The 288,358-nt window shown below is 46.2% G+C and overlaps 1 protein-coding gene across 1 annotated transcript; it reads right to left on the bottom strand.

The window, feature by feature from the left end:
- Positions 1-127,187: 127,187 nt before the first annotated feature.
- LOC138566526 (haloacid dehalogenase-like hydrolase domain-containing 5) lies at positions 127,188-288,152 on the bottom strand. Its single transcript, XM_069643954.1, has 8 exons — positions 287,888-288,152; positions 263,340-263,549; positions 247,496-247,608; positions 244,077-244,170; positions 215,750-215,783; positions 214,581-214,755; positions 158,918-159,106; positions 127,188-130,651 (listed from the first exon to the last, which is right to left on the bottom strand). The coding sequence occupies exons 1-8, from the start codon at positions 287,984-287,986 to the stop codon at positions 130,243-130,245; spliced, it is 1,323 nt and encodes a 440-aa protein (XP_069500055.1). The 5' UTR covers positions 287,987-288,152; the 3' UTR covers positions 127,188-130,242.
- Positions 288,153-288,358: the final 206 nt, after the last annotated feature.

The raw sequence follows: 288,358 nt of genomic DNA, 5'->3' as shown, positions 1-288,358 counted from the left end.
GATGACTAGTAGATGCCAGTGTCTGAGCCATTGTCCTTTTGGCCTTTTTGGTATTAAACACTGTCATGACATCTTGCTTGGCTGTCTACGATACTTTGGCATCCGGTCAAGTGCCCTAGAACAGCTTGTATCTTTCCTGTTGAATAGTAAACCGGTTATCTCATTTGTCATTTTAAATCCACTATTGTGTCTGTCACCTGTAGAGTCCTTCAGGAATCCACCCTGTCACCACTCCTCTTCAGTCTATATTTTCAATCTTTCAAAATTCTCCACACATTTGGTCTAACCTTTTTCAGTTCTGTAGACCATTTAGTCTCAATGGTTTGTTGATTCAACAAAGGAACAACTTTTCTTACTGTCTGCAGGCAGCCGTTGGATGGATCGGCCTGTCTAAATATGGCTGTTTTAAGAGGGGGGTGACCAAAGCACATTTTAATTCATCAGAGGGAAGCTCTGTCTCAAAGGATGAGTTTAGCTGTTTAGGTCTACTTGGTCGAAAATATTTGACCTTTTCCAATTTTACCTATGTTTTGGGTCTTTTTTTGGTGGTCAGAAATACGGTTGAGACCACCCGCAAACCCCCCCTCCACCTCACTTCGCTCACCTCAACCTATTCCCTTAACCCTCCCCATATATTTATTTAGTTTAATTTGACTGCAAGAACAATCAGGAAAATTGAGTCAAATCGAAAAGGTCAAATGTTTTTTGATCAAGCTTGAGGCTTTTGCATTTGATGGTAGTAAATTGTTGGAGGGGGAGGGGGAGAATGGAATAGGTTGTTTAATCCCAGGCAATAAAGAACGCGTTAGGATTGATTAGAGGTGAGCGTGATCGAAGTGTTCAAGTCAAATGTTTTACATTTTTGTGGAGAATAAAGTGGTAATTTTGTTGCAGATTCCTGTGGATGCAGTCTTCTGTTTTTTAAAGTGCTGCTGGGGTTTTGATCTCTCATTTGATTTTAGTGTGCATAACTTGAAAATATACTGGGCTGAATAAACTGATTCTGATGAATTTGGATGATGTTCTCCCAAGCACATCATAAATTCTGCACTGTTAATTATGCTAGGTAATCAAAAGTAGAAAACAAAGTTGTTTGGAAAACGGCTAGAGAATCCAAGGTACGAAGAGAAAGAGGAAGGTTGTTTCACAACTTTGGGCCAGGCTCCGGGAAACATCTGTCTCCCTTAGTAGAGCAGCGACTAGTCGGGACAATAATTAAGTGTGAATTTGAGGATCGAATGGGAATGTGCAGGTTGGTATAGTTTAATTCATTGGGCAAGATAGAGTGGTTCCAATCCTTGAACACACTTAACAATGAGACCCAGAATCCTGAACAGGATTTGTGGTTGTACAGGTAGCCAGTTGAGGCTATTCTTAGAAGAGGAGATTGAGGAGTTGCTAGACAGTTTGAGAATTAATGGAACTAGTGCATTCTGGGCGGTCTGGAGATGGCGAAGAAATTATTTGGTAGACCGCATAGATGGCATTCGCATAGAACGTTTGGAATTGACTAGTGCTCCAACCACTGAAGCATGGTCGGTGGGTGGGAGATATGGAAGAAGCTGCATAAGAAGTTGAATACTAAGAAAAGCAAACTTGGCACATTCATTAACCTGTTTAGATGGCGTCATCTCAGATTCCTGAATGACCCTGAGGTATTTTGCCTTAATCATTAAGGTGATTGGAAGGCCATAAAGCAAAGGAGGCAATGTTTCTCATGACAAATCATGTAGAATCTGTTTGGGACCCAATTACATCTGCTCTGTTTACAGATTAAGCTGGAGCTTGTTACTGGCTTGCCAGGATTTAATTTGTGTGAGGCACATATGAAGTTGGTTTGGGTCTTTAGGACCTGAAACTTTAATATAGAGTTGGATGATATCATCTGCATAGGAATAATAATTAACATTAAATATTCAGAGGATAGCCATTAATGGAGATATATAGATATGAAAGAGGGGATGGGGAGGAACCATGGAGAACACCACAGGCGAGTCACCCGATTTATTTTATTTATTCATAGAAATCACAGGAAAGCAATGCATTTTTGGCACAAAAATGCTTAATAAATGTACCATTGAAACAGAGCAGAGGATATGGGTCCTTGACAATGGGGTATGAGGATGTGACTTGACAGGAAGGTGGAAACCTAAAATGGACACGAGGACAGGACAGCATAACATAGGAACGGGATGGTGGAGGAAGTGCTAACTTAAGGATGGAGGGGTAAAGGAAATGTGCTGTAGGGTTGGCTGTGAGGGAAGCAGGATGATGGTGGAACTTAGAATGCTAGGAAACTGGTTCTTCAGAAAGGAGGAGGGCTTTGAAGTTGGATTTTAATAGTGGTAGAGTTGAAATAGTATGGAAATGAAGAGCATGCCACTGTTGGGGTGGTCAGATAGGGAGAGTGTGGAAAAAAGAGGGCGCGCAGGGGGTTTGAGTAGTGGCAAGGAGGTTTAGCCAATGATGATTGTAACAAGTGGGGGGGGGAAGTAGGGTGTGAGATGAGAAGATAGGGAGGGTGGGGCAAGTCCATGGATAGTTTTGAGGATGATGGGAAGAGGTTTATACTTAGCTCTTTGTTTAATATTTAGCCAGCCATTCTGGTGACGGGCAGAGGTAGAGTTAAAGCGAGAAAGGTTGGAAAGTGTACAGCCCATGAAGTTGAAGTATTTGTCCAGAGGTGATGAAGCATATGTGGGAAGGCAATCGAGGAGACTGTCGCAGTAGTCAAATCTAGAAAGCACTAAGAAGGAGATTAGCTCTTTAGCAGTATTTAAAGAAAGAAGATGACTTATTTTTCTGATGTCGAGCAGGTTGAGTCTGGCTGCAGTGTCCGATTTGGAGATGGAGAGTGAGAAGTTGTGAGACTTTATCTCACTAAATAATCCCCCTCCAGACCTCTACATATTTCTGGCACCAACTCTGTGTGTAAAGCGCTTTACTTTACAGAGGGCAGTAGGTCGATCACTTTCCTCAGCTGCTCCCTACTATGGAACAGCTTCCCCCCTCCGTCTATGTCTTGAGCAGGAATTCCTTGAATTCCTTAAATTCCAGAAGCTCCTCAAGACCTTCCTCTTTATCTTTACCTTCTCCTTCCCATCGCCTCTCCTCTGCTAAGCTCACAGTTGCTGGTATCCTGGGCCCTTATGCATCCTCGGGGCCCTGGACCTCCCAAACCCAAATGCCCCAGTTTCTGTCTTCTCTCAGCACTTCCCTGGCACTCCCTCCGCCTGGAGGCTTGCACTTGCACCCAACACAGCTCCTGGCTGTGTAGCACTTACCTTTCCATGCACTTCATCTGTTGCTCACTCACAAACACAAACACTCCAGCACCTTCCCACTCTGCCCTTTCCTTGCTGCACTTGCACGTTCTGAATTACCCACAAGGCACAGTAGGTTCGTCCTTCTCCCCTCCTCTTTTGTGTATTCAATATGCATCTATCCCTTGTTCCCTTGCTTGCCCTATGGGTGCATTGAAACAGTATGTACTTGATTTATAATAGCCTAACTAGCAAACAAATAAATGGGTCGAAGATGACACCAAGGTTATGAGCGGAAGCAGAGTAAGGCAGTTAGTCAGCAGAGAAGAGGGGAAGTGATAGTCTATTTGGCTGGGTAGTAGAGAACTTCAATATTGAATGGCAGAGCGACAGTTTGACATTGTTGACAACAGATCATCGTATAAGGAGAAAAGAGAAGATTATTTGAGTGTTGTCCACGAAGAGTTGTTCATAGAAGTGGTAAGAGGATACCAAGGTACCACGAGCTGAAGTATTAGAGAGTGAAGAGAAGTGGGCCAAGGACAGATCCTTGGGGAACTCCAACAGTAAGGGGGTGAGTGGGGAGGTAAGGCTGTTCAAGGACACCTGAAAGTGTCTAAGGGAAGCCAGGAGAAAGCAAATGTAGCACGGGCCTTGGCTCTGATGCGAGGGTGAGCTAATCTAGAGAGAAGGCAGGATGGTCGACAGTATTGAAGGCAGTAGAGAGGTCAACAAGAATAGATGAATTGTTCATATGACGTGTGGAAGAGATGAAGTTGCTGACATTGAGGAGAGCTGCCTCCAGTAGAATGCAGAGGGCTGAAGCCATATTAAAGAGGGTCCCGGAGGTTGTGAGTATCAAAGAGTTCAGTGAGTAGATTGAATAATACTCGCTCTTGGATTTTGGAAAAGTGTGGTAGAAGAGACAGAACGAAAGTTGACAGGACAGTTCGGATCTACTCCAGGTTTCTTAAGGAGATGGATGACAGCTGACGTATTGGATGAGGGAAAAGTAGCATTATCAAAAGAGTAGTTGAAGAGGAAAGTCAGATGTGGAGCAACACTGAGAACTATGTGCATTCCAATGTAGGGGGTCAGTGGGGTCACAAGAAGAAGGGTTAGCAATGAGGAGTAAGGCAAGAATCTCATCAGGGTTGGTGGGTGCAAAGGAAGACCTAGTAGTAGGAGCGGAGGGTAGGCATGGAGAAAAGGGAGGAGGTGGAGATGATGGAAGGGAAGTAGCAAGGGTACTCTGAATGGTAGACATTTTAGAAGCAAGGTCGAGAGCAAGATCGTTTGCAGAAAGAGTGGAGGAGGGTTTAGGAGGCGAGAGGAATGAGTTGAGGGATTTTTTGAGGCACCTTGGTTGGGTGAAATGAGAGTGACATGGAAGTCTGAGTCAAGAGCCAAGGAGTAGTTTTAAAGAGCAGTGAGGTAGAGTTGGAGATTAGAGGAGTATCTTGACTTTTGCCAAGTGCAAAGCTTTTTCTGCATTGTTGTCTTCAGATTGTGGATAAGGGGTGTAATTTCGGGGGCGTGGAGGGGAGGATTTAGGAGTAAATGTTGAAAGAGTGCAGAAAGCAGCGAAGGGAGCATAGAACGCAGTGTTAGTGGAGGCTTCTTCATGTGGATAGAAAGGTGAGTTCAGCATGGGAGGCGAGAGTGATGTAGGTCAGCAAGGTATTCAGTGAGATTAGAGGAGGAAAACCTGTGCTTAGGAACATTAGATGGAGAGAGTGAGGATGAAGCAGCAGTGGAGATTGAGGAGAAGGAGCAGTGGAGATACTAGAGTTGGAGAGCCGAGAGGAAGTGAGAATAAGTTGAGCAAGTTTCCATTTGAATGGGTGGGCAGAGAGTGGACAGAAGAGAGGGAATGGTTAAGGAGAAGAGAGTTAAAATCAGTGGATAAAGTAGCAGAGGGGATGTTAAAGTCACCAATGACAATGAGGTGGTAATCAGGAGGGAGTGTGTCAATTAGTTTGGAGATGTGGTTGAAGAATTGATCTACCAGACAAGGTGGCTAATAATATGTATGCCGTAGGGGGCAGTGATTGTGGAGATAGTGTAATTGAAAGTGGAAGAATTGGTGGAAGATGAGGAGAGATAGGAAGTTTGGAAGATGAACAGTCTTGCACCACCACCACCTCTGCCAGTGAGGGCAGGGAGAGTGGATGAAGATGTAGGCAGGGTCATGAAGGACAGCAAGGGTTGCAGAATCAGAGGGAGAGATCCAGTTTTCGGTATAGGTAATGCGGTCAAGAGAAAGAGAAATGAAGAAGTCTGAGGTAAAGAAGGTTTTATTACAGAATGCATTCAAAAGAGCAAAAGAAAGAGTGAAATGCAGAAGAATAGCAACATTGAGTCGAAGAAAAGAAGAGGTGCTGAGCAATGTTGTCTCTATCTTTCTCTAAGTGCAGAAGTTGTAGGCTTTCGTGCACACATTATTTTCCATGTGCGTGACTAACGAGGTAAGCCATTTTGTGAGCATACATAGTGAGCTATCATCTCTGAAGAGAGTTTGGCGGGAAATGTCACCCTCCCCAACCTCTGCAATCCAAATCTTGCGCTGAAAGATGTGAAGGCAATCTTGAGCTTACTATTACTTCTGTTGTAACGTCTGCTTTTAGTCTCACCACTGCTGTCCCCATATGTCTTTCCCCTGCTGTCTGGTTTATTGTCGATGACCCCTCAATGTAAGACACTTCGCCGCCCTCAAGTGTCTTCTCCCCCACCTTGGGAAAGTTGTCCCATGTATGTAGTACAGTCATGTACATAGTCTCCCTCCTCTACTGGCTCAGCTAAACATGTCGCCGGATTGACAGTCCTGCACCTCACTACCGTGATTGCTGTGTTTGAGATAATCACCTCATATCTAAAAGCTTGCTGTGTGGTCAACGTACTCTTGGGTCTTTTCAAGAATTTGCAAAGAGGGCGTTCTCCACATAAAACACTTACCATTCCCTCTCTGTGCCTCGCTAAGCCCGGTCAACAATGGTCTCATGTTTGTGCTATAGTCCAACACCCAGCCTCTGCAATAATGACCAAGGCACAAGAGCTGCTGCATTTCTCTCACTGTCTTTCGCATCAGCATTCTACTGATTGCCAAAGCCCCTTCTGGAGCCAGTTTTTGTTCTTCTTACTATATCAACTGCCCTATATATAGCCCTAAGTCTTCCTGGAGGAACGGTGGTGGTGGTTTTCTCAACACAGCCATTCTCTGTGGTGGTTCCCTGTAATGTGTTTCCACCCAGTGTGTAATGCTTATGTCAAACACCACCTCGCTATTCGATCGATCGTTTTGGAATAGCGCCTCATCTGTCACATCAGTCGACCTGTATCCTTCTCCCACTGCAATTACAGTTCTCCATGATTGTTCTGTATCATCAGTCCCATGCAGTACTATCTCTCGTCTCTTACTATAACTGCCTCGAGTTCTTTTGGGATCACTTTTCCTTTCTTATCATCTAAGGGAATCTCTGGTCTGAATAGGAACTCATTGGGTATGCGTAACAGTCTACCCTGTATCCCTGGGAGCCATGCGATTAACACTTCTACCCCATATAAAAACAGTTCAGTGTCTACTAGCACCCCCCCCCTCTGTACTGTGAAACCACACTAGTTTTGATGAGTTAACTCCTATTCACACACTATCCCTTTGTCTGTGAATGAAATGGTCACGTTAGGTTGGTTCATCATATTGCTACCCATTATATATGCTGGTATCTGTTGGGAATATAACAGTGGCATGGTCAAGTCATGTTCTCCCACAGAAAGTGGTAATTTATTGGTAAAAGGAGCCAAATCCGTGAACCCATAGAATCCCTGCACATGGCAATGCCTGATATTGGGTATCTCCCCTCCCTTATACAGGACCTAGTCGTCCCTATATCCACGAGAATGGAAAAAGTCTTGCCACCTATAGTCACCCCCTATATGTGGTTCCTCAGCCAGATTGGGTATAACGGATAGGATTGAACAAATCAGGTCTGTCTGTGGGCTGTCCTATTGTGGATATGACATTCCCATCTCTGTAAATGGATTGCCCCCTATAGCAGTCTCCCCTCCCAGCGTTCGCATGGGAGCCGGCATCATGGAGCCGGCATGCGTTGTAGTTATGTTCTGCTGAACAGGTCCCTGTTGTGATTGCTGCATGTGTCCCTGCATCTGTAATGCATGTGTCATGGACTGATACTGCTGCGTTTGCATGTGTTGGGTATGTGTCTGTTGTGGGCCATACATCTGCGCTTGCGTGTGATCTTGGGCATAATAGTCTGCCCTGTCTGCTATGTTGGCTGTTGCTGCATTCCCTCGTTCTAAGGCATCCTGCCCCTGTAGCTACATACTTGCGATATGTGGGCAATTTGTCCACACACTCAGCATTGTGCAGGCCCCCCCCCCCCAATCAGTCTTTGCTGTCCCCCATGAAACCCACCTGCATTCTGCTGCATTGGGAATCCCTCCTCTTCCCTGAGGTATCCCTCTTATTCTTCCCTGAGGTATCCCTCCTTGTCCTCTCGGCCACTGATTCATATCCCCCCATCCTGCAAAACGTCCCCCTGACATCTGTCGCCGGTTCTGCGCCTAATGAGCAACTACTCCATCTCTGCTGGTCAACATCGCCTCTTCTATTGTGTACTTAGATCATCTTTTTCTGCACTAACTGTACTTATTTCCTCTCTGTGCACTTCTTTCTCGCATTCTCTTGCGTAAGCCTGCAATAGTGCACTATAGTTAGTTGAATTTCACTTGATCAGGTAACCCCTGACATATGTGGTAAAATAACCCCAATGTTTTGTCCCATGGTTCTCTCGTCTCAAGACACCATTTCTCTTGAATTTGTTGAATATATTGAAGTGGGTCTTCGTCCTCACACATTTTGGGTGCCATGACCGTGCTTATGTCCGAAGTGTCTGGGTATTGCACCCTTAGAGCTTGCCATATGGCCGCTCGGCAGTTATTGAACAACGTGCCATTGTCTGCTGCGTTTTGTGCTATCACTCCATGATATTCTGCTCTTTTCCATACATCAGCACCTACCTCCCCAGGAATGGCTGAGAGTAAACTCTTCATGACCCCAACTGCGAATGTCGTCCCTGCTGTCAGTCTTTCAATCTCATAAATCCACTTGCCAGCCCCAGCTAACAAAGGCAGCTTGCATCTTAAATTGTCCTTGTCCGTTTGCTGTCAAGGGATATACTGAGGTCGCCCCCAACCTTTTCCAGTAATGGGAACTGTTAGTGTCATCCCTTCGTCTTGTCTCCACATGTCCTTAGTAGTGGTGAACTTCCTTGCCATCTCTGTCCTCTTCAATCCAACCCGAGCCCTGAATCTCCGCGCATTCAGAGAGATATTGTTTGCGCTCTGTGACCCACCCTTGGAATGTGGCAGTTGCCCATCAATGTCCTCCTCTCCTATACCCAATTTTTCTTTGTCTCCCTGTTTTTTTGGTGTCTGTCTGGGCTTGCTTCCCTAGTGTGTTGTGTCTTCTCTCCTCCTTGTCTTCGCTCTCCTGTGAATCCTTGTCTGACCCCATGGTCTCAATACGACTGTCACTGTCCACTTCTCAGTCTTCATCGTAGTGAAGTCTCCTTAATGTTGTGTCTTGCCGCTGCTTTCTCTTTGTTTGGTCTGTAACTCAGCACTTCCTTTTGTTTTGCTTTTGTCACCCCGAGTGGGAAGGGTATGCCCAGACGTGGGTCCCTTGCCTGCTGGGCCTAGAGACCCAAGTTACTCCTCACTGATGACGCCCAACAAGGCTGAAACATGTCTGGGGATGCTTGTGGTCTCGTGCAAAAGGGATGTGACCTAGCAGTTCGGGCTGGACTACCCCTTTGGGGGTGGGACCAAGCCTGATTTGCATATGGTTTTTCCCCTTTTGTAATGGCTTGGCAGGCGAAGAACGATGGTCTGGAGGGTTACCCAGAGCAATGCCAGAGGTCAAGATTTATTCTAAACCTTCCAGCCATCAACTCTTTTGTTTTGCTATCTTTCACTTTCCTCCTTCTCTTCCTTCTATTAGGAGGAGGAGGAGGAGGATCAACCCCCCCCTCATAAGCTTCTCAAGCTCTGCCCAAATGGCACAACACAATTGGCAAACTACCCAATCATCCTCACAGGTGAGTATACGGCCCCCTCCCTGTCTCCTAACAGGGTAATCCAATAAATCTTTTGGTCCCTTTTCTATAGTGTTGCCTTATAGAAATGCACTTCTGTGAGGTAAATCAGGAAACCATCTTCCGCGATATATGGCAGCTTCTTTCGCTAACCAATATACCCAGGTAAACCATTAAATAATCACGTTTTTTTTCATCTACAAATTAAGCTGTCTAAGTTGACTATCAAACAAACAGGTATCCTTACAACAAACAAGAACTTCAACAAAAATGCCAAATGGACATTCCCTCCCCACATTTGCCATATAGCTATACTTGTACTCAGTGATCTGCTGGTGTCTTTAGGATACTGACTCTCCCACAACCTGACACTCTGCCGTCCATTCTGATAGGTCTCCCATGGGAAGCGGGCAGGAATTTTGCTACAAAAGCAGCTCCTGTCGACCTCTTCTTTATTCACACATGATTTTAGGGATTGATTATGGTGAGTCGCCACACAGTCCCTCAGGCATGCAGTGGGACGAGATGGTTTCTCAAAAAATCCTAGTGTCCCTCCTCTGCTACCACTTTAAGTGTGGCTGGGGTTCTCTAGCAGTCACCCCACTTGTCAGCAGGGAACACTTCGACCCATCAAAGACTCCCCACCACAAGCACGAAAGACTCAGCCATGGGGCAAAGTTACTGTCTTTTATTAGCAAACACAATGATGGGAATCACACCACAAAAACAAGGGTCCTCCTGAGCGCTTGTCTGCTAAGCATGTCATTCGATTTTATCCCGGTGCGACGTCACCAATCCAGGTTCCATCCCAGAAACCTATCGCACAATTACATTGGTCAGTTTGGGTTGGAAATATGGGAGCTATGTGGGTTAGTTCTACTATTGGGTAGCCATATGTAGTGGCTCCTCCTAGGTCCACTTCTACTAGTATCAATCTACAATGTTGCAAGGCCGCAGAGAGAGACCATTGGCCCTTGCAACAAATGATACCCCACGTGAAAGATGAATCTGGATTGGGCAAAATGTGTGCTCCCATCCCTGGGAGGTTACCAGATTGAGTGTACCTTTTCAAGGCAATGGGAATGAATATGGCAGCGCGAAATCCTCCCTAATGTTGCCATCTCTGATCACCTAAGCCTGGGAGAGTGCATTCAGTTATCAGCTTGTGAGCAACACTTGTAGTTTTTTCCCCCCCCCCCCCATCTGGTTTGATGGGAACAGTCCACTTGGTCTACCTTTGTTGAATGGGCATTGTCCCTTTTGGCTGGGTCACGTCTGTGGAGACAATGACATGAAGCTGTCTGCTTGTAATTACAAGGGTTTTAGGCTGATTTTCTGAAGGTGGCTCATTGTCTTGGTAACTGGAACTTTCCCGTCTCCACTTGTCCTTGGCGGGTTGCTTGTTTCTGCACACCTTTGGCTGTGGCGAACAGGTCAGCTTCTCCATGTACCCAAAGCCTGTCTCTGCTTTGCCATCCATTTTAAAGACACATAGCTTCCACCTCATTCCCTCTGGCATCTCCATGTTAGTAGCAGTCAAGCATGTGCAAGCTAAATACATGGAACTGTTTGCATCTTGTGGTTTCAGCTTTGGCAAAGGACATGAATATATAAAAATATGTATGTGTTGTTCTCCACCTACATGAGTGATAAGCATGTGCTTCAGTCTATGATGTGGCATTTATAACGCGCCTGTACACAAGTGTTTCTAGGCGTGACAAGACAAGGAGGGGCAAACGGAGAGAGGACAAAACAACAATCTTACTAGGCTTTGTGTCATTCGGTTCGTGCAAGTGCAGGTAAGAGGGAGGGGAGAAGTGCGGGTCAAAGAGGGCAGCCAATGGGAGAGGAACCTTACATGTGTCCTAAATGCAGAAAAAGCTACAGTTATAAAGGACATCTTACTATCCACCAGTGAAAGCATACAGGCGAGAAGCCTTTTGCATGCACTGAATGCAAGAAAAGCTTTAGGCGAAAAGGGCCTCTCCATCAGAGAATACATACAAGAGAGAAATGCAGGTACTCAGGAGTGCAGCCAACAGATGGCTCATAAGTGCAAAAAAGGGGACTGTAGGGTTACAGATACAAACCACAAGTTCTGGGGGAGCCAAGAGGCAGCGCGGGTTGCAACTGGACAGTCAGGGACCTGGTCCCAAATTCAGAGAGTGGGCAGGTGACCAGTGCGTGGATCAGAGAGGTAATCCGCAGGCGAGAAGAAGAGAGAAGGCGGAAGCAAAGGGGAAGGTCTTGAGTTGCTTCTGGGACCGCAGGTGGTTCTGCTAAAGTTTCATAGAGGCAGGGAGGCTGTTCCACAGAGAGGCCCCAGCCGAAGAAAGAGATCTGTCCCAAACTCTGCTTGGAGAAGCGACTGATCCTCACAGAGTTAAAGGTGGATGAGCGGAGAGCTTGAGAAGGAAGATGTTTAGGAAGAGTGAGTTGGAGTTAGTGTGGTATCAGGCCTCCATTAGGTTGCAATGGTTATACCATTTTGCAGTAGAGGGAGGTGTTCCCTCATGGTAAAGGGGGTTATGCATCCCAAAAGGAGTGATGAAGATGTTGTGCCTACTGTCATGCATCAGAGGTGGAATGGTAATTTTCACGGAAGTAAATTGAGAGGTCACACCTTTAGCAGATGATGGTTGGGTCATGCCTTTGCCATCCATTAGAGTGGGAGTGTTCTTCAGGAACTAAAAGGTTCACATCCCAAAAAGAGTGATGAGGAGTTTGTGCCTACCACCATCCATTAGAGGTGGAATAGTGGGCCCCTAAGTAGAGTAGAGGTCCACTATAGGAAGGTCCTGGGATCCCTTGTTACTCACTGAACAGGTGAATGGATGAAGCAAGAAGACGGGACTCAGAATCTTGATTTTCTGGATTGATTGTGGAGCTTGGGCTGTGTTAGAAACCGAGCCTCCTCTCTTGAGGGAAAAAATATTTTCTATGATATGCCCCTTTGCTGGTCCTAATAAGGCAGACAAAGGGCTGATCACCTAAAGGAGCAGAGAGAGTACACTGCCACAGAACCAGCTGAAAAGGAAAAAGTCAGAGGTCAATAATATTGCAGGTGTCAAGAGACCAACTAACCGAGAGTAGCGAGATATATCTACCTGCGCCAACACTTCCCCTCCCTCCTAGAAGATGGTAACCAGTGGTCTCCTTACAAGAGTAAGAGGGAAGATTGCTATTTTGATACAGGGAAATCCCAGTACAACTGTAGGAAAACGGGGGATGCCTTGCCGTTTATGGCAAAAGTGGGGGAACATGCTGAAGAAGAGTTATGAAGAACAACAAGGGCAGGAAAAAATAACAAAAAGGTATATTAGTATGGGAATACTCGACCCGGGCGGCACGAGAGGCGCACTAAGATCAGGAAGGTGCTCTGGCTGCAGAGCGTCCAATAGTGCATGGAGGTAGAGCACAGAAGTTCTGGAATCCAGAGGTAAGGCAGAGGCAATCCAGGCAGGTGGAGGGCGAGTTCGGTACACAGCAGTTCAATAAAATCCAAAGCGTCCCGCGGAGATGGTCCGGATCAGACAAAAGCAAGATTCAGTACACGGGTGTTCATAAGTGTTTAGTCGCAAAGCAGAAGGAGTTTGTGTCAGACAAAAGCAGGATTAGGTACATGAGTGTTCATAAGAGGTAAGCCGTAAAGCAGAAGCAGTCTGTGTCGGACAAAAGCAGGATTCGGTACACAGGTGTTCAATCGTGAAAAGGGCACACGGGAGTGAAGTCGGACTTCGAGTTGCCGAGCTAACTTCGAACAGAAGCAGCGTTTGGCGGATTGATGACGCTTATAAGTCCTTTGATGAGGACGGGGCTGTGGGCGCTCATTGGTGGGCCGAATCACATGTCACGGCATTCACGAGTGGAAACAGAGGAATCGGGAATCTTTTGGAAACCAGCGGCTGCCGCAGCCCGTTTCAACAACAACCTCCAATGCCAGAGGAACGAGCAGAGAAGCGCTGTATCCCATGTAGAATGGCTGAAACGGCCTGCATTTACCAGCCCTGATAAGAATGTGACTCCCAGAGTCTGAATTGTGGGTCTGTGGGTCTGGAATCAGGGGTGGACTGGGAACTAAAAGAGGCTCTGGAAATAATTACTGGGGACCAAAATAATTACTGGGGACCAAAACAGGCCCTGGAAATAAAGTTCAAAGTGGCCCCATATGACACATTTTCAGCAAGCCCAATGCTTTTCCTATGAGAACATTTGGAAATACCACACAAAAGAAGCCCAGGTTGCTCCCCTGTCGGGAATGTTGGAACCGGCTCCTGAGGTGTAACCTCCCTCCCACTCGGCAAAAGGGAGTGTGAGCAGGGGAAATTCTCTCGTCCCGAAGCAAGGAGACAGGAAAAGTCTAACCCATTGTGTAAATAAGTGATTTTATTGTGTAGGCCCATTATACAGCTTTTTGGGCTGTATTTAACATAAATCGAATCTAGATGCTCTCGATTCTGCTAACCTAAATCAAATGTGTGCTAAATTGTAATCTCTTATAGCAAGCTGTGACATTAAAACCCATGTACTATCTGTAAAACTGCTGTGTCAACTGTTATTCCTATTATCTTACATTATTATCTTTTCTTGGCATTTATTTCACTGGTACGCCCGATTTGTGCAATGTTTTTGCTCTCCTCACTGCCTGTGTAACCTATGCCTTAGTCTAGTGTAACCTCCCCCCTTGTCTTGATGCTAAGCCTTCTGGGGAGTTCCTCGTGTTCAGTGCAGCTTCTAGTCTGCTCTATATCCCCCCCGCAAATATGGTTCTCTCCTATCTACTGTAACTGCTACTATGTTATCTACCCTACCTCTCTCTCACTCAAAGCCTGGATGTAAACCATTTAAGAAGCCATTCTGGTTTCCAACCAGGATTGCCCATTGCTGACACCTATGCCAATGCTTCCTCCAGGCAAATGATCACTGACATCCTCTTTGCTGTCCCCTCTCCTGACCGATGGACTCACCATATGGTCTCTATCCTTTCCCCCCTTTTCTTCCTCACTCACTAATGGTGTTACCAGAGGGGATGTTATCTTGGCATACTTCTCATCCTCTAGGTGCATCATTAATGTCTACCAGAATGGCAGAGATAATTCTGCACAATTGGAAAAGATAAGAATGTTATTTTTTTACAAATTACCGAAAACATTGAAAGAATTGAAAATAACCCTGCGTGGGTAAGAGAGTGTGTGGCCCACACCGATGGCTAATAAGCCTAGGTCTTTTTTTCTTCACAAAAAGATAGTTAAATTCCATTGCCAGTGGGTCACTCAGAGAGGAGGGATGTATAAGCCTTGGCATGCAGAAGGAATGAATAATAAAAATGTTTTGGGTCATATGTACACTTATTTAACTGTGAAATATAAGGGGAGAAAGTTGAAGAATAGGTAGGATATTCTTGAGTTTTGGAGGATGGCTCCAAGGGAAGATAAATTGTAAATCCCAGTACCCTGCTTCACACCCCTGCACCTTGTGTAACCCCTGCATTAACCCACCCCCTGCATCCCTCCAGGGGTGTTACCCCATGCTAGCAGGCTATTCCAATCCTGACTATGTGCCCCCTGCAGCCCCACAGCGGGGAGCCCCGCCACAAATAAAAATGCCCCGCAGGCCCCAGCATTGAATGTGACGCGAGGCCCATTAGTTATGAAGACAGAGAATGGGGTGGCACTAGAGAGTCCAAACAGCATGGCGAACTCCCTGTGAGCTTGGTGCACAGCCTAAATAAATCCTGCAAATGGTTCTGAATGCCAAACGAACACCAGAAACTGTGCGAGTAACGATCCAACAGCAGCTAGGGACAGCCAGTGGAATCCAAGCCTGTGGGACCCGAGACAGCTGATGAGCAGCATGGTGCGGCCTCGGCAAACCCAACTCCTCACCATGAGGAAAACCGATAAATGCAAAATAAACGCTCTTCTTTGAGGGCGGATTAGCTGCCAAAAGGGTCAAGCCCCCACAGTTGAGCTGGTGCGTCAGCACGGTAGGGGCTGGCATTACTGGCCCCACTGGGGACCACGAGCCAGCCATTAAGGAGATCCTTTTGCGCTGAAAGCAGGCATAGTGGGGCTGGACTCCAAACTTGATGCCCTCTTGTCCAAAGTTGACATGCTACAACTGCTTCCGAACAAGCACAGAGATTGTTTGGATGAGGCTGAACATAGAATATCCATACTGGAGGACACCACCTCCACGATGGTCTCCAAAGTCACTGCACTGGAATTTTCACTAAACGCAGTCTCAATCAAAGATGTGGATCTAGAGGGGTGGGCTTACTTAACAACATCTGGCTGGTGGGTATTTGAGAACAGCAAGGCCAATCCAAGATGGAGGAGTGTGTGGAGAAACTATGCAGGGTAGTGGTTGGCGGAGATGAGCTATCACCCTGTTTGTCGTGGAATGTGCGCATCGGATACATGTAACCAGGCTGATTCCTGGGGCCACCATGTGCCCCATGATTGCATGCCTCCTAAACTATCGGGACAGGGACACTATTCTTCGGCTTGCATGCCTTAAGTGAGAACTGGGATATGAGGGCGACCATTTCCAGGTGTTCCTGGTTTTCTTGGCTGATGTGCAGGCATCCAGGTGGTCTTTCATCAGGGTTAACCTCAGGCTCTGAGTCATTGATATTCAATATTCCATGCTAATTTCTGCCTACAGTTCGTAGGGAAAACGCTCTTTTTCACGTTTGTCGAAATGGCCAGCTCGTTCATTGATGGAATAGAGAAGGCAGCCCGCAAAAACAACCCGAGGCCACGCGATGGAGCAAAGACTCAAGCGATTCAAGGGCAGTGGACCCCCATGCGTTGATGGGTGGACTTGCTACAACACTATCATGGTTAAGTCCAGCCAAACAGTCGAATGGATGCTCATTGCTCTCGTTCATATCATCAGCCTAAGTGGCTCTAATTTTCCTTGGGACAAGCACAAGCTGGGTATCACTGGGGTGGGCACTAGCGCTCCTTGCAAAGATGTGTTACGCTCACCTGGACCCCACAGGGGTGTCGATCGGACCCGGACAGCTGCGGTCTCCGTCAACGTGATGCGTAGTGCAGAGATGACTGTCTGGACTGGCCCGCCTAGTCTTGTCTGCTGGACCCGAAGAAGTATTTTCCTGTAAGTGGAGACAGGGATTAGCCACCTGTGGGTTTTAGTGATGGCCTCCCAACTGTTCTCGCTCTCCCCCACTAATCACCTCTGATATCCCCTTAGTAACCTCACCTTATGTTTGTAAAAGATGAGCTCTCCATCCTGCGTGTCTTGCAGGGGCGCGTAGATACCAGTTACTTCACTGGTTTGAAGGCTGGTTTGAAGGCGTTGGGAGAGTTCCGGTAAGCATTGACTCTGAAGGTGGGATTGGTAAGTATCAAGTTCAAAGAGTTCAATGTGCCCGATGTTCACTCTTGTCCCCTTCCTTCCTTAAATTGCAACTGAGTTTGTGAGAAGGTCTCGTAGCTGCTGCTGGCGATCAGGTAAGAGTCTGTGTTACCCAACGCTGTCCGGTAACTATTGCATGCGTTAACGTGTTGTTTTGCTTCCTCTTTACAGATGCGGCATATGGAGAATAATACCGCCGGTGGTAAATCAGGTAAGTCTATGGTGGTAAGAGCTATTTGTTCATTCCCTTGGCTCACCTTGTTATTCTTGTGCCCCTAGGTGCCAGAGTACGGCGAAGAAATGATGGAGACAGTGCCGGATCGAAAGATGCTGTGAGAACTGGTGAATATGGGGCCATGCTGGAGCTGGCGAAGCGGCGCATGCAGGTCTGATGTACTTTCCAGGTCGGGAGATGAAATGGATCCGGAATCAGGTGAGGACTTGAAATAAGTTCGTTTTCTAACCTTCTCCTTTTCTTCCTCTTTATTCTAGGAGCTCCGGATTCGAGGCGGGCGTGGCAGAAGACTGGATGCTGGCTGCAGGCACGGTGAGAGTCACGCTGCTGGATGCAGAATAACACGAAGCATGTGCTGCTGTTCGGGCGTGGTTTAAATAGCCTCCAAAGTAGTCCCAGGAAAGAAGTTCCCCAGGACCACACCCAAGTAAAAAATAGTTCCTGTAGTAAAATAGTCCCATCCAGGCCTCACGTTGGCTTGGATTTATTTGCAGCATGGTCTGCATGAGGTAAGTAATGTCTATGTGCCTGGCGCCTATGGCGCCAGGACTGATTTTTATTATGAGCCTGGTGCCTACGGCGCCAGGAATGAACCCAGACAGGCCCTAGCTGGGGCTGCTGGGGTTTTTGTAAATGTCTGGATGCCTGCTCCCGGGGCTGATGGGCTTGATCCGGATGCCGGGGGTAGGCATCATGACAAGATGTCTTGGTTGAATGGGATGAGAGAGGGGGTACCATCGAGCAAGTTGGGGGTTAATCAAGAGGGAGGATTTGGGAAGGGACAGGAATTCGAAGTTGGGTTTTGTTTGTTCAGAGTGTCTGTATGGTATTATGACAGAATTGGTAGTCCACAGCCTAGAGTACCAGCATCGAGGTGCAACAATAGCAGGGCCTCGCATACCTCGCTTTTACATAGCCTGGTTTCGTGAAATTCAGTGTGCTCACATGGAACATCGGGGGTGGGGTGTGTGTGCAACCAGCCAGGTAAAACCAGGAGACTCTTGCTGTACATTAGACGGCACAATGTTGGGGTGGTTTTCATCCAAGAAACACATCTTGCATCTGCCAGAGCCTCGATGGGCCACACAGTGGAGTTGTCACAGACATTTCTCCTAATTCTCAACCTGTTCCAGGGATATTGCTATCCTCATCCATAGCTCCCTTAGGTTCTGCCTGCTATCTGTGACAAAGGATTCTGAGGATAAGTCTCTGGTGTCCTGGATGATGTGAGGGTGGCACTGGTTAACACGTATGCCTATAATGAGGATGAGCCCAGCTTCCTTGACTGGGTACTGTTTAACCTGGCCACATGTGGCGACGCACCAGTTATTTGGGGGCGGGGGGTATTTTAATACCATCTTGGACCTGGCGGTGACCAAATCTAAAAATACCACGACATCACAATCCAGGGTCAGCGAGGAGATTTGGGTTGGCGGTTGGCGGATGTCTGGAGATAAGTGAGAGTGGGATTATACTTTTCACTCATGGCTCCATGGCTCAGCATCGCGGATGGATTACCTTCTGGCTTCTCGGAAGTGGGGATTGCAATGGGTCGGTATTTGATCCTCCCTCGAACCATTTCTGACCTTGTTGACGGTGCTCTGCGAGAGCCTCAAATGCTACTTTTGGGGGATTTGCATGGCCAGAGAGGCAGGTGTCCTGAACGCGATCAGGCAGGACCTGGTGAACAGCGGAAGCAAACTGAAAGCTCTAGAACTAGCATATGTATCCTCTATAGATACAGAGATTTTGAACAACATAAAACATGAAATGGACAACTTTCATAGCAATGCATTGCTGGAGGTTAAGTACTTGAGTAGAGGTCACCAGGTGAGGCAATATGGGGAAGGTCAGAAACCGGGGGACCTGCTAGCTAAAGTCCTATCAGCAGGAAAAAAGGCCTCAGCACATTGAGGTGATCAGGGATTCACCAGGGTGGGGGTGGGGGAGGTGGAGCTCTTACAGAAAACGGCGGATATTCCAGATCTCTTCTCTGCACTGTACGCACACATGTATGTGACTAAAAACAGGCAGGAGGCCTCCGGCTGTCTCCAGGTACTGGTGTATACCGATCTATACTGGTTTCCCCCTGCCCACTTAGAGAGTCACTCAATGGAAGAAATTCTGTCAGTCATTCAGTCTCTCCTAGGTTCCAAAGCCCTGGGCTTAGATGGGCTGGCCAACACATTTTACAAAGGGTATGGGCAGATACTGGCACCACTTCTTCTCAGAGTGTATGGGGAAGCTATTGAACAAGGAATGCTCCCCACCGATCCAATGCAGGAGGTGACCATCACACTACTGCATAAAAAAGGGTATGCCTCAGTGAAGTGTGAATCATATAAGCTAATTTCCCTAATCAATATTAATTAAATCTACTCTAAGATCCTGGCCAGCTGCCTGTTCCCACTGATGCCAGAGCTTATAATGGATCAGTCAGGCTTTATCCCTGGTCAGAACACTTTGTATATATTTTTTCGGAAATCCTAGTCGTGCTAGACCCCAAATACCAGGCAATTTCAGTACTGTTGGATGCAGAGAAGACATTCGACTTGGTTGAGTGGCCTTATCTATTTAACATCCTGTGGAAGTTGAGCCTAGGGTAACGGTTTAGCTCACATGTGAAACTCCTCTACTGCGGCTAAGACCAGGTGGCACTTATCCGGGGAACTCATGTGTGGTGCTCATGTGTAAATCTAACCTAGATTGTCACACCATACCTCACATGTCACCGGATGAGTGCAAATCCCTTTGGATAAAGATAAAAACTACACCCAATACTTCATTCAACGTGTTGACATTATACAGATCCCCGAAAGTCATGACCCTTCTTGAAGAACAACTCTTTGACCTTATTGCCCAGATCTCTAAATCTAAAAATCCTCTCATTATAATGGGAGATTTTAACTTGTGGGCTAATGACCCACTTGACAAGTTGGGATCCACATTATTAGAGTCTCTTGTTTCCACTGGTTTTAAACAATGGATCGTAACACCCACTCAAAAAAGTAGTCACACTCTGGATTGGCTCATATCACAAAACCTAGATATTTCTCAACCAACAGTGGTCCCATGTGTATAGTCTGACCATTCTTTCATTCAGGCTAACATTATGTTACCCAGCCCGCTACCTAAATTACGTTCCCTGTGCCGCATTTGAAAACTTACCAGGAACCTAAAGAACATTACTGCCGCACATTTTTCCAAGCTGTTGTCTTCCCATCTGCAGCCTCTTGGCAATTTCTCTGATGCAGCTTCCTTGGTAAAACATCTGACTGCATCCATTAAGAAAGTTATCCCCATCAAAATGAAACTGATCAAACCCACAACTAATAAGAACAGCTGGTTCTCTGAAGAAATCATTACCGGAAGACAAGCCAAAAGGCCACTGGAAAGAACCTGGTGTAAGAATCCCAACGCATCTAGTCTCCTAGCCTATAAAAAGTCTTTATTAAAATTCAGGGCGTTGATTACCTCTGCAAAAGCTACCCATTATAACAAAAGAATAATTAATGCCCAGTCAAATGTAGAACTTTTCAAAATCTTAGCCGAATTTCAAGATCTCTCAGTCCCCAATAGTGATTGTATAAAGAACTCAGCTTGGTACCAAAAGTCCATAATGGCTTTTGTCCAAAATTGCAGCACACAGGGAAAACATCAAAATAAACTCTAAATTCCTGTGAATTAGGTACACCGGAACATATTTCCAATGTCACTACCAATCATGACAATAATATCCTGTTTCATCACTATTCAGAAGAACAAGTGCGTAAGGTTGTTCAGGACCTTAGGGCCACCTTATGTCCAGGTTATGATTGTCCCACTGACATCTTTAAGGACTCATTAGATCTTCTTGTTCCCTGGCCCACCAGGTTAATCAAACTATCCTTTGATGAGGATATAGTTCCAACCTCTCTGAAAACTGCTTGAATTACTCCATTGCTTAAAAAAGACAACCTGCTTCCCTTAATTACAGGCCCATAACTGTTGTGCCTTTCATTCTAAAAGTCCTTGATAGATTGGCCTATATTAAACTTCAGGCTCATTTGGAAAAATATAACATCTTAGGCACACGACAATCTTGCTATAGAGCACGGCATGGCACGGAAACTGCTTGACCTTAAGTCCACCCTGGCTGGCATGGCAGATAAAAATCATCTCGCACTGTTGATGCCTCTGGACCTCTCTGCAGCCTTCAATCTTGTTGATCATGCACTGCTGGTGACTAGGCTCAGAGAGGTTGCCAATTGCTCCACCACAGCCTCCAATTGGATTGCTTCCTTTTTGGGACCCCGCACAGTATGGGTTTGTGTGGGGAACGACCACTCTTCCGCCATCACACAAACCTTCGGTGTCCCTCAAGGTTCCTGCTTGTCGCTGCTTCTTTTTAACATCTATATTCGGCCTTTGCTTGACCTGTTGAACAGCCTGGGAGTTCAATATACCAACTACGCTGAGGATACCCAGTTTGTTCTTCAGCTCAGGGCCCTACAAGCAGGAGCTTACCACTCTTAACACCATTTACAATGCCTTACAGAATTGGATGGCCCACAACTCCTTAGCCCTAAATAACACAAAGACCAAACTCATGATCGTTGTCACCAAGAATACACTGAGTAAGCTCACTCCTGACTATTCCGATTTCTTGAGTGCGGAGCACACTGTTCCGGTCTCGAAGAAGGTGAAAACCTTAGGAGTAATCCTAGATGACAAACTGTCAATGAGGCCTCATGTATTTTATTTTAGGTTGGCATGTGGCTTCCTTAACAAGCGCATATAATATATACGACCATTCATCACCTCTGAAAATTGCGTCTTGTTTTCCACGGCATTAATTAACTACAGGCTCGACTACTGCAATAATCTTTTGGCCGGCAACACCGCTCTGAGCATCACTGCCCTTCAAGTTACACAAAATAATGCTGTACGTACCATCTTCGAGCTTACTCGTACACACATCTCTACATTCAGGAAAACTCTACTGTCATGATGCCTACCCCCGGGCATCCGGATCGAGTCCATCAGCCCCGGGAGCAGGCATCCAGATACTCATTAAAACCCCAACAGCCCCGGCTGGGGGCTGTTTGGATTCAGTCCTGGCGCCTAAGGCGCCAGGCTCATCATAGAAATCAGTCCTGGCGCCATAGGTGCCAGGCTCATAGACTTTACTTACCTTATGCAGACCATGCTGCAAATGAGTCCAAGCCAACGTGAGGCCTGGATGGGACTATTTTATTACAGGGACTATTTTTTACTCAGTGTGGTTCTGGGGAACTTCTTACCTGGGACTACTTTGCAGGCTATTTAAACCACGCCCGAACAGCAGCCCATGCTTTGCGTTATTCTGCATCCAGCAGCGTGACGCTCACCGTGTCTGCAAGTCAGCATCCAGTCTTCTGCCACGCCCCCGCCTCGAATCCAGAGCTCGTAGACAAAAGGAAAAGAAAAGAGAAGAGGTTAGATCACGGACATTATTTGATTCCTTACCTGATTCCGGACCCAGCACATCTCCGAGCCTGGAAAGGGCATTATTTCAGCACGCTTCGCTTCGGCAGCAGCAGTGCCGCATTATACTCACCAGTCCACCGCATCTTTCGAATTGGTGCTACCTCCATCATTTTCTTCGTCGAAACCCAGCACCTGGGGGGAAAACAAAAGGAATAACAAGGTGAGCTGAGAAAACCGACAAAGACAATCTCTTTGCCACCATAGGCTTACCTGCTTTACCACCGGAGGTATTATCCTTTAATTCGCCGCATCTTCCTATGCCGCCCCTATAAAGGGAGAGAAAACAGCAAGTTAAACTGATGCAACTTTTACCGGACAGTGTTTGGTAATACAGACTCTTACCTGAACGCCATCAGCTGCCTCCAGGCAATATTCTTTTGGACCCAGCTGCAACCTAACGAGGGAATGGAACAAGAGTGAACATCGGACATATTGAACTCTTTGAACTTTATAGACACTGGAGTCAATATTCCTCCGGAACTCCTCCAGTACCTTCAACCCAGTGAAGTAACTGGTATCTACGCGCCCCTGCATGCCATGCAGGATGGAGAGCTCATCATTTAAAAACATAAGGTGAGGTTACCAAGAGGGGATATCAGAGGTGATTAGTGGGGAGAACGAGAACTGTTGGGGGGCCATCACTAAAGTCCACGGGTGGCTAAATCCCTTTCTCCACTTGCAGGAGAATACTTCTACGAGTCCAGCAGACAAGATTAGGCAGGCCAGTCCAGACTGTCATCTCTTCACTACGCATCACGTTGGTGGAGACCGCAGCTGTCCGGGTCCGATCGACGCCCCTGTGGGAACCAGGTGAGCGTAACATCTACATTGGCTCCCCGTTAGGCACTTGTGATCTAAGGTGAGAATTTTGTGTGAGATTCTTTGCCTATCTTTTTCATGCACAGTATACCTACCGGATCGTACTAAGAGCAAGACGTCCACTAGAAATCTTCGTTCATCTGTTGCACCTACACTGGTTCAGCCAAGATTCAAATTGGTTTGTTTTGGTGGGACAAGCTTCAAAGTCCAAACCCCTCTTCTTTGGAACTCTCTTCCTGCTTCCATATGCCTCACTGACAACTATGCCTCTTTTAAAAAGGCCATTAAGACTCATCTCTTCAATCTCGGCCCTGATTAAGTTCTCTCTGCTTCCCTGGTCTGATCTTAATTGCTTGTCGGAACGTCTTGTCTAGTTTTTTGGGCGCCCTGAGGCCTACGAGCATGTGTGCGTGGTACAGAAATAAAAATAAATAAGTAAAACTTGAGATAAGTAGAGTGACCAGGCAAGGTTACACCCCCTCTCTCTCTGCAGGCTTTTTACAATAGTGATGGAGCCCCTGGCTGCTATTCTCAGGGAACAGCATAGACAAAGGGGCATATAGTAAGGTTGCCACAGGCTGATAATCTCGCTCTACGCTGACAATGTTGTGGTCTTTTTGAGTGACCCTGTCCACAATGTATTGCTGGTAATGCATCAGGTGGTCAAATTCAGGGAATTCTCTAGGTTAGAAATCAACAGCAGTAAATCAGTGGTTTTTCTCCTCACCGAAACATACTGGGGTCTTTATCGAATTTGGGTTAAAATGGGAGGGTGATAATACGAGATGTCTGGGAATCGAGATCTCGAGGGATCTGGATATTATGTACCGACAGAATTATGGCATGGTGGAACTGCTTAAAAGCCAGATACGGAGGTGGCGGGATCTCCCTCTTACGCTAATAGGGAGAGTATTGATAGGGAAGATGATCATTCTCCTGAAATTAATATACTTCTTTCTCAATGTTCCCGTGTATTTGACGTCCAGATTTTTCACTGGGTTACCCGGTCTCATAACTGAGCTCCTGTGGGCCTGGAAACAGGCTTTGGTGGCTAGGAAAATACTATTGCAACCATATCATAAAGGTGGGCTGGCCCTACCAGACCTGGAAAGGTAAGGCGCACAAGCCCATTATCTTTCATTTTTGAAAGCCACGCAATCTATTAGACTGCATGTTCAGGTGGATAGAGCCCGGGCAGCTTACCACCATGCCAGGTTGGTGGTGCTGGGTGGATGCAGGTCGGTCAATAGCAGCATGCATGTTGTGAACATTACTCGTGCAATCTGATATAAGTATGCATGCAAAATGGGCATGGACGTTCCATATTCGCCAATGCTCCCTGCTACTCACGTAGTTGGCCTTGAGATTATGAGAGAACAGCATATCTACAGTGGGTGGATACGATTCGGGTGGCCTCACTCAGGCAAATTCTACCCAGATGGGAAGTTCATGTCCATACAGCAGATGAGGGACAGTGGTGGCTCCACACCTCTAGATCTGTTTTGTGTATTTCAGAACCAGGAACTCCTTGAAGGCAAGATTGTCCACATTCCTAGATCAGCCTCTTACATGGTACCGGTTAAGAGAGCCATTCAAGCGCAGGGCGAGGGGTGTCTAGTCTCCCATTTATACTGGAGTCTGATCAATGACATCCCATGGGAAGGAGACGCCCCAGACACAAATAGGTAGTTGCATTGGGGGATGGATATTCGCAAAGAGGACTGATCCAAACCCTGATCTCTGCACACCAGACTTAAGCTAATTCATTTTGATTTTGTCCATCAGACCCTGGCTAAAATGCATAAGCATTTCTCAGAGACATCAAAGTCAAGCCCTGTGAATTATCTGCATCTGGCATGGGGATGACTGACAATTGCCCATTTCTGGGGGAAGGTGGAAACTAGGATTTCGTTCATACTTTGGGAACAGGTTGGGAGAGACCCACTGGTACTGCCGTAGGGCTATACCAAATCTCTGCCCCCACACATCTGTAGGCTGGCTGGTCTGCTCCTGGTATTGGCCCACCGAATGGTAGCAATGGCCTGGCGGAAGGAAATCCCCGCCCCCCGCCCCCGCCCAGACCAGAGTGCTGGCATGGTTGGAAGACGTGGCCTATTGTTATGTGGAAACTGCATTTATTTGCACCAATAGCGCTGCATGCTAGGCCCCCAAATAGCTCGGACCCCGATGTACAATATTTGTTGAACAGCTCAGAGGGTGAGTAGGAGGGGCAGGGACAAGGCAGCACTACGTTGTGGTGATATTGTATAGACTGCAAATATATAACAGCTCAACTTGAAACTCATTTTTGTATGTTAATCTTTTTATTATAAAAGGCAATAAACAAAGTACAAAAATAAAATGGAGACAGAGAACATCAACGTGTAGAGAGTTAGAAGTGCTTCGACTGACAGAGGCAGCGCATGCACGATTAATGCTGTAACAGAGAGAGGGGCAAAGGGAGCCAATAGGTACAGATGAATGGAGAGTAGGTGATATTTTATTTTTAATTGATAGTAGAGCTATTGCGGACCTACATGTCGAAGTGAAGGACGATGGCCGCAACAATGAAGGGCATCGAGAGGGGGTGGGGGGCTACAGTGTGCTGACAGTTTAGTTTGAGTCAATTAGAACAGACATAAAAGCAGGAGTGGCAAAGGAGGAGGAAGGGAAGACAGGAGGAACAGGGGGAAGAGATACCACCCAGGGTGACACCAAGTGTAGAGAGCTTATGGGGTCCAAGACATAACAGTGGGACCAGGATGCATGGTAGTAGCGAAGGGGAAGAGAGGTGGGAGAACGTTACCTGCATACGGGGACACAGAATATGCACCTGAAAAGCAGACAGTGGGCATTCTACTAGTGGTGGGAGATATGAAATGTTTGCTTGATGCATTGTTAGGAGGTCAAGCAGATGACGTTTGAAGAAAAGCAGGATTCCCAGGGGTACAAATGAGCAATGATAATCAAGATGGAGCACACTTCAAGGATTGTTGGGCAAAAGTACGGGCTGCTTTAAGGGTATTATATCCTGGCACACTGGATATTAATTTGGTTATGGCATGCACTATGAAATTGGATGATCCTGCACAATATATAATACATATTCAGGAGATATGGTGGGCCGAGACAGAGGAACCATCTGACAAAAACATAGCAATATTTTGCCACATGTTAAAGAATTGACTCCCAAAAGATGTGCAAAATGATTTAGACAAGGTGGTGGGGATTGCGGCTAAGGGATGGGCAGAAATTCAGGGAACTATAGTACACCACTGTAGGTGGCAAAAGGAGAGGGATGTGGTGGATAACACACTGAAGGCAGGACTGAAGGCTGAAGCTAAGTTAGTGTGGAAAAAACAGAGGAAGATGATGGAGGAGGAGGAGAAGAAGGAAGAACGAGAACCACTGGTAGGTGTGAGGTCACCAACACACTATATTGCATAGGCAGCACACCTGATTGCCTTAATTGAAGCATTAGAAGCATCCCAAGAATGTTTAGTGACCATATACTCTTAATCCACTTATGTGACCACCACCGTACATTCAGGGTTGTCCAGGGGCAACCGGAGAGGATTTAGGGGGTCAGATGGCACGCCTGTGCAGCAAGCAGCCTTGCTGGAGAGATTAATTTGTTTTGTCCTGCCTAACACAAGTGATGGTTTTATATGTACCACCCACACCAAAAATACAGACCCCATTTCACTTGGCAATGATGCAGCAGAGAAGGCTGCCAAAGAAGCAGCATATTTGCAGGAACCAGATGTTGCTGCATAACCAGAGGTGGCAATTCAACAGTTTCAGTTAGAAATACAATGTACAGCAGTACCACTCTGTGATGAATCCTGTGAAATCATCACTAAAAACCTGGTATTGGTCTCCTCGTGTGGCATGGGAAAGGCAGCTCCTACCTGATACTGACCCCGGGGGTGGTATTATGAGGGAGGATCACGTGAGAGGAGACCCATATTGGGGGAAGTGGTAACTCCATTAACACATGATCCTTTCAATCTCCCTGAAACACTGATGGCATATTGGAAACTGGAGACCAGTAGTATAACTGTTAATATTCACAGAATATCTCCTGTTTATGACAAACTTAAGTGTAACCAACAGTTGAAACAAAATAGCCTTGGAAAGCGTAAACACTTTATGGACTTCAATTCCCATGTGACTGGGACGAAGAAGAGGAGAGAAGGGTCAATGTGGAATAGGAACAACCTGAAGCCAAAGGTGCAGGCTAGTTGTTCTAGTCATTATCAGCTGTGTGGGAGATTTAAGAATCGTGCACCTTACGATACACAAGAGTGTGGCAGCAGCGAGGGAGGCGGTCGCAGTCTGAGGAAAGCAGAAAACCACGGAGGATGCAGTGTTAGGAAAAATTTCATTTATGTGTAATTTTCCCTCCATTCATGGATACCAGCAAAACCTTTTGCTTTTGTTTGGCTATCCTATCCTGAACTTTTACCAGTGAAGCCCAGCCTTCATCTGTATTCCCCTGGGCTTTTGTTCACTTGTTATGGGGAAACTCAGGGACATTCAGGGGTGTTGCTAGATCTGGAAAAGATCAGGGGCTAAGCTAATGTCGGGACTGGCAGGATTCGGGGCTAACTATAGCCCCTTGGTTGTAGCCCCTGAGCTTCTATCCGGGGCTACAACCAAAAGACCCAGGGCTATAGACTCTCAGTGCCCCCTTAGCAACGCCTCTGCTTACATGTCCTTCAGACTGTCAGTACTGGTAAACTGTTTCCCTTCTTTGACTATATTGTCATTTCTTGGTAATTTTTTATCAGTGCACAATCTACCTTCTGGTAATGTGCAGTGGGGTCTTTTTTGTTTTATGGCCCTAGACACCCTCAAAGGATTTTTTGGTGATTGTTCGAGTGTGCCTGGGATGAACTGGTGGCACCAGTTACTTTTTTATAAGTGTTTTACTTCTTTTTACTGAATCACATCACGTTTGCCGCGTTTGGTTCAAGACAATGGTGAGGTCTGAAAATTGCAAAGCCACAAAGTCTTTTGATCTGTCTTATGGCCATTTTGTTCCTTGCTTCACCCAGATCAAGTAACCTGGGTTTTCCTTATTTGGGCATGCAGCCTCCTGCGAAAACTGATCTCTTTTGCGGGCTTCTGCCTGTCACGTGTTTGTGCCCAGGAAGCGGGTTGGGACTATCTGGTCCCAATCCACACTACTGGTGCCAGGATGTCTAGAATGCCTGAATGACTGAGACCACTGTGGACCATGATTGCACCATATCTGGGATGCCTTCATGAGAGCAGATCTTTGATTGGAAGTCCTCGATTTTGGCTAGAAGCTAATCTTGGATAAGAGAAGGGGCTCTGCATCCATTCCAGGTTGATCACCTGAGTACTCACCAAACTACAGAATAAGCCAAGGCTCCTGCATGCAGAAACAGACTTGTGATACCACCAGAGACGCTGTGGAAGGTTTTGGCACCCTTTGCCCTCTGCTGTACCGTTGGACCCCTGCTTTCTTCTTCGATCAAGAAGGCCTGCCAAGGCGCTTTGCCTCTTTGGAGTAGTGGGAACAACTACTCCTGGCGCCCCCTGCTTACCCACCAAATGTGCCCCTTTGGAAGTGTCATCCATTGACCTGTCCAGCTGTACCTCAGGGTATCCTGCAGAATCGCCGCCTGAGTGCAAACCCGAGACTTGGGAATTCGCTTGCTTGTGGTCCTGTGCATTCTCCTGCAAAATTTTGCAGGCCTAGCTCCTCTGGGTCCCGAATTAGTAGAGTATGTAACACTGCCCACATCTGTGATTCCCACATCACTACCTGTTGGTGATGGTCGCTGTATGTGCCTTGCTGTTCTGCTCTCCTGTGCCCTGAAGCCTGCTGCACCGGAATTTTCTTCATACCTCCTTCGGAAGCTGAGAAAAGGCAACTGTCCCGTCACAGATGATCGTTCTATCCCGCAGCCGCTGAGATATGATATGGCATGTATAACACACCTATACACAAGTGTTTCAGAGTGCCGCGAAACTGCAGGACTCGAACCTACTAGTGACCTTGACCAAACTGGCAAAGTTTGGTCTGGACTGTGCCAAGTGTCGGTGAGTACTTGAATCACTTACTGGTGGACCCCTGGCACAACCACTCACTTTTAGGCACGAGTATCCCTTAAATGATTTTAATCTTGGCTGGGTTAGCCATGGGCACATCCTACTTGAATAGCGGGAACCAATTCTTTAAAACTTCAAGCCACTTCCTGACTTGCTACAGCCCTCCCAAGAAGACCCACATTTTGTGTTACTTGCGCAATCATGCTTTTTTACGCACAACTGTACTGCTGAGCACAAAGCTCCCCTCTTCTTAGGGCTAGACTCGAAAGTTAGAGAACGACTGTGAAGAATTGTCTAATGCTCCTACTGTGTTAACCCACTCTTCTCTTTACAGGTTGTAGCTGTGTTTTACTGCTGTGTCGCATTAAGAAACTTAATGTATATGTGTTATCTAGTATAAGGATTTTGTGTGGTAACTGTTTGATATAACTAAAGTTTACTTGTGTCTACTGGTCCGGCCGACAATAAATGTATAGATATTTTTCATATACACTTGTGTAAGAGTAATTTGTGGTTTGTTACTGTGTCTTCTCATTGTGGGCTTCCGATCACTCTCACCCCTCCCGAGACTTAGTCTTGACCGCCTGCTAAACTACCTAGATTGGTCTGGCTTGTCCAGAAGGTTCCCGTTTCACTAAATTGAGAGTGGCCTCCTAAACTCCTGCCCATCAGGTCAGAGTTTAGAAATCCATCTTAACATGCAGCGGGAGAGATGTGCTCCAAAGCAGCGCCACCCGGAGGGAGGTGTCGCATATCGTAGGAGAAAGACTCCAGCGGAAGGCAGTGGCTGCAGGACCCAAAGAGACTCAGTCTTGCTGAACGGCAAAGATCCCATTGGCGGTGCGAGAGACCGACACAGGAACCACGAAACTCTGTACAGCTGGGGAAACCGGCCCAGTAGCGGTGCTCCATTACAGACAAACATTAACCTGGTGAGCCAACCAGAAGGAGTTAGGGGGCAGGATGTGTTATAAAGCTGAAGAACACTTCGGGAGGCAATTTGAACACCAACCAAGTAGAACAGAAGGGCAAAAAGGGTCAAATTCTCCACACATGAGATGTCAGTTTGGGGAAAACTGGAACCTACAGTGCCACTAGCCAAGAGACTTTAAACAAGAGACAGAAGGGCAAAGCGGGTGTAATTCTCCTCACTTGAGATGTCAGTTTGGGGGGAAACCTGGAACCCACATTGCCAAAAGCATAGGAACATTAACTGTGTGCAGAGAAATATTAACAGTTGTGTAAAAGTGAAACCATTCCTGGCAGGGGAGTGAACCAGGAAAGGAACAAGTCATGTGAAATAGAGAGCATTCCTGGCAGGTGAGTAAATCGGGAAAGGAGCAATTGCTCTAAAGGAGGAAAACCTTGTTGTTATAAAGAGTCTGGTGGGAAAAAAATATTTGCTTTATCACTTTGACAAACATTTCTACAACAAGAGAATCTACGAGAAAGACTGTTACATCCTTTGGAGTTATCATTTTGGCATCATGAAAGGAATATTTTGTGAAAGAAACAGATGCTTTGGTTTTGAACCACTGTTCTATGGAAGAGACATGTGTTTTGCCAATTTGAGAGACGTGTGGGTTGAAAGAGATAATTTACATTGAAATGAATAGAATATTGTTGGGACAGAACTCTTTCAAAAGCCTTCCTGAATTGATCCAGAGGGAAGGGAGTGCAACCCTAGGCACAAGGATTACTTTATTGAAGTTATACTTCTGAACTGTTGCACATTTTTTGTTGAGCTGGAAACAGATGCATTTCCCTTGTACACTCTGGTTGTATATGTTTGTGTGAGGGTCAGATAAATTTTGGACACAAGGTTGACTTTCTTTAGTTTTAGCTTGCTAGGTAGGGACATTCTTGTTACGACAGTGGCAGATGGGCCTTTATCCCAACCCCTTTTATTTATAATAAACATGGCAAATGTTGAGAAAAGTACTTTGTGTCCATCTCATATTTCTGACCCCTCACACAAATAATTTGACTAAAAGGTCAGGCACCCCAGCATGAGACAAACCTATTGGTGAAAAGGGGGTACTTACTTTCCCGGACTGATTTGATATGGAAACATTACAGGACAAGTAGGAATGCCTCGGGAGTTGCTCATGAGCAACTATATTACCCAGTGCATATTTCTAAACGACACATTGCAGCTGATGTTCAGGAGGACTGGTTTGTCACCAACCTGCAGGTTAGGTCAATGAATTTGTTGCAAATTGTGCTACTTGTCATCTTTACAGTATGGGACACACCCTCGGGATGTTGCCCCATCCAACTGGACCCTTCCGGGAACTCCACAGTGATTGCTTGTAATTAAGCAGGTGCGGTTATTTTCGTTATCTTATTGTTGTGGTTTGCCCATTTTCCCGTTGGATTGTTTCTGGCCCTTGCACATAAACAGATGCTAAATCAACGGCTACATTTCTAGTATACAAGGTTTTTCCTAGCTGGGGGATATGTGAGGTGCTAAAGTCTAATAATGGGACTCCCTATTAGGAATATGACACAAACTGTGCTTGATTTACCACCTTCAGGCTAAACGGGATTATGAAAAAATGTAATGGACTATTAAAAGCAAGACTGTCTAGCATGTGTACTATGTAAGGGAAGAATTAGCTGCATTGTCTCCCTCTGACTTGGTTTAGCCTTAGAATGCAGCCAAGCAAGGACCATCACTTTTCCCTGCATGAGATAGTGATGGGGAGAAGAATGCATACACCTTGCACAAATAAATGCACAGCGTCAGATAACCACAGGGTGGCAGAAGTATTCGGGATGAGTTTCAAGGGTACATGAGGGAGCTAACAAAAAGTATAAAGTTCTTGTCTCAACAGATTGCTCCTAGAAGAGAAGATAAAGCTGAGACATTGTCAACGAATTCAGTGAACTTACCAATGCCACAACTGCATCCCTGGGACCAGGACTAAGTGGAACATCTTGCGAGGTGCTCGCACAAACAGTGGTTCCAGGACCCCTATTACAGTGGTCTTCGCCATCCCCATTCACAATTTGTGTGAAGAAGTTGTGATACTGGATTCACTTGTCTGATGTTTGGAAGGCACCCCGTACTGCTCCACCTACTTTGGAAAATGAAGAAGTTACTGAGTCAACTCATGTTTTCTTATAACGATCACTCCTTATACTGTGAAGAAAAGTGTTGATGCAAGTTCACAAGCGTTGTGCAATATATATATATATATACACATTTCCTTTTTCTTTATTTATAGAGCGCACTACAGCCCACAGGCAGGCATCGAGGCGCTATTGTCATGACCCTTGGCCCTGGCCCTCACTGGCAAGTCATCCTTCCAGTTAGGGCCATGTCAAATGCCTTAAAACCTCATCCAAGACTCTCTTGGAGTCAGTCCTGGCGCCTTTGGCTCATAACCATCATGAAGACCAACATTAGAATGGGACTATTTACTCAGGATTATTTAACTTGGAGGGGTTCAGCCAACATGGAGGCACATACATAGCTCCGTTACAAGCAACTGAGCTATGCGGTCTAGTCTTTTGGGTGTGGCAGGCCTGGGACTACTTTACCTGGACTACTTTGGCTGTGGCAGGCCTGGGACTATTTTACCTGGACTAATTTACCTGAGACTATTTAAACCGCACCCAAACAGCAGAACATGCTTTGCATTATTCTGCTGTGGGCAGCGTAACGCTCCCCGTGTCCAGTTCTTTGATGCCAGCTTACCTGAAACCAAGGACCTGCAGAGAGAGAAAGAACACTACGAAACTTACCTGGAACAGTATCCTGTCTTCAATCCATCGCTGACTTCAGTTCCACTCACTTGAAGGTACGAACTCTATCATCCGGCACCGCATGCATCCTGGAATACCATAACCTGGAAAGAGGAGAAAGAAAAACCGCTTTAGTAAGCATTTACTCACGTTTCCTCCTGAATGAAGAAAGCCACACAATTCTTACCTGGGTAGTCATCTCCTGGTCAGTATCATTGCTGGAACATTACGGCGCTCGGCGAGGAACATCGCAACCTGCAAGGAGAGAAAAGACACAGGTTAGCAATATAAAAGGCCAAACAGTGCTGTGCATTGCGCATTACTCGCTGGACAGCATCGCGCACACCGCGCTGTCGCCTACCGTCCCATGCTCGTCATCAAACCGCAGGACAACACCAAAATACCTTTCCATACCTAAAAGGAAAGAAGCAAGACATTATTATTCGAACTAAGAGGAACATAAGAACTGCATATGAAGACTGTAAAGCAGCAAACCTATGGAGTCGTAGCAGTCCTGGATTCCCACAAGGGGGCTTGCACCAGTAAAGTAACATCGCCCTGCTCGCCCCCCACATCTACGCCCCCCCTGCCACGAGGAGCAGGATGGAGAATCCACCTTTTACAATATTAAGGTGAGGAGAGGGCCCAAGGGGGAGGAAGGAGTTGAGGCCAAGGGAGGTGGGAAAACATAAAGACAATCTGGTATGGAATCCAGCTCTCCTATATTGCAAACCCATCTTTAACCAGAGGCTTTACCAAGGGACCGGGAGAGGGTTCGAGAGAGGAAATCATCCAACCAGGGCTGGGTGGCGTCCCCGTGGATACCAGGTGTGCGTAACAGAACGCAAAGCCTCAATAATATTATCCACCTGGGCGTCATGGAGACTTCAGAGACTGACCAGTTAGTTCAGTTGTTGGGACAATTACGCGCTGAAGTACATTCAGCCAGGCAAGAAACCAACGCTCTTAGGAGGGATTTGGTTGTTACTAAGGATTGTACCGACGAAATAAATAGACAATTGCTCCAATCACAGGCAGAACAGACCCCATTGCCCGGTAACATTCCGCCAGCACCTGTACCAACTTCTTCCACCAATCCAGTACAGATAACCCTTCCTGGGGCAGTTCCCTTAGCTCTACCTGAACGATTTACAGGGGACCACAAGAAGTGCTGTGGATTGGTCGGTACCATTGGTAAATCAGGATAACCCGTTGTTACATGACTTTGGGGGTTTCCAGATGGAAATGGAAAAACTCTTTGCTCGTCATACCCAAGGCCAAGCATTAGACAACAAACTTTTGTCACTCCGTCAAGGAAGTCAAGAATTGCTTACATGTATAGCAACATTTAACAGACTAGTCGTTGAAGCTGGGTGGCCTGAGGAAAAAAGGACCACACTATTTCATTGGGGTCTATGAGAGGAACTAAAGGATGTCCTTGCTCAAGTGGTTAACCCACCTAAAGACTGTGGAGAATTCATCAACCTTGTGGTGCAATTAGATCACAGATTACAAGACCGAAAAGTGGACCAGATAAGGTTAGACACTCGAGCTGTGTATGTCCGGTCAAAGGATAATATTCCACGTACATTGGAAAACACGGTAGAACCCATGCAAATCAGAGGTGTACGGCCCCATTAAACTGAAACTGAAAGAGACAAGAGATGGCAACAGCAATTATGCTTATATTGCGGAAAATCAGGCCACTTCCTCAAAGAATGTCCAGTGAAACCACCAAGGAGAACTGTTGGAGCCATAGAGAAGGAAGATAATAACAAGGAGTCGGAAAACTACCAAGCCCGGCAAGCATAGAGGTCCGCTTGTCGAGCGAGAAGGATGAGCCACAGACCTCACACTTTGCATTACCAGTAATTTGAATCAATCACCAACAACCGTCTCGGATGCATGCTGTCGAAGCATACATAGACAGCGGAGCAGTTGGGAATTATGTAGACCAAGATCTGGCAGCAGAGATGGGGCTTCCCTTATGCTCTAAGTTGACTACTGAAAAAGTTACTACTGTTGATGGGACAGAAATAGCTTCCGGACCAGTAACCCAATGCACAGCAGCACTAACCCTACTGTGCCAGGATGGACACAGAGAATCTATTGCATTTGATCTCATAAAGCTCCTCAGTTTCGACTAATCTTAGGGATGCCATGGTTGGTAGCTCACAACCCTCTAATAGATTGGCGTGCCAAGAAGCTGGCCCTTTCCGATGATTGTGCCCGCACCTGTTCTTACCAAGAAAAGGGGAAAACAGACTTATGTACATCTGCTACTCCCAGTGCGGCTGCGATTGTACTAGGTGTGACTAGTACTCTACCAAATGAATACCAACATTTTCAAGATGTGTTCCAGAAAGAACAAGCCAATATTCTACCACCGCACAGGCCTACGATTGTCAGATCGACCTCATACCTGGTGAGCAAATTCCTTGTGGTCGAATCTATGCATTTACTGAACCAGAAAACCTCCATTTGAAATCTTATCTTGATCAGTACCTGGCAAATGGATTTATCCGCCCATCAAAATCACCGGCAGCCAGTCCGTTATTCTTCGTACATAAAGAAGGAAAAAGATTTGAGGACTTTCATCGACTATTGCGCATTAAATCAGATCACAGTAAAAAACCATTATCCACTGCCCCTTATTCCTGAATTATTGGATCAAGTCAAAGACACCCAAATCTACACCAAACTGGACCTTAGGGGGGTGTACCATATTGTTCGAGTGAAGAAAGGAGATGAATGGAAAACCGCCTTTCGTACCAAATATCCAAATACGGCTTGTATGAATACCAGGAAATGCCTTTTGGACTTTGCAGCCCTCCTGCTGCATTCCATTACTTTATGAATTATGTTTTGCGGGAATTAATCGACGTTTGCGCCCTGGTTTACATTGATGACATCTTACTGTATTCTGCTACAAAGGAAGACCATGTCAGGCATGTCCGCTCCGTCCTTACTAAACTCCGCCAACATAAACTGTATGCTAAACTTGAAAAATGCTCTTTTCATGTCACCGAAGTGGAGTTCTTTGGTTTTATCCTCACACCAAAAGGTATCAGAATGGAGAGGCACAAGGTAGATGCCATTCTTAACTGGCAGTCACCAACTTCATTTAAAGGAATCCAGAGTATGTTGGGCTTTGCAAACTTCTACTGGCGATTCATCCCAGATTTTTCCCAAATAGTGCATCCAATTACATCACTACTGAGAAAAAAACAATAAAAGGTTCCATTAGACTGAAGAAGCAGAGAAGGCCTTTCAAGAACTTAAGAAAAAATTCACTTCTGCTCCAGTTCTACGGCATCCTCTCCTAGACCTCCCTTATATAGTTGAAACAGATGCCTCTAGCATGGCTATGGGAGCTGTTCTCTCAGAAAGGGACCCAGGAACTGGCCAGTTACACCCTGTGGCCTTCTGGTCATGAAAATTCTCCCCTCCTGAACTTAACTATGCTATCACAGACAAAGAACTATTGGCTATAAAAATCAGCATTCAAGGCATGGCGACACTATCTCCTTGGTGCAAGACATACTGTCACGGTCATAACTGATCATCGAAACCTGCAATACCTAAAAACAGTAAAGGCTCAATCATCCCGTCAACTGCGGTGGGCTCTTTTCTATGCTGAATATGACTATGTGATCACCTACCAGCCAGGAGTCCGAAACGGAAAGGCTGACGCCTTGTCCTGCATGGGTGTTGATGAAAAGGTATACAAAACTCCAGATCCAGTAGCCATCATTCCAGAAGACAAACTCCTGGGTCTTACCACAACATTGACACAGGGTGAATTCCAAAACAAGATCCAACTCTAAATGGATCCCACTTTCTCACAAGAGTGGTGTACTCAAAGAGAACATTACACCATTAAAGACCAGTTACCATATTTTAGGAACCGTCTATACTTACCAAGTAAAGATTTACAAGAGCAGGTTATTTTGCGTTATCACGACTCCCTGATTGAAGGTCATCCTGGAATTGCCAAAACTCTAGCTAAAGTAAAATGAAACTATTGGTGGCCCACATGGCATAAAGACATCATACAATTTATCCAATCTTGCGGTGCGTGTGCACAAAACAAGTCCCAAAAGCAGAAACCAGCTGGTCTTGTCCAACCATTGGAAATTCCTCTCGTACCATGGCACACACTGTCCCTTGATTTCATTACAGATCTACCTCCCTTCAAGGATTCAACACCATCTTAGTAGTTGTAGACTTGTTCTCTAAAATGGCACACTTTATTCCTTTTAAGGATCTTCCAAATGCATCCAATTTAGCAAATGTATTCCTGGAGGAAATCATACAGCTACATGGCTTTCCAACGTCTTGATCTCAGATCGAGGTAGTCAGTTTGTATCCAACTTCTGGAGGAAATGCTGTTCAATGGCTCAAATTGACATTCGACTATCCACAAGTCACAATCCTCAAACAGATGGCCAAACAGAAGGACAAAACAAACCCTCGAGCAATACTTACGTTGCATGTTACATCAAGTGGAAAGAAATTGGAAGGACTTGTTATGGATAGCTGAATATGCCTATAATAATTAATTACACACCAGCACTGGACAAACCCCTTTCTACACTATATATGGTAGACATCCACGTACTTCAGAATTGGATCCCCCAAACCCTTTGGAAATGCCAGCGGTTAAAACCATACATACGGAACAATTGTGATGGGAAACCCAGTCAAGCGTGCAACCTTTAGTGTGGGTAGGCTTAGAGATGGCTTGAGTAAACCCTAGGGTGGATAGGGCTTTTGCCAGGCGAAGGCATTGGCATCATTAGGGTCATTAAGCCCTAGATTGAGGGCACACAAGAGTATGACTTTGGAAGATTTTTTGAGGTTATCTGATAGTGCGTGGATAAGGGCCTCATAGAAGTCAGTGGAGGGGCCTGGCGGGCGGTAGACGAGATGGAAGGCAATAGTACAGTTTGGGGAGAGCTTCAGGTTGAGTAAGAGGTAGTCAGAGTTCTGACCTAATTCCCCTTGGATCCTTCTGATGGTGAGTGTGTCCTTGGCCATGACAGCTACTCCACCGCCCCTTTGACCTGTCCGGTCTTGCCTAAATATGGTGTAGCCACATGGGACGCAAGGGAAAGGGCAGGGCCATAGGTCTCATTTAACCAATTCTCACAGAGAAAGAGTAGGTCAAGATTGTCCTTAATGATAAGGTCATGCACATCCAGGGCGTTTGCTAGAAGGGAGCGGGAGTTGACCAAGGCACATTTAAGTGGGACATCCGAGATGAAAGAGGGGGTGGCAGAGAGAGGGGGCACGGTGCACAGGTGTTCAGGAGCAATCGCCCTGGGTTGGAGGGATGCAGGCATAGAAATAGGGCTAGTGACATCACTAACAACACATGATAGTATTGGTAAATGGACTGCAGGTATAGAATGCATACAATCAGGGCTGGTAACATCACTAACAACACATGATAGTATTGGTAAATGGGCTACAGGCATAGAAGGCATAGAATCAGGGCTGGTAACATCACTAACAATACATGATAGTATTGGTAAATGGGCTGCAGGCATAGAAGGTATTGAATCAGGGCTGGTAACATCACTAACAGCGCATGATAGTATTGGTAAATGGGCTGCAGGCATAGAAGGCATAGAATCAGGGCTGGTAACATCCCTAACAACACGATAGTATTGGTAAATAGGCTGCAGGCATAGAATGCATAGAATCGGGGTTGGTAACATCACTAACAACACATTATAGTATTGGTAAATGGACTGCAGGCATAGAATCAGGGCTGGTAACAACACATGATAATATTGTTAAATGGGATGCAGGCATTGAAACAGGGCTAGTGGCATCACAGAGAAAATGTGGCCCTGGCTGACTGCCAACAGTAAATGTAGTAGGCCCTGCAAACAGTGGTGATGATATTTTAGGTGGCACACACCTGGTGGCAAACTGGGCAGTAGGCTGGTGCTTCACCAAGCTTAGGGAGCCGCGACTGGGTGCAGCGCTATAAGCAAAGGAAAGGCGCGGACACAAGACCGATTGCAAGGAATTGTTGTAGTCTGTGCTGGCAAAGTACGAGTCTGGGCACATGCGCCCCTATGTGGTGGCGTTTCAGCGCAGAGTGCCATGGAAACAGATGACTGCAACACCTTTCTAAATGTTTCAGGCGACCACATGGATATAGGGTCTGGCAGCGGCGAGTGTGCATCCGGTGCAGTGCCTATCACGGCAGAATGCGTATCTTCATGGAGATGGAGGGTGCTGGCGTGAAGAGTTCTGATCGAGGGACGTTGAGGGAGGTGAGGAGAGAATATGCTCTTCAACGAACGTGTGGAGGGAACACAGATCATGTGGGATGGGCTGTTGGTATGTGAGAGTATGGCAGTGGGAGGCGGCGTGCTCCTGACTCTTAAGCGCGCGTTCCTGTGGGCTATAGTCGGAGTGATGGATATGCAGCGCCTGACCACAAACCGCGAATGGATAGCTGGTTTCTCAGGGCGATTAGGCATGGGTTAGAGGACCTGAGGGGGGGGGGGCAATGTGATCCTTACCTTGGGCGGGGCAGCGGGCAACAGCAACTGGTGACTCCGAGCGGCGGCGAGCTGCAGAGAGGGATTCAGGCCTTTTCTCCTGGCCTTCCCTCTGCGACTTCGCCTCCCGGCGCACTTCCCCTCCATTTAAAGCAGGAGGGGAGGGCTGTGTGAGGTGTGGCAGGTAATCCAGGCGCTGGGGCTGTATTATGTTTATGGTTTCCATGGTAACCTCGGCGGCGGCCATCTTAATTGTCATGGAGGTCTTGTGGTCCCGAATGGAGACTGGCCGAGTCTTCTTGCTCTACGGAGCCTGCAAATATGATCCAGTAGCTGTAGCTGGATGCTGGAACAGCTGATCTCTCCCTCCTCGCAGCGGAGCGGCAGAGAGGGATTCAGACTTTTTCTCCTGGCCCTCCCTCTGCGACTTCTGTATTGTTTTTGGTATTTTTGTACTGTTTCTTTGTTTATTTTATATGGTTAGGGAATATAAAGGGGGATATGGGAAAGACACAGATTAACTTTTTGGGATGACATGAATCGGGCCTGAATCTTAGGCAGAGATCGAATACAATCAGTATAAAGGTGCAATTCTGGACACAATGGCAGATGTGCACCACCCTGAGATGGATAACATGGTATAATCACACTTGTGATGTGTGGAGGGTGAGGTCAAACGAGAGGTGCTATGTATGCTCTTTGATACCGCACATGACAGGTACACCCATGTTGTATATACCTCAAGAAATGCTGCCTCTTATAGCCCAAACTTCAAGTATACCTGGCCCCGTACAGAGTGCAAATGTCTTTTCCAAGGGCAGACAGTAAAAGCAGTCATAATGGACAGAGAAGATGACGAGTGTGCCAAGAAGAAAGAACAAGACTGTTGTAAAATAAGACCACTGCTGAAAACAGAAGGTGTGTTGTTTTCCGATGATAGATGGGTGGCAGGAGTAGTGAGATGTGCAGCGGGGTGCTTAATGGGGTTCTTGGAGGATGTAGTGGCATGAATCAATCAGAAATATGGCAGGATATAGGGAAATTATGTGCCAAAGTTGGCACGGATCAAGTTAAGTGATAAGCCAGAAAAAGTGCACATGCAGATTATTTCTTTTGCTTACGAGGAAATGGCACTATACATGTAGGAACGAATGTTTGTTGCAATAAAACCCTCTTTAACCCTGATATGATCAAAGGCACAGTGGCATTAATGGATGTGTACTGGGTGTTTGGACAATACGTATATCTACACCGGGGGTGTGGCTAGCAGCCATACTGTGAGGTCGCAACCTCTGCTTGCTGCTGCTTGATCCATCTGCATACCCGCCTTTCATTGCTAATACTTACTAGAAATTGTTTTTCGGAACACCCTGGGAGTACATTTGCTGTGCCATCAACTCCCCTCTGAGAGGCCTGGGGACATATGGCTTGGCTGAAGCTGGCAGAGCCCGATGCAAGATGGCGCTGGTAGCCCACAATGAAGCTGTGTAAGCTCGGAGGCCCTGTGCTTCGCGCTGTTATTGGTTCCGAGTGCCGCTTTAGACTCTTTGCCTGCTGCCAATAGCCTGGTATGCAGCAACACTGGGGGCTGTACCCTGCTGCAGCGACCCACTTCCCAGGACCCACAGACTGTGCAGCAACTGCAGCGTGATCTTGAGTGACCGTGCATCTGACGTAGGAATAGAGCGGGTGGCTCACCAGTGCCTTTCTGATGCTGCACACCTTATTCTGCCTGAAATCCTGCTGGACTTGGCCCTGTGGAACAGATGGACTGTGCCACGGGCACCACTGAGGCTATCATTGTAGTTGCCGCGCAGGGCACGTAGCTCCTGGAGCCGCCTCTGATAAAGATGCGTAGGCGGCTCTCCTGGGAGACAGAGAATTGATGTACAGGCGCTGGGGGCAGTGTCTGGCCTGAGGGATTCTGGAGGATGGTCTTGATGTGACTGAGAACTGCAGCTGGGGAAGAGGTGGGACACGGGCCTATGCTAGCTTGGATTGAGCTCTGCATTTTTTCATAATACCATCCTGTGCAGGTGGGTTGCGCTCCCTCTTTCTGCCGACCTACTGGGGTTGAGTTGTGAGCACTGTGATACATCTGCTCGCTGTCCATCCGATTAGCTTGCATGTGGTTGCTGTGGAGGTTCTCACGGGATGTGTAGTGGCCAGATCCCAGGTGGCAGCCCTATCTGAGACGCAGTGATATATTAGAGATCCCCTGGGGACCGCAGTGGGCCCTATTTGGGGAATCCATATTGCTGCCTCTGTGGTGCCCGTCACTGCTTGGAACTGTGACCAGTGTTGGCACCTTCCCCTGCTCACACATGCCTGGGAAACATAGCAAATGGCCTTCTAGAAGGCCGTCATTGAACCCTATGCATGCAGGAATGAGGACAGCGCAGCCACATCGACTGGAGACCAACTTGTTGCTGTGCCCTCCTCCCCCGCAGATCAGCAGGGTGACTCTTGGATTCTGGCTGCTATAGCTGCACTGCAGACTGCATTGGAACACTAGAGAAATTCACTTATTGTGGATGTTGGCATGCTCAGGCAGGATGTGTAGGCACTGGCTCGCAGTGAACACAGCGGAAACCCAGGTGTGTGAGAATACCACAAATATTACTAGCGTATAGTCAAAGGTACATGAACTGTCGGACAGGGTCAAGGTCCTTGAAGGCAGTGCGGATGACTCTAAAGGCAGCGCCTGAAGAAACAACATCCAGATCTTGGGCCTGCTAGAGGGTGCAGAGTGGACTGACCCCATGGGATATGTCGAGACTCTGCTTCTACAGGAGGTGGGTCCTGACACAAACTCACAGGGCTTCACAGTGGAGCCCCTCCAAGGCCATTGATAGCATGTATCCTAAACTATAAAGACAGGGAAAGAATGATTTCTTTTGGCAGGGATGGGGGCACCATCAGGAGGGCCTCCACTAATCTCGCTATTTTCTCTGTCTACACACTGCAGGTACAGAGATGAAGAGCTATGTTTCACCCCACCAAGGAAGGTCTGCGCAGGGCGAACCTGTGATATATGTTGATATATCCTGCTAAACTCAAGGTGCTGAATAACGGCACAGCATTTTTCTTTGAGGACATGACTGAGGCGAGCTCTTGGATGGACTTGCGCAGCTCCTGACGAGGCAGGGTGAAGGACCATGACTGTCACCCTGCGCATTATAGGGTCAGTGCTGGCAGGATGTCACCAGAGGCATCAGAGGATTCATATAGGGCAGGAGATAGGAGTTAAGTCGGCAGACTAAATCTGGTGAACCGACCGCTGTCGCACTCCTACAGTTGCTGACTTTCTTTTCTGACAGCAGTTTGGAGGTGTCTGCTGCTGCCCGCTGCCTCAGTGGAGTTAGGTTGTAAGGCGTTTGGGAGAAGCGGCTAAGCCTGAATATGCTGTTGGGCTGTTATGTAGCTTGAGTGCACATTTTGTTACCTTTCTTCTCTTTTTCTGGATCGTTTGTTTGGTGTGTTTTGCCTTTCTCAGCCCCTGAGTTCTGCCAATGGACTCTTGTTAAACACCACAGCATATTTAGTGCTTCACATCGCCTGGACTGTATCTAGGGGCCCTTTGAGATGGTGCGGGAAATACTGGGGAGCCATGATGGTGGACTCCCTTTTATGCTACCGGTGACTCATGGCTGACCTAGTTTGAGCAGTCACATGGAATGTGCGTGGCCTCAAACGTAATAGAGTGTTGAATTACCTCTGTAGGAATACAATTGGGTTTGCTGTGCTGCAGGAAACATACCCCCCTGCTGAGCAGCAAAATGTGTTGATGAAAAAATCGTGGGTCGGGGCTCACATGTCCTTTGGCTCTACACATTCCACATACGCCAGTGTTGTACTCATATGGGTTGCGCCATCGGTGCCCTTTAAAGTACTACACACGAAATGTGGTGATGAGGGTAGGATAGTGCCGGTCTAAGGGTTTTGGGAAAACAGAGAAATATTATTTGTACTTCTGCTCCCAATCATGACGTCTCTGCCTTCTTTCATTGTCTGTACCCCAGACTGTCTCCCTACCGTCAAAGTCTGTGGATATGGGAAGGGGACTTCAATTGTACGCTCAACCCCCACCATAGATAGATCCAACACCAAGGGCTTCATTACAAGATGTGCGGAATGGGTTTAACGACGCCGGTAATGGTGCCAACGCCGTTAAACCCACTCCGCATGATTACGAAGTCCCCTCGCTGGACCCACTCTGGACGTCTGAGAGCGGGTCCTGCGAGGGGACCAGGGAGCTAACAACGGGCCGGTCGTAATCGGCCCGTTGTTAGCTCCCGCACCCATTCCCATTGAGCCTTGTGGGGCTCAAATGGGAATGGGGAAGGTCCGGGCCTGGATTCCCTGAAGGAGGAATTACCGGGCCCTCCGAACTCGGAATGGCCCAGTAATTCCCCATTCAGGGAACCCGGACCCAATTTTGGAGGCAGCCATGGCGCCAATAGCACCATGGCTACCTCCAAAGTCGTAATGAGGCCCCAAGTATAGAAGACCTGCCCGACCCGCTCGGGCCCTGAAGGCTTTAATGCAACACATTTGGTTGGCTGCTGTCTGGAGGTCACTGCATGGAGACACCCAGGGCTACTCAGACTATTCTGCCCAACACTCGCATAAAGTATGTGTTCACGGGAGAAAGTGAACACATGGGTGAATTTGTTGGTGGAGAATACAGGGCCAGGGTCCTCTCAGACCATGCGCTGCTCTTGGTCACATGACAGAAGGTGCCTAGCAGACCACTGGTTCTCACATAGAGATTGAGAGCGGAATCACTGAAGGATGAGAGTTTCAGGGAATACATGCGTGACATGATTGTACGTTACTTTGAAACAAATACTGGCGGTGTGGACAGATTTTGCCTTTTGTGGGATGCATTTAAGACTGTGATCAGGGGGGCAGCAATAGGAACGATGGGAGGTATCTGGAAGGACATAATGCATGCCATCCCTGTGTCTGAGACCGAATTTGAAGATACAGAGCACATCAATGCACAGGACGGGGCAGCTGGCCAAGACCTTATAGTACTGAGGCAGAAATATATTACTGACAGATTGAGCAAGTTTGATTATGCAAAATACACTGAGAAGCTGCATGGCAAGGGGGACAAGCCGGGGAGGCTGCTGGCATGGCTGGGCCGTCAGGAGGACAGGAGGGAAATGACACATGCCATCAATAACGAGTGCAGGGTCACCTGTTGAGCTCAGAGTGTGATAAATGATATCTTCTTCAGATAATGTAGCTCCCTGTACTCAGAAAACACTTATAGCTGTGATAGATCTTGATGAGGCGCTATCCCTGCTAGAGTTGCCCCACCTGGGCAGGGGGTTAGCCGAAGTTTTGGATGCCCCACTGATGGTGGAGGAACTGAAGTCCACCATCCTGTCTCTGCCCTCCGGTACGGTCCCTGGTGCGGAATGACTGCCAGATGAATTTTAATAAGGAATTTGTGGCAGAATTAGCAGCTCAACGCCTTGAAACACTGCAGGAGGCCTATGAGGCGGGCTAGCCCCCTTCCACCCCCAGCCTAAGAGAATCCATCATTGTGCCTGTGATCAAACCCAATAAACCCAAGCTTGGCTGTGGCTCTTATAGACTGCTGTCGATGGTAAACCAGGACTGCACAATTCTTACGGCTCTACTTGTGAATTGACTTAAGACTGTGATCAGCACTTTGATACACCCTGATCAGACTGGCTATGTCCCAGGGAGGAGCACTGCCTGGAATCTGCTGAGGTTGCATCATATTATTGACAGGACAATGTCCTCTGTTGTGCCCTGTCCAATGGCCTCGTTGGACATCATTAAGGCATTTGATTCTGTTAGGCGTGACTGGCTTCACGCCTCGCTGCAGGGATTTGGCATTGGAATGGGCTTTCGGATGGGTGCAGCTGGTATATGCTAGGTCTACGGCCAGAGTTAGGACAGGGAGGTGCATCTCTGTGGGCTGGGAACTGAAAAGGGGCACCAAGCAGGGATGTCTGCTGTCCCCTATGTTATTTATCCTGCCTCTTGAGCTGATCGCTGCATTTCTGAGGACCGAATATGCCGAGGCTTGCATCCCAATAGATGGGCAAGTGTATGTAGTGTCTATGTATGCTGATGACATGTTGCTCTATGTGCAGCACCCAGAAGTTCATTTACAATATATGTTGGATGTTCTGGATCGTTTCGCAGAGCTCTTAGGTATTAGTAATGATAATACTAGCTTGTTCCCCCTTGCAGGACTGATGGGACGGAGGCATGACCAGCTCCCCAGTTTGCCATTAAAATGGTCTGTTGATACTTTTAGATACCTGGGGGTTAATGTCAGGCACGACCCGAAGTGTTCACATGTACATAACACACAGGCGGCTTTCAACCGAATAGTAAAATCCATTGAGTTCTGGGCAAGGCTTCCTCTGTCAATGATGGGAAGTGCAGACCTCCTGAAAATGATGGTCCTCCCTCATCTCCTATATTACTTTATGAATGTTCCTTTTATGATAATCCAGAAGTTCTTTACCGAACCAGGCTGCTCAGGGCTTTTTGTGAGGAGGAGACAGAAATAGGATAGCCTTGAGCATGTTCCAGTGCTCCTATGAGAGTGGGGGAATCAGGATACCCCACTTTGAAATCTACTATCTCGCAGGCCAACTGTAATTTGTGATAGGATGGCTTGCCGATGAACCATCATTGGATACAGCGCTCTGTTAGACAATTTTAGCTGAAGGAAGTGCTGTTATGTTTGTTAGGTTATTAAAATGTATAAAGCGCACGTTCACCCGAAGGCATCATGGCGCTCATCTAACAGATAAAAAATCAGAAAAGCAAGAGGTTTCTAACAAAAACAAAAAGGGTTTCAGAGCCTGGGCAAAAGGGCAAATAGAAGTAGCCCGCATTGACAGGGGGAGAGAATTCCAAGCCCTTGCGGCCACCACAGAAAAGGCACAACCACCTATGCGGGAAAGTCTCATCCGAGGTATTTGAATCATCAAAGATGATTGGGAGCGAAGAGCTCTAGAAGGCACATACAGGGGGACTTTGGCTTGAAGGTAGTCAGCACCAAGTTTGTAAAAGGCTCTGGGAGCGATGCACACCGACTTGAACAGCATGTCACTTCTCAACAGGGAGCCATTGAAGCTGACAAAGAAGAGGTGACACATGGGTACCGAAGGAAGGTCGAAGTACTGCTTGGGCCGCTGCATTTTGCAGAAACTGCAGAGGGTGCAGAAGGTAAGCCGGTTCAGCGAGATATAGAGCATTGCCGTACTCAGTAGTGCATAGCACCAGAGCAACCATCACATGAGCATGAAATCTAAAGGGAATAAAGGGTAGGACTTTCTGAAGAATTCTGAGTTTAAAATATCCAACTTGACAGACTGAAGAGACCTGATCGTGCATTGATAGGGAGGAAGATATTTTGATCCCCAGGTCTCTAACAGAGACAACGGGATAGGGAAAAGGGCCAAGAATGGAGGGCCAGAAGTCGAGGGTCAGCAGGAGCCAACAACCAACACATCAGTCTTCTCACCATTCGGCTTCAGCCAGTTCTCGGCCATCCACCCACCAACCTCCTCAAGGCACCTGCTAAGCCGTGCAGCAGTATCCGGTCTGGCATGATCCAGACAAAGAATAATCTGCATGTTGTCGACATAGAAGTAGCACATGAAGCCATCGCATTGGATAAAGCAGAGAAGTGGCTGAATATAAATGTTGAACAGAGTGGGAGAAAGTGCAGAGCTATGAGGGACTACACAAGACAGGGGAACAGATTTAGAACAAAAAGGAGAAAGATAGACGGACTGAGAACGATCAACCCAAAAGGCAGTGGACCATGCAAGAACCTGGCCTGAAAGACCTGCAGAAGACAGCCGGGCAATCAGGGTGGGGTGGTCTACGGTGTCAAATGCAGCCGACAAGTCTAAAAGAATCTGCCCCCCTCACCCCACCCTGATCTACCAGGCGAGTAAGGTCATCGACCATGGACACTAAAACCGACTCAATCCCCATACCAGGCCAGAAACCCGACTGGAAGGGGTTAAAGAATTTGGACGATTCAAGAAAGAAACCAAGCAAGGGAGAAACCAAATACTCAAGCAGCTTCATAAAGAATGGTAGAAGCGAAATAGGATGGTAATTAGATAAAGTAGAGGGGTCAAGAGAGGGTTTCTTAAGCAGGGGTATTACCAAGGCATGTTTCAGGTCACTAGGAATTTGGCCAGAGGAGAGAGAAGTATGAATTGCCCTCGTAATCCATGGTATGATTTCAGCTAACATCTCCTTAAGTAGAGAAAGAGGAATAGGATCAAGAGGTGTAGCAGATTTCAATTTACAAATAGCAGCAAGAACACCGTCATCAGAGAAAATGGGGAAAGTAGACCAGTTTGCAGTGGAGAAAGAGTCCAAAGGGGAATGAGTAGAAAGTGAAGGGTGGGAACAGGCAGAAGCAATTGTATGATGAATTGTAACGATTTTATCGAAGAAGAACTCTGAGAGGGATTCGTAAAACACCTGAGAGGGCACAATCCCCGAATTGGCCTTGGTAGGAGAGGACAGAGAATGTACCAAGTCAGGTCTGTTTTCATGTTCCTCTCCTTGGAGGGGGAGGGTCCTGGGTAGTGCGCAATCATGTGCATACAAAGTTCAGAACCTTGCCGGAAGTGCAGCCAATGAGCGCAGCGGGCAAGAGCCTCACGCGCCAATGTCTAGCCCGTCTGTGCTCATCCGGGCACAGACCGGCCATGGGATGAAAATACAGGTATTCAGGGCACACATGTGTCTATTCGCTATATTGCCCACAGTGATTTGTTGTGCCTCACTTCTACTGAGACCTCTTGGCCAGTAGGGTTTAAAACATTGGCCCCAGGATTCAAAGATGGCCACTCGTAGTGGGTAGTCGCGCCCACGGAGCTCCTGAGCCCGAACGACTGAGGAGGCCCACCATCCAGCGTTTGTGGCGACTTGAAGCTCGAGTAGTGGCTTTTTGTGAACCACTGAGGAGTCAGAGCCCCTGCGGGGATTGAATTTGTGGAAGACGCGGCCATTTCGCAGCAAGTAACGTTTCGGCCGCGAGTTGGTGGTGCAGCTGGAGGCGACCTGGGAGGAGCTGCGCCGGCTCTGGGAGCGCCGATCGGGGCTGTGTCGTGAGGGTGGGCGGAGTGGATGACCCGCCGCCCCGGAGCGGACCGGAGTGCTGGGCGAGCGAGGCCGGCTCGATCCTTGAGATCCGGGGAAATGAGGGAGCCCTGCCTGGAGCACTGCTGAGGTGAGGAGACCGGCGGAGCGGGGCCGTGTTGAGAGGGCGGGCGGAGTTGGTTTCCCGCTACCCCTGAGCAGAGCGGAGTGCCAGGTGAGCGAGGCAGGCTCGACCCCGGGGGCTTGGTGTCAGCAGGGAGCCAGGCCTGCTGCATTGCCGAAGGGAGGCGACCAGCGGAGTGGCATTGGGCGTCCGGGGTGGTGTTCCCGTTCCCCAACCCAGAGGAGCAGGAGGAAGTGGCGAGCCCCCGCTGGTGCAGGGTGAGCCGGGAAGAGCAGTGGCAGGATGAGGTGCGTGGCCCCGGTGCGGGGGAAAGGAGGGTGATCTCGGCAGTCCTCCGGAGTGGGAGTACGTCGGTGGGACCGGCTTGAGCCGACTTTGGGGCTTGCCCTGCAACACTGACGGAGGCACAGAGTGTGGAGGTGGACTTCGGAGCGGGCAGCAATCAAGAGGAGCTGAGTCGGAGCCTGGTGCAGCAGGAGGAGGAGGGCGGTAGCACGGTGCTGAGGGCTGGCCCGGGGGGGCCTTACCCCAGGCCGGGACAAAGGAGGAGGTGGTGTTGTAGTGCTCTGCCGCCCCGCGGCTCCGGGAGGAGAGAACTACCTCTGTTGGGAGGTTTCTTCAGCTGGGGGCAGCCCCCGGAGAGACTTTGGGAGGACTCTTGGAGAGGAAGGTCCCGGGGAGGGCGCTCCAGCCCCGGATCCCGCTGGCCTATCCATCATTGGGTTGCCCCTGGCGAGATCTTGGTTTCCCCCAACAGGTTACTAACTCCACATACCAGGTGGGTAACACTCTTGATCTTGTTTTCGCCCCTGGGATTCTTTTGTCTATTGCCCTGTCCCTTCCTCATTATATGGTCCGACCATATTGTTGTAACCTTCTCTATTCCACTCTCGGAGCCTACACAGAGACAGGATACTCTGAAACTGTGCTGGCATTGTGTTCCACTCTCAGATCTTGCGGATGTATAGCCTCTCATTGTGATGACAGTATTCCTTGCTCTCTGGCGACCTCGTCGTCAGTTTTCAGTAGTGTCGTTGACTCCGTTGCCCATCTTAAACTTTGCAAAAAGAAAAACCGCCCTTCTGAGCCCTGGTTCTCTGACAAATTGAAGTTGTACAAATTATTGTGCAGGCAGGCTGAAAGGAAGTGGAGAGTTGGCTACTGTGTTGCAGATAAAATTCAATTCCGCAAAGCCACTGCTACTTACCAGAGTCTACTGACACTGGGGGGGTGCTATGGAGCAGGGTCTGGCTGCTGCTGGCTGTCAAGGACCCATACTCCCTGTGGCCAAGGTATTGGCCAACTGATGAAGTGGTATGCAGTGCATCAGTACATTCTGGAAGATCAATGGGGCAGCCACTGTGTATGATCTGCTTTCGGAGGGCAGGTGGGCTGGGTTTGATGCACTGGTAGAATGGTTTGGCATACTCGCAGGTCAATTCTTATTGTATGCCAGTTTGATATGGATCATAGAGAACAGATGGCCCAAACCGCTATATACCTGGGAGGGCGATTTAGTTTTATCAGCCTTGTATGAAGTGTTGGAAGGTAGTCACGTGATATCTAGGCTTAACGAGTTGTTCTTGAATGCCCTCTTTGGGGCAGACTTGTGGGTTAAGAGCTAAGTAGGAAGTAGACCTGGGTAGGGAATCATTGATGCAGAGTGGGCATGGATACTTCTTTATGCTAAAAAAGGTCTCAAGGAATGCCAGGTTCAAACAGATACAATTATACATCATGCACAGGGCGTATATAACTCCTTATAATGTTTCACAGTTCCAAAGGGCAGGCGTGCAGGGCTGTCCTAGATGCGACTTCCATATGTTCTAGTCCTGCCTGGTAATAAGGGGATTCTGGTGGAAGGTAGCAAAAAGGGCGTATAAAAGGTGGCATAGATATACATGCGTGGGCCCAGGAGGCCGTGAAGAACCTGATCTGCGTGTTGGCCAAGCGTAGAATAGTAATGGCTTGGAAGTCTGCAGGGGGACCAAGTGTGAATGCGGGGTGGTTGGGGGGGGGGGGGACTTCAGAGGTGGGCAATGGCTTAAACTGCTGTACGTCATAGGGCAGTGTATAGGGGACTGAGGGAGACCAGTGTGGACGTGGCGGCATGGAATGCGTTGATACAAGTAATGTTTGATCCCTTGGAAGCAGGCCCATGACAGATTGATCATATTGTATACTTTGGCATGTGTTAGGGAGAATTCTCAGAAATGCGTTAATTCCCTCCACCTTAGAGACCCCCAGCAACTTTGCTGGATTTTGAGGACTTGATTTTTTTTAACCTGGAGAGAGTGTGACCTTTTTCCCCACTCTCTCATGTATTTTGATGTGATTTTATACACTGTGTTTCTTTTGGTTGTGGAGTCTGACAAACTCCATAGGCATCATCTTTTACATTGTGTCACACAGCACCTTCAGTGCAGTGGCACAGGGAAGTCTTTCATATTTCCCAAAGGTTTAAATACCTTTTCTTGGATAAACTACTGTTTCCAAGAGCATTAAAGTGAAATTGACTTTACTTACCATTGTAAATTTCCAGACCCAGCACACACTATCTTACAATAGAGTACTGGAGGGGTTACCTAGTATCCCCTTTGTCTAGTTTCTCATGTAACAGTTTTTATGTTACTCTTTTCTCACTGAATGGCTGATGGCAGTGGTTTCGTTTGAACTACCATGGTGTGCCTTTACCGTGGGCTGTGTTCGCAGCTACAGTAAAGCACCCACTGGAACCATCTTTTTTCGCCATTTCTTTGTGGAAAGGTCCTTGTTGAGATGTGCTCTGCGCGCCAAACCAGGTTTGGTCTCTTTGTTCATTTCGCCTTTGGCGGGATTCACGAGTGAAACCCGCCCCTGGCTCCAGAGTGTCTGGGGTAGGCAGGAAGTGAAGGAGGTGCCCGAAACTCCCTGTGCTTCGTCTCCTAGCAAACCCAAATGCACTTTCTGATGATTGCCCGACTGACTGTCCGGCAAGGACAGCCACCCTGCTGGGTGACTGACAGCTAGGCTGGAATGAATGGGAGAGAACTGAATAAAAGGCAAGTCTTTTGGCTTGGAAGGCAGAGTCAACCACTGGACGAAGGAACCGAAGAAGAACTTGAAGAGAATGCCTGCTGCAACTCCTGGACCGTTGGTTTGCCCAGTGAATCCCTGCTGCAGTGCCAAAACGCCAAGTTCGCATCGACAGAGAAGCAAGGACGACTTCTCCCCTTGAGTTGGTGGAACCAATCAACTCCAAAGTAAGCCACCTGGAAATCCATCTCGGAGCTGGTTGAATTTCCACAGAATTGCTGCTGGAAACCATATAGCCAGGGAGAGGAACACCAGATTGTGTGCATTGCTTTTAAGCTGGCCTGGAGCTTTTGGAAGATCCTCTGGACTCCCAAGAAGCAGGACTGACTGAGCCTGAGCCCCTTCAACAGAGTGTGGGACCCCAGAAGCAAGGAAAGTCCATCTCAACAGCCAGGAACCGTAGTGTTGCTATTTGCGGTAGACGGGAGGAGCTGAAACACTGAACAGCCACTGAAAGTGAAGTTTGCCGGTTGCGAGTTTTGACCATCCCAGTGCATTGCAGGAGTCCCCCGACATCCTCCCTCTTGTCCCCACGACTGAGGCCCAGGAACAGCGAGATCTGCAGAACTGTACAGGAACAGAGGTCATCAGCTGCACCTTTTTCTTCATTTCTAACGTACTGTAAAAAGTCTTAGAGAATGTACCTCTTACTGTAGAGTGCTTGCAACTTCTACAACTCACAAGCCTAATCAGCTTGTGGCCCTACGTTTGATTATTCTTTTCATCAAAGACTCCTAAGAACTTGTGCAAACACTTTTCCATTTACTTACCAGAAGTGCCTCATCCTATACAAGACTTTTGCCCATTGACTTTGGCTTAGCCTATTGAATTGAATGATTCTTCTTGGAGGATCCAAAAGTATTTGCTTGCTTAAGAATATTTGTGGTCTCTTGTTGTTGTAATAATCTTTGCCTTTTACCAACTTCTAAAAGTATTCAAATGCCAACAGTAAGATATTAATGTCCCCAGCACCCTAGTTATTGAAGTCTCCTGTGGGTGTAGGTTGTGTCTCTGGGCCATCCCAAAAGGGTATTTACTGATTTAGAAACTAAGAGTGTACAGTATTGAAGCGTATTTGTGTGTTACTATTATATTGCTCCCTTCTGAAGAAGGCTTATTCTAACTGACTGATAAATAAATTAATAATTGTTTATGCAAGAAACCTTGAGTGTAAGAGTTTATTTGAATATATGTAACTGTCAATCTCTGTGTAACTCCACTACGGCTCACATTGACCCCTCTTGAGATAAGCATGGCTGCTCAACACGCTACCAAAACTGTGTAGTACAAGCTTATACCAAAGGTTGGGTTTCCTATGCCTGTCGTCAGAGTTGTGTGTAGTGGTCCCAGAGGGTACTGCATACAAACTTTGCCTAACAGCATGCCCATTGAGAACTGACGAATGCTTTAGGAGGTGGGAGGCACGGCTTGTGGTGTACATACATACTTTGCACAGTTGAGGACTCAGTACCAGAGAAAGGGCATAGTTGGGGGTTATTTTTATATTTTTTGTTGTTATTTCTTGCATGCTCTGTGCTGGCATTGTTGAAGCACTTAATGTGCCTTCCATGTAACATTTTGTTAGGAGGTGTTTAGTGACATCTTGGCATTCCTCTCTCATGCAAATCACATGGACATCCTGTATTGTGTATCTTAGTTACAAGAGAACCTTTACTGTATCAATACAATCGCACTCTTGGTTCACCTGGCGTTGGAAGGAAAAATATTGGGAGAACTTGGATAAAGGAGGCGCTTTATTAAGGATTGCGTGGATGACGCTAACAACATCAACTTTGTGCGAGGTTGTGTTTTGTTTTTGGTTACCTTCCAACGGTTTCACTGGCAAGGGGCTTATACTTTATTGTTGTGAGAGCGAGCCGTTGGATGCACCGCAGCGAGGATTGTTGACACTCGAAATTGTTTACAGAGCGCAGCATTGCCAGCCTGCTCACCTACGTCACAGCTTACCTGGGGAGTGGATCTTTGGTTGTGACGGCCGTCCGCGTTGGCTTGCCTGTATGGCCGCGTGTCACCGCTCTGTTAGAGCAAGGGATCCTAGAGCGTGGCGGCCATCTTTGGACCGCGTTGATTACAATCAGTTTAGAGTCCACGCGGCGACTTCGTGCATCTTAGTGCATGCATATTTGATTTGTACCAGCTGCGGATTCATGGACACGATGGTGCGATGGTGCGAATCATATAAAGCCTGGCCATTTGTCATTTCAGTGACACTACTTTTAAGGAGTTTGCTTATATCCTGGTTGTGACTCTGTACAGGTGAGGCCATGGCAAATATACCAGCCCCAATATTTTTCTTTTCGACGCCAGGTGAACCAAGAGTGCAATGGTCGGACTGGAAGGAGGGTTTTTACAAGTATGTTCTGGCGGCATTTGGGCCCAACTTTTGGAATGAGCGCAAAGAGGCGCTTCTTTATCATTGCTTGGGTGCTGCAGGGCAGGAAGTGTTGAAAAAGCTCCAAGAACCACCAGACATTCCCGAAGGGGGGCCATAGGAGAAAACGCTAGCCAAGTTGGATAAGCAATATAGTGTTGAAGAGAACATAATACTAGAGAGGTACAAGTTTGCCACGAGATCCCAGAGGAGTGGAGAGAGTATTGAAGAATTTATAACTGCCCTTAGAGGTTTGGCCATTAAGTGTAGATTTGATCATTGCCAGGACGAGCATGTAAGAGATCAATTGATGATCAAATGTTCGAATGACAATATCAGGAAGGAATTGTGGAAGGAAAGGAATCCCTCTCTGGACCGGGCAATTGAGATAGTGAAGATGGTAGAACATACAGACAAATGAATAACAGTTCTTCAGCTGGATAATCCATCTCTTGATAAGTCCAAGACAGATGACAATGAGGCTGCAATACAAAAAGTCTCAAAAGTGGTGCAGAGAGGTGTTGCAGGGACTTCACGCCACCCTTTACAATCGGGCAGGAGGCCAGAGGGTCATCAAGGGTTCACTACCAGAGCATGGGGCCAACAATGGTCCTCCATGAAGGTGGCTAGGGGACCACTCAATGAGACCAATGTACATAAAGGTGCTAGAGACTCTGGTCATTCGAGAGTTGCTCCAACAAGGAGGTGCTTCAGATGTGGAAGCTTTGCACATTTAGCATCTGATAAAGAGTGTTATGCTATCCACATTATATGTAATGAGTGTGGGGTTAGAGGGCACTTGGCAGGTGTTGTAGAAATGTCAATGCCAACTAAGGTCAAGTATATGAGGTCAATGTGGAGCATGATAATGACCCGAATGATGATGATGCGGGTAGGGAGGTTGTCTTCTCAGTCAATGCTATTGATGGAAAGGTAAAGAAAAAGAAACCATATGCTACTGTGTTAATTGGTGGTGTACCTGTATCTATGCTCATGGATAGTGGAGCGGATTATACTCTGATAAGTGTGCATGTGTGGAGAGAGAAATCTGGATTTTGTACCTTGTGGGAAAACATTGTGAGAGCGAATGCTTATGGAGATGTGCCGATAGAAAAAATAGGATGTTTCGAAGCGGAATTGCAATTCAAAGATAGGAAGTCGTCAGGGACCGTCCATGTGGCCAATAGAGGTGGAGAACTGCTGTCCTGGAGTGATCAGGCAGAACTAAAAACAAGGCTTGAAGCAAGTCATCCAGATCAGGTGTTGGTTGTGGAGGGTGCAACCAGCACATTCAATAAGGTGATGAGTGAGGAGAGAGTGCAATCCATTACCACCACCGACAAGTTAGGGTGTTTAAAAGGGTTTGTGCATAAGATTCGATTGAAGAGAGGTGCCATTCCCAGAATTGCCAAGCTGTGCACCATTCCATTAGCCCTCAAAGAAGATGTGGAGAGTGAACTGAAAAGAATGGAAGGTGAGGGAGTGGTAGAAAAGATTGATTCCTCAGATGGGTCAGTCCCATAGTAATAGTGAAAAAAAGTAATGGATCCCTACGAATATGCATTGATCTCAGACATTTGAATAAAATGGTGGTGGCTGATAAATTTCCATTACCCAGGATAGATGATCTTTTGGAACGTGTGTCTGGTTCCAGGGTATTCTTCATCATTGACCTAAAGTCTGCATAGCATCAGGTGGAGTTGCATCCTGACTCCAGAGACCTCACAGCGTTTATTACCCCAATCGGTCTCTTCAGATGTGTAAGTATGCCTTTTCGGATTGGTTTCGGCAGCGGGTGTGTTTCAGAGCATAATGTACAAGTTGCTAGGAGGTGAGAAGGGTGTCATGTGCTACCAGGATGACGTTCTAATGTGTGGAAAGATGAAAGAGAACATGAGAAGAGATTAGAGAGAGTGCTGAACATACTTAAAGAAGCGGGTCTCACAGTGTCTTTAGAGAAATGCATTTTCAAAGCTGACAACGTTGACTATCTGGGTCATGAGATCACGGGGGAAGGTGTTAAACCCAAAGAAAAAGCCATTGAGGCTATTTGTAAGATGGAAGCGCCTAAATCCAAAGCAGATGTATTATCCTTTCTTGGCTTAGTCGAGTTTTATGGCAAATTTGTCAGAGCTTTGTCGAATATTTCAAGGAATAGGAGGATGTTGACTCGGAAAGGTGCTGCATTTAAGTGGAATGATTCATGCAAGGAGGAGTTTCACAGAATTAAAGATGCCATTGCCAATGCTCCTATCTTGAGTACGTTTGAGGAAGGTAGACGCTCATTACCATTTGTGGATGCTAGTGATTATGGCATTGGGGCAGTCTTAATGCATGAGGATCAGGAAGGTCTGCATACCATTGCATTCGCATCTAGATCTCTCAAAGGACCTGAGAACAGATATTCAGTAGTGGAAAAAGAAGCACTGGCTTGTGTCTGGGGAGTGGAAAAATGTAAAGGATATCTGTGGGGTAGAGAATTCACATTATGCACGGACCATAAGCCTTTGATAGGAATATTCACCAAAGGTGATTTGGAGGGAGTCTCCAAGCGCATCATGAAGTGGGTGACTTCTTTACAGGGATTTCTTTTTAACATGCTTCACACCAGTGGTGAAACCAATGTAGTTGCTGATGCATTATCCAGATCAGTGCAAAGAGAAATATTAACCAAAGAGAGTGGTGTGTGTAATGGAAGTGATGTTGAAATATTTCAGGTTCATGAATCGGCGAAGAAGGACGAGTGGGACAATTCATGTTTCGAGGATGATGTGTATCAGAGAGTGTTGGCTTTGGTAATGGAAGGCAAGTTGAGAAGTTATCTTGGTGATTTAGGTGGATTTGCCAAGGTTAGAGAAGAACTTTGGATTGATAAGGGGTATTTACATAGGGTTCATCACATGGTGGTACCCCTCAAGATGAGGAAAGTAATAATAGATCTAGCTCATGTTGGGCACTTGGGATTGGCCAGAACTAAAGGTTTGGTTAGGTCAGAGTTTTGGTGGCCTAGTGTGCACAGAGACACAGAGGATCTAATTAATGGTTGTAGTGATTGCATTGAAGGGAACAAAGGACTCAGAGTACAAAAAGTACCCATGACTGTGAGAAAAACACCCATGGTTCCGTGGGATGCAGTTGCCTTGGATTTGTTAGGTCCTTTTAATATCAGAGGGGGAAGAGATACTTATGTTTTGGTTATCATGGACTTACTGTCTGAACGGCCTTAGGTGTTTATACTCAAAGATATTTCCAGCAGTGGTATCATTAAATATATGGGGCAATTGTTTTGGACGGAAGGATTTCCCAGGAAGTGTTTATCGGATAATGGTTCTCAATTGGTTTCCAAGGAGTTTTTGAGTAGCCATAGCATAGAACAGGTAAATACCTCATGATATCATCCCCAAACCAATGGGTGCGTAGAACGCTTCAATCACACCCTCATGGATGCCATTAGAATTGCTGTGGCCACTGGGGATGATTGGATAAGGACCATAATGGAGAGAACATTTCAGTACAGATTGGCACCGCACAGTGTAACAGGGGTGTCCCCGTTTGAGGTGTTAAGAGGAAGGAAGCCCAACTCACACATGTGTCCTGGTTGGATGGGAAAATCCAAATTGGTGGGAGTAGCTTTGGAAAAAGTGAGAGGGAAAATATTTGAGTCTGGTGTCAAATCCAAAGAGTGGTATGATCAGAAGAATGCCTTTTGAGAGTTTAAACTAGAGGAAGGTGACGGATTAAAATTAAACTACCCACCAAAGTACGCAAAGGTGCCTCATTGTTTTCCCAACCTTAAGCAGGTTGTGAAGGATTTAGGATATTCTGTTCTTGTCAGAGGAGGTGGTGTTTGGAACAAAGAGAGGATAGCACAATGCAAGAATGTTAGTAGTTCCAATCTAAGTTAAAATCTCTGTCCCTGGAAAATGATTCAGCTTTAACAGTTTTTCATTCCAACCACATGCATTATTTTATTATGGTTTGCTCAAGTTCTTTGGTGGTACATATAAATATATTTTGTGCTATATCATTATTTCTTTTATTTTTTTATTGTTTTGTGTGAAAGGAAGGGAGGTGTTAGGAGGTGTCTAGTGACATCTTGGCATTCCACTCTCATGCACATCACATTGACATCCTGTATTTTGTATCTTAGTTACAAGAGAACCTTTACTGTATTGATTCAGTAAAGGTTCCACATTCAGAGGGAGAGCTGAGGACTTCTAGAGAAGCAGACATTGTGGTCGATTGTTGGGGGCCGTTCTCCTGGATGTATTCTTGAATAAAGCTCTCATCATTACTGCTGACTCTGCAGTGCCATTATTGTACATTTTAACACATATTTGGTAGTTGTCACTGCACAGCATGTGTTTCATTAACTAAACAAAAACAAAGTGTGTTTAAAAAAAATTAAAAGCATACCTATACCTCTCACCATCATCAAGGGGAATCTGTTCACTGACAACCTTGCATGCAGCGGTTCTGATTGTTTCTGACACCCATTTGACAGTTATATATGTGCCGCCCCTAGAACCAACTAAGCTCCCTATCCAACAAGGGTGCCTGCTGCTCACCAAGGCTTAGTTACTCATCTGATGAATTGAATGCGATCCCAGGCCAGTTTTGGTTGTCCACAAGGGTGGAAACCTTCTTTGTCTCCCTCCTGGCGCTAAGTATCCAGACTACAACAAATGCATAGTGGCTGCAGATAACCATGTGGGAAATGCTTGAATCAGTGAACCAGACAGAGCAGGTTCTTAATTCTATTAAGACTAAATTATGAGCTATATGACTCATGACCCTCAAGAACAGATATGTTCTGTATATGCTCATGGCTATGGGGGGTGGGGCATGTGCAAGAACATTGTCTCATCTTGTTGCATGTACATTCCCCCCCAAATGATGCCAACAATGGGTCCTTGACCTTTGCGATATGGGCCATTCACAATTTGAGGATTGCCATGGAGAAAGACACAGGAGTAAATGCTGATGACTGGGTCAATTTGATGTTCTAGTGGGCCCCATCATGTTTGGAAATAGCAATAAAGTTACTGGTTCCTATCGTGGATTTCTGCTCATGATTCCTTGCTCATGCCAGTTGATTCTGAGATGCTGTAAGAAGACCCTGCTGAAGAGTGCAGAATCAATAACACCACGTATAGCTCCTCTTTTCACAAAACACATGTATACCCATACTGATAAATGGGATAGTGTTGTGAAACCAAACATTTCAAGAGTAGAGCAGGATTTTGGACCCCCAGCTCCCCTCCACCTGACCCTGAGAATTATGTAGAGAACTCGGTTGACTTAGCAGGAGATGCCCAGTGGAAGAATATGCCCAAGAGAGGGGGAGTTTATACCATGTGTATTGGGCATGGCTACCCGAAGATGATGATTATAGAAGAAGGGAAGCAGCAGGGTTAATTAATGGAGTCTTAACAAAAGGGGGGAATGTTGGGATGTGTTTAGAGAGTCCCAGCCAGGCAAAACGGATTAGGCTGAGAGAAACCTATTAATATGTGCCACAGGGTGAGCAGGTTGAATTTTGCATGGCAGAAGGTGCACATATCACTGGTAGTTAGTTTTGACACATAGTTGATACCCACATATAGCAACACAGAATGAGTAACAAATGTATGAATGTTATTCTAGCAGAGGTTATAGATCGGGCACTTTTATAGGCCCATTGTTTAGAAGTAGTACACAAAGTTATGTTCTTCAGTGAGGTGCGAGGAGAGAGCTGAAGTAGGTGTAAAATGGAGTCAGAAAGGTACTGTGCTAAGAGCCAGGTCAGAGTGTCAATATGGCAGGAGTACCCCCATATTGAATGTTAAGGTGCAGTACTGAACAGAATGAAGGCCATGATGTGGAGCTGTGGCTCTGTTTAGTTCAGTCCCAAGACAAATCCCTTTTCCATCCCCCAAGAAAGAAGTCACGGTCAGAGGCAACCACAATGCACATGTAAAGGCTAATTGTATCCAGCTGCAGTGCCTGAAAATGGTGGGAACGGAATGTTAACTCTGGGGAGGGCATGTAAGGATGCGCCCTTTCAAGGACCAATTCATGAGAATAGGGCATAAGGTTTTGTGATGCCAACAGGCCAGACGAAGATTTAGAGCACCACTGCCCTCACCCAAGAAGCGGTCACCCCATTTGAACTACAAGTAGACACATAACCAAAACAAATAATTCTCTGAAATTCAGACACCACAGCGGTGCACTGGTCGGGTAATTATGGGGCACCCGGGGCCTGATGGAGATAAGGAGGGAGGAGCCACAGTGATGCAAGTACATTTTGTACAAGGTTGGGGGTGCAACTGGTGTGTGCTGAAGCATCTAGTATTATGAGAAGGCCCATTGTCTTATCAAAGCAAAGTTGGCCTCGCCAGTCTTTCTTTGAATGTGCCTGGGTAGGAGGGGTGCACATCACGTGACGGTCACGATTTATTAGTGTACCTGTCGGCCCATCATGTACCTGGATGCAATAGTGACGATGTAGTAGGTCACGTGTATAGGGAAATGGGTTTAGATAAGCTGTGGCCAATTGGTCCAGGGAATATACAAGGTGGTATTAGCATGTTCTATAGGTGGTAGCCATAGAGGGTGGTGGGATGACATTGTAACCCATGTATGCTAATATGCAGTTCTCTGCTATAAAACATGTAACTTCTTGAGGCATGACAAGCTCCATGTCAGTACGGTTCTACAGGACTGTCAGCCCTTTTTGCATGTAATAAACCTTGTTTTCCCTTGCAAAGCAGTGCAGTGGCTCTTTGACATTTTAGATTATTTTTATTGTACATGTTTTGGATCACATCTTTCTTTACAAAAGTGCAAGTTAGATTTGCGGTGTGCTGTTCACTAGCTCCTGGTTCTATGAAGGTAGCTCCTGCAAACCGGGTGATGGGTATTGAGCTGCTTTTAGCTCTTCGACACCTGAGATAGAATCAATGCAACACATGTTAATGTGTGCTAAGTAGGCTGTAAGCCTCCTAGATAATCAAATGCAGGGGATCTTTACCTTCGTTGCCGCGCTGAAAATGTGCCCAGGTTGCTTCATGGTGGGCTAGTGTGATCCGAGTGTAGTGTGCACCATTTTAAGGGCAGTGGACAAGGCGCTACCTCCAGGACCCTTAAATTATGAGTTCAATGCTGGTGTTTGACGAAGACTCTGGATGGGCTGTGATGGAACGCTCACCAAATCCTCTGTAAGACAAAGCTGATGGTTCACTGCAAATGAACGTGTGTTGCACGGAGTTTCAAATTGTGCATGAAACCTCTAAATCTATTTAGGGGAGTGTCTAGGTGATCACTATATATGCATCACTACATAAAATGCACCAGTTTTCCTAAATGCAGTGGGTACCATATTGAGATGCTAAGAAAAGAGCCTGACATTCAAAAAACATATTTCATACGCAGTACTAGAGTGCAGAGTTTGATTGAGGTGGGGGGCTGAGCTCGTGCACCCCGACCCACCCCCACATAGGATAGAAGCAAAGCATGTCACTGATGAACAGAAGGGGGAATGAAACACTCACTATCCTGCAATGCTAACCAGTGATGGGAGCATTGTCTGCTAACAGTGCAGGTGTATCCTTAATGTTAGATTTGACGATCTGGTCAAATGTGAACACCCAAAACTACAGGGTACTACTGGAATGGTACATGTGCCTAATATAAAAAGAATGTGTTTAGGCAAACAGTGTTAGGGTAGAATAAATGACCATTCTTCCAAAAAATGGAGGACGAAAAGTGTGAACCTGATCTAAGGATAAACCTTCGATCTAATGGTAAAAGCCTTAATGAGTGGGTTCACCTTCCATCTAATTTTATACTTTCAGCAATTACACATTGAAGTGTCTGCTCATGATGTCCCATCTCAATGATGTGATTCAGCAATGGGATACAGGGTTTTCATTCTAGAGCAATGCAACTGTTCTCTTACCTCTCTTATGGTTTTACTGGCAGAGCATTTGATGCAGGGGCAGGGAAATTAGATATACTCCTTTTTTGTTTGACGGTGTGTGATGTATTTTTCGTCAACAATCAGAAAATGAAATTCTCCCAGGGGTTGTGTACCTGCTAGGTTAATAGTCCTTTCTTTTCTTTCTGAAGGAGTGTTGTACTTTGCTTTTTTTAAAGGACAGGATTTTAAGGAAACACATTGAGAGTGTATTAAAGCCCCCAGAGTAGCCAACAAACTTGGTCTATGTTTGATCAGCTTCCTCAATTCAGCACTGTAGCTGGAGTAGGTAGCTACATGGACTAGCCTCCTGTTTACCTCTTTGATAAAGGCATTTATCACTCCGTCATTGTGATATTGATATTTTATTTGTATTGCGCTCGTACACAAGGGTTTCAGAGCGCGACGAGGCAAGGGAGGGGATCAAGGGAGAACAAAACCATGCATGGGAGAGGGAGAGGGAAAAGTGCATGGGGCATTCTTAGCTCTCTGAGTGTTTACTAAGGATCTATGCTTCTTTTCAAGTAATCTAGCACAAAGCAATTTTGGCTTTCTTAAATAAATGCCCACATGCGAGATGATCCATAAGTGATGTAGAGTGCTGGCTTTCCAATCAATGGATCACGTTGCAATCAGTATTCATTCTATAACGTTTGGTGTACAAGACCCCTCCTTTCAGGTACATTGGAATGTAATTTACGGTGTACTTTTAACATTACAAAACATTTTGAAGGAGGGTCAGTGATTGTGGTTCTATGTCTTCTGCACTGCTTTTACTGCATGGGTTTCTGGCTCCTTCTTCACCTCAGTCCCCCTCAGGTCATGTCCCTCTTCTGTTGAAAGGGGCTTCCACCTTATGTCCCCTCACCACTTCCCTTTCTCCAGGGCTACATTCTGTCCCCTTCCTCCATTTTTCTTCATTTCCTCCACATTGCGCTCCTCCCTAACACAGTCAACAATGACACTGCTAAATGCAGCACGCAAAAGACATGTAACAAGCGATTGTATATGCCTCTTCCATATGACTAAAATAGTAACAGTTTAAAATGCCACATACAAATCTGATCCGTTTCCAGATTGTTAGCAAAAATGTAATTGTCCATAAAGGCAGCCATACAAAGGGCGGCTAGGTTCAGTGCAAAAGCAGCTCCCATGGCCATTCCCACATTTGTTAATAGAAGGTTCAATTACTCGAAAAAGAAAGGTTCATGCTAATTTAAATGTACTCTGGGGGCAGTGGGGGCATTCTGGAGGAGGTACGTTGTTGGGATACCTTCTGTCAGGGCTTACGCTTAGTCTCCAGGTAAATAAGTTGTACAGATATAAACTCAAGTAAGGTCCCCCATGGACAGGAAATGGGGTACTATTCATCAATAATACAGTTTCCCTGCCTGTGAGAAATTCAATGCAATGATATCACAAAATTATGATGCTCATTTAATGCACAAGTAATAGGGCAAAATCAACAAGAAGTGGAAATCATATGCAGAGAAAGCGAAACAGCACAATAAGCAAATCATAATCTGAAAAGCATAGACACAAGTTATACACAAACTGTAGTGAGTACAAATCCTGAGAGTGCTCAACCCAATTATATATAGGCTTGATTTAAAGCAAGAGAATAGTTGAACAGTCCAAGTTAGAGAACCAGAATCAAGCAAAGTTTGTCAGTGTTCAAAGGACATGAATCTTGGTTTGTCATATTAAAAGTTAGAAAGCAAAGTCAACACAAGTTATACACAAACTGTAGTGGGTATAATTTGTGAGTGTGCTTGACTCATTTATATGTAGGCTAAATTAAGAGCAAAGGGTTAGTCAAATAGTCCATATAGAAAGCCAGAATCAAGAAAGGTTCAGTAGTGTTCAAGGGATAGGCATCCTCATTTATCAAGTGGATTTATGGATATCTGTGGTATGCGTCCAATGATTGTGACAATCAGGTCAACGTCTGCAGATGTTTTGGCAATGTATCATTGATTCGCCTTCCTCAGGACCCAAAACATAGTTATAGTGGATGCCCTGCCAAAATTAAATTACAGGATAGATAAACTATAGTTGAGAAAGGATACATTGAATGATGTTTGATGCCCAAGATAAAAAGCAGTAGCTTACCGTTCAGTGTGAAGTGGGATTTTTTTGTAAAGAACATTAGTTGTACAGTACAGGAATGTCACAGGTCACCAACATATGTGGGGATTAAATTCTATACCACCTAAGATTTTGAGTATGTTGCATGTATCTTTTAGAAAGGACTGGATTTCCTGTGCGAATGGTTCTAAGAACATATGTATGAATTTTAGTCTACTTGGGGCATCTTTGCAATTTTAAAATGAAGCATTGGCGAATGTTCACTATTAAAACCATTCATGTTGGCTAATTTAACCATTGGATCTTGGTCATGCTGGGCTCTCTTCCATCATGAGTTGTATGTCTATGGTTGAGTCTTAATTCCGTAGTTTGTAATGTTGCTGGTTATTCAATAGTTCCATTGAGGTATTGTCATATTTTTCGGTGATTAAGGATGCTGTCCTGGGATGTGGCCTGACCAAGCACCAGGTTGGACACCCTTGATGTAACCTTCTGGGCTGAGCGTTTTGTCTGGTGCACGGCCCGCTTGAATTGGCCCAATGTGATTTATTTGGTACCCACAGTAGCCGAACAATATATTTGTTTCAGATGGCCAGATTGTGATCAAGCCTAAGACTGAGCTTTTCCCTGACACCGTCTGAGGAGGCAAGATGGCGCTTGCCAATGGAACACAGCAGAGGAACCTGCTGAGCCCAGGGTGCTTAGGTATTCCGCCTTTTGTTCAGATTTAGGCTCCTCTAGCCAAAACAAAAGAGGTGATGGCTGGAAGGTTTGGAATGAATCCTAACCTCTGCCATTGCTCTGGGCAACCCTCCACACCATCGTCCTTTGCCTGCCAAGCCATTACAAAAGGAAAAGACCATATGCAAATCAGGCTTGGTCTCACCCCCAAAGGGGCAGTCCAGCCCGGACTGCTTGGTCACATCCCTTCTGCACGAGACCACAAGCATCCCCAAACAAGCTACTCTTCACTGATGAGGCTGATACATGTTTGGTGATGCTTGTGGTCTCGTGCAGAAGGGATGTGACAGAGCAGTTCAGGCTGGACTGCCCCTTTGGGTGTGGGACCAAGTCTGATTTGCATATATTCTTTCCCCTTTTAAAATGTCTTGGAAGGCAAAGAACAATGGTCTGGAGGGGTGCCCAGAGCAATGCAAGGGATTAAGATTAATTCTAAACTTTCCAACCATCACATCTTTTGGGATCTATGTAATTACTGCAAATGCCAGATGTCCGACGGACAAAAATGCTGACTTTTCTTTTTTTCCCCAACCCCCTTTACACCAGGGGAGACTCCCCGCAGCCCAGCCCAGCCCCCCCACCATTCTTGTATTATATCCCATACCCCCTCCCACATATATATGTGGTGTAAGGGGGGGGTTTGAAAAAAAAAGTCTACGTTTTGGGAATTCTGAATTATGGCGGCAACATTTTGGTATATTGCCCATCTTTTGGTTGGCTCCTATAACCAGGCAGTGACTCTGGGCCGCCTGGGCTTTTTTTTTGTGTTTATTTCTCATAGCTGAGCGATCAGTGACCCTCCTCATCAGCAACCCCTCCTCATCAGAACCTGTAACCTTACCAGAAAATGCACAGGTAACAGTCTGTGCATGCATTTAATGAAGCAGACCTTATCTTCCGTGCACCTTCGCCTATCACCTATGGGTATATGAACTTTGTTATTGCACACCCCTTATTTCCTGATGCAATGCTCCCTGTTCTCTGGGCCTCTTAAGCTTTGGTGCACCATATTTTTCCCCACAGAGTTAAAAATAAATGTTTTTCAACTTTTATACTGTACTCAATTCTTAGAAGGCAAACTATCCTGTTAGCAGACTCTTACTCGCACATTAGCTAGGGGCCTCCTACAGTGCCATAACCTAACGATTAGAGCAGCCCACTTAAACCCACTGAAATGGCCTCGCAGGCAATACTCTGATTAGGGGATTGCTACTGAGGTGAAATCTTCCAAATGTGGGGGATGTCCTGTCTCTAATCCATAACCAATATTAGGAAACCAGAGGTACAGACTGAGGCCTGGATTCACCAACAACCGGGCGGCTAAACCTGTTTTAGCTGTGCCTGCAATGAAAATGGACCACCTTCAAATGCGATTGGAAATTAAAAAGGAAATCCCTGGGTCCATGGCAGAACTAGCCCAGAGTGTGCCATCAGTCAGCAAACGTTTTGAATATGCAGATTCCCACATGGAAGACCTGAAAAATAATATGTGAGAAAGGCTACGATCCCTCATTAATAGAGTGGTTACTCTGGTATCCCAATGCTCTTCACTACAACAGCACCAGGAAGATGCTGAAAATAGATCCAGAAGAAATGATATCAGGATTCAGAACTGAAAACCTGCATTTGCAGCTATTTAAATCCCTTCTCCCAAGGCCAGATGAAATGGAAGTGGACCGAACGAATCGAGTATTCTGAACTCTTCAACAACAAAGCAATGTAATCCCTGATGTTCCTATGAGCATACACTTCTTTCAAGTAAAAGGAGACTTCAAGAAGTCTTCTAGGAAGAACACCCAAAATCACCTTCAAAGACACTCGACAAATGGTTCTGAAAGACTTGAACCCATCTAAACTACTTAAGAGAAAAGCCCTGTGAGATTTGTTATCTTGGCTATGGGGGAAATATATCAAATACAAATGGGGTTTTCCTTGTGTGGTAATTTTCTCTTTCTAAGGGGAATAGAGGTCAATTTCCACCATGCATGAGGAAGCAATGCTCTTAATGAATCCTGCCGCTCGTCGTCTTCTTCGGACAAACTTTGTAATCGAGCCAGAGACTGTTTCTCACGCTTTGGAGGTTGGTCTAGAGTGGGTAGGCCTCAAGGAAGGAAAAGACTTGTTGGTGAAAGGGGACATTGTGCCCTAATCTGTGGCTGGTTATGCTCTTTGATATACCAAATGTGTTCCTGATTTCAACTGTGGTTTAATTATTGTTTAATGATCAGGTTGGGGGTTGATGCCGATTAATGGGGTTGAGGATGCTACTTCACTGCTAGGTTTGTAGAGTGCTTACTGGCCTGAGGAGGATTGTAGTCCACAGGGGATCAGACTTTCTGTCGAAGGTTCAAAAGAACACACCAAGGGTCAGCATGGAGCAGATTTGGCTCACGCTACATCTCTAAGATGTGGATGGGGTTTGGCTTATTCTACCCACCCCCTTTGGAAGTTAATGGGGGCCGAGGGTGCCCAGGGTAACATTGCTGGGAAACGATTTGTTTATTCTTGAGAAAGGCAAATATCTGATTACAGGTTCACTTTCTATAGTAATTTAGGGCTTGATATTAGTGCTATGCACATCATAAATGTTGTTTTAGTTTTACAGGTGGATGCCCTTTACAATTCTAGCCTTCAATCTACAGTGCCTGAATTCCTTGGCCATGAAGAGGTGAGCTCTGAGGCGATTCCAGGCACAGGAAGTAAATATCATGATACTACAAGAAATCTCCTCATTTCGCAAGATGAATATATGATGCACTTTAGGCCTGTCCTTTTGCATCATCCTTTTTTTTGTTTTTTAGGCAGATCGGCAATTTTAATTCCAATTACACCCCATTTGCTAAACTGGGGACGCTGAAAGACCCTAATGGGGCATTCCTTCTCCTAAAAGGCATCTTATTTGATCATCTAATTACTTTAATTTTGTTTACATCTTCTGAATGAAAATCAACATGGTTTCTTGGTTACACTTCTCCCTCCATTGGCTGACTTTATAGAAGAAGTTATCATGGTAGGGACTTAAAGTTAGTCCTGGACTCTACTTTATATAAGACTCTCCATCCCCTTTCTCTGCAGATTTTAAGAATGCTTTGGCCGGTGGCGTGGCTTGACACCAATAGAGTATGGAACCAATTAGCCATAAATCCCTTCAAAACGCCCCTTGTTTCTGCTTGGAGCAAGCAGATCCCCTCTCCAAACACCATCTAGACCACCACAAGTGGGGGAGATGTGGAAATAAGTGCTTAAGTTCTTGGCGGATGGGAAAAGGGCAGTCACAAGATGGTGGCAGCCCAAAGCAAAAGCTCGAACCAGGAAGAGAGGAAGACCGAGGATCACCATGCTCTGTGCGGATAAAGGAGTTGGCGGAGGAGCTTGGGTCCCACCCTTGAGCCCAAGGCAGCCCACAAGACTAGGCCTGTGGCAGAGGTAGCCCCACCCTTTAAGATGGGCAGGCCCTGTTCTGAACCCAGAGGCAACCGAATGGCAAGTGGGACCATCTAAGACCCCAATGCAGTAATGACAAAGAGCTGGGATATGCAAGGGGAGAGCATCCTCAACTCCCATCATAGGCTAATTAAAGATGCACTGGCATCTTACTCTCACCTGGAGACCACACTCACTCTGAGACTTCACAGTGGGGACTGGGTTCCTCAGAGAGAGGATGGGAGGCAACCAAAGAAGTGGAGACAACCTGAATCTAGAGAAGAAGAAAATCCACAAAACAGGGAGACATACAATGCTGTAGGGTTAGGTCTTCCTGTACTTCCACTGGCACAATGGATAAGCCAAACGGATAAGCCCAACTACCTCAAAATCAGCAGCAGAACAACCAGTCCCCCTTGCTGCGAAGGACCTGTAGAAATGTATGGACTGTTTCAAAAGAAATTTCTCTCAATGTTTCAAGACCAATTTCAACAGCTCAGCGAGGAAATTCAAACCTCAATAGTAGAAATCAAGAGAGATGTGCGCTCTCTGGAGCAACAAGTACCTATGAATGAGCAAGCTGTCGGAGACACATTGGACAGAAATTACACAAGAGATATTAAGCTTGGAAATCTCCACCGAATTTCTCAAGATGTGGAGCACTTCTACATAGACTTAGAAAACTGACTGAGGAGAGAGAACATTTATATCAAAATCCTGAAGGTCTGGAGGGACAGAATATTCAGAAATATGTTAAGAAACTACTCCTGAAAATCCTGAGTGAGGCTGCACTCCGAGCTGGAAATCGAACAGGTGCAAATAGTGGGTTCCAAGGGCTCAACAACCGAGGCTAGACAATGAGATGTGTCGTAAAATTGGCATGTCAAAGAAATTATTCTGAGGGAGTCAAGGAAAGATTTCTCCCCTTTGGTTCTGAGTTTCAACTAATCGAGGACCAAGCACAATCAACCTTCGCTAAATGAAGAAACTTTCACCTAATTAATAAAGAACTTCTTAAGCATAAAATTTGCTACTAATATAATATAATTTTGCCCTACAGTTCTCCTGGGTGAACACCATTCACAGGTTGTCATCTGAAAAGGCAGCCAAGAAATTCTAGGCATCAAACCATACCTGGCTCAGTCAGATTAAAGGAGGAGGAACCCTCATCCTTCATTTCATTTCAGATGGTACAAAGTTAGTCCACGTAGGATCCCTACCGCTGCAGTAAGTGCACCTAATATTGGAAGGACAAACAAAGAGGACCACACCACCTAAAAACGTGATACTGTATCCTCGAAGATCTTTCAATTTTATAACTCCTTTGATGAAGCTTGGAGGGGAGAAAAGTCGAGAATAAGCAAGATCTAACTTAGTCACATCTATAACATTTGTTTTGAGCTGCGTTCCGGGGAGCGAGACGAATAGGAGCATGCTGTGCTACCCCCAAATGGTTGAGGCTATGAAGCATAGTCCATTAGCAGGGATAAAACTGCTCCCTTTTAGTATCATTAATGCTGACAGAACATCACCTAAAGGTGTGTTTCCTTGCTGTTATTTCTCCACTTTCTCAAGATTCATCCTAAAGACGCCTTTTTCTGGCAGTCAATCACCATGTCTTACATATACCCCCAAATTGATGAGAGCAGGGTTGTCGGTATATGAGACAATCCCATTGCCAAATGAATACACTCATATGTACTATAACCATCCCCCAGAGTTACCCTATAGGGCACAGAAATCAATTAGCACAATGTATTGGTGAAGGTGAACACCTAGCGAGGGAAACCCCTGCATAGGTCATGGTAGCCTTTTTATCACTTAATGCAAGGGGCCACAACTCCCCTCTAAAGCACAAGAGGGTATGGCAGTAACTTTCATCGGGAAATCCCCTGATTGTTCATCTCCAGGAGACTCCTTTGTTAGCTAAGCAGACCCAAAGACTCAATAATAAAACATACCCAAACTCCACGTCCAGATCTAAAACTGCTGGAATACTAATAGCATTGCACAGGAACTGTCCAATACACATTGCCAAATGATTGGCTGATACAAAATAAAGATGCCATGGTGGTGGGAGGGGATGATTACCCTCGCAAACCTCTATACACCCAATACAGATCACAATTCCTTCCTTTTAGATATACACAGTTTGGCAACCTTCGTATAGAGCGAAATAGTCTTGTGTGACAACATTAACTTAACTTGGGATCCAAAATCTGACCGATTCTCTCACTCTAAATGGGGGTAAAAGAATGCCTCATAGTTTGATTAAAAAGAAGACAATGGTGCGGAGATGCACTCACCATTTGCTAAATGTTTTCTACTTGGTAGAGTCACGATTTATTGGTTATATTTCTGAATTTTTTGTTAATTAAAATGGTTTGTTTCTCAGTTGTCTACGAGTCATGGGGTACAACCAACTATTTATTAGTATATATGTGCAGCACTTTGCTGAGTGGGTGTAGAAATTGTATGTCTTTTTGTATATATTTGGTGTAGAAATGTTATGTATTTTTGAATACATGTACCCTAGGATAAAGTGGAAACTGGTGATTCCTTCCCCTTCCCGGTAAAATTCCTTGGTTTTGATCATGGTAGGATTAATTAGACAAGAAACAAAAGAGCAATCCAATGTGGATAGCCATGTCCCCTGCACACTTTCTAGACGACCAAGATAGGCCTATTGATAATTTTTTGTGTACATTTTTCTTGAAATGCAGTTTCGGTAACTTTCAATCACTTCTGTAGGAAATGTCCATAAATAACTCAATTGAAGCTTTCGATTTTATAAAAAACAATTTTTGCTTTTTATTTGTCTTCTGGTGAGCCCATCGCGTTTCGAGTATAAAACACTCTTCATCAGGGGTGGCATTTTTTCAACAAATTAAAGTCTACAAAAAAAGATACATATAAACATCAATTAATGTGAACTTGAAGCAGATATTTCACAATTTTGGAAAACATATCCATTTTTCAGATTAATTTTTTACAAATTCATTTTTTACAGATCAATTTTTTAAGGCAGTCAGCCTAATGTACAGATCAACATCCAATTTTTCAGTCCTCATTAGTTATTCATCACCCATAGAGCGAGAAAATATAGGAATCCGTCAAAAAATCAACAATGAAGATTGACATGTAGATGTCCTAAGTCAAATATAGGCATGTAGTTTCCTTCTTAATTTCAAATGTGGGGTAATGTCCCTTATGCATGCATAGTTGCGGTACACTGGGAGGGTGAGAGTGATTTCCTTGTAAAATTCAAGTGTAGAGAATGATCTAGTAAGAATATCCCTTATACGTGCAAAGTGATGGGAAACAGAATAGGGAAGGTGGGTCAATTATTGCATAGTTTGTTAATGAAAAAGTTGGGGGTGTAGAAAAATAGGCAGCATTCTTACCCAAGAACATGTAGTTTGCTCATGGAGTAATCGAAAATTAGCGGAGAAGATCCAGGTATCCAGTGGACAAGTGTAGTGTGGGAGTCTTGTTTCAAGCCTTTATGAGTATAATCATCTACAGGGGATAATGGTATAACCTAGCGGTTATTCTATTTGCAAAGCAAGATAAGAAGTGAAAAATGTAAGTCAAGCGCCTAACTAAGGAAGAAACTTACAGGTGCAGTATCCAACTGGGTCAAGAGGATGTCCGGATGCGTTCGGGAGCCGCAGCAGAGTGAAGACATCACTCAGCAGTCATGTTTAAATACTGTGAATGGCTGTGACGTCATCGCGCGCATGCGCGGGCCACGTCACAAAGGATCGTGACGTCACCCGCGCACGCGCGAGAGGATGTAAACAAACCAAAATTATGCGTGTTATGAGAACGGATGATATTAAGCCTTAGAGGAGTGAGTTGAAGAATATTTGTGAAGTAAAAGATGTGGAAGTCCCCTAGCTATGACTTGATGATATTAATCACATACTGTGAGGTATGTTGTAAAAGAAAGAATTTGGCACATTATGGACAGTTAAAACAACGTTGGTTTCAAACAAAGTCACTCACCCCATAGAACTTGTGGGTGTACAATCTAGTGTTGATCAGTATGTCAACAATTTGTCGTGCAAAAAAATAATGCTAGTAATAAGTAAGAGATAATGAAGACAGTTTCTTGTTAATCAGTCAGGGAAATCGGCAAAGAAAAAGTGGTTAGGGCGGGCACCGCTGAGTTTCTTTTTGCATTCGTATGGCTACTAGTTAATTAGAACAGGCGATTAATGGCGTCACCAAGTAAACCAGTATACACTATACTGGATGTACCGAAGAGTTGCATAGATGTCTGATGGGAAAGAATTGCCATCAGACCTTGGGTCGCCAATTGTAGTGAAGACTACTGAAGGAAATTAAATTCATTCATATTAAGTAAATAGATACGTTGTAGAAAATTGTGCCTGAAGGCACAAAAATGCTCTTGAAAAAAATGTATCCAAAACAAAACTTTTAGTAAATTGATTCTTTACTTCATTTGTTAAGAAGAAGCAGAAATGATGTGCCAATGCATTTCGGACCTATACTTGGTCCTTCATCAGGGCGAATTTCTGTAGTACAAGGAAAAAACATACACAGAGAAAACAAGAAAAAACAGTCACAACGAGTATTTACATAAACCAATTTCATTGCTAGCCACAAATGACCATCTCAAATAAAACCAAAATCTGCATTTATATCTGTCCTTGTCACTATTTCATCATAATAATGTTACTATTATCCTCATAATATTTCAATGCATATCAAGCGTTGAGTTACGCCATAATTTTGCAAAAATTCAGAAATATCGGAAATAACTTAATAGTTTCTATATGCAATCTCGAGAATTCCGAGAGTACCCAGATGTGTATCTGTGAAACATTCTAGTGTAATCATTTTAATGCGACCCAACATCTTGCATCATCATACAAACAATAGTCATCCCATTTAAGAATGCCAATTTATGCTTACTACATTGTAATGGTAAAGAAACACATACCTGCTTGTATATATTGCTGCATTAAAAACTATTGTGGCGCGTGCGTTACTAATCTTGTTGCACGTGCTGTTTATTAGAGGTCTTCATTCCAATGTAAATCCACTTATAACAATCCCATCTGTAAAGCAGGTAGGATGATGCAGTGGTAAGATATCTAAAACGTACCTAATATTATTTAAAGGAAACTAATATAACACTGTGAAAGCTTACCTCATAACATGCTAAAGCTATCTTCATACTATAGCAAGATGGTGATGGAAGTCATTAGGGCTGCCAGTAACGTTGCTGTAAGCTAGGTACGTGTATCAGTCAGGGAAATGTCATTACATTTCACTTAAAAAAGTAAACAAACAGAATGTATGCACAAATTGCGAGATGCCAACAGACTAGACATCATGGGTATACAAACGGGTGCTTGCATGCCCGATTCATGTTAATAAGTAGTATTACCTCTTGTAATGGGAAAGTGGCACACATTTCAAAATGTTGATCCTAAGTGGGGCTTCAATTGTTGTGTATTCACATGTTGATTTGAAAAAAATAACATAGATGAACAGTACAATTATATGTGGAACACAGGTATGGGTGATTCTTTGACGCAGATAATTTGCTGTTCAAAGAGTCGAGTGCTACAGATGTATATGGTTTTAGGGAGTGTCAGGCAAATCTTGATTTTGATCACTGGACTCCTATCGTGGTATGAGGTGATTGGGTACAAAGTTTTCCGGGACTAATTTATAGAAATGGCCCTAAATAGTAGTCTTCATTGATGCCAAGTGGGGTCATGGAGTCAAGCTTGTTTATCCAAAAAAGTTCTCTTTGGGCCAGAAGTTTTGGAAGGTCCCCCCCTCTACTTAGGGGTCGTAGGACTTCTAGTACCACGAATCTCATCTGTGACACATTGTGTTTTTTGTCCCGAAAGTGTCTGTACACAGGGGATTTGCAATTTTTTGTCCTCACACAGGATTTGTGCTCTTTCCACCTGTCCTTAACCTTCCTGTTAGTTTTGCCCACATAGTACATACCACATGGGCAGCGAATTGCATAGATTACATTTTTTGTGTCACATGTAGCAACATTTCTTAGCATGATCTTCTTGCCGTTATGTGGGTGTCTGATATTGTCGCCTTTGATCACGTTGTTACAATGTTGGCAGTGTAAGCAGGCGAAGGTACCTGTTTTTTGTTTGCTGAGGGTCATCTGGGCTGTCTGCTTGGGTTTCTCTGCTTTTATCAAATGGTCTCTCAGGTTTCTACCTCTTTTGTAGGCCATCATTGGTGGGTCCGGGAATAATTCAGATAGTGTACTGTCGGATTCGATTAGGTCCCAATTTTTGTGTATTATCCGTTTGATCTGGAAGCTTTGACACGAGTATTTTAGTGTGTGAATTAGCCCTTTGTCTTTTCTTTTTGGATTACCTTCCAATAGTGTATTTCTGGTTTGAGTTTCTGTGCGTGCTATGGCGCTGTCAACAACTTCCGATGGAAAACCTCGATCCAAGAATCTTTGCTTCATTGTGCTGTATTTATTATGCAGCGTGTCTGTTTCCGACGTAATTCTCTTTAATCTTAGTAACTGGCTTTAAGGTAAATTATCCTTCAGATGTTTGGGATGATGGCTTATGTGGTGGAGACAACTGTTCACATCCGTGGGTTTTCTGTAGATTTTGGTTTTCACAGCAGAGCCTGTGATTTCCACAGAGACATCTAGAAAATTAACATGAGGTTTGCCAATTTCGATGGTAAATCCGATTTTTGGATTACAGCTGTTAAGGAAGTTCCAAAAGTTTAGCAATTCTGTTTCGGTGCCCCTCCATATTCCGAAAATGTCGTCGATGTATCTCTGCCAGCATTTGATTTTATCTTTCCAGAGAATGTTATCTAGTACAAAAGTCTTTTCATAGTGGTACATGAAGATGTTTGCATAAGATGGGGCCACTGAGGACCCCATTGAGGTTCCGGAGATCTGAAGATAATATTGGCCGTTATGTCTGAAGTAATTATTGTAAAGGATGATGTTCAATAGTTCCAATGCGAAATGATTTTGAATGTTTACCCGTCCATGATTTAGTAGAAACCATTCTAAGGCTTCGATGCCTTCTGAGTGTGGAATGGAAGTATATAAGCTGTTGACATCCATAGTGAATAGTATCAGGTTGCCCTCTGTCAGTTGTAAAACTTGTAGAATTTTCAAAAAATGCGTAGTGTCCTTGAGGTAGGTCGGAGTAGCTTGTACTAGTGGTTGAAGCGCTGCGTCGAGGTATATAGCAAGTGGTTGGAAGATGCTATCAGGTTTTTATGTATCTTGGGTAAGCCATAGAAGACCGGGGTTATTGGGTATTTTTGTGTCAAAAATTCTGCTGTTTTCTCCGATATCCAATCCATTGTTAATGCTTTCTCAATAGTTATTTTGATAATGTTGGAAATCCCCATGATGGGATCACTGTCAAGTGATGTGTAGGTTCAAGTATCATTTAAAAGTTTGCGACAGCCAGCGTCATAAAGGGTTGTGTCCATCAGGACTAACGCGCCTCCTTTGTCGGCTTGTTTTAGAGTAAGACTACTGTCTTCAGCAAGTTGCTTGATGAGTCTCAGTTGATGTTTCCGGATGTTTTGTTTTTTCGGTGGAACATATTTTAGTCTTTTGAGGTCTTTTGTAGTTTTCTGTTTAAATAAATTGATCAATGGGTGATTTACCTGGGGGTAGAAGTTACTTTTATTTTTCATTTCAAGGTATCTTGGTGTAGGCTTAGGTTGTAAGTTATCCTCTATGTTGTTAAAGAATACCTTCAATTCCATCTTTCTTATTAGTTTAAAGAGATTGATTTCTTCTTCAAAATAGGAGGTGGAGTTTGTTGGAATGAATGAGATTCCCAGATTAAGTGTGTCCATTTGAACCTGAGTGAGGGGTTTGGAGGAGATAGCTAGGGGACTTCCACATCTTTTACTTCACAAATATTCTTCAACTCACTCCTCTAAGGCTTAATATCATCCGTTCTCATAACATGCATAATTTTGGTTTGTTTACGTCCTCTCGCGCGGGTGACGTAACGATCCTTCGTGACGTGGCCTGCGCATGCACGCAATGACGTCGCAGCCATTCACAGTATTTAAACATGGCCGCCAAGTGATGTCTTCACTCTGCCGCTGCTCCCGAACCCATCCGGACATCCTCTTGACCCAGTTGGATACTGCACCTGTAAGTTTCTTCCTTAGTTAGGCGCTTGACCTACATTTTTCACTTCTTATCTTGCTTTGCAAATAGAATAACCGCTAGGTTATACCATTATCCCCTGTAGATGATTATACTCATAAAGGCTTGAAACAAGACTTCCACACTACACGTGTCCACTGGATACCTGGATCTTCTCTGCTAATTTTCGATTACTGCATGATCAAACTACATGTTCTTGGGTAAGAATGCTGCCTATTTTTCTACACCCCCAACTTTTTCATTAACAAACTATGCAATAATTGACCCACCTTTCCTATTCTGTTTCCCATCACTTTGCATGTATAGGGTATATTCTTTCTAGATAATTCTCTACACTTGAATTTTACAAGGAAATCACTCTCACCCTCCCAGTGTACCGCAACTATGCATGCATAAGGGACATTACCCCACATTTGAAATTAAGAAGGAAACTACATGCCTATATTTGACTTAGGACATCTACATGTCAATCTTCATTGTTGATTTTTTGACGGATTCCTATATTTTCTCGCTCTATGGGTGATGAATAACTAATGAGGACTGAAAAATTGGATGTTGATCTGTACATTAGGCTGACTGTCTTAAAAAATTGATCTGTAAAAAATGAATTTGTAAAAAATTAATCTGAAAAATGGATATGTTTTCCAAAATTGTGAAATATCTGCTTCAAGTTCACATTAATTGATGTTTATATGTATCTTTTTTTTGTAACTTTAATTTGTTGAAAAAATGCCGCCCCTGATGAAGAGTGTTTTATACTCGAAACGCGTTGGGCTCACCAGAAGACAAATAAAAAGCAAAAATTGTTTTTTATAAAATAGAAAGCTTCAATTGAATTATTTATGGACATTTCCTACAGAAGTGATTGAAAGTTACCGAAACTGCATTTCAAGAAAAATGTACACAAAAAATTATCAATAGGCCTATCTTGGCCGTCTGGAAAGTGTGCGGGGGACGTGGCTATCCACATTGGATTTCTCTTTTGTTTCTTGTATACCAAGGTACCAAGCTGTGTCTTTCTCCCCCGCACCTCGAACTATTTACCAAAGATTACCATTCTGTCTAATTTTAACTAAACTACTTTTACTTTGGTGTGCAAGTGTACTTACCTGTGAGGATTAATTAGACACCCTGAGGCTATCAGTGCCCCATCATTCTTTGACAATCTTAATATATATATACCATATTTCCAAAATAGAAGGTCTTCTTTAGACAGGTGCCACTCCAGGAGAAGAACAAGGGGTGATTATCCCCCACAAAATCAACCCTTCCTACCTTCAGGTCAAGAGCCCCCTCCAACATCCGACTTTTTCGAGACCAGGAGGAGAGCCTACAGACGATAAGTAAACCTATGGCTGTCTTTAACATTTCTTCCAAAATATTCCCTCAGGGTGAATTGAATATTCTTGAAAACGGCTTCTAGTTCATTCCCATGAAGAATCCCAACAGAATGCAAGTTCTTTCGCAAAGTTAGACTGAAGGACTTCTTCAGCATTTATTCTGCCGTGGCCACTGACAATGATGAGAACTCTCCATTTAGACCCAAATCCACTTTCATACCATCCAATCACATGGTTTCCAAAGACACCATTTTTGAAAAGGTAGTCCTTAAGGCGTTTGATTCAATTTATGTTTGTACTGACAAGCATAGATCCAGTTTTAACTTCAATAGATTAGAGTGGGATCAGCTGTTTCAATTACGTAATGATGACTCTTTGGAGCGGACAAGGGTGTTGGGATCGTAATTTGGGATGCTTAGAAATATGACACTGTGGTGTTGAGACTATTGATCATTGTGAAGTAATCAAGGCTCCCGGATCCGCGCTTAGACACCAAACTCAGGAATGGTATTAGGCACGTTAAAAAAAAAGTATTGACACTAAAACAGATTCTGTCCCCATCAGGAGGCGAAAGGGGGGGCGGGGTGTGTGCGTGTGCGCGTGCACGTGTGTGTGTGTGTGTGTGTGTTCAAACCCAAGAGGGTATCTACTTACATCTGAAAAAGTGTAGTTGAAGTGTACTTTATTGTTGCATATTGCACTTTCTACAGAAGGCTTATTTAAAAACAGACTCTTAAACTACAAAACCTTCAGTATAAGTGTTATTTGAATACTTGTATTTGTAAACCTCTATGTTACACCTCTACAGCTCACATTTAACCCTCTTGAGATAAGTCTGGCTGCTCCGTCACTCTACCAACTTGCATAGTACAGACCTATACGAATAGTTCAGTTATTTATTGCCAAGAGGACAAGGCTGGTGTGGTCTCCCTCAGGGTTACTACATACAATCTTCCCCAACAATGAGAACTGGCCGTACATCTGTGAACAAACCAAACCAAGAATGCCTCAATGAACTATAAACAAACTCCTACACTTTAAGTTTATACATCAGGCGTACATTACTCCAAAAAATTAGAAAATTCCACCCTACCACTCCTCGGGCCTGCACACGTTGCAAAATGCATGACGCAGATTTCCAATACATGGACTGGAGTGGTGCTAAATGTTACATAGATTTATAATTTGTATGCTTCATCCCCTCTCCTAGTGAGACACACCCTTGGATGCTGAAAATGCATCGGAGGGACAGGGCCTCTGTATCCTTGTCCTTTACTGCTTTTTATCGTGTGTTCTGTCGTGTTTTCCGCGCAGGAGTTCATGTGGGACTCCTGGCGGTGCAGCTCTCTCTTGGTTTGGTGAACAGACCCGTGGGATACCCTTTTTTTTTTAATAAAGGTTTTTATTATTTTGAAAACAAATAAACAATACAAACCAAACTTGCAGCATTATTTACAACAGACTCGTGAACATCAATTAACGCACATTACTGCTCCCCAAATCCCTCCCCCCTCAAGAGCTTGTTTGCGTTTCTCGTTCTGTATCTGCTGCATGTGGCCGGGTATCGCTTCCTTCCGAAGCTGCAGAATCCATTATTGTGCCAAACAGTCCTGTTATTAACACTCTCCAAGCCATCAGGTTACCCACTTCTTCTTCCCTGCACTTGCTACATGCCTCCTGCCACACTACCGTTTCAGCCTCTGCCCATTTTTGCAAATCCTGCCACCATACCTCAACCCGTGGCTTGTGGCACTGCTTCCAGCCCATGGCAATCCTTCTTTTAGCTAGCACATATGCCAGGTCCCTCAGTTTCCCAACATGTTTAGTATTCCGTGGTCTGGGAAACCCTCTCAATAGGCAGGCCCAGGCCGTATCTATGTTGAGCGTGACCCCTTTATCCGCTAGTTTTCGTGCCAATTCCCCCCAAAAAGCTTCAATCACTGGGCAAGACCAGAACATGTTTGTCATATCAGCATCTTCTTCATCGCATTTTGGGCATGCTTGTCTTCCTGCGTTTACAAACTTAGATATTCTCTTCGGGGTCATGTAGGCTCCATGCGTTATGTATAACTGTATCTGCTGCAATCTGGCGTTTCTGGACACCTTCTTGTGGTATCCCATAGCACGTTCCCACATCCCATCGGTCATCTGTGCCCCCACCTCCGCTTCCCAGTCCAGCCTCAAATGAGTCAAATCCTTCCCCACCCGGGTCATCACCATCTCGTACAGTCTAGAGAGCTCGTGCCCTCCTTCTGATATGTCATATATTGTTCCCATTAAGACGTCTGGCTCCTCCGCCAGTAAAGTCTCTGGCCAGTTTTTACGAATAATCTGCACTAGCCTAAGATACGTGACATATTGGCCTCTGTGCAAACCTGCCTCTTCTCCCAGTTCTTCGAAATCTTTAATGATCCCCTCTTGCCATACATCTCCCAATGTGACCAGCCCGACCGATTCCCAATAGGTCCTAATTATCATTCTGAGTTGGTTGTCTCCCCCAGCTAAGGCGAACAGCGGTACCTGTGGGGAACACGGGTACAGGTTCTCCATCAGTCGGCATACTCTGCGCCACATCTTCAACCCAAACCACATCATACCCGGGCATTCTTTCATTTCAAGTCTAGGCACCCAGATAATCTCCTTTAGGTAAAACAGTGTGCAGTCCTGCCCAAACAGCTTAAATTCAGGAGTTACCTCATCAGAAAGCCATTTGGTTACATATTGCAGCTGACTAGCTACATAATAGGCCTCAAAATTTGTCAGCTTTATGCCCCCTCTATCATAGAAGTTCTGCAGCTTCCATAGCGCCACTCTATTGCGAGTGCCATGCCATAGGAAGTCCCTGCACATGCTATTCAGTTTTCCAAAAAACCTTTTGGGTATCAAGTATGGTATATTACTAAAGAAATGTAACAGCCTGGGCAGGACCACCATTTTGAGCATCGCCCCCCGTCCCATCATCGCCAGCGGCAACTTCTCCCAAAACTTCATACTTGTTCGGATTTTTCTCACAGCCACCTCGGTATTATGCAAGTGCTCCCCCTCCACCGTATGATACACATCTATTCCGAGGTAGCGGAAGGAATCAGCCGCCCAAGGTACGGACAACACTGGCAACCGCTCCGGAGGGGCTCCTATGTAGCTCCCCAATGGGAACATGCTCGATTTTTGGGGGTTCACCGCTATGCCGGACAGTTCTGCATACCTTTCCATAACCTCTAGAATATACTGAAGATTTTCCTCCGGATATTTGAAGTATAGTAGTAAATCGTCAGCATACAAGGATATTAGGTGTTTCCCTCCCCCTATCTCAATACCAACCATGTCATATTGTTGTCTGAGGTACACTGCCAGGGGCTCCAGGGCTAGAATATATAACATCGGGGACCAGGGGCACCCTTGTCTGGTGCCTCTACTGAGTTGCCATCTCTCAGATACCACCGATCCTGTGCGCACCCTGGCCAGTGGTTCACTGTATAGTAATTGTTCCCACCTAACATAACCCGGCCCCATCCCGTATTCTTCCAGGGCCTCCAGCAACCATGGCCACCTCACCGAATCAAAAGCTTTGACTGCATCTAGGGACACCACCGCCATTTCCCCCTCGCTCCTGTTTCCCTCTTCAATCACCCGGTGGAGTTGCCTATGGTTGTGGGTTATATTTCTGTTGGGGACATAACCTGTCTGGTCCGGGTGTATCAGTTTGCTAATAACTCTACGCAGCCTATTGGCCAGGACCGCCGTCAATATCTTGCTATCCTGGTTCAACATTGACAACGGGCTATAGGAGTCACACCTATGCCTTGGCTTGTTGGGCTTAGGGAGCGGCACAATTAACGCTTCTCTGAGCGATTCCGGCAGCCGATCCATCTCAAAAGACTCATTGAGCATTTCTAGAATAGGGGGGAGTACTTCCTCTCTATATGTTTTGTAAAACTCGCCTGGGAATCTGTCCACGCCCGGGGTCTTACAGGTGGGCAGCTGCTTCACCACCTCCTCCAATTCCTCTAAGGTAATCGGTGCATCCAGCTCTGTCACGCCACCTTTGGGGAGACCGGGGTCCGTTGCACCCGCTCCCTCTCCCACCTCCTGGCGGATCTACCCGCGCTTTCGCGCTTGGGCGTTCGCCGGGGGGAGAGGTGGTGGGGCCGGTGCTAGAGGGCTGCGGCGCATGCGCGGGAAGCCACTGTCTCGGTTCCGCGCATGCGCCGTAGATTGGGCCTCCGCTCTGGGAAGGGCTTGCCTTCCAAGCCTCGTTCTGGGTCCGCCGGCGCTCGGAGACGAAACGGCTTGTGTTTCAGGCCTCGCGAGTGCCGGCGGCCCATAAGAGGAACCGCGAGCAGTAGCAATTCGCGTCTCAAGGCGGTTGCTACGGTCGTGTTGCTCGCTCCTGCTTCTTGTGGTTCCTGTTCCCTGTGCCTGGTCTTGGTTCAGCTCCAGCCTTCTTTTTTGTTTCCCTGCCTTGCTGGTCCCCATCCTGCCTGGTTCCCAGTCTCCTGTTACCTGCTTGGGTTCTCCTTGGCCCCTGTCTGTTCTATGAGCCTCCCTGGGGTCCAGTTCCCTGTCCCCTTCTTTTCCCTGCGGATCCCTGCTCCTTGTCCTGGGTTCTCCCTGGGTCTTTCTGGGCTTAGCCTCTCCTCCAGCTTTCCTGGGGCCCTTGTTCACTGTCCTTGGATTTACCTTAGGGGTCCCAACTCTTTGTGGACTCCCCTCCCAATCTGGTACCCTCTTCCTGTCTGGACCTGCCTGGTGCCTCATCCTTTGGACCTACTGTACCTCGAGCAGATCAGTCATCCCAGACCAGTTACGTGAAGCTGCTTGAACTTGTCTCCCTGAGGACTGGGGGCCTTACCTGGTATTCATCTGAGAGGTTCCTGGACCATCTTGCTTCATCACCGGATCACGTACCTTTGGAATAGACTCTTTTGGACTTCACCAGTATCCAGTAACTTTCCATCAGACTGTGGCCTCTCCTGCCTGTGCTTGCACAGTCCCTTCGTCACGGTAATCAGGAGAGTGCCTTCCGTGACGCTGGGAGTTGGTCCATTCACCACCCTGTGTCATTAGGGTGGTGGAGAGGCTGGTTCCCCGAGTCACATGCTCGTCATTTCACTGGAAGCAGCCTGGCGGTCCCAACTAGATCCACTGTCAAGAAAACAGGTACACAGTTCTCACGCACTTCTCTGCTTGACAGATTGATACGCCTGCCTTCAGACCCAGAGATGGAGGATTCGCAAGAGTGCGGAACGAATTACAAGCACTCAGGGCGGAGATGACCGCCTTACGCCAGGAAAATCAGACTCTACGCCAAATGATGACCCAAGGGGCTATGAGTACCTCGTAGGTTGAAGGATCCTTGGCACATACAACACCAATCAAGTTTGATGGAGATCCACGTTGAGTGGCTGAATTTTGTAACCACTGTCGAATCCATTTCCTTTTCAGGTCGGCACATTTCAACAACGATAAAGCCAAGATTGGCTACATCTTGGGGAATTTAACCGGGAATGCTCTGGCCTGGGCGACTCCGTTTGTAGTAACAAACAGTCCGATTCTGAATGACTTTGCAGCCTTTGAAAAAGCATTCCTCGAGGTTTTCCAGACGCCAAACCTGGCCTCCGCTGCGCAGAATCAACTGATGGATTTAAAACAGGGGAGTGCCGACATGATAACATACATCAGTCGCTTCCGCCTATTGGCAACCGATTCCCAATGGCCTGAAATCACACAAAAAACTCTGTTTCGTCGTGGGCTGAGAGAGGAGTACAAGGATGAGCTACTCCACATTCCTGAACCAGAGTCTCTTCAACATCTAATCGATCAGGTGCTTCGAATTGATCAGAGACTGGCAGAACGAAAGGCCGAGAGACGTCGGCTTGAGAGAAGTTCTCCCAGAACGACCAGTTTACCTGCCGGATCGTTTGGTTCTACCGAGTCTGGGCCAGAGCCAATGCAATTGGGTGCCATGAGGGGTCCTTTATCTGAGGAAGAGAGAAGACGGAGAAGAACGTGTCGGTTATGTCTCTATTGTGGAGCTGCCGGGCATTATCTGGGTACGTGCCCCTTACAACCCCATAAGAAGAAAGCGGGAAACTAGAGGACCTGTCGCATATTGGGAAGGCAGCGACAGGTCCCATTTCCTCCTCAGACCTTTCCCCGTTTTGCTCAGAAGTTAATCCCATGAAACCCGCAGTGTTACAGACTTTGAAGATTCAAATCAAGTTGCCTGACAGAACCCTGGAAGTATTTGGCCTGTTGGATAGCGGGGCTTCCGGCAATTACATTGATGAGACCTTTGCTTCTGTAAATCGGATTCCACTCGTGCCCAGACCCACTGCTCTACCCGTGGAAGTCATCGACGGAACCCCTTTGTCTTCCGGACCCGTCCGTCAATGTACAGTGGGCCTACTTCTTCAGATTGCCGACCACTTTGAAAATCTCGCTTTGGATGTCATCAAGTCCCCTACCTACAAGGTGGTTTTGGGGTTACCCTGGCTGCAACATCATAATCCGGCAATTGATTGGAGAACGCACACTTTGACCTTCTCCTCCGTAGTTTGTGCCCAGAAGTGCGGTTTGTCCGCTCCGATCCGAGTTTCTTCGACCCCCTTGGAATCTATTGGCAAAGGGGTCAGTGTGTGTTCCACTTTTCAAGTTCCACTGGTATATGCTGAGTTTGGACAAGTGTTTTCTGAACCAGGCGATATACCTCTACCACCACATCGCTCGTTTGATTGTTCAATCGAGTTGTTATCGGACTGCGTGATTCCTCATGGAAAACTGTACGCTTTGACACGGGACGAGAGGCAAGTGCTTCAAGACTACTTGTCGGATTATTTACAGAAAGGATACATAGTTCCGTCCAAGTCGCCCGCAGGGTTTCCCCTGTTTTTTGTGAAGAAGAAAGAGGGCACTTTTAGACTTTGTGTGGTCTATCGACAACTAAACGACATAACTATCAAAGACCGGTACCCACTTCCATTGATTCGCAGTATCCTGGAAACTCTACACACAGCCCGGATCTTTACCAAACTAGACTTACGTGGAGCCTATCATCTTGTGCGCATCAAGAGTGGAGATGAATGGAAAACGGCATTTAAGACACCTTTTGGGCATTTCGAGTATAGAGTCATGCCATTCGGTCTGTGTAACGCCCCAGCTATCTTTCAACGGTTCATGGACAACATCTTTGGTGATCTTATTGGCTTAGCAGTCTGGGTATACCTGGACGATATCCTGTTTTTTTCCAGAACCATCGAAGAACATGTGGGACATGTACGTGAGGTCCTTCGCTGTCTGTCTCTCAAACATTTATTCGCTAAGGAGGAGAAATGCTGCTTTCACCAGCCCAGTATAGAATTCTTGGGGTTTGTGATCAATCAGGACGGGGTAGAGATGGATCCCAAGAAGGTACGAGCTATTCAGGAGTGGAAACAACCCCATGACATAAAATCTTTGCAACGCTTCTTGGGATTCGCTAATTTCTATAGGCGCTTTATTCCACGGTTTTCTCAAATCTCAGCGCCCCTCACCAGGCTGACCAGCAGTAAGATCATTTTCAAGTGGGATTCCCTTGCGTCTCAGGCATTCGACACCTTGAAGTCGGCCTTCATGGCCGCCCCGATTTTGCGTCACCCACAGGATGACTTACCTTATATTGTGGAAGCAGACGCTTCGAATTTCGCAGTTGGGGCGGTTCTCCTGCAAAGAGATCCGGTTACGTCTGTTGAACATCCAGTGGCCTACTTCTCACGCAAGTTGAATCCCAGCGAAAGAAATTATGCGGTCATCGAGAAGGAGCTGTTGGCCATCAAAACCGCATTTGAGGAATGGAGGCATCACCTACTTGGAGCCCGTTTTTCGGTAGAGGTTCGTACCGATCATCGTAACCTGCAGTACCTGCGCTCCCTGCAATGTCGAACGCCCCGTCAGGCTAGGTGGGCCTTCTTTTTCTCTCCATTCGTGTTTCCTGTCACATATGTTCCAGGAGCCTCCAACTTGAAGGCGGATGCCCTCTCCCGATCACTGGAAAAAGTGGAAGAAACGTCCAGTTCGGATCAGCCGCTGATTTCCCCTCACCATTTCCTGCTGACCTTGTCTCCTCATCTACAGTCAATTGCTGATGCCACCCGGACGGATCCTGAAAGATCGGCCCTTCTTCGGCGAATGTCGGTATCAGAGCATGACGGGCTCCTATTTTGCCGGAAGAGGTTTTACATCCCCAAGGGTACGATTTGAGATGGCATATTGCATGGGTTTCATGATTCACCTATTGGGGGTCATCGAGGGGTGAGAGCTACACATGAGCTGATATCCCGACAGTTTTGGTGGCCTAAGTGGGCTACCGACGTCCAGAAATACATCGAGAGCTGTCCCGTCTGTGCCCAATGTAAGGTTTCTAGAAGACGACCTTTGGGACTGCTAGTACCCACAGAATTAGCACCATACCCATGGCATACCATCGCTACGGATTTTGTGGTTGATCTACCTCCTTCTGACGGGTTTACTTGTATAATGGTCGTGGTGGATAGCTTCACTAAACATGCTCATTTCATCCCGTTTAACAGGATCCCTAAAGCTACGCAGATGGCTTCAGCTTTTTTCCATGAGATCTATCGACTACATGGTCTTCCTGAAAAGATCATCTCGGATCATGGTTCTCAATTTCTCTCTGCTTTCTGGAACAAGGTGTGTGGTCATCTGGGAATTCGTAAAGCTTTGAGCTCTGGCTATCACCCACAGACCAACGGGCTCACCGAAAGGACTAATCAGACTCTGGAGGAGTATCTCCGTTGTTTTGCTAACGCAACTCAGTCCAACTGGAAGGCGTACCTAGATCTTGCAGAAGTATCCTACAACAATACTGTCCACGCTTCTATTGGAGTAAGTCCGTTCTTCTGCTCAGCGGGTCAACATCCCAAGTTGGTGCCATTTCATCCTGTGCCCACCAGTACAGTTCCATCTGCTGATGTCCTGGTCTCTACTATTCAACGACAACAGGAATTGGCTTGCAGGATCCTGAAGGAAGCCAAGGAGCGGATAAAGGCCCAGGCTGACAGGAAAAGGAGTGTGGAACCTGACTTTCGGGTTGGGGATAGGGTTTGGTTGTCGTCCAAGAACCTGCCACTTCGCAATTTACCGGTCAAATTAGCTCCCCGGTATTTTGGTACGTTCAAAATCACCAAACGGTTGTCTTCTGTGGCCTTTCGCCTTCAGCTACCTCCTTCTTGGCATGTACACCCTGTCTTCCATGTCTCCCTATTGAAGCTTATGTGGTCGATCCCTATGGCCGATCCTGTCCTCGCCCAGCCTCTGTCCTTGTGCAAGGGGTCCCTGAATTTGAGGTTCAGGAGATTTGCGATGCCCGCTATCGCAGGGGGGTGCTTCATTTTTTGGTTGATTGGAAGGGGTACCCGGCTTGTGATCGTACTTGGGAACCACGTCGGCATGTGCATGCTCCCCGCTTGGTTCGCGAGTTCTATGATCGATTTCCTTGGAAGCCTGGGGCCCCGGGCCTTTCTGGGAGGGGGCATAGTGTCACGCCACCTTTGGGGAGACCGGGGTCCGTTGCACCTGCTCTCTCTCCCACCTCCTGGCGGATCTACCCGCGCTTTCGCGCTTGGGCGTTCGCCAGGGGGAGAGGTGCTGGGGCCGGTGCTAGAGGGCTGCGGCGCATGCGCGGGAAACCACTGTCGAGGTTCTGCGCATGCGCCGTAGATTGGGCCTCTGCTCTGGGAAGGGCTTGCCTTCCAAGCCTCGTTCTGGGTCCGCCGGCGCTCGGAGACGAAACGGCTTGCGTTTCAGGCCTCGCGAGTGCCGGCGGCCCATAAGAGGAACCGCGAGCATTAGCAATTCGCGTCTCAACGCGGTTGCTACGGTCGTGTTACTCGCTCCTGCTTCTTGTGGTTCCTGTTCCCTGTGCCTGGTCTTGCTTCAGCTCCAGCCTTCTTTTTTGTTTCCCTGCCTTGCTGGTCCCCAGCCTGCCTGGTTCCCAGTCTCCTGTTACCTGCTTGGGTTCTCCTTGGCCCCTGTCTGTTCTATAAGCCTCCCTGGGGTCCAGTTCCCTGTCCCCTTCTTTTCCCTGGGGATCCCTGCTCCTTGTCCTGGGTTCTCCCTGGGTCTTTCTGGGCTTAGCCTCTCCTCCAGCTTTCCTGGGGCCCTCGTTCACTGTCCTTGGATTTACCTTAGGGGTCCCAACTCTTTGTGGACTCCCCTCCCAATCTGGTACCCTCTTTCTGTCTGGACCTGCCTGGTGCCTCATCCTTTGGACCTACTGTACCTCGAGCAGATCAGTCATCCCAGACCAGTTACGTGAAGCTGCTTGAACTTGTCTCCCTGAGGACTGGGGGCCTTACCTGTTATTCATCTGAGAGGTTCCTGGACCATCTTGCTTCATCACCAGATCACGTACCTTTGGAATAGACTCTTTTGGACTTCACCTGTATCCAGTAACTTTCCATCAGACTGTGGCCTCTCCTGCCTGTGCTTGCACAGTCCCTTCGTCACGTTAATCAGGAGAGTGCCTTCCGTGACGCTGGGAGTTGGTCCATTCACCACCCTGTGTCATTAGGGTGGTGGAGAGGCTGGTTCCCCGAGTCACATGCTCGTCATTTCACTGGAAGCAGCCTGGCGGTCCCAACTAGATCCACTGTCAAGAAAACAGGTGCACAGTTCTCACGCACTTCTCTGCTTGACAAGCTCCTCCCTTTCTTCAGCACTAATCTTAGGTAATTCCATGTCTTTTAGAGTGTCTCTAATCTCCTCTCGATTGTCCCCTCCTCTGTCCTCATATAATGTCCTATAATAGTCCAAGAATGCCTTGTTGACTCCCTCTTGAGTGTCAACCACCTCCCCGTCTTCTCTAGTTATTGTCCTAATGGGGGGCCTGGGGGATTCACTCTTATATAACCACGCCAACAAATGGCCAGTTTTATCCCCTCCTGCATGTTGCCTCTCGACATACTTCTTGTAGTTAAGGTTGCAGAGCCTTTCCCAGAGCTCTGCACATCTCTGCTGTAACTCGAGTACAAGTTCCGCATCCCCTCCCGCCCTGTTGCTTTCCCGCTCCAGTTTCTCTTCCGCTTCCTCTAGTTCCGTTAGGACCCCACCCTGTAGGCCTTTTGATTTAGCAATAGCAGCACCCCGCAATACTACCTTAAAGGCTTCCCAGAGCGTGCACGCTCAGTCTACGCTGCCTGTGTTTACCTCAAAGTACTGTGTGATCGCATCCCTGATATCTTCCCTGAAGACCGGGTCCCGGAGCGCCTCCACCCGGAGGCGCCATGTCGGTATCCGCGCCCTGGGGCGGCAGTACTGCCAACTCAGCACCAGAGGCGAGTGGTCCGACAGGACCCTCGCTCTATAGTCTATTTGGGTGGTCTCTATCACCACATCTTGCGTGGCAAAAAAGTAATCAAGTCTCGTGTGCAGTTGCTGCGGAGCTGAGTAACGCGAGTACTGTGTTTCATTAGGGTGTTTCAGCCTCCAAACATCTGCCAGCCCAAAGTCGTCTAGTAATGTCTGCAATGCCCTGGCCGCTGGTGTGGGCCTATCAATCTTCCCATCAGATCTGTCTGCCTTTGGGTTGAGCACGCAGTTGAAATCCCCTCCCCAGATAACCGCTCCTCCCATACACGCGCCCAGATGAGTACACAGGGCTCTAAAATATGCCGCCGTGTTTTGGTTGGGGGCATACGTATTTATAACGCACACCTCTCTATTCTCTACCAAAGCTTCCAATATGACCAACCTCCCCTCTGTGTCCACCACCTCTTGTGTAAGTTAGAGCGGAACGTGCGGTGCCACCCAGACCAGCACTCCCCTAGCGTAGGCAGAAAACGGAGAGCCTGCTACAGTACCTCTCCACTTCTTCCCCACCAGTTCCAATTTTTGCCGGGTCAAATGTGTTTCCTGCAACAACGCAATATCAATCTTCTGTCTTTTTAAGTACATCATGACTTTGTTTCTCTTTAAGTAACTGTTAAGTCCCCTGACATTCCATGTTACGATCTTAAGGTCCCCCATGGCTCATGAGTGTCTTCTTGTCGTCCGTGTAGCGAATCCCCCTTGCCCACGTGATATAGATACAGCTCTCCATCTTTACTTGTAACTTCTTGTACCAGCTCAAACTATCCATAACTATGTACACAGCAAATTCCCAACTTCCCTCCCCTCCCTCCACCCGTCCCTTCCCCAACACCACACACCCCAACTGCTGCCCAGCTCCGTTCTCGGAATTCAGGCACCCCCACATCTAGCCCTGCAAGCACCAAACAATGCACAGAGCTCAGTAAGGTGAAGTAGCCCTAATGGCCACTTAACTAAAATTGTTGTGGGGTAAAGAGATCCGCTCTGTAAGGCTCCCATTATTTCAATAATAATTACAGTCCTCATAACAACTAGGGCTGTACCGAATAGCATATTTAGTATTCGGCCGGATACCGAATAGTTTGTCAACTATTCGGCCGGAGCCGAATAGTGAGCCGAATAGTTTGTTTTTTTTTAGGCCCCCCCTATGCAATACAATCTCGGGCCACCGGCTTTGGCCCGGTGGCCCGACAAACAACATTATTGCGGTGAGGCCGCGGGGGTTCCCTGAGGCCCCGCGGCCTCACCGTGGTGAGGGGGATGGGGGCCGGAGGCCGCCGGGGTCGGCAAAGTGCCCCGGCGGCCTCATGAGTCTGGGGGGCCGCTCCTGTAGGAGCGGCCCCCCAATGCAAAATAAACATCGGGCCACCGGCTTTGCACCGGTGGCCCGACAAACAAAACATTATTGCGGTGAGGCCGCGGGGGTTCCCTGAGGCCCCGCGGCCTCACCGTGGTGAGGGGGATGGGGGCCGGAGGCCGCCGGGGTCGGCAAAGTGCCCCGGCGGCCTCATGAGTCTGGGGGGCCGCTCCTGTAGGAGCGGCCCCCCAATGCAAAATAAACGTCGGGCCACCGGCTTTGCACCGGTGGCCCGACAAACAGAACATTATTGCGGTGAGGCCGCGGGGGTTCCCTGAGGCCCCGCGGCCTCACCGTGGTGAGGGGGATGGGGGCCGGGGTCGGCAAAGTGCCCCGGCGGCCTCATGAGTCTGGGGGGCCGCTCCTGTAGGAGCGGCCCCCCAATGCAAAATAAACGTCGGGCCACCGGCTTTGCACCGGTGGCCCGACAAACAAAACATTATTGCGGTGAGGCCGCGGGGGTTCCCTGAGGCCCCGCGGCCTCACCGTGGTGAGGGGGATGGGGGGCACCGAGGCCGCCGGGGTCGGCAAAGTGCCCCGGCGGCCTCATGAGTCTGGGGGGGCCGCTCCTGTAGGAGCGGCCCCCCAATGCAAAATAAACGTCGGGCCACCGGCTTTGCACCGGTGGCCCGACAAACAGAACATTATTGCGGTGAGGCCGCGGGGGTTCCCTGAGGCCCCGCGGCCTCACCGTGGTGAGGGGGGTGGGGGGCACCGAGGCCGCCGGGGTCGGCAAAGTGCCCCGGCGGCCTCATGAGTCTGGGGGGGCCGCTCCTGTAGGAGCGGCCCCCCAATGCAAAATAAACGTCGGGCCACCGGCTTTGCACCGGTGGCCCGACAAACAAAACATTATTGCGGTGAGGCCGCGGGGGTTCCCTGAGGCCCCGCGGCCTCACCGTGGTGAGGGGGATGGGGGGCACCGAGGCCGCCGGGGTCGGCAAAGTGCCCCGGCGGCCTCATGAGTCTGGGGGGGCCGCTCCTGTAGGAGCGGCCCCCCAATGCAAAATAAACGTCGGGCCACCGGCTTTGCACCGGTGGCCCGACAAACAGAACATTATTGCGGTGAGGCCGCGGGGGTTCCCTGAGGCCCCGCGGCCTCACCGTGGTGAGGGGGATGGGGGGCACCGAGGCCGCCGGGGTCGGCAAAGTGCCCCGGCGGCCTCATGAGTCTGGGGGGGCCGCTCCTGTAGGAGCGGCCCCCCAATGCAAAATAAACGTCGGGCCACCGGCTTTGCACCGGTGGCCCGACAAACAGAACATTATTGCGGTGAGGCCGCGGGGGTTCCCTGAGGCCCCGCGGCCTCACCGTGGTGAGGGGGGTGGGGGGCACCGAGGCCGCCGGGGTCGGCAAAGTGCCCCGGCGGCCTCATGAGTCTGGGGGGGCCGCTCCTGTAGGAGCGGCCCCCCAATGCAAAATAAACGTCGGGCCACCGGCTTTGCACCGGTGGCCCGACAAACAAAACATTATTGCGGTGAGGCCGCGGGGGTTCCCTGAGGCCCCGCGGCCTCACCGTGGTGAGGGGGATGGGGGGCACCGAGGCCGCCGGGGTCGGCAAAGTGCCCCGGCGGCCTCATGAGTCTGGGGGGGCCGCTCCTGTAGGAGCGGCCCCTCAATGCAAAATAAACGTCGGGCCACCGGCTTTGCACCGGTGGCCCGACAAACAAAACATTATTGCGGTGAGGCCGCGGGGGTTCCCTGAGGCCCCGCGGCCTCACCGTGATGAGGGGGTATGGGGGGGGGGGGCGTCACTTACCTGGTGATTGGGTCCGGGTGCTGGCATAGGAAGTGAGGGACGGGAAGAACTGTTCCCTTCCCTCGCTTCCTATTTCAACACGTTAGGCTGTGGTCAGACTGCAGAAGCCAATAGGCAAACAGCTTGTTTGGCTTCTGCAGCCTGAACACTGTCAAACATTCTATGATTGGCTGTCATCTCCCAAACAGGGAGAGGGCAGCTAATCATAGAAAGTGGACTTCGGCTTCGAGTCCCTAAACAGAAACTATTCTGCCGAAGCCGGATAGCTGTATTTCAGCCGAACTTCGGCAGAATAGGGACTCGAAGCCGAAGTTCGGTACAGCCCTAATAACAACTAGTGCAATAGTCTGACCTTCTCTACTGAAGGCTGCGCAAATGACTATATTCAGGTCCCACGTGCCGCGCCATCTTGTGGCACCTTCCTCGTGCATTACTTATCTCTTCCGTGCTCTCTCTCCGTCCGAACTTCTGACTCCTGGGGACATCCCTGCACATCGAGCCATCCCATGGCATCCTCCAGGGTCTCAAAAAACAAAGTTTTGTGTTTATGTATGACTTTCAATTTTGCCAGATACAGTAACATATATTTGTGGCCCGCCTCTCTCAATCTCCGCTTTACCGTCCCAAAGTTCATGCGGCTACGCTGCACAGACAGGGTATAGTCCGGGTAGGCTGTGATGTTTGCTGCTCCTCGTGTAATCGTTCCTCCCTTCCGAAAGTGTTCCAATATCCTCTCCCAATCTCGGTAATTAAGAATTTTGGCTATCACCGGCCTAGGCGGGTTTCCAGGCGGCGGCCTCCTTGTTAGAGCTCTATGTGCCCTTTCCACCGCAAATCCTTGAGATAGGGCTCCTCCGGGTATCTCTTGCAGTAGCATGGACTCAATAAATTCCGTGGGATCGTGGCCCTCCAATCCCTCCGGCAGGCCCACGATGCGGATGTTGTTTCGTCGGGCGCGTCCTTCCGCCTCCTCCGCTCTGCTCTCCAAGTTGCCGACTCTTTGTGTCAGGGCATGCAATTCGGCCTTATGGGAGGCACAATCCGCGGTATTCGGGCTAACTTCCTTCTCAAGGGACTCCATGCGCTCCGCCAAGGCCCTGACGTCCTGTCTGAGTAGATTAACATCCTCCTGCACCTCTCTGACCTTGAAGTCTAGTGCCGTTTTCAGTTCAGTGACGGCTAGTTCGAGTTTAGATTCCCAGGCCGCCTTTAGGTCCACAATCGCAGCTAGGACTTCTTGGTTAGCGCCCGTTGTCATCATGCCGCTTGCAGGCGGGTTATCCCTGCTCTTGGTATAGTCTTGACCAGGGTACGTCTTAGCGAAGTCGTCTAAGGTGGGCTGTTTCGCCTTCGGCCTCACCGTTCTATTCAACATGACCCAGAGGACCTTTTATTTGCACAAATAACAAATGCGCACCCAGTACGCCTCTTTCGCTCGGTCACCGTGCGGCCTGCTCCTTCCTTTGTTCCGGACATTGGTTGGCCATTTTGTGTCGTCTTTTGTCTCTGGCGCTCCTTATCCTTTCCGCACAGATCTCTGCCGCCGTTCTTCCTACACCTTCCAGAAGTTCACCAAGCGTGGCCCAATCATTCACACACCGACGTGCATTTTCAGCGCTCGTCGGCCCATCGTTGCGCACTTTTTCGCCCGGATCATTTCAGGATCTCGGGAGCTCCTCCAGATCACATCCTCCTACATGGCCCTCGTAGCCACGACCCGTGGGATACGCTTATTGTACCCATGGGTAGGGGTGCAACCCTGTGCCCCTAGCGTATGTTTTTGGGCACCTGTGTGTGACCCACAGAGCAGGGTACGGGCTGGTGGCAGCTCCGTGCTCAAATGACTGGTGCCCTGAGCATCCTCCATTTTGGGATGCCCAGGCCCTGTCAGTGGAATTGGTAGATTCCTGATGGAGACAAAATGGCCCTCATGGCCTCTTGCCCTCCATCACCTGTTACCTTCATCTTCCTGAAGTCCTGGGAAGCCCTGCCTCTGTCCCTTCCCCCTGACTGGCTGTTGGGTGGAAGTTCCATATATGGTAGTGTGGGGGAAGTGCTGACCAGACTGGCTGGAGCCTTCTCAACAACCGTATGTTGTGGGTACGCCTGTGGGTGGGACCTGGGTGAATGGAGTGTGTGACGAATATGCATTCTATGTTATGGGTGTCTAGTATCTGGTGGTTGACACAATGCCCGAGACAGCCCTGCTCGAAACCGGTATGAATGCAGTATAGTGTGTTGAATGGCTCGGTACTTGTCCCAATATGCATAACTTGTTGTGAGTGTGTGGAGAGAGGTGAATGGCCTGAATGCACTGTGTGCCTGATTGGCTGCCTGCCTGGCTGCCTGGCTGCCTGCCTGAATGCCCGTAGTCGTGATTGGTTGCTTGAGTGTGACCCAGCGGAATGAATGGGAGATCAACAGTATATCTGGGGACCTCTCACTGCTAGGAATCGTGTTCAGAAGCTGAAGTCCACTACAACAAGTAACTGAAGATTGATCTTGAAGCCCTGCTGGATGAGAAGAATTGCTGTTGCTCTCCTTCGCAAGGCTGCTGTGCCTCAAGGACTGACCCTGACCATCGTGCACAGCTGATCTTTGCCCAAGCTCCCTGGTAGACAGACCTTCGACAGGCTGCCGAGCCGATACGGGGACTGCTGTGGAACTCCAAGGAAAAGCACCCAGACTGTTGTCCGCCACTGTCGACGAACGTCGTTGCCGACTCGAGCCGCCGTGCTCCCCTTTGTCTAAGAACCTTCACTGATCCAAGGACGCTCTCGTCCGCATCGTCGCCGCTGTATCCTGCTGGAGAAGGCCTGACCGTCGACGCGCTGAGGAGCATCCACCGGTGGGTTTCTCGTCACCTAAAGACCACAGAGACGCCGACAACTCGACGCCCTTGCTGGGCCACAGTTCTTCCAACTCTTTGCAGTCCAGAACTATCGACACCAAGGTGCCCCGCACGCCTCTTCCTTGCAGGACGTTTACGCTTCCCCGTCAACGAGCACCTCTAGGAATGACGCGGCCACTTCACCGTCGTAGCTCAACCTGTTCTCCATCAGACATTCGATGACCCGTGACTCCTGCCTGAAAGGGAGGACACTCAAGAAGGGCGTCGATTCCCCCGATGAGGAACGCCACAACGCCAAGGTACTTTGGGGTTGCAGAACTATTGGAAAGTCTAGTGTGAACAATATATGGACTGGGCTTGTATCTTTCTTCTACCGTTTGCCCAGGTGGGGGGATCTCCAAACAGAGCTGTGTTTAACGGTAGTTACCAGTCTTCGGCCAATTGCTCAACCATCTTGCTTTCCTTCTCCTCTCTACTGCTGGTTTCCTCTTTATTTTGATCTGTGTGTCATCCTGACTGTATGCACTTTAATGAGATCTGATAATGTTAGTGGTACCACTTTAGAACTGTACATATTTGCCATTTCTGATTTTCAGAGTACCAAGTGAGTTATCGTGATAGTGTTCATGACCATGAATATTAATTATATAAAGACTGTTTTAACCGATACAGTATGCGGACATTCCTTTGTGGGTGCTTGGGGACTACACTGTACTTAAGAACCAGCTCGCATCACCTCCTGAGAAGCTAGGCCTTGATTGCTTGTCCATTGCTACCATAATAGAGAATCTTGGCAGGGGGTCCTCTGTGCCTCTCCTCTACAATAGAGAGCAGAAGTACAGACCCCCCCCCCCTCCGGTCTTTACACCGCCCTCCTCCCAATCCCCCCCCAGCACTTTTCGATGGTCTTCTGGGCCTTTTTCCACTCATTCATCCTTGTGGGCTCTGTCTTTTGGAACTCTGTTCTCTGGGTTTTACCTATCCTATGGAGTCTACTTTCCTCCATATCTCTGTAAAGGCATCTGCATTTTACTTTTGCAGCACACAGCTCCTTATGGGCAGTGTTGCTGGGAACCCTTTAGGTGCTCCTTTAAGATTCTTTATGTATCCATACTTACTTTCTACTGTCCTTAACAACAGATACTAAGTATCTCTCCTAAAACTTTATATTCTGAGTGATTGGCACACACAACTTTATGTGGAGTGCCAAGGGGATACCTAGTATCCCCCTTCTCTCTGCTCCTGTGACAATTTAGTCACATAGACAACCTTCTTATAGCTGGTGGCAGTGGGCATGTTCTACCAACTATTGTGCCATTTCTTTCCGCAGGCTATGATCATAGTCCAGGTTATGCACAATAGGGCTACCTAAATTCTAACTTAGTGGCTCCTTCTCCCCCCCCCGCCATTTCTAGTGTGGTTGTTCTTTGTTAGCCCTTCTTCTACTGTACTGGGAGAGGGTGGTCTGTGTGAGTGTTTTGCCTTTGGTGGGAACCCTTGAGTGTCCCTGCCTAGGCTCCAGTGTGTCTGGGAAGGCAAGAAGTGGTGGGATGAGTTATTCACTCCCCTGCCCTTTGTCTGCCCGAGTACCTGAATGGAACAAGCTCCCATTTGGGTCTGGCTGTCCTGATTGGACAGCCACCTACCCCTTTCTTTAAACTGCTGCGATTGCAGAGGCGTGTGTGCTGAAACTGAATAAAAGGTTAGGTGCCTGAGGTGAAAGGCAAGTTGACCACTGGAAACTGAAGTAACCAAAGAAGAAGACGACCAGAGACACCTGCAGGCCCTTTGCAACTCCGTGAAGCAACCACTGCTGTCCCGATCTGATTTTCTATGCGACAGAGGAACTCCAAAGAGGACGTTACCCTCCCTTTGACTGTGGGAACAGCCAGGCCCTAGATGAACTCCAATCTGAGCCATCTCTCGAGGTGCTGTGCCTCTCCAGAGCTCTGGAACCCCAATACCGGGAGACCTCCAACCCAATTGAAGTGCATTGTCTTTGAAAGGCTGAATTCGTTCAAGTCTTTGCTGCTCCAGATGATCCTCCTGAGGCACAATCCGACTTGGCCAAGTCCCCTCAGCAGAGTGCTGGATTCCAGGAATCAAAGAAGATTGACAGGGTGAATCGTGTCCTTTTTTGGTACTGAAGAAAAGGTGCCAAAACTGCAGACTGACCTGAAGCTGAAGAAATCTGTGCCAGAGGTCCTGCCTCGAGACTGCTGCTGAGAGATTCGTTCATTGTCCTGCCTTTCATCAAAACAATAAGGAATCCAGAGGCCGGGTCCAGCACTGACACATTGAGGAGAATCAAGCCACGAACATTTCTTCAAACATGAGGTACAGTGGGGAAAAGGTATAGCTTACCAAAATCCGAAAAGTCAACTCCAGAGCATTGGAGTGTGCGTAGACTTGTCCAGGGTGCCCCCCCCCACTCTTACCTGCGACGCAAGCTACTGCTTGTGACCCTTTAGCGAGCCCTTTAACAGGGTTTCCAACATTGGTTTAATCTTCCTTCATCTTAAAGACTAGAAAGTATCCAAAGGAACTTTCAGTATTCTGCTGCTTTACAAGACTTTGAGCCTCTCTGAACTGTCTTTTAGCTAGGGTTGCGTTTTGGACTTTGAGAGCCCTACTTTGCGATGAAACTGCCTCTATAATCTTAAACTCTGCTAGTATTTACCTAACCAACTGTTTTCCTTCCAAAAAGACTGTGGGACTACCAGTTTGCCGGTCCGGTAACAAAAGTGCTGGTAAGCCTACAAGCACTGTTGTTATCGGACCAGCACACCTAGAGTTTGCGAGCGGCTGCCGTCTCGCCCGCCGGGTCTGACCTGGCAGGCAGGACGGCACCCGCTCGCAAACTTTCACAGTAGCACCGGCACCATTATTAACGGTGCTGGTGCTACCATCATCCCCATTGAGTCCTGTGGGACTCATTGGGAATGGAGATTAATGATTTTTCTGGCGCCTGACTTCCAGGAACACCCGGGTCGTAAACCCGCTGTGTTTTGGTGAAGCCAGGTGCCAGAAAACAAATCACAACTCTGGCGGCAGCATGCCGGTTTAACCAGCACGGCTACCGCAGAGTTGTAATGAGGCCCTATATCTTATGTGGTTTTGCTAACTAAATGTGAATACCGGATTTGTCGCGTCTTATGCGAGTGTGCGATAGAAGCAATAATACAGTAGAACTGTCATTAGTGTCAAACGCTGTAACAATTGTAACCACAAGCAACTACACACAAAGCAGTGGACCTTTGAAAAGTATCTTCAAGTGTGCTTTAGTTAAATGTACTAAGTATTTTAAAGCATATCTTGTGTAAATATAATAAATATATATTTTAATTTATCTATGTGCAAGTGTGTCTTTGAATTACATTACTAACTAGGTTCAGTGTACTTACGTACAGCTCACATGTCATGATAAGCCTATAGTTTTAGAAAGTCTTACCTCACAGTGGACCTAAGGAAACCCCCAAACACTAAAGTTGCAGAATATTGGGTTACAATAGCGGCACTGCTGGAGGCAATGACGGGGCTAGTCATCCAGCTCAGTCCAGAAGATTTTGGGCCTCTCGTTGCTTCCCCACGAGAATATGCAAGTTCTTAGACATATCAATCTTGATTGTGAAGCACAGTGTTGCCCTAAGTTAGTGGTCACAACAAGCTCCACTTGTGGCCAATTGGTTAAATGACTTAACTGGGTGACAAGCAAGAGGACATATACAGGGAAGTAGCACCAGCTGCCTCCCGCCCCAAAGACTGTTGGGCCCCTCTGGAAGCCTATCTCAATGGGAAGGACGACACATAGGCTTGAGGAGGAATGGGATGCTGAGAGATGCGGGACCAAGTTCCCTCCGAGGGGTGCATGGGGGTGCACTGTTACCAGGGGTTACTTCGTGTTATTTTCATAGACCTAAGCATGAAGTCGTATTGGAAAGCACAACTGCTCAGGTGAACTCTCCTGCTTAATAAATGCTTAGTCAACATATGCTGCATAGAAAAAGGATTCCCTTTATGGTTTTTACATTTGTTTTTGCTGAAGATCTGTTGCACATGTTCAGATGCTAGTTAGGCAGCATCACTCTGCAGTTTAGTTTTTGTTAGGTAATATTTTCATAGTAATGATAAATCTTCCTGGCCTGTGACAACCCCAGAATGTTTTGATTTTACTGGTGGATTATTTTTCCTTATACCTCTACGAGTGGGAACCTTTTCCCACACTCACGGAATCTTTTACTCTTTTTTTTTATGGGTGTCATTTTTAAGACTCTCCATAGTGTCTTTTAAAAGTTATCCTCTTTGACATTAAGTGCCCTTTGTTTCTGGGTTGCCCTATGAGCTCCCCTTTGAACTTTCTCTGGCTAACCTTGTGAGAACTACAGTTCCCAAGGGTAGAAAGGATCTTTGGTGAAACCAGCACACCCCACCATATGAGGAGTGCTGCTGAGATTCAATGTATCCCATTTCATACTAAAACTGTATCTATTGGATTCCAAGATGGCCGCCGGGGTGAGGAGTCGCAGCTAATCCGCGCTCCGCCCGGGCCGCCAAACACAGCACGATCGAAGCCGTGTCCGACCGTCGACCTCCCCTCCCCCGACAGCTAGACCCCCCCAGCAAACCCCCCCAGCAACCCCTCCCAACAGGGAACCGGCGCCGCGGACGAACGCGGGCGCGGCCCGTGGAGAGAACAGATCGGCCCCTCCCCCATCGGTACCTAAGGAGACGCTCCAGCGCCATTGAGGACCACACAGCCGGGGAGCGCCGCAGGGGAAGGAAACACAGCGACAGCCGCGGCACCGGGGAGGAGCCGCAACGCAGGGTGAGAGCAGCGCGCACAGGGCGGACCGCAGGTGAGGAGAAGCGGGGGCCGCCCTGAAACAGCGCAGAGGAAGAAAGGTGAGCCATCAAGGGGGGGGGGTTGAAAACCACCAGCCCGCTGATCAACGCCCCGTAAGGGGGGGACTCAGGAAAAGGAGTCGGGGGGAGAAGGAAATAAAAAAAAAAAAAAAGATGGATCGGGGCTCCCCCCAGACCCGCTAAATAGGGGGCGAAGAACGGGAGGACACTAATGCAAGGGGAACTGCCCCCACCCAAAATAGACAGACATCGAGACCCGATGCAGTCTGCGAATCTGCCTGGTTCGAGGGCCCCCCCCCCGCTCACTGAGACATCTCAGAGGATAGGATTCGGAGAGGGGCCAGCCGGAGAGCTACAAGAAGGCACGGGAGCCCCATAGGCAGCCAAACGGATCACGCCACCATGTCAAGAGCAAAAGGAAAGGGGAACCCCAACCAACAGATATCCCAATCCGCGAAGCAAGGCGCAGACATTTTGCAAATGTGGTCAACGGAGGGAGCATCGCAACCGAGGGGGAGAAACCAGGGAGAACCCATGGGGGAGTCAGAGTCACTATCCCAACAGATGCAACCACTGACCAGGGAAGACATGCAAACTTGGTTCATGGACTTACAAGAAAAATTCATGTCCACAGTCCAAGAACAATTTACCACTATGAAAAGCGAAATGAAACAAGTGGTTAAAGACATCAGAACCGATATTAACAACCTAGAAGAAAGAACGGACATAGTGGAAAAAACGGTGCAGGGACTAGAAGATGATACGAGACAAGCTAGTGAAACACAAGAACACTTGGTGGCACTTACGCACAACTTAGAACTTCAATGTGAGGACTTGGAGAACCGCTCTAGACGCTCCAACATCCGCATCAAGAACATGGCGGAAACAGTGCTAGACAAAGACCTGAAAGAGGCGGTAAAGGAGGTGTTTAGAGACATTCTGGGGTCCCAAGACGCTGACGAAATCGGAATCGACAGAATCCACAGAGTGGGTCCAAAAAGATCGGGGGCCCCAGGGGAAAGACCACGCGATGTCCTAGCGGCTCTCTCATCCTACCCACAGAAGGAACAGATCCTCAGGAGAGCCAGAGAACTGGAACACATTAAAATTAACGGTCAAAACATCCAATTATACCAAGACCTCGCTCTGATAACCCTACAAAAAAGGAGAGCAATGGCCCCACTGGTGAAAACTCTGATAGAAAAGCAAATCCGCTATAAATGGACCTTCCCATTTGGGCTGCTATTCACGTGGGAAGGGAAACAGAGAAGAGTAACCACGGTGGAGGAAGGTATGAGCACATTGGGTCTACAGGAAGATGGGGGGGGGGCGGGGGGAGTCATCGAGCAGGAGGGATCGAATGAGAAGACCAATGGGTTGGGAAACAATTACGCAAAAGAAGTCTAATGCAGGGAGGGAATCCTGGAGAAAAGCTACGTGAAGAAATCAGGAACTTGCAAACAAGGGGTACGAACAAGGAACAGCAATCACGGAATGAAGGCTGGGGTGGGGGAGGAGAACGGAACGGAACGGACAACACACAGATGGCGGTGGTGGGAAGAACCGACGACTTGGAACCAGGCAAAGACCGATGGATCTCTGGGGTTTAGGACTCCCCATATCATACCCCCCGAGGGTAAGGAGGGCAGGGAGCGATGGGCGCAACGCTCTAGCGTCAATAGGAACCCTCGCCCAACTCGGGGGACAGTTTGGTTGGTTTAAAGTTCATTGTTGGGGGGTTGGGGGAGTTCAAGGGTGGGGAAGGGATCGGATGAATCAAAGAAATGAATCAAGAACAGAAGGGGACCCGAGGCAACGACGACAAACGAATATAACATAATGGGGGTGCTACGCATTATGACTTACAATATAAGGGGCATGAACCACCCAACAAAAAGGGCTAAACTGGAAAAGCAGTTTAAAAGGGAGAAGGCGGACGTACTACTCCTCCAGGAGACCCACATCAGAACAAGGGATAAGCAGAAAATCCGGATAAAAGGCTACAAGATTTGGGCTCAGGCAACGACAACGGAGAAAAAAGCAGGGGTACTGATCGCAGTGAGAGAAGGAATGGACACTAAACTACTAGATTCAAGCATGGATAGAGAAGGGAGGTTTGCCTTCGCCAATGTAGCAATTGAAGGCCTTTACTTCACACTCGCCTCAATATACGCACCCAATCAAGGACAGGACGGCTTTCTTAGAGATGCTCTCACGAAACTGGAAAGCTTTGCTAAAGGGGAAGTGATCATGGGGGGAGATTTCAATATGGCATGGAATCCGCATATAGACAGGAGTACGGGGAACGTGCATGGCCAAGGGGCACCATCAAAACGTCTGAGGCAGCAAATAGAACAGATGGCCCTGAACGATGTTTGGAGGGAACTGAAGGGTGAACAGAGGGGGTACACCTACTTCTCACATGTCCACAACACCATGTCCAGAATTGACTACTTCTGGGTTTCAGTGGGACTTCTGGGTAAAATCCAGGGACTGGATAAGGGCACAATAGCCCTCTCGGACCATGCCCCGCTGTGGCTGGAGGTGACTCTCCCAGGTAGGAAGAATGGGCTATGGAGGTGGAAACTACCGCAGGAGCTGATCCAGGACCCAATCACAGGGGAATCCATAAGGGAAATGATAGAGGAATACTTTACACATAATGACACTGGGGAGGTGGCGCTACAAGCAGTATGGGATGCGTTTAAAGCAGTATTGAGGGGGAAAATGATAGCGTTGAAAATTACAAGAGATAAACAAAGGTTTTGGTGGGAAAAAGAGCTGGAAAAATCAATCGAAGATATCCAAGAGAAACTCTTGACACACCCCACAAAGGCTCTAAAAAAATCACTGAAACATACACAGGGCCAACTAGAGATGCTCCGAACGAAGGGTGCAGAGAAGAACCTACTCTATCTGAAGCAAAGATATTATATTAGAGCAAACAAAGCAGACCGGCTCCTGGCGAGACAACTGAGGGATAAACAGAAGGAAACAACGATTAAAGCCATTTATGACACCAATGGAGTCCCCCAAACATGCACACAAGACATGGGGGAATCATTGAGACATTACTACCAAACTCTCTATTCCACTGAATTCCCTGACACAAACTCACAAGATGCATACTTAGAAGCCATAAACCTCCCGAAAATATCAGAAGAGGACAAGCAGTCACTAGAGACACCTATCAGTGAGGAGGAAGTCAGAAAAACCATAAAGGGACTCCCAAGCAACAAAGCCCCAGGCCCAGATGGGTTTACGGCCTCATTTTATAAAAAATATGCAGACATTTTGACCCCGATCCTAACGAGGCTCCTAAACTCCTTTAAGGACAGCGGTAATCTGACCCCCACTATGAATGAAGCGAAGGTTCTGCTATTTCACAAACAAGGCAAAGATCCTAAAAACCCAGCTTCATATAGGCCAATCTCCCTAATTAATCTGGATGCAAAAATCTATACGAAGATCCTAGCAACGAGGCTATCCCCGCTTCTCCCTAAACTGATAAGTGAAGACCAATCAGGCTTTATTCCGGGCAGACAAACTCATGATAACACAAGGAGGCTAGCCCATTTAGTGGAAAAAATAGGTATAAATCACACCCCAGCGATATTGTTGTCGGTAGATGCCGAAAAGGCTTTTGATAGGGTGGAATGGTCCATTTTATTCAAAATATTGGAGCGCATGGGGTTTGGGGAACAATATATTGCGAGCATCAGAGCAAACTACAACTCCCCATCCAGTAGAATAGTCATTAATGGCGAGGTTACGAACAAGGTGAGGATAACGAGAGGAACGAAGCAGGGATGCCCCCTTTCACCTTTGCTGTACGCTTTGTTTTTAGAACCCCTCCTAATTAAAATACGGGAATCAGTGCACATAAAAGGGATAGAAATGGCAGGTCAACAACACAAAGTGATCGCATATGCGGACGACATGTTAATAACCCTACAGGACCCAGAATCCACGTTATCATCTGCAGTGAGAGAACTAGAAATTTACGGGGCCATTTCGGGCCTAAAAATAAATAGGAAAAAATCAGAGATACTAATCCTGGCAGGGGACAGAGCGAATATAGAAAGGGAAGCAAAACTTCTAGACCTTAAGATTGAACAGAAAGGTATAAAATATCTGGGGATAATTGTACCTCGAAAAATAGAGCAATTTTATGGGGAAAACTACCCACCCCTTCTCATAAACATCCGAAAAGAGCTAGGCAGATGGAACCCATTACAGATTTCCTGGTGGGGTAGAATTCAAGCCATCAAGATGACCGTCCTCCCAAGGGTACTGTATTATTTTCAGGCTCTCCCGGTGGGTGTCCCAGACTCGTTCTTTAAATCAATAACAAAACTGGTGTTGTCCTTTGTATGGGAGGGGAAAACGCCTAGAACAGCCAGAATGGTCCTTACAGCCCCAACCAGAGAAGGAGGGTTAGCGCTCCCCCACTTCAAAAAATTCTATCAGGCGGCACAGCTGAGAGTCCTGAGGGAGTGGGTAGGGGAGAATCCACAGCAGATATGGGTCAAACAAGACAGAGCAGTTGCGAGGACCCCACTGGCAGAACTCCTCTGGAAACAGAGACAGCACAGACATGTGAACCTAGGAATAAGTGAAATTATGAAATCCACGCTAGAAGCATGGGACGCCCAAACAAAAAAAGGCATAATGTCCACAGCAATAGGACCCTTTACACCAATCAGTAGAAACCCACTATTTCCACCAGGGATGGAACAGGGGGCATATGATAGCTGGGAGAAGGTGGGCATCACTAAAATTGGGGAAATGTTCGCAGACAAAGAAATCATATCCCTGGAATCTTGCTTTACTGGCAAGAATATATCCAGAAGGGACAGATACAAATATGAGCAGCTAAAACATTGGCTGAACTCCCCGATGATCACAGAAGCAGCAACCAGGGACCTCACAGGGTTTGAGACACACATCATCTCCAACACGGGGGAAAAAAAGTGGGTCTCAACGCTATACAAATACATAAACTCACAGGGGGAAGACGTCAAATGGGCATACAGAATAAAATGGGGCAGAACTCTGGGGAAGGAACCTTCGGACAGTCAGTGGGCAGACCTATGGAAACAGATCCCCAGAATGACCAGATCGGCACAAACCAGGGAGATGTGGGTCAAGATCATGACACAGTGGCATTATACCCCAGAGAAGCTCCACTCGATGTACCCAAACACACCTAACCTATGCTGGAGAGGTTGCGATGAAGTGGGAACGTGGAGGCACATATGGTGGGACTGTAGGGGCATACAACCATTCTGGGAAGAGGTGAAAAACGAAATGGGCAACATTTTCCCAGATGTGGGCCTGATGGGGGAAGAGGTGTGGCTATGCGGATTCAGAGATGATACAGCAAGACAATATCACACATCACAATGGAGAAGCTTTATGGGACTACTCATAGCAGCATGGACCACTATAGCACAAAATTGGAAAAACAAGAATACCCCAATGACGTTTACTTGGCTACAGAAAGTATGGTCCCATATAACAATGGAGAAAATCACCCACAAAATCCAAGGAACTGGAGACAAGTTTGTAAAAGAGTGGGAAGGGACACTACAATATCTACAGTCAGACTTTATGGAACAGTGGTGTCCACACAACATTAAAGTTTCAGATATCTTCAACGCATAATGAGAACCCGGGACATTTTGACTTTCTTCCGATCCAAGGGGAGGGAAGGGGGGAGGGGGAAGGGATGTTCTAAATTGCAATGTTTATCTCTTTTGTGTTATTTATGTAAAATCAATAAACACAAGTTTTAAAAAAAAAAACTGTATCTATTATTTTACAGGGACAAGCTTACTTTTAATGGCTGGTAGCAGTGTTACCTTTTATTAATTTGGTGCACCTTTACCACAGGCTGTTTGCACAGCCCCGGTAAAGGCACCCATGGGTGCTCATTTTACCAAAATGGCCCCTTGTCTTGTTTTTTTGCCATTTTAGTGTTCCTTGTACTTTCTTGTTCCTTCCCCTGACAACCAGGGTGTGAAAATCCTTTGTATGATTTTTATCTTCTCCCGCCCAGGCTCCAGATGGTCTGAAGGCAGCAAGCGAGGGAGGAGTTCAACACTCTGCAGCCCTTTGTCTTCCAGCCCGAGTGTGAGATTACTGTTCCAACTGGAAGGCTGGCTGTCCTGAAAGGATTTCCAACCCTCCCCTCCCCTCCCCCAAACTCCCCTCCCCTCAGGTTTGAATGTTGCAAGGCTGTTTGATTGGCTGGATTCCTAAATAAAAGTCTGAACCTGGAAGCTGAAGAGGTAGTCGACCACTGGAACTAAAACCAAAGAGGATGATGAAGGAAAAGCAGCCGAGACCATTTCTAGCGACCGTAGAGCCTGCCGTGTACCGGAAGCCTGCTGTGGCACTTCCTTGCAATCGACCTGGGGACTCCGAAAAAAGATGAACCCGACCCAGAACCTGGTGAGACCCACTAGACAAGGAGACCTGTATTGTGAGCCATCCCATGCCATGCTGCGACTTTTCGGGCCGCAATACCTGGGGTCTTGAGCCAGTGTGCCGTGCACGGTGCTCCGAATTCCAAATCTGGCTGAAACCTGGTGGGCATCCTGCTGGATCTCCAGAGGCACAATTCCAGTCCAGAAAGTCCCCTCACCAGAGTGATGGACCTTGCAATCAACGAGAATCAGACCAGCAATATTCTGTCTTCTTCTCTGCTCCTGAAAAAGGCACCAAATCCACAGATCCGCATCCCACCGCAAAGAAATCCTTGCCTAAAGCCTTCCCTGTGATCCTTGCTGCAAAAGTCCTGCCAGTGTCCAGGTTTTTGGCTGCGAATCCTGAACTCCTCCAGCTGCAAAATCTTCTTCTGTGCTGAGGTACTGTGCTAGCTTGGGTATTTACTTACCTTAAGTCTCTTGTGATTCCTGTGTAGTTTTGGGGTATTTCTCTGTGATTAGGAGTCCTCTCGTCCAGTGCACCTAGGCCCCTGATGGAATCCTCCTAGGGTGTCTTCTGTGAAGCCCCTAGACCCTCAACTAACTCTTAAGTAAAGTACTTACTTGTTCTAACAGTCTTCCTTAGGAACTCTGGCAGAAGTGTGGTCACTGCGGTCTAGTGTCCAACAGGCAGGTCAGGATAGGTTCTTAAGTAGCAAAGGTTCACTGAGAACACTCATGCTCCAAGTATAAGGGAAAGACTTCTAAGGATTGACCCTTTTGCCTATAAAAGAGAATGCATGTTTAAAAGTTCCTTACTTGTAAAAGAGTTGTTTGGTAACTGTAACTCAGAGTGAACAGTTAAAAAAAGTTATTACTTACCTTATAAATGTTCTGCCAGTCTGAAAAGTATATTTATAAGGTTGTTTTACATACCTTAGAAATGTTCTGCCATTCTGAAAAGTAGATAAGGTTATTATACTCACCTGTGAATTGGTTGTGCCTCTTCAGCCAAAAGTAATGCTGTTGGCTTCACTTAACTATTTATTTCAGAAAATCGTGTGCAAGTTTACCAACTGGGTCTTACTTCCCCTGACTTGTTGTTAGCCTATCGAGAATAGGTCTGCATTAGGTTCTACCTACCTAGAGTAACCTTGAGTCATTCATAAAGCGTAACACTGGGTTTGGCTTTCCCTGCTCTGTTTTAGACGGACAAAAAAAGAGTTTTAGGTGAATACCTGCCTTTAAGTAGCTTATAGCTCCTGTAAAAAGTGTATAGGTTTTTTAGTACAACTGTGTTATCTTAAAATAAGGGAGTTATTGCTTTCCCCCTTAGTATGTGAACTGAAAAGCAACTGTAATTGAATATAACACCTCAAGATCCACCTCCCCTAGAATAACTGTTATCCTGAATCAGAGTTATAGGTTAATACTGTTCCTAGAATCTGTGATTTCCTGCTGAGGGTCACGTTACAACTGATAGGGTCTACTACCCTGGTATTACTGAAAGTACTCTAAAAGTAACTATTGGTTTTGACTTCCCTAGAACTCCCGTTAGGTGTTCCAAATAAGGTTATATGGTTTGGCCTGTGTACCCTCAAGTACAGTGTTGCGTTTGTACAAGTGTGGTTATATATAATGTTACAGTACTTATTCCTCACCAAGATTTATCTGGGCCTCTTAACAATTGTACAAACTGTCTCTGATCAGATGCGTTTATGTGACAAGGAGTAGTTCTACTGATACTGGTAATGTAGTGGTTTCTGGTTAATTGCAGAAAATCCAACAAAACAGACTTTTTAAAATAAAAAAAAGATATAGGGTTTGTTCTGATGGATTCAGGTTTTATGCACCTGCCGCGGCCATGTTCACTCATTGCAGTTTTCTCATAGTGTCTACGGTGTTGACTGAGGTAGTAGGAGAGTGCATCAGATGCATCCCTCCCCAGTCCCCAAAAGAAAACGGTTTTCGTTGGTGGGCTTTCTCAGAGCTATAGGAGTCTAGGAATTGTCTCTTGCTGGTTAACAAAGAAGGTAGCCACGTTCTGGTTCCATGGTCTTGTGCCTACTTGCTAGGGATGCTGGAAGACATTGCTTTTGGTAACACAATTGGATTGCAGTTTCTTGCGATTAATCGTTATGGTTATCTATGCGAGACATTTGTATGGCAGTTGCTCTGTACTATTATCTTACCATCACACGTTTCTCCTGTAATCCGACAGAACTAAATAAAAAAGTTCCTATAAGGATCATTACCTATGCTTTATTCTGCAAGGAGGGTTTAAATTGGAAAACTGTCTCATTAACATGCTCCTCTCATTTTGTTTGGGGTACACTGGTCCGCTTCAAAGGCTACCAATGTGGGGGAATGGCTCCTTTTGCATTTCACCTTTTGTATTATTTTTTTTTTTTAAAGTGTCGCACAAACTACCGACAGTATAGTGCACCAGGGACAATTTGTCCCGTCTTCCATTCCAGTTACGTTTGGGATTTGCACTGAACAGGCTGATGGCAGGGAGCACCTTTTTCTCCCCCAGTACCCAGATGCAGCTGTGCACCTTTATTGGTTACTGCAACAATACCTTCGTGTACCGCAACTGTTGTTGGTTGTGGTACAAGACCTGTTGTTTGTGCCATCTTCTTAGTTATAAGTTTTCCTTCCTTCTCTGGTCGGAAATGATCAAATAAGGTTGTGAATTTACACAACTATCCGTCTCTGGATTGCCATTGAAAGCTTTGCATACGTGAACCAGCTGAAATTGGGTTTTTGGACTGTCCAGTCACAATCCACCGTTCAGCAAAAGCATGTCCTGCTGGTGGGCTGAATGAGGTGAAAGGCTGTCCCCAATTAGAAAGCCACCACCCGTTTGAATGTTGTCAATACCTTACATTACCCCAAAATCTGGTTAAGAAGACATGGGGCCTCATTACGAGTTTGGAGGTCGCCATGCCGTTTTTAGCGGCATGGCTACCACCAAAACAGGGTCCGGGTCCCGAGAAATGGGAATTACCGGGCCATTCCGATCTTTGCGGGCCTGGTAATTCCCATTCGCGGGACCCCGGACCCAGTACGTCCCCATTCCTATTGAGCCCCCGTAGGGCTCAATGGGGAGGATGCCAACATTGTTAGCATCCTGTTCTGCTAGCGGGTGCCGCTCTGCACGTCTGGTCCGACCAGGCGTACAGGGCGGCCCCGCAAGCAGAACTTGTAATGTGGCAGTAGAGTGATAACGGCACCAGCAGCACTACCGGCACCATCATCACTCTACTGCCACGATCGTAATGAGGCCCATGGTGCCATTTGTGTCGACCACAAGATCCAGGGAGCTGAAGATCCAAAGACTCGTCGACAGACTCCTGCAGAAATCAGCATTGGCCAAGCCAAACACAGAGTTTAGGACCGCTGCATTCAAATCGCCTGAGAAAACAAACTGGGTGCCTTCCTACTTTGGACTGGTGGGACCAGTCTGAAGGCCCCCTCTGCATTCTTCGCCATTTCAGGGTGGAAGGTATTGCTGGGTCTGCATTTGGGTCACAACTGTCTGCAGCTTTGCAGGGGCCCTTCTCTGCCTCTTTGCTGGAGATTGTGCTTGCATCCTACATGTACTGTTGGGACCTCACCAATCTGCCGCAGTCTCTCACCATGTGGAAGAGCCATTGGAAGCCAAAGTATGACCAAACGGCTCTGAAGGGCCTGCTGACTGCCCTGGATTACACCAACATACACTACTCATGCTGCTGGAACATGGGACTGCTGCTCCAGTATGAGCAGACTCAAAGCTGGTGGGTTTGAGGCTTCCAGCGACAACTGCCTAAAGATATGCCTAATGGTGCGACTCGTTGCTCCCATTGATCCTGTAGAGGGGAAGTCAAGTACACCCCACCCTCATGCTGCCTATATGTTGGGAACCAGAAATTGCAACCTGCAACCCGTGCAGTACCAGTAAGTAGGCCTGTACCACAGAGAATCATGGAAACAAAGTATCCCTTGAGAAAACCCTACATACATGCACGAAGACAGTGTTCTTTTGGATGAAGTTCAAGTGTGCATTTGAACAAGAAAGAAGAGTGGTGACGTCATGCGGAGTAGAAGATGACGTAGCTGGAAAAGAGGCAAGAGGCAGAAGAAAATCGGCATTCTATAAGCTCTGAAGAGAAGATGGTAAAGATGAGCAACATTTCTGGCTCTAGGCGAGGTTGCTCATGCTACAGAAACGCTGAAGAATATGTAAATCAGTTTACACTTGTACAGACGCAGTAACACAAGTAGACAAAGTGATTTTAAGACTGGCTATGTAATGAATAGTTTTGCGGCGATGCACCAATGTATAGAATCTGGATATTCCACAGTGCAACTTAAAGCAAGGCTGAAACCTGTTATTGGAAAGAGCTTTCAGTGTGGCATAGTTGGAAAATTACTGATGCGGAGAGAGAAATTCAAGAAAGGCTTGGCTGGCCCAGCACCAAGAAGACAGGGCCACCGTGAGCCTGGGTGTCTCCATCCAGTAGTTACAATGAACGTGAGAAAGAAACAACTTCTGTTTGAGGTGGAATGGTAAAACACTGAAGGCGTCAAGAGTTCATCATTTAATAGAATTAAATGCTGCAAAAGGCTTGAAAATGCGGTCTTCCAGTCACATGGCCAGCTCAGAATAGACATTGGGTCAAGCTAAATCGAAACCAAGCAGATACTCCCTTTATTTCTCAGGCAGAGATAGCCTCTACAAGGCCAAGTTCAAAGCTTAATTGACTGGCAGACTGCAAGAGTGATGATAGATCTGGGGCTAATTGAAAGGGGAGGTATGATCACGCCGAACTTCCATGCACCTGGTATGGTAGCCTGCGTGCTGCTAGCGTGTGGAATATTCCAGAAGGGTACTAAGGTGCCAAACCAACTATAGGGGGCCACGTATCAGAGAGCCCTATAGTTTGTATAACCAATGAAGTGTCAAGTATTAGAGTGACATGAAAAATGTGCACTTAGGTGGGCAACTAAGCCCATCCCGACAGAGACCCAATCACTTCCCCCGTTAGTATGGAATGTATACTTAGATGTTCTCTGTAATCCCATCACATCCCCTTTTTGTTATATGAGTTTTTGTTATAAAAGGTTGTGTTTTTTATGAAATGCCCTGAGAGAAATCAAGCAAACGTCTGTTGTAACTCCCCTTTTTAGACAATTTCAAATAAAACAGCACCGTTTTGCCAACTTCCTGAGTCGGTTTGATTATTGATGTTTAAGAAACTTCTGCATCCCCATCCATCTCAAAGTATTGCTACCTCACCTTATCAGAAGCTAAATGGCGAATGGGGAGTAGATTGAGAGAGCTCGCAAACCATAATGTGTATTAAAGGGGGAAAATGATAATGGGGAATGAGTAACAGAGGGTTGGTTGGGTATTTGAGTTAATGACGAAGCGCACCAACTAGAAGTATTTGGTTGTGGACAAGGAGCGATCCATAAAAGATAAACCCAGAAATCCTACGTCAAGGACGTCTAGAAGGAGTTGTTTTAAAATCTGTAACGGATACATAGGAGACAAACAGATCTGTTAAAGAAAACAATTCACACTCCGATCGGAGTCATTTATTAGAGGCGAATAGCCATGAGTAGCGTTGGCGGAAGTATATGTGGGCCAGTGTGTCTGAAGATTGTATGTATTATATGTGATAAGGAAATTATGAAAGGTTGAAGAGCAACAACCTATAGATGGTAGTAAAAGGCTTAGAATAGATTATTTAGTTTACAAAAGGTATTGAGTGAATAGGTAGACTGAAGTAAAGGGAGACAAAGGATTGGAACTGCGACGATTGGTGCAAGCTCATATTGTGTTATTTTTCTGAAAAGTATTGTCATGATGGAAGAGGTTACTCCACTCATTCACCTGTCAAAACACGCACCCAAGCTTAAATAATATAGTGCAGAATGGGGCATGGCAGATATAATGTTCATGCCATGGTCACAAGGGGGAAAATCACTGGCAAAAGCAGTTTTGCAACACATGCCACATACCTGCACGCAGCGTACACGGGCAAGAAGTTAGAAAAGAGGTTAGCTAGTTTAGAGCTTTGGAAGATGTACCAGAAGGAACGGGAAGATCCGCCTCCTGAAGACTGGATGCTTAACCAGTGTAAATGAAGTGTCGAGCCTTCTCCTCCCACCACTGCGCCTGAAGAAAATGACAATAGTCCGAAAGATGGAGTATACCCATTAAGCGAGCTTAAGGCAGCAGCAGGATAAAGTAATCCGACACATGAGCTTCCTGTGTGTAGCAGTGACGAAAGTCCAGAAAAAAAAACAGAAAGGGATGTAATCTCTAAAGTCTTACAGGAAAAAGAGAGAAGTGAACGACAAACTATGACTCTAGACACAGAATGAGAAATTAAGAGATGGAAAGGAGAAAAAGACAAAGTTGACAAGATAGCGTTTATACAGAACGAATGGATGGATGGGTGGTCAGATATTGCTCAAACTTGATGGGAAGAGCATCAAGGAAGTATGGCAAGGAAGATGAAAAAGAGAGCGGGAAAACCGATTGAACAAGGACGAGGCTAAAAAGAAGAGTAGATTAAGGGGAGAACAACTGTATCAAGAAGAGCAGTTAAGAAAAGATTAAAGAGCTGAAGAGCAAAGAAAATATTAAAACAGGCAGAGAGCAATTGAAGAATGAGACAGGCTAGAAGAGGAAGAGCAGAAATTGAGAGAAAAGAATGCAAATACGCAGAGACGAGGTGCGTAGGACAAATGAGAGGAGAGACGCATAAAGACAGGAAGAAGAGAGGGTTAGAGATGAACCAAAGAACCGAAAGCATTTGATGAGGAGATGGAACAAAAGAATACAGAGCACACAACATTGATCATATTGCAAAAGAGCTAAGAGATGATCGTATTGAAAAGGAGTAAAGAGGGCTAAATCCAGTAGTAGCATAGGAGGACATAGAAGAGTTCTTCTCATCGCAAGAACCAATGGCAGGGCCCTCCAGGGTAAATCTAGAGGAGGATTTTGATATAGGAGATGAACTTTGTCAGTTTTATCGAGAGATGAGGACAAAAGGTGAATTGAAAAACAAAAAGGGAAAGATGATCAATTTGAGATTTCCCATTCACAAGTTAAAGAGGGAATTTTGTTTAGTTGCGAGCATAGAGCTTTGTCTTTGGACGGGCTGACTCTAAACCAAGACGAGAAAGAGGATAGCCACACGAGTTGGGGACAAGACCTGTCAGATTAAGACAGGGAAACCTTCCTTGGGTAAGAGGGAGCTGGTGCATGCAGTTCCGAGGGATGTTTTCCGATAGATAAAGCAGTTAGATGGTCAGATTTGGACCTACCTAGACCAAGGACGCCAAAGCTTGTGGTGCGGCCAGGTCGACCTAAAGGCCGATCCCGTAGTGTAAGAGGGGATTCACAACCATACGTGAATAGATTAAGGTCATTGCCAGGAAGACAGCAGTCAGGAACCATTGTCCCTACCATGGATAGGCAGACGATGGAAACCGATTGCGATTTTGGGATTTCGCTGTATCCTTTGTTAGAAAAAGGAGGGGCCAGACCGCAGTATATTACGTGGCCCCAAATGGACAAGGATAATTTAAAGTGCAATCTCCAGAGTTTAACCTCGGGTGCCGGAAAATGGATTTATGAATTAGAAAATAAATGACAGGAGGAAGCATGTTAGCTATAGGGCACATTAAGGGTCTTCTAGCAGCTATCCTTGGAGAGAGGGCTGACAACATTTGGACGAGAGCAGGATACGCAAGTATCACAGCTCAGAACACAGCACACAATGGCACGCCATTTAATAATTGTGGAGCAGCAGGCTGGAAAGCGCTTAGAGTACAGTATTCTGATACATTGAATATGGAAGCTATAATGGCATGCAAGATGCAGGAAGGGGAAGATCCACTTGCTTACATTCAACATTTTCAAGAGCAGTGGTCTTTGGAAACTCAAGAGCCGTGAGGAAAATCTACACCTGTATTTTATCATATATTATGTCAGGGGTTGCCAGACCAGGTACAGAGACAGTTCAAGAAGCTGGTGGGTATGGAGGCAAAACCATGGCCAGAAATATAGTTGACCACTGCGCATCATTGCCGATTATTGCAAGAGGAAAATTGAAAGAAAGAGGATGTTAGGAAGCTTGAGGAGGCTAAGTTAGTACAGAAGAAGCTGCTGAAGTATGCTATAGAAGGGGCAATGCGGACTAATGGAGAAGGGCCAGGATCACAACAAGTATCAGGTATGCCACAGGTGAATAACCAACGGCAGTTTGATCAAGGAGGGAACAGATTTATGCTGAGAGGCAGAGGAGGCTTCCGCGGAAGAAGAGGCTTTCAGACTAATCAAGGAAACGTCCAGAGTAATCATGGAGGTTTTCAGAATAACCAGGGTGGTAATCAATACTTGCAGGATGGGCAGGTTAGAAGATTCATTCCTGTGTGTTGGACATGCGGAATGACAGGGCACATCACACGAACATGAAGGATCAAAGGGTATGTGCAGAATGGGCAATTCTCGAGAGGTGGGCAGGGGGGACAGCTTATCCTCCAGCATATAGCCCAAAAAGCAAGGCAGGGTTCACCCAAGATCAGACAGTGTATCAAACACAGTTTCCCCCAGCAGAGCAGGCTTTACAAGCACAGCAAGCACCATGGAATCCGCTTCAAGGGCAATCGCAGCACGCACCCATGCAGATACAGCCGAGCAAAAACACAAGACAGGTGTTGACTCCTAGAATATGGGGTGTCACTTTCACAGGTGGGAATCCTTTCACTGGCACAGGAATAAGTATGTACTCACAATAGGACAGCTCACTGGGTGACTTGATGTGCTTGGTACCATCTGTGAATCCTAACCCTCAAGAGGAACCAAGGGTTGACGTCACACTAGGAGGAAAATCCTTTTCTTTTTTTAGTAGACACTCGGGCGACTCACTCATGTATATGAGAGGGAAAATGTTGATTGTCTGGTAATGCCATGAATGCTCATGGGTGCTCAGGAGCTACAAGTAGAGTTCCTTTTACTGAAAAATTGCCAGTCTCTATAGGAGACTGCGACTTGTCTGTTCCGCTATTGTATTCGAAACAGACGCCAGTTAATATACTGGGTAGAGATCTAATGACTAAGCTAAGTATGACAATCTCCTTCACTGATGAAGGCATAGTGTGTTCAATGCCAGGAATACATTACTTAAATGTGGGCGAATTTATCATGGCATTTACAGGACAAATAGCCATGCAAGGAGCGCCACGAGAGCCAGAAGTCTTTTATTATGGGGTATGCATTTTGTTAACATGGCTACCCGGTTTAGTGGGCAAGGTTATGAAAATACTTGATGAATTTTTGTTCAGGCCACAGATTCCCATGGACCAAGAAGGGGGGACATATGTTTCTCTTAGAGTTACAGGCAGCTGTAGTGCGAAGGGAGCTAGCCATGCTCGAAGGATTTGATGATGATGGTAGACCATGGAGAACAGGGATTGCTATTTGGGAAGGATACTGATTGACTGACGTCACTGATGAGGATATGTTTAGAGATGACCCGCCAAATGATGAAGTAGTGTTTGAGATGAGCATTACATATTAGATCAGGACAGAGGCACGAGATCCCACCGAAAATGATGATTGTGAGGCAGCGTCCCACATTTTTTGATGAGGACATGGAGAAAGTGCCAACTTCTTTATCGACTACGGGCCCCTATGACGTAGGCCTGTTGAAGGGGGTAGGAGAAGTCAAGATTAATCTGAAGCCAGGAGCAATGTTACCTCAAGCAAGCAGTACCCTATGTCTCGAGAGGCAGATGAGGGGATTTTTAAGGCCATATCGGCCATAAACGATCAAGGCATCTTAGTGACGTGAGAGTCACCATGTAATACGGCAGTGTACCCTATCAAAATATCAAAAGGGAGGGGGTGGTGTTTAATTCAAGATATGAGGCTGATTAACCAGATTGTAGAGGCAGAATTTCCACTAGTTCCGAATCCGGTTACAATCCTATGTAGTATCCCGGTTGAAGCATGATATTTCATGGTGATTGACTTGAAAAATGCGTTTCTCAATCCTGTTGCATAAGGATTCTCAAGATCCGACATAATTTATGTTCCGTCAGACTAAGCTGAAAAGCATACGTTTGCCCCAGGGGTACTGCGAGTCCCCATCCATTTTCAATAGGGTCCTGCAGATGGACTTAAGCAATATTGATTTGCCAAGTGTCATGCTGCAATACGTAGATGACATTTTGGTCTGCAGCACATCAGAAGAAGAGTGCAAACGAGAGTCGAATCAGCTAAAGATTATTCTAGCAGAGAAAGGATACAAAGAAGACAAAGAGAAACTGCAGTACTGTGAAGAAGAGGTGTTGTACATAGGGCAGTTAATCTCACATGAAGGAAAGAAGGTTACACCTGAAAGAGCTGAGGCAATTTTGAAAACAGCGAAACCGCATATGATAAAGCAAATGCAGAAGTTTTAGGACTGTGCAATTATGTCAGCGCATAGGTATTGGATTATTGTTCTTACACAAGACCACTGTTGCAAGCTCTGAAAAAGGCACAGGTTAATCAGGAAAAAATTGAATGGACTGAGGAAATGTATGAGGGGTTTGATGCATTAAAAAAGGCAATATGCAATGTGCCAGTTTTTGGAATCCTCAAATATTCTGAGTTATTTTTATTCTCACACATGAATGAAACAGTTATGACATCAATACTCATGCAGAGAATTACATTGGGGTACAAGCCCCTGGCATATTACAGTGGGATTTTGGACCCTGTAATGAGGGGTCACTTCCCTTGTGAACAATTGTTGACAGCCGCCGCGTTCGCTATTCAGAAGTTTGCAACCATAGTAATGGGGATGATGTTATTTGTCGGGCATGCTTTATTTGCTGTTTTGGAGAAACCTAAAAAAGGTACACCAACATCTCAGAGCTTCTGCTTATGAGGTGGTAATATCGAACCCAGTGATCAAAATAGGCTGGTATAAAATGGTGAACCCTGCCACGTTTGTAGCTGAACCACCGGCAGAGGATGAACAAGTGCACAATTGTTCTAATTATGAGGTGTTCTATAACAACATCCCGAGAGTGAAAGAAACTGGTCTTTTAGCAGCAGGAGAAATTCTCTTTATTGACGCTTCTTCGAGGATCAATCAAACTGCTGGAGAAAGGCATTCAAGTGCCGCTGTGGTAAAACACAAGGCTAATGGAGAATTTGAAGTCATGGCGAGTGCAAGACTACCATCTCACTTTTCAGCACCAATTGTCACATTCGAGAAACACGCAGACCAGGAAGTAACAGTGTACAGTGACTCTGCCTACGTTAGCACGTATGAAAAGTAGGGGCTGCCTCCAAGCGGACGGCACTCCAGTGCAACAAGCTACTTTATTGGATAGGCTCATTAAGGCGCTACAACTTCCAATAACCATCACAATAGTCAAGTGTGCAGCGCACCCTAAGAGGGCAGACTTTATTTCACACTGAAACCAGGCCGAAGATGAAAAGGCAAAAAGGGTTGCATATTCACCTGACATAATGAGTTTTGGCATGCCTGATGTGAAAGAGGAAATGGTTGTGATGATGATTGTGAATGAAAGTTTTAATCACTTATCGAATACGCAACTCATGGAAGTTCAGGGTGAAGCCCCACAGGAAGAGAAAGACCTGTGGACACAAAGGGGGTGTTCTTTATCCCCTTCCGAGGTACTGTGGTGGCAAGACAGCACTGGTAAATGGGTGATGCCTGTAGTCTTATTAAGGGTGGCGTTAGAACAGCTACACTACCCAGTGCATGTTACTAGGAAAATCCTTGCAGCAACAATTGCGACAGACTGGTTCGTACCGAACCTGCTAGAACACGTTGCTTTTTATGTAGTAAATTGCATCGTATGTCAAAAGTTTACTGCTGGGTATACTCTGCGAACAGTCAGAGGAGTAATTCCTCGACCAACTGGTCCTTTTCAGCATTTACATATTGACTATGTGGACATGCTGCAAGTCTGTAATAGATATAGGTATATGATAGAGGTGGTGTGCCTCTTCTCTAGATGGATTGAAGCCAGCCCATGCACACACCCTGGCGCTGCAAAGGTTTTAGTTCAAGAAGCATTTCCTAGATGAGGAATATGTGAGGTGAAGAGATCAGATAATGGCCCCCATTTTGTGAATTAGATTTTTGAACAAATTAGCTTACTATTGAGCATTAAGCCAAGTTTTCTTCTGCTTATCACCTGCAAGCAAACTGACTATGTGAGAGACTCAACGGTCTTCTCAAAGAGAGAATAGGCAAATTGAAAGTAACCCTGAAGAAAGGGTGGCTGCATTGCCTGCCCCTTGCATTAAATCAGCCTGGCTCAGACCACCACCTCACACCCCATTAACTAGTTACAGGGAGGCAAATGAGAGTGCCTCCAACTCCTCATTCGAGGATTAGGAGTGATGTCCAGACAACTGCTGAATTATTAGGAGATGAGCTACATGCATACTTAGCACGTATGACGGCTAGTATCTCTGTCATTTCAGATCAAGTCAAGCGAACAGGGTGTCGGTCTCAGAACACAGATGAAGACCATACAGCAACCAAAATACAAGAATTACCTGTACCTAGACTTTTCCTGGAGATCAAATACTGATAAGAGATTTCACACGAAAGAGGCATGAGCCCCATTTCAACGGCCCTTTTGTAATAGAGGACATTACTCTGTCAGCAGTCAAGGGCTTAGGACAATGAGCTTGGATACATCAAGGTGATGTATCACCCCCCCCAACCTCATTCGGAAGCAAGTTAAGGTGAAGAAGTTCAGCATGTGCAGACTAGATCGATGACGAGGAACAAAGATGCAGCGACTGTCCAGTAGACAGATAAAGAGTACATTTGACTGTGGCTCCCTCAATACACTTGTTGCTGATAAGCAAGGAGTGAAAAAGCTATTTTTTCCTTGAACCACAGGGGCTTTGTTGATATTGGACTGTGGAGTGCGGAAGTAAGCAAAACATGCCAGATCTTGACTTTGTGTTAGACGACTGAAAGAGGGAGCAGTTCCTGGATTAGTTTCTTACTGAGTTTCTTTTTGGAGGCACCTATGGTCCTTTCTGATGCCGATATACACAGACTACTTCTTGCTGTCTTCATATTTATACTCAGAACTTACCCCACTCTTGTTGGGAGAAGCACCAACATACGTGTGTTTCTCCAGGATCTTAAGAATGGCCCGGCTATTAGACGCTTATTGGCAGCGATAGTGGAGCATATTAGACTATTGCCTGAGCATCTTACTGGAGGTACAGATGGTCCTGTCTAACGATGATGCCAACAAACTACTTGCTATGATCTTTTACTATTTGCTTGAAGTTCATCCATACCTTGTTTGGCGAGACACCAACACTTGTGTTCATGCGAGATCCTATAAACCGTCCAGCAATCAGCCAGTTACTTGTGGAAATCATTGAGCAGATTCAGCCGCTTCCAGAGCGTCTAACGAGGTTGCCTGAATTTCCTTCCTTACAAAATAATCACAGGCAAACATGTTTTCCATAGATCATATTGCAGGTCCGGACAGTGAGCAGAGTCAACGATGAATGGAGCTGCGTTGATGGTGGAGCCTCACGTATTGGTGTATAATATATGCCTGCTCTACATTTATCATCGTTTTTCAGATTCTGCTAATTCACACTGTGTATTTCATTGATCCTAAGAAAGCAGTGGTCCCTTTGGTTCTTCCTACTCTAGTTACCTTGGCAGAACTAGACAGTGTGAGAAAGCCAAGGCCTTATGTAATTGTCACTACTCCAGTAGCACATACAGAGGTATCTATACAGGTGACAAAGGACCCAACGCTTCCCTTTGAAGGGAGATCCGTTTTTGATTTACTTTATGGTTATCATGTTAATGTTTAAAGGATATTTGTATTGCACACCATCACCACCGGAGTGGTCCCCTGGTCTTATAGGTAAAATCATTTGGCAAGAATGAAATGGAGACCTAAGAGAAGTGCAGGGGGGGGGGGGGGAATGATCATGAATTTAATGATTATTTGGACAGTACAGCGCATTTAGGGAACATGTGCTATCAGTACATGAAAGAGGTGGGAAAGAACCTCTGAGAAGGATTGCTATGTATGTGCACTTCTGCCTTACGTTATGGGGAAATCGAAGATATTCATAGCTACTAAAATAGATGTTCAAACAGCCCATTGCCTTACTCACCTTGCACTCTGCCTCACAAAAGGTGTCAAACAGCGTCTTTGATATGGGTAACAGAACGGACAGTGCCTGATGAAGACGATTATGTGCAAGACCTAAAGACAAGAGTAAGAGCACACACCAGAAATCATGTGATAAAATATGAACAGCCTGGTATGACGGGAGGAGGAATCAAATGGGAAATCAAAAGAAGACTCAATTGTCAAGGGAAAACTGACGAAAAGGTTTGAAGGTGCAAAGAAAGAGGCCAGATGCAGATCTGGGGAACAGTGCTTCCTCCAGATGGATGGGAAGAAGGTGTGGTTATTTGTAAAGCACATGCAACACAGGGAATGTACAAATCAACTGCATAATGACTGTGCAAATCTCTTTGGCCAAAGATTGCAAAACCTTTGACCTGAGTTGAAGACAGAGGAGGTCCATGGCAGATAGTGCCTTTGGCTAGTGCAGAACAATGCTTCAAAAATAATGGCACAAGAAAAGTTGTAGGAAATCAGGAATGCGATCAAATTTTTGATGTGCCAGGAATGGACAGGACAGCAGTGATGAAGGATTACTACTCGGCCTGTGGATCCAGAGCTTACATGAAGCTGCCCAGAGATTGGGGAGGACTATGTTCTATAGTAATTGTTCATGTTCCAGCATTAGCGATCTTGAAGGGTGACTTGAACATTGGTTAATTTCCCAAAGCAGATGCTCACCTGAAGAGAGAAGAGACCTGTTGAGCTCCTGAATCGGATGAAGAGGGAGAATTATTTCTCAGCCAAGTCAATAGAGGCCTTTGATTCTATCCCCTATGAACACAGACTGTTTAGTAAGACTTCAATATTCACGATAATCTTCATGCCCAGGATCCAGACGGAAGCAAATACTAAATGGTTACAACTAACCAGATGGGAGCTTTTGCAGACAATTACCACCACTATAAAGGGATTCAATGCCATCAAGGAGGAGCTGAGAGCCCTAAGACTGACGACTCTGCAGAACAGATATGTTCTGCACACGATTACAGCTACGGATGAAGGTGTTTGTGCCAAAAATCGGAGAATCATGTTGCACGTTCATACCTTCTCATGACGAGAATGGTACCTTGGCAGAGGCCATAACCATGCTGACAAACCTGCACGTCAAGATGGAAGACGAAGTGGAAGACATTGGTGATGACAGCTGGTTTGGATCAATTTTCTCATGGGTTCCACAATGGATGAACATTTTCAAGTTGTTTGGAGCCTTATTGGTGATGATCGTGTTTGGATTCTGTGTGATCAGGATAATAATCGCCCAATGCAAGAAGACTGAAAAGAAGGCAGCAGGAATGAAGATTGTAATTGATGAAGAACCAGGAGTGGAACCTAAGGAGCTGACAAATTAAGAAATCAGAGACTACATGAAGGCCAGCATCCATGCACCTGAAGGAACAAAGTTCCTGCATCCGAGGAACCACAAGAAGTATGTGGGGAGATGGATCTACTGCAGCCCAAATGGACAATGCATGCTTATGACTTGTGTGTTGATGAGCATGTGAAATCCGCAGGAGGTCTGAAAGGAGTCATAAAGATATGGGTACCAACGAAGCATTTCTTCAGACCAGGATGTCTTGATGTGAAGGGTGATAACAGAGTGGTTGATGAATCGCCGAGAGGGGTAGAGGAGGAGTCAAGTACCCCCACCAAAAGCTCTGCCCCATGCTGCCTATATGTTGGGAACAAGAAATTGCAACCCATGCAGTACCAATCAGGATGCCTCTACTGCAGAGAATAATGGAAACAAGGTATCCCTTGAGAAAACCCCTACATACATGCACTAAGACAATGTTCTTTTGGATGAAGTTCCAGAGGAAGTGTGCATTTCAACAAGAAAGAAGTGGTGATGTCATGCAGAGTAGAAGATGACGCACCTGGAAAATGCTATGTTACTTGGCATTTATATAGCGCTCTATATATCATTGGTATGACCTCAAAGCACTGGTAGGTTGAACGCCCTCAGGAACCATAGTTCTGGTCAGTTGAGAGAGCTAGGGTGCGTGGGTGCACCAGTTATGTGTGCCGTTGATGTAATTGCCTGATGGTAGCTGCATCCTAGCATTAGGTGTGGTGCTGAAGATATCAGTTGAATGTGTGCAGCCTGGTGGGTGGACACCCAGACTGGGCTCTGGCTGCGTTAGGCCGGAAGGACGCATATGTGAGCAACAAGGCGAGATTGTGCTCGGCTAGCTGCCTTTTATTAGGGTGAGGTGTTGTCCATGGGGTCATATTCGTATATGAACAGCTAGGCCGAATTAGTGAGGGGTATAGCTGTGTTCTAGTTGTATATTGGCGTTTAGTAGCGAGTAAGCAGTGATGTGATAAGATGGTTATCTTTAAAGCGCCGAAGACCAGGCACGTGAACAGGATGGCGAGGAACACAGCAACAAACAAACACAGAGATAGGGGGGGGGGGGGGAACAGGAAAGTAGGGTACACAGTGATACAGGGTGGCATGTTAACATTTACATTTCTATCTAGACGCGATTCAGGATAATGTTAGCAACTCCACCCAAGTGTGGGGCATGTTAACATTTGCAGTTCTATCTAGAACCGACTTGAGCCAATGTTCGCGACTTCATCCAAGTGTGGCACATGCTACCATTTACAACTCCATCTACTTGTGGGATACGTTATCATTTACAATTCTATCCAACTGAGGGATATGCTACCAATCCTAGTTCTATCTAAGTGTGGCACATGCTACCATTCACAGTCCCATCTAAGTGTGGCATGTGCTATCATTCACAATTCCATCTACTTGTGGGACACGTTATCATTTACAATTCCATCTAAGTGATGGATATGCTACCAATCCTAGTTCTATCTAAGAGTGGCACAGGCTACCATTCACAGTCCCATCTAAGTGTGGCATGTGCTATCATTCACAATTCCATCTACTTGTGGGACACGTTATCATTTACAATTCTATCCAAGTGAGGGATATGCTACCAGTCATAATTCTATCTAGATGAGGCACATGCTGTCGTTCACAATTCCATCTAAGTGTGGGATATGCAACCAATGATAATTCTATTTAAGTGTGGTGCATGCTATCATTTATAATTCTAAGTGAGAGATACGGTACAAATCATAGTTCTATCTAGGTGAGGCACGTGTTACCATTTATAATTCCATCTAAGTGTGGCACATGCTACCATTTGCAATTCCATCTAAGTGTGGCTCATGTTAATGTTAAAGGATATTTGTACTGTGTATTATCACCACCGGAGAGGTCCCCTGGCGACTCTGAGAATGGGAAGGGGAGGGGGGGGGGGGAATTGGGGGTGAATTAGTTGTAATAAGCTGGAAAAGTGCAAGAGAGCGGTGATCTGCTGTTGGCAGCCTCAGCCCAGTGGGTCCATTGGCTGGGCTTGGAGTGTTTTACGGCCGTCCTTGGAATTATGTCTAGGTGGAATGTTTGCTATCAATCACTATTCCGTCTGAGTGTGGCGCTTGCTAATCTTCAGTAACGTATCCAGGTGTGAGGCAGGCTAGTGATCATGACCCCATCTAAGTGTGGCACTTGGTAACATTCACACTTCTATCTAGCTGCAACGCAGGCTAAAGTTAAGAATTCCATCTGAGTGTGGTGCATGCTAACATTCACATTTCTATCTAGATGCGACGCAGGCTAGTGATCATGATTCCATCTAAGTGTGGCACATGGTAACAATCACAGTTTCATCTAAGTGTGGCGCATGCTAACATTGTCACACCCGTCTAAATGAGAGGCTGGCTAATCATCACCATTCTCTCTGGGTGTGGCACTAGTTAACATTAGCAAGTATGTTATGCAGGACAACATTTACAGTCCAGCCATGAGTAGATTTAGGTTGGTGGTCAAAAATCTCTCTGGGTGTGCATGGTGTAAGTCTATGGCAGTTGACGTTATTAAGGTAGAGTGGTGGTGGAGTAGAATAATTGCTTTACAATCCACCCATGACACACTTACAGTTTTGTTGGTGTCTGTTCACGGCTGGCTTCATTGGCTTCCCCTACGGACACCTGCAGACACTTTCTGGATCCACCTGTGTTGGAGCCACATTTTGCCTGGGGCCCTTAGCCGCCGAGGGCTGCCCTGTGAGGGTTGGTTATGACCAGACGGGTCAGCCAATCAGGAGGCGGGAGCGGGAACCAGGAAGGGGTAAGGGGTGCCGGGCAGACGCACAACAGCACGCGGGGCCTGGGGGCGATTTTTTACAATATAATGGCCCAAAAATGGGGGCGCACAAGGCTAATTACACTCACCTGCTTCTCCGTTGTAAAGGGGGAAAAGAGTCAGAATAAAATCGGCATTCTATAAGCTCTGAAGAGAAGATGGAGAAGATGGTGAAGAAAAGCAACATTTTGGGCTCAAGATGAAGATGCTGATGCTACAGAAATGCTGAAGAATATGTAAATCAGTTTACACTTGTACAGATGCAGTAACGCAAGTAGACAAAGTGATCTTAAGGCTTGTTACGTAGAGAATAGGTTTGCGGCAATGCGCAAATGTATAATACATAGGAATGTATAGAACCTGGATATTCCACAGTGCACCTTAAAACAAGGCGGAAACCAGTGATTGGAAAGAGTTTTCAGTGTGGCGTAGTTGGAAAATTACTGATGGCGAGAGAGAAATTCAAGAAAGGTTTGGCTGGCCCAGCACCAAGAAGACAGGGCCACTGTGAGCCTGGGTGTCCATCCAGTAGTTACAATGAACGTGAGAAAGAAACAACTTCTGTTTGAAGTGGAATGGAAAAACACTGAAGGTGCTAAAAAGTTCATCATTTAATAGAATTAAATGCTGCAAAATGCTTGAAAATGTAGTCTCCCAGTCACATGGTCAGATCAAAATAGACATTGGGTCAAGCTACACCGAAACCAAGCAGATACTTATTTCTCAGGCGCAGAGAGTCTCTACAAGGCCACGTTCAAAGCTTGATTGACCGCAAGAGTGACGATTGTTGTGGGGCTAATTGGAAGGGGAGGCATGATCACGCCGACCTTCCATGCACCTGGTATGGTAGCCTACGTGCTGCTAGCATGTGGAATATTCCAGAGGGGTACTATGGTGCCAAACCAATGGTAGGGGTGCCACGTATCAGAGAGCCCTATAGTTTGTATAACCAATGAAGTGATGAGTTTTAGAGTGACATGAAAGATGTCAGAGTTTAGGGGGACAAGATACGTTACATCTCTTTACGCACCCATATCCCGGGTTGACTAGCATTGGGCGCGTCATTACAAGTTAAAGGAGCTATCTTACCAGGCAAAGATGGTGGAGCCTGGGTCAGGACTCCTTTCTTCAGTCATCAAGAGCCTGGCGAGTGGTAGTCACGCCCTCCCCCCGCCATAGCTGGAAAGCTCTCGTACTTTGCTATATTGACTTTTTAGAATAACTGCTTGTAATTCACAGAACTATTAGAAGGGTAGGGTTAGACTGTCGCTCCATGTATTTATGGTCTTTGAAGATGCTCTAACCTCCCACACCTTCAACCACCACTTTGGCCATGCCATTTATAGCATACATTTCTTTATCAAAAAGGGTTGCAATTTAAAGTGATTGGTAACTCATCTTGGTGTTCCCATACTGTGCTGTAAATGTGTTTCATAGCGATTTTACTTTTCAGTAGTGTTGATTTTTCCAATTGCCTGTGTTGTAGCATAATGTGTTGTACTTGTCTGCGTCGACCTACAGGCTGTTGCTTTTTTTGACAGTATTTGACACCAATCCTACCTTTGCCGAGTCCAATCCTGACTGCTTATTCACTTCATCACTGAGAGTTTGGTCAAAAACCTGTGTTGTGTAACTGGTTGCACTTTTAAGTTGGCTTCTCAGAACCACTCGCCAGAACAGGCTCTGAAAAAAAACCTCAAATTCCCAAATAAAGCATTCAAAATGACAGCGCTAATAATGAATGACAAACAAAAGTAATGCTAAGTGTCTGCAATACACGCAATCACGTAGAACTTGCATACAACCTCCATGCATATCATGTTTAAAAAGAAAAAATCCATCTCGTTAAATACTGAAAACAAACTAATGAATTAGGACTGAACTTAGCACTGGTGTCCGTGCAGTTAAGACAGGGGCTTTTCCAATACACAAGACAAATGTCTGAGCAAACCCTGTGCAGCACTAACCCTTCAAACTGCATCATAACCCATTTACAGTTAAGGGGTGAACGAGTCATATTTCACATATGAAATACACATATCATGCCACTTTGCATCGTTGGCAAAATCTGCCATGGTTTGGTTTATTTGCAAGTTTGCTTTACAAGTGGAGTCCTCAAGACAGGTCAATGGTTAAAAAGAAAGTTAATAACGGCGGTGTCAGATTACATTGTAAAACACAAAGTATACGTTTTTTCACACATAAAATACTGTAACAGACACATACGTTAAACACCACTAAAATGAAAAGCCAAAGCCACACATCGTTCAAACCAACAAAAAAAGGCAAAAGTACAATACACAGTTTTTTCTAGAATGTGGAGATACTGGCCAAAACATGTTCGAGAAATGTAAACTGAGCTTCAAGTCAAAATCCGGACTGAGCTTGCCCATACAGTGGACACCTGGATATTGTGCATTCCTTTTCAAAATGCCCAGGAGTAATACTTTGTATTGTTCCCTCTCATAAAATAAACATCACACGTATTTTATTTTGCACCTTTGTGCCAGTCAAGATGCCATAAAAATTGAAGTGGGACAACTTGAGGATGCTCCATTATACAATGACATGGCTTGGCCTGCTGGTTACTGCAAATGTAACAACATACAGAAGCTTTCTGACACAAACCACATTTAGAATGCCATTTTCTTTCACAGTAGTCGAACCATGTACATCAATGAGGCAAACGCGTTGGTGCAATTTCTGCAGGTATAAGATGCTAGGCTCTGGCATAGGGCAGATAAGAGATTAAAACATGATTTGGTTTTAAAATAAGGTAGTGGGCCTGTTCTGTTGGATAGAAAAATAAACAAGTTGGCGGTTTCATTATGTCGGCGTCAGATTGAGACTCGACCTCGCCCCGCTGCGATTATGTGGTTTGATCTTTTGAGCAGAGCATGCAGAAGATCATATGGGTCGCTTGGTACTAACATCCTAATAAGTCATCATATGTTCCACTCTGGAAAGGGTAAGGCACATTGTTGGAATAAATTGCGTCAAATAAGCAAGCTAAGGCAAGTGTTGGCAAAGGGTGATGACGAAGTATTCCAAACATCGAGAGATGTTTGCTAGTGAGACGTCCCTTGAAGGGCTATTATTGTGCGATGCATCATTGCGTCACTGCAAGAGACCTGGATTTCAAACCCAAAAGAGAATCTAGACTGAGAAGGCATAACAGAGCACAAAGTCTTGGAAAATGTAGCAACAGCTAGCAATGAAATCCCAACCGAACATGATGCCACGTTTGTGCAGTAGAAGGACACTTCGCCAGATGAAGATGCAAGTAACCCCCTCGCCTCCCTTGGAGTACCCAAAAATTTCCCCCAACAAACATATTTGCAGGAAATATAATTTTAGAAAGCTCCTTTTCCTTTCTAACAGGAATTTTCTACATCTTTGGGATCTACGTCAGACCCAAGAACACATTTGGCAACAGAAGCCTTTTGTTGGTGTAAATGGACAAGACCCGAGGAATAGGCAGCTGAATGGCACAGCTCAAGGTGTCTACACCCACGGCTGTGCAAGGGACTGTGCGGCCAACGCCCCCATATGATATTCATATTGTGGTTTACTCTCACATATTTGGGCTTAATACTCCCCATCAACTCCGTCCCTACAAGTCTATTTTAGGCACACTTGCAGCTCAATGAAAGGTGTTTCTAAAGAACGAAAATGTATGAAAGGTTTTTATATTCTTAAAGCTCACAGGGGCGCGCGTGCACACAGACGGAACAAAGTCCCATAAAAAAAATAAAGTGCTCCTACCTATGAAATAGTTGTGTGTGTGCACCTTTAACTTGTGCTTACTTATCGGACGATTAAAAAGACACTTGTTTTGTTACTGTTACACACAAAAAGTGTGCCGGTCTGTAATTGTCGTTCTTACAACGTGTGTACATCCAGGACTCTGAAGGATGCTGCCGTTCCTTAACAGATAGGGCTGTCTCAGTACTTGGAGCAGGAACACTGGGGCCGATCTGCTAGCACCATTGTGTCTCGAGCAAGGCACAATTTGAAGCGGTGATAACAATTGCAACTGTATGGCAGCAAGACAATTATGTAGATTGCAGGTGGGTTGCATAAAATATTTCTGGAGAATGCAAATATTGACAGAGAAATACTCAAGTATCTGTCAACGCATTTAAAAAGCTCAAATTATGTTCCCATAAACATTAAAGAAAAACTTCCAAAAAGTCGTTGCAAAAATCAGATGCAGGAGTGCTCTACATGATTTATCCCCACTCTTGAATAACTGTGGTCGGGTATTGGCTGCCAAGTTAAAGAGGGATCCACATGCAGAGATCCGAGAGGAACTCAACCAAAACATAGCCTTCCTAAGCGCACTAAACACCTTGGAGATCAGGGTGATCAGCATACAAGGAGAGACCAGACTAAAAACAGCAGTTTACAGCATCCCTGTAGACTGCACAACATTGAATAGAAGACAGCAACATCATTGTCGTGACTTGAAGGCGGTGTTTGGTGTACCTCTGAGAACAGCTGCGTAAAGCCAGACTAAATCGCAGGGACATTAATTCAGGGTTCTTAATACTGAATACATCACTAATAACTTTTTTGATCAGGGAAATTAATAGTTGATATTTTGTAAATAAATACAGCCTACATGACTGAAAAGTGGCGATTGAGGATCAGTTCCACTATGGAAAGGTTTTCTAATCTATGCATCCGTGATGTTCAACAAAAACAAGCTCAACAACAAACACACAAACGTTACCACACTGTTTCAGGAAGAGGCAATCACACAAAGCATGAACAGTAACAATAAAACATTGGGCTTCCTGCACAAACATCTCCACCTAAGCTACAAATAAACTGGACACAGACAGTGGTAACATCAGGACAGAAATACTCTTAAAGTGGACCACCAACTAAAAATACAATTAATATACGGTTAAGAACTTTTAAAATATCCTCTAAAACAAATAAGAGTTACCTGGCAGTAAAGTGCTGTTAAAATCAGATGGAAGAAAAACAGAACTTACGTAAGTTCTGAATGAATTAAATATACCTAAAAGAAATAATAGGCATTCAGCTGTAAACCCAGGTATCACCGTACATATATACATAGATATTACAGTAAGTGTTAAGAAGTCCGGTTGTCCTTGTGTGTAAAGTTCTCCAGCTGAAAGATCAGCTCCACAGCAGCATCAACATCTTGTACAATATGGTCAGGTTCCACCAAACCTGGGTCAAACCTGAAATCTCTGTGTCCATGAAACACTGTCTCGGTGATGCACTCTCTGGTGTCAGACGGCACCTCGGTGTGGGGGTTGTAGATCCCAGTACAGACTAGCACAGACCGACAGCTTGTGGCAGTGGAGGAGGAGAGATCACTTTCCCAGGTATTGCTGGATTCCACATCCTGAGACACAGTTGAGCCAAGCGTGCCGGCAGCAGCTTGGATACGTGCCTGGGAGCCCTTCCTGGAGTTCTTCTCTTCAAGGTATCGGTTATAGAGGTTAGCACCATAAATATCAGTCATTAGATTATCCCTGTATAAAACAAAGAAAAACATGTCATTGGGAAAATGGAAATAAACTTGTCAAAAACAGTACAAAATTGTTGCAAACATACATTAAGTCGAAGGAGAGTATTCATCCAAGCAAAATATATATTCATCCCTTTACCCAGTAGGTCCTCCTCCAAAGCCTTACGAAGAGTGCAATTCGAATGTGTCCCGTCAAAGCCATTACGCCTCTCCAGTTGGGGTGGCCAATGTGTACCCTGTGCAAAAACCACTTGAGTCCTAGAAGATTGGGCCAGCTACATGCTAGTGTATTGTTAAATTAAGAAACAAACCTGGCAGAGCGGGGGGGCGGCATGAACAGTAAATGGACGATGAGCACTAGTCCTTTGGATTCCCGTACCACCGGGCCAATCATGCCGATATCCTGGTGAAAAAGGCCAGAGAGAACCCAAGGACAGCTAGGTATAGCGAGATAGATCGGGAGAGGGCTGCATATTTCCCGACCTGGATCGGAGAAAGGCACAGAGTGCTCTGTGCATCCACAGTATCCCCCCCCCCCGTAAACAAGGTGGCTCCGGACTGACGCTGGAATCGGGGACCTGACATGGAACCCTGCCAGAAGATACCAAGGCTGCAGGGCGACAGAGCCATGAGAGGTGGAGCAAGGAGCGGCGGCACTCCACAACCAAATGACGAGGAGGAGATCCGGACGGACCTGGAGTCTGGTGCCCCTGTGAAGCAGGGGACTGAAACTGGCACAGACGGTTGGAGGATCCGAGCACCGGTCCACAGCATGGCACTCGGAGGAGGATAAAGGAGAGGAACCTTCATAAGGTGAGTGGGTGATTTACAACTTAGATCCCTAGGATCCCCCGCAGTGACAACGGACCGACTGCCCAGGGTCACAATAGGGGGACCTGAAGTCAGGCTACGGACTACATTGGGGAGAGCCTGCTGACGCTCGAAAGTCTCCCGGTCTCACAGCATACTCTGGAAACTGGCACTAGGTAGCGCCACAGTGGCTGGGTCCACCAGTGACATAACACGCTGCCCTGGACCCCGGGGTGGGAGGGGAGCCCATACGTTCGTTTTATTATTTATAATGTGCATCATACCCGGGAGAGAAAAGGTAAAAATCTACATACATGTCATTAATTACCAGAGGGTATATACAGATGGAATCTATTTACAGTGTAGGATACAAGAGGGGTATGTGCAAATGAAGCAGATATCTCACAGAGGCAATAAATATGTACAAATGAAACGGACAATTTAAAGAAGCAATATTTACAAACGTTAAGGTGTTAGTAAAGAGTAACCAGGTGGGGGGGGGGGGAATACATACAAATATACAGGCAGTGAGTGGAGCAGTTGTAGTTGCAACAGGGTGGTGGGTCAAGAGGAGCCAGGGTGGATACCCACCATGCAGGCATAAGATACCGTTATCAGGGGGTGTGTGGCTACTGGTTGGTCAAGAGTTATCATTACTGGTCATTAGATTTCAGCCACATAATGATATTGGATCTGAATTTTTGGTAGCATTGGTCCGATCTCAATGTGGGAGGCAAGGAGTTCCACAATTTGGCTGCTTTCACAGGGAAGCTGTTGCCTCTGATTGTGGAAGGTTTGAAGCTAGGTATGGAGAGGCGATCTCTGTTAGCTGATGTAGGTGGTCTCATGGAAGTCTGTTTATGGAATCTCTTTGCCAGGTAGATGGGGGCAGCATTGTTGAGAGATTTGGGGGTGAGTTTAGAAGAATTTTGTCAATAGTTGGAAGCTAGTTCTGTCGGCTTCTCTCAGAGATGTGATCTCTTCTGGATATGCCTAATGCTGCTCTAAGGGCATTGTTTTGTTAGGTTTGGATTCTTCTGATAGCAGCTTTAGTCGATCCTAGTAGATGGCATTGCAATAGTCCAGACGAGACAGGACTAGGGCTCTGGCCAAGATGGTGCAGCTACTGTCAGAGAGAAAAGGCTTACCAGTGCGAATAAGTTTGCACGTGGAGGACGCTAAAGAGTTGACCTGTTTGGTGAATGAAAGGTTTGTGTCAAGATAAAAAAAAAAAAAAAAAAAAAAGTGATTTTACCTCATGTTCCACCTTATTCTTAATCAATTGCATTTGCATTGAGGAGTAGTCAGATCCTAGTTTCTTTTTTAGGTTAGAAGGGGTGCCCAGGATAATGAGTTCAGTTTTATCATCATTCAGGCATTGACCATGTGTGGCCATCCATGCCTGGATGATGATATACACTCTATTTACCAAGGCCAAATCCTTTTCATAATCCCCTGAAAGCAGGCGGAGGATCTGGGTATCATCTGCATAGTTAGTGTAGGTGATAACAAAATGATCCAGATCATCGAAAAGGGGCTTGGTAAAAATGTTGTAGAGTGTGGGCAAGACGCAAGATCCCTGAAGCACACCACAGGTGATAGGTATGGGGTCGGCAGCTGCTAGAGAAGAGAAGACCCTCATTGTTCTGCCATTCAAGAAGGATCTGATGCAGGTAATAGCATCATCAGAAAAGTGTGCTGCTGTGTCGTGGTTACATAGGATGATGTGGTCAACCAAGTCAGACGCAGCTGAAAGATCCAAGAGAAGGAATAGGGCTGATTTGCCATTATCTCTGAGCTCATCAACTTGGGTTTTAAGGTCGATGAGGGTTGTCTCTGTTCCATGTTGAGGGCGGAAGCCCGATTGTCTGGCTCCTAGTGGGAGTACCCAAGATTGTTTAAGGTTGGTAGGGATGATACCAGTTGAGAAGGACGCATTGATAAGTTTGGTTATGAAGGGTGATAGGTCGCGGGCCGCATCTTTAATGAGCTGCGCAGGGCAGTGATCACCCTGACAGAAGGTTTGAGGGACAGAATAATTCTTTCCACTTCGGGAATAGAAACCTTGGTTAGTTGAATCGGGTGGATACATCAGCATTGGTGTTCCCAGTTCTTTTAGGTGGAGGAGGGTCATTTGGGGAGGCTCTTTTACCAGAGATTTTATTTTGTAGAGTGGATATTTTATTGGCTAGAGCATGTTGGATATCTGAGCACCATTTTTTATCCTTGGTGCATGTGTCAGGTAATGCTATTGGGGGGGGGGGTGGAGTCTATTTCTTTAAGAATAGAGAATAGTTCCTTCATATTGGACTTGACTTGGGATATGCGTGTGTCGAAGGATATTAGTTTAGCTAGGCATATTTTTTTTATAGAGGGTAGAAACTTTGGTGAGTTCAAGTTCGTTGACTTCCGAGGGATGTTTTTTCCAGACAGCCTCACAGTTTGTTTTTTGTTTTTGTAAGGTTTTTAGGAAGGGTGTAAACCATTTATTCAAGTGGGTTTTCTGCTTACTTGGTCTTAGTTTCATGGGGCAATCTGGTCCAGGGAGGTGGTCATAATTTTGTTGTATTCCTCGACAAGGCTCTCTGGGTCAGTGTTGTTTGGGAGCAGGTTGAGGGTGGGAAGTAGTGACGGGATAAGCCTGTATGCAGTAATATTCTTTGTTTCCAGTTACTGTGGGTGGATACCCAAGGGCGAGTGGCGGGGGGGGGGGGGGATTCTGGTGGTGGAGAGCATGAATGACACAAGGTGGTGGTCAGTCCAAATCAGTGGTGAGGATGTTAGCCTGACAGTTGTGATCGGCCACCCAGTCAAGTATTATACCTTTATTGTGGGTAGGAATTTTACTTCTTTGGGTGAATCCAAGTTCTGAGAGAGTGTTGGCTGTAGTTAGGGCAAGATGATCTAGTGGGTCTTTAAAGCCCATGTTGAGGTCCCCAAGTAGGAGTACTTGTGTTGCACTTTTGAGATGATAGGATAGAGTTAATATCATCCTCGAATGTTCCAGTGATTGCCGATTAGTGATTGCTAACAGTGTTGGAAGAGGATAGGAACACTGAACTCAGGCATCTGCACCGACCATCATGCTCAATACAGTAGTGGACCCCCTTCCTGTCAGACCTTGCTACTACGGTGCTCCACCTCTGGTCTTCCGGTGCAAGACAAAGGTGCAAAGGAAGCTTTGAGGGTGAGGCACCTCCTGAGGGAGACGTCAGAGAGCAGCACTATGTGGTATTAACACAGGGACCAACCTTCGCACATCCAAGGGTGCATGCAACAAATATCACACCCCTGAGGAGGCACCACGTTGTTGGCCATCCTAATCAGATAACACTAGGAGAATTGGACCGAAGGAGCCAGCCACACTGCCACAGGAGGTAGCTGACAGACATACCGTGAGGAGCTGTGGGCCGGATTTGCAACCAAAGAGTGAAAATATTAGTCTTCAATATGGTCAAGGGACAGCAACAGGTGGAAAAGTATACAGAGGCAAGAGATAAGGTGCAAAAACAGAAGGGGGATGAACTGGAATACGGAGGAAGGAGCAACATGAGGAGGGGGCTGCAGTAGAGCATCAAGGAAGTGGGGGGTAGAGGTCTCCCTGGTGAGAGGTGATCTACGTAAAATGGGCCAGAGGGTCACAGAAGTAGAGCAAAAGGTTAGCACGGTGGAGGATGACATCCAACTTCTCAAGAACCAGATCGCTGGCTTGGTAGGGCGACCAGGACTCTGGAAACAATCGCAGAAGGCCACTCCAGGCGCTGCAACATCCGCCTGATCGAGAAAGAGAGAAAGAGAGAAAGAGAGAAAGAGAGACCCCAATGTGGAGAACTTGATCATGAAGGTACTTGGAATTAAAGGTCTGTCCAAGTTTTTCACTGTGGAACGGGCACATAGGGTGCCGGGCAGACCCCACCACCGGGAGCCCCGCGGAGGGTGATGGTGGCTAAAATAATGAACTTCCGGGACGCCATTCTACAAGAAGCCTGTAAAGGAGGTTTCTGTGAAATTGGAAACACGAAATTACACATCTTCCCAGACTGCACGCTGGAAGTACAACTTCAGAGGAGGTCATATGACGCAGTATGACATCGCCTTAGGGAACTCAATTTTAAATATATGTTCTTCCCGGCTAAGTTGAAGGTCATATCAGGAGGCAAGGCATGGTTCTTCACATCCCCGAGGGAAGTCTGGGCTTGGCTAGACACCGTGCAGCAGAGTAGGGATCCCCAAGATGAAGGGGGTGTGGCAACGACGCAGGATGGCACACAGGGGTGACAATGGCGAAGAGCGACGCAATGAGTATGAGATGGGTCCATAGAAAAATTTGCCACCGGTTTATGGAGGAGGGAGACTTGAGAAGGGGAAGTTGCATTGGAGAAGGGGTCACGGGGGTACTGTGGAGGGCCCACTTGCACCCCCCCCAATAGTTTTATGACACCATTGACTGCCTCCCCCAAGTTACAGGGAAAAGGTGGGATGGACAAGTCAAGGGGTCCACGTTTTGTGAGAGGTGGGGCAGAACCCGGAGGGGAGTCACCCACACGCCACAGTTGGGGAGTTTGAAGGGAGGAGGGCGGGGGGGGGGATGTTAGGAGGGGGAGGAGCGGGGAAGGGGAGGACGATACCAAGTTGGGGTTGGGCATCACTAGGAGTGGGGTTATAGGTCTAGGATGTAACAAAAATGGCAAAGACAACAGGGACAGGGAGTTGGGGAACCATTGGGGATGGGTGTTAGAGGGGATAAGGCTAGGAGACAGGGAGGAGAATAAGGGCCTGAGGTGGACTTCACGGGAGATGGCACGTTATAGGAAATAAGTTTAGGAACAGGGGACGGCAATTTAGGAGGGGTTTGGGTCAAGGGGGAGGGACCCGTAGGGGATAGGAGGGGAATGTGTCACCTGCAGTTTAGATGGGCTGGCTGGGAGAACTGAACATTGGGACATGGAATGACCGAGGATTGGGAACTGGTCAGAACAGACAAAGGGTCGGGGAATTCTTGAAATGGCACGGGATACAAGTCGCCTTGATACAAGAGCCACATATGGGTAGGGTGGAGCTGGGGAAATGATGGGGTGGGCAGGCATACGGAATGACCTATTCAACTCAAACAAGGGGGTGCTGATCTGGGTGGCTAGAGGGATACAGCTGAAGTTGGAAACAGTACTGAAAGATGAGATCGGAAGAACAGTGACGATAGTATGCCTATGGGAGGGTCGCTCATTGCGTTTGGTTAATACATATGGGCCGAACACTGACGATAAGGAATACTCCCCATTGGTCCTGCGCATGTTGGGGCATATAGGGGAGTAATGATCATATGGGGAGGGGATTTTAATTGTCACTTGGATGAGTGTCTGGATGGAATGGGGTGAAAGGGTCCCAGCAAAAAGCACATGACAGCGTCACTCCATAGGATGATGGAGGAGCTTGATCTGGTGGAGATTTGCAGGGACATGGTGAGGAGAAGGGGTTTTCGTACTACTCAGGAGTGCATGGATCATATTCCCACCTGGATTATCTCCTCACGGGGAAAGAATACTCTCAGTTCTTTGGAGGGCCGGAGTATCTGGGGCATAGCCTATCGGACCATTCTCCCCTGGTGGTTAAACTATTGGGTATTAGTGGGACACCCCCCCAATACCCCTGACCCCAACGGTTATAGCGTATGCAGGAAGAGGCATGGGGCGTTTATCAACGAAATCCCTAAGGGGATCGAAACCTACTTAATTAAATGAGGGATCAGTGACATCAATGGAACCACTCTGGGAGGCCTTCAAGGCAAATAGAGGGATGTGCCACTCCATAACGGTAGGCATGCGAAAACGGTTGCAAGACACGTTGCAACGGACGGAGGCCCAGGTGGTGGAACTAGACAGGGAAGCGGCAAAGGGAACCCCCGGTAGGGGAAGAACTGGCACAGAAGCTGGAGCTCCACCACAAGACGCTGGCGGACCCGACACACTTGGACAATAGTAAGCGAGATGTTCGACTGCATGGGGAGGGAAAAAAGGCAGGGACGTTATTGGCCTGGATGATTAGCAGGTAGTACCAGAGTCTAGTCATTACCCAAATTAGGACCAAATCGGTGGAGATAGTAGGTACTCAAGGAATTAATGAAGTCTTTGTAGCCTTCTATAGAGAATTATACACAAGTGTAAATGGGGATGTGGAAGACCTTATGGAATGAATACACCTACTGAGATTAGGGGAGGATCTGAGAGAAGATTGAGGCCCTAATTGAGGAGGGGGAATATTCGCTGAGCGATATGCGCCATGAGGAAAGGCACGGCTCCGGGCAGTGACAGGTTTCCCACAGAATTTTACTCCACATTTGTTGACCTCCTGGCCACGCAACTTCAGAAGTTGTATGAGGAAGCATTTCAGAAGGAGCACCACCCGGAATCTATAAAGGAAGCAGTAATTATGGTAATTCTGAAAGAATGGAAGGACCCACTGGATTGCATGGCGCGTCAGCCTATATTCTTACTAAATGTGGACGGGAAGATTTTGGGGAAAATTCTGGCAACTAGGTTGGCGAAAGTAGCACTGCAACTGGTCCACCCAGACCAATGTGGGTTTGTTGGGGGTAGAAATACCGCCAGCAATATTACTCTCCTCTATCAGGTCATGGACGAAGTGAAGACACAGAAAAGACATGGCAATAGCCTTCTTTGATTTGCTTTAGTGGAAATGGTTATTTCTAGTATTGAGGGAATTTGGAGTAAACATCTGTAGATGGCTGGGCCGGTCATATAGTAAGCCGATGGCAATGGTAAGGACCAATAACTGGGTGCCCAAGACATGGGGTCTAGGTAGGGGGACACAGCAGGGATGTGCAGCTTCTCCAACTGTATTTGCTTTGGCCTTGGAACCCATAGCAGCATTTCTTCAACAGGAAATGATGGACACGGGCATTGAAGTTAGGGGCCTGAAGCATGTAGATTCACTATATTTTTTGTATGTATCAAATCAGAGGGTATACCTCCCAGAGATACTGGAAATACTGAAGGATTTCCGACATATGTCCGGTTTCCGTATCAACGAAGAAAAATCTGTTTTGTTCCCACTGGGAGGGCTATGGAACTGTCCAGCGGAAGACCTACCGAAGCTGGGGATAAAAATGAGAGAGGGAGTCATTTTAATACCTGGTAATATGATATTCCATGAAATAGACAAGACATTTCTACATAATACAGGGAGGGCGCTGTCAAAGATAGGAGACTCAGTTCAATTCTGGAAAAACTTGCCTCTCTCTCTCCGATTGGTAGAATGGCACTATGTAAAATGGTGATCCTGCCGTGGTTGCTCTACTTCTTCACCAATATATCATACGTGGTGAAAAAAGCTTTCTTTAGAATGCTGAAAAGCAAAGTGGGAGAGTTATAGTGGAATACAGGGAGTAGGGTATCTTTAGTGGTATTACGAACATCTATGGGGGAGGGTGGACAGAATACAGGAAATATTTTGTGGTAGCGCAGTTACAGTCGGTGGTGTTATGGGATCAGTCAGAGGGTGGGGGGGGGGGGGGGGGGGGGGGGTGTAGTCTGAAGGGGATGATAGGGGACCTGCCACCACATCGGAGAGGTGCAGAGCTGCTGTGGTACCCAATAGTTAACAAGGGGACGTCCATTGTGTTTGAAGCGGTAAGGGAGACGTGGAAAAAGTATGTCTGCACTAGAGGACCCACGGGGGCTGTATGATGGGAATCTATCGTGGGGTATGGACGGCAGGCGATGGGATGGGCAGGAATACAGAGGCTCTGAGAACAGGTGCGTAGGGTGGTGGGGGGAATCTAGTTGAGGGAGGGAGATTGCTTACTTTTGAGGAGTGGTGTCTGAAGTTCGGGCTGTCGAGGGGTCTGTTTCTGGTGTATGGCGCGGTAGTCCGGAGCCTGGTGGAAATATGCAAGGTAATCCCAGAGGATCCGGAAACAAGCCCACTGATGCAGTACTGCTAGACCTAACGGGGGAAGCTTTCATGGATCTATAAAGCCCAAGGGAAGAGGAACCCGAGCGGGAACTGAAGGTGAAGGAAAAATGGGAGACGGATATGCGATATCAGAAAAGGAGTGGGGGCAGATATGGGACCTGGTCCAGAAGGTGTCACGTAATGCCAGATTTCAGCTGGTCCAATTTAACCTTTTGCCTAGAACATATGTAACCCCAGTTAGGCTACTGGCAATGAATAGTGGTTTGTCGGATGAGTGCCCCAGGTGTGGTAGAGGCCCAGCAGGATTCTGGCACATGATACGGGACTGTGGAATAATAGGGAATAATAGCTGAGTATTGGGATAAGGTGATTAAGGGGGGTGAACGAATTGTTGGGGACTAAGCTGGAATGCAACCCGGGAACATGCATCTGGGGAACTCTCCAGGGGTGGCGGGGTGGCGGGTGGGGGGTTGGGGGTTTATGGTTAAAGAAACAAAATATGGTACAGGACGAATCGGCTCCTATTGATACTCGCCAAACGCTGAGTAGCTATAGTGTGGCAACACCCACAAGGCCTTGCTATTACAATGTGACAGGCGGTTGCCCGTAGGTTGGGGACAGCTGCACTGGCAAGATTACAGGGAGCAGGAACTGAGGTGGGAGGGAGTGACAATACATTGGAGTCAACTGCTGAATGACTTATTGAAATCTAATGACCTGAAACCACCATGAAAGGTTAGGGATTGGATGAGGGCAGTAGGAATGACAAGGGGTGGAAGGGTAAGGGTAAGGGGGGGGGGCGACCCCGCAAGATTGGCCTAGTCCCAATGATACCGCAGAACATGAACAGCCGTTCACCGATAAATTATGGAAATGATGAAGAGGCCCCGATGGAGTAACCTGTGCACAAGAATGAGGGGTATCCTGGTATTGTGGTTATGGAAAAATGCTAATAATAAAAGTGTTTTAAAAAACAATAAAGGAACATACCTGCTCCCTGGCACAGTGCCCTTAAGGGAACACATCTGTTCCCTTTACACAAAAGAAAATCTAGTTTAGCTGTGCTAAGTTTTGACCATATACGGTGTTGGCTACCTTGAGCCAAGGAAGCTTAAGGCCAAGGGTACATACGTTAGGTTATTGGGCATTTGTATAGTGTGTTTTACCATTGGTATGACTCCAAAGCGCTGTGGGTTGAATGCCCTCAAGGACCGTAGTCCAGGCCAGAGGAGAGTAGTAAAGTGCATGGGTGCACTCTGTATGTGTGCAGCCGGGGCGGATTAAGTGGTGTGTAGCTGCATTCTAGGGCTAGGTGTGGCTGTGTGAGATCAGTAGAATGTGTGCAGCAAGGCCAGTTGGACTTGGATAGCTGCATTCTGGTGGCGGCAGGGTTTGGGAATGGAATTTTGTGTGCAGCTTGGCTGAATGAAATTGATGGGTATAGCTGCATTCTATCGTTTCTTGGTGCAGAGTGAAGAGTTAGCATATTATTGTTTTTGTGTAGAGCATATTGTGTAGATTCGAGCAGGAACCTGTTCCTGGCGAGTTTCTAGTGATATGATACATCTATTATAACACGCCTGTACACATGTGTTTCTAGGCGCGACAAGATAAGGTAGGGAGACATAGGGAGGATACAACAAACTATACTAGTAGGCCTTGTGTCATTCAGATCATGAAAGGGGGGGGGGGAGGGGTAATGAGTGTTAGGGAGAATTTTCATTTCTGTGCCAATTCCCTTTAACCTTAGAGACCCCTATCTCTTTTGCTGGATTCAGGGCTTTTTAATTTTAACTCCTGGGTGGGACATTTTTCTAATATGTGTCTTTCTGACTAGGATTTTCTGTGTGTCTTACTGTTTTATGGAGTCTGGTAAACTCCATAGGGATCTGCTTTTTGCATTGTGACAAACTGCACCTTTTCTGCAGTGCCACTGAATATTTAACTACATTGTCTCGGGTGAACTACTGTTCCCAAGAATAGTAAGATGACCCCTGTCTTACTTACCTTTTCCTATGGGTCCAGCACACACCACCCTATGTGGTGGGGCGTTTACATAGTAACTCCTTTAACCTATTCCTCATGTAACATTTTGTTACAATTACTCACTTGAATGATTGGTGGCAGTGGTTTATTACATGGCGACATGTATCAGCAGGCAGATACCTCAGCTGCAGTACAGCATCCAAGGATGAACATTTTCCCAAAATGGCCTGGGTCTTCTTTTTTCACCATTTCTTTTCAGTGCGTTTCGTCTGGGCTTTTACTCTGTTTGAATCAGGTTTGAGTCCATTGTGTGTTTTGCCTTTGGCAGGCTTCAGCCCTTAAGCCCGCCCAGGCTCCAGTGTGTCTGGAAAGGCAGGAGGTGAGGGAGGGTCCCAAAACTTCTTTATCCTTTGTCTCTAGGTCAGTGTGATTGAAACCAGTTCTTTTTAGCCGACTGGCTGTCCTGGAGAACAGCCACCGTGCTGGGTGGTTGACAGCCCTAGGCTGTCATTGAATGGGAACTTGATTAAAAAGCAAGGTTTTTGGGACAAGAGGCAGAGTTGACCACTAGAGGACAACATAGAACAAAGATGTGAAGAAGAGACACCAGCAGCACCCTCCTGGACCACCAAGTGCCCAGTGAAGCCCTGTAGCTGTGCTGACCTCGTATTCGTATCGACTGTGAAGACCCGTACGAGACAACTTCCTCCCTTAGGCTAGAGGGACCATCTAGCCTCAAGGCAAAATATTTTAGTGCAATCCCCGACTTGTTGCGATTTACCAAAGCTGCAGAATCCCAATACCCGGAGTCCATTGACCATATGCGAGTCCATTGTCTTCTGAAGTGCGAATCTGGACAAAACTTCATGGGTATCCAGAGGAGCCTATGGAAGCAGGAAATCTGGGTCCTGAGTCCAAGGCCGAGGGATCAAGGAACTTCCAACCACAGCTGTTTGTCACCTTTTTCTCAGCGCCAAAGAAGAACAAACCACAAAGGAGAATCCATTGCTGCGGAGTCCCTCTTTCGAGTGCTGCTGCAGGGACCCACCAGCCGTCCTCCTTTTCGTCACCGCAGCCAAGGACCAGGAACAAGGGTCTGCTGCACTGCATCCAGCTGGAACAAATTCTTCAGGTCACAGGTACTGTGGGGTACATTATCCTTTTGCCATTTGGGGTGCTTCCTACCTTCAGCGTGCTATTTAACCCTACTCTGAGTTGACCTCAACCCACTTGCACTGGCCTTTTCAGCTTGTGCTTCTACAAGGTGACTCCTCTTGAGCTGCTGTGATTTTCTATTTGAACTACTAACACATTTTCTAAGAAGGGAGCATCAGAACTTTGACTTGACCATTTTGACTTTGGCAGTCCTGGCTCCCTAAAGGTCCCATTCGGCGCCTATTGGCTTTGGCAGGGCTTGTTCCCTTGCAGTTTTTAATTGTTGAACATTATTATTGCTGGGATAAAAGACTACCTGTATCGCTTTGGGAGAATCTAACTGTTTTTGTAGAATATCAGTATGTTCTGATCTAACTCTAACCTTTCCCTCCTTCATAACTCAATACTGCAAAGTTAATATTAAGTTAGTGTTTTTACTGACCTCAAATGACGTCACCCTTGGTGCTGGAAAATGTATAACATGAAAAATTACTCACCTGCTTTATTGTTCACTTTTTGAATTGAATCGTAACTTGGGACTCATGTTACTATTAGTTGCTGCTTTTTAAAGAATGCTTTAAATACCTTTCTGTATATATAACTAAATATGTATACTATAACTTTCTTTAAGTGTGTAAGTGTTTACTGGCATACCTGTATTTAAGGATTTCATTGTACAGCTCTACAGTTCACATTACCCCTCTTAAAATAAGCCTGACTGCCCCCTGTCCCTGCTTTTATACGCAATATACCTAGAACCAATGATAACTAAGATAAGGCAGAAACCACATATTCAGGGAATCCCATTCGGGGGGTTGGGGGGGACACAAGATAATGGCGTTTGCGGACGACATGATGATATCTAACAAATTTAGAGACGTCCATATCCATCCTAGTAGAAGAACTTACCAGGATGGAACAAGTTGCGGGGCTGAAAAAACAACATGTCAAAATCAGAATTGCTTAATTTAGGCCTAACGGATACACAAATGAACGCCTTACTTGAAAACTCCCTGCTCGCAGTTAAGAAAAGTGTAAAATATTTGGGCGCTCAAATTGCCAGCTCAATACCCAAAACACATGAAGCAAACTACCCGGGGCTTCTTGCTCAAATCAAGAAGGACCTGGGGAAAATGGTCACCACTACAGATCTCATGGGTGGTCAGGATGGCCACAAATAAGATGGTCACACTCCCCAGGGAGTGATACCACTTTCAAGCTCTTCCCATCAGTGTTCCACAATCCTTTTTTAAAGACCTCCAGAAAATGGTCTCGCTATTCATCTGGCTTAGCAAAAAAGCTTTAGTGGCCCTGGAGACACTAATGGCGCCCAAACAAAGGGGATGGGGTGCTTGCAAATGTCTCCAAATACTACGAAACAGCGCAACTAGGAGTACTCAGAGAATGGCTAACAGTGGACACAACAAAAACCTGGGCGAGGCTGAACAAGGAGGTGGCAGGGACCCCACTAGGAAGACGTCTGTGGCTACACAAAGGGGATATACCTCAAAACACCTGTATTAGCCAGGTTATACCTGCGATGTCTGGGACCGACTGGTAGACCAGAGTTATTTCCACACACCCGTACCCCTCTGCACCCTTATTTTGGAACCCCCCCCCAATTCTCCCTGAGGCCGACACAAGGCTCATTTACCCAGTGGCATAAGGTGGGTTGCACAAAGGTGGGGGGACGTGATGATGGGGGCAGAAATAAGATCGTTTAAAGACTGTAAACAGATGGGTGTTAACCGATAAGGACATGCTGGGGTACTACCAGCTACGACACTGGCTCATGCATCAGAGATGGAGAGCAGCCACCAGAGAGTTGACGCCATTCGAAAAATTAATTACCACAAACACAGAGGACAAACAGATGGTCTCTAAACTTTATGCAATTCTAGCTGAGGTAGAAGGAAATAGACATACGGGTACACGAAGACATGGGAAGCAACATTAGGAAAACCCACTCCGAGAGACCTTTGAGAGAACTTGTGGGGAAACATACCTAAACTGATTAGATCAATCTAACTGAGGGAAGCATGGTAACGGTGCAGTGCCATTACACCCCAGAGCGATTACATGGGATGTACCCCAAAGTCACACAGGAATGTTGGAGGGGGTGTACATGGAAGGGGGATGAGACCCATGGTGGGGTGCCTGGAATTAATGGGATTCCGGAAAGCCGTGGAGACCAAAATACAATCAATATTTCCCTTTCCTTCAACCCCCCCAACCCTGCGGGAATGGTTGTGCAGACTCTTCAACCCTGAGTTCTCATTGCCTACTAAACCCCTGAAGAAAGCCCTCATGGTAATGCCTATATCGGCCTGGCTGATATTGTCCAAACAATGGAAGAAGAAGAAAGAGCCCCCAACACAGGCAAAATGGCTACATACACTTTGGAGAAAACTAGCAATGGAGTGCATTACCTATAGCGTGCAAGGCAGTGCTGACAAATGTAATCATGAATTGGGGGTGGGGGTCTTAGAATCCTAAAAGGAGACATGATACAAAAGGTGCCCACAAAACATATCCATTTTGCACATAATGGGACTTCATGCAACCAACGGAAAGATGTGAACTTATGTGCCCTCAAAGACATGGAAGTGCAGTGATGGGAGGGGGAGGAGAGTGTTTTGATAATTAATGTTCACTTTGAGAAAATTCCATTAAAATAATAATTTAAAAAAAGATAAGCCTGGCTGCTCAGTCACACTACCAACCTGTGTAGTCAGGCCTATATTAAAAGGCAGGTTACCCAATACCAAAAGATTGTGTGTAGCCCCACACCAGTTGGACTGCATCAATTCTTACCGAACAGTCACTCAGACAAAAGTCTGAAGGAAGGGATATTCAACACTATTAGCATTAGTATACTTCTTAGCAACACTTTAAGGCTTCTAATGCTTTAGCAGTACAATCCCTAACTAGTCAGGAGTTCATCAAAGTCAGTGCAGGAGTGGAGCAGTCTTATGCAGCAGCAGCAAAGTCAGTTAATCGGGATACTTTAGTTACTTAAATAGAAAATGCTTTAGCAAGATACACAATGTATAGGGACCATGCAAAGGACTCCCTAAGGTAGCACAAGCTGTGCCTGGGCCAGAGGCATGGATGGAAACTAGGGGTGTACCGAACTTCGGCTTTGAGTAATTATTCGGCTGAAACTCAGCTATTCGGCTTCAGCTGAAGGTTCCTGGAATACTTACTCGAAGCTGAAAGTCCTCTTTCTATGATTAGCAATCGTCTCTCAGTGTGCCAATCCTAGAAAATAGAACAGTGGGAAAGCAGCAGCACAAGGAAAAATACCCTGCACCGAGGACAAGACTGGAAGAAGACTACCAGAAGATAAGGGAATGACGGACATCGAGGCAGCAAAAGATAAGTCTTTGGTTCTGGCTCATTCCTCTTTCCTGTGACAATGTGCTTTGCGAGCTTTGCAAGTGCAGCTTCCTCAAAGACAGTGGGCTCCACAGGTCGTCCCTAGTGGTGTCCGTGCACAGAAGCAAATGCAGAAAAACATTCCAAAAAGATGTTAGCGGGTATAAGGTGCCAGCCCTATTCATTTACATATATTATACTAGGCCTGAGGGTGACTGTATATACACCTCTCCTGCTGAGGCAGCTGGAAAGAGGAGGCAGGCAAATGGAGGCTTCATCGAGGCTGCTTTCAGTGGAAGTGAACACGGGCTAAACTGTCTAAGGCATCCACATTCTCCCAGTCACTGTGCACAGCTCTGGTCATCACTCTGCGGGAGCACGAGGCGGCTGGCCTGGATGGGTTTCTGGATGGACTCCCAGAACTCATTTAGACTCGGGATTAGCCTGCTTGCGTTTCACAGTGAAAACCCCTTAGCTGCACTTCTAGCCCTGTTTGAGAGATGGATACAAATGCCAGTGTCACCAGGGTCGGACTGGCCCATAGGGAACTCTGAAGATTTCCCGGTAGGCCTTGGCACACTGGGCCTCTTTTCTGTGGTATTTCCACATTTTCCCCATAGGAAAAGGGTTAGGCTTGCTGGAAATGTGCAATATTGGGCCAATTTTAAAGTTTTCAGGGCCTCTTTTGGTTGTGCAAATGCTCAAATGGGGTTGAAAAGGGCAGCTGAATGTGTGCATCCATTATGCGTGCATTCACATGCTCTTTACTGTCTTGCGAAGCAGTATTTCTCATGTGCTGGAAAAAGTATTTAAAAAAACCAACTATTCGGTGCACTATTCGGCGCACTATTCGGCTTCGCTGAATAGTTTTACTAGCTATATGGTATTCGGCCAAATAGTAATTTCACTATCCGGTACACCCGTAGTGGAAACCCAAACACCTTGCATCGCACTCCAGTCACACTGGAGCAACTATTTGGCTTGAGTTAAGTTCCACCATGAGCCCCACAGTACCTTGCAGCTGGATTCTTTCTTGTTCCGCAGCGACGGACCAGGTCTCCCGATTCCTCGGTCTGGTGACAAAAGGAAGGACTCCGAAAGCGAGCTCACAACAGCAGTCGCAAGAAAGAACCATCAGAAAGGATTTCTTAACTCTCCCACGTCAGTCTGTTTTGGCGCCTTTTTATCAGCTCCAACAGTGAATGGATACTGCCCGGTCAATCGTCCTAGATTCTGCAGTCCTGCACTCTGGTGAGAGGACTTGGATGAATGGGATTGTGCCTCTATAGGTCCAACTGGAGTTCACCAATGTTCTGGGAGGATTCGTCCATGCGAAGACATTTCACTGCAAATGGGCCGTAGGTCTACGGGTTGCAGCCCTGGAAGGTCAATGCACCACAGGGGAATGCACTTCTTAGGTCTGGTTGGTCCCACAAGCCAAAGTGAAGGAGTTTCCCTCTTCAGAGCTCCTCTGTCAATAAGAAAATGGTGTCAGGACAGCAGTGGTTGCTTCACAGTTACTGGAAGGGTTTGCAGGCACCTCTGGTCATGTTCAGCTTTGGATCTTCTGTTCCAATGGTCTACTTGCCTTCTGCCTCAGTAACCTTGTTAGATAAGATTTCTATATTTATGATAAAACATCCTGACCTGTGTGAACCCCAGAACTTTTTGCTTGGACTTGGTAATGATTTGACCTTGTCTCTAGGTAAGTGGGAATCTCCCCCCAGCCCCCTCACCTGGTCTTTTACTCTTTATGGGTGACATTTTTATGTCTCTCCATAGTGTATGATCGGAGTTATAGTTTAACTTTGGACTGGCTATAATGTACTATGACAACACACATTATAAATGCAGTGGCTTCCATTTTAATTCCCTCATTATTTCTTGGAGGAACTACTGTTCCCAAGAAGTAAAATGGGATTAACACCCCCTTTACGTTTATTTAAGTGAGCCAGCACACACCACCCCCGCCTTATGTGGAGTGCTAGGGGGATAGAATGTATCCCTTTTTTACTTACCTGGTAAACATTTTGTCACAATTGCAAGTCTACTTGAATGGCTGATGGCAATTTTTACCTTAGTGACTTTTTTATTCCGATTACTCGCAGCTGTTAAATCAGCCTCAGTAATGCAAAGAAGGGCCACCATTCTGCTAGAACGGTGGGATCCTTTTTTTTCACCATTTCTCGTTTGCTTGTTGTTGGAGGTCTTCCCCTGCCATTCTATGCAGGAATAACCACATTGGAAGTTTTGTCTTCAGCGGGAATCCCTTGTATTCCATGCCTGGACTCCAGAGTGTCAGAGAAAGCAGGGAAAACTCTGCAGCCCTTTGTCTTTCACCTTGCCTTAAATGAACAAGTCCCAATGGGAGGCTGGCTGTGCTGATTGGAGAGCCAGACCGCCCCTTTATGTAAGCTGCAGGGAGAGTTTGCAGAAATTGTGCTGTAGTTCCTGATAAATATTACGAACCCAGAAGCTGCTGACAAGTCGACCACTAAAGCTGTATCCAAAGAGGAAGATGAAGAAAAGACGTCTGTAGTGATGTCCAGTGACCGGAGAGCCTGCTGTGTAACCAGAGCCTGCTGCAATCCTTTCTTCCAATTGACCTGGGGGTTCCGAATGCAACGACTCCTTGACACTAATGGATCTCACCAGCCTCTGGGAAGTAGTCATAGCAAGGTCGCAGCATGTCGGGATGGCTTTGAATGCGATAACTGCCAATAGCCATGGACCTCGAGCCTGAGCGCAGTGCATGGTGTTAGAAAGAATTCTGAATTCTGCGTCACTCTCTCCAGGATAAAAACTAAGTCCTAAAGTCCAGCAAAAGAGAAGTGAATTGAGAACTTTTTCCCACTCATGTATTTTTTTTAATTTGAAACCTGTGTTTCTTTTGGTTTTGGAGTCTGACAAACTCCATAGGCGCCATCTTTTTGTATTGCGACACACAGCACCCTCAGTGTAGTATCACAGAGAAGTCCTTTGGATTTCTCGAAGGCAAATACCTTCTCTTGGATAAACTACTGTTTCCAAGAGTAGTAAAGTGACATTGACTTTACTTACCTTTTTCTCTTTGTAGACCCAGCACACACTGTCTTACATAGAGTGCTGGAGGTGTTACTTACTATCCCCTTTGTCTACCTTCTCATGTAACATTTTTATGTTACCCTTTCTACAATTAATGGCTGGTTGCGGTGGTTTTCCTTTTTCCTGCCATTGTACGTTTTTACTGCAGGCTGCGTTCCCAGCTGCAGTACTACACCCATGGGTGCCCATTTTGTCAAAATGTCCCGTCTTCTTTTTTCACCATTTCTTGTTGGAAAGGTCCTTCTTGACTCTGTGCACCTGGTTCGGCCCCTTTGTTAGTTTACTCTTTGGCAGACTCACTGGTGAAGCCCACCTCCGGCTTCAGCGTGTCTGGCAGGGCAGGAAGGCCAGGAAACTCCCTCTGCTTAGTCTCCTTGGGTACAGGAACGCACCCAAAGGTGATTGGCTGGCTGTCCTTGGAGCCACCCTGCTGTGCCAGTGACAGCTAGGCTGCGAATGAATGGGAACGTCTTGCATAAAAGGTGAGGTCTTTTGCAAGGAAGGGAGAGTCATCCACTGGACGAAGGAACCGAGAGAAGCTTGCTGCACCCTCCGGTACCGTTGGTTTTGCCCGATGAAACCCTGCTGCAGTGCTGAAGCTCCGAAATTCGAATTGACTAGAGAAGCTCGGAAAGGACAACTTCTCCCCTTGGGTTAGTGGGACCAATCAGCCCAAGACGAACACGACTGGAAACCCTCTCTCTGCTGGCTGTAGTTCTTTGCTGAAGGCAGCGAGTGCCAGGGGACAGGAACACCACAATCGAGTGCATCACCTCAACAGAGCAAGGAAAGTCCACAAGGTGTCCAAGAACCGCGGTGGTGCTATTTGCGAGTAGCTGAAACCGCGAATTGCAGCCGATATGAATTATGCCCATTGCTGCCGCCGACCTTCATGCTGTAGTGCAGGAGTCCCCAGACATCCTCCCTCTTGTCCCCACGACTGAAGCCCAGGAACAACAGGATCTGCAAGACTACAGCAAGAACAGAAGCAAGCTAGAACTTATTTTCAGATTCAAGGTACCGTGAACTAGGGGTACCAACCTCTGTGTGTAGCTTGCTCCCACTGGAGACTTGCATTTGCTGCCCTTTGCAGAGTTGCTTGCAGCTTTGCCCTTCACAAGCCTCCCAGATTGTGGCCCAACAGTGATTCTTTTTACAACAAAACTAACATTGTGCAAGACTTTTGTGCCATCTTCAAGCAGTGCCTCAGCTCCCCTAGACTTTGCTCATTGACATTGGCTGTCCTGGCTCCCTGAAGACTCATCTTACCCTCTGACTGTGTTGATCTGTTCCCTCCAAAAAAGTAATGCATACCTTACTTGTATATCTGGGAAAGGGTTAACCTATATTTCATTGGGGGGATTGAAAAGTGCTTACCTGTTTGAGAAATTTGTTAACATTCGTTTCCTTCCCTTCCCTAAACTTTTCCTTTTTGCCATAACCTTAGTATTATAACCTTTAAGTGTGAAAAATGATATATTAATGTCCACAGTGTCCCAACTATTGAAGTCGCCTCAGGTTATAGTATCTGTGCGTCATCCCAAAAGGGTATCTACTTACTTAATTGAACTGAAGGAGCGTATTTTTGAAGTGTATTTGAGTGTTGCATATTGCCCCCTTCTAAAGAAGCCTTATTTTAAAAACGGACCGTTGAATACATTATTTTGATCAAGAAACCTTGAGTACAAGTATTATTTGGATACCTATCACTGTGAATCTATGCTACAACCCTACAGCTCACATTGACCCCTATTGAGATAAGCCTGGCTGCTCAGTCACTCTACCAACCTGTATAGTACAGGCCTATACCAAAGGTTAGGTTACCTATTGCCAACAGGACAAGGCTGGTGTAGTCTCCCACAGGGTTACTACATACAATCTTGCCTAACACATGGTCTTCAGAAGTCCCCTCACGAGAGTGCAGGCCCGAGAGTGAAGAGAATCCAACCGCCTATATCAGTTCTTCATCTGGCTGCTGTAAAAAGGCACCAAATCCATGAGAACGCGTGAAGAGTCCTTTGCTGAAAGCCTCCTACGACGACTGCTGCTGCAAGTTCCCATCCAGTGCCTCCGTACCAAGAATCCAGGGACCAGTTCCTGTGCTGCTGCATCCTGAAGGCATCAACCCCAAAGCTCATCATTTCTCCCAAGGTACTGTGTGGGCTTGGGTACTACTTACCATAGGTCTGGTGTGCATCCTGTAAGGCTGAGTGGGTGATTCGTGTGGTTGGGCGTTTACCCATACCACTTGCCCCAGCCCAATTCTGGAACACATATAGGGAGCCTTCGGTGAAGTCCCTGAACACTTTTCAATAACTCTGAAGCTAATACTTTTTTAAGAAGATCTCCTCTGGAACTTTGACTTTCCTGCAACTGAAACCTATCCCGACCTGCCCTGCCCTGCCTCCAGCAGGCTCCTAGACCACTAGGGTCCCTCTTCTGCCTCTGAGAAAACGTATGTTATACACTAGCGAAGGACTTTAGCAAGTAAATACTTACAAGGCAGACTCCTTATCTTATAAAGACATTAGAGCGGTAATTTATCTCTGTGAAAGAAGTTACTAAGTGTAATTAATTTTATGCTTACCTTTAAGTTGCATTCTGCCCCTGAAGTATATAAAGTTTGAATGGTGTTGGACAGAGCAGCCAGGCTTAGCATAGGAAGGAGAGAGGGCTGTAGCTTGGTACAAAGAAATTGTAGCATAAATATGGTCCAAAGAAACACTAAAACACTATGTATTGTAACAAAAATAAATGGTTTATGTAAATACAGTAGGCCCAGATAGATCGTGGGGAAATATGTACCATCACAAACATTTAAAAAAAAAAACACTTGGTACTTTAGGGGTACAAACTAAAGTATAACCTTATTAAGAATAGCAATCAGCAGGTCAATGCGAGGCAAACCTAGAACACGTTCAGAATGCAATCAGCTATTCTTGAGGAGTAAAACCAGGTTAGATATACTTTTAGAATATAATTAGTAATTATAGGGTAGTAGACCCCGTCAGTCATGCAGTGACACATTATACACACACACGTGTTATTTATATAGTGCCTTTATCCAAAGTGCTTTACAGAGCACATATTTACGTACAATATCACCCAACCGAAATTGGTGCTATATAAAACAAAGTTGTGTTTGTTGGTTTGTATGTGTCGCTGATCTTGGGGACGTAACACCTCATGAACGGTGAGGTCTGGCATCATGAATTTTGCATGGAATATTTTTTATTTCGTTGCCAAATTAACACAACTATTTCTAGCTCAATCGGTCATCACGTTCCCGAGATAATTCACTTTAGTTTTTTTCAGCATTACATTGTGTTGTTCTGGGCGCCAACTACAGGTCATTTGTAGAAAATGCTCATCATTGTGCAGTCTGTGCTGAACTGGTCTTGCATTTTTTTTGTTTTCCAATTTTCTTTTTTAGAAGAGAGCAAGTGTGTCTTTCTTTTCATTGATTTCTTTTGCAATAAACTCAATACATGTTAATTTCACTCATTTATTGACCACCCCCAGGTAAATTGGGTATCCAAGTGGCAGTCTGCAGTACATGCAGGTCTTTCCTCCCTGTCTGCCGTTGTCGCTGGCTCCTTGCTGTGCTTCCCGTGAAGCAGGTCGCAAAGTGGCAGTGGCTAGCCACAGGGGTGGGCTGACTCGGCCGCTACTTAGCGCTGCACCAGTGAGTGTTGCTGAACTGTCGGCTTTAGAACGACCTACAGACTGCAGGGTACCTCATCCTTTCATCTAGGTTTCCTCTGTCATTCAAATTTCTAATCTCTCCAGATTACCCTAGTGCTTTACAGGCCGTGCTGTCATTACCTGCCCGAGAATTAGTGAAATCCACCTTTGATTATTGCTAACTATGAGGTTGGGGCTAAGGAGTCAGCCCGTTTAAGATGATCCCAAAGAATTAAAAGCTCCAGACTGCATTGCAGTAATACAGCGCTTTTTAAGCCAGCGTAGACTATTAAATCTACCACTCTCTCAGCTACGCTCTGAAGAACGCAACCCCTGCTTGAGTGTTCTGGACCCGAGAGGCACCCAGAGTTATGCTTACAATCCCACTGACCTGCAGAACTCAGCAGTTCTGAACGCTGGATCTGCTGACAAAACTAAGAGGGGGTATAGGGGTCCTGCAAAGTGCTAAGAAAAACATGCCAATTACAAAACTGAGCGAACACACTCATTTTCTTCCAATCGCAGGTCAGTGATTTATGGATCATTACTGTGCGAGATCCTTGGGGTCCAGTACAGATGTGAAATCAGTAGCTCCTGTAAAAGGTATTGCCATGCTGGACCACTCTCGAAGGGTCAAAATGATGTGCCCATGCCAAAGGACCTTACCGAACCCAGTATCAAATTTGCCGACATAGCCCTGGAAAATAACTATTAGACAGACATCACGCGTAACGAATCCGTTGGCCCGCCCGGCAGTGTTATTCAACAAACATGCAACATATCTAATGTGGACTCTGCAACCAACCAGTGTTAGGGAGGATTCTCAGAAATGTGCCAATTCCCTTCTAGCTTAGAGACCCCCCCCAGCTTTTCTTGCTGGACTTTTAATTTTTAGCCTAGAGACCTTTTTCCCCACTCATGCATTTTTGTGTAATTTGAACTCTGTTTCTTGTGGTTTTGAAGTCTGACAAACTCCATAGGCCTCATCCTTCTACAGTGCAGTGGTACAGGGAAGTCTTTCAGATTTACCAAAGGTTTAAATACCTTCTCTTGGTAAAACTACCGTTTCCAAGAGCAGTGAAGTGAAATTGACTTTACTTACATTTTGTAACTTTCTAGACCCAGCACACACCATCTTATAATAGGGTGCTGGAGGGGTTACTTAGTATCCCCTTTGTCTAGTTTCTCATGTAACATTTTTAAGGTTACCCTTTCTACAATTAATGGCTGGTGGCAGTGGTTAACTTTCTTTCTACCATGGAGTTTTTAACCACAGGCTGCAATTGCAGCTACAGTAAAGCACCCATGGGTGACCATTTTGTCAAAATAGCCCAGTCTTCTTTTTTTGCCATTTCTTGTTAGAAAGCTCCTTCTTGAGATTTACGCTGTGCGCCAAACCAGGTTTGGTCCCTTTGTTTGTTTGGTCTTTGGCGGGATTCACTGGTGAAGCCTGCCCCTGGCTCCAGCATATCTGGCAGGGCAGGAAGCGAGGGAGGGAGGGAGGGAGGTTCCCTAAACTCCCGGTGCTTAGTCTCCATGGGTACAGGAATGCACCCAAAGGCGATTGGCTGGCTGGCCTTGAAGGACAGCCAACCTGCTGTGTGATTCACAGTGAGGCTGCAAATGAATGGGAGAAACCTGCATAAAAGCCAAGGTATTTTACTTGGAAGGCAGAGTCAACCACTGGACGAAGGAATCCGAAGAAGAACTTGGAAGAGATGCTGGCTGCAACTCCTGGACCGTTGGTTTGCCAGTGAAGCCCTGCTGCAGTGCCGAAGCTCCAAATTTGCTTCGACTAAGGAAGTCCTGCAAACAACGACTTCTTCCCTTGGGTTGGTGGGACAAATCAGCTCCAAGACAAACTCATCTGGAAATCCAAATCGGAGCTGGCTGTACTTCCATTGCTGCTGCAGGAACAGATTTCCAGGGAGCGGAACACCAGATTGCATGGGTGTCTTTAAGTCAGACTCAACTTCCATGAAGATCCTCCGGACTGCCATGAAGCAGGACTGACCAAGCCTGAGCCACCTCAACAGAGTGCTGGACCCCAGCAGCAAGGAAAGTCTACCAAGTGTCCGAGAACCGCAGTGGTGCTATTCACGAGAAGCTGAAACCGTGAAGTGCCGCTGATCTGAACTTTGCTCATTGCTGCCGCCAACCTTCAAACCGTTGTGCAGGAGTCCCCAGATGCCCTCCCTCTTGTGACCACAACTGAGGCCCAGGAACAACAGTATCTGCCATACTACAACTGGAACAGAAGCCAGTTGGAACCAATTTCTTCAGACTTAAAGTACTGTAAACTAAGGGGTACTTATCCCGTGTTGTGTAGCCTTGCTAGCTCTCAATTGAGACTTGTCTTGGTTGCTTTTGCAGAGTTTCTTGCAGCTATGCCCCCACACAAGCCTCCCAGCTTGTGGCCCTACAGTGACTTCATTTTCTACAAAACTTCTAAAACATTGTGCAGGACTTTTTACTTACCTTCAAGAAGTGCTTCAGCTCCCCTAGACTTTGGTAAATTAAAATTGGCTGTCCTAGCTCCCTGAAAGACTCTTCTATCCTCGGACTTTGTGCTTTAACGATCCCTCAACAGAAGTCACATATTCTATAACTTGTGTAGCTGGGAAAGGGTTAATTTACTTTGCATTGGAGGGGGCGGTACAAAAGTACTTAGCTGCTTAAGAATATTTGTTAACCATTGTTTTATTCCCCAAACATGTCCTTTTGACACCAAACTCAGTACTGCTCTAAACGTGCCAGTAATATATCAATGTCCACAGTGTCCTAGTTATTTAAGTCACCTCAGGATGTAGGGAAGTGTGTGCCATCCCAAATGGGTAGCTACTGATTTATTGAAACAGAGTGTGTATTTTAAGTATATTTTTGTGTTACATATATTGCTCCCTTCTAAAGAATGCTTATTCAGCCCAACTGTTAAATAAATAATTGTTTAATCAAGAAACCTCGAGTGTGAGAGTGTATTTAGATAATTGGCATCATGGATCTCTGTTATAACCCTACAGCTTACATTGACCCCTCTTGCGATAACGCAAAAACAAAGAGATGATGGCTGGAAAGTTTAGACTGAATCTTAACCACTGGCATTGCTCGGGGCAACCCTCCAGACCATCGTTCTTCGCCTGCCAAGCCATTACAGAAGGGGAAAGACCATATGCAAATCAGGCTTGGCCCCACCCCAAAAGGGGAAGTCCAGCCCAAACTGCTTGGTCACATCCCTTCTGCACGAGACCAGTTCGGGCTGGACTTCCCCTTTTGGGGGTGGGGCCAAGCCCGATTTGCATATGGTCTTTCCCCTTCTGTAATGGCTTGGCAGGCGAAGAACGATGGTCTGGAGGGTTGCCCCGAGCAATGCCAGTGGTTAAGATTCAGTCTAAACCTTCCAGCCATCACCCCTTTGTTTTTGCCCTCTTGAGATAAGCCTGGCTGCTCAGTCACTCTACCAACTTGTGTAGTACATGCTTATACCAAAGGTTGGGTTAACTATTGCCAAGAGGACAAGGCTGGTGCAGTCTCCTACAAGGTACTGCATACTTGCCTAACAAAAAGTAAAGTTAATTTCACTGTACCCTTCTTGTGACCTGTAGTTCATCTAAGTAAAGGTATTTAAACCTTAAGAGAAATCCGTTAGGGAGAATTCTCAGAAGTGTGCTTATTCCCTTCACCTTAGCGGCCCCCAGCAACTTTGCTGGATTTTGAGGACTTGTTTTTCCCCCCTGGAGAGAGTGAGCCTTTTTTCCCCCACTCTCTCATGTATTTTTTGCCATGTGTTTTACTCTTGTGTTCTTTAATTATTGAGTTTTAGATCACTCCATAGGCATCATCTTTTCATTGTTGTGTCACACATCACCTTTATTGCAGTGGCACAGGGATGCCCTTTGGGCTTCCCCAGGTTTAAATACCTTCTCTGGGATGAACTACTGTTCCCCAGAGAACGTTAAGTTAAATTGACTTTACTAGTCTTTTTAAATGCATAGACCCAGCAAACACTATCTTCCTATAGAGTGCTGGAGGGGTTACTTAGTATCCCCTATGTCTAAACACTGTAGCCGTCAAAAGCTACCCTTTCCTATTGAAATGGCTGGCGGCAGTGGTTTTATAACAAACTACCATGATTTTTCCCGACCGCGAACACCAGTAGCTAAAAATCGGGGCCGCCCTGTTTTTCAATATGGTGCCCAAGACCCCTCTGTAAAAAAAAATACTTTGGTCATCGCGGTTTCTTTGCAAAAAGGTCCTTCTGGTGTTTAACTCTGCACGCTAAACCAGGTTGGGCCCCTTTGTTCGTGAGCCTTCGGCAGCTTAAGGACTGAAGTCTGCCCCTGGCATCGAAGCGTCTGGGGGTGGGGAGGCAAGAAGTGAGGGAGGTTCCTGAAACTCCCTGTGCTTGGTCTCCTAGGAGACCCAAATGCACTCTGGCGTGATTGGCTGGCTGACTGTCCAGCAAGGACAGCCACCCTGCTGGGTGAGTGACAGCTAGACTGGAATGAATAGGAGAAAACTGTTTAAAAGGCGAGTCTCCACGACTGGAAGGCAGAGTCGACCACTGGAACAAAAGAACCGAAGACAAGCTAGAAGAGGACGGCTGCTACAACCACTGGTCCAATGGTTTGCCCGGTGAAGCCCGGCTGCACCTCCGAATCGCCATATCTCCATTCGACAGAGACGCTACTTCAAGAATAGCTTCTTCCTTTGAGTTGGTGGGATCAATCAGCTCAGAAGACACCTTGAGACCATTTTCAATGCTGGTTAAGGTTTAGCCAGGTAGAGGGAAACCAGTTTGTGTCCTGAAGCAACGGCTGCTGAACCAAAGTGACTCAATTTGGTTTGCTCCGATGACGATCCTGTGCATTGCAAGAGTCCCCCGATGTCCTCCCTCTTGTCCCCACGACTGAGGCTCAGGAACAACGAGATCTGCAGGAACCAACATCTTCAGCTGCATCTTTTTGCTTCACATTAAGGTACTGTGCCATCCAGTTGAGATCCTAACTTTCCCGGTGAAAGTTCGTGAAACTTTCCCAACTTACAGGCCTTATCAGTTTGTGACCCAGCATATCATTCGCTTTCGTCTGTAAAAGTTTTTAGAAGCAGTTCAAAGACTTCTCCATCTGTACAGAACTGTTCTGTCCTATCCAAGAACACTACACTATTGACTTGGCCTGGCCTATTGAATTGAACCGACCTTCCTGGTACATTGAACCTTTGCTTTGACTAAAAGAAGTGTTTTCTAATCCATTGTACAAACGTATGTCTTTCTACTCCTATTAAAAGTAATTGAAGTGCCATGTGGCTCCTTTTTCAGGGGAGCTCAAACTGTCCCTACAACTTAAAGTTGGTTACTGTAGTGTATTGGTGTTTAATATGGAGTTGATTACTAGTGAATTTTTTCTAAATGATTGTGTAAATACATGTTGAAGTATTTTTTACCAAGAAATCTTGAGTGTAAGTGTCTATTTGAACCACTGTGATTGTGATACTTCAGTGTAACTTCCTTTACTGCTCACATTCCCTCTTGAGATAAGCCTGGCTGCTCAGCTCGCTACCAAAAAGTGTGTGGTGCAGACTTATACCAAAGGTTGGATTTTGCTTACACCTGTAGTCCTAATGGTGTGTAGTGTTCCCAGAGGGTAGTGCATGCAATTCTGCCTAACGAAATCTAAAGGATTTCTCAGTGACACTGCACTGAAGGTGCTATGTGTCACCATACAAAAAGCTGATGTCTATGGAGTTTGTCAGATTCCAAAAACTGGGAAAACAAAATCTAAACCAGGTAAAAAAGTGTGGGGGGGGGGGAAGAAATGTCTCACTCCAGGGTTAAACATTCAAGTCCAGCAAAAGAGCTGGGGCTCTCCAAGGTGGGAGGAATTTACCACTGAAATGAAAGTTCTCCCTAACGGGGCCGAATCATCATTGGGTTGGAAGGTGGTATTGTCTATTTTGCATGGTTGAAGTGCTGGCTTAGGAGAACGAGCTACCATTACCAGAGTTTGCTCATTTTCACATTACTATGATGCAGTGAGTTTAATTGTTTTGATTGTTGCAGGGCCTTGAAAACAAAGAGGGCATTGGAAGCATAAACCTGAGTAATATGCATTTGCTTTTTCCATTGGTTGCTTATAATGTCTAAAAAACACCAACCCTACATGCAGTGCTGGTATACAAAGACAGCTGAACACTTAAAATGAGCGTGCAGATTAGCATAACACAGATTCTGTTTAAAACTTACCCAATAGCATAAAGTGTTTGAATTGGGTTTTTCCACTGTCGCTCAACAGCCTGTGCCCGGACCAAGTACTCTGCATAGTGGTAGGTCACTTCACTTGGTTTACCCATTAAGGCTTCATATTTCAGGTCCTTTCCTGTAATCTTCTTATAAATATTTTCAAGACACACCATAAATGTGCCATGGCCGAACCTGGAAGGAAAAAGGCAATTTGTTTCAATCCACATTACCAACAATTCTAAATTTAAAATAAGCATACATTTTCAAGGTCATCCTCACCGACTTGGAATCGTTGAATGCATCCAACACTCATTTCAAGTACGTTTATTGTGGTAACTGCCCAATACTTGAGTGATTATTAAGGTTCAAAAAGACCGCCCGCCATACCTCTCCCAAAAAATGGCCAAAGTACCCTCCTCTAGGCCCACCAGAACACCCTAGACGCACAGTCTTGTCCAGCCCTAACTCAAACACAAAGGCGTGAGGCTCTAGCTTCCCATCCATTGCTGCTAAACAATGGAACACCCTTCCACCTGCAGCAAGGACTGAAGATTCCTACTGAATCTTCCGAAAAGCTCTCAAAAACTTGGTTGTTCTCCTAATTAGGGGTCTGACATAAGATCGCTCCAGGTCACTACTTTTATGGATGTAACTGCTATAAATGAGCTATATGAAACTAACTACTCCATGTCTGCATGTACTGGTTTCTGTAACAGCGCCTTTATGCCCCTGGGTATATAATTACTAGTGGTATGGAGTGCGTGTTTGTCTTTGGAGATTCATGGATGAAATTGTAATGCTACACAGAGAGTGCTTTTGTTATTCCCACTCTTTGTACACATTAATTTTTATTAGATTAACCTTAACTTCATGAAAAATTATTTTTATAAATGTGTGTTTTTATTTAAGGGAGTATGGCATATAACGTGCAAGTCTGTGTATATAGTATGAGTGTATGTCATAAGCCATACAGTTTACATTTTGTTTATGTATGACATTTTCATCTCATGTAAGTCAGATTTACATATGAAAATTCACATTAAGGTTAGTCTTGACTAACTTGATGTGTATTTCTCTACGTAGTGTATGTTAAGCAAAGTTTGAATGCAGTACCCTCTGAGAGCACCACAAGCAACTATGACTACATGCATAGGCAACCCAACCTTTGGTATAAGCTTGTACTACACAGTTTTGATAGCAGCCAGGCTCATTTCAAGAGGGGAAATGTGAGCTGTAGTGGAGTTACAAAGATTCACAGTTACAGGTATTCAAATAAACTCTTACACCCAAGGTTTCATGCATAAACAATATTAATATGTCAGTTATAAAGACTTCTATTTTTATTTTTATTTGTTTATAGTTCAAATACAAAAGTGTAGAACCTTTACAAAACAAAATATTTAAGAAATAAAATGTTTGCTTTTGCATTTACAGATAAAAGTAAAAAATTACCTTTTCTTATGTCACAGTTTGAGATAAAAGATATCATATTTAACATTTTGTATCCTTTTAGTTCTTAAAACTTAACAGCTCTTTTTCAATGTGTTTACACAGACTAACCAGTTCATATACTAAGGGTTTGTGCGTGCCTTGCATCATACGTGCCCAAAGGAATTGCAGACATTCTTCAAAGTCAATGTTTGCAAATTTCGGGAAACGGTTTGTCCTCATTGATTTGTGGACATTCCAGAATTAGATGTTTCGTGGACTCAATCGGTTCATTACATAAGGGGAAACGACATTTGGTAATTTTAGGTTCTCCTTTGTTAATCCAAGTGGCAGTTTTCTCTGGTATGGTATAGATTCAATCTATACCATATATACGCTTGTATGGTTGCATGGGAACAAATTGACATGATGATATCTAGGAATGCGTTGTTTAAGAAAAACTACCATATTCTTTGTACAATTTATAATCTGATATTCTTTCAATCGTTAGCAGCCAATCCTGCTCGATGAGCTTCCTTTTTGCAAAACCTGGTCGCAAGTGTACATCTTCAATATTAATACATAAAGACTTCAAAAGAAGCTGCATACTAGTGTGATATTTGTTAAAGGAGGCTGAAGTGGAGGAATCTAAAATACATTTCAGGTCTTCGTACAGAGTTTTTAGGTGGAAAATAGATTTTTACATAACTAGATAGTTTCCGCCATTTCCAACGTGCCGATAATGCAACCAGGCCAAGCTCATGGCGTATTACTGCATTGGGTATGCACATAGGGAGGTGTGACATAATAGTAACGTTCAGAGAAGTACTCATGCCCTTCTTAAAACCTGTTTGATATTTTGAGTACAGGTTATTTTCCTCGAACTTTTCAAGATCATGTAACAAAATAGTGAACAATTTTGCGTCCGTGTCAATCAAGGAGATAGGCCTGTAGTTCTGTGGAAGAGAAGGATAGCCCTTTTTGAATATTGGAACGATATTCGCAGTGGTCCATGATGTGGGAATATGACCGTTACTGAATAGAGTCAAATTTGATTGTCAAAATTCCCCCCCAGAACTCAGGGTAAGCTTTATAAAGACAAGGAGGGAACCCATCAGGGCCTGCTGATTTAGAATAACAAATTTTGGAAATTGCCCATTTAAGATCTTCCAATGACCATTCCAAGCGGGCGATCCTGCTATAAGACAGCTGCATGTTAGGCATGGAATCAAATCTCGTGGGAACATGAAACATCTGTTTTATAGTCACACCATACTCGATCAGATATACAAAAGGATGTTGCTAAAAGAATGCTTTTATCATCACTTTTGATAGTACGCCAAATTGTTCTCGTATCATGTGACGATATAGCCCTTATAAGGTCGCAATTTTCTTTGTTTGAGAATGCGGGCACGTCTGAGATTCCGCTTAAATACCTTCATGATTTGTAATCGCATAGTACGATAATGCAATGCCCCTAGGCCTGAGGTTTTAAGATGTCTAATGGCCTTATTTTTTTCCCTTTTTAAGAGTTTACAGGTGGAGTCGAACGGATGATGGTCGCTCCTAATATACCTTTTACTAAAGATAAGAGCATTAGTGATCACGTCGGAATAACATTCAATCAGTGAATATTCGATTACGTGGTTACGAAGACCAAGTAAATATATTTTTTCCGAAACATGCTTGGCAAATTTTTGGCACAATCCTTGACTCCATCTAATGGAAATTTGAGGACGGTCAGACTCTACTAAAGCTAAAGCTGGCTCAATACCAAGTAGATTACATTCCAAATTCAAGTTACAAGAAATACATGCATGATCGCTAGAAAGAATGCGACTACATTTTAAGGTTGAAGTGAAGGCAGATAGGTTTTTGGTGACAATCATGAAATCAATCGTCGATTTAGATCCTCGGGACCATGTGATTTGCGACTTTGTGGCATCCCCCGCGACGATGTCCATGTCCCAATCTCTCAAAACATCTGAATTCCGCCCCCCTTCACGAGAAAGAGTGATTTAGATGATCAACATTCACTCAAGGCCCTACAATCACAATTAAAGTCACCTCCGATGAGGATTTCTAAGGATTGATATTTACTGGTTGTATTTTCTAAACAGTCATCGCTTTCATCCAGCATTACATCAATCGGGGTAATAGCAGGATTCCAGTATAGGGAAATAATTAATATAGGTGGGTATTTTGTCAAATTAATCTCCACAAGTACGCCCAACAGGCTTCCTGAGTCCCAGACCCACTTTGACTGTAGGTTAACTGAATTATTAATAGCGCTTGCAAGGCCCCCACTAGGACGACCTAAGTGGGACCTCTTTGCAGAGCTGCAGTAAGTGGAAAGGCCTGGTATCGTAAATGAGGTTACTTTCATCGACTCCTGTACTATTATAATGGTAGGTTGGTTCTCTAATACTACTGATGCATGCAAACTCATCAAATTAGCGTATCCATAAGTATTCCATGAGAGAACCTTTAAAGAAGTGTTTTCAGGATGCTATGAGGTAGGGAACAAGTTACTTACCTGTAACTGTTGTTCTCCGGCATGGGTCTGGCATGGATTCACATGCTCATGAATATTCCCCGTCGTCAGGCTGGGAATCCTCGGTAAAGAAAAAACCAGTATCAGTTTCGTTTCTGATCTGTCTTTCGTAGTAGTAACCAATCACTGGTCTCTGCGTCATACTGACCACAGCCAATGACTGCCCTCTACCTAAGCACCGCCTCTGGCAGCCATCTTCAGATTTGGAAGCACGTGAAGTGGCAGTATGACCAAGTGAAGAGCCGCAGAGGGGTAGGCGGGCGGGTTCGCATGTGAATCCATGCCAGACCCATGCCGGAGAACAACAGTTACAGGTAAGTAACTTGTTCCTTCTCCAGCATGGGGTCTGGCATGGATTCACATGCTCATGAATAAAGAATACATAGCAGTACACACATGCACAACCACGGGAGGTGGCAAAGGCTCAACATTAAGCATTACATCAAACTCAACATTAAGCATCTTACCTCCTCACCAGGCTCACCTCAGGCGAACAGGTTGCGCAGCACTGCTTGGCCGACCCTGGACTCCTCCCTGGAATACCGATCGACGCAGTAGAATTTCGTGAAGGTGTGCGTCGACCTCCACGTAGCAGCCCTGCATATGTCCAGCAGGGGCACACCAGAAAGGAACGCTGTGGTAGCTGCGATCGCTCTGGTGGAATGGGCTCTCGGACGGCCAGGCAGCGGTCGGTTTGCCAACCGATGACAGTACATGATACAGCCGGAGAGCCATCTGGAAATGGAAGCCTTCGAGAGTGCCTTCCCCTGATTGACAGGTCCAAAATTCACAAAGAGTTGTGACGTCTTCCGAAAACACTTCGTGCGGTCCACGTAGAACTTCAGCGCTCTAGCCACATCCAGCGAGTGCAAAGTCCTCTCAGCCGGCGACGAAGGCGACGGGAAGAACACAGGCAACACCAAGGGTTCGTTGAGATGGAAGTCTGACGGTACCTTGGGCATGAAGGAGGGGTGCGTCCTGAGCACTACCCTCGTGTCGTGAAAAGTCAAGTACGGGCCTTGCAGGAAAGGGCCTGGATCTCTCCCACCCGTCGTGCGGAGGTGATGGCCACAAGAAACGCGGTTTTCCACGACAGAAACTTCAACAGGGCCGAGTGCAGAGGCTCGAACGGAGGTCCCATGAGCTTGGTCAGCACCACGTTGAGCTCCCACGCCGGGGCCGGCGCCTTCACCGGCGGGAACGATCTGAACAGTCCCTTCTTGAACTCTTTCACCAGACGATGAGACGACAAGGACGTCCGGCCCGTGGTTCTGGTGTATCGGGAGATCGCAGCAAGATGAATCTTGATGGACGCGTGTGCCAGTCCAGCTTTGGCCAGCGTCAGCAGGTACGGCAGTAATTGGGGAGCCGTAATCCGTAGAGGGTTAATCTTCTGTGCGAGGCACCAGACAGAGAACCTCTTCCATTTGTGTCCGTAGCATTTAAGAGTCGAGGACGCCCTGGCCTTCGCAAGAACCCCTCTGCAGTCGGCCGGTATGTCGTATCCTCCAAACTCTAGCGCTGCAGGAGCCAGGCCTGCAAGTTCAGCGATTTCGGGTCGTGGTGGAGGATGGCGCCTCCTTCCCTGGAGAGTAGATCTGCGTCCACCGGCAGCTTGATTGGCGGGGACGCTGACAAGTCCAGAAGGTCCGGGAACCATATCTGCCTCGGCCACGCAGGTGCGACGAGGATCATCCTGCACCGTGACCTCTTGAGCTGGTTGACGAGCCGGATTAGCAGTGGCAAAGGAGGGAACGCGTAGAGGAACAGGCCCTCCCAGGGGAACGAGAAGGCATCGCCCATGCTCCTCGCCTGGGGAAACCTGCTGGCGAGCCTCAGGCACTTGGAGTTCGTCGCCGTCGCGAACAGGTCGATCTGGGGTGTGCCCCACCGTCGGAAGAGGCGATCCACTAGATCCTGCCGTAGCTCCCACTCGTGGCACGAGCGCAGCTCCCTGCTGAGTGAGTCGGCGATGGTGTTTTTTTATCCCTGCCAGATGAAACGGCACCAGAAATATCCTTTGGTCGACGGCCCAATGCCACAGGTCCTGCACCTCCTTGGACAGTGCTGGGGACCTGGTTCCGCCCAGTTTCCTGATGTAAAACATGGTGGTGGTGTTGTCGGTGAAGATCCTCACCACCTTGCCCTTGAGGGACGGAAGGAAGGACCTGAGGGCCCAAAACACTGCATGGAGCTCCAGGACGTTGATATGTAGGGATTTCTCCGTCGGGAGCCAAAGGCCTCTTGCGTGCAGATTTTCGGTGTGCGCTCCCCACCCTTCCAGGGAGGCATCCGTGGTCACTGTCTCCTGGTGGGCTGGGGTCTGGAAGTCCATGCCCGCCGTCAGATGCGCGCGGGTGCCCCACCACCGGATCGCTCGTCGGAAACTCTCGTCGAGTGTGATCCTTTCCTCGAAACTGCCCGTCGTTTGGATCCAGCGCGCGTCCAGGAACTCCTGCAACGGGCGCATCCGGAGCCTGCACATGGGAATGAGGTAGATGCAGGAAGACATCATTCCGAGGAGGGACTTGATGGACCTCACCTTGGCTGCGTCGGCCACCAACATCCGCTGCACCTTGCCCAGGATGGTCCTGGTCCTCTCCTCCGACGGGGAGGCCAGAAGGGACACTGTTGAGCCTCGCTCCCAGAAACAGAGCGTCTTGCGCGGGTACCAGGTGGGATTTGGCGTAGTTCACGGAGAATCCCAGGTCCGTGAGAAGTTGGACGGTCCTTGCCGTGTGAGCCACGGCGAGCTCCCTCGTCTTGGCTCGGATGAGCCAGTCGTCCAGGTAGGGGTAGACGTGGATCCCCTCGCGGCGCAGCTGCGCCGCCACCGGTGCAAGGCACTTGGTGAACACCCTGGGTGCCGACCGTAGACCGAAGGGGAGGGCTTTGAACTGGTAATGACGCCCTTGGACCACAAACCTGAGGAATTTTCGGTGCCCCTTTAGGATGGGAATATGGAAGTAAGCATCCTCCAAATCCAACGACGACAGGAAGTCTCCTTCCTCCAGCTGACCCAGGACGTGCTGGAGGGTAACCATCCGGAACTTTTGCGCCTTGATGAACTTGTTCAGACGTCGCAGGTCCAGGATGGGGCGCCATCCCCCCGTCTTCTTCACGAGGAAGTATCTCGAGTACACTCCGGAGCCCCGAAGCCTCTTTGGGACGAGTTCGATGGCGCCCTTCCTGAGCATCGCCTTTACCTCCAGGAGAAGTTGAGGGACGTGAAGTTCTTTCCTGGCCACGGGGGGGACACGCGCGGACACCTTCTTTGAAACTCGAGCGTGTGGCCCCGGGCCAAGGCGTCCAGCACCCAACGGTCGGTGGAGATGGACTCCCACACGCTGACGAAGCTCGCCAGCCGGCCTCCCACCGGGGTGCTTCGGTGGGGGCCCGACCCCACGGCCGGTTCAATCCTGCTTCGACGAGGCTTTGCCGCCTTGACCTCCTTGGCGACGACGGCGGGGTCCACCAGACTTGCCTCGTCCTCTGTAGGCCTCCTGAGCCGACGAGCGGGCCGCTTGACGGTAGGTGGAGAAACCGCCGGCGGAACTTTTTGGAGGCGCCCTTGCCTCCGCTGCTCCGAAAGGGCGTCCGTCGTTGTTGCAGAACTCCAAGGGCCCTGGCCGTCTCAGTGTCCGCTTTAATGGCCTGAAGGGAATCGTCCACTGTTTTCCCAAACAGGTTTTTCCCATCGAAGGGCATGTCCAGGACTCTGGTCTGAACGTCTTGACGGAAGTCCGTAGCCTTGAGCCATCCACGCCGCCTAAGGCAAACGCCGTTGCCCAACTGGCGGAACCCAGTGTCGGCGATGTCCGTCGCAGCGGTAATGGCGTGGTCCGAAGCCACCTCACCTTCCTGCAGGATCTCCAGGGCCTCTGCCCTCTTGTCGTCCGGCAAGAAGTCCAGCAGGGGAGCCAGTTTGTACCAGAGCTCCCTGTCGTAGCGGGCCACGATAGCCAAGGCGTTGGCCGCTTTAATCGTCGTCGCCGCAGAGGAGATGACTCTGCGTCCCATAGCGTCCAATTTCTTTCCCTCGCCGTCCGGTGGGGAAGTCGATGTGGAGGCCGCACCCCCCCCCGCTTTTTTCCTGGCCGCCGCGGAGACGACGGAGTCCGGGGTAGGCTGCGCCCGGAGGCACAGGGGGGCCGTGTCCGGGACCCGGTACTTCTTCTCGTACCGGTCTCTTCTAGCTGGCGTCGTGGAAGGGTTCTTGAGGAGGGAGAGGCCCTCATCCCAAATGTCGTCCAATAGAGGCACTGCGAGGACCGTCTTCCTCTTGGCCTCGCGCCGCTGATAAAGGAAACCGTCCTTCTCCTCAGGGCAGAGTTGGAAAAGCTCGGATGCCCTGGTGATCATGGAGTGGAACGATCCAATCTCGTCGGGCGGAGAAGCCCTGGTGGGAGGCGACGACGGTACATCCTCGTCGTCCGTACCCGTCGCTGCCGTGTCAGTCCCCGTATCATCTCCTCGGGTGGACGGGGAGGAGGGCTGGAAGGGGCGCGACGGCTGAAAAGGAGGCGGAGGGTGGATCCTTCTTTTCTTGGTAGGGGGAACACCAGAAGGTCCCGGTTCTGGGTCCCCCGACGGGAGAGGTTCCGTCGGCAACGGTAGTCTCGTCCTTATCTCTGAGCATAAGGACTGTATAGCCAACAAAATGGCCGCCGAGTTGTCTCGCGGCGCTGGCAGAGGGGAATCCGAAGGGCGATCAGGGGCCCCGTCGGTACCCTTGACGATGTCGTCACCTGCGTCGGGATCCATCCCGACGGGCCGGTCTTCTTCCACGTCGAGGCCGTGGCTTAAAACCTCGACCAGCTCCTCCTCCGAGGTTGAGGCCGAATCTCCGACGACGCCCTGCCCCCCCCCCTTTTTCTTCCCCACGGGGGATTTCACGGGGGTCCTATCGATGGGCACAAAAGAGGACTCCCTCCGAGGTGGCAGGGAGACTCTGAGCCCCGAGGTCGCCACCACTGGTGTAGCCTCCACAGGCTGAGCCAGGGCCGCCGCGACAGTTTCGATAGAGGGCTTGGCCGGATGGATTAAGGCCTTCACCACCTTAGGTGCGCTCACCGCCTTATCCTTGAGGGGGGGGGGGGACACTGCCTCGCTCCCCCTCCGCCTTTGAGCTCGACCGGGGCCTCTCCAGGAGCTTCGCCGGGTGCTCGGCCTTCCTCTTACCCGACCCAGAGCGTTGGCTCGTGGTTGATGGTGCCGGGGAGGGTGCGCCCTGCCTGGCGCCCGTAGAGCCCGACCGTTCGGCGCTCCCGGTGCCAGCGGACTCGCGGTGCTTGGCCTTATGTTGGACCCCCGTCGCCAGGGCGTCCTCAAAGGTCTTAGAAGACCGCTCAGATTTCTTCCTCTTCTTCTCGCCGGACAGGCTCTTCCCTCCCAGCCAGTTGGCGAGACGTTGATGGCGGTCCTTCATGGTCCGCTCCGACATGCTGCCGCAAAACGCACATGCAGCTGGCATCCAGGGCAGACCCTGAACAGCTTTCCGGGCGTCGAGCTTCCCTTCTCCTGGGCCATGACCGGGCCTGAGAAACTTCTGGAGTCCTCCAAAAGCGTAGCTCGACGAAATCTTCTCCCTTGAGGGGCGCAGACGAATCCGACACGGGTCCCCGTTGATCGGATGGAGAATCGGTGGAGCTTGAGGCTCTTTTGACCGAAAAAAACGAAGTTTTTGAGAAAAAACGTGAAAAAAATAGCACTAACGCTCGAGAGCAATAGCACGAGGATCCCAACACATGAACGTGCGGTAAAAATCTGAAGATGGCTGCCAGAGGCGGTGCTTAGGTAGAGGGCAGTCATTGGCTGTGGTCAGTATGACGCAGAGACCAGTGATTGGTTACTACTACGAAAGACAGATCAGAAACGAAACTGATACTGGTTTTTTCTTTACCGAGGATTCCCAGCCTGACGACGGGGAATATTCATGAGCATGTGAATCCATGCCAGACCCCATGCTGGAGAATAAATGGAATTCGAGACCCCAAAATAGCGGTAATCATTGGTTCGAGCCATGGAATATCTTATTGTGGCTACATGGGTAAGTAGCGCATGTAAATCTCCATCCACACACCTCTGTTTTTTGCACAGGCTCACCACTGTCCGCTTTCACAGCTATAGTGGGATCAATGTAAGCTAGGAAATTGTTAGCTGTTGATTCAAATTCAAAGGTGGATAAAGTAAATCCTTGATTTCTAATCTCATCGCGATTAAACCAAATAAACTTTAAGATAGTTTCGGAGCTCAGATAACATACAGCTCTACAATTATCCATCTGAGCTATAGTAACTCTCAGGATATCCTCAGATAAAGGATTGATTAATACGCTTTCCTGCAGTCGAGATCACATTACCTTCGAGACCAACAAGATAGAGTTTGTTGTCTTCTTTGGGTGGATTTGCTAAATTTTTCTCTATTCGTGTAGGGACATTAGTTTCCACTTGTGCTCTTTGCACTACGAGCGCTGGTAACGAGATACTTTGAGGGTCAGGATTCCAAGGACCCTCATATAGGGCCTTTCTCAGAGTTTCAAATAATTCATGATGATCGAGTGCTTTTTTGTTCCATTCGAAAGGGGCAGCAATGTTTCCTCCCTAGACATCTTCAATGGTAGAGCGGGGAGCCCCTTAAGAGTTTCAGCACTAAGTGAACCATCCTCAAGCACTTTCAATATTTCAAGGGAGTCCTGGTGGGACTTCACAAGATTGTTAATGTTAATCTCGGGACCAAATCTACTAAGTGCGGGACCATGTATAGAAATACGGTTCGGGATAAAAGTAGTTTTTATCTCCTCATCACCAAAAGTATTTCTCTTATTGGGTGATTCAGAAGAGATCACATCCTTACCGGGTATAGTATTTAAAGGTTTGGCCTTACATTGGTCAAATGCCGTGTCTAATTGTGTTGTTTTGCCCTTTCCGTTTATTGTGTTATAGAAGGGGTTCTTACTAGTCACGATTTTCTCTGAAACGGTCCCTGAGCAACAAGGTATCTCCGTACACACATCACTGAATAATTTCCTCTTGTGCAAATTTGAACCAATGATTTTTAAGTCGTTGTTACCTGTAGATTGTTCAAGAGTAACATCTTTCCTAGTGGTGCATCTTCTTCCTGCAATCGGAAAATAGCTATTCATGTTTGTTTTCTGTTTTGAGCGTGAGGTCTCTTCAATCACATTACACTCTACTCCAGTTGTACCTGTCTTTAAAATTACCAAAGGTATTTTGGCAGTGGTGACAACCCGGAATAAGCTCAATATTTGTCAGTTTGACAGGCTCCCTGAGTTGTAAGCTCTCTTGATTTTTTAATTGTATTTTTGGTTTTAGTTCCAGAGGCGGTATAAGTGCCTCCTGGCTTTCCTTTGTAAGTTGCTGTAAGTCTATACTTTCCTCATCTGAAATTACAATCACTGTTTCTTGTTCGGTAATCAGAGGGTCATCAAGTATCAACAACGGAGATTTATTAACCACGTTGTTTGCGATTTTTCTGGCTATAGCTTCCTTTCTCCTCTTCACGTTTCTTTTAAGTGCTCTTAAGTGCATCTTTTTTGCACGCCGGGACATAAGAGAAATTCTCTTCAGCATTAAAGCATTCCTGTTCCTTCAATTGCTGTTCATTGAGTATCTTCACCAATGTCGAAGGACTATCCGGCCAATCAGCTGGAGGAACTAATTTGGCTAAATGAGAAATGATTCATGTATGGCTTTCCAAGTTTTTTTATTTCGGAGGTGCAACTGCACGGCAGCGAAACCGTGGGATACATGTAGGCAGTATAGACGAGGAACACATCTCCTTACATGATTGGGTACCTTTTTCACATTGGGCAGAGTGCAAGGGCTGGCTATTAATAGCTCGTAAAGTTTCAGCAGCAATAATAAACCCTTCTATCTTGTCCATTTGGGAACATAGATGAGAGTACTTTTTACCTCTTAATTCTAAATGGGTTAGATCATGTCCCTTATCAAGTAAGTCCAGTATTTTGATAATCACTGGAAAGGTACAAGGAGATTGTGGGTCTTTCATGTTAGTGACGGTAGGGCACCCCAACGGATCACTTTGCGAGGGCCTATTGGTAACATCTACCGGCTCAGGGAGTATGAAAGACGCAATAGAGGTAATTCATGCTTGATCTCTTGTAAGGATTCTCTATCAAGATCAATTAAAAAACTTTGGTCACGCAAAGATTGAGAGCGAGTCGTGAGGGAGTTTAAGGGGCCGTGGACGAGCAGAGTTAACGTGCCGATGGCACAGGACACCTGGTAGGCTAGGGCAACCATTTTTTTTATTGTGAAGTCAGGCTGATCACTAAGTGATGCGTCAGACAGTGAGACATCAACACTGTTCACGCATCCTTCATCTGAAGGCAAGGGTGCAGCAATGTTAGTATTTCCATTACTAAGATGGCATGTATGGGAAAGAGTTGGTGATGAAGTCATGTCGTTAGCGTGGATCATGACTGCATGTGATGGCAAATAAGAGCAGTCACTGACCTCCCCAGAGATACCAGAGATCAGTGCAACTGGGGGTAAAATTTCAGTATAAGATGTACGACCACAGCAGACAATCAAGTCGATGTAAGTGTCCTAGTGCTTACATTGTTACATTTGCTGCAGAGTCCAGCAGCCATGACCAAAATAATATAATCGAAACTCCAAGCGTCAAATTTCAGACTCAAGAATATGATTTAGAGGTAAGCAATTCTAGTTTGTTAAAATAAAAACAAACAGGCAAACGTGCATGTGAGCAAACTAGAACCTAAGATTCCCCATGCAAAAAAAAAAAAAAAAAAACTAAAGGGCAAAAAAAATTGGAAACACAAAGGAGACGGCTCACCCTGCAAATCCGTGCTTATGGGGCTATCCTAGGTTCATTTAATCACTCCACAGGATGGTTCAGAATATGTTTAAACACCTATATGCCCTTATTTCACCATCACCGAAGCAGCGAACAGCAAACAGCGTGCTTTCGTTTGCGCTGCACACGCGGTTTTTGAAAATGAAGTGGGCGGGATCAGAGACGGGGTTCTGAGATCAGGCTCAATGAAATGAAAGCTGAAATTAAGTAAGAGAGGTAGTTTAGCACATGTGATAAGGGGAATAGCAGCGCGTTATTTCTGAAAGTTAATTTCAATGTCAATGTCAATTTCAATGTCAATTTCAATGTTTACTTGTAAGTCAGGCAGCTTCCGTGTGCCTGCAAAGGACGTCCGCTCTGTTGAGGGCTCGTGAAGCGGCAAGATAAGTCCCTGCAGGCAGAGGGCTTAGGATCCGTGACAGTAGAGCAATCCAAAAGGGTCTTTCACAGCAAACAGCGTGCTTCCGTGCTTCTTTAGAAACGAGCAACATACTAGTAACACACAAATACACTTCAATACTGTACACTCTTCTGAATCAGACAAGACCCTTTTGGGATGGCCCACAGACACAACCTACACCCACAGGTGATTTCAGTAACAAGGGTGCTGGGGACATTAATATCTTACTGTTGGCATTCAGAACACTCTAAAAAGTTGATAAAAAAACAAAGGTTATTAGAACACAAGAGATCACCAATATTCTTAAGCAGGGAAACTACTTTCAAATCCTCTTAGAGGAGACATACAATTCAATAGGCTAAGCCAAAGTCAATAGGCAAATGTCTTTGTATAGGATGCAGCACTTCAGGTAAGTAAATGGAAAAGTCTTTGCACAAGTTCTTAGGAGTCTTTGATAAAAAGAATCAAATGTAGGGCCACAAGCTGATTAGACTTGTGAGTTGTAGAAGTTACAAGTACTTCCACAGTAAGAGGAAAGTTCTCTTAGACTTGTTTTAAAGTACCTTGGTAAAGAAGAAAAGATGCAGGCTCATTTTTCCATCCCTCTCCTTTCCCAACAGAGTTTCCGTGGTCCAATCAATTGTTATGTCAAGACTGGACTATGCTAACCCCCTCTAACTCGGAGTCCACGCGTACCAACTGACTAAACTACAAAGAGTACAAAACGCTGCTGCCAAACTGCTACTAGCACTTGGCCCAAGAGATCATCTCCCCAGCCCTCAAAACTCTGCACTGGCTTCCAGTTGCCCGAAAGGTGACCTTCAAAACCTTATGCATCTCTCACAAAGCAATGCATAAAACCGGACCTCAATATCTTCAAGACAAACTCAAACCCTATCATCCTCCACGTACTCCAAGATCAAGCTCTGGCGGCCTTCTAGTCATACCAAAAACCAACTCACTCAGGTTAGGTGGATCATTCTCAGCCCTAGCCCCCCACTCTGTGGAACACACTTCGACCCCACATCCGACTCACCAAGGACCTCATGTCTATCCTCAAATTATGGCTCTTCCCCTAAAATCGACTCAACTCAAACTGGATAACAGCAATTCAATGAACTTAGCCCAAAGCTGCTATATCATAAATAACAGTCCAGCATAATGATCCGAGCGAGAAATCGAACACTAATAACCGCTAATGTAAATTAAAACGGATAAACTGAATAGAACAAGTGAAGTGGATGAAAGTAGTAAAGTGGATGAAAGGAATAAATTGTATGAAAGCAGTGAAGTGGTTGAAATTAAGGAAATGGATGAAATAAATGAAATGGACAAGAGGAACGAAATGGACGAGAGATGGAAAGTATGAGTACATGACAAGGATGGAGTGCACGGAATAGATAGAGTGCATGGAATGAACGGTACGAATGGAATAGAATAGATGAATCAAGTGCATGAGATGGATGTAGTGCATGGGACGGGGTAGAACGGATAATGTGGGTGGAACGGATGAAGAGAGTGGAAAGGACGAAGCGGGTGGAACTGATTGAACAGATGGAGTGCATAGAACTGAGGAAGTACATACAACTGTTGGAGTGCATGGAATGCATGAGGTAATCACAATGAATGGCGCGGACTCAACGGATGGAGTAGATGCAACGGTTGGAGTAGATGCAACGGTTTGAGTGGTGAAATGGATCGAGTGATGGAATGGATAGGGGAATCGAACGGACAGAATAGTGTGAGCGCATGGAACAGATAGGAACAAATGGAGTGGATAGAACGAATGTTGCGGATAGAACTGATGGAGTGCATAAAATGGAGGGAGATCATGGAACGGATGGAATGCATGAAACGGATAAAGTGCATGGAAATGACAAGTACATAGAACCTATGGAGTGCATGTGATGGATGAAGTGCATGGGACGGTTAGAGTGAATGGAACTAATGGAGTTTATGGAACGGATGGAGTGGATTAAACGGATGGAGTGGATGGAGTGGAACGATCAAATCAAGATGGCGGAACAGATGGAGTGGATAGAACGGATGGAGATGGCCGAACAGCTTATGTAGATGAACGATCGAATGATAAAATGAATGGAATGACTAATAAACCAAATAAAGAACCAGGCGAAATGTGTGAACAGACAAAGCCGATTGAACAGACTGAGTGAATAAAACAGATTGAATAAATGGCTCAGATGTGCGCTCGATCTCAAGCACCTACTGACAACCACCATATCACATCACCACGCTTACTCTCTTCTATACACCACCACTCAACTAGAACACAGCGCTACTATGACACATTCTGTATAGCTGTTCTCATACCAACACCTGCCACATAAGCCCCATCATAACTAAACACAGCTGGCTGCACACCCACCAGCCTAGGCATTCTCCTCAGGCCTAAAGCAGCCAGAATCGGTCTGGGTAACACCCTGCCAGAACAAACACATACTCCTGATCTCCCAACCACCACACCTACCGCTAAGAAGCAGCTATCATACGAGTGCCACACCTGCTGCGCACACATCCATCTCTCTCTCTCTCTCCTGACTTGAACTACGGTTCCCAAGGGCATTCAACCTACCAGCGCCTTGAGATCCTACCAATGGTACATAAAGCGCTATATAAATGCAAAGTAACATAACAGCTGATGACTTCTGTTCCTGTGCAGCTCCGCAGATCTCACTGTTCCTGGGCATCAGTCGTGGGGACAAGAGGGAGGACATTGGTGGACTCCTGCAATACACTGGGACTGTCAAAACTTAAAAACCGGTAAACTTCCCTTTCAGTGGCCGTTTCACGTTTCAGCTTCTTGCGGCTACCACAAATAGCAGCAACGCGGTTCCTGACTTTCCTTGCTTCTGGGGTCCTGCACTCGGTTGGGGGTGGCTCAGGCTTGGTCCGTCCTGCTTCGTGGGAGTCCAGAGGATCTTCCAAAAGCTTTAGGCCAGCTTAAAAGCAACACACACACACACTCTGGTGTTCCTCTCCCTAGCTATTCGGTTTCCTGCAGCAACTCCGAGGAAATTCAACCAGCTCCGAGATGGATGTCCAGGTGGCTTACTTTTGAGTTGGACCAATCCACTCCAAGGGAGAAGTCGTCCTTGCAGGGGCGTCGCCGTCAATGCGAACTTGGCACTGCAGCAGGGCTTTATCGGGCAAACCAACGGTCCAGGAGTTGCAGCAGGCTTCCTCTTCAAGCTCTTCTTCGGTTCCATCATCCAGTGGTCGACTCCGCCTTCCAAGCCAAAAGACTTGCCTTTTATGCAGTTCTCTCCCATTCATTCCAGCCTAGCTGTCACTCACCCAGCAGGGTGGCTGTCCTTACCGGACAGTCGGCCAGCCAATCAGAGTGCATTTGGATCTCCTAGGATACTAAGCACAGGGAGTTTCGGGTACCTCCCTCACTTCCTGCCTACCCCAGACACTCGAGCCAGAGGCGGATTTCATGCAGAAACCCTGCCAAAGACAAAATGAACAGAGGGGACCTGACCTAGCACTTCGGGCAGGGCTGCTCCCATTAGTGGCAGTACCTGACTGATTTGCATATGGCTGGACCCCTTTTGCAATGGCGCAGACAGGCTAAAAAAACAGTGGTGTGGAAGGGTGCGCAGAGCAACGCCAGTGGTACAGATTAATTCAAAACCTTCCAACCATCACTTTTTTGGTTTCAAAATGATCAAAGACCAAACCTGGCTTGGCGCACAGAGAAACTCTAGAAGGACCTTTCCACAAAGACATGGTGAAAAGAAACAAGACCGGGGGCCATTTTATCAAAGATGGCTCTGCGCCATTTGGAAAAAGATGGCTCCCGCAGTTGCTTTACCGGAGCCACGAACGGTTGCGGTAAATGCAAACCACAGTAGTTCAAAACGAAACCACTGCCACCAGCCATTCAGTGAGGAAAGCGTAACATAAAATATGTTACATAAGAAGCTAGACAAAGGGGATACTAGGTAACCCCTCCAGCACTCTATTGTGAGATAGTGTGTTCTGGGTTTAGAAAGTTACAATGCTAAGGTCAATTTCACTTTACTGCTCCCCGTTAGACTCCATAACCAAAAGAAAAACAGAAAACACATTGAATTGAAAAGTTCAAAGTCCCAAAGTTTAGCAAAAGAGCTGGAGGTCTCTAAGGTGGGAGGAATTGGCACATTTCTGAGAATTCTCCCCAACAGTGTACATGTACATATATGAATATCCAGGTCATGTACAAGATGTCAATACATTTTGCGCATGTCTTCTAGCTCTTCGAAACAGAGGCGACAGGGTGGCATAGGTGCAGGGTGGCATAGGTGCATGTTATAACAACTGCTTGTGTCATAAGAGTGTATATCAGTGTTTGATGTGTGTCATAAGTGTGTATGGAGTAAGGAATATGAATGTTTAGTGTGCAAGTGTCTCGAACAAAAGGACCAAACCCTGAGTAGTTCAAGTGCATTTCAGAATTTATAGGCGGGCATGCAGAAGTCAACATCAATAGATAAAGTACACAAAATAAATAAATCTCAAAATGCTATTATTCCCAAAAGAGGTTTAGTGACTAGTATAGTGCATATAGCGAGTAGTGAGCAGATCCACAGGGCCACTGCATTTCGGATCTTGAATCCATCTGCACAATGCTCGCCTTCGGTGCTGGGGGGGAGGGGGGGGTATGTAGGTGGGGCTTGCTGTCATATGTACGGGGGGGGTGGCGTTGCTTGGAAATAAATAAAAAGTTTCATTTTGAAGTCACTCTGACTTCATAAAAGAAATTATTTCCGATATGGTCTGTTAAGGAGATGTATCAGTTTTATGCTAGAAAGACCACAGTACTCTTTGCTGGACTTCTGGACCTTTTTCACCTCCAACTTTTTCTGGATCTGGTCCACCTCTAATTCCCACAGGGCCAGTGGTTTTTCTAAGAAATGAGCTGGGGGTAGATCTCGGTCTTCGGCTGAGGCCACCCTCTGGAACAGTCTCCCTGCCACTATGAAACTTGAGGCGAACCATCTCCGGTTCGAGAAGCACCTCAGGACCTTCCACTTAATTTCTGCCTTCTCTCCTCTATTGATCTGTTCTGTCTCGGCATCGTGCACCTGGTCTCCCTCTGTCTTTAGGGTCCAGGTACCTGCTTACCCTGCCACCCACCCGCACTACCTCTGGGCAATCCCTTGCACTGGGTCTGTATCTGTAACCCTACAGTTGGCCCCATTTTCTTTTCTGCACTTATTTCAGACACCCTGTCTGTTGCCTTATTCATAGCACTTGCTGGCTGCACTACCACTGTTTTGTTGCTTTGTCATTTATTCATGTTTTATTTACTAATTTTTATTCTTGCTCAGCACGTTCCACCTCTCCCTCGCACCTACGCGGTCTCAATGTCACTGGGCCTAGCAAGATCGTTTTTGTTCTCCCCTGTGCCCCTCCCTTGCCTCGTCGTGCGCTGAAACACTTGTGTACGAGCACGATACAAATAAAATATTTGTATCAATTTTCTTATTATCCCGAATGAGGGTAGCCCCCCCCCTCCTCATTCATTCTTATTTGCTGTAACCAGGGGAACTCTGTTCTATGTTTTACCTTATTCTTATGGAGTCTTGCTTTCCTGCATATCTCTTAAAGGCATCTGTGTTTCACTTTTGCAGCATACAGCACACTATGTGCAGTGATGCTGGGGACCCTTTGGGTCCTCCTTTTATATTCTCATTTTCCTTGAAAACAACTGTTCAGGGAAGGAGGGATAATTTTTATCCTTCCTAAAACTTACTTTTCAGAGATCAGCACATCCCACTTTTTGTGGAGTGCTGAGGGGATAGCTAGTATCTCCCTTCTCTCTGCTCCTGTAACGTTTTGGTTATAGTGACAACCCTATAGTTATGGCAGTGGCCGTGTTCTACTGACTTATATGCATTTTCCCACCGCAGGCTGCATTCCAGTTTCTTTTCTCACCAGGCTCTGTGTCTTCGTATTCGGAGCCCCCAGGTCCCTTGGAAGGAAGGGTTACAGCAGGCTCCTGTTACACAGCAGGCTCTCCGGTCACTGGAAATAGTCTCAGCCGCATTTTCTTCATCTTCCTCTTTGGAATTGGTTCCAGTGTACGACCTGTCAGCAGCTTCCAGGTTCGGAGTATTTATCAGCAACTACAGCACAACTTCTGCATTCTCTCCCTGCATTTTACAGCAAGGGTCGGTCTGGCTGTCCAATCAGACAGCCAGTCCCCTCCTCCCCCACACTGGGAGTTTGTTTCTTTCAGGCAAAGAGAACAACAAAGGGCTGCAGAGTTTTGGACTCCTCCTTCACTTCACAGGATTCCTGCCAAAGACAAAATAGCAGGGAAAGACCTCGGAAACAGCAGGCACACAAGAAATGGCGAAAAAAGGAGTCCACCATTTTAGAAAAATGGTGGACCTTCTGTGCATTACCAAGGCTGAATTAACAGCCTGTGAGTAATAAAGACTAAAAGCCATCAAGGTAAAATCACTGCCACCAGCCATTCATGTAAAACTCACAATTGTAACAAAAGGTTAGCAGGCAAGTAAAAAAGGAGATACATTGTATCCTCCAGCACCCCATATATGGTGGGATGTGCAGGCTCATTTATACAAAATGTAAGGGAATGAAATTCCCGCTTTACTACTTGGAAACTGTAGTTCACCCCTTGGGGCAACCCAGTATTAGAGAGAATTATCATAAATGTGCTAATTCCCCTTCGAGACCCACAGCAGCTTTGCTGAATTTTGAGGACTTTTTTTACCTGGAGCCCCTCCCTCCCCTCCCCCCCACTCTCTCTCATGTATTTTGATTATGGGGTTTTAGACAACTCCATAGGCATCATCTTTTCATGTGTCACACAGCACCCTCAGTGCAGTGGCACGAGGAAGCCTTTTAGGCTGTCCCAAGGTTTAAACACCTTCTCTGGGATAAACTACTGTTTCCCAGAGAAATAGTGAAAGACATGCATTACTCACTGCAATATCATTTCTGATGATTGTATCTGCTTAGATTCACATGCTGTGCATATGGTCCGACATCCAGTGGTAACCGCAGAGTATTGCATCTGTTCTTTCGGGGACCGAAAGGGGACGTCGGCATAGACGTGTCTGTAACACTATCCCCCTCGTGACTTGTAGTGTACCCAAAATCCCTCATGCGCTAGGTCCCTCCGATTGTATTTTTTCCTCCCAAGAGGGAGCCGAAGCCTATTTTGAGTACCTGAAGAGAGAAAGTAATAAGAGGTCTATGTTCCGTCCACCCCAAGCGGGGATGTAGGGAGGGCGCATGTGAATCTAAGCAGATGCAATCATCAAAAATGCTATTACGGTGAGTAATGCATGTCTTCGGATGCTTGTTAATCTGCTTAGAATCACATGCTGGGCATAGACTAGCGAGCAGTACAGAGTTGGAGGTGGGTTGTGAGAAGCAACAGTAGTGAAAAGATGTCTTAACTGCTTGTCCCACCTGAGAATCAGATCTAGAATGTTTGTCTAGGCAATAGTGTTTTGTAAAGGTGTGTACAGAACTCCAGGTTGCCGCTTTGCAAATGGACTCCAGGGGAACATTTGCAATGAAAGCCCCAGTGCCTCGAGTAGAGTGTGCTCTAGGCTTCAAGGGCAGTTCTCCCTTTGCAAGAGTATAGCAAAGTGTGATGCATTTGACAATCCACCTTGAGATTAAGAGACGGGATCCCCTTATCCACCAGCAGCCACAGAAACGAAAAAATGGTGCGTCTTCCTCAGTGGTTTTGTTCTTACCAGGTAAAACAGGACTGCCCTGCACACATCTAGTGTGTGCAGACTTCTCTCTGCCATGTTATTGGGATTCTGGAAGAAAGAGGGTAGTTCAATTGATTGGTTCACATGGAACTTTGAAATGTATTTGGGCGCAAACCTGGGATGAGTCGCAGAACCACCATATCCATGTGGACTGGAACAAAAGGGTCTAGGACTGAGAGGGCCTGTAGTTCGCTAACCCTTCTAATAGAAGTGATAGCCACTAGGAAGGCTGTCTCATAAGCAAGGTCTATTAGACCTGCTTTATACATTGGCTCAAAGGGAGATTCCCATGAGCCTGCTTAAAACCACATTTAGGTCCCATCCGGGAGCTGGGTGAGAAATGGGGGGAATACATTCTATTAACCCCTTCCATAAAAGCCTTAATAACAGGTATCTTCTACCACAACACCTTCTGTTTTGACGTAGTGTAGGCTGAGAGAGCAGCTAGATGGACCTTTAGAGAATTAAAAACCAGTCCTGAATTTAACAAATGAGTTAGGTATAACAATGTGTGTAGGTGAGCAGTCAATGGAATTGACGCCCTTTGTATTACACCAGATTGCAAAGCGTTTCCACTTACTGGAATAGCAATAACGAGTGTAAGGTTTTCTAGTTTTCCCAGAGTATGGCCATGCATCTGAGGGAGCTGAAGTGTCCAAACTCTACGACCTCAGGAGCCAGGCCACTAAGTTCAGAGTTTGCGGGCATGGGTACAGCGTCTCTCCCCACCCCTCCTGAGACAACATGTTGTACGGGCAGGGTAGTCTCACAGGGCGGAGGGGGGGGGGGGGGGGGGGGGGGGGGAGGAGGGAGGGGAGGAGGGGAGGGGGGGTGGCGGGGGGACGGAGCGTGACTGGTTCCTGGTACGTAAACAAAATTTCCCTGACCATGCTATCCAGAGTCCATTCCCCTTGGAGCGGTTCTGGGGAAACCTGGAGGCGTAGTCTTGGCATTGGGCATTCTCCTGAGTTGAGAACAGGTCGATCTCTGGAAAGCCCCATTCTGAGAAGACGATGAAGACAATGTCTTCGTGTAGACGTCATTCATATTCTAAGCTAAGGGCAGTTGGAAATCTCTGCTGAGCACGTCCGCTAAAAGATTGAGTTCTCCTGGAACGTGTTGGGACAAAAAGGAACATCTTGTGTTTGAGAGCCCACATCCAAATGTTTTGGGACAGCTTGGATAGCCCTGGAGAGTGTGTGCCCCTCCACCCCCCTGTTTGTTTAGGTAATACATGGCTGCGGTGCTGTCTGTCAGGACCAGAACTGTTTTCCCCTGTAGCTGTGTCTGAAAGGCCTTCAGTGCTTTGAATATTGCTAATAGCTCTAAAATATGTTTATGGTTTGACGCTATTTGAGGGAACCACACTCCATGTGTTGTCTGCTGACACATGTGAGGGTACCCCCCCCCCCCCCACCCCCACCCCATGAGAGATGCGTCTGTCATGAGAGTGGCTTCTACTGCAGGGGTGGTGAAGGTCTTCCCCTTCAAGAGGTTTTCCCTTGATCACCAATGCAGAGAGAGAACGAGGGCTAGCGAGACAACTACCAGAACTTCCCCTGGTCTGCAGGCCTGACACCACTGGCACTTGAGCCACTCTTGCATGGGACACATGCGCAGCAGAGTGTGGAGAACTAAGTAAATCCATGACACCATCATACCTAGCAAGCGCATGGCCTTGCGTACAGTCACTTACCGACTGGCTACATATTGAGGGATCTAAGAAAGCATGTTCTGAACCCTCTCGTTGGAGGAGAAGACGCGACCATCCTTTGTCCAAATCGGAGCCCCTAGAAATTGCTTGACTTGACTGGGGTCTAAGCTGGATTTCTGTCCGGTACAGCGCTCAGAATTTAGGGGAGTTAGTGAGTTAAATTAGGTAGGTTCATATAATGGGGTTGGTTTGGCCTTAGCCTTCCCTTGCAGTGCCCCTATCCAAGATGGAGGTTCCCAGCCAAAGCCCTGATTGGCTGGAGTTTGCAGAAGGGCAGACAATGAACATTCTAAACCGCCTTTCATTGTCTTAGCCCAGCTGAGAGGACAAGTTTTGAAGCTGCTCCTGCTTAATTTGGGGCTGGTGGATATTGGGATCCAAGTTTCAAGCAGTAGAGCATTAAACTCGGTGGATTTATCAGGAGTCATTTCAGGAGTAGCACAGGAGACTGTTGGAGTGCAGAGGATCTTTCCTTGACCTGTGGTAGCAGGACCTCAGGAGATAAGTGTCAAGCCACCTGGCTCTTTTGTTTTATTCTGTAAATATTTATTTTGGTGAAAAGACTAATACCTTTCAAGTAATTAATTTCCAATAATTAATTAATTTTGAATAATTTAGTCACACGCGAGTGCTTGGCAACTTAAACATTTCCTTAGTAAGTCCACACCCGTATCAGTGATCAACATCGCCTTACTGTCTGAATAGCTGAATAGCTGAAAGCTCTAAGCTAAAGTTTGTTGGTGTGTATGCCAGCGTGAGTTGTGTCGTCGTTAGCATGGCTTCTTGGTGCGCAAAAGTGTTCTGAAATCTCATCGTCTGCCGGGGCTGCATGCGTGTGTGGTTCGGTCTTAGGAGTTTGTGGCTCGCTTGCGTGGATCATCATAAAGACCGTGGTCTCTATTTCGCACGTGAGCAGCATTCACTAGCTCGAGTCCTCATTTTCACATGTGCGCGGATCATCTAATTGAAGTGTTTCTTCAATTTCACACGTGCGCATTTTCCTTCTACTCGTGTGATCACGTGTGTCATGAACAGTTTGTTTCAGTTGTAAAGGATTCTGTAAAAAGGAATGCAGAGAGCCATATGGAACAGTAAGCAGCACAAAGAGGGTACGGTTTAGAATTATAACCAGACCAATAGAATACAAGCAGTCCTAACTTGCTAAGTCTCAAAGCTTCTGGGATACAAAGTCTTCCAGTCAGTGAAAAACAGAACCTTTGGGGGTGGATGCTTCACCCCTTTGAAAGAGCCTGTATTGGGAACTATAAGGCTTCCAAGAAGAGGCTGGTCAGATTAAAGAAGGAAATCAAATCTGCCCCAGTCGTATTCAAGATGTTCTCAGGACTGTCTTCCTTCAGCAAGTATACAAAAAAAAAAAAAAAAAAAAAAAAAAAAAAAAAACTTCTCTAGGATTTCATTAGAGAAGTACCAGGTATGGATTATTTAGTTGAGGATACTAAAGAAAGGAGGTAAACAAGCTTTGTAACTAAGGTGCATTGTATTTGTTTTATCTGCAAGTTCAGAGCTTGGTCGACGCTGCCAACCTGGTGTTTAGTTTATCGATTTCTCCCTTTCCCTTGGGAGTGTAGTTTGGCAGAGCTGCAAGATATTTTGGTTCTGGGTGCTACGCTTCAGGGGGATTGTCGGGGGTTCAGCAGCTTCTGCGGACGGAGGTCTAGGATACTCAGCCTGACAATTTCTTCTTCAGTCATAGATGGACTCCCAGACTGAACAAGAGGTCTATTGTCTTCTGAGTATTCCCTAGGCATTTTTCGTAAGAGTCCCCTGTTATGAGCCAGTAGTCGAGGTAAGGGCAAACGGGGACGGATAGTCTGCACAGGGGTGCTGCTGCCACTGCCAGGAGCTTTGTAAACAGCCTTGGTGCCGAGGCAATGCCGAAGGGGAGTACTTTGAATGGATAAGGCTTGTCCTCCATCATGAACCTTAGGTATTTTCTGTGTGCTGGCAACATTGAAATATGAAGTATGCATCTTTCATGTCCAATGTTGCTATGTAATCCCCCTGTTTCAACAGTGGGATTACTTCCTGTAGGGTTACCATACAAAACCTTTCAGGTTTGACAAATTTGTTTGCCGGACGCAAGTCTAACACAGGGCGCATGGTGAGGTCCTTTTTGGATACAAGGAAGTACACTGAATAAATGACCTTGTTAACCTGAAGAATAGGGACGGCTTCTATGGCGTCCTTTCACAGAAGTGCCGCTACTTCTTGTATTAGGATTTGCAGATGGTCTGGCGTCATGCTCTGGGCGGTATGAATTGTGGGGATGGTGGGGGGGCGTGGGTGAATGCCACACAGTACCCGAGGGCGACTGTTTTTAGAACCCACTGGTCTGATGTAATCCCCTCCCATGCCGAAAGGAAAGAAGTTAAGCGCCCCCCGACCGGGAGACATGGGAGGGGACCTGGATCTGTAGGTCATTTCTGACCAGAGGCTGTGGCTCCCTTGAGTTGGGGCCTCTGCCTTTCACACACCTTTAACCCCTAGGTGGATAATCGGCAGGGGTGCTGGATGCTTGCCCCAAGTTCCAGTGGTTTCCTGTGTTGTACATGTTTTGGGCGGAATGGGATTGGCCTTGAAAGGACCGGCGGGAACCGCTTCCCCTGTGGGGGAGGAGGGTTTTTGTGCGATTTGCTGCAGGGACTTAAGAGTCCTGTGCTCTCTTTTGGCAGTCTCCAGAGCATCGTCGACTGCTTTACCAAAGAGATTCGACTCCGATAGGTTTGTTAATAAGGGCTGCTTGGGTCTGTGGGTTTGAAGCCAGAGTTTCAGAGCTAAGCATGCTGTTTAAGCAGTGTGCCCTCAGCTAGGGATCTTCCTGCTGTCTCTGCAGTATCCAGAGTGTTTTTTAAAATATTTTGGCTGACCTGCCTGCCTTTGGCCACGATGGCGAATAATTTGGCCCTTGCAGGTTCAGGTACCTCCTGGAGACTTTGTATAAGGTTCCATTGTGCATCGGCATAACTGGCAAGCAACGTAGTGTTTGCTATGCGGGTGGTAAAAGCAGCTGCCATGGTAATACACTTAGCCAAGGCATACGATCTTTTTGACTCCTTATCAGGAGGTGCCTCTCCCGTAGCAAGGGTTACTCCCACCCGTTTCCGAGTGGTGGTAACCACAAGGGAATCGGGAGTGGCATGGCTTTTATTATATTGAGGGTCAGTAGGTGATGGCCAAAATAATTTCTCCACCCTTGGATTTACTGCCCTGGTTTGGGCTGGTGTGACCAGAGAAGGAGAGAATATCCTTTTAATGGAATTTAGGAGAGGAATGGCTTGACTGGAGGGGGGGGTGGGGGGGGGGGTTTCTTTAAGAATGTCCTCCACGAAATCTTGTTCAGGTACGGCCTCTTGGGTGGCGATCTGAAAAGGATCGGCTGCCTTCCTTAAGATGGCATTAAACGCCATCTGATCGTCTACTGGTGAGGCCTGGCAGGCCGGGGTGGAAGGAGGGGAATCCAAACATAGGAAATCTGTGTCCTGATCGTGAGTAGGGAGCTCCCATGGCTCCGTCCTCCCAGTTGTCTGTGGCAGCCACCTGGTCATCTGCAGTGTAGTCCTGTAGGAAGGTAGTATCTTCGTCCTCATCATAGATGTCTTGATGTGTCCATTTGAATGTCATATTCAGGGTGGATAGAAGTGAAATGTTCCTGAGAAGTCTTCGTTGTAGTATTTGAAGCACCGGCGAAGTGACTTTAGGGGAAATAACCGACAAAGTCGGCAAACAAGGATGAACAATGAGCCTCATTACGGGGGAGCGTTGTTGCACACGCGAGAAAATGGCGGCTCTCGTGTGAGCTCCGGCTGGATCCAGGGCCGAAAAACCAGAAAAGATAATTTTTTCGATTTTGGCAGAGAAGGAGTAACAATATCATCCGATTACCCACACGAAATTTTGGACTGATCGGTGCAGTGATTCCAGAGATAAGAACCTGGATGGTCGGCGTGACAGCCCGAGAATCGGCAGCTGTTGAGAGGGGAGAGGAGCCCCGCCCGAGGCGGCGTGTGCGGTGGCAGCAGACCACTCGATTCATCCATCCAGCGGGGGAAAGTCGCGGGCGCTCCGAGTATCGTAGAGCGCCTGCTGGCCCCCCTCTGCCTTCATCACTCCAGAGACTCGTGCGAGAGGCGGCCCGCTCCCGGATCGGACCGCGGCTGCGGAGGTAGGCCCTTCCCGCTCCCTGCGTGCAAATCCCCGCCCTCCTAGCGAACTACACCGCAGCCCCCTGCGAGCTCAGAGGCTGAGGGACAGACTTTTCATCTGCTTCTGCCTCGTAGTCGGGCCCCATTGACTCCCCAGCTCAGTGAGGGCCATGTGCTCTGCTTCTCGGCGGGCACGCGGGAAGGCCTCCCAGTACCACCTAAGCAACTCACATATAAGCCTCAACCCCTGGAACTTTTGGCGCCCGGGCGCCGGGACAGACTCCATTTTGCCATATATGACGGATCTATAAGAAACATCAGAGGCTACCATTAAAGCAACGACTGGGCATCGATTCCACCGTCACAGCATCCGGGGCGCCTGGGACGACGAGACGATAGAGCGTAAAGTAAAATGTGGTAGAACCATCATAGACCCCCCCCCTGAGCACTAGGATAAGCGCCCACAAACAGACACACGTTCATCCAACCCACCACGGGGTGTAGAGTGCATCCATATCAAGTCATTTAATCTGGCAGCCGGGCGGGTCTGACTCCAACATTGTCTCTTTGTGGTGACCACGTGGGATCATACCAGGGCAAAAACTACACCGCAGGATTTAACACAGACCAGACATTGGGCTGCCGATCCGTCATGCTCCTCTGGGGTTAATCACGATCACAAGATAATTGGGGGGGTGGTGGTCTGAACCACCCACATCTGATACATCCCCCAGACCAGGGATGATGCCCAAGAACTTTGGCTCAAAGAAAAGCAGAGGAACCATCGATAAATACACGACCACAATGCACAGAGAAAACGGAACCCGAGAGGGACGAGGAAATGCCTGTACAAGTTGGATGGTATCACGGCGAGTGTCGCCAATATAAAAACACAACTCGACAAGACAACCACTCGCATGACTGAGGCAGAATCCAGGATATCTGGCACTGAGGACACTCTGGAAGCCCTGAAGAACACGGTATCCACAATGGCTATCGAACTTGGCACAGTGAAATCCAAATGTGAAGATTTGGAAGCAAGATCCCAGAGAAACAATATCTGCATAATTGGTGTTCCGGAAGGGGCCATAAAAGGATCAATGGAGAAGGCGGTAGAGGACCTTTTACATACACTATTGGGTGATCCTGGATGGTCGCTGATGTTCATAGTTGAGGGCACACAGATCATTGGCCCCGAAACCAAAACCCAGGGCATATCCCAGGCCCATCATAGCACGCATGATAAACTACAGGGATAGAGACATGATCCTAAAAACCGCTAGCGAGAAACAGGAGCTAAAATGGGAGGCAAATGTTATTTGCATCTTTCCAGATTCCACCCTGGCGGTCCAACAGGAAAGGAAACTATTTACAGGAGTCAATAAAATGCTGCGAACGCCAAGTGCAATATGCAGTGCTCTACCCCGCCAGGCTCAAAATCCAACATCAAAACAAGCCATATTTCTTCACATTTCCCGAAGAGGCGGCACACTTTATAGAAATGCATATTCCCCCTAATAATGGACAAACCTAAAGTGACTGCGATATAAACAATTCTGAGGCCTAAACATTGCCACCACTTTCTCGAAGCAAGAAGGAACAGCAACTTCAGAGGCCTCCCTCCTGGAGGCCCACATCTGGGATGTTAAAAAAGAATGCACATGGTTCAAGCTGCAATGAAAACATCGTCCCAAAAACCTAAGGATGTGTGAGAGCAACATGCGTGAACTGGACATGATACTCATAATTAAAGCTGGCTTGGGCACTGGAGAGGCCGCAGCCCCCCCTGCAGCAGGTGCTCGAGATGTTGTTGGGAGGGGAGGGGTGGATATCTAATGACACAGTTAAAGTTAGGGGAACTGTGAGGGACGGGGGGGGTCTAACTTGGGAGTTCTGGGGTTTTGTTATCAAAGGATGGTTGGTAAAGCAAAAAGCACACAGGTATCAGGCACGAAGACACTTCAGCACGCAGCAGCAGATTATCAGGGTTTAAATGGCAGCGGTCGCCCCGTTGACAATGTCTAAATTAGGCAAAGACAATATTAATGTGCTTAGCTGGAATGTAAGGGGTCTGGGATCCAGGATCAAGAAAAGGAAGATTCTGGCCTATCTCAATAGGCAAGCTGTCAAGATGATCTTCTTGCAGGAAACCCATTTCGGACCTCGACAAGGTGAGCAATTGATGCCCAGCTGGGGGTCACATCAGTATTTTACGACATACTCCACCAGGCAAGAGGGGTTGCAATACTGATTCAGAAGACAACGTTTTATGTATGTATTAATACTGAGTGTGACCCAGAGGGGAGCTATGTTTTGCTTCATGGCAATCTCTATGATAAAGAATTTGTCTTTCTTAACTTATATGGACCGAATATTGACCAACCAGACTTCTACGCCTCAGTATTCGAAAAATTAGCGAGATAGCCTACAGCCCGGGTGATATGCGGTGGGGATTTTAATACAATTCTAGATGTACATCTTGATCGCATATCAACACAAACTAGAACACTGACCAAAGCAGCACAGGCAATACACTTACATATGGCAGATCTACACCTGAAAGACGCCTGGAGAACGTTGAATCCCACCAGGAGAGAATACACCTACTACTCCACAATAGATTTATGGCTAATAGATGGACAGTATGGCATGGGTCACAGACTCCCATATACATCCAAGAACATACTCGGACCACTCGCCAATACAACTGACACTATGTATCCCCGATAGGATCAACAGGCAACCTTGGAGATTTAAACCTGCGGCCTTGAAGGTCCTGGTTTATACTAATTCGATGAAACAATATACACAAGAGTATTTCGATGCCAATGAACACTTGGTCTCTAGCCAGTCCATGCTATGGCAGGCATTTAAAGTCTGCGTCAGAGGTCAGTCAATATCCGCAGAGGGCGGAATCCTCAAAGACATTAGAAATAGGTTAACTAGACTAGAAACACAAATAACGTCTTTGCAATCCCAGTACGCATCCTCACCGTCACCCCTGCTCAGCTCAGAAATAATGGCCAACTTAAACGAATATACTGAGACAGCGGTTCAAGAGGTCAGATACTTTGATCGACCTGCTGCAGCTCGTAGATATGGGGGGGAAGGGGAACGCCCGGGGAAGTTATTGGCGAGAACGGTACGAGGAGTGAGCGGCCCCACAACTATACCCGGCATACAGATGCCAGACGGCACGATGTCCACAGATCAGGACAAGCTGAAGGGAACCTTCCATGCTTACTACAAAGAACTATACTCCCTGCAGTGTGCCGTCACAGATGCTGAGATAGAAAGCTACCTCGCCCAGATACCGACAACCCTTTTAGCAAATGCCACTAGGGAATCATTGGAGGGACCCATCACCAAGCCTGAAATAATTGAAGCAATAAAAGCACTCCCCCAACGGGGAAACGCCAGGCGCGGACGGGCTAGGGGCTGAATTCTATAAGTTCAGTAGTGAACTGGCTCCCAGCCTATATGCTGTCTGGATGGAAGCACTAGATACAGGTGAACTCCCCGAAACCACCAGGGAAGCAATAATTACACTCCTGCTGAAATCAGGGAAGCCTCCTGGGGAATGTGGATCGTACCGGCCTCTAGCCTTAATAAACACTGATGCCAAGATCCTAGCGAAAATAATAGCAACCAGGCTCACACCACTGATGCCATATATGGTACAAGAAGACCAGGCTGGGTTTATATTGGGCAGGTCTACAGCAACAAATATAAGGCACATTGCCACAATACCCCCAGAGATCCATGGAATAGCAGTCTCCCTAGACATGCGGAAAGCATTCGACACTGTCTCTTGGCCTTTCCTATTCGGGGTGCTACGGAACTATGGGTTTGGCCCAAACTTCATAAAGTGGATCCAAATACTATACACACAACCTCATGCGAAGATTAGAATTACTGGGTCCTTCACAGACATACTAGAACTACTGGGTGGTACCAGACAGGCCTGCCCACTTTCCCCGCTACTCTTCGCTCTAGTTATAGAACCCCTTGCGGACATTCTCAGATCACGATATAGCACATTCGGGATATGGCTTGAGGGCAAACCACATATAACGCTATATGCGGATGATAATCTATTATATCTGAAGAACCCAGACCGCACATTGGGCAAGGTGCTGGCTGAAGTGAAAAAGCTCGGTGAATATTCAGGTCTACGTCTTAACTCCAATAAGTCTGAGATATTCCCGCTCACAGACGGCACCACGCAGCTCCAAAACCTACACGGTTTTATATGGAGCCCAGTACACATTGTTTACCTAGGCGCTGCTGTTGCCAGAACTGCCAAGTTATCCCGAACATTGAACTATAGTTCACTGGCGGATGCACTATGTACCAAGATGAAGCGCTGGAACGCCCTGCCCATATCAATGATGGGGAGGATAGCATTAATCAAAATGATAATTTTGCCGAAGCTTTTTTTTATCTTTTTAGTACAGTGCCAGTGTGGTCAGGTCTCTCTGTTCTCCAAAATCAACAGTGCATGCATAGCGTTCGTATGGGGCGGTCACTCTAGACTGACCTGGAGGGGACTAAATGACACGTATCCTAGGGGCGGCCTGATGGCTCCTGACATGGAATTGTATTACCGGGCAGCACAGGTGCAATATGCGGCCGGCTGGGCTACATGCTTCCTCAATCTTGGACCCCCGACCCCACCTTCGAGAAAGAGGGAGGCAACACTGGCTCTACAAAGAATCACTAGGCCCGCCCCTAAACAATACAACACTATAAACCCATCCAATGCCACAATCACAGCATGGGCCAAAATCGCTGATATATTTGGAGCCAGTAAGTTATACCACCCGAGCATAGCAATATGGGGCGACCCACACACACCCTTCCCCATAGACAGTGCAGTGGCGTCGCATTGGAGTACCAGAGGCATTACACAATGGGGACAGTTGTTCCGGGATAAATGCTTTAAGTGGGAGGAGATTAAAGACACTGTGGGAAACACAAATACGCATAAACAGCAGTTCGATAGGGTCGCAGCTGTTACACAACGGATAGACCCATCATTCCCGAATGAACCCAAAACAAACATGGGACTAGGTTACATATTCAAAGGGGGGGACTCAGAAAGTCACGGCCTCCGTTCTCTACAAAACCATAATACAAACACGCCCAATGGTACCTCACACGGCCAAGACCGGGATCTGGGCCAACCGATAGAAGACCAAGATTGGTCCCAGATTTGTGCACTGACCAAGTGGATATCATGCAACTAGATTTAAACTGATCCACTATAAAATTGTTCATAGAACCCACTACACGCCTGTGAAACTCAAGCGACTATACCCTGCTCTCTCTGGCACCTGCCCAAGATGTAACTCTGAAAATGCTAATATATACCATATGTTGTGGGACTGTGTGGAACTGAGACAATACTGGTCTGAGGTCTGAAGCTCTAGAAAAGATGGTAGACCAACCGGTGGAATGGACACCGCAGATTTGTGTGCCTGGTGCGATGGGGAAAATGAACCCAACATGGCAAAAGCTGCTCAATTTAAGCCTATTGTTAGCAAAAAGGGTCATATTAATGAGGTGGAAGAATGCACAACCGCCAACAATAGAAGACTGGAACAGAGAGATGATGTGGGCTAACGATACCGAAGAACTGTACATATATTCAGTGATGGCCCCCTCTAAACCCAGAAATGTATGGGCACGGTACAGGCAATATTTGGCGGATTTATCGGCCCTTGATGACTCGAATACAACGCAAAACTAACCTGTATATGTTGTAAGGTTTACTGGAAGTGAATGTCGCGAATATATGTGCTTAACCTGTGTGCAATGTTAAATAAAGTTGTAAAAAAAAAAAAAAACCAATGGCCTCATTACGACCCTGCCAGTCAGGAAAGAACAGTGGTGGTAAAACCGCCGCCACCGTTCTTTCCAGACTGGCTGATTAAGAGTCCAGCAGGCAGAGGTGTCACTCCCGACAGGTCTGACCTGGTGGATTTAACACCACCCACCTGCAAGCGGACATGCAACCACCGGCTCTGTCATAGATGGAGCTGGTGTTTCCATTGTCCCTAACCCCATTGACTCCTATGGGGCTCCATGGGAATGGGGACTTCCGGAAATTCCAGAGGCGGAATTGTGTGTCACCGGGGGTCGTAATGCCCCAGTAATTCCGGGAATCACAGAGGCGGAATGGTAATACGAGTCCGGTGGTAACCTGACGGTTTTTCCAGCTCGGTTACCACCAGACGCATAATGAGGCCCAATGTCTCTTATGAAGAGCTCTGCAATGGGGCGACCAGTTATCTGGGCGGAGAAAAACAATCTGAGGGACTTCGGCGCGTGAGGGATTTTGGGTACACTACACGTCACGATAGGAATAGTGTTACAGACACGCCTATGCCGACGTCCTTTCGCTCCCCGAAAGACAAGATGCAATACTCTGCGGTTACCACTGGATGTCAGACAATATGCACAGCATGTGATTCTAAGCAGTTTAACAAGCATCAGAATTGACTTCACTAGTCTTTTCAAATTCCTAGACCCAGCACACTATCTTAAAATAGAGTGCTGGAGGGGTTACTTCATATCCCCTATGTCTAGGAACTCATGTAGCAGTCAAATGATACCCTTTCCTCTCAAATGGCTGGTGGCAGTGGTTTTACAATGAACTACCATGATTTTTACCGACCGCGAACACGGGTATGTTAAATCGCGGGAGCCATGTTTTTCAAGATGGCGTCTGAGCCCCCTTTGTTTAAACCGTTCCCGGTGGTCTTTTTTTCGCCATTTCTTTTTGGAGAGGTTCTTTTAGAGTTTGTCTCTGCGCGCCAAACCAGGTTTGGTCCCTTTGTTCCCAAGCCTTTGGCGGGCTTCAGGACAGAAGACCGCCTCTCGCGCCCGAGTGTCTGGGGTGGGCAGGAAGTGAGGGCGGCACCTGAAGCTCCCTGTGCTTAGTCTCCTAGTAGACCCAAATGTACTCTGGCGTGATTGGCTGCCTGCCTCTCCGGCAAGGACAGCCACCCTGCTGGGTGAGTGGCTGCTAGGCTGGAATGAATGGGAGAAAACTGGATAAAAGGCAATCTCTTGGCTTGGAAGGCAGAGTTGACCAGTGGAACGAAAGAACTGAAGACGAGCTGTAAGAGGACAGCTGCTGCAACTCCTGGACTGTTGGTTTGCCCGGTGAAGCCCTGCTGCAGGTCCGAATCACGAAGTTCATCTCGACAGAGAAGCCCTTCAAGGACGACTTCTCCGATTGAGTTGCTGGGACCAATCAACTCGTAAGCCACCTGGACACCATTCTCAGAGCTGTATTTTCCTCAGAGTGCTGCAGGAAACCGAATAGCCAGGGAGAAGGACACCAGTTTGTGTGCTTGACCTACAGCTACCGGAATTTATAATGTGCCTTTGCCAGCTGTTTTGACTAGTCCCAGTGCTGTGCAGGAGTCCCCCAGACGTCCTCCCGCTTGTCCCCACGAATGAGGCTCAGGAACAGCGAGATCTGCAGAAACACCAGGAACAGAAGTCTTCAGCTGCATCTTTTTTTCAGTGCAAGGTACTGTGAAAATGTGACAGAGAACTTACCTCTCACCGCGAAAGTGCTTGAAACTTTGGCAACTTGCAGGTCTAGTCAGCTTGTGACCCCAACATAGGAATCTCTCTTTTATGGACTACTGAGAACAAAGACTTTTCAGTTTAACTTCCAGAACTGCTTTATCCTATCCAAGACTTTAGCCCATTGACTTGGCCTAACCTATTGCATTGAATCGACGTATTGTTTCAGAGTAATTGTAATATTCGTTTTTATTAACTTATGCCATTTTGCTCCTCCTTCAAAGTAGTTTAAAGGCTTCAGAACCCGATAGTGTGAAGTACTTTAGTATATTTGTGCGTTATTGATTGCCTCCTTTCAGTGAATGCTTTATAAATGACTAATACATTAAGTGTTTTACCAAGAAACCTTGAGTCTACTTGAATACTGGTAATTCTAGACCTCTGTAAAATCCATACAGCTCACATTCCCTCTTGAAATAAGCCTGGCTGCTCAGCAACGCTAACACAAAACTGTGTAGTACAGACTTATACCAAAGGTTGGTTTGGCTTACACCTGTAGTCCTAGTTGTGTGTAGTGGTCGCAAAGGGTACTGCATAAAAACTTTGCCTAACACCCGGCCTAAGCCCAAATGTTGTAGTGAACTCAACTCCAACCATACACTATGGAGAGACTTAAAAAGGTCACCCATTAAAAGAGAAAGACTAGGTGAGAGGGGGAAAAGATTCCCCTTCACCTAAGGACAAGATAAAATAGTTAGCTAGTGAAAGCAAAAGTTCTGGGGTTGACACAGGTCAGGAAGATGTATCATAAATATGAATCTTACCCAACACATGTATGCTACAATTTATTTGTACCAAGCTACAGCCCTCTCTCCCTCCTAAGATAAACCTTGCTTCTCAGGTGGTACAGCCTTGTACTAAGAGTAGAGCGTATGATCATAAAAACCATATCTGAGGCAGTGCATACGAAGTCTGTCCTAACATCACCACACTGGTAAGGTCAAAAGCGCGCTAAATGAATAATTCTTTTAGTCTTTGAATGTATGAAAGGAGTGGGAGACCCCATATTTCATACGGAAAAGACCAGAGGATTGGACAAAAAGCAAGACTGCTTTAAGGGGTCCAATCCTTACCCTTGTGACAAGTGTTCTTTCATCATTCCCAAAGTGCTTTTGGCTGTAGGAAGTGTGGGAGACCAGAAGGAAAGTCCTGAGAAAATCAAGATGGGGGACCCGACGCAAAGTCTGCTGAGCAGCCCCCTGCCCCTCTCAATAACAATAACTGCGCCCCCTTCCATTGGCCACAGCATCAAGGCCTTTTGATATGCAACATCCTGCCGTGAAGCTAGTCCCTTTGTTTATGGTCGTTAGAGAATTCTCAAAAATGTGCATTTCCCCTCCACCTTAGAGACCCCTGGCAACTTTGCTGGATTTTGAGGAATTTATTTGTTTTACCTGGAGAGGGACCCTTTCCCCACCCCCACTCTCTTGTGTATTTTAATTTGATTTCATACACTTTTTTAATGCAGTCTAATCAACTGCATAGGCATCATCTTTTATAATTGTGTCACAAAGCACCTTCAGTGCAGTGCCACAGGGAAGTCTCCCAGATATCCCAAGGTTTAATACCTTCTCTGGGATCAACTACTGTTTCCCAGAGTAGTAAAGTGAAATTGACTTTACTTAGCATTGTACTTACTAGACCCAGCACACCCCATCTTACAATAGAGTGCTGGAGGGGTTACTTAGTATCCCCTGTGTCTAAATGCTCATGTAACATTTTTTATGTTACCCTTTCCTCAATTGACTGGCTGGTGGCAGTGGTTTCATTTTGATCTACCTTGGTTTGCATTTACCGCGGGCGTCTTTTTCAAAGTGGCGCCCGGTGTTTTTTCGCTAGGTCTCTGTGAAAAGGTCCTTCTAGAGAGTTTCTCTGCGCGCCAAACCAGGTTGGTCTCATTGTTCATTTCGCCTTTGGCAGGGTTTCTGAGAGAAACTTGCCTCTGGCTCCAGAGTGTCTGGGGTAGGCAGGAAGTGAGGCAGGGGCCCGAAACTCCGTGCTTAGTCTCCTAGGAGACCAAAACGCACTCTGTGGTGATTGGCTGGCTGACTGTCCGGCAAGGACAGCCACCCTGCTGGGTGAGTGACAGCTAGGCTGGAATGAATGGGAGAGAACTGAATAAAAGGAAAGTCTTTTGGCTTGGAAGGCAGAATCGACCACTGGACGAAGGAACTGAAGAAGAGCTTGAAGAGGACGCCTGCTGCAACTCCGGGACCATTGGTTTGCCTCGCAAAGCCCTGCTGCAGTGACTACTTGCCAAGTTTGCATCAACAGAAGCCCTGCAAGGACAACTTCTCCCTTTGAGTTGGTGGGACCAATCAACTCCCAAGTAAGCCACCTGGACACCCATCTCAGAGCTGGTTGAGTTTGCTCAGAGTTGCTGCAGGAGACCGTAGAGCCAGGAGGGGGGGAATGAGATTTTGTGCGTTGCTTGCAAGCTGGCCTAGAGCTTTTGGAAAGATCCTCCGGACTCCCATGAAGCAGGACTGACTCCCTCCCCCCCCCCAGTCAAGTGCGGCAACTCAGATGTGAGGAAAATCCACCTTGACCGCAAGGAACCACGCTTATTGCTATTTGCTGTACCGCAAGGAGCTGAAACGTGAAACAGCCACTGAAAGTAAAGTTTGCTGGTTGCCCGTTTTGACGGTGCAGGAGTCCCCCCCACCCCCCCGCCCCCACCCCGCCAACGTCCTCCCTCTTGTCCCCACGACTGAGGCCCAGGAACAGTGAGATCTGAAGAGCTGCACAGGAACAGAAGTCTTCAGCTGCATCTTTTATGCTTTACCAAGGTACTGTAAAACAAGTCCAAGAACTTCCCTTTTACGGTGGAAGTGCTTGTATGTTCTACAACTCACAAGTCTAATCAGCTTGTGGCCCTAAATTTGATTCTTCTTTTTATCAAAGACTCCTAAGAACTTGTGCAAAAACTTTTCCATTTACTTACCTGAAGTGCTGCATCCTATACAAAGACTTTTGCCCATTGACTTTGGCTTAGCCTATTTGAATGACTCTTCTGAAGTGCTATCTGAATGTATTTGCCCTGCTTACGAATATTTGTAATTTGTGTTCTAATAACCTTTGCCTTTTACCAACTTTTTAAGAGTATGTTGAATGCCGACAGTAAGATATTAATGTCCCCAGCACGTTACTGAAATCACCTCTGTGTGTAGGTTGTGTCTGTGGGCCATCCCAACAGGGTCTGGTTGATTTCAGAAACTCAAAGTGTACAGTATTGAAGTATATTTGTGTGATACTATTCTATTGCTCCCTTCTGAAGAAGGCTTTATAACTGACTGAAAAATTATTAATTGTTTAGAGAGAGACGAGATTGTCGGAAGCGGCCAGAGAGAATTCCAGTGAGTGTGTGAGAGCAGTAGAGAGCTGCTTTACTGGTGCGGCTTGACAATCCTCCAAGGTCTTCCAAGGTCCTTTTCTCTAACGCAGTCAGCGACAGTTGCGAGCTGAGGTAGCCATAGCTTAAGCCGGGCGCCGAGAGTTGGAGTCGGATTCTGGATGTTGGTTATATTCCAGTGCTTCTCTCGCCAGTGCTCCATAAAGACGTCATTAGCGCTGTCTACATACAACGCCTGTGAGAGGCGAGGTGAGGTGTGGGGTCGTCTCGTAGCACATCACAGAGACGCTCAGAATGCTTAGAAAACTGTGAGGCGTCTATTGCGTTTATGAGTTATAACGCAAGGACTTATTGTACTGTTTACCATGTGTACACCCACCACAGGTTAAATTACAGAACAAATGCAGGGACATTGCCACAGTTATTTTACAATTCAGCAACATTATAGCAGGGGTTAATGCAACCTAGTCTGATAATCCAATTTAGCCCTGCTAGTCAGTCTAGCCTTTTGATATCTACAAGCTGAGGTTATTCAGTAATTTGAACAACTCCTCATTACTGTTTGAGCGCACGGGGCGTGTTTACTTGAGATCTGTGCAGTGCCTGCGGGCTTGTTGCCTTTGAGCTGCTTAGGTCTCTGTTGGCCGGGAACCTTGCACGAAGGAAAAGGAAATAAATCAAGGTCTGCCTATGTGCATGGTGGCGCTGGTACGAAACCCGTGAGGCGACTGTGGGCTGTTGGCCTTTGAGCCGCACAGGTTTATATTCTTTTCAGTCCCCCTGGGGGCAGCCAGAGGGGGGAGATCGAATTTGTGAGTGAGGCCCGCCTGGAATTATCCAAAGTCAGTTTCACATAGGACAATGAAGCTGCGGAGCAACCCGTTCCAGGATGATCTGAGAGCCCCAGAATGGGAGGAGCCAAAAATGGCTAGTAGCCCCTCAGTACTGGGTGTGAGGGGGCCTTCGGAAGTAAACAAGAAGGCTGTGTCTCCCGTAGTAGGGGCTCAACAGTTTTGGGTCCAAGTGCATACAGACCCGTCCCCCCTCTCTCCACCAGTAAGAGCTTTTGGGGGGCAGGGGGCAGAATCTACTCTGGTGGACAACTGGAAAAAGGGTCTCAAATTCACAATAACCACAACCAAAATTCAAAAAAGATTGAACATTTTGGAGAAAGGAAACAGTTACATGCATTGGAAATGAACAGAGATATTGACACATCCTCAAGCCCCATTAGAAATCATAAAGGGTCTAATGAGTCTGCTAGACCTGTCCTGGACCTGGACACAAGTGACCAAACAAGTAAATTTAATCTGTCTGGCCTAGACATTAATCTAGAGCCTGCTGGGCCACCGCAGGAAGAAGTAATAGAAGACGTACCATCAGCCCGAGACTCAAGTGACCCCCAGGGAGTAAGAGCTGAAGAAAGGGTCCAGCCAAATGATAACACATTGAGTGCACTTTATGTTTTGAACTCATTCGTTTCTGTTTTCAAACTTCTGAAAATCAAAGTGCAACTTCAATCTGGCTCGCTAATGGAACTAATAAAGGAAGTGGCTGCTCTAGAAGGTGCAGTAGTGAGCTGCTGCAATGTCATCAATACAAATGTGCTGTCGAAACTATATGAGATGCAGCTAGAGTCAGTCAAACAAGGGCTGGACATCTCAGCACTCCAAAGGTCTTTGGCAGCCAAAAATAAAATCGGAAGAGTTAGACAGATATCTAAATCAAGCTTTGCCATCTCAACTTCAATTGTTAAATCAAAACCAACTGGAGCAGGCAGCGTCAGCGCCATTAGAGGTGGTCAGTCAACAAATGACACCACTGTCGGAGTTGATGCTGGAAGAGTTTGAGACTGGCCAATGTGGGAGATGGGTTCCAAGAAGATACAGCTGGAAAACCGTCCTTGGTTAACCCTAGTGTTCAGTTGGACCCACAAGGTGAGGAGACCTTAGCAGCCTGTCCTCAAAGTGCTAATCTAGGGGGGGAAAAAGAACCGAAAAAGGGAAGCAAGAAGGCCAACGAGACAAAGAAAAAGAAGCTGGAAAAAAAAAAAATGAAGAAAAAAAAAGAAAATCAAAGAAACAACTGAAAGCAAAACATAAGAACTTGGACATTAAGTCGCCTGTGAAGAATGTTGGACCTTTTCATCTATCGGGGGCAGAGAATGACCAATAAGTTGCCAAACTTGACTCAGTGAATAGTCCACAGGAAAAAGGAGGGTGTGAAGAGGAGGAACATCCAGGAAAGTGTTCTCCAGGATGTCCCGAAAGACTCAAAGAAAATTGGCACCAATAAAATCAAGGCCATATCTAGTGCGACATCAAGAGGCTCTCAAACAGATAAGACTCTGGATAAGCAGGAAGCGGCTTTAGCCTCATCAAATCCGAAGAAGGTTCTCACACTAGCACCCATTTTTCTCAAAGTCAAACAAAAATCAGGGCCTAAATGATCGGGGCGGGGTTACAGTTGAACCAAATACTAATGTAAAAATCACCCCAATCCTTCAGAAGAAACCCGCATCTCCTGCGGTAGATATAAACCAAGTCCATGAGAAGAAATTGCGAGCTCATCGCAGGTTACTGGAAATTTGGAACAAACGTCCCCACAGAGAGGATAAAACCATCATGGACTCACCTTATGCGATGCCGATTATTTGGCTTTCTTTAACTGTCAAAAAGCATGTAAAATTTCTAAACCGGGGGGGGGGGGGGGGGGAGGGCCATACTCTCACTCCTGAAAAAGGTTCCGAGTTTGTTTCTAATTAACAGCAAGGACATAGAATCAGTTAGATTCCCAGTTCCAAATAACCCTCTTTTGGCAGAAGTGGGGTGTGCCTCCAGGGAAGTGTTCCAAGCAATCGAAGACGCAAAATTGGAGTTAGGGTTCTTGGATATATTAGTCCTAAAAAGTCAACCAAAACCGCTGCAGCCACGGAATGTGCCAGCTGGAAAGAATGTCCATTTCCAAGAAAGGGTTACCAATTTGCAACCCCCCACTGAGATGCCCAAAACCACATGCGATCAGACAAGTGTCTCCAATACGGACAACACCTTAGCCCTTTTGCTAAGCATCCTAACGGAGGTCTTTCAGAAGCTGGGTCTAGGGGCCCAGCATATTTGAAAATAAGGGGCCGAGAGTCATCTGCTGGAACACACGGGGCCCAAATAACTGTACTTCAAGGTTCATAAAGAACTATCTGTTTGATGCGGGAGATGTCATAATGTTGTTATAGGAGACATGGCTCGTAAACCCTATAGTAGTCGAAGGGTATTCAATTGTGGTCCAAGGAGCAACTCAGAAAGCTAGAGGGAGGCTGAGTGGGGGGTTGCTTATTGCTTTCAAAAATTCAAAATTTAAGGATGTTGTCTCCTCTGTAGGGAACTTTCAAGGGGTACAAATATGCAAGGCTACATTCAGAAATGGGGCGAGTGATAGAACAATGATTTTTTTGTAATATTTATTGGAATCCGGCTAATATGTTGCTCCTTGTATTCCTTGATATGTTAGCCAGGGCTTTTGGTGATATGAAATCTGCTTTTCCAGGGGCAGAGATAATCTTAGGGGGTGACTAACACACAATGCATCGACCTCCCAAGGAATCGGAGAATAGCTGTGGGGAAAACTACCAAAAATGGCCACATGTGGGTAAAGTGGATGAATGATTGGGGCTTGAAAATGTCAAATGGGTGTCTTCCAGGTGACATCCCTGCTAACCCAACCAGGACTCAGGGCACTGCCTCAATATTGGACTATCATTTTCTATCTGGTGGTCTTTCTAAGCAGAAAGTAAACCGGAATATAAAAGAGGGGGGCGGTAGCGACCATCTTAGGTTGGAACTCTTTTTTCCAGAAATTTCAGCAGACATTTCGCCACGGATGCCCCTGAGGATAACAGCTCGGAAACGCAAAGTATGCCTAATGAAATATAAAGCTGGGGGAGCCGATCTAAATGACAGGCTATCTGCAATTCCAGAAGTAGTGCAAAGTAAGAACTGCTCCCCATCAGGCTTTATTAAATTCATCTGGCAAACTTGTCCTCCAAAGCCAGGTGGGGTTGGGCTTAAACAGGTCCACCGGCACGTGTATGATGAAGAAACAATGGCTATGAAAAGAGATCTAAATGGAAGGCTGAGGTCCATAAAAAAAAGACTCATCCATTAGCAAAATTGAACAAGGGGTGCAAATAAGCCTGCTTAAAAACAGGTACAAACAATGGTCAGTGGCTCGGAATGCAAAAAGGTTCCAACAGGATGGGGAACACATATTGGAGGTCTTAGGCAAGAGAGATGCTAAGGGGTTTTGGGACACTATGCATGAAATTGAGAGGGAAAAAAATAAATAAATAAAAAAATAAAAAAAACTACCCAGTTGTGCAATTTGGTACCCGAGGGTGAGTGGATCAAATATCTAAAGTCAGTCTTTGGTCAACAAGTAAGAACAGTCTGCGATTATAATATTAAGGCAAAATGGCGGCGCAATTTTAATACGTTAGATATTGACGACTTCATTAAGAAGGCTGCGTCCTCGAAGGCGGCAGAGCCAAATGGGCTGACTTATCAAGTCCTGAAGGAAAATCCAGCCCTATGGGCAAGACTGCTAAATTGGCACTTTAGGGAAATCTTGGCTCAAACAATCACCAACATCATGTCGTACTGCTACAGTTATCCCATTATTCAAGGGGGGTGGGGAAAAATTATCGCCCCATCGCTTTTCTGGATATTGATAGCAAGATTTTTATGAAAATCTTGCTGGGGAACTGGAGGTTTGGGGGACAAAAGTTAGAATGCACTCGCAATGTCAAACTGGGTTTAGACTCAACGGCAGTGAATGGTATAGTATTAAATCTTCTGAGTGAAAAAACACATAGCAAGGGAGGTGAACAACTCTATGGTGCCTGGGTAGATTTTTCAAGGGCCTCTGACCAGGTGGACAGGGGAAGGTTGTGGATGAAACAGAGCAAAAGGCATCCCAGAGGGGCTCTTGGCGATGCTCATGGAATTCCACAAGGACAATGATATCTGGGTGAGATTAGATGCGGAGGGTCATCTATCAGAACCCGTGAGAGTGAACTGGGGGGGTTAGACAAGGTTGTCTCAGGGCCCCGCTATTTTTCAACTTGTATACTTCTGATATGGGGGAATTTCTAGCATCTGCAGCGTTGGCCAGTCCTTCCCTAAATGGCAAGAAAATATACTGGCTGGCCTACGCTGATGTGGTAGTTCTAGACAAAACGGCCATTGACTACAACATCTACTTAATGGTATTTACAACTATGCAGTTGAAAATGGGCTCTCCCTGAATCCTAATAAATCAAGGGTGTTGGTATTTAGGCAAAGAAATAAAAATAAAATAGTTTTTCCTGGTTGGTCAATGGGGGGAGGCAATTGCGAGGGTGGAGGAATTGGTTTACCTGGGATATTAAATCTATGCCACACCAGCACTATGTAAGGTGGAGTCTGACCGAGAGAAAAATAAAACCCCTAGCAGTTCAGATGAAAAGAATCCTTTGGAAATGCAGCAAATCTTCATTCAGACCTGTCCTCAAGTTCTATCAGGCCAAAGTCATCCCCGTTTTATTATATGGGTTAGAGGCCAAACCTTACCTATGGAACACATCATGGCAAAAATGGGAAGGTTTGGTCTGGAAACACACCTTGGGCTTACCAATGAGTCTAACAATGGACAATATTAGATTCGAGTTGGGCCTAATATTAAAATCCCAAGCAGAGTGGAAACTGCTGATCTTGCACCGCACCGCCGTATTATGTCATCTCAAGATCAATCCATATATACAGATATGAGAAAACATCTGGAGATTGGTAATTCGCATCAGTTGGATAGACTTGACTCACTGGCAAAGGAGTGGGCTGATACTCAATATTGGAGGAAAATCCATTAAAGGCAAAAACAAAAACAAAGAACTGGGAGGAAATGGACTGGATTAGGACCCTGGAGGAAATAAGATCAGGGCCACACCCAAATCCCCTACAAAGAGCGGAAAGGAAATTGGGCTTCCTCAGTAAATAACTAATAAAATTCCCTGACTGGAGGATAAGGAATACGTTTTTTAGATTGAGACTAAACATTTTACACATTGGGGAAATTCTGGCGAGAAGAGGTATGGGAGCCTCCGCAGTTAGTCTTTGTCAGTCGTGTGCCAAGCCTGAAAACCAATCAAACATCTGATGGAGTGCGTGGGCACGAGAAATTCTAGGCATCAATTTCTCAGTAGATACATGCCCGATGTAACATACTGGGCACAACCACTTCTGGGAAAGCCTGATTGATGGTCACTCGCACCAAAAGACTATTGCAGTTGTCAAGATGTTGGAGGACTGTAAGATAGAACTGTAAAATCCTTTAAAATATTGTTTAAATTCTGTACGAACTGGTTTGGATGTGAATGTTTGTAAATTGTACAAATTTCTTTTTTTTCCTTTTTTCTCTTCTTTAGTTTCTGTTAAAGTATGTATTTCGAGCTGAGATTTGTGAAAGGTTATATTTTTTTAACCATATACAATAAAGAAAAAAAAAAAGAAACTTTATTTTGCAAGAAACCATGAGTGTAAATTTATTTGAATACCTGTAACTGTAAATCTTTGTGCAACTCCACTACAGCTCACATTTCCCCTCTTGAGACAAGCCTGGCTGCTCAACATGCTACCAAAACTGTGTAGTACAGGCTTATACCAAAGGTTGGGTTGCCTATACCTGTAGTCATAGTTGCTTGTGTTCTCAGGAGGTTACTGCATTCAAACTTTGCCTTAACACTGGTGACAGGCGGTGAGGATATATTGTAGAGTTGTTACATTGAGAGTTTGCTTTACTCTTGTTCACCTAAAAACCTTCACAAGGCCAAGCGCCACTAGAAAAGCAATTGTAACATGCCAGATATGGCTAACTTCAGACAGGAAGCCCCGATCATTTTAACAGTAGATCAACTGAAAGAAATGTGTAAAGTCAGGTCTCTCCCCGTTAAAAGGAAAGAGAAATGAACTCATTGCAAGATTGTTAGATAATAAAAGTATGGGTAGCAGGTCTGTCACACCTACTATACCAGAAAATGTGGAAAATGATGAGTATGATAAATGATTTAGAGTAACTCTAATATTGTTGAAGAGTCGGTAGAGTCAGAGGAGTCTCAGGAAGAGAGCCTCTTTACCTCAACCAGTTTAGGCCTCAACCTTTAGCCACAGGGACCCTACCAGGTCCAGTACTGAGTCCAGAATTTGTCTCTCTAGAAAAGATGAGAATTTAGTTCAAAAGATTACAAGTCTAAGTTGAAGCCAAACATCAGTATCTCAAACTAAGGGAAATGGAATTACAACATGCTCTTGAAATTAAGAAATTGTCTCTTGAAAATGATATCGCAGAGTCTTCTAGGTCTCCCAGTCCTAAGAGACCTTGCATGCCTAAGGAACCTGTGAGTATGTATGAGGTGAAACTTGATATTTTGGATTGGTTGGGTGCTTGTGAATATAACTATGGGATTCAGTGTTTCAAAGGGAATCAGTTGATTCCTTGGCTTTTAGGCTCCCAAAGGTTGCAACTGATGCTGTAATGGAGGTGGGGGAACTAGAAATATTAGAATATGAAACTGAAGCCATCTGCAGTGCAACGTAAATAAATCTACGGTGTTCATTTTTCAAAATCTAAAGCAGAAATCCCAGAGCCTGTCATGGACTACTCGACCGAATTTGTATGCCATGTGCTAATTCGATCAAATATTCAGTGTATGAATTGGGTGATTCTTCTTCGGTCAAAATGTGGAAAGAAGGGTTGAATAAAAGTTGATCGCATTGTCTACACAAATGCAAATTGTTTACAACTAATTTTGAAAGTTTCCACTGATTACCGTGTTGGAATTTTATACCCTCAAAATGGAGGCTATAATCCTGTATGGATTAGACATGTGTCTAACCAACATTGATGACATTCTTGATCAACTACAGGGATGTCTGTGGAAAAGCACACTGATTGGCCAAATCCCTACTGAATGCAGTTCTTAGACAGGAATTGGGGCTCACTTTGTCTACCAGATATAATTGGCGTCTAATAATGAATTTAGCAAAAATGCGGTTTCCACCAACAAATTCACTTCATGAAAATATGCTAAGAATGATCACAGAGAAACCCGCCTTCAGTGGCGAAGTACTACGATAACAGTTGAATTGCTCTCTGAAATTGGGGTATCACCAGACCATTTGGAATTCCGCCTGCTACATGTTAAAAAGCGGTTATTCGAAGATGACTGGTGTAAAAATCTTAATTCCATCTCCGCACTGAAGACATAGTGAAGTTGCAAAGTTCACAACGAAGCGGATCCCCATAGGTCTTACATTTTGCAATTTCCATCTAATAATTGCGGGATGTTTATCTCCGGTTTAAATTAAATCAAACTCTTACATATGAAAGAACTAAGAACTGGAATTTGAAAATGGTATAAATTGTTGCAGATTCTGTAAAGTTGGTGAGCAGAAAGAGACATCCAAATGTTTGATAGTCTATTGTGACTTCTTTGAAAAGAGGTGTATAATTATATTGGGATCAGAGTTGTTGGGCATGACAGTTATTGCAAGGGAATGGTTTTGGATGGTGTATGGGAGAGAGGGGCCCCCAGCCCCCTCGCGCTGGTCACTCAGTACAAGGCTTGGACCACGTGCCTCCGGTAGTGGGTTTGCCCCTTGCCCTTATGTAAAGTTAACCACGGTTGACCGCTACATAGATGGACCACCGAGCAGGACGCGGGGCATCCATCTTTTGTGCCCCCTTTCGACTCCACCTTGGGTACACATGCCTCACTGCGATAGTACAGCAAGTCTCAGCTCCCCTTCCACTGCAATAGCCAAGGACAGAGACGGACAGAGACACACACACACACAGGCAGCTGGCTGGCCCCCACCCTTGCACTCCCCTTGCGAAGAAAAGCTCTGCGCTCCCATTCTCACGCTGAAGAAAGTTGCAACAACCAATATGATACAGTTTTCTTCCCCTGAGATCACCGTTAGCATAAGAACCAGCATATGAACCAGGATGAGCTAAGCACTTTCTGCTCGTTCTTCCCCATAAACGTGCAAGCCACCCACCCCCATTTAGAGCAATTTGCCATCCTGACCCCGCGCTCCCTGTAAGGTATTTCTTTCAAGTGCCAGACCCTCGCCTGCGCTGCGAAACCCACCCAACACTAACCTTAAGCACTTTGCCACATTATATGTTTTTACTTATACTAATAGGTCTAAAGCTTAGGAGATATGTGAAACACAGCTTGACTCTTTTTACATGCACAATAAAGGTCAAGGCCTCCAATTAAAGCCACAAATGACCCAATTGTACTGACAATGAATACTATGTGTGGTTTGTGTAAGAAATATGAAAAGTAGCATAAAAAGTTTAGATAATTTTTTATTTAGTGTTTTACGAATGCAACATATTAGCTTAGGTAGTGACCACGGTGACCGGACCCTGACCTGCGTGGAGCACAAGATATCTGACGTCCATCATCCAGTCAGCCACTCAGCCAACTAGGAGGAAGAAATGCCACCCACACCTACAGCACCACACCGCCTGGCCAATCGGGTCCATTTAGTATTTTTTGTTAGAGTTACTTTAATTGATATATGAGTGATGATGTAAATGGGTTGGAGGGTTTTTTCTGGGTTATTTCCTAGCTGGTGAAATAAACCACCCTTTGAACTCTTGCAGCCGGTTCTCAGTGCCTCATTCCCCGACAGGGGTTGTGTTGGTTATTTTATTTTCTCTTACATGTAGTAAGCGGGGGAAAGGCACCTACAATGGCTTGCATGTGGGGATACTCTATCAAAACCATTTTATTGCTATCAAAATTATTAGTGATCATTAATGAAGAATTGCAACAAAAAAAAAGTGTATGATAGAATTTGTTGGTTAGAGGATGTAATTGCCAAATGCTCTATAATTAAATATATCTGAATGTTGATAGAATTGTAAGCGATATTTGTATGCAGGTCATATATTGTCGATGCTACGAACTCTAAAATACCAAATTGTATAATGCACAGGCATTTTAAGAATGGAGTAATGTTATTTATTATATGTGCCTTCTACAGTAATGCAAAAATGTTGTAAAAGTGTGTTGATCAAACTATAAAAGAAAAATCTAAAAGAAGCTAGCTTTGATGGATAGATTTGGGAAAGTTCCTTCCCAGTACCTTGAGAGGTTTAGGACCCTCTAAAAAACCTGATGTTACCCCTTGGGCTACCTGGGTGTGTGAATGTATGAAAAACTTAGATGGGTGGGTTAAGGGTTACACAGTGAACTCTTTTGAAGGAATGACAAATCTGTTTTTGTTGGAATCTATTTTTGATGCCTGCTCTCCTGAGCCGAGACAGCATTTGGCTGACTCATAAGAGATTGATCGCAAGAAGCTAGCAAAAGCTGCTGACTTGTGGGTTGCCAAAGGGGAGGGGGAAGCAGCACAGGAAAGATGACAGAGAATTGTAAAACCTCCAATCCAAAAGAGTGTCAAACAGAAGAAGGGTAAGCCACATGGGAAACCAGGTCCGTCTAGTGAAACCTCTAGTGCCAAACCAGAGGGAGGTCAGCAGAAGCCCCCCCATTTCTCAAAACATTTGGAAAATTTTATGCTTGTGGGTAAACTGACCATGTGAAAGGGGATCACAGATGCAAGAGTAAACCTTCAGGGGTCCACACTGCCTCCTTAGCCTTCATCCCTGAGGGAGAAGTACATATGGCAAGTGAAAACATTCAACTATTGGCTGAAGACCCCATTGGAATCTCTGCCAGTGTTTTAGTGGCCCACTGTCTGTAGGAACAGCAGGATAAAGATGTGTACAACTCTATGCCAGATAACACAAAATAATACTACAAGGACAGTGTACTTGTGAATGGTCAGGAGACCCCTCCCATTAGAGACACTGGGGCCAGCATCACAGTGGTGGATGAGCACTTCTTCAAACCCGAGGATGTTGCTAAGGCACACAGGTCCCACTAAGTTTGCTGGAGGCCATATCCAAATGATTCCAATACTACCAGCTCTCATCCAGTGCAACAACATGACTAAGAATACATGTCAGCATACAAAGTGAGGTGCCCGGGAGAGTCCTGCTGGGGAATGACTGAAAGGCTCTTGGAGTTGTATCAAGCACCCCCCAGTCCTCCCAGTAAAAGGAAGCAGGAGCAGACAAGGAAGGCCAGAGAGCTCACATAAATGACTCAGTGGGTTGTTACAGAAGAACCTATAACACCGTCCACAGGAAAAGAATTTCTATTTCCAAGAAGAAAGACAAAGGGGAAACCCAAGGTCTCAGGAAACAAGAAAGATAGCACTCCTGTGCATATAACCAGGACCTCCCCGAGAGGACAGTCGAAGGTCACACCTGTGACTACTCCACCAGCTGAGGTGGAGTGAGACCAAACCAGGAGAGGTTGAGTCGGCTGCTGAAGATTCGGAGCTGGAGGAAGACCTTCCCCTGTTGGAGATCGGGATCCTAAAGACCATCCTGAGCTGCAGACTTTACTGGCAGAAGGTGGCCCGTGTAGGGCAGACTTCGGAGGTCAAAGAGAGTGTCCTACTCTTGAAGGACTTCGCCAACAGGCAGCTTCCCAGCTGGAAAGGCAGGAGCCAGGGAAGCACAGGTTATACTGGGAGGATGACCTCTACAGGGAACTTACCAAGTCTACCCCAGGAGACTTGTAGTGCCCCAGTTCCTACAGTTAGCCCATGAGATTCATTTAGCTGGTCACTTAAGTTAAGACCACCAAGGAAAGCATTTCTCTATACTTCTACTGGCCTACGTTGGGGTCTGATGTAGATAAATTCTGTAGGAGCTGTCACACTTGTCAGACTTCTGGCAAGAGTGGAGCCAAGAATGTGGCACCTTTGATGCCCCTCCCAGTGGTGGGAGTGCCTTTTGAGAGGCTAGGAATCGACGGCGTTGGTCCCTTAGACCCTCCCACATCTTCAGGCAACCGATTTATATTGGTTGTGGTAGACCACGCTATCAGGTATACTGAAGCTATACCTATGAGGACCGTTACTGCTCAGGCAGTTGCGAAGGCCCTACTTGGTATTTCTACCAGAGTAGGTTTTCCTAAGGAGGTTATCTCTGGCAGGGGATCGAATTTCATGTCACACTACATGCAGGCCATGTGGAAAAACTGGAGTGACCTACACGTTCTCAACAGCCTACCATCCCCAGATAAATGGATTGGTAGAGAGGTTTAATAGAACTATGAAGAGCATGATGGGTGCTTTAGAAGAACCCCTTAGAAGAAAGTCAGACCTTCTATTGCCATGCCTCCTCTTTGCTTATAGAGAAGTCCCTCATGAAGGGGTTGGATTCAGTCCCTTTGTGCTCCTCTATAGTCATCCGGTTAGAGGTCCATTGGCCCCAATCAAGGGGGTTGGAGAGTGCTCCTTCCTACAAGCCAGTGAGAGTCACTGGCTATGTGTTAGGTCTCCGAAGGAGAATGACAAATGATGACAGATGCTTCAGAAAACTTGAAAGCAAGTCAGGCTCTGGTGAAGCATTGGCATGACCAGATGTTCTACATGGTTTACTCAAGACCAGATAGTTCTAGTTATGGTACCTACACGTCAGAGGGCCTTGCAGGACAAATGGATTGGACCCTTCAAGGTTGTGAGAGACATAGGCAATCCTAAGGAGGCCCCCAGGGTATTTCACACCAACCGACTATGTCTCTAGACCAGACCTGGGAGCTTTGCTTCTAGCCTCTGATCAGGAGGAGGAGAGTGAGCCTCTACCTGACCTCAGGGGACAACCTTTAGATGGAAAGATAGGAGTTAATCTCTCTTCTGATCTGACACTGGACAACAGGAGTGCAAAGTCTGTTAAATCAGTTTGCCCCTCTGTTTTCACCATCACCAGGCTTGACCTCTTGGGGCCAGCATGAGCTTTTCACTGGTGGCTGTCTACCTGTTAAAAGCAGAGGTTACAGAATGTCAGACCATGTAAGGACCCACATACAGGAAGAGGTCAACAAGATGCTTCATCTCGGGGTAATAGAGCCATCTACAAGTCCTTGGTCTAGTCCAGTCCAGTTGTGCTAGTACCAAAGGCAGAATCCAAAGAATTGAGATTCTGGGTGGACTATAGAGCTCTTAATGCAGTCACTGTGTCTGAAGCCCATCCTTTACCTAGGACAGATGAGCTGGTGGACAAACTTGGTTCAGCCAAGTACCTCAGTACATTTGACCCAGCCTCAGGCTATTGGCAAAAATAGCTCTGACAGACGCTGCATTTTCAACCACAGCAGGCCTCTACCAGTTTAAGGTTATGCCTTTTGGATTAAAGAATGCACCTGCTACATTCCAAAGGATGGTGAATCAGGTTCTGAATGGGATGAGGACTTCTGCATGGCATACTTGGATGACATTGCAGTGCTCAGCCCTACTTGGAAACAACATGTTGACCACCTAGGATATGTATTGCAGGCTCTTGAGCAGGCCAATCTGACCATAAAGGCAAGCAAAGGTCAAATTGGTCAGAGTAAAGTGGTCTAACTTGGACAGGAGGTAGGAGGTGAAATAAAGCCATTGCCTAGCAAAGTAGAGGATGTACAAGACTGAGCCACCCCAACTACTCAAACCAAAGTGAGAGCCTTTCTAGTCCTTACTGGTTACTATAGGAACTTCACTGAGAACTATGGTACCATAGCTTCTCCCGTAAATGTGATTGCCTCACCCAAATTCCCCGAAAAGGTCAGGTGAAATGAGGAGTGCACTAAGGCAAGCTCCAGTCTTTAGAGCTCGCGACTAAAGCCAATCCTTTATTGTACAGACAGATACTTCCAATACAGGTATAGGTGCAGCTGCGAGTCAGCTGGATGAGAAAGGCAGGGAACACCCCATCTGCTTCATCAGTAGGAAGCTGAAGGAACCTAAAACAAGATGGGACACCATAGAACGTGAAGGTTTAGCCATTGTGTGGTCTTTGAAAGAGTTTGATCTACTTTTGTGATTCAAAACAGACCACCAACCCTTAAGATGGTTAATGCAGATGAAGGGGGAGAATCCTAAATTGTTAAGATCGTCAATCAGCCTACAGGGGTTTAATTTGACCATTGAACAAAGGTCAGGGTGTACTCACCAAAATGTGGATGGTCTCTCCAGGAAGCATGACCGACTAGAGTAAAGAGATTCATCCAGGGGTGGATAATCTCCACCTTAGAGACCCTCAGCAACTTTGCTGGATTTTGAGGACTTGATTTTAACCTGGAGAGAGTGCGACCTTTTTTTCCCCACGCATGTATTTTAAATGTGATATTATACACGGTTTCTTTTTGGTTAGGGAGTCTAACCAACTCCATAGGCATCTTTTACAATTGTGTCACAAAGCACCTTCAGTGCAGTGCCACAGGGAAGTCTCCCAGATTTACCAAGGTTGAATACCTTCTCTGGGATCAACTACTGTTTCCCAGAGCCGTAAAGTGAAGTGAAATTGACTTTACTTAGCATTGTACTTGGTAGACCCGGCACACCCCATCTTACAATAGAGTGCTGGAGGGGATACTTAGTAGTCTGTGTCTAAATGCTCATATAACATTTTTTTGTTACCCTTTCCTCAATTGACTGGCTGGTGGCAGTGGTTTCTTTTTGACCTACCTTGGTTTGCATTTACCACGACCGTTCGCGGACCCAGTAACGTTAACTGTGGGAGACATCCTTTTCAAAATGGCATCCAGCCATCTTTGCTAAAATGGTGCCCGGTCTTTGTGGAAAGGTCCCTCTAGAGAGTTTCTCTGCGCACCAAACCAGGTTTGGTCCCTTTGTTCATTTCGCCTTTGGCAGGGTTTCTGAGAGAACCCCCCCCCCCCCCCTGGCTCCAGTGTGTCTGGGGTAGGCAGGAAGTGAGGGAGGTGCCCGAAACTCCCTGTGCTTAGTCTCCTAGGAGACCCAAATGCACTCTGTGGTGATTGGCTGGCTGACTGTCCGGCAAGGACAGCCACCCTGCTGGGTGAGTGACAGCGAGGCTGGAATGAATGGGAAAGAACTGAATAAAAGGCAAGTCTTTTGGCTTGAACAGAGTCGACCACTGGACGAAGGAACCGAAGAAGAGCTTGAAGAGGACGCCTGCTGCAACTGCTGGACCGTTGGTTTGCCCTATGAAGGCCTGCTGCATTGACTACTTGCCAAGTTTGCATCGACAGAGAAGCCCTGCAAGGACGACTTCTCCCTTTGAGTTGGTGGGACCAATCAACTCCCAAGTAAGCCACCTGAACACCCATCTCGGAGCTGGTTGAATTTCCTCAGAGTTGCTGCAGGAAACCATAGAGCCAGAAAGAGGGACACCAGATTGTGTGCATTACTTGTAAGCTGGCCTAAAGCTTTTGGAAGATCCTCCGGACTCCCACGAAGCAGAACTGACCAAGCCCGATTTCCCCCCCCCCCCACACCTCAAACCCCTCAGTCAAGTGCGGGACCTCAGATGTGAGGAAAGTCCACCATGACAGCCAGGAACCGCACTTAATGCCATTTGCTATACCGCAAGGCGCTGAAACGCGAAACAACCACTGAAAGTAAAGTTAACCCGTTTTGACAGTGCCAGTGCAAGAGTCTCCCGACGTCCTCCCTCTTGTCCCCACGACTGAGGCCCAGGAACAGTGAGATCTGCAGAGCTGCACAGGAACAGAAGTTTTCAGCTGCAGCTTTTCTGCTTTACCAAGGTACTGTAAAACAAGTCTAAGAGAACTTACCTCTTACTGTGTAACTGCTTGTAACTTCTACAACTCACAAGTCTAATCAGCTTGTGGCCCTACATTTGATTCTTCTTTTTATCAAAGACTCCTAAGAATTTGTGCAAACACTTTTCCATTTAATTACCTGAAGTGCTGCATCCTATAAAAAGACTTTTGCCCATTGACTTTGCCTAAATGAAATAAATGACTTTTCTAAGTGCTATCTGAAAGTATTTGCCTTGCTTACGAATATTTGTAATTTCTTGTGTTCCAATAACCTTTTATCAACTTTTTAAGAGTGTTCTGAATGGCAACAGTAAGATATTAATGTCCCCAGCACCCTTATTACTGAAGTCACCTGTGGGTGTAGGTTGTGTTTGTGGGCCATCCCAAAAGGGTCTTGCTAATTCAGAAACTCAGAGTGTACAGTATTGAAGTATATTTGTGTGTTACTATTCTATTGCTCCCTTCTGAAGGCGGCTTTATAACTGACTGATAAATTATCAATTGTTTATGCAAGAAATCTTGAGTGTAAAAGTTTATTTGAATACCTGCAACTGTGAATCTTTGTGCAACTCCACTACAGCTCACATTTCCCCTCTTGAGATAAGTCTGGCTGCTCAACACGCTACCAAAACTGGGTAGTACAGGCTTATACCAAAGGTTGGGTTGCCTATACCTGTAGTCATAGTTGCTTGTAGTGTTCCCAGAGAGTACTGCATTCAAACTTTGCCTAACAAGGGTGTGCCCTTTGATTCTGTTTGTTCCAGTCCAGCTCCTGTTGAGGGGCTATCCTGCTCCAGGGGTGTAACTCAACCACACAATGGATCCAAGGAGAGGAAAAGTATTTCAGTCTCTTGTCCTGCTGGCTGGCAGAGACAGGCTGTCTCACGAGACTACACACAACCCATCCACAGCAGACCTGGGTTCACTGTGTTGACATGTTTATTATTCTAATCAGATGTGGCTTTAATAATGGTGTGAATTATCAGCCATCATACCCCAAACACTGGTATCATTTATGCTTAAAGTTTCAACTACCAACAGGATAATTCCCCATAATTATGTAGTTATGGGACAGAGGCGTAGAGTTTAAATGCACCCTCTGTACTGAAGTGGCTTGGTTGTCACAGCAGATGTCAAAAATGGCACCTGTGACCTCTGAACCTGCCGAGTGCCACTTTAGGGCAGGTGATATTGATCAGGAAACGGATGCAGCAGGGCACATGTTGCACAAAGCTTTTCGCATGGATTTTTTCAGGAAAGGGGTGTTTGATTAGCAGACTACACTTTCTGAAATTGAATCTCCTGTAATACAAATAATAAACAGGGCCACGCCAGATGGCAATCTCACAATCTTACATTGTTTGCGGATATAGAGTATGGAATAGCAGGCCCATTTTGCTTTTGCAAATTCTAAAGCAGATATATTCCAGAAAGAACGCCTAGCAATTATTATTTTTCCTATAGTATTAAAATGGAAATTGTGACATAGGATCAGGGCAAAAAAAATAAAAAAACCTAAAATAGAGAGGCAATTGAAGCCCACGTGTCACATCATAGAATTAAGGGAAATGCCTGGCATGTATTATGTATTTGAAGCATTTGGTCAATTGCTTGCAATTTATGTTTCAGTATTAGGAATATGCGATTGTTTTATACTTTAGAATTTGAATATAAAATTGTTGAAAACGATACTTTGAAAACCTTATGTTGGCAATTCAGCCCTGTACTTTGCGTGTGTGAAACTAGAAGGTATTATGAAGCAAAGCAAAATCAACTCCATTATGAATATGAAGTTTTGGACCTCTACCAAAATGTTCTTTCAGGATATACATTGTCCTACTTGAGAGGCCATCTCCAGCTATCTGGAGTACTACGTGTACCCATGGTCATACTTTATCTAAAACTGAAAGAGTAAACTAATAAAAAAGAACCAATTAAACATGTTGTGTAACGCACTGCCGAAGAACCCTACAAGCACTTGCAAAACTCTCAAGTTCATGAACCAGGAACCAAGCCCAGTAGGCTCATGTGAGGCAAGATTGCTTAATCAAAAAACAATTCCCAACCCTTAACCCACATAGCTTAAAAAGGCAGAAATATTCTACTAGGTCACAAATATGCATACCTGGGGGACTGTGCTTCAGCCATCCACATGAGGTCCATGTTACAGGCAAGCAGGGGGATGTGTGGATAACTGAATGGCTGATGGGGATCTCCGGGACAGCCACTTGTTAACAGGACATCTATAATCAGTTGAAGATTGGTCTCCCATCGGATTGGCTCACCAAACAGAATCACAGCTGGAGACATGGGTTGAAAGAATAATTAACTTTGATGTCATAGTCGATTCATATGAATGCACAAAAGAAAGTTCAGACGACAGGTTTCAAACCACTCGCAAAAATTATGGAACGCACTAAGGTATAGGATTACGGTTTCATAGAATGAATTGTTAATTTAATGAGGGCTGTGTGAAATATATTACAGAAGTGGCACAACATTTGCATTAAGTTTCATTTTGTTACTTCTGTGGAAAGAACCCATAGCAGGCAGACACACACAACGCCCCTATAACCTTAATCCATATGAACATGAATGTAAACGGGGAGGTCTTAATTAGGTTGATGGTGGGCAAAGGCGCTTTGCAAAACACGCCACATACACCACAAAGCAGCCCAACAAAATTAATGGGGGGGGGGGGGGATGGGGACACATTTACAAGTTAAACCATGCATCTTGAGTTCAGGGATTTTTCACACATCCACAGAGCAGATCACTCCTACACCTACGGAGGCATTAACATAAAAATCTGCAAATGGTGACATGTAGCAGTGGGGTTCTTAGCAACGTCCTCAAACGGAGCACGTTTTTAAAGCAACATAGTGGCTGGAAGTCAATGTTTAAGGAGAACCATTGTTGAGAAATCAATAACTTGCATCATGGTCACTCCTATAAGAACTTTCCACACGGTTTTCTATAGATCATGCAACAGGACTTCAACTTCACTCCTTCCCACAACCAAAAACGAGCTGTACATTGACTAAAAAAAATATATATGTTCAGAAATAAAAACATTGTAATTCAACCTAGACTTTCCTTGGTCAGAATTGTTTACAATGTTTCCATATCAGGCCTGTTTATTGGATGAATGTCCTAGATATCAAATGTATCGGTGTACACACACACACACACACACACACACACACACACACACACACACACACACACACCTCTGTTCAATTGTATTACTACGTATAAAAAAAAAAAAATGCATGGCATACATAAAACACTGACCGTCAATCTTTGGTAGATCCACAGCGGAAGGAGGCTGCAAGCAAAAGTAATAACAGTCTAAAAACACATCCATGATTACAAGCATAACATAAGTAATGCCTACAAATTCAATGGATTACAAAGGTTTAATACCAAAAAGGTTCAGGTAACTTTTTAATACCTTGCTACAGGACCTGTAACTCAGGAGTCAAGGGGCATGTAGACAGTGCTAAGTAATGTAATAGGCTAACTTCTAGACGTTAGAGACAACTACCAGTCCACAGCAAGGATTCCATATTCTAGCAGCTACAGCAGGAAAGAAGATTGCACATGCCAGGATAACGCTGCCTCTCTGAAAGTGAGACTCTGGATTTACATTTGGTTGTGGCAAGACATGCAGAGATCTTTAGTGATTCCCTCCCATTAAACATTTGTATATCCTCACTGGGAGGGTAGGTCATGAAGGGCTGGCAGGAGTGGGAGGAAGGGTAAATTACAGTGATCATGTATGAATTAAGCCGCTGGTGTGCAGAAGGAGGCATCTAGGGTGAATGTAAAGTGATTATGGAGTGCTGAAATGTCTTCTTGACAAGTGTTTTGTCTAAAGAAAGACTAGGTTCCTGAATGGAATGGTGTGGGCTTAAGGCCTGACACACAAAGTTCTGTGCTTTGGTAGTAGAACAAGTCTGGCTCTATTCCCTACCTGGAACAGCAAACATCCCTTTGAGTTGAGGGACAGATATTCCAACAGTATGAGTTGCACTGCTAACTAGTTCAGCAGGTCACAGCCCAAAAGTGGCTAATTCTTAAATAACAATATTCAGCTGACGAGATGCTACATTTGAGGTGTGCACTAGACATGGGGGTTTTGTGGTTTCATTCAGATCACAAGGTAGGTGCTTGGCATTGAAGAGCTCATCGGGAAAGCTCACTAGTAATGAAACAGGAGTTTTGGAAAGAGTGTTCAGCATAGACAAATCACAAGAGTTAGGGGCAGGGTTGTTGTGGGAGTTTTCCTAAAGTATCCTCAGAGGGAAGACTTTATAAAACAACCCCTTGGTATACAGGCTCCAACTTCTAGTATAAGTCTCTACTAAAGGTTTTGGTAGTAGGGCAGAACACCCATGCTCATTTTAGAAGGGCGATGTGAGATTTAGGCAAGTACAATTAATCCAGTAAATACACAGGCCCAAAGAAACTTACGCACATAGTAAAATTGCTATTTATTTTATATACACAGGGTAAAGTTATATCCAAGTAAGTACTATTTTAACTAATCAACACAACAGACACATACGCAATACTTTAAGTAAAACAATTGTAGAGAATTATACAGCTCATGAACACGGTTCAATGTTAAGTAAAATCAATTGTTATACCAACTCCGAAAATGTTCTGTTGTAGGAATAAAAAGGGGTATTCAACACCAGCAATAGCAAGCAGTTTAATACTTTAAAAGACGTGTTGAGTTCTTCAGTCAGATTTCAAGTTCCAGAGGATTGGTCTATTAAAAAGGTTAGTAAACTGCTATGGTGGGGCAAAAAAAAAAAAAAAAAAAAAAAAAAAAAAAAGGTTTCTGGGACCTGGGGAAAGGCTCCCTATAGGTGCAGAAGCATTAGGCCTGGGAAAACGGTGTAGGCGTTATGGAGGTTTGATCCTCAGTTTTATTCTAAATACCCACTCCTAGTGAGACCCCCCCAATCACTTTTTGTTGGACCATTTTCTTTCTCTCCTGAATGAGGGTTCCACTCCCCCACCCCTCATTCATTCTGATTTGCTTTGACTTTTGGAACTCTGTTTTGTGTTTTACCTATTCTCTATGAAGTCTGATTTCTTCCATATCTCTTTAAGGAGTCTGTGTTTAACCTTTGCAGCACCCAGCACCCCATGTGCAGGGTTGCTGGGGATCCTTTCAGTTCTCCTTTGAGATTCTTTGACTATCTTTAAAAACTACTGTTCCTAAGAATCGAGGTATACTTTGTATCCCTCCTAAAACTTTATCCTATGAGGAATTAGCACACACCACCTTATGTGGAGTGCTAAGGGGATACCTGGTATCCCCCTTCTCTCTGCTCCTGTTGACTTTGTCACTGTGACAACCCTAAAAGGTATGGCTGGTGGAAGTGTTCTAGCAACTATTGTTGGTAGAACTATTGTTATTAATAAATACATTGTGCTATTTCTTACCGCAGACTACAAACACAGCCTCGCTTATGCACAAGGTCACATATGTTCTAACATGGCGGCTCCTTTCTTTTTTTCACCATTTCCAGTGTGGTTGTCCTTGGTTAGCCCTTCTACCATTCTGGGAGGGGGAAGTCTGGGTGTGAGTTTTACCTTTGGCGGGAACCCTTGGGTGTGCCCGCTTAGGCTCCAGTGTCTGTGGACAGGAAGCTGGGGAGGTTCCTGAGGCAGAAGGGAGGTTGACCACTTGAACAGAAGATCCAAAGCTGAAGATGACCAGTGACGTCTGCAGACCCTTCCAGTAACTGAAGTGACCACTACTGTCCTGACCCGGTTTTCTAATTGACAGAGGAGCTCAGAAGACTACAACTTCTTCCCTTTGGCTGATGGAACCAACCAGCCCCAAGACAAACTACAAATCAAGCCATCCCCCGAGGTGCTGCGACCTTTCAGAGCTGCAGACCGCGAATACCAGGAGACCTCAGACCCTTTTTCAGTGCAATGTCTTGTCACGCACAAACCCGCCCAGAACTTTGAGCTCGGTTGAGCTCTAGAGGCACACTCCCACTCATCCATGTTCCCTCACCAGAGTGCAGGACTGCAGAATCGAGGAAGATCAACCGGGCCGTAACCGCCTTTTGTTGAAGCAGATAGTAAAGCACCAAAACTGCATACCAACGTGAGAGACCAAGGAAATCCTTGCCGTGGGTCCCCGCTCTCGAGACTGCTGCGGTGACTCCCATTCAGAGTCCTTCCCCTTTCTTTCATCACCAGACTAGAGTAATCGGGAGACCGGGTCCCTCGCTGCTGCACAGGAGTGAATTCAGCCGTGTTCATCATCCACCCTAAGGTACTGTGGGGCTAAAGGAAGAACTCACCTTAAGCCAAAGTGGTTGCTCCAGTGTGACTGGAGAGCGTTACAAGGGGTTTGGTTGTCCACCCATACCTCTGGCCCAGGCTTCACAGCTTGTTTCCTATAGGGGGGAATCTGAGTTCCTTTGCAGTGTCCCTAGAACTTGTGTTTTCTTGCTAAGCATTTCTATTTTAAGTGACTAAAGTATCCTGAGGAACTTCGCCTTTTATACGGCTACATAAGACGTTTGTTCCACTCCTACTCTGGCTTCGATAGTTAGGGATTGGGATTGGACTTGCAAAGCATTAGAAGCCTTGAAAAGTGCTACTATAAAGTATAGCTAAAGTGCAAATAACCTTTTTTGCTCCCTACAGACTGTCTGCTGTGACTTTACAGATAAACATTTAGTAAATCCATGCGAGTAAGCAGTAGTACCGATAATACAGTAGAACTGTCATTCGTGTCATTCCCTAACAATTGTAACCGCAAACAACTACTATTGATGCAGTCATTTATGAAAAGTATTGTTATTAATTCCTGTGTGTTGGTTAGTTGAAGGTATACTTTTAATATAGCATTTACCGTGTAAGAGTTTCTTTGGACTTTCGTATGACTGGGTTCAGTGTACTTAGCTACAGCTCACATCCTCCTCTTAAAAGCCTTGCCGCCATGCCATGCTACCAATCTTTGTTTAGTACAGGCTTATACTAAGAGTTGGGGACCTGTACACAGAGGGATCGTTTTAGTGTCTTACCTTCAAGTGGACTTTAAAAAACTCCCCTAACAATGGTTGAACACAAAACACCAGGAATCAGTACTCCAGTAGCACAGGAGCAACAAAAGGACTTAGACTATGTACTAACACGATTCCCGCAGTACCCGAGGAGTGATGAAGATGTAGCTGGGTTGTTTCACGGTGCAGCAGCAGTGAACTTGGTTGTGGTGACAAAGGAGGGACTCTGGAAGGAATATCGCAGAAATAGTCAAGAGAAAGGACGCTCAAAGAAGTATTGGTGCTTAAACGTTGGTCTGCAGTTTTGGCACCTTTTCTCAGGCTCCAAGGATAAAGTTCATCTGCCGGTCAATCTGTCTCTATTATTCACGGCTGCACCCTGGTGAGGCGACAGTTGGTTTCTTGTCTTTGGAGGTCCAACTGGAGCTCTCCAAAGTTCTGGGAGGATTAGTTGATGGGAAGGCAATGCACTGCAGTATGTTCGGAGGTGCCACAGTATTGGTTTGCAGCCCAGGAAGGTCACAGCACATTGTGGCATGGCTCGTCTTGCAGGTAGTTTTATGGCGAGTTGGTCCCACCAGCTGAGAGGAAGGAGTCGCCCTCTTCGGAGCTACTCTGTCAATTTGAGAATGGGGTCAGGACAGCAGTGTTCTCTTCGCGGTTGCTGGAAGGGGCTGCAGGCGTCTCTGGTACTCTTTAGTTCCAGTGGTCAACTGGTCTTCTGCCTCAGGATCCTCACCCTTTATCAGAATTTCACACTCCTCCACTACCAGCTGGCCCCCCCCCACCCCCGCACCCATGTGGGAATTGGTACTTTAAAGGCATTCCAGAAGACAAAGAGTGTAGTTTCAGGATCCTCCCACGTTTGTCCTTGCAGACACACTCTAGCCTCGGCGGGCTACACAAAATTCCCGCCAAAGACAACTCAAACCAGGACCTCCCCCACCCAGGATGGTAGAAGGGCCAAGAAAGGAAAACCACATGAAATGGTGATAAAGAAAGAAACCACCATTTTGGGTCAATGGTGACCCTTCTGTGCATAGTCACAGCTGGGAGCAAAAATATCTGTAGAACACATCCACTGCCAACAGCGATAACCGTATGTTTCACTGTAACAAAAATGTTACAGGAGCAGAGAGAAAGGGGATTTTGATATTTTATTTCTATCACGCTCGTAACAAGTGCTTCAGATGGGAGGGGAACAGGGGAGAACAAAACAGCGATCCTACTAGGCGCAGTGACATTTAGAACGCACAAGTGCATCGAAGGGGGGAGAAGTGGAAAGTGCAAAGCAAAGGAGAAACAGAAACAAATAATAAAGGCAACAAACCGTGGTAGTGCAGCCAGCAATTTGCAAGTGCTATGTTTAAGGCAGCAGGCAGGGTAGTCTGACAAGTGCAGGAAGAAAAAGGGGGCTGTATGGGTACAGATACAGACCCCAGTGCAAGGGGTGGCCCGGAGGGTGGCAAGGTGACCAGGTACCTGGGCCCGGAGGACAGAGGGTGGCCAGGTGCACGATGCTGAGAGAACAGATCAGCAGGGGTGAGGGGGGAGCAAAGGCAGAAGGAAAAAAAAAAAAAAAAAAAAAAAAAAAAAAAAAAAAAAAAGAAAAGTGGGATAGTCTTGAGGTGCTTCCAGAACCGAGATGGTTCTCCAAGTTTTAGAGTGGAGGCCCCAGCCGAAGACAGATCTACCCCCAGCTTGTTTCTTTGAAAAACGACTACCCCGAGGGAAAGAGCTCGAGAGGGGAGGTATTTGCAGAGGGATAGCTGAAGGTATTTTGGACCCAAGGCCCAGAAAGCCCTGTGGGCAATGCAGAGGGTTTTGAATGTAATCCTTGCATCCACTGGGAGCCAATGGAGAGATTTCAGAGCTGGAGAGATACGATCCCAGAGCTTGAGGCCAAGGACAAGTCTCGCAGTCCTGTTCTGGATTAGTTGCAGAGGGCGGAGAGTAGAGGCAGGTAGATTTAGAAAGAGGCTGTTACAATAGTCCAACCTAGAGAGAACCAGAGCTTGGGATACCATGAGCTTCTGGGAGAAGGAGAGGAAAGGCAGAGTACCTCTGAGGTGCAGTAGGAAGTTTGAATTTTTAGAGACCTCAGATATGGCCGGAGAAGGAAAGGGTGGAGTCAAAAGAGGACCCTGAGGTTCTTCGCCTCGCAGGTGGGGGTGGGAGGAGGGCCAAGGGAAACCGGCAGAGAGTGAGGGGGAAAGGATGGTGAAGGTGAGCCGATGAGGAGGATCTCCGTCTTGCTGGCATTCAGACAAAAATCATTGGCGGCACACAAATCTTGAATGGCAGTTAGGCGACGGGAGAGGAGGTGGCAGAGGGCAGCCTGAAAATGAGTTGAGTGTCGTCAGCGTAGCACTGGAAATTTGAGCAAAAATTCCCCTGGGGAACACAACAGGTAGAGAGGAAGACATAGGATAGGAAGGACCCAAGTTGGACCGGGGAGGGTCGATCAGAGAGGAAAGAGGTAAGCCAGGCTAGAGCCCGATCAGTGGTACCCAGGTTTTCACGGAGGTGGTCGAGTAGGATGGTATGGTTGACCGTGTCGAAGGCAGAAGAGGGATCGAGGACAGAGGGAATGTTAGTCAAGGTTGGAGAGCAGATCTTCACAGATGTTCAGGAGAGCAGTTTCCGTGCTTCTGGCAGCTCTCAAGCCAGACTGGTGGTCATGGAGACAGCCAACAGAATTGGAATTAAGGTTTACTACAAGGTAACCCCTCAGCACTCCACATAGGGTGATCTGTACTCAAAAGGAAAAGCTAAGAAGGATCACTCTAATCTCGAGAGCAGTAGTTCTTAAGGAAAATAAAAATATAAAAAGGAGAGCCCTGCACCTACAAAAAGCGCCCAGAGTCTTTCCTCTAACCTGTAAAAAGTCATTTACTTCCCTCCAAGAAAACAAATATTTATAATGCCCCAGTGTGGACATCCCTTTACTTACAGCAACACGGTAACCCTATACATTCTTTTATATGCTGTCCTCCTAAAGGTGTACCTGGACTGGGTGAGCCATGGGAAGCCTAAGCATGTCTATGCATCCCCCCACCCCCCTGTTTACCATATAGTGTCCTTCTCCGTAAATTTTGGCACTTAATAAATTTGTGTTTTGGTACCGGCGACATAGGAGATGCCCTCTCCACTCCAGTTCCCCCCCCTTTCATCCCCCCCCCCCCCCAATTCTTCACAACTCCAGCCCCCTTGATATTTCTCAGACACTGCACCAATAATTGCCAGCGACATGGTGGCCTGCAGTAAGATGGCTGTGGTATGATAATCCGCTCCTGGTCACATATCGCTTCCCAGGACATACCAATAAGGAACAGGTGACCCTTTCCTGCCCTACCTCTAACTCCCAATTCTCTGGGGTGTCCTTGCCCACTAAAGGGCATACCAATGTCCTACATCCACACCCTGCCCTGCCCCAAATAAAGAAACCACATTCCCCCCCCCTCCCCCTCCTCCTCCTCCTCCTCCAGCAGACAAAAAAAAAAACTGCTAATTAACAACTGGTTTGCATTCCCTCTATTCCAAAATAGTAGACTGATGGTGTTCAACTGTAGCACCATTTCACTTTAAACAGTTGTCACACATTCAACATCCAAAATACTGGCCAACTTTCCGATGCATCCTTTATCCCACTTGGGATTGCTCTGCTTGCAGCTTTCAATCAACCACTCACCTTTCCTCCAGGCTCTTTCACCAAGGCTTCCGGAGCATATACGTTGTCAGGACGGCCTCCTGCCTACCCACTCCTTTTTCATCTCCTGGCATGTTCATCGTCTGCCACCCTTTTATCAGTTAGGGTCCTTCAAGTGTCCGACCCATTCACACACTATATCTGATCACTTTGCGAGCAAACCTTCTCCTTTGGGCTCCCTCATCTCTTTACTGATGACAATTCATTCACATATACCACGGAGCCAGCTTTCCACAAACTGCCTAGCCACCTTTTGACACCAAGTGGTGCAATGCTGGTAAATGCGCAACTCCTCCAGAACTAAGGAGGCCCTCCACTTAGGCAGAGTAAGGTGTGAGAGGCTCTCTTCTAACCTCGCCCCTTGACAGTTATTTATTTTTTTACATCTGTATAGCGCACAAACAGCCTATGGGCATCGTGGTGCTGTTACTTGCAGGGAACTTAGTTGCACAGGAAGGTACAAAATACATTGTTCCCCCCCCCCTACCACAAAGGCGCCCCCCGCCCCCAACCTGGGAGATTCTCTGTTAGGACAGTTTTCCACCCAGGTGCTTTATAAAACTATACCTTAGCCAATACAGAAACTCCAACTGGATACCTAGTATCCCCTGTGTCTAGAAACTCATGTAACAGTCCTATAGAAATGGCTGGTGGCAGTGGTTTTACAACGAACTACCATGATTTTCCCGACTGCGAACACCGGTAGCTAGAAATTGTGGGAGCCATGTTTTTTCAAGATGGCACCTTAAGCTCGTTTAAGTGGGTTCCGGTGTTCTTTTTTCACCTTTTCGTTTTGGAAAGGTCTTTCTAGAGTTTGTCTCAGCGCCAAACTAGGGTTGGTCCCTTTGTTTCCATGCCTTTGGCAGGCTTCAGGACTGAAGACCACCTCTGGCGTCTGAGTGTGTGGGGTGGGCAGGAAGTGAGGGATGTGCCCGAAACTCCCTGTACTTAGTCTCCTAGGAGACCCAAATTCACTCTGGCGCGATTGACTGGTTGACTGTCCGGCAAGAACAGCCACCCTGCTGGGTGAGTGGCAACTAGGCTGGAACGAAAGTGAGAACACTGTTTAAAAGGCAAGTCCCTTGGACTGGAAAGCAGAGTTGACCAGTGGAACGAAAGAACCGAAGACAAGCCAGAAGAGGACAGCTGCTGCAACTCCTGGACCGTTGGTTTGCCCGGTGAAGCCCTGCTGCAGGTCTGAATCCCCAAGTTTATCTCGACAGAAGCCCCTTCAAGGAAGTCTTCCTTTGAGTTGGTAGGACCAATCAACTCGTAAGCCACCTGGATACCATTCTCGGCACTGGTTAGGATTAACCAGGGTGAAGGATACCAGCTTGTGTGCTTGACGACAGCTACTCAACAGATTTTGCCAGCTTATTTGACCCACCCTGTGCAGTGCAGGAGTCCCCCCCCCCCCCCCCGATGTCCTGCCTCTTGTGCCCACGACTGAGGAACAGTGAGATCTGCATGAACTGACAGGAACCAACATCTTCAGCTGCATCTATTCTTCATATTAAGGTACTGTGCCAATCCGATTGAGAGAACTTACCTCTCGCAGTGAAAGTTTGTGAAAGTTTCCCAACTTGCAGGCCTAATCAGCTTGTGACCCAACATAGGATTGTTTTTCATACAAACTACTTTGGCAAAGACTTCACCAAAGTTTACTACAAGAACTGCTCTTTCCTACCCAAGACACTAGTCCATTTACTTTGGCCTAGGCCTATTGAACTGGAGAGAGCCCTCTAGTGAACTGAAACTATTTGCACAGCCTAAGAAAGTATTTGTGATCTATTCTATTAACTTGTGCCTTTTTACTTCCATTCAAAGTAACTGAAATGCCATTTTGCTCCTATTTCAGGGGAGCCTCATTTACTCAGAAATGTATTGGTTTGGTACTGAAGTATATTTGTGTATAATATTAAGTTGCCTCTTTATAGTGAATGTTTTCTAAATGACTGTACTAAATTAATGTGTTTCACCAAGAAACCTTGAGTGCAAGTGTCTACTTGAACCACTGATTTTAAAACCTCTGTGCAACATCCGTGTACTGCTCACATTCCCTCTTGAGATATGCCTGGCTGCTCAGCTCGCTACCACAAAACTGTGGTACAGACTTATACCAAAGCTTGGTTTTGCTTACACATGTAGTCCCAATTGTATGTGGTAGTCCCAGAAGGTACTGCATGCAATTCTGCCTAAACCAGCCCAAGCACGTTCTTCCAAATAAGTCCCTCCCATCTTTGCCAATTTCCATTCCATAGCAGGGGCTTTGCCCCAAGCGATAGACAATTGGGATCACTTTCACTTGGTAATATTTGATTAGTGGCAGAATAGAGAATGTGCAATACCTCGGCAAGACTCATCTGGGAGATCAGTTGGGTGATTTTCATACGAATATCCTGCTCCACTTTACAAACTGCCGGGGAGGTCTAGATTTTATAACCCAAGTAGGTCAATTCCTCCACCCTTATGATGCTTTGACCTCCGGTCTCCCAATGGGGGGCAGGTGATTTATTTTTGTTCCTGTCTGAAGACCATTATTCTGGGCTTGTCGGGATTTAAAGCAAGACCATTCTCTTTTGCATAGCTGTGCAGTTTGTTAAAGAGACGCTGCAGCCCCACTGCCATCTTGTCCAATAGGACTTCATCATTGGCATAGTCGAGCCAATAGATCATTACTCCCTTTAACATTGGACTTGCCAATGCCGATGATTCCAGGCCCATCACCATATCTGCCAAATAGAGATTCAAGAAAAGGGGTGCTCCTGCCGAACCCCCTTTTCCACCCCCACTGGCTCAGAGAGGTGTCCCTCTCCATCTAGTCAGACTCCCACAGTGGTATCCTTATGGAGTTCAATTAACAGAACCAGGATTACCTCTGGAATGCCTCTGGCTCTTAACTTCAACCAGAGCCTACTTCTGTCGACCTGATCAAAGGCTTTGGAGAAGTCCATCCATGCCCAGAAGAGCTGATGTTCTCCCCTTTGCCCGGTATGTTTGCTCAATAGATTTATTACTACTCCATTAAGTGCTGTAGAGAGACCTCTCCTAAATCCCATTTGGCATTTCGAGAGCACCCTTGCGTTCTTTACCCAGCATTCCACCCCCCCAACCCCAACAGTACCCTCATGAACTATTTGCTTTCTATATCAAGGCGAGCGATAAGGCCATAGTTCGTGGCTACCGACAGATCGCCCCCCCTTGAACAGTGGTATTATTGCGGATTTCCACGAGGGGGAATTCCTGTCTAACCAAAATATCACTGAAAAGCCAGCACAGAAGCTTGGCCCATAGTGGAGGGTTCTTTTTCAACACTTGGTACGCTAGTCCATTTGGGCCTGCGCTTTCGAGGTTGAGCTGTTCCCAATGAGTTCTATCAAGGTCTGTACATCAGAGGTAGGGCTCCAAACCACTTCCTTGCTGTTGCAAGGAATGGTTTCCTGAGAGTTCGCAAATACTGCAGACATATGCTTAATTCAGCTTCTCTCTGAAAATAGATTGCATTGTGTATTCCCCCCCCCTTGCCCTCTAGCTGATGAATTATTGACCAGAACACTCTCAGATCTATATTCCCAATCATTTCCAGCATGTGTTCACCATCTTTTTGCAGTCCCAGCATCTTTCTAGCTACTGGCCAGGACTTCTGCGAACCCCCTCACTCATCGTTGCCTTCTTTAACTTTCTTAAACCTTTGTTCAGAATTTTTTCCTCCTTTCCTCCGCATGGTTACCTCATTAAATGCGTGATGCTGTGTCTGCCTGCTCCTCCCCCTGCTCTCAGTTGGGGGGACACACAGACCAGACACATTTGATGAAGCAATCAGACTGACAGTTCTCAAATTGTGGAACTCTGGGAGCTCCCTCCCATTTATATTTATACAAGTGAACCCTTCATTTCCTGCTAACAATGGCCTGCTTGTACTTTTCTTGCTGTTCGAGAAGTATTTCTGGGAAGATCAGTTCCAGCCGTTGGTGGTCGCTCCCTCCCGCCCTGTTCCACATTCAGTGTAACATTTTGCACATAAACTATTTCTTTATGTCAGCAGGACTTTAAGGTGGAGCTAGCCAGACTCTGATTTCGAGTTGGGTTAGCTGGAATGTCCCCCAGTAACTTCCTATTTGCCATTACCAAGCCCCAACCTGGAAGGAACTCCACCCACACTCAGCCCCAGCCCCTCTCCGACACTCTGCGTGCAGTCCGTTTCGTTTTCTCTTGATAGTCCGATACATTGTGCATTTAGATTCTCTCTCTCCCCCCCCCCCCAGGGATTATTTGGGCTCCTCCATGGTCATCCTTAATTTTTTCCAATGATGCTAGGTCGGCAAGAAAAGCATGCCGAGTGGAACAGGCGGGGTTCCAGTATATATTGACAAAAATCAACTCCAAGCTTATTCCTTGATGTTTTAAAAATGCAAGATTGGATTCCCGAATTGTTGACCGAGATCGTTGTGGCTTCTTTAATTATAGAATTTTTTGTAGGCAGCAACATTCCTCCACTTGGCCTTCCCTTAGCTTTTTGAAGTGCAGTCCCTGGGCAAATATTGTATACCCTTCTACATTAATCTAAATTACCAGCCAAGTTTCTTGCAACATCAGGACATCCCCTTTGTGATTAAATACTCTCATTTTCTTGGAGGTGATAGTATTAGGACTCTGCGTGTTCCAGCAAATCACATTTAAGCCTGGTTGGTTAAAGAGACTTCTGGCCCACCCCTAACTTTTGTAGCACTTGTTTCAATATTTTCCACCATAATGTGCTTCCCTTCCCCCAATCTGACTTCTTCGATTTGATTAAATGTTCCTGGATTTCTTGGGATACATTTGGAGGAATATTGGTGCAATTTTCTGCTTCCCCCTCAAGATTGCCTCCTCAGACTCTTTCCTAATGAACTCATCTGGCCCAATTTTATGTTTCTTCATCAGAAAAATTGGGGCACTTAGTAATAATCCCTTGATTGGGGGCCCACTTAAAGTGAGGTCTCCCTGAATTCTCAATTAGTCCTAGACTGAGTTTCTCCTGTCTCCTTATCTTTGACAGACACACACACACACACACACACACACACACACACACACACACCCCACCCCGCCCCCCCCCACCAACCCCCCCCCTCTCCTCTCTCTGTTTGAAGTCCAACACTCGCATTTATAATTTTGTCTCCTTCTGGGAGTAGAATAGATGTATTCAACTTCTTGTCCTGTGCTTTTTTTTCCCCTGGCCCGGACTTAGGTTTCTTTGCTGGATCCTCAATTAGATCCCTTGATGGGGCGATGGTGGAGTTAAGAACTTCCTCTCCCTCTTTCATATTTAACAATGGTAACTTAGATGGAGATTTCAGAAAGGCATTAGTCTCCGATTTTTTTTGTTTTTTTTTTGTTTCTTCATTTATTTCTGAGCCACCTTTGAAGCCGAGGATTCTTTCAGTCTTCTTTTCTTTCATACTTCTCTCTTCCCCACTCTTGTTCTGCCTTGAGAGAGGCGGTGACCAGATTCTGCATTGTCGTGTATTGATAAATTCTGATCTTGTTGCAGGGGTTTTCCTCCTGATAACGAATGACCTGAATTTTCCTCGAGACTCCACCTCCACATTTGCCAATATTCTAAACTCTTCCAAGACGGATTCTGACAGTGGTGTATCATCGAAGCAAGTGCTGGTCTCTTCTGGACCGCTTCTATCTCTTTCTACACTTGTCCCTTGAATCATTAGGCTTACTTGGGACGAGATATTCTGCATGAGCACAATGCTTGAACCATCATCTTTCCTTTTTGAAGCAAGGGAATGTTGAACTGCTGATAAATCCAGACCTTGTTTTGTTATTTCAATACAGAGGTCCTTCAAGCTAGGTGCTAGTGTGGAATGCATCACATTGTTGCACCCCACACCCAACTACAGAAGACTCCAGGGTGGCTATTTCTTTTGTTAGTTCCAGGAGAATACCAGCTTGGGATTGCACTTCTCCAAGTAGTTCAAAAACTGACACTAGAGAATTTAAAACTTAATTGATTGCTGTTAGGGTATTAGCCTGTGCTTGGGTACCATGCTATGCTTGAGACTTTATTCTGATTCTTCTTCTCTGCAAGCGTCAAATTAACCATAGAGCCATTGCTTACACCCTTGACCGTGGCATATATGTCCAATCTTTCTGCCTCCAGTGAATTTGCAATATTATAAGAGGCGGTTTGGGTCTCCCCTCTAGCCCCTCTTTCCATCCTTTGTGAAGGTTTTTGATTTAGTGACAAGTCTTGATCGTTAACACTCTTACTTCTCTTTTTTCCAAAGTGGTCTTTGATCTTTCTTTGGATTTTTCTTTTGTTGTCACTGTATATTCTTATCCTCTTTTCGAAGCATGCGAGATTGGGCTCAACTCCAAATCCCAGGAGTTTGGGTTGATGGTTCTGCATGTACTTGAGCATGCATGTTATGGCTGGATGACGGAGTGCAGCCATCGTCTTCACTCCGACGGGCCGGATCCCCTGGTTGGGCTCCTGTGGTTGTACACTTTGACAATGGCTCGTCCCATTCTGGGAATCTTGCGTTGTCCTGGAGCAGAGTGCTCCGCAACCTCATTCTTATAGTATATCAAACTGGTGCTTTAGAATCACTCCTCAGGTGCCTCCGTTGCCAAATTGATCTTTACTATCTTGGCTCGCTTGGTGGATTAGCAACACACGACTTTAAACTATTAAATGATTTTTCCTTTCTAACTCACTGCAGCGTGCTCCTCCTTTGCCCCAGATACTTGTGATCCTAGAGTGTAAGAGGCAGTATCAAATCTTGGGTTTATGCCCCAGCAGTTCCCAATCTGGCCACCAGGTTCAATGGAACAAGCTTGTTATTTGTGGCTTGATAGCTGTGAGCCTTCGGCTTGAAGGTTTACTCTTTTGCTGTGTTACCGCTTTGCCAATTTAGAGATGATTAGAGTCGTTGCGTCCTTTCTAATCAGGCTTTCAATTACCTTAAACCCTCATTTCCCACAAGTGTTTTAGTAAATGTCACACGGAACGTTGGCAGAATCAAAGGGGACTCGTCCCGACAGTCTCCCACTTACCAACTTCAACAAAGAAAATGATTTATTGCAACACGGCTTACCAGTTACCAGAATCAGTCTGCTTCCAGTTTTTGATCTTCTCACGGTAATATGAGCCCTCCGACTCTCTGGTCTCTGGCTGTCCACTTGTGCCTCCACTTGCTCTCTACAGTAACTCTTGTAGCTTATTTTTTGGATGGCACACAGCTAACTCAAGGTAAGTAAAACCCATATACTTTTTCAAGGAGCCATCAGCTACTTGGGGCAGGTATAAACCTAAGACTCTTTTTGTGTCCGTCTAAACCAGACCAGGGAAAGCAAAACCCAATGTTACACTTTATGAATGACTCAAAAATATTCTAGGTAGGTAAAACCTAATGCAGACTTATTCTGCACAGGCTAACAAAGTCAGGGGAAGCACGACCCAGTTGGGGCACACTCAATTATCCTAACAGGAATAATAAAGGGAAACCAACAGGTTTTGGGGCATTACTTTTGGGAAGAGGCATGAACAAGGTAAGTAATATACCCTTACATCTACTTTCTGTTAGAATGGCGAAACAGTTCCTAAAGAAAGAAAAATGTCACATCAGAATAGCACAACACACATTCAAGGTAAGTAAGTATTTTTGTAACGTTTCACTCTCAGAGTTAGTTACCAAACAACTCTTTTAGAAGTAAGGAACTTTTAAACACATTCTCTTTTCTAGGCAAAAGGCCCGATCCCTTAAAAATCTTTCCGTTATTCCTGGAGGAGTGTTCAGTGGCAGAAAAGGGGGGTTTGGGGGATTTTACTAAGGTCTAGTGGCCAACAGGCAGTGTCAGGATAGGTTCTTAAGTAGCAAAGGTCAGTGTTCCTTAGGAAGACTGTTCAACCAGGTGAGCATTTTACTCAAGCGTTAGTTAAGGATACAGGGGCTTCACAGAAGACACCCTAGGAGGATTCCAGCAGTGGGATTGGATGAACTGAACGAGAGGCCTCCCAATCACAGAAAACTACACAGGGATAACAGGAGACTTAAGGTAAGTAAATACCCAAGCCAGCACAGAAGATTTTGCAGCAGGACGACTTCAGGATCTGCAGCCAAAAACCCGGTCGGTGGTTTCCTTGTCGTGGTGACAGAAAACAGGATCTCGGAAAGGAATTTGCAGCAGGGATTAACGGGGAAGGCTCTAGGCAAGGTTTCCCTCGTGGCTGGATGCGGCTCTGGATTTGGTGCCTTTTACAGGAGCACCGAAGAAGACAGCATATTGCTGGTCAGATTCTCGTTGTTACAAAGGTCCAGCATTCGTGTGTCTGGAGATCCAAGTGGATGCCCATGAAGTATCGCGATTCGGAATTTGGAAGACTGCACTGCACACTGGCTCGAGGTCCCAGGGTATTGGGGTATTACAGCCCTGCAAGGTTGCAGCACAGCGTGAGATGGGTCAAAATGCAGTTCTTCTTTAGTCTAGTGAGTCTCACCAGGCTATGGGTCAGGGACGTAGTTTCCGGAGTACCCAGGTCGATTGGAAGGAAGGGCTACAGCAGGCTCAGGTTACATAGCTGGACATCGTCACAGTCGCTTTTCCTTCATCATACTCTTTAGTTTTGGTTCCAGTGGTCGACTCTTCAGCTTCCAGGTTCTGAGTATTCAACAGGAACTACAACTTCTTCATTCTCTCCTTGCATTTTACAACAAGGGACAGTGTGGTTGGCCAGTCAGGAAGGACACTTGTGTCCCCACCCCCCCCCCCCCCCCCACTGGGATTTGTCCCCATTCAGGCAAGGAGGAAGACAAAGGGCGGTGGACTTTGTGAAGGAAGGACACGAGGGAGGAGTCAGATGGACTGGAGCCTAGGCGGGGAGCCCAGGGGACTCCCGTCAAAGGGAAACAAAAAAAAAAAAAAAAAAATACAAAAATAAAATCACACAATGCCATTTCCCACACTGGATGTCAGGGAAAGGAAGAAGTAAGGACAAGAAACACTAAAATGGTGAAAAAAAAAAAAACAAGACAGGGCCATTTTGGTAAGTGTGCACCCTTAGGTGCCTTTAACGCAGCTGTGAACACAGCCTGCGGTAAAGGTGCACCGAATTAAAGGCAAGCTTGTCCCTGTAACAGAACTGTTACCGTTTTAGTGTGAAAGAGGATACATTGCATCGCCCCAGCACTCCACATAAGGTGGGATGCACTGCTTTATAACATTAGAATGGCAGAATGCTATTCATGGGGAGTAAAACCACATTAGTAGACTTTTAGAATAACTGTATATAATTCAGGGTAATCAGACACTATTGGTAACCTAAAGTGTTATTCAGTTTCAGGAATACTATAGTTATACCAACACTGTCACAAGTGTTCCTGGCCACTGTACAAGTTATTCGGTTCACACTTCCACTAGCAATGTTAAGCACTTTGTAACATATTTAACTTAATTCTTCTTTCAGAATGGATACAGTTACACTAACATTACTCGCATGCGCCCACCCCTCCTCTCCTTTCGGACTTGAAGGTTCTTGTTTGGGGGGGGGGGGGGGGGGGGAATAACACACCTCATGATCACAACCGGCTCTCCACACTTACACTTTACACACCCTCATGTCAGAAACAAATAATTTGAGGTACCTCGACGCGCAAGGGGGTGGTGAGGGGGGGGGGGGGGGGGGGGGGGTGATGAGGTGGAAGGGGGGGAATGGCTGTGAACATTATTGACCTAGCGCCAGAGGGTCATGTGGTAACATCTGGCCGTATCAGAAACTTGGCAGTAGAGTACGGATTTCTCGATCCCTGGCACTCGGTTCCTGCAGCAGCAAAGAAGTACAGCCAGTCGGGGAAGGTGGTCAAGTGGAGTTAGTCTCAGGGTTAGTTGGTCCCACTAACCCAAGGGGAAAAAGTCGTCCCTTCCGGAGATGCTCTTGTTGATCAGAAAAAGGAGTTTCAACACAGCAGCAGGGCTTACTCTGTCAGTTCAACGGTCCAGGAGGATGTCGCAAGCTTCGTTCAGTTTCTTCATCGGGTTGTTCTTCCTAGTGGTCGACTGTCTACAATCCCAAAGCCCCCGCCTTTTAAGCAGGTTTCTCCCATTCATGCAAAGCCTAGCTGTCACTCAAACAGCAGGCCAGCCAATCAGGACTGGATGCATTCAGGCATTCGTAAAGACAAATGACAAGGGAGTTTCGGGAACCTCCCTCACTTCCTGCCCTTCCAGACACACGAAAGCCAGAGGCCGGTTTCAGTACTGAAGCCCGCCAAAAGGCAAAACAAAGGGCTTAACCCTGGCTTGGCGCACAGAGAAAAACCCCCAAGAAAGATCTCACAAACAGAAAATAGCAAAAGAAGAAGGAGGGGCACGTTTGACAAAATGGTCACCCATGGGTGCTATACTGCAGCTGAGGTTTCAGCCTGCGATAGAAAAGAACAAGGGTAGAAAAATTAAACCACTGCCACCAGTCATTTAAAAGTAGTGAGGGCAACATAAAAAAAATGTTACATGAGTAGGTAGGAAAAGGGGCGAAGTAACCCCCCCCCCCCCCCCCCCAGCACTCCACATAAAATGGTGTGTGCTGGACCTACAAGGAGAAAAATGGTAAGTAAAGTCAATTTCACTTTACTAGTCTTGGGAACAGTAGTTCACACAAAAGAAAAATATATATGTATTTAAACCTTATGAGAAATCTGTGACACTGCACTGAAGGTGCAGTGCATCATCATACAAAAAGTAGATGCCTATGGAGTTTGCCAGACTCCAAAAACAAAGGAAATGCATAATTCAAAACAGATCAAAACACATGGGAGTGAGAAAAAGGGCTCACTCACTCCAGGGTTCAAATTAAAAAAGTCCAGCAAAAGAGTTGGGGGTCTCTAAGGTTGAAGGGAATTAGCATAGAAATGAGAATTCTCCCCAACAGCTCTCACGACTGGAGCTTGACAAATGGCTTTCTTCAGTCCTTCAAAAGGCTTAGTGCACTCCTCATTCCACCTAACCTTCTTGGGGAATGTGGGTGAGGAGATCACATTCAAGGCAGAAGCTATGGTCCCATAGTGCTCTGTGATGCTCCTGTAATACCCAGTGAGACCTAGGCAGGCTCTCACTTGTGTCCGAGTAGTAGGAGTGGCCCAGTCTTGTACTTGGCTAGGCAATGGTCTCATTTCACCTCTTACCTCATGTCCACGCTAGACCTCTTTACCTTTATGGTCAGATGGGCCTGTTGCAAAGCCTGCAAAACATAACGATGCTCTTAGCAGTGTTCAGGCCACTTGGTAAGTCATCCAGGTATGTCATGCAGAAGTCCTCTAACCCATTCAGAACTTGATTCACCATGCTCTGAAATATAGCAGGTGCATTTTTTTGTCCAAAGGGCATAACTTTAAACTGGTAGAGGTATCCTGGGGTGGAAAATGCAGGTTTCTTCTTGGCATGGTCTGTCAGAGCTGTTTGCCAATAGCCTGAGGTCAGGTCAAAAGTACTGAAGAACTTGGCTGAACCACGTTGGTCCATCAACTCATCTGTCCTGGGTAAAGGATGGGCATCAGTCATGGTGCCTGCATTAAGAGCTCTATAGTCCACACAGAATCTCAACTCTTTGGTTCCTGCTTTTGGTACTAGTACAACTGGACAAGTCCATGGACTTGTAGATGGCTCAATAACCCAAGATCAAGAATCTTCTGGACCGCTTCCTTTATGTGGGATCGTGCATGATCTGACATTCTAGAACCCCTGCTTTTGACAGGGAGAGTGTCACCAGTGAGAATATCATGCTGGCCCCAGCCAGGTATCAGTGAGAACAGGGAGGCAAACTAATTTAACAGAGCCTTGCACTCCTCCTGTTGTTCGAGTCAAATCTGAAGAGAGTTTTACTCCTTCAATTGTCTCATCTGATGGTTGTCCACTGAGGAGATCAGGGAGAGGCTTGCTCTCCTCCTCCTGATCAGAGACTAGAAGCAAAGCTCCTACTTTTGGTCTGGAAACATAAGCCTTCAGACGGGGCCATCTTGGGCTTGCCCAGGTCCGCTAAATAACTGACCTCTGCAATTTTACCCACAATCTCTATGGGTCCAATCCATTTGTCCTGTAAGGCCCTCTGCCTATTAGGTACCATAACCAAAACAAGCTGGTCTGGAGTAAACTCTACCTACCATGTTGGCCTTCTGGTCGTGCCAATGTTTGGCAAGAGCCTGACCTGCTTTCAGGTTATCTGAAGCTTCCGTCATGAGTGTCACCCTCTTCCTGAGGCCTAGCACACAGTCATTGACTTTCAGTGGCTGTAGGGAAGGAGCACTTTCAACCCTTCCTTGATCAGGGCTAAAGGGCCACGGACTGGATGACCATAAAGAAGTTCAAAGGGGCTGAACCCAACCCCTGCTTGAGGGACTGCTCTATAAGCAAAGAGAAGGCCTGGCAGTAGAAGGCCCCACTTTCTTTAAGGGGTTCCTCTAAAGCACCCACCATGCTCTTCATAGCTCTGTTAAAACTCGTCACCAACCCATTGATTTGGGGATCGTAGGCTGCTGAACTTAAGTCACTCCACGGTTCTTCTACATGTAGTGGGACATAACATTTAATTCCCCTGTCAGATGACTTCCTTATGAAAACCTACCCTGGTAAAGATACCAAGGAGAGTCTTTAGCCACTGCCTGAGCAATAACAGTTCTCATTAGGTAAGGCTTCAGGATACCTGGTAGCATGGTATACCACAACCAATATAAATCGGTTGCCTGAAGAAGTTGGAGGGTCTAGGGGACCAACAAATGTCAATCTCTACCCTCTCAAAAGGGACTCCCACCACAAGGAGGGGTACTAAAAAGGTGGCACATTCTTGGACCCACTTTTACAGGAAGTCTAACAAGTGTGGCAGCTTCCACAGAGTTTCTCTACATCAGCCCCCCCTCGAGCCAGAACTTCTCTTTGGTCCTCCTGATACTCAAGTGGCCAGCCAGAGGACTCATGTGCCAACTGTAGGCACTTGTGTCTCACCTCCTGGGGGCACTACCAGTCTCCTGGGGGTAGACTCAGTTGGTTCACTGTAGAGGAGGCCATCCTCCCAGTAAAGTCCATGCTTCCCTGACTCTTGCCCTTCCAGCTTTGAAGCGGTCTTCTGGAGAGGGACACAGTTTGTCCTCTGCTAAAGTGTGCCCTAGAGGGTCTACCTTCTGCAAGTAAAGTCTGCAGCTCAGGATGGCCTCTAGGATCCAAATCTCCAGCACAGGTAAGGTTTTCTTCCAGCTCTGTCACCAGTAGCTGTCTCTACAGAGTTTGGTTGGTCTTCCCACTCAACCTCAGCTGGGGAAGGGGGTCACTGTCCTGTGAACAGGTATAGGTTTGAGACCTTTCTTTCTCCCAGAGACCTTGAATATGGGTCTCTTTTTGGAAATAGAAGGGTGGCCTTCCTGTGGACTGGAGGTATTGGAAATCTCAACTTCAAACTGAGAGTCTCAAGGTGGTCTCTCTGGACAATCTGGATTCCTCCTGCTTCTTTTAGCTGGGAGGCCGGAGGGGGGGGGTACTAGATACATCTCCAAGAGTTTTCAAATCATTTCCCAACAGGACTCTCCCTGGCACTTTTTTTTTTTTTTTTTTTTTACATGTGTAGAGCGCACTACAGCCCAAAGGCATTGAGGCACTTTTTACATGAAAGTGTACGGGTTTACAATTAAGACAAGCGGTTACTTGGTTATAACGTTTGCGCTAAATTACAATGCACAGTTGGGGGGGTTCATGTTTGGTTACATTAGTGTACAAAGTAAGAGCTAGGAATTAACAGTTCAGGCAAATAGTCTTGTTTTGATGGCTTTACGGAACGCTAGGTGAGAGTCGATTCCCCTGATATGCAAGGGTAAGGAGTTCCAGTGGGTGGCAGCAATGGCTGGGAAGCTGCAGCCCCCTGCACGCACTCTGCGTGTTTTGGGCTTGGTGATCATGTTGGTATAGGCTAGTCTGGATGGCCTAGCAGATGTAAGCATGGCTACACGCTGGGCAAGGTAGGGGGTGCCAGATCATGGAGGCATTTTTGGGTGAGGGAGAGGATTTTGAAAACGATTCTCTGTTTAACGGGAAGCCAGTGGACCCGTCTTCTCAGGTCAGATATGTGGTCCTTTCTAGCGAATCCTGTGGCAGCCCTGAGGGCGTTGTTCTGGACAAGTTGGAGTTTGGCAATGTTTTTGCAAGATGTCCCTCCGAGGAGAGCATTGCAGTAATCCAGTCTTGAGCCGATAGTAGCCCTAGCAATGGTAAGGCAGTTCTGTGTGGTTTAGGAAGGGTCTTACTGCATTGAACAGTTTAGCGTAATATGCGACGAGGCGGCAATGGCGTTGACCTGCCTGCTCATGGTAAGATTAGAGTCTAGATAGACTCCCAGGGAACTGTATGGGACACAGCTATGGGAATATTATCAATGGTGAAAGAGCAGTTCTTGTCAAGGTTACCCAAGATGGTTGGTGAGCCAATCGGCAGAAGCTCCGTTTTGTCACTGTTGAGGCACAGCCAGTTTTCTGCCATCCATGCTTGGATAGTGCAATAAATGGAATTAAGGGTGGTCCTGTCTGTCTCAGTCACCGTGAGAGGTATGAGCACCTGGGTTTCACCAGCATAGTTGGTGTATGAGATGCCCAGGGAGTCAAGAAGGTTGAAGAAGGACCTAGTGAATAGGTTGTTGAGGGTAGGTGCAATGCAGGAGCCCTGAGGCACCCCACATGTAATATGACTAGAAGAGACACACGCTGAGTCGGAGAAGACTTGCATGTCCCTTTCCTGCAGAAACGAGGTGATCCACCCACACGCCTTGGGAGAGATGTTGGCTGCAATGGAGAGGTGATGGCAGAGGGTATGGTGGTCCACGAGGTCAAATACGGCCGATAGGTCATGGAGCAGCAGGAGTGCAAGTTTGCCAGCGTCTGATGTCATCCATTTGAATTTTTAGGTCGAGGAGGGCCGTTTCGGGTCCCATGTCGTGATCTGAAGCCAGCCTGCCGAAGGCCAAGAAGGCGGTGGTCCTCAAGGAATTTTTGGACTTGCAGGTAAACTGCTTTGTCCAGAATTTTGAGCAGGAAGGGGAAAGTGGTAATGGGTCTGTAGTTCGCAGGTGCTGATGGGTCAAGGGACAGCTTTTTGAGGAGCGGCCGTACCCAGGCCTCCTTGTCGGTCGGGAGATGGCCAGACTGGAAAGAGGCATTAATAAAGGCTGTCAGAAAGGGGGCAAGGGTCGAGCCACAGTCTTTAATGAGCTGGGCAGGGCATGCGTCACCCTTACAATTAGAGGGTTTGACGGTTTTTAAGAGAGATGACTTCGGATTCGTTCATATCGTTGAAGTTGAATAGCTGGGAGGAAATGATTTTAGTCTCCTTGTCCTGGTTTATGTTCTGAGTGGCAATAGAGTTAGGGCATTTTGGTGGGCTAGGATTTTGGTTTGCAAGGTATTTAGTTTGTTAAGCATGGCCAATTGGATGTTGTTGCACCAGTTTTCATCCTTCAGGATGGTAGATGGCAGGGTGGACGGGGTTTCCAACTCCCTAATAATGGCGAGGATTTCTTTGGTGCCCGATTTCGCATTGCCTATCCTAGTGTTGAAGGAGTTGGCTTTAGCAAGGATTATGCCCGATTTGTATTCTTTGGAGCTAGTCTTGAAGGCAAGTTTGGTTATGTCATTGGGTTTGGCTTTGCAAGCTGCAATGGCGGCTCTTTTGGCACGTAGTTGGAGCAGTTCCTGGGAGAACCAGGCATTAGTGTGCTTGTTTTTTTTGGCTTTCCTAAGAGTGAGGGGGGCGATAGAATCAACAGCTTGGGTGATTGCTAGCTTGAAGGCTCTAGCAAGAGTTTCAGGGTCCTGAAGTGCGGGCACTTTGAGGAACGGGGTTATCTTTTCCGCCGCGAGTTGATGTGAGCTTCTGGTTAAAGCTGGAGAGAGAGGGATGGTGGGCTTAGAAGGCTCTTTGGAGGTGTTGAGGTCAAATTGGATGTAGTGGTGGTCAGACCACGGCATGGGTTTGTTCTCAGTAATAACTACTGGGCAGCTGTGGTGGGTAACCCAATCCAGTGAACGTCCTTTAGCGCGAGTAGGATTGGAGATGGCTTGCACGAATTCGAGAGTAGATAAGGCTTTGTTCAAAGTGGCAGCGTGGGTGTCGGTGGGATCATAGAGGCCAAGATTAAGGTCACCTGTGAGTAAGGCATTGGAGGTCTTTGCACTGGATAAGAGCTGGCAGAATAGGAACCATTTGGATAGGGTCTTCAGCAAATTTAGCGGGATCTTTGGTTCCCTTAGCCATATCCTCAGCTTTGAAAAAAACTTTAATGTACCACTGTACTGTTTGCCCCAGTGTCTCTGATGGCAGGGGTTTCCTGACCCTTTACAAAAGCAGTCTTTTAATATTATTTTGTGTTATCTGGTATGGAGTTGTACACGTCCACATTCTGTTCCCATAGAACCAGGGACACTAAAAAAAAAAAAAAATTTTTTAAAAAAACACTGGCTTGAACTCCAATGGGGTCTACAGCCAGCAATTGAAAGTGCATACTTGCCATTTGTGCTTCTCCCTCAAGGATGAAGGCTAAGTAAGCAGTGTGGACCCCTGAAGGTTTACACTTACATCTTGGTTCCCCTTTCACGGAATCTACAGACTCGCATACAAAACATTTCCCAACGTTAGCCTGTGCTAACATCTTGGGATCACTCTTGAGTCAGCCAAGTGCTGTCTCAGCTCAGGAGAGCAGGCATCAAAAATAGATTTTAACAAAAGATTCCTCATGCCTTCAAAGGAGTTCACTCTGCACCCCCTTAACCCAACCATCCATGTTCTTCAAACATTCACATACCCAGGTAGCCCAAGGGGTGCCAGTCTTTTGGCGGGTCTAAACCTCTTAAGGTACTGGGAAGGAGTCTTTCCAAATCGGTCTATAAATGCCAGCTTTACCGATTCATAATCCTTTCTCTCAATGGTGCCCAACTCCAACACAGCATCACAGCCATTCAGTGGGAGCCTAGACATGAGCCATGGAATTAAATCATTCCCACTGATTCCTTGAAGACCATAAGTGTATTCAAACCTATCCAGCCACTCCAACACGTTAAGTGTAGGTTCATACATACTCACTGCTTCTTTGGGCATGCAAGGCCTCTTGGGACTAGCAAACCTAGAGGACCCTGAAAGGGAAGCAGAACCAAGGGGCATCCGTCTCATATCCATTTTATGTTGCATCTCTCTCTCTTAGTTTCACCTCTTGATGTTTGGCTTCAGCTTGGGCATTTAGTTTCTTGAACTCCAACTCTAATCTTAGTCTTTGAAGAGAAACATATTCTGGGCTTAAATGTGGACCTTGCGGGGTTCCAATGGAAAATGGCTGAGGCATAAGGGCAGGCTGTGGCAGAGAGGGTCTCTCTTCCTGAGACTCTTCTACCTCCTCCGACTCCTCTTGCAGATTGGAGCTGGACTCTAAACTTGCATCCTCATCATTATTATTATTATTATTAACTTCCACTTTGCTTGGGTGAGTAGGTGTTACATGCCGACTACCCAAACTTTGGTGATTCTACAACCTTGTAATCAATTCACATGGTTTTCCTTTCACAGGCCCCTGGTTTTCCACAGGTCGTTCAGTTGATCTACTGACAGGACAATCAGGGCTGCCTCATAAAATTATCCATATTTGGCGTGTTACAATTGCTTCACTTTTTGATGGAGTTTAGGCTTGTGGCTGGTTTAGTTGGGCACAAGTACAGCAAACAATCAATGTAACCACTCTACGTCTATGCCACCAGTGTAAAACCCTGTGGGAGACTTTTGCCCTTGTCCTCTTGGTATTAGGTAACCCACCTTTTGGTATAGGCCTGTAATACACAAGTTGTTAGTGTGACTGCTGAGCAGCCAGGCTTATCTCAAGAGGTGTAAATGTGAGCTGTAGAGCTGTAGCAATGAAATCCACCAATACAAGTAGCCAAGCACTTATGCTCAAGGTTTTTGTTATAAATAATTAACAATATTTTTTAAATAAGCATTCTTTGAAAAAGGGCAATGTATGCAACAATCATATATACTTTAAAATACATTTCTAGAATCAACAAAAAACAAGTAGATACTCTTTAGAGATACTTCCCACACCCTGAGGTGCACCAACTAGACAGTAATGGCATTTTATCACTAGTACACTTGGAGATTGAGGTTTGTGGAAAGAAAAGGTCAGGAAGGAAAGGGGTTAAACAGGGTCTCGGAGCACGTGAGCACTTAAATCTTCCAATTAAGTCTAGATTAAAAACCTTTCCCAGCAATAATAGTTAAACACCAAGTTATCATCTATGAGGGACAAGTATCAAAGTCAAATGGGCTAGAAGCAAAAGTCAATTGGCGCACAGTCTATGGAGCTGAGGCACTTAGATAGTAAACGTCTTGCACAAAGTGCGAGAGTTTGTGGAAGAAAAATCACTGTAGGGTCATAAGATGTTACACTACCCAAGTGAAGGGTAGAGCTCAAATCAACTCTAGCAAGGTAGCTACTGCAAGTCTCAACTGAGAAGAGCAAAGCTAGGTAAGTAACCCAAGTGAGAACAGTACCTTTGGTTAGCAAAGTGGTCCAGCTGGCTTCTGTCTGGTTGCAGTGAAGCAGATCCTGGGTCTCAGTCATGGGGACAAGAGGGAGGACATCTAGGGACTCCGGCAGTAATTCGGAGGTCGGCAGCAGCTGAGGGCTCTTATTGGATCAGCAGCACTTTGCTGAAACCGCGCTCGGTAAACAAGACAACCGTGGATCTTGGATACCAGTTGGGCTTCCTTCACTCATGGAGTCCTGCACTCTGGTGAGGGGATTCCAGCTCTGGTCGTCGAGCTTCAGGAGGGTCCTGGGGAGACTCGTGCATCTTCTGGCCGGATCACAGACATTGCACTCGACTATGGATTTCACAACCCCAACCCCCCCCACCCCCCAACTCGGTTCCTGCAGCAGCAAAGCAGTACAGCCAGTCGGGGAAGGTGGTCCAGTGAACTTCGTCTCTGGGTTAGTTGGTCCCACTAAACCAAGGGAATACGTCATCCCTTACGGAGCTTCTCTTGTCGATTAGAAAAGGGAGGGTCTGCACAGCAGCAGGGCTTCACCGGTCCAAGAAGATGCAAGCTGCGTTCACGGTTTCTTCGTCGGGTTGTTCTTCCCAGTGGTCGACTGTCTTCAGTCCCAAAACCCTCACCTTTTAAGCAGGTTCCTCCCATTCATGCACAGCCTAGCTGTCACTCAAACAGTAGGGTGACTTCCCTGAAAGGACAGCCAGCCAATCAGGACTGTGTGCATTCACGAATTCCTAAAGACAAAGGAGAGGGGAGTTTCGGGCACCTCCCTCACTTCCTACCCTTCCAGACACTGTAGCCAAAGACGGGGTTTCAGTACTGAAGCCAGCCAAAGGCAAAACAAACAAAGGACTAGGCTTGGCACGCTGAGTAAAACCCAAGAAAGACCACAAACGGGAAATGGCAAAAAAAAGATGATCGGGGCCATTTTGACAAAATGGTCGCCCATGGGTGCTATACTGCAGCTGGGGATTCAGTCTGCAGTAGAAAAGCACAATGGTAGGACCACCAGCCATTTAATGTAGTGAGAGTAACATACAAATTGTTACACAAGTACATAGGATAATGGGCTACTAAGTATAACCTGCCCCCGCCCCCCACCCCAAGCACTCCACATAAAATAGTGTGCGCTGGACCCACACAAAGAAGTAAAGTCAATTTCACTTTACTATTCTTGGGAATAGTAATTCACACAATAAAAAGGTATTTAACCCTTATGAGAAATCTAAAGGATTTCTCTGTGGACACTGCACTGAAGGTGTTGTGCATCACTATGACAAACTCCATAGGCATCCCAATCAGGTCAAAATACGAGAGTGAGAAAAATGGCTCACTCACTCCTAGGTTAAAATTAAAAAGTCCTAAAGTCCAGCAAAAGTCCCACTCACTGAGTTATAGGGTAAAAGAATCCACCAATAAAGCAAAACGATCTGTGGTTGCACAGGTCAGCGAGGTTTATTATTGCTATGAAACTCTTACCCAACACCATTTAAAATGAATGTTCTCCATTGAGATTAATTGTAACAGGGAAGCCCACGCAAGAAAATACAATGCAACGTGAAAGAAGATGGTCAAATGACCTGCCCCTAACAAAGCACATTTATGTGTGGGGTGGTGGTGGTGGTGGTGGGTCAGGAGCAGTAGGAGCCCCAACAGTGCAGACCGTGTCAGGATAGTACGCCTAGTTTCTAGTGACAGTTGACTCGCAATCGGTGTTGGGTCTTTGCTCTGTAGGCACAGAGGGTACTTGCACAATTGGGACAGAGAGACTAGGACAGAAACATCTCTGTAGATACCTACTTTTAATTTGGAAGCAAACATCACACACGCACAGACACACTCACCAAATGGTCAATGTGTTTAAAAGCGTTTTAAACACAGTGGTTGTCAAGCATGTTGAAAAAAAAAAAAACATACCATTTGTAGCACCTAAAAACTACACAAGATGTAGGTTTCTGTAGTGCTTCAGATACACTAAATATGCACAGCCACTTAAATCCTTGTCCTGTATTAACGCACTCTGTACAGTCTGTTTGTACAGGCGTACATGAAACTGGCCTAGATTTGCACTACTTCCTGTAAGCAGATGCATGCTGAACAGTGTCTCCACTTTCAACAACCAAAACAATGTTTGTGGAATGTTCTTTATGGTACAGCAATTAAAGCGCATCAAAGGACAAAAACACAAGCAAGTTGGTCAAAACACTGACGGCTTATAGACTACAAGTTCTTTTTAAACAAGTCACGTAGCCCAATGGGGACAAAATATACAGCAAAAAGGTGTTCAATAAGTTACTAACTTAATACTCACCGGCATTTTGGGTCGTCGGTTGTGGTCAACCATATCCAACATGGGGTAGGATTCCCGGAGAGTGTCAATGGTGACTGGATGGGAGAACCCCAGACTGGAAAAGTAGGTTAAGGATAGTGACAATTTACATCCCAACATCAGTGGTGAATATCTCCAAGAGAAAAAAATAAACACTCCTGCCGTGTGAGAATCAATCCAAACAGGCATAAATGCGGCCACCTTTTCTGCCTCAGATCACATTCATAAAAGCAGAAGGTGTTTCCATATGGAGTAGCAATGATATACCTTACCAAGAGTCATGCTCAGAACCAGGCAGCACGTATGAGCAGGCACAATTATTGGTGCTGAATGTTAGTTTTTCTAAAGTACACACAAGGGGCTTTATAAAATGATACCTTGTGCAATACATAAATACAGAAAACTCCAACTTAGTATAGACCTGTACTACTTATTTTGGCATCATGGACAGAGCAGTCGAGTGTATCCGTTAGGTAGGATTTTGTGAGTGCAATGGTGCGGGACTTCGCAAGACTTATCTCTTGGTATTAGGCAGACCCAACTCTTAATATAGGCCTTTACTACACAAGTTGGTAGAGTGACTGAGCAGCCAGGCTGATCTTAGGAGGGGTAATGTGAGCTGCAGAGTAGCACAATGAAATAAGTAAACACAAGGCAACAAGTAAACACTTAATGTTATATTCAATTTTTTTTTTTTTTTTTTTTTTTACACAAGGTAAATTAAGCATTCTTTAAAACAAGTAGTAACTAATAGTAACATTCAATGGAAGATAATTCATTTGAAACAAGAACCAATGATGCAGGTGAGTAATTTCTATGCTAAACATGTTCCAGCACACAGAGCGACAGCAATCAAGGTCAGGATTAGCACTTATTTTGGTCCACCAGTACAACATTGGGTTGAGGAGGGAAAATAGAGTTAAAGTAGAACACAATTTCAACTGGTACAATAGTTACTTTCTCCCAGAGGTATGTAGGCAGTCTTTTATTCCAGCAATGATGGTGTCAACAATTAAAACCTGTAACGGAACACGCACTGCCAAAGCCAATAGGGTTCAGAAGCAGAGCCTTTGGCAAAGCAGGACAGCCAAAGTCAATGCGACAGTTTCAGTTGTCAACACGTCTTCAGATACTCTGGATCCTTGGCAGGCTACACAAAGGGTTCCCGCCGAAGATAAAAGTACAACCCCTCCCACCCCAGGACAGCAGAAGACCAAGAAAGGACAAGCACACTAAAAAATAAAAATGGTGAAAAAAGAAAGAAACCACCATTCCAGCAGAGTAGTGACCCTTCTGTGCATTACTGCTGCTGGAATGACAGCCAGCGAGTACAAATCACACAAGTCAGTGAAGTATATATACTGCCACCAGCCATAATAGTAAAAATGTCACTAACAGAAATTTTACGGGAGCAGTTAGAAAGGGGATCCAGAGTAACCCCATAGCACTCCACATAAAGTGGGGTGTGCTGGTTTCACAAAATTAAATGTAGTGGGGGGGGAATCCCTTTCTACCCTTAAGAACATGTGTTCTGAAAGGTAAGTCACGAGAAAATAAAAAGGGGAGCCCAGAGGGCATCCTAGCAACACTGCACAGAAAGTGCTGTAAGCTGCAATATAATGTAGATGCCCAAAAAGCTATGGGAAAGTATACATTCAAAAATAAACTATGGGGCGTCAGATAAATAACACCCATAAAAAAAAATTAAAAAGAAAGGCTGAGTGGGGGAGAAAGGGTTCAGGCTCACTCTGCAACATAAGAAAAGAATCCCCTAAGTCCAGCAAAAAGGGCTGAGTCAAATCTAACCTAACAGGCAGAATGATTCCTCCGAGTCTGACTTGGGGTCTAGAGTTAAGGAACATTCGTTCATCACCATCACACAACCAGTAGAGGTACAATACCAAAAAGAGAATGATACTTGGTCTGAGCAACAGCATATGAACACAGATACAACTTCAGCTGCTATATGTGGTTTTAATATATGTGGTTTAAAAAGAGTAGTTTGCTTGATAGAAGTTTGCTAAGGAAAGGCCATCTGTCTCATTTATAAACATCTCACAAGCGCTCTAGATGGAGAGATGCTTAGCTTATAACAGATTGTGCACATATTGGCACCAGCACTGAAATGAAGTCTGACATTTCTATGCACTTGCTAGCAAAAAAAAAAAAAAAAAAAAAAGTGACCCTCAAGGTGGCTTGATGAAGTACACAGCATCCGCTGCTGGGGTTGCAGAAGGGCACATTGGCTGGCTGGCAGAAAAACTCACCAACAGGCAAAGGGGTGAGGCTATTGTATCCATGTCTGCCACCTTAGGGAGGGCACCTCAACAACAATTGGCACAATCACGCAAGATATGATCTTTGGCTGCAAGATTGGCAGATTACGACCCACTAGCCCGAACATAAAGCAGTTGGTGGACGCGCTTCATAAAAGTGTCCTTGCACGAGAATATGCAGGACACAGACGGGTCATGATTGGTCAAGAATCATATTTGGAATGTGGTGCGTAACAACTTGCCCCACACGAGAATGTTAGAATGCAGAATATCCAACCTATAGCTATCCTGTTAGTTTGAACTAGACTCAGATTAGATTTATTAGAGTGATGGATCATGGGAGCTGCAGTTCAACACACCTGAAGAGCCACAGGTTGCAGACCGTAAGGAGAACCAGGGAGGAATGATTTTACAAACAGTACTGATATGACTCAAAGCTCTAGGTGATGTAGCTGCATAAAGATCAGCCTATAATATCGAAATGGCTAACCGACTTACCCGAAAATGACAGTCATCTGAAAGCACAGAAAAGGGGTGTGTATGATTCTGATAGAGATGACAAACAGAAATGCAGGGGAGACACTACTTTCTACTAAGGCAAATTATGCTCTGTATTGTAGACCCATCCAGAGCGTATCTTGGGAATCAGAAGGAATGGGGAAGATGGCGGCACGTTGATGGGACAGCAAACACCAAATAGAAAACAGGGTTTATTAACAATCCCCAATCATCCTTCAAAAGGGAGGAAGGCAGCTTCGAAAAATTGGAAAAGGAGATTCACTGCATTTCAAATTAAATTGTGTGTTTTAAACTGGAGTCAAATTTTCAATTATAATGATACTAGCCAGGCATGAAAGTCACTCACCTCCACAGTTCTTCACATACCCACAACACATTTCTTACTTGCCCATAGCCAATCATTTCTAGACAGTGGCAAGTGCACATTTTGAGGCCAGTTTAAGCCATCAAGCTCAAAATATGCCTGCCCATTGCCCAAATATTCTGGACAAATGAAAGCGGTCATAGAAGTCTGATAGATTGCACAAAGTCTTCAACGTCTAACTGCCAAATCATTATAGCCAACATAGAGTAGAGCGCTTAACGGGAGCAGGTGTAAAAGGATACTATTTGGCAATATCAAGAAGCGGGCCCTGCCCGGTGACCAGAACACATTTGTCGTGGTACCTTCTGAACATACGCAATGGGCTGTGCGACATCATAACTTGGTCCTGGGAGATCTAATGGAAGAAATCAACAGCTTATTTTCATTTGAAGGTTATTTCAAAAGCAACATACTTAACTCACTGCACAATTTAAGAATTGCAGGGCATCCTAAAAGGTCATTACATTTGGTGATTCACTTCAGTGGTTCGAGGGCTTCAAAGCCAGTTTAGAAGGATAAAGACCAAATATACATACAATAAATAAATGTAAAAAACTGGCATGAAATACCTTTCAATGGAGATTCAAGGACGCTGCATCATACCCTCAAGTGTGTTACGTTCGCCTGTACACAGTTACCGTAGACCCAAAGAACTACTTACGGCCCACTACTTGCCAGTTAAGCCCTCACCCCTTAGGACTAGAGTGCGTGCTCCCAAAATAAAAGCAAACTGCTGTGCTCCACTGTGAACCGCAGCTTTCAGGCATCTGTGCAAGTAGTATTGATGACCTGCTATTCCCAACCAGACTTCAGAGGGATAAACCATTTCCCATAAGGCGCATGCGTCTTGCAGTCAAAGGGGCAGCAGAGCATGGCATGCAACAGATCTTACCCATCTCACCCATGCTCCACAAGCACCTCTTGAGCAACAAATGCTTCTGGGATGGTTTCGGCTCTGGACATTTCTGAAATTCCCAGTTGTGAGACTGAAAGAACCCACCCTACACATGGCTCAGAGCACTTTGGATTTCCCTTCATCCCACTTTCCTGAATGGGCCCTTCTTTCCAAATACAGATTGTGAGGGGCCACAATTCTCACCCGACTTTAGGCTTTTTGAGTATTGCCAAAAGAGGTAATTAGGCTTCGGCATTCAACCAATGGCTTTAATTGCTCAACACAACGGAAGCCACATTTTCTAGAGCCTAGATACAATCTTAGTCAAAAGCAAGCAGCTTTACTCTACCGCCTAGCCAAAGAGCACCTCTGCATTTTTCACTACCTACCAAACTAGTCGGGCTCAAAAGGGCAGGGAAAGACCAGCACAATAACAAATTTTAAAAAAAGTCGAGAAAAAAAAAATACAATTAATAATGAAAGACACAATTTGGTACTAAAGCACTACTGACACTTGGGCAACCCAGAGCGGCAAGGAAAGGTAAGCAGTCTGCACATGGCTCAAGAAGGGTCCCCAGTGCTCAGATTGCATTATCCTGCTCAACATAACAGGGGTATTTGTAAAGGGCGTGTTCACCCCGAAGGGGCATCCCGGCGCTAATAACAGATGTTCACCGTTACCCAACTTAATGGTACTCCTTTCATCGACCTCAGAAGGATCAAGGGCTGAGTGGATCTGCCAGGATTTGAACCTGTGACCATGAGGTCAAACACAGCACCCCCTCTGTCCCCCGAGACAGTACAAGACTCCCCTCTTAGTATAAGGCTCTACCACCTGAGGTCAGGGTAGCGTTGACCAAGCAGCTAGGCTTATCTTAAAAAGGAGAGAGGGCTGTAGAATCAGTACAAATAAATTGTAATACAAATGGTCCAAAGAAACACTGAAACACTATGTATTGTAAAAATAAAATGGTTTATTTAAATACAAGTAGGCCCAGATGAATTTTGGGGGAAATATGCCATCACATTATATGTAACCACAATTATAAATACACCACGCTATGCCCAAAGGTGCAGACCAAAGCATCTAACCTTATTTAGAAAGCTGAAAATATTTCTAGGGAAGTCAACCCTCATCATACACATACAGTATAGGTCACACCTATTCTTGGGGAGTAGGCGTTGGGCAAGATTTTCATATCAATAATCAATATTCCTGACCTGTGTCAACCAGAGAACCTTTTTGCTTTTACTGGTTATTTTCCCTTATACCTCTAGGAGTGGGAACCTTTTCCCCACACTCACCAAATCTTTTACTCTTTTTCTGGGTGTCATGTTTTAAAGACTATCCCTAGTATCTTTTAAAAGTTATCCTCTTTCACAACTTTTGGCACCAAGTGCCTATTTTTGCTGTGTTGCCATATGGGTTCCCCTTTTAACATTCTCTGGCTAGCATTGTGAGAACTGCAGTTCCCAAGGGTTGAAAGTATTTTTGGATCCCGTTTACATGTTATTAGAGCAGACCAGCACGCCCCACCTTATTTGGAGTGCTGGGGAGATACAGAGTATCCCCTTTCTCATTGTAGATGAAACATTTGTTACCAGGACAAACTTACCTTTAATGGATGGTGGTAGTGAAACTTATTATTTCAGTGCACCTTTACTGCAGGCGGTTTACACAGCCCTGGTAAAGGCTCCCATGGGTGCTCATTTTACCAAAATGGCCCGGTCTTGTTTTTTTTGCCATTTTAGTGTTCCTTGATCTTTCTTGTTCCTGCCCCCCCCCCACCCCCCGACATCAAGGGGAGACATTTGTGTCATTTTTATGTCTGTGAAGGCAGGAAGCGATGTAGGAGTCCAGAACTCTGCAGCCCTTTGTCTTCCAGCCCAAGTGCGAGATTCCAGTTCAAACTGGGAGGCTGGCTGCCCGGAAAAGACTTCCAACCACCTGCTACCCTCCCCAAGTTTGAATGTTGCAAGGCTGTTTGATTGGCTGGGTTCCTGAATAAAAGTCCAAACCTGGAAGCCGAATAGGTAGTCGACCATTGGAACCAAAACCGAGGAGGAAGAGGAAGAATTTACAGCAGAATATATTTCCAGCAACCGGAGAGCCTGCTGTGTAACCAGGGTCTGCTGTAGCCCTTCCTTCCGATCGACTATCTGACCATTCACCGGTAAAGATTTCATTGAATTGGGGTCGTGACTACGACAAAATAAGACAGTGGAGAATGAGACCTCACGCCCTCCTACATGAGGTTTTCGCCTCTGAACTAGAATCCTCCATCGAAGAATTCTTTGAGTTTAATACGGACTCTGTTATCACAAGCCACCCCCTGGGAATCCTTTAAGGCCTATACTAGGGGGGTTGCCATCTCCAAAGGGAGCGGTATTCTGAAGGGAATCCGCGCAGATATTACTAGTAGCGATTCGACCCCAACCAATCTAGATACACAATATGCCCTGGATCATTCCCCTGAAACACCAGCATTACTAGGGGCAGAACTAGACACGTTCCGCAACCTAGCGGAGCGAGAGGTTAAATTCCTAGATAGCCCCCAGTTAGGAAATATGGTGAGGGAGAGAGGCCAGGCCGCCTACTAGCCAGGTTGATACGCCGAGAATTCGGAGCCCCCAACATACCGGCGATAGAGAGATCCAATGGAACACTTGCTAACTCAACGGAAGACATCAATTCTGAATTCCTATCATTCTATACCTCCCTGTACTCGTCTGGGGGCCATCGACTTCCATCGGTGATCGACTCCTATTTAGAGAACCTCCCTCTTTCGGTCCTCTCCGCTGACGCTAGCATTACCCTGGAGAGGCCTTTCACTCCTGAGGAACTCACGGAAGACATTGAATCATTGGCCTCGGGCAAAGCCCCTGGCCCAGATGGCCTCCCCATGGACTTCTATAAACAATACAAACCTATCCAAGTTCCACATCTACTGGCCCTATGGGAGGAGGCATGAGAGAGGCATTGCCCCCCCCCCACACTCCGGGAGGCAATGATAACAGTCCTCCTTAAACCCGGCAAAACCCCTACCCAATGTGGCTCATACCACCCTCTCGCTAATTAACTGTGATGTCAAAATATATGCCAAACTACTTGCCAACCGCCTCGCTTCGTTCATGCCCCACATCATTCACCCTGAACCACATCCCTGAACCTACGAAGACTCTTCAATATAATTCATAGGATTAACCTGAAGACACAGGCAGTGGCAGCCGCCTTAGATATGCAGAAGGCATTCGACTCAGTGTCGGGGGGAGTATTTTTGTCAAGTCCCCGAGAAATGCAAGTTCGGTCCCAACTTCCAAGCTTGGGTCAAGCTACTCTACACCGGCCCAACAGCCAGGGTCCACACCGAGGACACTACCCCCTTTCAGATAGCCAGAGGTACACGACAGGGATGCCCGTTTTCCCCGCTAATATTCGCCATAGCCATGGAACCCTTTGCTGACATGATGCGCCAGTCACACTCAGAGGCTTGCGCACGGCGGGCCAATCCGATATCGTCTCCTTGTATGCAGATGATGCACTCCTTTACATCCGCTCCCCAGAAACTAATCTTGCCCCGATCCTGAGAGATGTGACCTTATTTGGACACATATCTGGGCTGAAGGTAAACTGTTCTAAATCTACATTATTTCTACTCAGATTCTACACAACCACCCCCCCCCCTCCGATCCAGAGGGATTCACATGGTCCCAATCCAACATCACTTACCTGGGGGTGACAGTTACCCGTCATACGGCAAAGATACGGGAGGACAACTACCAGAATTACCTCACAAACCTGGCCACTAAAACTGCTAGCTGGACTAGACTTCCCATCTCCCTAGCGGGCAGGATCGGAATACTTAAAATGGTGATACTGCCTCAACTTCTTTACCGATTCACCAATCTCCCTTTGTGGCCAGGAGAGGACTAAGTCGCTACGCCAAATAACCAACACCTTCCTGTGGCATTCCGGGGCAGTGCGACTCAAGTTAGCAACACTGACCACTCCTAAAGGAACTGGGTGGGTTTGGCGCCCCTGATTTCATTAGGTATTGGGTTGTAGTCCAAGCTCAATTGGCTTCCCATTGGTTCATCACCATAGACCCCCCCCCCCTCCCGCAGAACCCTCCCTTCCCCCCCCGCCCCCCCATGTCCGACTGGAGAAACTAGCGGTTAGTGACCGTGTGATTGGTTCCCTTATACTTAAACCTGGCCCGACTGACCCCGACTCAGCAGACCCCGTGGCTAGCACTTCCTTGGCACTGGCCAAGATCTGGACAATGGTCAACACACCTCACCCATTCCATGGGGACCTCCCACTCTGGAACTTCTGCCCCGATATTCCACATGTCCCACAATCCATTGTATCTCGCTGAGCTGATGCAGGCTTTTTGACACTTCAAGATGCCTATGAACAGGCCAACTTCCTTGAGTGGGCAGACCTCCCTCTCTCACTTAAACAGAAGCCCTCGGCATGGCTACAATACTCTTCGCTCCGGAAGAATCTCAAAGCCAGCTACCCCCAACTTCCCTATACTGCCACCTGACAAACCCATAATTGCTGAGCTGTGCTCCTGTGACTCCTTCAGAGGGAAAGTATGAAGGCTTTATACTCTATTACAAACTAGAGCTGCCCCCTCTTTCCCTAAACTGAGACTGGTGGGAGGAGGATCTCGGAGTTGAGATCTTCGATGAACGTTGGTCCCGTATGTGCGCTCGCACCAATGATGTGTCCTATAACTCCAGGTTTAAATTGATACAATTTAAGGTGTTGCAGATACCATCACACACCAAGTAGACTACATCACATGTTTCACGAACTTCCTCCCAGCTGCCCAGATGCAGCGCCAATCAGGCTTCCTGCATCCACATGCTCTGGCGTTGCCCACACTTGACAATACTGGACCGAAATATGCTCCACATTGTCGACCATACTGGACCACATTATAGAGCCCTCCCCGATGCCTATTCCAGGACTTTCCCCAGTTGGGACGTGACTCTAAGAAACTAGCTGGACTCTGCATGTTACTGGCTGTACGCTGCATACGGATGTGCTGGCTTCGCCCTAATGCTCCCACAAATGCACAGTGGCTCAGGTCAGTCATGTGGGCGCACAACACCGAAGAGGTCTGGGGTGCATTGCAACATCCACACTCAAGACCAAGGGACATTTGGTGGCTATTCCAAAGTTATGTCCGCCTTAACCCCGAATACACCTCCCTCCCACCCCCCTCGATCCCCCAATAACGCTGCCTGTGAAGTGTGTTTTATTCAACCCTGGTTCCCCTACATTATTTTCAATCCAGCCCTCTCCATGTGTACAGACTCCTAACACTGTACTGTACGCATTGTGTAAAGTGTATTATGTTGTTACACTGTGACCATCTGTTTGCCCGTGTGTTGTCAAGTCAAATAAATAAAGGTAAAAAAAAAATATATAAAAAATAAAAAAGTCTGAAAAGTCCCAACAGAGTGCTGTACCTGGCAAACAACGAGAATCCGACCAGCAATATTCTGTTTTCTATGCTACTGAAAAGGCGCCAAATCCACAGAGCTGCGAAGAAACCCTTGCCTGAAGCCTTCTGTGCACATCTCTGCTGCAAAAGCCCATCCAGGGTCCAGTCTTCTGTCCTCCGGACAAGGAACGCAGGGTCTGGGTTTTTGGCTGCAGCGCCTGAAGTCTTCTTGCTGGAACTTCTTCACTGATAAGGTATTGGGCTGGCTTGGGTATTTACTTACCTTTAGCCCGAGTGATTCTTGTATATCCTTGGGGTACTGCTGTGTTGGGGAAGCCACCCATCCAGTCCACCCAGGCCCACTGCTGGAGTCCTCTTAGGTTGCCTTCTTTGAAGCCCCTGAACCCTCCACTGACTTTTAAAGTGAACTACCTACTTGTTTTTCCCCCCAGTCTTCCTCTGGAACTCTGACTTTACCTACAACAGAGCCTACTGCTGGCTCCTACATCACTAGGGTCCACTCTTCTGCTTTAGAGAGAACTCATACACTAGAATTGGGAAGGGCTGGATAATTTAAGGGGGTCTACCTTTTAAAGTAACACAAGTGTTGGGAAGGTACCTTTAAATTCTGAGTGAATAGTAAGTTATTACTTACCTTGGTATACATAGGATGAACTTACCTTGAATACGTTACCTCCAAATCTTGCTTTCCTTAGAAACTGTCTCACCATTCTAACTGGAATTAGACTGAAGATTAAGTTACTCACCTGTGAATTGGGTACCTCTCTTCCCAAAAGTAATGCTGTTGGTTTCACTTTATTATTCCTGTTAGGATAATTGTATGAAAGTCCCCAATTGGGTCCTTCTTCCCCTGACTTAATGTTGGCCTGTACAGAACCGCTTAGGTTATACTTACCTTTTAGGTTGCTGGTAGCCTCTTACAAAAGTATATATAGGTTTTACTTACCTTGCATAGCTGTGTGACATCCAGAAATAAGTTAAGTTGTTGCTTCCCTTAGTCTGTGAACTGAAAAGCAGCTGTAATTGAATATTAAACCCCAAGGTCCAACTCCCCTAGAACAACTGCGATCCTGAATCAGAGTTATAGGGTTTTACTGTTCCTAGAATAAGTGTTCCACTATTCAAGAAAGTATATTGTCCAGTTGACTTACTAAGCGATTTCTTGCGGAGCATCACGGTATACTACCCTTGTATTGCTGTAAGTAATCCAAGCGTAACTACTGGTTTTTACTTCCCTAGGACTACCGTTAGGTGTTCCAAACAAGGTTCTATGCTTCAAGCATTGGGTTGTGTTTTTATAATAGTCGTTACATATAATGTGATGGTACTTTTAAAAGTTAGGTATAAACCCAAGACTATTTTTAGAATGTGTGTAAAAACAGACCAGGGAAAGCAAACCCCAGTTGGTGAACGTTAGGCAGAATTCTCAATTCTGTGCTAGTTGCCTTCTACCCAAGAGCCCCACAGCTCTTTTTGCTAGACTTCAGGAGTTTGATTTTTATCCAGGAGGGAGACCGACCTTTTTCTCACTCTCTCAAGCTTTTTTGATCCGATTTGGACTCAGTTTCATTTGGTTTTGCAGAGGACAATCTCCATAGGCATCACCTTTTGTATTGTGACGCACAGCACCTTCAGTGCAGTGTTACAGAGAAGTCCTTTGGATTTCTTAAGGTTTAAATACCTTCTTTTGGATAAACTCCTGTTTCCAAGAGTAGTAAAGTGAAATTTACTTTACTTACCTTTTTCTCTTTGTAGACCCAGCACACCCCATCTTATGAGGAGTGCTGGGAGGGGAGTTACCTAGTATCCCCTTTGTCTACTTTCTCATGTAACATGTTTATGTTACCCTTACTACAATTAATGACTGGTGGCAGTGGTTTAAATTGTCGTACCATTGTGCATTTTTACCGCAGGCTGAATCCTCAGCAGCAGTATTGCACCCATTTTGTCAAAATGTCCCGGTCTTCTTTTTTCACCATTTCTTGTTTATATGGTCCTTCTTGAGATTTACTCTGCGCGCAAAACCAGGTTTGTTAGTTTTGTCTTTGGCGGGATTCACTGGTGAAGCCCGCCTCTGGCTCCAGCGTGTCTGGCAGGGCAGGAAGCGACAGCGGTTCCCGAAACTCCCTTTGCTTCGTCTCCTTGGTTACAGGAATGCACCCAAAGGTGATTGGCTGGCTGTCCTTGGAGGACAACCACCCTGATGTGCAAGTGACAGCTAGGCTGCGAATGAATGGGAGAAACTTGCATAAAAAAGGTGCGGTCGTTGCAAGGAAGGGAAAGTCGACCACCGGACGAAGGAACTGAAGAAACTGAACAGAAGCTTGCTGCACCCTCCTGATCCATTGGTTTGCCTGGTGATGTCCTGCTGCAGTGCTGAAGCTCCAAATTTTGAATCGACTAGAGAAGCCCAGAAAGGACGGCTTCTTCCCTTGGATTGGTGGGACCAACTGACCCCAAGACGAACTTGACTGGAACCCCTCTCCCTGCTGGCTGTACCTTCGCTGCTGCTGCTGCTGGAACTGAGTGCCAGGAACACCAGATTCGAGTGTCGTTTTTAAGCCGTGCACGAGCTCCACAAAGATACCAGAGTGCTGGACCCCAGAATTAAGGGGAGACCACAAGGTGTCCAAGAACCACGTGGTGCTATTTGAGAGTAGCTGAAACCGCGAAGAACCGCTGATCTGGAGTGTGGCCATTGCTGCCGCCGACCTTCGAACCGTAGTGTAAAAGTCGCCAGACATCCTCCCTCTGGTCCCCACGACTGAGACCCAGGAACAACAGGACTACAACAAGAACAGAAGCCAGCTGGATCCCTTTCTTCAGACTCCAGGTACTGTGTTACTAGGGGTACATACCTCTGGTTGTGTGTAGCTTGCTTGCTCTCACTGAAGACTTGCATTTGCTGCCCTTTGCAGAGTCGTTTGCATCTTTGCTTTACACCAACCTCCCAGCTTGTGGCCCAACAGTGATTAATTTTTACTACAAAACTCTTCAACATTGTGCAAAAAAAGTTGCACTTTTTGAAGATGGCACCTCAGCTTCCATAGACTTTGCTCATTTGACATTGGCTGTCCTCCCTGTAGACTCTTCTTACCTTCTGACTGTTTTTATCTGTCCCTCAAAAAGTCATACATAGTGCGTGTGTCCAAATAGTATCTACTTACTTACCTGAAAGAGTATGTTATTGTTGCCAATTATCCTTTCTAAAGAAGGCTTCTTTTAAAACTGTTAAATTAATAAATAATTATTGTAAATAAGAAACCTGGAGTGTGTTATTTGAATGCCTGCCACTGTGAATCTCTATGTTACAACCCTACAGCTCACATTGAACCCCTCTTGAAATAAGCCTGGCTGCTCAGTCACTCTACCAACTTGAGCAGTACAGACATACCAAAGGTTGGGTTACCCATTGCCAAGACAACAAGGCTGGTGCAGTCTCCCTCGGGGTTACTGCATACAATCTTGATTAACACCCAGCTATTACAGCCAGAGAAGTGCAAAAAAGGGAAAGGAAAAGCGACGAAGATTGAGATCAAAAGAGACAGCAATTGGGAGAGAAATTGAAGAGGAAAAAAAAATAATTGGTCCTCACGGGGACACAAGATCCTTAAATGCTCATGGTGTCCATCAATGGCTAGTCTTAGCCACTATTGAAAGTGTACGATTTTGCACTACATCTTCACTCAACAGCAGAATTATCAAACTTACCAATTAATTTTTATCCACCCATTACAACAGCAATTTTCTTTTTCATCCCAACAGCAACACTCGATACAACAGTCACCTTAGATCTAGTCAGCCCAACTACTTCAATCAAGATGTACTGTGGGAGAGCAAAAACAACTCAAATAGTGCTCTTCTCTATCTGGCTTATTAACAAACAAGCCAACACACCTAGTGATAGTCCTAGTTTGTAACAGTACCTAAAACGAATAGGCATGTAAGGTATTTTAAGTACTACACTCTTCCTTCCAAACACCACAAGGGTTGCTATTACGAAGAGCCATGGTCACATGTCAGAAAGCACTAATGAGGAGTACTGAATAACATGGTTGGCATAGTTGGTTTGTTTATTCATTTATATTGTACACCAAACCCAAGGGTATGAGGGCGCAGGAACAGCAAGGTTATTCTCAGCTTGGTTACAATGCTGTACATCAATTTACAGTTTGAACATAGGTTAATACAGTTAAGATGGATACAGTGAAATAACAGTTTACGAGTATACATATTTACAAAGGCGATGTCAGTTATTGGTCATTGTTCTTTAACCACTGAATGTAATTACGTCTGAATTGCGGGTAGGTTTGCGGTGTCCTTAAGGAGGGTGGTAAGGAGTTCCAATGTTGGGCTGCTTTCACCTGGAAGCTGTTGTGGCCCATTTTGGTTAATTTGAACCTGGGAACTGTGAGCAGGTTAGCATTGCTAGTTCTAGTGGGCCTGTTAGGGGTGTGTCTTATTATTCTGTCGGCTAGGTAGCGGAGCGCTGCATTATTGAGGCGTGTGTGTGTTAAGGAGCCTACATTGAGGAGGATTTTATCGGTGGTTGTGAGCCAGTTATGGGTTCTCCTGATGTTAGAGAGGTGTTCTCTTGGAGATGCTAAGCGCTGCTCTAAGAGCATTATTTTGTAAGGTCTGGATTTTATTGGTAACCCGTTTGTTGGCTCCTACATAAAGGGAGTTACAATAATCCAGTTTAGATAGTACAGGGGCTCTGGCTAGGGTAATGCACTTCTGAGTGGATAGGAAGGGTTTGGCTGCTCTTATAAGCTTACATGTGTAGGCTGTGGTGTAGGCCATGGAGCTAACCTATTTATGGAAGGAGAGGGCGGAGTCAAGGTAGATTCCTAGGGTTTTCACTTCCTTGGCTACCTTAATGGGATTGCCGTCTATAGTGAAGCTGGTGTAGTTGTGGTCCAGTTTGTTTAGATTTGGGGTGGATCCGAGGATGAGGAGTTCAGCCTTGTCATCATTCAGGCATAGACTGTGGGAGGCCATCCATGCCTGGATGATGAGGTACATCTTGTTCACCAAGGCCAAATCCTTATTGTAATCTCCTATCAACGGGGTGAGGATCTGGGCATCATCGGCGTAGTTAGTGTAGGTGATACCCAGACTGTCAAGATCATCAAACAGGGGCTTCATGAACACGTTGTACAGTGTGGGGTAGACGCATGAACCCTGAGGGACCCCAAATGGGATGGGGATGGGGTCAGCAGAAGCCGAGGTGGAGAAAACGTGCATAGATCTGTTGCTCAGGAACGACTCAATCCAACAGAAGGCTTCTTGGGAGAAGTGGGCAGCCGAGGCGAGGTGGTTGCAGAGAATTTTGTGGTCAACTAGATCGAATGCTGCAGAGAGGTCTAGGATAAGCAGTAAAGCAGTTTTCCCATTATCTCTCAGAGTGTCGATTTGGACCTTAAGATCGATGAGAGCAGTTTCTGTCCCATGTTGGGGTCTAAAGCCCGATTGGCGGGTTCCTAGGAGATGGTTTTGTTCAAGGTATTTTTGTATTTGTTGATAGGCTGTCTTATGTAATATTTTGAGCAGGAAGGGGACAGTGGTGATGGGTCTGTAGTTAGTGGGTATAGTTGGGTCTAGGGAGGGTTTTCTTAACTAGGAGGATCCAGGATTCTTTGAGGTTGTTGGGGATAGTACCTGATGAGGAGGTGTTAATGAGTTTGGTGATGAATGGTGAGAGGTCTCTTGCCACATCTTTGATGATTTGTGAGGGCCAGGGGTCGCCCTGGCAATTTGACGGTTTAAGGCCGAGGATGATTTTTTTCCACTTCTAAAGTAGAGACTTAGAGAAGCTGAAGCGGGTGAGTTGGTTGGGTATAGGGTTCTGATAAGTGGGGTGTGGGGGGGGGGTGAGTGTTAGTGGAGTTGGTTATTGAATCTTTGTTGATTTTGATTTGAAGGCCTGCGACTTTATTGGACAGGGCATTTTGGACACTGGTGCACCAATGTTTATCTTTCACACATGTGTCTGGGACTAAGACAGGTGTTTCCAGGTGTTTCCAGCTCTTTGATAGTGAACAGTTCTTTAGTGCTGGATTTGGCTTGTAATATTCTCTGGTTATAAGATTCTTGTTTAGCGATAATGATTTCTTTTTTTAGGTAGAAGCTATTTTGTTGAGGATCAATTTGTTGATATCTGTAGGGGATTGTCTCCAGGCTTGTTCCTTTTTGCGTTTCTCTAGTCAGAGTTTAGGTGGGTAGAGAACCAGGTTTTCAAGTGTTTTTTTGGCTTACATTTTCTCGGTTTTAGTGGTGCAATAGCATCTAAGGCTGAGCGCATACTGTTGTTGTAGCTTTCTACAAGGTAGTGGGGGTTGGAGGTAGCTGGGAGTTGTTTCAAGGTTGGGAGAATGAGGGGGATGAGTTTTTCCACTGTGATGTTTTTCTTGCTTCTCGTAGGGATAGCTGTGGCTAATAAGTTATTGGTGATGGGGCTTGAGGCTTCGAGTGTGAAGGTGAGGAGGAGGTGGTGGTGGTCGGACTATGATTGAGGGGTATTAGCGGTGATGGAGGCCACACAATTGTGGTGTGCTATCCAGTCAAGGGTTCTCCCTTTGTTGTGGGTAGGGGTGGACACTCTTTGGGTAAAGCCTAATTCTGACAGGAGATTTTAATCTAGGCCTAAAAGGCCCCCAGGCTGCCCTCATCAACAATACCCTAAGAGTAGGAGATAAGTTGTTGGTGAGGATGGTAGTGAGGTCTTCCTCGAAGGAACCTAAGGGTCCAGGAGGTCTGTAGAATAAGTGGATGGTGATGGTTTGGGAGTTGGCAGTGGGAAGCTTAGCTGTGAGGGATTCACATGATGGGGTGTGGCGTTGTTGAGGTGTGTTTTGGCAATTAAGGCGAGGCCTCCGCCTCTGGATTCTGTTCTATCCGCTCGGAGGATAGTGTAGTCATCAGGGATGGCTAGCGAGAGAGCTGGGCCAGCGGCTGCATGGAGCAAGGACTCGGTGATGGCTAGAAAATCTAGTTCTTCTGTTAGAATGAGATCTGCTAGATCTGTGGCATCGGCTACTACAGATCGTGCATTAAGGTGCCTCTTATGGGCGGGGGAATGGTTTTGGTACCGATAGGTATGGTGGTTAAGTTAAGAACCTGATACTTAATCGTAATATTATTTAGGCTATGCTTGGGAATGTCTGTGGCGCGGTTAGTAGGAATGACCCGTGTGCATAGGTGGAGTCCGGTTGATCAGTTTAGACTGGATGGTGTCCCTGGCTCGAGGCTCGTATAGTTTGGGTAGTCTGGCACGTAATTTGGCATTTCTGGCAGAGAGGCTGCATGGCGTGGAGAGGTGCATAATGAGTGGGGAAGTGGTACCTATGGGGGCAGAGCTGGAGGTAGGGCTAAGATAGCTGGATGAGGTGGAGAATGACTCAGCAGTGGGTGTCCAGTCATTTGGTCGAATTTATTTTTAATTTATATATATATTTTTCAGGTTTTCGTTTAGAAAAAAAAGGGTTAAGCAAAAAATAAAAGTGAAAATACAAAAAAAAAATTCGACCATTTGTCTTTCGACCAAATTGCATCGACCATTTGTCCTGTCGACCATTTATTTTCGACCAAATGACCTGTAACCTCAGCAGTGCTGAGAAGATGACTGGTGGTACATTCTGTAGGGTGTAGGTGAGGTGCAGCAGTCACCAGATGGCAGGGCAGGTAGCTACCAGGTGCATCTTAGGTGACCAGAGTGGTATTCAGAAGCAGGGCATCTAGGTGCAAAATGCAGTAATCAAATGCAGCAGTCAGATAGAAGGGCAAGTGGCTATTAGGCTGGCTATTAGGCTGCTATACAACATTCTATCAGTTGAAGAGAGTGGTATTCAGAGGCAGGGCAACTGTGTGCAAAGTGCAGTAGTCAATTGCAGCAGTGAAATAGAATATCAAAAGATGACAAAATTGGGGCGATTTTAGCAGCAGAATGTTCGCCTAGATTCGAGAATCACAATCAGGGTTAAGAGACAGTGTGCAGGCATGTTTAGGCAGGCATAGGTTTAAAGAATAAAACAAATATGAAAAATCTTACAGGAAGAGGTCAGGGGATTAGAGGGAGATCAAGAAAGGGCGGGGATGGGTGGCAGAATCGTCCAAACTTAGGTGGGGAGTAGAGGGTGTGCGTGGGCCTAGGTGTTGTAGACAAGCCATTTAAGAAGAGGAGGGTTTTGATATAAGACAAAGTTGGCTAGTGATGCACGTTAGCTTTACCATTACAATATGCTTAGCTCCGCACCTTTTTGCAATTTCTTAATTGTTTTAGAGGACGATTGACAGACGTTCTAGTGATGTCAGATACTGCAATAACATGGCCGTTAACAGTGATTTGCTATGCTGGGTCCAGAAAGCTACCGAGTGTTGCCTACTTCACAAAACATTTGGGCAGTATGGAAAGTTGATTCGTAATGATTTTTTTTTTTATTCGGTATTTGTAGAAGCGCACCCAGCCCGCAAGTCATCTGTTACAGAGAGGCAGCGAAAAGGCAGTTGAAAAACAAGGTGAAAGGACGGGGTGAAAGAGCAAAATGGCAGTTCAAGAGGGGAGTTTTGAGTTTTTTCTGAAGATGAAGAACGATGGTTCACTTGCAGGTGAATGGGCAGCTCATTCCAAAGAGTGGAGGCACGCGATGGGAAGCTGGAGCTACCTGCGCTCTTGTGGCATGGAGGGATGAGACAGTGCCTGTAGGCGGATCTTAGAGGCCTCCTTGGTGTAAGTCTTTTGGGCTTGGTTGCGAGATTTTCTGTGGCGTTGTTGGAGGACTTTGAAATTGATACGGTCCTTTACAAGTAGCCAATTGACAGATTTTCTCGCTTCAGTGATGTGGTCATGCTTCCCAATGTCAAGTGTTGCACGCATTGCATTGTTTTGGATTGTCTGAAGCTTTCTCAGGTTTTTTTGGGTTGTGCAACAGGTGAGTTACAAGTCACGTTTAGAGCACACAAGAGCGTGCGCGTGCTACTACATGCTGAAGTGGAGGCAATGTGGTTGATGGGACAGGTCATGTTTAGTGAGGCACCCAGGTAGACTCAGGGGTTTATTGAGGTGGCAACTAGAATAATGTGGCAGTCGATGGTGAATGTTTCATACTCCTTGGGGAGTTTTGCTAGGCTTAGAAACCACAGTCGTATTGCTGCTTCTAGACCCCTCCACAGTGCATGTTTCTATGTAAAATGTTCATGGTCAGAAAATCCCCAATGATGCAGGACTGCCGATTCTAAGTACTTTCAATTAAGTACTTTTCAGGGGTATGGAAGTGAAAAGTAGCCCAATAAGGAGAATCCAGTTCAAAGCATGCCTGTACCATCCCAGACGATCCATCCCAATCACTAAAATATCGCTTTTGATGCCCTTACTGAACCACTAATCACCCGATTCTCAAGCTCATCATTGTATGCATACGAAAGCCCAGTGGTAAACCAAATCTCCAACCACTGAAACAATATTTCTGAGCTTTAGTACTACCAACTACGCCCCTCAAACACCAGTAGACATCCAGTCATTAATAAACAATCTACCACCAATTAGATGCGCCCCACCACCCATTTTTCCTAAACCATCCATGGCGCAGCCCTTCATCACCAGAAAGTCATTCTGATTAGAAACTGAAACAGCGAACAATATATTTAACATCCTCCACACACCAAAACATTTCATCTTTAACCAGCTTGTATATTCAAGTGCAGATTACTCACCGGCACTCCCAGAATCTGAGACAGCTGATCCGCTTTTGACTGGCGAAGACAGTTCCCGGCATTGGTTACAAATATTACAGGCACCAGGAAATGGCCCTGTGGGTTAACCAGCTTCTGGAAGGCTTTCCTGGCTGCTGGTATAGGAGTTTTCCCACGAACCAAAACACCATCAATATCAAACAAGAGGCCGAAGGAGGGCTCAGCGCTTGGCTATATAGTGGAAATACAAAAGTAGTTACTTTTAGACCAATCACCACAAAAAAAAAAAACCTGAGATAGCATTAAGGATTTATAGGCACCACATTATTTTGCATTTGTAATCCACGCAACTGAACCCTGAGGCATCCAGGCACTAGTTACATTGGAGCAACATACATGAAACGTCATACTAAAATTATACGTTACTGTGACCATTCATGTATGTTGCTGCAAGTTACAGCAGCATATATAAACGGTCACAGTAAAGTCAAACACTGGTGCGGTTCGAACGCACATGGTGTGAAGCAATCAGGGGATGTGCAGAGACAGGTAATAACCAGGTTCAGTGTTTTCTGAAAGGCCAGTAGGACTGTTCCGCGCAAATGGTAAAGGGGGAGGGAGCTCCAGAGCTTGGTTGTAATTACTGGGAAACTGGAGCCCCCTTCCCCCCCCCCTCTAGCGTGTTTGAACTTGGGGACCCTCAGGCAATTGGAGTTGGCTGAGCGTGTGCGTCTTGTTGGGTTGGTTTTCTGTCTTTGGTAGAGGCAGCTAGCGCGGCCGTATTGGTGAGACAACGGTGGGCGATAGACAACGTTTTGAACTTAATGCGCTCACGTATCGCTAGCCACTGTACTTTCCTTCTAGTCCCTCAGATGCAGCTGTGTAAAGCAGTCCGATTGTTTGCTTCTCAGGGACCATCAAAGATCTGTAGCAAAACATTAAGACACCTATTCACAAAGCAAGGATGCCTGGGCCACGTATAAGGTAGAGACACACATACCCATCTGCACATTAATTTGGAATACTCGACTCCCACCATTCTCTCCCCCCTCCCCCGAAAATGATGTACTGCAGGTAAGTCTAATACGGGCAGTGAAAGCCATGACGGCACAGTACCCAAAGCCATTCGCTTAGCGATGCCTCTTCCATGCAGCAGCAATTACAAAGTATGTGGCCGCAGGTCTTCTCATACATATTTGAGTTATACAGTGTCACCCAAAGGCTATGGTAATTCAACCTTCTTCTGGGGTACACGATTGCAAGTCCTTTGTACTAGCCATGCAGCTGTTCTCCACAGACAACAGGGTATTAGTGCTCTTTTCTCAGATCAAATTACGAGGAAATAGATAATCCCTGGAGCAGAGGTGCTGCTTGCTTAACGGTGGCCGGTAATTACGCGGGGAAAAGAAATGTAACCATAAAAGTAAACAAGCTACCTAATTAACTGGCAAAAATATAGATCCCCAAAAAAGTGGATCCATTTCACAGCTCACGAAAATCTTCCAAATTAAAAATGGTTTCATCGTCACTGCCACGAAACTTCTGTATTATGAGAAGTACCTGTCCATTGCAGAGAACAAGTTGCATGTACCAACACAGCACAATGCTGGACCATGTACAAAACATGATGCCTTTAATGCGAAGCTAGAGAAAATTAATGATATGATTGGGTATTGAACAGGTTATTTATAAATAACCTGTTCAATACCCAGAGGTTTCAAAGCGCCCTTGGGGGGGGGGGGTCGAACCTCTGGGGCTCTGTGTCGTCTTGCTTCCAAGGCGAGCACATTGCCCCTGAGCTATCCTCCCGAGACAAATGAATGACACCAACTGCAAGCAATGAGCAAACACAGCACTACCAAGCAGCCACTTGGCAGCAAGAACGGAAATCTAAAGTGCTCCAAATTGATCACAATATTGCTGGATACAAATATGGTACCATCAGCCATGCAGAAGTGACGGTAGAAACCTCCCATCGCCCACATTTCACAGGGGAATTTCTAACCTAATGGCAAGGCAGGATTTCCAACCGAAATACCCTAAAGAGTAGCTACTGCAGAACAAAAGCTTCACTCAAGGGAGCAGTTTTTTTGTATCTGGCAGTAAGGTACAATTAGTCCCAATAGTTATTACCCCCGAGAGAAAAGACCACACCGGCATACTGAAAAACACACACTTATGACAAAGTAACTGCAACCAAGTACTTAAAGTTTTAACACAAAGCATTTAAAAAAAATAAAAAATAAATAAAGTCAATAAATGGCCCCAGGCATGCCCATTTCCACTTCTAAACTAAATGTATGCCCAGTACCTAGTGGTAAGCACAGTGTATATATATATATGGCGGGAGATTGGTTGGGGGGGGGGGGGTTAAAGGGGACCTTATACAGTGACAAAAGCATTAATTCCATCATGATCAGGGCCCACAAATGCTCCAAAATAGATAACCGTTCTTGATGTATGCTACAGATTGTGCTGTCTATATACAGCACGAAGTGGAAGACGACAGGTTCATAATTCACAAGTAGAGTGTGGGTGTAGAAGAAGCAAACTGACCAGAGGGGTCATGTGTGGGATATAGATTTTTCTTTTTTTTTTTTAAACACGCATCCCTATTTTTGCCCTGCCTCAATTTAGGAAAACTTGAGCGAGTTGTCCGAATGTTCGTCAAAAGTAAACATTCTCCATCCTGTGTCAGAAAACTATTAATCCAATTATCACTTAACTCTTTAAACACAAGTTTTTAACTAAGTTTGTGTGCAGAAAAATTGGATCAGTCCCTCTCCCTTTTTCTCAGCCTCGAAAAAGGGCAAACAGCTCTGGTTAGAAGTTACTTGATCCCTCAGTCCAGGACTAAGATTTCCTGCTTCTGTAGGGTCCTCTGGCTGCCCACAAAGTTTTAGCCGGATTGGCACTTCCGAAGGCAATGCAGGTCAGTGGTTCCCAGGCATTGGGATTCTGCAGCCTTGGAAAGTAACAGCAAGGCAGGGGGTTGCGCCAAAATGAAGTTTGTCTCAAGGCTAGTTGGTCCCACCAGCCCAATAGAGGAAGTTGTCCCGTAAGGATCTTCCCAGTTGAAACGAAAACGCGGTCAGCACAGCTGCAGGGCTTCACCGGGCACTTTGCAGTCCATGAGGGTGCTGCTGGCGTCTTTATCGGATGTCCTCCAGTGGTCGACTGTCTCTAGCCCCAAAAGCTGCACCTTTCAAGCAAGTTCCCATTCATTCACAGCCCTAGGGTGTCAAACACCCAGCAGGGTGGCTGTCCTGATGGACAGCCAGCCAATCAGAACTGGTTTCACTCAGGCACACCTAGAGACAAAGGTCAGGCATATTTCGGGACCCTCCCTCACTTCCTGCCTTTCCAGACACACTGGAGCCTGGGCGGGCTGGCTGGAGTGTGAAGGTCACATCACCTCCCTGACCGACTCAGGGCTTTTTTTGGCCCCTCCATACTGCAGCTGGCCTGCGTTGTGGCTGCCGCCCCTTTGGCGCGACGGCTGCTGCGCCCTGCCGACCTACATTGCGGCACCCTGCTGACAGAGGTGCCTTCAGAGGCCGGCGTTTACTCGTGAGGCGAGCGCATGGGCTACTATCATCTATTGGTGCTTATGTGCCATCAACTCTGTGGCTGCCGCTACGTCTGGAGATCCAGAGCTGTCCCAGTGGGTCTTCGCACTGGGCGAGTGCCAGTGCAGTGAGTTGCTACATGCTAGTGGCACCCTGATCCCTGGCAGCCTGGGATACTGCTTTGGAGTCCCTTCCGGCTCCTCCTCCGCATTGGGCGGCTCGCTTGCTCCTGGCATTCCTGGCCCAGCACCCATCACACCAGCTGCTTTCCCCGGCAACTACTGTATTACATTGTCCGTCTACCGACCATCTCAGCATGCGGTGCAGCCATGACCAAGGGGGGTGGGGGGGCCGTTGAGCAAAGTGCTATAACATGTTTTCCAAAACTGCCTCCAAGGAACTTTGGGAAGCAGAGGAGGCTGGGGCGGGCCCTTCCACGCCCGTAGCTAGGCAGCCCACAGAGTTGCAACAAATGATGTATTACATGTTGGAGGGGTTCACTACCCTGAATATTAAGACATAAGTGGTGCAATTAGCGTCACAAAGGGCCGCATGGAAAAAACGACACCCAGGTCACTGAGGCCGAGAGCAGAATTGGGCTGGCAGAGGACATCACCACCCTCAGTGCTGACGTAACTTCACTCACCAAGCAGGTGCAAGCTGTCAGCAAGGAAAATGAGGGTTTGTCGTCCCGGCGCAATAACCTGTCCATAATCGGTGTGCCCGAGAACAACATTGTGGGCCCCATGGAAGACTTTGTAGAACGCACCCTCCTCTCCCTCCTGGATGGTGCCAAGCTGTTGCCAATGTGCTCACCGACCATGTAGCCTAAACCAGGAAGTCCTCCTCGCCAAATAATTGCCCGGGACCTGAATTACTGTGACAGAGATGCACTGTTGCGTGCGCCAGGGCTAAAGGGGAACTGCTGCTGGGTTTTAACAGAATTCATCTTTATCCTGATGTCTCCATCACTGTGCAGCAGGTATGAAGTCCTTCTTGGCAGTGAAGACGAGAATGTGACATTGGGGTTAAGTACACAATGCTGTTCCCAACCAAGCTCAGGGTTGAACATTCTGAAAAAATGTAAAAACTTTTTTACAATCCCAGAGGAAGCAATGAAATTCTTGGAACAGCACTTCCCAGGGTGAACTGGCCTATCCTTCGTTTGCCGTTGATTGTTAAATGCTGTGGTTAGGACACTGACACAAGAAATATATATTACTCACTGTGATCGCATTTCTGATGATTTTATCCGCTTAGATTCACATGCGACCCACCCCTTCCCCCCTCGGAGAGAAGGCGCATGGATGCTTAAGAGCTTGCCTGATACGTATCTGCTTGGCTACAACTGTATTCACGCTACACCTCATGTCAGAAAAATAACAATTTGAGGGACCTCGACGTGCGAGGGATCATGGTACAGTGGACGTCACACTAAGGATAGTATTACTGGCATGCCCAAAAACCTGCTGGAAAATATGTAAAAGAACCCAAGCACTGAAGACCACGCTACCTTTTATAAAACAAATAGATTTTATTTAATAATATTCATACAACACAAGGAAAAGGGTAGGTATCATAGGTAAACCTACCACATGACAGTCAAGTCCATAAAAACACTCACCCTCCCGGGTGGAAAACGCCACACGATCCAACGAGCTTCCTCAGGCTTATATTATCCATTTGTGGGAAAACACCAACAAGTTTAAAAAGGCGCTGGCATGAGCGGAATGCTCCTCCCACAGATCACATGTATCGCGATCAGGTGATCACTAACTCTACGCTGAGTAGTTGCTACAAAAAAGTGGCCACCACATTGGAATGACCACATTAACATGAATCCCAGGGTAAAATACACTATATTTTCGATATTGTGCATTTATTACTGATATCGCAAGCTATCTGGGGGTGGGCATCCAGCTCCTTACCTCTGCCCTTCAGCTGGTTTTGAATTACAGCAAAATAGGTGTTTAGTACGCTAGTGCGCTTATTGTAATAAAACTGATCCTACCCTGTTAAAAATAGTGCAGGATCACATGCCCCGAAAGGGAGTGTTAAGAAGCGGATGACGGACAGCAGCAGCATCTCCACTTGATTATATCCTCTCACTTTTAAACTGCGAGACCTGGTCACAGTGTGCCATACCAAACCTCTCTTCAATGAAGACATTCAGTAATGCTCCTATCGCATATAATCATCAGGGTATGTAAAAAATAAATATCCACATTGAAAGTGCATTTCCATTAATCAGCAATTAGTTGCAACAAAACAGTATGCCAAAATGCCCGTTTCCTAAAACCAAAGGAACTATACAGCAACTATATCAAGTAGCTATAGGGTGTGGTTTCCCATAGTGCATCACAAATATAGATTAGGACAATTGATATCCACATGAAAGGTTCACATGCCATATCTTAAAACAAGTGATATCAGCATCATGATCTAAAACAAGAACACCGATGAACTTTAAGGCTCGTATAATTCAATGTCAGAAATACACTTTGACTCAATATTCTGTTTTCCCCCTCTAGATAATTAATTATCAAAAGTGCTAGTGAAGCAACCATATATATTAAAAAGCTGATGTAGTGCTAGGTCATATCCTATGAATTATAGGGGGAAACTCTAAAGTGCATCTCCTAGATCAATATGGAAGCATAATCTCATTATTTCACTCTAATAGTTATCATGCTTCCCATGCTTTCTCATTGCAGGAACACATAGATCTCAGAATCAATGTTTAGACCCAAATGTGTTAAAGTGTCAAATTTGCAGATTAGAGAAACATCCAACTGTCTTAATTTGAGTTCTCGGGTACCCAGTCTTGTGTTGAGGTACATGTGCTAGGCCTAGAAATGACATCGCTTTGATGTTACAACTGTGTTTTTGAAGAAAATGCCCCGTAAGAGGGTATGTTAAATCACCATTTTTGATAGATCTGTAATGCTATGGTATACGCAGCTTTAGTGGCCCTATAGTCGGACCAATATAGTGTAGGCCACATGTGCAAGTGATCACATAGCACATATTTAGTTAGACAAGTAATCTTGTCTTTGTACTTCCACCTAAAAACATTGGAACTGATAAAAGGCTCCTTAGATACATACTCCCACATTTTAGATACATACTCCCAGATTTTACAATCAGCCCACTTTCGGAAACCAACTTGTTCTCTAGTGAGTCAGTGTTTGTAATCAACAAACTTGGAAATAAAATAGTTTTTAAAGTCAGAGCTTTCTGATAAGTTACACTAGGTGCGTCAAGTACTTTAAGGTCAGTGTCTGTGAGAAGCACTTTACAGCGTTTGTTCATTATGCACTTTATCTTTTTGGCTTGAAGATTAAAGCCAGGGATAAATCTGATTTTTATCATTCTTTCTGACACTACTGGTTTTGAACAGATCCTGTCGATTTGTTTTTTCTGCTTTACCAAAACATTCTGCCACAGTGTTCTTGGTATAGCCCCGCCTGATGAACCTTTGACCAATATGTCTCGCTTCAGCATCGTAAATTGTTACTGCAGGCTTGTTTGGCTCTTAAGAATTCTCCATACGGTATGGAGTTCTTTAGGGGTTTGGGATGGTGGCTTCTAGCGTGGAGAGTTGATTTGGAACTGGTCATTTTTCTATATAGTTTAGATGTTAATTGATTGTCTTCCAAGTATAAAGTTCACATCTAGAAATACCAATTCAGATTTGCTATGGATAGATGTTAATTCCAAGTTCAATTCATTTCTATTTAACATTTTTACATAGTTGTTTAATTCCATTTCTGTTCCGTCCCAGATGATAAATAGTCTTATAGTTTCAGTTCATTAATGACCTATGTGTTTTGTCAAATGTTCCATTTCTTCTGTCCATGCTATCTGGGTCTCCCACCATCCCATATGCAAATTGGTATATGTTGGGGCCATACAAGACCCCATAGCCGTGCCCTGGATTTGCCTATAGATTACAGTATCATGAAGGAAATGTGTTCTAGACAGAACTTAAGCATCTCTAGAAGCATTCCATTGTGTTGTCGCAAACTAATGGATCTGCTTTCCAGAAAGAATTTTCATGCTTCAATACCAGCTGTGTGTTTCATAAAGGGACTACATAAGGAGATATGTTGGGTGTCCTGACCCACGTTTGAGCTATCATGCTGCAACATTTGGTGCTGTGGGCTTAGAAAATCCAAGATGGCCAAAAAGCCCACATGTGTGCCAAAATCCAGGAGAACCACGCAGTTTGTGCACACTAAAACCACCGCGAGCAGGATGGGCCGGGGTGCAATGAGTGAAATGTGTGCCAAAGGAAAAACCACACTTTAAAAAAATCACCTTTTGTTTCCCTGAATGCCAGCTCAAAATGCCTATTTCAAACATTGCAACATGTCCAAAAATCTCACTGAACACCAGCAGACATCTGGCAGAATGAAGTATGTGTGCATACAAAATCTGGGAAGTTGAAGAGCCTCAAAACAATGTTCATAACAAGACTGGCTGAGCTCTGCAGGTCTGCAGCAGCTTAACTGAAACTGGATTTAAAACTACCAAAAATCGAAAATGTTTAAATTAACTGAGTGACCTACTTTTGAGTGTCACAAAGTTTGACACTGTTGAAATGTCATAGTTTAGAACTGAGACTCGGTGTTTTAGCTGCATGTGTAAAAATGGTATGTTGGATTTAAACTGGGAACAAAAAGTGACATGTTAGCTAAATTCTGGCTTAAAGGAACTGAATTCTGCTTGACAACTTCCCCCAACTGGAGTGAAACTGGATCCACAGCAGTTCCCAGGCCTAGCTGCCTTCTGCTGCCCACACTAAAAGGATATGCCATCTCCCTGATAATTGGATTGGGGTGGAGCACCTACAGACTGCAGGAGGTTGAACAAAGCCCTTCCTTGACTCAGGCAGATGGTTTATTGGGGGGGCCGTAAAATAGCTTCCTCTTGGCAGAAGCTGGGAGGGGCAGGGTCTCTGAGCTTGGCAGAAACTGGATAAACTGGTTTCTACACCATGTGACCTGAAAAGACACACCCCTGTTGGCCAGAATATGATTCTAAGAAAGATGTATAACTCACAGTGCGGACTTGTCAAAATGATACCATAATTCTTGTGATTTTTCTGTGCACGTTTTAAGACGCGTTGCGAAACTGCCATGTCCTGAGGCAAAACCCCGCTATTTATTGATATTGTAGACACTGCATTTAAGCTAGCGACCTGGAAAGTTACTGAGATGTGTGTGGGAGGGGGGGTGTATATGTGTATAAATCTGGAGAAAAATCCGATGTTGCAAAACCCATTAAAAAAAAAAAAAAAAAAAAACACAAAATGTTGCCATTTCTGGATGCAAGCCCCCAGGAAGAGCAGAGTTTGAACAGAGTATACCTCATTTGATATGTGATGGGTGCATGTAATTTTAAACAAATGTGTATCTGTGCAAATATGTCTTTAGGTCAAATATAGATTTGTGTGTAATTTGACAGGGAGTGTCCTTTCTGCAGGCCATTAAATGACATCACTATGACACACATTTCCTTCCCCCAATCCAAGCAGTGCGGAAAGCGTGACCAATGACAGTTGAGAGAGGGGCCGGCTTAGTGATGCTACACACACCCACTTTCAAAAGACATAAAAAGAGCCACTGGAAGCTAGAAAGGACATTCAAATCCAGTTGCTGCAACGCGCTCTGCCGGACCACACAACATCCAGAAGATACCAGATCCAACACTTAGACTTTAAAACTCCAAAGAACTTGATTCAGAACTCAAAGCAAGGGCCTAAACCCACAAACTGAGAACTCTTCTCAGCAGGCCTCAGCATCCAGCAAACCTAATGGCGGTAGCAGCATCCAGGAGCCGTGCAGATAAGCGCTGTGTCCAGAGAAAGCTGTGCAGAAAGATCCAGGAGCTGTGCACAGACGATGTACCCAGAGATCCAGGAGCCGGGCCAGGAGCAGTGTCAGACCAGACCAGCAGAGCAGAGACCAGACGCTGTGCGCAGAGACCGTCCGGGGCGAAACCAGAACCGAAGCCATCTTGACCCGATCCGTGAGACCTAGGCCTTCCAAATACATTGTGAGTACAGCTAGGACGGTGTGAAACCAAATCTCTTAGTTTCCAGTGATATAATCTAAGTACAACTGCCTCCCAACTGTCACTTGTCAATTCTGCAGCCGCATAGCTGTCACCTGTCATTTTTAAAAGCTGTCACCTGTCAATTTGAGTTACTTTAAATTCGAAAAACGACCTTTACAAATTCGTTCATATCTCTGGAACCGTTTGGGCTACGAACTTGGTTTAACTTTCCTACTCCTTATACTTTTTCCGCAATCACGATTCACGCACTTGCGAATTTTACAGCGATTTGGTTAAAAATCCAGCCACGTGTAACCATCAGCAGTCATTTCTTTCCTTGCTAAAAATTTGTTTGCCTCTTAATCACCATCTCCGAATCATTGCTAAAGTGAGCCTAAACTCATTCCAAGTAGCTACTACTCACCCTGAACCTCCTAAAGGGAATTAAAAGCATTTTCAGCATATTTCTCACTTCATTGCCACCACATTCAAAGCACTTGGGTCTGTGTTTCAAAACTCCTATCTGTTGTATAAGCTGCTGGGGGGAAATTGAACTGAATTCTATTTAATTGCATTCCTAAGAACTGTGTGCTCTCCTCTTCATCTCCTTACATTGCATAAAGGAGGGGGGGTGAATTGTCCAAGACAGTGATTACATTGTCTTTTGCTGAAATACTATCAAAGTATTTTCTGTACTGCATTTTCATTCCACATTGCATCTATTTGAAACCATAAAAGTATTGTTGCTATCTTATCCATCCTATACCCACTCATCATTGATTATAAAGAAGTGAGCTAGTGCCAGATTATCCATTATTGATTACTGCTCAGATTAAGTGTGATATTCAATTTATTATAAAGTGTGATATATATATTGTTTACATTCTCAAATAAACCTTTTAAACTTACAAAACAGAACTACTTCTTGGCTCAGTGGGGTCAGGGGGATTCTAAGAGAGGGGTGTTATATAGGGGTAGTCATCCAGAACTCATGAACTGGACACAAAGATATATCAATAAGGGTTTCCATTCAGTATCCCAGACTAGGCATTGACTTAGCTGTAGTGTTGAATTGAATCCTCTTACAGATACCAGTATATATTCAGGTTCCCAATTGATGTTGCTTAACTTTGTAAGTAAATCAGATGTGTCTTGTATATATGAACTTAAACTGGAAACAAAGGTTGAAAAAATAAAAAAACAAATCCAGATATTTGGATGCATTTTACAGAAGACTACCCAGAGAGGAAACAAGGGGATGACCCGGGTGGGGGAGGGGGGACTACAAGGGTCTTGTGAATTTTAGGATTAAAGTAAACAGTGTCATGGGATGTGGTTTTTTTTTTTTTTTTTTAAAGAAAAAGTATTCATCCTCTTCTAGAAGTTCAAGATCACACCAATTATGGAGCATAGAATTGTAGAGTACGTTGGTATCAGTTAGTACTTTTTTCTCTATTACATAATTGTTAACATTGCTTAATTGTCTACTAGCTTCCATTTAATATTGATTGCTATTCATCATAACTATTCCACCTCCCTTATCAGAAAGGCGTATGACTATAGTGTGATCATTTCTTAACTTTCCAATGCCTTGAATTGATGGAAACTCAAATTTCTTCTTGTAGATTGGATTTTGGCAGGTAGTTTCTTTAAGTCTTTCATGACTAAGTTTTCAAAAGTGTCTACAGGACCACATATTATGTTAGGACAGAAGACTTTGGGTTTAAACTTGCTAGGGAAATTTATGTCTGTCTGAATTCCAAATATGTCTTTTAGCATTTGGTTGTCCAGTTCAGCATCGTCCTCAGATTGTGGTTCTGACTGTTGCTCCATGCTCGCAAGACACATACCAGTAATATCTTTTTCAGTGATAGTCTATGAAGAAATATCTCCTTTCTAGATCGTCCCTCATCAACTTGGTAGCATAGAACTTGGTCAATTTCCTAGTGAACTTGAATAAGTCCACTCTCGTGGACGTATAGTCATAAAAATATTTCAGACTGAAGGACAGCCCTAGGGAGAGTACCTATCTTTTAATATTCTATTTGAAATGATGAAGATTTTTAGCAGAGATCTTCCTTCCTCTCAGTCTCCCCCTCGGGTTGCTGAAAGATTGTGTGGTCATATTGGACAGAATGATTGTGCTGGCGTCCCCTCCTTGTCGGGCCTTGTCCAGCGTATTGGCCCCTTCCCCTTTTGTCCACTCTGCTGTCTAAATGAAGCAGTTTGAACTCCTCTAAAAAGTTGAGCTTTTTTGATATTGGCCCATCGGTGTCTGAAGTATCCACTTCAGAACTACTCAACTCATCTGATACAGTGCCAGGTTTTTGTTGGTTGGTAGCAATCTGTTCCAGTCTATTTTTGATGGGAACATCAAAACGTATATATTCTTCCTTGTTCATAATCCAAATGATCCTGTTTAAATTTATGTTTCCTTATTCCGATTTCCCCCTCATGTCTTTCCAAATGTTCTTCTACTCTAATCCTTCTTTTCTAACATTCATCCCCATATCTCAGAGGCAAACAATTGTTACTCCATTTCTTCAATGCCTTTGAGATGTTTTGTCCTGTCTATTTTAGAGAATTTGATTAGACTCAATAATTTTGAAGGAACATGTATTAGTATGGACTGTCCATTCCTCAATGAGTTGGGGGGTCTATGTCTTCGAATGTGGGGATACGTTGGACTTCTAAATATGTTTGCAAGGTCATGGCCTCCCACCATTTGGAAATTTCTTTTTTCTTTATTTTCTCCAAGTTGTCCAACGTTATTTGCAGTGAGGCTTGCTGGTAGTTTCAGTCTTTGTTTGGTCCTGATTGAAGAGATTTAGTGCTGCCGGCCGCCTCTTCGCTTCAACTTGTTCTGCCATTTGTCCAACCTTAAAAAATATTGGTCGGTAAAATATGTGTGTTGCACTAAAAGTTAGTCTCCTGAGCAAAGAAAAGCTATATAATCAAATATGCTTTCCTTTTTGTTCACTCTCACTCCACAAAACTGTGGCTGTCAAACGGAATACATATATATGATACATTACTCACTGTAATCGTATTTGTGATGCTTTTATCTGCTTAGATTCACATGCTGTGCATAGGCCGACGATCTAGTGGAAGCTGCAGAGTATTACAGTTGTTGGAGTTTCAAAAACGGACAGCGACAGGGCATGCCAGTAATACTATCTCTATTGTGACGTCTACTGTACCCACGATACCTCACGTGTCGAGGTCCCTCAGATTGTTTTTTACCCGCCATACTAGACTGACGCGTATAGCAGAGTTCCTTTCGGCGATAAGCCATTGAATTTGTATAATTACAATAGTTTTTCTTTCCATCCTTTCTTCTACTGCCGTAACACCATGCCAAGGAAAGAGAAATGATACTGCAGTCGGAGACCATCACGACAGACCGTACTGCCCCTCTCCCCCCCATTTTAGAATGCATATTCTCCCCTTCCTACACTTTGTAGGACCAGCTGCCATCCCTTTTACCCAGAATTATGGAAAACACTCCATTTAAGTTTTGCCTTAAGTGCAACCATAAATTCCCCTGGGTGGACAAGCATTTAGTTTGCAACTTGCGTCTCCCGAGACACCACGTTGAAATGTCTTGTCGAGCATGCAGGTTCTTCAAGCCTGAGACGTTGAAGGACCGTTCCACTACGTGCTGGACCCACTACATCAGGCAACTCGAGGCAATGGACGTAGAAGGACCCTTCAATGATGGCAGAGATGCCGCACTTTCGGATGGCAAGGGCACCGGAGTAGCTTCAGCTACCCAAGCGCAGGCCCGACCCCGTAGGACAGGCTGGCAGCCATGTTGTGGAGACTACACCCCGGCGGTGGGAGCGCTTCAAAAGCACACACCACAAAACACATAAGCCCCAGTCGACAGATAAATCGAATACTCGACAACGTTCGACACCCCGTGAACAGTCCACCGAGTCCCGGTCCTCTGGGCAATCTCGTTCAAGATCGCCACACGACAGGGCTAAGATGTTGAAAGACGACAAGAGTGTTGCACGAAAAACACCTTCCGAAGGGACAAGGCGGCACATTCGAGCTTTGCGCACACACACTGGCTTCTCGGACACAAGGGCACAGTTCAAAGTATAAATGTCAGGGCCTTCTGACAAAGCCTCTTTTCCAATAACAGTCTATTACTGTAGAGGGCCCGTCGTAAAAAAAAAAAAAGAAAAATTAAAAACAAGCATCAAAGTTCCTTTCGCATGAGGATTTTCACACGTACAAGTTCTCGCTTTCAGTGTTCATCATGGGTCTCCATCCTTCAGGTTTGAACCCCTGTTTACACTTGGTCTCCCTCGCACCACAGATCTCCTTCATTCAGGCTCAGATCTCTTTAGCACAAAATTCACATTTGTCTCCCGTGTTCAGGTTCGGACCATGTAATCTAACTTTCTATGTTTTCCTCTTGATATCAAAAATCGAAGATTTTTGAATGTGTGAGGGGTTTTGCTTAAACCGATGCAGGACCACTTCGATTCACTACACACAGTGTTCTTATCAATCTTCTACTTTTGTTTCTGCCACCTCTTGGCAGGATACCTTACAGAGACCTTCAATTGAGCACATTTGCGGTGCCAGGCCACTGTCAATGGCATTTTATCTTTCCTTCTCAAGGTCAAGCATTCATCAGCAGTTTGGCTTTACTTAAATCTTTCATAACACGTGTTTAACAATGGTCATTTCTGCGAACGTTATACAATGTTGCTGCTTGCAACCTTAACTTCAACACAGACCGGTCTTGGGGGTTTGGAGGAGTTCCCACATATCCTATCTGGAGGATAGGGTAAAGGTGTTGAGGGGGAGGGATACCACATCTCGCCATTTGGTGTTCCACTCCCCTGAAGACCCCTCACCCCGGTGATCCTCCCGCACTGGTCCATCCCCAGTGTCTGGATCAAAAGGCGATGGCCACGCCCTGGCCACCTGCAGGGACTAGCAGGTGAGACACCTTCCGGTTTCTCACAATCTGTTATGGTCACTCATCACTAGGCCTTTTGCTAAAGGTCCCTCAGTATTGGCGCACCCATTGAATATATGGCATTTTTATAGAGCCTGTTAAATGGTTAAACCAATTTTCAGGGGAGCTATGGCAATTAACCTTATGGTTGTTGGTTCCCTGAGACTAGGGTCCAGAAACCCTAGGCATCCCTCTTGGTTGCAGCCTCCCGAGATCATCCAATTTCGCTTTATGTATCCTTCTTTATAGTGGGATCTCTGTAAGTGAAGCTCCTCTTTGTTCACTTGCCCCTTCAGTGACTAGGCATTGCATTAGGTGTTCATTTGCCCGTCTACAATCATTGTCAAACCAATCTGGCTTCCAAATCGCTCTTTATTTTCACTCGTTCGCTGGTCTTGTAAATAGTGACTATAGAGCAGCTACCAAGTTATCATGTTCAGCCAGGACCTTGTTATCACTTAGATCCCAGCCACATATATTCTCAATGTTTGTCAAGGCTGTTGATAAATATTGCGTTTTAGCCCGACTGGCTCAATGCAATCCCATTTGACGACACGCCCGGTATTTCTGGAGATCCTAAGTGGCCCACCTGGCACCAGCATATCGCCCCGCTTTCAAAATAATCACATTGACAGGCTAAGTGGTTTATGATTTTGCTTTCTCTGCGATCGACGATGAACACAAGTTCCCAGTCGCTAGTCAATGCAAGAATAAAAAGCTATATGTGTGGAACATCATTCGAACCCAAGAAAGGTGTTCTTTGGGGGGGGTGGGGGGTCATCACTGTACCTCCCATTGCTCGTCCTTCAATTTATTCCCTGCAATATTTGGGCTGTGTCTAGTGCATATGTTAAACCTGTAGGAATAGCTGTCATGCGCCCAAATTTTGTATCAGTTCCTGTAAATGTACTAGCTTCCCAAGTGGGTTCATTCCATATGGTCCATTTATATTAAATATGATTAGAGCATGCCCCTTTCTGTTCTTACCGATTGGAGAGCAGATTAACCCATATCACGTATTTCTGTTTGCCACTCTGATCCTGCTACCACCCTGGTCAATAGCACCCCCCCTTCACCCCATGGCCTCCCTCTTGCGCTTTTCACTTAACGCCTTGAAACCCTGTACCTCAATTGGTAATTGGGCCCAGGTTTCCTGAATACATACGATCTCACAGCTATGATCCAGGCAATCCAGTCTGGTTCGCTCAGGTGCCTTTCTATCCTAGCGATGTTCCAGGACAGAACCCATTGGGACATTCAATCCACCGCTTTCAGCACGTCACCTACCTAAGGGGGCTAAAATAAAATTTGGCCTACTGCTATTTGTTGGTCGCCCAAGTATTTTCTGTTGCCGCTCACTAAAAGAATGGTCTCAGTGAGATTGAAGTCGCAGGTGGAGGATAGGCTCCGGGGTCTCCACCAGTATGTTTCATGTTGAAAGGCGCAGGAGCTGGGAGTCTGTATTTTCGGCTGCAGGATTTCCCCCCCCCCCATACAATCACATAGATCCGATACTTGCTCTTAGGACCCCCAATTGTCTCATTGTCAGAGGATACAAGGGAGAAGGAAGTTGTTGAATGCAGTGACCACGTGGTAGTCACTAGGGAGGCTCTGTGGTCCCATCTACAGCCCCATGCACTCTTTCTTCCACCAACTTGAGTAGGGATCTTTTAGAGTGGGAGTTCTTAACCATCTAAACATTCTCCTCCCCCTCCCAAATGTATGAGAGGTGGGCGAGCGAGGAAAGCACCAGGTGCTTCCCCTTTTGGCTGCATTTCAGCAAGGCAATCCTTTCACATGCAAGTCTCCTGATGAAGCCATGGACCGGGTTGCCACCCAATGTATCCATTTCCTGAAAACAAGGCCCACCCACCGGAAAGAGGCCTGAGATGGGCTCAGGAACAGGCCACACAGTCACAGAATTGGTAATATGCAGCACCATGGAGATTAACTGGATTTCAAAAGGAGTTGGGAAATAGTGCGAAGCAACGATGGAGACCGGGATATGAATGTAGTAGGAAAATGGACAGGGTGCACAGCGTTGGTTTTTTAAAACCACCAATTCTGCATTTCTCGCTCATACTGGCAAGCTTAATGTGAAGAGAACAGCCAGATGCTCCTGCGTTTGAATGTTTGCTGCCAGAACAGACTTGCCGTATAAACAGACACATACAAATGTGCTGCTTGTGAGACACAAAGCACGGTTGGGATCAATGCTATGAGACACCGACTGAAACAAACCTCTGCGGTTCACAAAAACGTGCTTAAGGATGCCATCGAAACCACAAATTACTGCCGAACGGGCTCGCTTAGCGACATCAAAGCCACACAGGTCCGGGAGTGCACGTTGAAGAATGTCTGAGCAGAGTGCGTTGAGAGCGACTCGGTACAGAAGGCCTTTCTCAACCAAGTTCAGTAATTTTCTTTAATAATGTTTTAGGTTATAAGCTCCTCCCGGTTACAAAAACAAATTAAAGCAATGACCGGACACGAGTGATGCAAAAAACAAAGCATCAACATGTTGCTCGGATGGCGGAGGTCAAGCATTCTCTCTGCACCTGTCGCGGCCATTGTGGGTCAGACATAGGATCCGCAGCTTGTCAAAGGGCACCCTCCAGATGACCAATTGACCATCGCCACGGACAAATAAGTCAACAATGAACGGCTGAGGCCGCACATAGCCCGCACACGCCTCGCATCTCATGCACCACTTAACATCGTGTCGCCGTCTGTCCTAAAGAGCATATCACAGTTTCATGTGTAAAAAGCAGAACAACTTTACCGATTTGTATTTGGAAAGGGTAGGCTGGTTTCTAAGCCACGATCAGAACGCTGCAATGTGCCTCACAGAGGCAGACGTCGATCCATGACGTGCCGGTAATATTCTGGCGATAAGGATTTACCGGTTAAATACTGGTACCGGTAAATCCTTACCGCCTCACTACGAGGTCCCTTTGTGGGTTGGGGGGATTTAACGCCTGCTTTTTGCAGGCGTTAAAAACCAACCCGCAAAGGGACCCAGGGAGCTAATTACGGTTCCACAATTTGCGCCTTCCCCATTCCCATTGAGCCCCATGGGGCAAAAATGGGAATGGGCAATGGTGGAAGGGGGAATTACCGCCCCGCCAACCTTGGAATGGGGCGGTAATTCCCCTTTCCGCCAAGGCGGTGCCGGTATTTTACCGGCATGAACCATGGCGCTAATAGCGCCATGGTTCTCCGCCATCCGTGTAATGAGGCCCTTAGTCTTGCTCTTCCTCGCCCCGGTCCCGAAGGCAGCCCCGCCATTTCACCAACGAGACACCTAATTTCCTCTCTTAATGTTTGACACCCAATCCCTGGCGGGTTGGGTAAGGCTCACTTCACTCACAATAACCCTGTTCTCACACCAGCAGAGGAGGATTATAGTGAACCCAAGGGCTGAGAAGCGGGCAACAGGAATCAGGAGGAACAGTAGGCCTGTGTGTAATGAAGATTACCACAAGTAATCAGAGCAGCGACACCATGCCCCAACTTCCTCGTCCCCGTCCCATCTCACAGTAGCATGAGCTTTAGGGCAGATCTGCCTTGATTCTGCCGCCAGTCTCTGCCATAACAATCAGACCCATGAAGAAACAGGGAAGCTGATGGAACACGGTCCCTCTGGAAAACACACAGACACACTGCTATGCTAGCTCTTGCCTCTGCACCAACAATAGAATGCAGCTACACCCCCCCCCCGCCCCCTCGATTAATTATTAATTCGGCATAGCTGCACACATAACGTCATTCTCAACCATACCCCTGCACACATTCTACTGATCTTACACAACCACTGCATCACACCGAGCACTAGGAAGCTGCTACACACCAACTATTGCACACTGGCTTCACACATTCTGAGTGCACCCAAGCACGTTTTACTACACGACTCTGTGCTAGTCTCGACTGGTCGGTCCCCAAGGGCGTTCAACCCACAGCGCTTTGTAATCCTAACAATGGTAAAAGGCGCTATACAAACACCACCCACCACCACCAAAAGCCATTGATTGCCCTAAGCAAAGAGACACAGGGATACAGCAAAACGCAGCACAACTGTACTAAAAAGTAGAGCAAATGACTGAGGCCGTCATGGAATAGCACACTGAGGGACCGCTGTAACAAAAGTATGGTCATTTACACCCAGGAAGAGTCCGGAATTATGAACAAATTAGCTCTGGGCAAGCAGCAGCCCTACAGATGTCTACTGCAAACATTAAGTGGTGGAAAGACAGCTGAATGTAGGAGGAGCCGACAACGAACAGAACTTTCAAGTTAAGTAGCCATCTTGCGTGGCAGCTCAGCAGCGCTCCCCTGGATATTCTAGTTGATTATGGACTTTACTCAGACAGTGCAGCGGTCTTACAATGACTACAATATCCATTGGAAGTGATCATTTGAAATGAACTTTTTAGAATGAGCAATGGGAAAAACAAATTATTTAATTTTGTTAATCCCTTCCATTACCAGGAATACACAGATTTTTGTTTTCAAAACAGCCTTTGTGAACAGGCTTCGTTCAGACTACAACAAATGGTCTGTTTCTTCTGTGAACACCACAGCAGCATTTAATTGTGTTGGCTGAACATTGATAGTGCCGATGAACCCGGGCATTTGTTACAATGCACCAATACGAATTAACAAAAGCACCCTTAAGACGTCAGAAAATTTTCTAAGATAATGGTTAACCCAGCGGCCAATAGAATTCAATGGGACAACAGGGATATAAACTGGTGAACGGGACCTTAAATACGCTGGGGATAGAGATTGCACTAATGGCCAGTTAATGGGACCAGTCAAAAATTAATGAAGGGATGACTCCCATCTTTTACAAAGGCATGGCAGAGTTTACCAAAGTATACCTCCATTGAAAGCTCAAAATCCTTTGGGCGTAATTATAATACCTTTCGGAATTCCTGGTCACAGATGGAAATGAACCCCGTCTCTCAGGTGACATGGACATTACGTGTTCAACAAGTGTATTCCCCCCTAAATTATCTTACGTCCGTGGAGGATACAGCTGTGTCATTGGCTTGGTGTCGGGATGACATAACTAAAGGGGGGGTCCGCTCTTTGAAGAGATGAGGGAGTGTAACTTGGAACATTTAATATTAATCTCTAAAGCACTGCGCACCCCCGTCCCAACGGAATTCCAAATTTGGTATTCAAGGACAACCCGGCACCGAAGGCTAGGGTATTCGAAATCCTATATTCTCACATCATAGACACTGGGATTATAACTGATAGCTGGCAGCCATCTTTTTTGGTCCCGATCCTAAAAAAGGGAGAGGTAGTACCATCAAACTATCGCCTGTTGGCGATGACGGATTCCTGTCAGAAATGTTTTCCTAATATACTTTTGGATCAACTAACTACCTGGTTGGAAGTAATATTTTTTTCCTCCAATTTAAACCAAAGCCTTGTTCTAGATACCAAATCAAAGGCTTTGGAAAAATCCACATTACAAGATTATAGATGGTTTGGTTCTTATGCCCCTCAGAGACTGGAGCGCTGCTATGTTAGATGTCGCACCATATTTCTTTCGAAAGCCTATTTGGAAGACGCTCAAAAATAAATAAATAAAAAACCAAAACAAAAAAAAAAAAAGGGGGGGCGTCGATCCTGAACTGCTCTATTACATTGAATCGTTGCCATACGCCTTAGATCAGAAGGTCAACTTTCTGATTATATACCCACACACCAGGGATGCTTATTGGGCCCCACCGTGTACAACGGATACAAAGCGGACCTGGAACCTGCGCTCAAGTCCTCAAGAAACCCCCCCAAAAATATTAAATGGTACAAAAGTCATCTGACATAATTTTTGACCAGACACAGATTAGCTTACAACGATCGTTAGAAGCTCTGTTTAGTTATGCAAAAAGAAAAGTCAATGGTCATAAATAAAACGAAGATGCCAACCATGTGTTTGGGGTGGGGGGGGAATCATAGTTGCGGCCGAAATATTTAAGTGGCATCTGGAAAAGACAGTTAGAGAACACTTGGTTTTGTACTTGGGTTTTCCAATAACGGTTAGATAATCGGCCTTCCCTTACAAGGTTTTTATATATGAAAAACTATGGAAGAGGTGGATGGCCATTAAAAGCTACATCGAGCATCGCGTGAAGTTGTTACTTGCCAATTTGGGCATAACAAGCCGTTTCTCTAACAATGTATTACAATTGCTTGGCAAGGATATGCAGAACTATTTTATTTTAGAATTGCATACTTTTGCCAAAAAATACAAGTTTGATCTGGGTTTGAACTTGGAAATATTTGAGCGCTGCCCAGACTACGAAAAAGTGATAAAGAAAAAAGCAAGGGAATTTGATTTGGCCACGGGTATTGACAAATTATGCACCCTTCAGAGGTATAGGGAATTTGCGTGTCAAGGCTTCAAGCTTGGAAAGCCTCCGAATTATCTAACCAAATGGTCGTGAGCTGAGGAGATTTACGTTGCAACTTCCTTTAAATACTCCGTAGACTTAAGAATTCACTAGCCATTGGCGTAATGTACAAACACAAGATAAATTGAACGTATGAAATATATTAAACAAATGGAATGGAATGAACGGAGTCGATACGACCGATGGAACGCATGGAGTCGATGAACAGACGGAATGCAGAGAGCAGATGGAACAAACAGTGGATGAACAGATAGAGTGGTGAAACGGATGTAATAGACAGAATGGAACGGAGAGAACAGATGGAACAGATAGAACCGAGGAAACAGTTGATGGAACAGATGAGTCTATAAGAACGGATGGAGTTGCTGGAAAAGATGAAGTGGATTGGAATGGAGAGGATGTATATCCCCTATATATGCTATGTACCTGTATCCCCATATTATCCGTATCACATGTTTACCCCTATCCATCCCGTCGCGTTATATACATATGCCGCTTTGTACGCCCCTCTGTCCAGCTCTTGTGCCTGGTCGCAGGCGCTTTACTGATAACCACCCACCATATCACACTACTAAGCTTACTCTCTCCTATACACCATCATTCAACTAGAACACAGCTATACCATGATAAATTCGGGCTAGCTGTTCTCATACTAACATCACCCCTCGAACTCCTCATCGTCCTAATAACACAGCTAGCTGAGCACATTCCGGCTAGCTTAGGAGTCTCCTCAGGCCTAATGCAGCCTGAACTCAGTCTGGGTGTCCACCATCCTGGCTGAACACAGCCAACTGATTTCCTCAGCACCATACCTACCGCTAAGAAGCAGCCATCATGAAACAACCACACCAGCTGCACACATATCCGGTGTGCCCACGGACCATACAACACTCTCCCTACTGACTTGAACTGCGGTTCCCAAGGGCGTTCAACCTACCAGCGCTTTGGAGGTCATACCAATGATATTTAAGGCGCTATATAAATGTCAAGTAAAACAACAAGTATTGTTTTTCTGTAGAGACAAGTAGGCACTTATTGACTGCATGTGGGTCTCTGACAGGCCTTCATATAAGTGGGTATGGAAAATTCGTCAGCTCCCTGGAAAAGAGATCAATTTTGGGCCACACTGATGGGGGCCGAACCGATTGTGATGCAGCCGCTCACCATATATGAATATGAGTCATGAAGGACAAAACAGGGTCGCTTGCACAAGGGGGTGATGTATGATAGTCGAAAGCTTAATGGATTTAAAAAAAGGTGTGTATATATGAATTTGGAAATGTGAGTGACACCTCGTGTTGGTCACTTTTTATGATGAAATTAATATGCGATATATTTAGGGTTTGTATGGATTATAGTATTTTATGTTAATTGCTTTTCATATGAATTGTTTTATGATAATTGTGTTTTGTACTGTATTTTAATCAGACAGAAAATAAAGTGGTAAACCCTTCTGTGCGACCCTTACCAAGTGTATAACCAAAAGAACCCTCCCATATAACAATGCGCCCTCAGTGGGACTGCAACATTCCCGCAGAGACACACGATGACAATGTATGCACTGGAACACCAGACTGGCCCACACCCCCAAGCCATGGCTCGTCCTTCTACCCATGCACCTTTCCTCCAAGGCGAGTTGTTCTCTGGGCACATCGCAGTCAGCAATGGCTGGAGAGGCTATAGGAGACGTGCACCAGACAATGGGACTCTCAGAGAACAAGTGTGCCAGAGCAGCATATGGCGCAGCCAGTTCAGAACTGATCCCACCAATTAGGTACCTTACGTGGCGCGCTGAACACTAACAAGCGATTTAAAGGAATCTGTACAAATGCTAGCAGTAACCATCTCACGAACTTCAAAACGAGGGAGGGATACCTTGATGTAGCCTCCCCTTTGTAGCACAGGACAGTCATGATGGGCCCAAAGGTTCTCGGTCACCAGGAACTTGACACGATCCTGGCAGATGGCTGGGTTCTATAATTGCACATTTCCAGGCTGTAACAATGCAACCTGCTCAGTGGCCTCCAGCAATGCATACATCATGACTGCAACAAGCAGTAGAGAGAAAGCTTCGGGCAATAGGCTCAAAGCAGGAGGCGTACGAGTCGGATAAAAGTATATATATATCGTTTTTTTTGTTTGTTTTTAAACAAGTGTATTCCTATTTAGAATGCATGCAACAACAGAACACTTAAGTCCACTATCAATCTAAAAAGCAAGTTCTTTCTTTTCCGAAGGAAGGAAGGAAGGGCAGCCGCCTGCAACTCCCACCACAGGCGTACTTACTGGCCTGAACTCGTGATAAAGTTAAGAGCACAACGGACGCCTCCGCGCCCGATCTCAGAGCGTGGAACCGCCGTCTCCGGGTCTCCCGGAAGAGAAACGAGACGCGCCCCGGGGGCAGGCAGGAGGGTGTCAAGAGTCGCCTTTGTGGCATCGCGCAGCAGGCAGCGCTAGAAACATGTGGGTCAGGGCGGGCATGGACTCACTCGTGTGAGAAAAAAAAATAAAGTTGCCGGCTGTTGCCAAACAACGGTGTTGACAGATTTGCTGCCAACAAGCGCATCATTCTGAAAACAAAGCAAGTTCGTGGGGCGTGGTTATTAGAAGGGTCTTTGTCTTTCAGGAACATTGAGCACACGAGAAAAGAAAATGTGCTACGATGAGATGTATTCTAAGAAAGTCACAATGACAATTTACCAAGAACAGCTTTGGAGACAAATGTGTATCTGAACAGATGCGGACAGAACAAAATGCCACCTTTGCCCCCACACATCCTGCGACTGGCTGTGGTAAAGAAGGGGGCTACTGTACCCCTCTTTGTTGTCCTACTCGGGGAGAAGCTTGTCCGCGAGTCTACGGTGCCCTACGTGTTGACCAAAAGCATCACAAAAGGAAACTAGATGACGTAGTTGGTGTTCCGAGAAGCTACCCCAACTCCGCCCTATGTGGGAGGAGAGAGGACGCCACATTTATTTTAACAGCCAAGGAGAGCCACTGTCTGCCACCCCCGACACTTCTCATCGGTGAAGTGGCTTTTCGCCGCAATACACGTGGCTTGGCAACTACCCCCCCCCCCACCATCTTGGGCATGCTGGAATGTAGACTATAGTGTCTAGGCAGCATTGCCCACTGTACAAGCATGCAGACACTGTACTTTCTCAAGCCCTTTAACCGGTGTACTCGCTAGGGTATTAAAAGGCGCTTGCCCGCTTCTAGGGTCGCCGTAGCGCTATGCACACCTAGTCACGTTTACCGTAGTTTCCGTGCCCCTTGTAATGCCAGCTCAACACCCGCAATATGTGACATACGTTGCTATATGGATATTGTTTGCATGATAAGGTTCCAGTCACTAATGGCTCTCCTTCCACCCTACGCTGGCCATCCGATAGCAGTTTCCTGCTTTGTGTGTAGACTGGACACAGCCCACCCAGCAGAAAGCCGGGGTCCCCCTTGCGCGAGCAGCGGGCCCCTCCCCCTCCTTTGTTGCGCTGCCAGAGCACATCCTGTTTCCATGCCCCCCTCTGACTCACTCACCGCGGCGCGGCTCGGCTGCTGATCGCTGCTCGCCCCGCCGCAGCCCCGTGCTCCCCGGCCACACAGGCGCCTGAACGCCGGCCACAGAGCTCGACTCATGGCTGCTGCGCTCCGAGCGCGATCCCCGGCGGCCGCCCTCTTCTTCCGGATCCGTCACTGGCAGAGGTGCGGGGAGGCCTCGGGAATCGCGCACTTTGTCTGGGGCTGCGGCCCTGCTGCTCTCCCCTTCCTCGCCCCGCACTCTCGCTCCAGCCGGGCGGGGACTGGAGGCGCTACTCTCTTCTCGGAAGAGCGGCTGCCGCGTATATGGGCCGCCTCGCTGCTCCAATTAGAGCGCAGAGCCGCCGACGTGCCCCTGCTAGCCACGCCCCCAGAGCCCCAGCTGCTGGGTCTCTGCATCCCAGGCCTCCAGCGCGCGCCCCCGCCATCCGCTGCAACTGGAGAGGCATTCCGCTCACAAAGTGGATTACT

This window comes from Ambystoma mexicanum, chromosome 2p (genome assembly GCF_040938575.1).
Source record: "Ambystoma mexicanum isolate Mex_15411 chromosome 2p, UKY_AmexF1_1, whole genome shotgun sequence".
NCBI classification, from domain to species: Eukaryota; Metazoa; Chordata; class Amphibia; order Caudata; family Ambystomatidae; genus Ambystoma; species Ambystoma mexicanum.
This window is presented reverse-complemented; position numbering and strand designations above follow the sequence as displayed.

Excerpts from the sequence above, each read along its gene's own strand:
- LOC138566526 (XM_069643954.1), bottom strand. The coding sequence starts at position 287,986 with ATGAGTCGAGCTCTGTGGCCGGCGTTCAGGCGCCTGTGTGGCCGGGGA. Across the intron at positions 247,609-263,339 it reads CTCAGATTCTGGGAGTGCCG|ATCTCCCAGGACCAAGTTAT; the intron begins GTGAGTAATCTG and ends TTCTTCCATTAG. Across the intron at positions 159,107-214,580 it reads GCTGAAGCACAGTCCCCCAG|GTTCGGCCATGGCACATTTA; the intron begins GTATGCATATTT and ends TTTTCCTTCCAG.